The following is a 288,358-nucleotide window of genomic DNA, read 5'->3' as shown; positions in this document are numbered from 1 at the left end:
CGTGGCAGGCCTATCAATTTCTGGAGCACTATCATATTCTACTGCCATATCCGCGTTGCAGGTGGTCATTGTTTGAAGGGAATCTGGAATAGATAGTTACAAAATTTTTTGTTGATAAGATGTTCTTCTCTCTCGTCAAAAGTAGCTGCTTGTTGGGAGACTGCTTTCACAGCCCATTACGTGGTAAAGGCCCATGTCGCTGTCCTGGAAGGGTTCCCATGGCGGACGATTGCTAACAAACGGATGCCTAGTAAACGTTCAACTACACCCCTTGCCTAATAGGTGTGTAGGAGTATGATCACTCGAGGCCCCGGTGGATGGCAGCAGAGTACTGCGTCAGTCGAGCTCGCTCTCTCTGCAACCAGCTTTCCATCTAGCAACATGCATCTTCCTGAACTCCTTGATCCACTACTTCCTTTAGACATAACAGCTCCCTTCAGACATTTGGCATCTTCCCTGAGTTCAAATGGTTCAAATGGCTCTGAGCACTATGAGACTTAACATCTGAGGTCATCAGTCCCCTAGAACTTAGAACTATTTAAACCTAACTAACCTAAGGACATTACACACATCCATGCCCGAGGCAGGATTCGAACCTGCGACCGTAGCGGTCGCGCGGTTCCAGACTGAAGCACCTAGAACCGCTCGGCCACTAAGACCGGCCCCTGAGTTCACCTCATGTACTCCTAAATATGCAATAAAACAGGCAATGTATTGAACAGATTTCTCTGTTCTTCTTTAAAGCTCATTCGCATTGGATGTCCACTTGCCCTCCTATCCTATTCACTGGCGTCACTGCAACGAGATAAACCCCTCTTTTCGATTCAAAAACCCTTATTATCGTGGCTCGGTGCCACTACTGGCGTGTTGCTGCTGATCAGGAGTTATAGTCTCCCACACAGCCTCATGACCACGTATGGCTTTTGTTAATAAACACTGTGAGCTGCGGGCTCTGCCTGTGTCAACCAGCACATTCTGCATGAAGCTAGTTGCCTGGTACACCAATATTTGCCGAGCATGAGCGCCAAGCATGACGAGAAGCTCAGAGCAGCTAGGCCTAAATGCCATCATTAGTGTGTGGCCGTCACTAAGACGCTGCCAACTTATCTTGCTGAGCAGTGGCTGGGCAAATTGTGGCTGGTCCATCATGCAGTGTGCTCGTTGCGCTGCTGCAGTTTCCTGCAGCTGCCATCCCTGTAAGGGTCCAGTCGTCGACGCTGGTGTCGTCATCATTTCGCCATTGCAGTCACCATTCAGCCGTCTTCTGTGTCTCATGGGTTCTCCACGTTGGCGTGCGAAACGGCAGCGCCATTTCCATGCACGACATACATTTCAAGTCTTCCTAGCATTCACATTTCTGCCTCCCGGCTCCGATCTGCTGGTGAACAACTACGCAAGTGTAGCAGCACCGAAGATCAGAGAACTGTTTTCCTTGCAGGTGTCGTTTCTCGTCTTTGCTTTGAAACCTTGGCGAGTAATTTAGCAGAGTGATAGACGAAATGGGAAACAGTTGTCGTTGCGTCCGAGGTTGGGGGAAGATTTTGAGGCATTTTCTGACAGAATGTGAACGATTTCACGTCGTACTTATACCTTGGGAAGGGACGCAGCACTTAATGCTGTCTTTCTATAGGAAGCTAAAGTGTGCAGAGTGGCTCTGTTTATCCAATACACAACTTAGAAATGAAGTCAAAGTGGCATCATCGTTTTTCTTTACGTGAAACAGTCTGTTCGGTTCTAAAGCGAGAGGGAACAGGGCAATTCGTTTCCACCCCTTCATGCAATAGTGATTGACATCACATGTTTACAAACGAGGCAAAATGCAGAAATTTTAGGTGGACAGGTCATACCACCCGCAGATGTTGCGCTTCTTGTTGTCCTAATTGTAAAGAGACAGGATGTTTGGGTATTAACTGCCCTTTGTTGCAGGATCGCTTGAACTGTGGCAGTGGCAGAGACAAGCATTACGGAAGCAATAGGAGAATCAGACAAATGGATAGGGGCAGACACAGCCGCACTCCCCCACCTCCAGTAAGAACAATTAATGCCATCAATTTTCCTATGCTGTAAGAAGTTGCAAGTGTGACTGTATTGGGAAAGACGCAAGGAAGAAAAATTAGAATTTTGAATTAAGCAGACACTCAAGTGAGTCCACTGCTCTTACCCACTGACGGTAAGTGAGCATTAAAGCCGTCCTGCTGCCTTATTACTGGCTTGGAGACCGAAGTAATTGAGCCTGCAAGAACATTTTATGTGAAGCTAGTAACTGAAGGAAGAAGGTATGAGTTTGAGATGAAGGCATTGCAGGAGAGACGGCAGCATTTTGGTATCATCCTGGGGAAAGACTTCCTGCGCCATTGTCTGGACTTGATTGACTACCGGTCATACACTTTTCGATTTGATGAAGCAATTTGCCTTTTTGGCGACGACAACACCACACAGATACAAGGAACTCCGGGGAAGGGGCCCATTCCCCAAAATTCCGATAAACTGCATATCTTGGTGTTAAAAGCCGATGCGCCTATAGCTATATGAAGCAATACTGGGAAGATTCTCTGGATGTCAGCCAAAATCCGTGAACCTAGAAGAATTATTTTTCCGGCTGACTCGCTCACCCAGAATGATGTTCTTCAAAGATTTCAGGTCCACTTGAAGTGAGGCCTTTGTAGGGTATAAACAGCGGATAAAAAGTATGTGTTCCAGTTTGCTTGGATATTTTGGAGTGAAAGATGTAATAACATGTGGAACTATACTGATCAGTAAACAGGACTTATCGCTTGAACAGTTGCCTCCGATGTGAGGAAAGCAATGTCAGAGGAAAAGAAATCTGGCATCTTTGCCCATAAGAGAAGTTTATACAATCACACCACCCCTTAGAAGCCGCTTACACGAGAAGTTGTGACTTTTGAGAGAATCATATAGACATCTTATGTATCTAGTGTTGGAGGAATTTGCATGATTATTTGAGAAGAGGCAACATTTGCTGGCCACTGACTTAACATACTATGAGATTCCGACTGGGAATGCCAGACGGATGGCACAAAAACCTTATCGAATCCCTCATCACTTGCAGTCAGTTGTGCAGGTGAGTATTCAGTAACAGCTAGATGCGGGAATCATACAACCCCTTCCAGCCCCTGTGCATCGCCTGCAGTAATCGTTCTCAAAAAGTAAATTAATGGTGAGACATTCTATAGCCTGTGTGTTGATGTGTGGGCAGTAAATAAAGTCACTACACTTGACACATTTCCCCGGCCTTTTATAGATAAAACTTTTGGCAGGTTAGGGCAATGCAAGTATTTTACTATCCAGGATATAAAATCAGGATAGTATTGTGCCCCAAGATAGGTCAAAAACTGCTTAGGATACTGATGATCCTGCCACTGAGCACACATAAACCACAAACCACACACAAGAAAAATGATTTTGTAGTTCTCTCTGGGCTATACGAGTTTTTTATGGTGCCTTTCGGCAGACTTGTTGTTAGGGGGTTTATTTAGATAATATTATTTAGATAATATTATTGTATTCTCCAGGAATTCTCAATTAGGAACATGCCAAATGGCTAAAGAGCATGTTGTCATGATTACAAGGACACATTTGAGTTTGAAGCTGAAGAAATGTTCTTTTGTGGAAAAACAGTATTAGTGTTGGGTTCATGTTATCAGCTCTTCTGGGATGATGCCTGATCACAATTAACAGAAGTGGTAGACAATTTTCCTGCATCCACTAACATGAAGGTATTCAGAATTTTTGGGCCCTGTAAATTATTACTGCCATTTTGACTTTTATTGTACCACAGTAACCAAACCATTAACAAATCTGTTGACAAAGCAGTGCGAAAAGGAACCAACTGGTTATGCTTTGTACCAACTGCACAGAGCAGAAGTTAGCACAGAAGGATGTTTTGTCCTTGGTACTTATCGTAGAGCTGAAAGAAGTCCAGACACAGGATTCAGAGTGTTAGTAGTGTGTCACTTCCAAGATTTTGTATCCAGAAATGATATTCTGTATCATAAAAACTCCCCCCAGCAATCTATCAGTGTTACAAAAGGCACTTCAGCATCATATTATTGACCAACCCCATGATAGTATTCAAGCCCCTTATAGAAAGAAGCAATCACTAATGCTTGGGCTGCCACACATGTTGTTGTTGTTATGGTCTTCAGTCCTGAGACTGGTTTGATGCAGCTCTCCATGCTACTCTATCCTGTGCAAGCTTCTTCATCTCCCAGTACCTACTGCAACCTACATCCTTCTGAATCTGCTTAGTGTATTCATCTCTTGGTCTCCCCCTACGATTTTACCCTCCACGCTGGCCTCCAATACTAAATTGGTGATCCCTTGATGCCTCAGAACATGTCCTACCAACCGATCCCTTCTTCTGGTCAAGTTGTGCCACAAACTTCTCCCCAATCCTATTCAATACTTCCTCATTAGTTATGTGATCTACCCATCTAATGTTCAGCATTCTTCTGTAGCACCACATTTCGAAAGCTTCTATTCTCTTCTTGCCCAAACTATTTACCGTCCATGTTTCACTTCCATACATGGCTACACTCCATACAAATACTTTCAGAAATGACTTCCTGACACTTAAATCTATACTCGATGTTAACAAATTTCTCTTCTTCAGAAACGCTTTCCTTGCCATTGCCAGTCTACATTTTATATCCTCTCTACTTCGACCATCATCAGTTATTTTACTCCCCAAATAGCAAAACTCCTTCACTACTTTAAGTGTCTCATTTCCCAATCTAATACCCTCATCATCACCTGACTTAATTCGACTACATTCCATTATCCTCGTTTTGCTTTTGTTGATGTTCATCTTATATCCTCCCTTCAAGACACCATCCGTTCCATTCAACTGCTCTTCCAAGTCCTTTGTTGTCTCTGACAGAATTACAATGTCATCGGCGAACCTCAACGTTTTTATTTCTTCTCCATGGATTTTAATACCTACTCCGAATTTTTCTTTTGTTTCCTTTACTGCTTGCTCAATATACAGATTGAATAACATCGGGGAGAGGCTACAACCCTGTCTTACTCCCTTCTTAACCACTGCTTCCCTTTCATGTCCCTCGACTCGCTCCCTGTATTTTACCCCTGCCACCTTTAGAATTTGAAAGAGAGTATTCCAGTCAACATTGTCAAAAGCTTTCTCCAAGTCTACAAATGCTAGTAACGGAGGTTTGCCTTTCCTTAATCTTTCTTCTAAGATAAGTCGTAAGGTCAGTATTGCCTCACGTGTTCCAACATTTCTACGGAATCCAAACTGATCTTCCCCGAGGTCGGCTTCTACCAGTTTTTCCATTCGTCTGTAAAGAATTCGTGTTAGTATTTTGCAGCTGTGGCTTATTAAACTGATTGTTCGGTAATTTTCACATCTATCAACACCTGCTTTCTTTGGGATTGGAATTATTATATTCTTCTTGAAGTCTGAGGGTATTTCGCCTGTTTCATACATCTTGCTCACCAGATGGTAGAGTTTTGTCAGGACTGGCTCTCCCAAGGCCGTCAGTAGTTCCAATGGAATGTTGTCTACTCCGGGGGCCTTGTTTCGACTCAGGTCTTTCAGTGCTCTGTCAAACTCTTCACGCAGTATCGTATCTCCCATTTCGTCTTCATCTACATCCTCTTCCATTTCCATAATATTGTCCTCAAGTTCATCGCCCTTGTATAGACCCTCTATATACTCCTTCCACCTTTCTGCTTTCCCTTCTTTGCTTAGAACTGGGTTCCCATATGAGCTCTTGATGTTCATACAAGTGGTTCTCTTATCTCCAAAGGTCTCTTTAATTTTTCTGTAGGCAGTATCTGTCTTACCCCTAGTGAGATAAGCCTCTACATCCTTACATTTGTCCTCCAGCCATCCCTGCTTAGCCATTTTGCACTTCCTGTCGATCTCATTTTTGAGACGTTTGTATTCCTTTTTGCCTGCTTCACTTACTGCATTTTTATATTTTCTCCTTTCATCAATTAAATTCAATATTTCTTCTGTTACCCAAGGATTTCTACTAGCCCTCGTCTTTTTACCTACTTGATCCTCTGCTGCCTTCACTACTTCATCCCTCAAAGCTACCCATTCTTCTACTGTATTTCTTTCCCCCATTCCTGTCAATTGTTCCCTTATGCTCTCCCTGAAACTCTGTACAACCTCTGGTTCTTTCAGTTTATCCGGGTCCCATCTCCTTAAATTCCCACCTTTTTGCAGTTTCTTCAGTTTTAATCTACAGGTCATAACCAACAGATTGTGGTCAGAGTCCACATCTGCCCCTGGAAATGTCTTACAATTTAAAACCTGGTTCCTAAATCTCTGTCTTACCATTATATAATCTATCTGATACCTTTTAGTATCTCCAGGGTTCTTCCATGTATACATGTATACATGACTGATGGAAAAATCAGCTGCATGATGTTGAGAATTACATCGGTACTTGTCTTCCATGCACACAAAAAGAGCAGCAAACATGGCCATGGATTCTATTGCAAACTTTACCAGAAGTCTTTAGGATTTTCGAGATTGTAGCCTTGGATATCATGGGACCATTTTCCATATCATGAGACCATTCCTCCAGATGCATCAGGAACGTAACTATTGTCTGTCAATAATTGATCAGTTTTCAGATTATCTTGTTTTGGAACGAATTGCTGTTAAGATGGCAGAGAGCTAGCAAAGGCCTTCGAGAATCACTTAGTAAGTCTATTTGGAAGCCCCCATACTATTTTGATGGACCAGGGAATAAATTTTATGACTGCTTTATTTGTACAATTGTGAAAGTTGTTGAGTATTAAGAAGTGTAGAAGTACCCATTTCCAGCCCAAAGTCAATGGCCATACCAAATGGCTTTATAACATCATTGTACAAGTTTTATGAAGAAGACACAGTATACACCCTAAGAGATACTACAGCGATGCCACATGAGCTCCCCTTTGAAATATATAAATTGTCACTGGGTATTGAATTAGGTGAAGTGAAAAGTTTAGTCTATCAACTTAAAATGATCTGGAGAAAGGTACAGCACAGTAATTTTTAAGGCAACTTCAAAGCAGATTCAGAGAGGCAATAAAGGAGCAGTGATACCCCCATATCGACTGGGTCATTGGCTCTTGTTGTGGAATCTGATGATCAAAAAGGAAAAAAAAAAACCGAAATGTTCTCTCCACCCTATGAGATTCTCCAACCAAATAATATGTTTGATGTTTCCAGTCAATGCTGGAATACACCTTGCAGACCGCCCTGTAATTGTCCAATGTGATAATTGAAAACCTATTGTGGACATGCCGTGCCATCCCTGCCTGTTGTATCTGTAGAATCACTGTGAGCCAAACCAAATTCTGCATAGAGCATGCAAAAGCAAAAGAACCTTCCACTCCAAATGTGATGTATATTTGCGTTTTAGGCACCCCTGTCCTTTATGGTCATGAGATTAAATGTTTCAATCACGAGTTCTTGAGAACTAATTTACCATCTTTCAAGATGTGACACAGCCATAGAGCATCCCATGAGAAAGAGTACTTCAATTCTCAATTTCCTATTGTAGTCCATGCTATGTCTTGTCATGTTTCCTGTCGTCATGTTGGCAGAGAATCTGAATTCAGGAACATAGATTCCGTAACTCCCACACTGGCTGTGTTGTGGACGATTCTGTGCCTTGTAACACTTCAATGTTTGTTAAATTGTTAAGGACAGCCCTTTGTCTTTTTATCCTTAGAAGTGGATAAGTATTATATTGTCAAATGTTTTGCTTCACAATGCTTGCTTGCCAATAATGAATTTTATGTGTGATATGTTCGAAGGTTTGTCTTGTCATCATTCTGAGGTGGAACGAACCGAGGCCTCCGTTTTTAGTTTCGCATCGCTGTATTGTAACCCTTATGAGACCTGTTTCGCAGCCACCCTGCCATGCATTCGACTCACAACACTCCTATTACTTTGCACTAGAACTGTCATGTATTCTTTCTTGTCATCAGTTTCCTCATTTATCCAGAGTCGAATTATGTAAGACATTTATATCAGTGTGATAAAGTATGTCCCTTTTAATATTTCGAAAGATTTAAAATTTTGTTCCCATATGCGAGGTGCCCTAGTGCGTCAACAGTGCTGGGCAGTTAAGTATGTAAACAGAGGACTACATGGGGATATATATAGGGGAGGAGGTTGCCGGAGATGAGCCTTTGTTTTAATGTCTGTTAGTGTTGCAGCCCTCCCTGTCATGCTGATATCGCGGGCAGATGCTGTCATAGCGACAGTCTGAACACTGTGTAGCCTCACGTGCTCTGCACATGGTCACACACAGCCACCTTCCCCACCCATATACAAGCACGACCCACAACAACATTCACACGACAAGTACAATAAGTAAATAAATGCACTGATGAGTCCATCACTTTCACTTACTAGGAACTTCTAACTAAATGAAACCCTACATAAGCCGTAATCCGTGCTGTATCCACAACAAGAAAATTTTCAATACACCATAGTTAAACAGCGAGTTGCAGTACAGTTTAAAACATCAGTTTTCACATAACGACACCTTTGGACGCTCACTCAGGACCGCTTAACTTACACTCATAGTCAAGTGACTCAAGAGGATGTCATTAAGGTTTTCACCAATAGGTGTAAAAGCCTCTGCTTTAATATTATACTAGTGGAGAACGCGTATTTGGTGTGCTAGCCACTTAATCACGTACTGCTATTCATTACCTGTTTGAATGCTGATAGGATATCTCGTCAACATCCAAGATGAGAAAGTCAGCATAAGACAAAAATCTATGTGCTGTCTTTCTATTAATTTTCAAGTATACGCTACGTAGGTGTTCTCTCTCTTCCACAACTTCGTAATGCTTTCGTAGAGTAAAGTGCAAAAGACTGCGCTAAGGGGCGCCTTTAGACTGCCAGCGGTGTCTTTCTGTCACGTACCAGCTCTGCGATAAACGTGATGGGTTCAGGGTAACCCCAATGTGCTGCCGCTGGCTGGATGTTCTGAGCGTGCCTGTTTCACGCATTTGACTCTTTATTCATAAATAATGTCTTTCCATCTGCTTGTAATTCTAACCCCGTCCTGAGTGCTACTATCAAAAAAATGGTTCCAATGGCTCTGAGCACTATGGGACTTAACTTCTGAGGACATCAGTCCCCTAGAACTTAGAACTACTTAAACCTAACTAACCTAAGGACATCACACACACCCATGCCCGAGGCAGGATTCGAACCTGCGGCCGTAGCGGTCGCGCAGTTCCAGACTGTAGCGCCTAGAACCGCTCGGCCACCACGGCCGGCAGTACTACTGTCAGTTTTGTCTTTGTCTCCACCAGGTTAGTGGATGCTGGAAGTATGGAGCAGCCTGCCACGATGTTGGAATGTTCAGTTTCACAACTGTTTTTTTTTTTTTCTCATTACCGCATCGCCAGCCCTCTCACTTAGCACCATTATAAGCAACGAGGTACTAAATAGGTTCATTACAAATCAAACAGTTTCTGCATCAGCCACAGGTCTGTTTTGCCACGACGCGTTTCGTCACTACGTCTGTACTCTTCGCCAACATCAGCCAAGTAAATAAACAGTTCTCCACCTGAAGATGATGGTGTGAACCATCTAAACGCACACTGGCAAAATAAACAAGTGACTGAGGCAAAAACTGTTTCATTTCTACATTAATTTCTGCTTTACTTGCACTGTTTACGTATTAAGAGGGGCGTTCAATAAGTAATGCTACACATTTTTTTTTTCTCGTCAGTTTCAGTTGAAAAGTGGGGAATTTGTGGTGGAACATCGTCAAATATTCCTATTGCAGCCCCTATAGTTTCACGAAGTTCCGATTCATCGCGGTGCGATATGTAACCCACAAAATGGCGTCTCTAACAGTGGTGCGTTCCGAGCAGACATCTGTCCTCGTGTTTCTCTTGGCGGAACATCAGAGCATCGCAATTATTCATAGGGGCGGAGACCCGACAGTAAACAAAAGCACCGTGAGTCGCTGGGCGAGGCATCTGTCACTACAGCAACAAGGTAGCGCAAGCCTGTCCGACCTCCCGCATGCTGGCCAGCCGCACACAGCTGTGACTTCTGCAATGTTGGCACGTGCGAACACTCTCACACCAACAAGGTGATCGACAGATCACAGTCAAACATCTCGCTGCTCAACTGGTCGTCACTGTTGGTAGTGCTGATACACTCGTCCACCAGTTGGGTACTCAATGGTGTGTGCCTGCTGGTTTCCTCGCCGCCTAACAGAAGACCATGAAGAGCAACGAACGACCATCTGTGTGGAATTTCTTGCGACAATTTCTTTGTCGAACATCGTCACAGATGATGAAACATTGGTTCATCACTTCGAACCGGAAATAAAACGGCAATCCGTGGAGTGGCGCCGTACCACTTCTTTTGCGACGAATCCCCGCTAAAGTCATGCGACGGTCTTTTGGAACTCTGAAGGGGTTATGCTGTTTGATGTCCTCCTTCGTGGTGCAACGATCAACTCTGAACTGTACTGAGCGTGCCGTTCGAGAATGGAACGGTAGAGAGACAGCTTGAAGGTGGTTCATTGAACCCTCTACCAGGCACTTTATTGTGAATAGCAGAGTAAGCACGTAGGTGTAGCTACCCTCAGGAATTTGAAGAAACGGCTTCAGCGTGCTCGTCGCACAAAAATTCAAACGAACTTCTCCTTCTTCATGACAACGAAAAGTCTCACACAAATCTGCGCGCTCTGGAGGAGCTCACAAAACTTTTTTGGTGTGTTCTTCCTCATCCACCCTACAGCCCGAATCTCAGAACTTCCGACTTCCATTTGTTTGGTTCAATGAAGTATGCACTCTGAGGGAAGCAGTATGTGGATGATGGGGAGATTACTGATGCAGCAAGACAATGGCTCCGACGTCGACCACGAGAGTGGTACCATGCAGGCATACTGGCCCTCCCTGTAAGGTGGCGTAAGACCGTAACATTGAACGGAGATTACGTTGAAAAACAGGCTTTGTAGCCAAAAGAGTGGGGAGTAAAATGGTACATCGGAATCCTGAATAAAACCAACCTCGTTAAAAAAAAAAGTGTTGCATCACTTATTGAACGCCCCTCTTATTTAACAGCTTTCTCTTTTCTTCTTTAAAACTTACTCCCATTGAATGTCCATTTATCAACCTAATATCTCCCACACTATGCATAACGTTATTATATTTGTCTGAGCTGGTTTTGACATCATTACTCAGTGCACATATGCACTCTTGAGACTGTAGTATGACTGTGGCATAAGCTAGAAACTGAGATAATTCTTGGACACTCCATCTATGGTCCATTTTATAGGCAGTGTCAAGCCCAAAATGTTTAACTGAAAGGATCTCCATATTTAGATTTTCCTTTGTTCCTTAAATCGCTTAAATGAATGCCAGGATGGTTCTTTTTAAAAGAAATGGTCTATTGCTCTCCTTCCTACTTAAATCCAAGCTTTTGCTCCGTTCTGTATTGACCTCATTGTCCTCCGAAAGACAATAACTCTAATAAACAACTTTCTTCCTTCCAAAATGTTACTGCTTCATCCAAAGTAAGCGTAAAACAACAGAAATTTTATAGTTGTTTAAGATTTCTTCCATGCGTTTTGAACAATCTCACAACGCAGCGAGCAAGTTATACACGAAGGAGGTTAACTCTTATTTTATGTATGTCGATTAAATAAGATTTGCGCCTATGAATCAGGTATTCTTCGATAAATCTATCGACACTGAAAAGTATCGCTGAATATTGTAACCGTTAAAGCAATTTTGAAATTTGCGTCTGGAAAATTGCACTGAAATGCAGGAAGATCTGCAACGAATTGACGCGTGGTGCAGGGAATGGCAATTGAATCTCAGTATAGACAAGTGTAATGGGCTGCGAATACACAGAACGAAAGATCCTTTATCATTTAGCTACAATATAGCGGGTAAACAACTGGAAGCAGTTAATTTCATAAATTATCTGGGAGTAGGCATTAGGAGTGATTTAAAATGGGACGACCATATAAAAATAATCGTCGGTAAAGCAGAAGCCAGACTGAGATTCATTGGAAGAATCCTACGGAAATGCAATTCGAAAACAAAGGAGGTATGTTACAGTTCACTTGTTCGCCCACTGCTTGAATACTGCTCACCGGTGTGGGATTCGTACCAGATAGGATTGATAGAAGAGGTAGAGAAGATCCAACGGAGAGCAGCGCGCTTCGTTACAGGATCATTTAGTAATCGCGAACGCGTTACGGAGATGATAGATAAACTCCAGTGGAAGACTCTGCAAGAGACGCTCAGTAGCTCGGTACGGGCTTTTGTTGAAGTTTCGAGAACATATTCACCGAGGAGTCAAGCAGTATATTGCTCCCTCCTACGTATATCTCGCGAAGAGACCATGAGGATAAAGTCAGAGAGATTAGAGCCCACACAGAGACGTGCCGCAATATTTCTTTCCACGGACAATACGAGACTGGAATAGATGGGTGAACCGATAGAGGACACGCCATCAGGTGGCTTGCGGAGTGTAGATGTAGAGAAATGATTTCCTGATTTTAAGTGTCTACTGACATACACGTTGTTCGCAACTGCAGGCACTTGATACTCTCACAATAACTAAAACATCGCAATACTTAGGTCCAATTTCGCTCTCAATACAAGCTTAAAGCTCACAAAGTAAAAGAGCGCGATCATCCCTAAAATGAATATTATCAACAACGTTGTGCACTAATCGTCTCTCGCTTCGAATTCATTAACATTCTGAAAAATTGTTTGTCCAACGACTATGTTTCTACGCTCCTGCGTTTGATTTGATGGTCTGTCACCGTATTAACAAACAGTATTAAATATTGTTTTCCGCGTCGGTGGGCATGTGCTCCATATTTGGAACCAATTATGGAATCTGTCAGTTCACTTCAAAGTCAGATCCTATGTAGGGACTGTAAGATTCTGCAACTGTAGAAAAAATTAAAACATCGTAGCACGTGTAATAATTATTTTGCAGCCTGTGGTGATATTGCTGAATAATGTTGTGAACTATGGAAAGAAATGGAAGGTTAGAATGTAATGTCCTTTCGACAGCGGCATCGTTAGAGACGGAACACCAGCAGAGTTAGTGTAGGGCGCTGAGAGGAAGTAGCCCAAAAATGAAACCACTATAGCCAGATCGGGATTCAAAACCTGCTCCTCCGATTTAAGTGATGTGCCTTAATTACTACGCCACAGCCGGGCGGGGTAGCCGCGCGGTCTAGGGCGCCTTGTCGCGATCCACGCGGCTCCCCCCGTCGGAGGGTCGAGTCCTCCCTCGAGCATGGGTGTGTCAATTTAGCGTAAGTTAGTTTAAGTTAGATTCAGTAGTGGGTAAGCTTAGGGACCGATGACCTCAGCAGTTTGGTCCCATAAGGCCTTACCACAAATTTCCAAATACTACGTCACATCATTATTTCCTTGAATCGAGACTGAACTTTTCTGTAATGACATCGGAGTTATTAAACTGGTAATGCTGCAGGCAGAGTGGGATGCATTAAACGCGCAAACGAAGTTGACACTCCGGCGCAGTGGCTGATGGGAGCGACCTTACAGGTATTTCCCATTTACAGTCGCTCCCATCAGCCACCGCGCCGAGTGTCAACTTTATTTGCGCTATTAATAAGCCTCGGATTTGGTTTTTACAACTGAATCCAGTTGGTAATTCTTTGAAAAGACATTGTTCTTGTAAAGTTTTGGAAGTGTGATTGCATTAGAAATTTAGTACGGTGGAGGACAGTTTATTATAAGACGGTTGGTGTGTAGAGAAAACAGCAAAAGTCACTTTAGTTTTTATAATGCCTAATGAATGCGCAGTACATTGGATTATTACCGAGAAAAAGTTTTCATTGAGCATGCTTTGCTTAAATTGATGCACCTGCCAGAGAATCATTGATTCCTTCCAATCTGACAGTATTCTATTCTGTGGATTGTAAACTGTTACTACTTTTTTAGCTGTTACTGAGATTTCCTTTCCTCTTTAGAGAATAGACTATTTTCATCATCCATATCATCTGACAATGTCGTTATGTATTACTAACGTGATCGGTGAACATTACTTCTAATTTTTTCAATGCAGCTGCAACAGTGCTATTTATTGAAGAGATTTATTTTAACACGTAAGTTTACGACAAGAGGAGAATGTAGAATTTTAGTAAGTACCTATCTGTTGAAGATGATACGTTGTATTAGGTTTGCGAGAGATTCTGTTCGTAACACAAACTGTGGGATGAAATAACGATTGATGTCACATACTTATTCATAAGAAATCTTTGTAGACCAGTGCTTCACAAAAATTGCCTCAAAAACTGGTTCAAATTGCTAGAAAATCTGTTACAAAACTGCGTCATGACTGATACACAAACTGGCCTGGCATCGGCCCTATGTAAACGGACAGCTCTCAAGGAAACCACATACATTATTCCTAATAGTAAATTTTCACGTTTACAATGAAGGATTAAATATTTGAAGTAATTCGTTTTTTACGTATTAATCATTTGTACAAAAATTCGAAGAATTTTATGTCTGAAGAATTACGTTTGAAATATGAAAACTATAAATATTTATTTTGTCTTCGTTCGCAAACATTCCAATGCGAAGTGTTATTGTTAATTTATACACAAAGATGTTTTTGAAACCGTTTTAAAAATATGAATGTTTGAAATGGTTACATTTTGAATGATCGACTTTTTTATATATAATTTTGCTTAATTTACACAAAAATTGCCTTGCATAAATAATTTTCTATCTCACTGGTTTTGAAACTACTAAACTGACTCAACTGGTATATATACACGCGAAGTTTCGTAATTTTACATATGAAATAAAATGATAGACATGACCTTCTGCAGATAATTAGATTACTTTATTGATATTAGACAATGATTAGTATGTGTGACAAAGAGAAACAGGTATTGTATTACACATCTCCGAATAACCTATTTCCGCTTCCCATTCAATTTTAGTAATAGTGGTAACGCTTTTGTTAATCTCTCCAAGAATTGGCTGTCCTGAGACGTTGTCGTGCTTGGAGGGTTTTTTTCACCAGTGTACTACTGGTGACGGCTTTCGGCGCCGACGGCTTGGGCACATTCCCGCAGTGCTAGAAAGTCGTCACCGACACATGCAAACTAACATAAACACAAATAAGTCGTCATTCGTGACTCGCCCTCTAGCCAGCAGCGAACTCTTTCTCCAATCACGGCAAAGGTACTGAATAACCAAGCGCCAACACTAAAGCGATAAAGGCGGAAATACTCTCCTTAAATTTGCGAAAGTTTGACAGTGTGACAAAGTATGCAGCCAGTTCTCAGAAGAAGACCTCAGCATGGGACCGAAACGTCAGATTCGGAAATTCTGGAAAAAATGGCGAGGTACCAAACACAATAACTTTCAACTTCAGATATTAGCGTTACCTTCCCAAGCAGAACACTCTTCTCTCATCAGTAACGTTGTAAAAACAGAGATAAAGTTGTACTTGTAATGTGTAAGATCAGTCACATGGAGCACTGGCATCCCATCTTTATCAGTTTCAAAATATAACAACTGTTAGGCTGTGACTCTGTACCAAGAACACCACTACTAAATTTGCGGCGAGGGAAGAAATTCAGTACTAACTTTGAGGTAAGCTTTGTTATCCTAAAATACAGACTACCTATTAAGAGATGGATTCTCACATACTGTGGTCTTTTACATAATTTTTAAATACTCCCCTTGGTTTATATAATGCACGATCGTCGGGCAACCAAGTCTGAAAAGTAAAAGAATTCCATCGATATGCTCAGTGTTGGCGTCTGTTGCTAAGATTATTATTGTATTTATTCTCTTGCCTATTGATTACTAATTATAGCTGACGAAGCCTGTATCATTGTTAACGATCACTGGTGTATAAATATATATTACTATTGACTGCGGCGCTGAACCGAATGCTTGACTTACGGGTAGCCTCTTGAACGCCCTGGTTTGACAATATAATGTTAAGCGGCATCGCCTTACGGTCATATGCGTGAGAGAGACTTCACTACATAGCAGGACTGGTAACAAGTGTCTCGAAAGAACTACTCCCCACGCAGTAGCGTAAACACTGCTGAGAAACCAACGTTGTACACTGTGTAACACTCTAAATTATGTACTTCAGTTTCAGCTGAAGAAAACGTTTCATTTAACATGGACAGTGATACCACTACGTTTGTGGCGTCTTTATCATTATATGTGATGTCAACCAGCACGGATCGAGAACTACCAAACAGTGGACACGATAACTGAAATTTTGCCCGTTAAATAGCATTGCTAGTAAAATCACTATTCGATCAGCGAACACGAACTTTTGTATTGATTAGCGTGGACTTGAAATGGCCAACAACTGTGCCCTCTTCTTGATGCAACAAAAGGTTGTGGCCTGCTCGACTGCGCCCACTCCAGGAGGTTGCTTTCTGACAGTTCTCACATGGGCTTCAATGTGAACTACGTGAGCATACATTTTTCTAGTGCATTCCTATTCAGCTGTCCGCATTATATAAAAATTAGTCAACATATTTAAACTGTAAACGTTAAAAGAGCGGTAAAATCTTTTCACAGAATAAACATGAGACTGAAACGCTAGTTCACTCTGTTAATGTATCTGTACTTCTGTATCTGTAGATTATTGCTGTCGTAACAAAATTCTACACAATATTTTGTGACGTTATTAAACGTATGCATAACAGGGGAGAGTCCACGTGTATAATCTTACACCAAACATTCTGTTTGATATTGGTTATGGCGAAGAAAATTCATGAAAAAGTATAGATGTCTAACAAAATAATAACAAATCTAAGAACACCTCGCATCAGCATTCCTTCCTTATACGCTAAACTTTTATAAAAATTCATTGAAAAGTTCACAAAAATGTAGGAAGCTATATTCCTGATTTTAGATTCTTCTTAGATGGATGTTCTTTGCCTTTTATGAAGTTACGCTCGAACAAACCATATTAAGCCGCGGTATATAGCTACAGAAGGTGGTTCCGGTATCGTTTCCTTAAATTAACGTCTTGGAATGGTAGAACGACAGTAGGCATTTCCGAAAGAGGAAAACGTATGTTCTGTTGGTAAAATTACCGTAAGAAAAACTTTTAATACCGTATTGAATTTTCTTTTGTAGTTTTCCGCTACCTATTGTTATGAGATACACATTTTCAAATTCTGTGCAGCAGTCAACATACACACGCCAAGGCTAGAAGATAGGTAATACGAGTGGGTTGCGATAGCAACTGGTAACTTTCATACGACCAAAGATGCGCGAAATAGCTCATATTCAAGCTGGACAATGTGGAAACCAAATAGGGGCGAAGGTATGAAATTATTTTTACTTCGAGTTATCTTATCGTCATTGTATTCAAGTAACATAAATAGTAATTAGTTTTTCTCTTCAGTTCTGGGAAGTAATTTCTGATGAACATGGCATAGACCCGACTGGAACGTACCATGGAGATTCTGATTTACAACTGGAACGCATAAATGTGTACTACAACGAAGCAACAGGTAATTTTCTGTAAATTCTGATCATTCATAGACTCCTAACTGGTAAACATCTCATTATTGATTGCAAAATTTACATCGATGAATCTGTGGCTACTGATATAGCTGGTCCAGCTCGGTTAAGACTGTTTCTGATTTTGATGAGACCAGATTGGGAGCATATTTAATTAGATTTTTTCATTTGAGATGTGTCAACACTATTGCACAATCCTAGTCCTTTGCTACAAAATTCATAATTCTGGACCTCGTCGGAACATCTTGATTTAGAGATTCCAAAACTGTAAATCCAGTATACTCCTTTTAGCAAGACTATAAAGAGCATTGTGTTTAATGTCCTTTCCGGCCACATCTTCTGTCAAGAAAGACATATACAGATATATGAAGAAGATGGTATTCAGAAAATATTATTACCCTTTACGATTTGTAATCCGAGGTCCCCACTGTTAGTTTTAGTATTCCGGTAAGGGGTCAACAGAAGCGTCCGATCTTACCCGTCGGCTTTGACCCGTGACGTAAGCGTGTTGTGGTGTGTGACGTCATTACGGCGCGGAGTTTGATTTGCGATTGTGGCGTGTTTGTAGATGTCTTGTTTTTGTTTGTCGTGCTCTCTGGTGGTGTGTTCATGGTTTTCGTTTGTTTAGTTTGTTTCGTGTGGTGGGGTCAGTTTTCTGTTGCTCAGGTGTTGGATTTGAAGCGGAATTTCTATTAGTGAGTTAATGGTTAATTTAATGCTCATTGCTGTACGTCGGGTGAGTTTGTTATTGAGTGTATTTGGTTGTGGTTTTTTGTTCAGGAATGGATATGAAAGACCGCCTTAACAGTGTTCGGTTGAGGGCGATGATGGGGGAGACAGCTTTAGAGCTGATTAAATTTCTTCAGCTATTTGGCTTAATTGCCGAGGTCGTGAAGTGCGGTGTGTGCCGTGAACCTATGAAATTGGTTAAAGTTCCGGACTCTCGGACCAGGGACGGATACATGTGGTGTTGCCGGAAAGATGGCGTATGGCGTTCTGTAAGGCGTGGTACCTGGTTCGAGAAGTCTAGATTGGCCATGCGTGAGATTGTGCTTATTACGTATTATTTTTGTTATAGTTGCGGGCAGAGTTTTTGCGCGTTTGAGACTGGTGTGAGTGAGAGGACTGTTTTAGACTGGTATTCCTTTTGTCGTGAGGTGTGTTCCGAATTTATTAAGTACAGGGGTAAGTTGGGTGGGCATGGGGTGGTTGTGGAGGTGGATGAGTCGCAGTTTGGTAAAAGGAAGTATGGGAGGGGGAAGTCTGTGGCTGGTCTTTGGGTGTGGGGGGCTGTTGTTCAGGGGGGTGGGGGTACTGAATGTGTTTTTAGGGTTGTGGAGGGGAGGTCGAAGCCTGAATTAGTGAGGTTAATTGAGGAGTATGTAGAGCCGGGGTCCACAGTAGTTTCAGATGCGTTTTCTTCATATAGGGGGTTGGGTGAGAGGGGATTTAATCATTTAGTAGTGAACCACAGTCTAGAGTTTAAGAATTATGATACTGGGGCTTGCACTAACACAATTGAGGGGATGTGGGGAGCGGTTAAGTCAGTTCTTGGGAGGGGGAAGAGGCGCTCTTCCAACCTTCAGTTTCATTTAGATGAGTACTGTTGGCGGAAGAGTGTCCCAGAGGGCTATTGCATTCTTCGGGTTTTTTTAAGGGCTGTGGGTAAAATGTATAGACCGAAAGTGGTTAGTTAGGGTGGGCTGGGTAGGTGGGTGGGTGGTTTATTTTGTTGTATAGTGTTTGTGTGTTGTATTTTGGAGTTGTGGGGGAGGGGGTTGACGTTTGGGTGGGTTGGGTTTTTATTTTAGTTCAGTATTTTTTCGTTGGTGTGTGTGTGTGTGTTTTTGTATGTGTGTGTGTGTGTGTGTGTGTGTGTGTGTGCGTGCGTGCGTGTGTGCATTTGTGTGTGATTGTGGTGGCCAATCTAGTTTGTGGAGCTGGAACTTTTTTGAGGTAAGTTCCGTTTTTTTTTTGGTTATTTATGTATGTTTTGTGTATTGGGTATAGGTTGGAAACATCCGATCTCACGCGTCGGCTTTGACCCGTGACGTAAGGGACCTACACATTGATCTGTAGCGTAGCCCTGAATACGAGGTTAGGTTGGGAGTTTTTTTTTGGAATGCGGCCGCGGCAGCGGCCGCCTATGATTCGAAAATATTGATTTGACACTAATGAACATGTATACGTAATATGAAGCAATTTGATGAACATATTGATCTGTAGCGTAGCCCACTTGAGGTTAGGTTGGGAGTTTTTTTTTTGGAATGCGGCCGCGGCAGCGGCCGCCTATGATTCGAAAATATTGATTTGACACTAATGAACATGTATACGTAATATGAAGCAATTTGATGAACATATTGATCTGTAGCGTAGCCCACTTGAGGTTAGGTTGGGAGTTTTTTTTTGGAATGCGGCCGCGGCAGCGGCCGCCTATGATTCGAAAATATTGATTTGACACTAATGAAGCCTGTGGGGGGATGGGGGGGCACTGCAGACTCCCCCCACCGCATAACGACACATGATGATCAAATTTTGAAAAAAAATGAAAAATTTTTTCCGTACCTGCTAAACTACATAAGTGCCGATGTATGTAGGTGTAAGGGAAGCTTTCGTTTCTTAGTTTTCTATTGGGGGATGTGATCGGTAGGTTCTGTTGAGCTATATAGGTTAAGGGAAGTGTCCGATTATGGATAGGAATGTGTTTTTTGGTATTTGGTCAGTTTTGTGATGTTGATTTATTTCGTTGTTTTGCGTGGTTTTGAATGGCGGTCGGTGGCTACATTTCTGTATATTTAGTTTCTCCGCACCCAAAAACCCCTAATTTCCCACGCTTGTCCCGTTACAGTCATTAGGCTTTTTGTGAAACTTGTGTATTTCAGTGTTTACAATACGTATGCGATGTTTTTATATCCGCCATATTGGAATTGTTTATAGTCGTTTCCGCGGTATTTGTGACGTCATGGGTCAAAGCCGACGGGTAAGATCGGACGCTTCCGTATTTCCTCCGTAAGATAGCTATCTATCTTTTTTTCGCATAGGTGGGAAATACGTGCCACGAGCCATTCTCGTGGACCTGGAGCCTGGTACTATGGATTCGGTCAGATCTGGGCCATTTGGACAGCTGTTTCGCCCAGATAATTTCGTATTTGGGCAGAGTGGAGCAGGCAACAATTGGGCGAAGGGACATTACACGGAAGGAGCTGAACTGATGGATTCCGTGCTTGACGTTGTGAGGAAAGAAGCAGAAAGTTGTGACTGCCTTCAGGGATTCCAGCTAACACATTCTCTCGGTGGTGGAACTGGTTCTGGCATGGGAACGCTGCTGATATCGAAAATAAGAGAGGAGTACCCTGACCGCATTATGAACACTTTCAGTGTTGTGCCATCACCTAAGGTAAGGGCGGAAGTTGTATTAATGTTGACATGTACTGAATTAAATGTACTGATATCAATGAAGACAGGTGCCAACTAAAGTTTGGGTCATGTCTGGAAGTATGCTCAGGTAGCCTAACAATTAAGACTACTGCTTGCCATAAACAGGAATTTCCGGTTCCTGATCTGACACAATCTTTCAGTTGTCACGTCATATTCGTTAACATGCACTGTTGTATTATTCAGTAATTGACTGAATTACTTCACAGGTCTCTGACACAGTTGTCGAACCATATAATGCGACCCTTTCCGTCCATCAGCTGGTTGAGAACTCTGACGAGACTTACTGCATCGACAACGAGGCTCTGTATGATATCTGCTTCCGTACATTAAAACTCACTACTCCGACTTATGGAGATCTCAACCACTTAGTGTCTGCAGCAATGTCCGGGGTAACAACATGTCTCAGGTACGTGTTCTATTAAGCGAAATGAATGTCGTTAACTCTAACAGCAGTTGCCTAAGTTGTAGAGCTAGTGTTGTGCTTGGACGGTCCAAACATGAGCATGAAAGTCTAGATCCTATTTTGTGAAGAAAGGAAACTAAGAACTTTTGCAGTGCTTAATTGTCGAAATCATCCACTATTATCAGATTTACAGTTTATGATGATTGCATTTTCGTTTAGAGATGTTCTGTTTTTACCACTAGAAATGTTAATGGTCATCTACTAAGCAATTTAGATACAATGATGGTCAAACCAAATTTAGATTTCTTATAATTCTAAGGCTTTTAAATTGATTGTATGTCTATGGCCTGACTAAAGTGCGCGTCATTTATGACGGCGGCCGAGTTTAAGTTCGTTCTACACATCTGACGTCACAAAACACAGTCAGCCAATGAACAGAGAACGACGTTGCCAGAGCTCGACTGCAGTGCAGAGCACGGACGAGTGTCGTCAGTTTTAGAAACGTTCAGTCATAAATAAAGTAATTGAACAAAAGCAATGTCTTGATAGCATAATTTTTTTATAGAATGTTTGGAAAAAGCATTCTTTATGCAAATTGCTTCATATTCTATTAATTAATCAAACCAAACAAGCAATAAGCCTCCTAATTCAGGCGATAGCAAGGAAAGGTGTTTGTATCATTCTCACTAACCGCTTTTTCGCAATAAAGAACAGCGGTAATTGTTTATTTCCTATTGTACTTCGATGAAACGTAATTCATAATTATATTAACAGTGTTTGTCGGTATTTTGCGTGATATTTTAAAGTCCTCCGGGAGATATTTTGAATGATGAGCTGCGTTAGTGTAATGGTTTAAAGTGTATGGCTGCTAAGCGAAAGGTTCTGAGTCAAACCTTGATCGGTGCTAAATATTTTCTTTATTTTAAAAACAATATCGAAGTGTCTTACTTCATGAGTTTTATTCGTTTGAATGTAATTTGTTGAAATTTCTAGAGGCAACTAAGATCAACCATATGGAAAGTATACGCTATGGACTTTTACCTCTGCAAACTCTTCAAAATTTTGTGCAATGGTTTACTACATCTAATGCTGCACAATAACTGCGTTGAACATCGAAACAAAATTAAGTCATTTTTGGGGGGAAGGTATCAGTCAAGAAGATGTGTAAAAATAAAATTTTTGGGCCAAATAGTTTTTGTGAAATCGAATGATAAAGTGTGTCAAAGCAGACGAAACACCATGTGTCTGCACAGGCTAGCAGTGCAATGATGACAAAATCGCGCAGATCGCGGAATTCGGGGATCACGTCTCTGTAGCAGCGAAAGGGTTAGTGCGACCGTGGTAGATTTACTTCATAAACTGCGCGCTCCCCCCTAAACGTAAGTTTGCGAACTATACTATGGCGCTGCTTCTCTTGGCGCGTACAACTGGCAACGCAGCAATCTCACGCGTCTGGGCGGGCATGCGCGAACCGCCAAGATAAAAGAATTGAACTATAGTACGTAAACATAAAATCAAATACTGTAATCCATTTTTATAAATCACTCTTAATTTCTTTGCTTTATTTATGTTGTGAATTGGCAGGAGCCAATTCACGGAGTTTGGAGGAAGCCGAAAGGCACGCGTTTAATCTCACGCAGGCTGGCGTGAGGTCTGGAAAATGACAAGGAATTACAGTAGCCAAAATTAGTACACAGCTTCTGGAATACTTAACTTTAATCCATAATTGGAGAACATCGCTCTTGATGATACATAAGTACAATCTCAATATAAACTGGTAATGGCACCTTGCTAAGTCGTAGCAAATGACGTAGCTGAAGGCTATGCTAACTATCGTCTCGGCAAATGAGAGCGTATCTGTCAGTGTAGCTTCGCTAGCAAAGTCGGCTGTACAACTGGGGCGAGTGCTAGGAAGTCTCTCTAGACCTGCCGTGTGGCGGCGCTCGGTCTGCAATCACTGACAGTGGCGACACGCGGGTCCGACGTATACTAACGGACCGCGGCCGATTTAAAGGCTACCACCTAGCAAGTGTGGTGTCTGGCGGTGACACCACAATTTACTCGAATATTTATCAAAACTGTCAATGCGTCAAGAAGTCTTTTTGAGCTGTGATAGTAAAAGAATACGTGGTTGGCAAAAAAAGTGCTTATTGTGATTCTTGAGTTTCTCCCGGCGTATTTGATAATCAAAATATCCACGGTTGTGCTGCCGGTCTATAGTGTCCAACGGGTACTATAGACCGGCAGCACACCCGTGGATATTTTGATTAAAGTGCTTATTGGTGTGGTCCTCAGCTCTAAGGCAGTTGTAATCCTCATTGCGTCTAATACAAATTTTGGCGGTAGTGACATCGTTCAGACAATAGTGCCCCCTGATTTCAGTGTATATGTACGTAACAAACGTATAGTTTTGATAATTTTTGGGAGTTATCGTTGTGCATTCTTTAAATTTAAGCGGTAATGTCTGGTTTGGAAAATCGCTTTCCCTTAATTACAGTGTATGAATTCACCTAATTAGTGCAATATTTCCACTTTCTCTCTGCTCGCTGATCAGGTTCTTTGAAAGTGTACGTTTGCGACATATGCATAGGTATTCTGAAGTCCTTTGCAGTGACTTGCATGTTCGTCGGATATTTGTCATAAGGGGTTTAATTTAGTTTTCATTTTCGACACATATATGCTGTCTGCATTAGTCGTAATGTTTTGCTATTTAGGAGTTTGTTAGAGGGCATGACCTTAAAAAGCAAGGTGGAGACCCAAAATCCCAAGTTGCTTCTGGAAATCAGTAAATTTTACCCAGATTTTTCTCTCTTTATAACAGGAAATCCTTTCTTGTTTGTTAATTGGTCCATGTTGCATGACAGATCCAGAAATTAACTGAGAATTAGCAATCTTAGTTTGAAGTTATTTGTTTACTTTTCAGAACAAAATATTGCGTCAGCTGAGACACAGCCCAAGAGAATGCTGTTCTTTGACACGGGATGAGTTAGTTGGTATTTGTATGAAGCTGGAAATCGCCCTGACCTCTGTCAAAGAATTGAAAGCTTTTACAAATGAGTGTTTTGGATGAGCTGTCGTGAGACGCACGGAAGAGATACCAAAGATACCTCAAGTACTATTCTTTCCTGTGGAGACTGTCTCCTCCCCATGAAATACAGAACCTATTGCCACTCGCCTTGGATAAGTGTGACATGTCTATAGTAGGTCTACGAGCCCTTTGCAGTGGAGACAGGGACCTGGCAATATTCGGAGCTAACGCGCATCCCCTAACCAACAGATTTGAGTAGGTGACGCAGAAACTGAGCTGATGAGACACACTTCACCTGATGGTAAGCATACTGTATCCCTTGTCAGGTGGAAGCAAATGCATTTAGTAATGGGTCCGTTATTCATCTGCGGGTAAAATGTACATATTGGAAACCTCTCGCATTTCTGGTAATTTAGATGCGGTATATATCTATGGCGTAAAACATATCTCCTTTTATCCTACACTTCTATCAGTTTATAAGGAAAAGTGTCTTAAACATGGAGCGAATGTTGGTAGCGAAGATAGTTCCGAGATTTTGAAATCGTTCAGCCTATGAGAAAGCTCGGTTCCTCTAGTGTCAATGACGTCACACGCAGCGGGAATACAAAAACGAAAGGAAACTATTCAATTCAGATTTCACTGCTCGCCTTATACGCTGTGTTTCCGTAACAGCGTGCAAAACGGTAACAGGACATGGAGAATGCTCCACTGGACAATTTGAGGTAGAGAACCTAGCGTCGGAGAATCCTGCTTTAGGAGATATGGAAGTAAACTTGTCTACCGCTTTGTCTAGCATTACTGTTTTCCAGCTTATTTACAACTAACATGCGTACAAGTTTACACGTAATGTGCTGTTTATTTATATGTACACTCTTTATTTCCTGCTAGTAAACAAGGAAGGCGAACCTGATTACTAGGAAGTCATGATGTACGTTTTGCTTACTTTACTTATCCATAAGGTGCCTCTGTGTGTCGTATTTACATTGTCCCATTACAGAACTTGCTAGGGATCAACGACAATCCCATTCATTACTCAGTGCTATTCAGAGACGTACAGTACAATACGATGGAGCAGTGCGTGTAGTGCCACATCTTAATTAAAAACACTGGGAAAAAGAACATGTAAACTCTCGTGTATATACAAGTGTTAGTGATATTCCCGGTAAACACAGAACTTTGCAACAAAATTTGGACGATATTCTGTGTGAATTAGCAACAAAAGAAAAAAAACCATTGATATCCTGTGAGATGACATAGTAAAGCTAAAACAGGACTTGATATAGCTTCAGTCACTGAACAGTGTTAATACATCGCCAAATAAAAGTTGTGCTGAGTTTAATAGGCCTAAAAAGTTCACTCGTCGAAAACCAAACGAATCTGTCGTCCAAGTGCCATTAAATAATCGTTTCAGTGTTTTTGAAGAGATTAGAAATAGTGAATACTCATTTGCTACTGTATTGTCAAATAAAAGTGCGTTAGGGAAGAAATCCTTTAAGGTAAATATCCACTCGGATAGTCACGGTCGTGGATTGGCAAAAATCTTACGTGAAGATCACGATCTTAAAGTTTGCAGTTATGTAAAACCAGGAGCACCCTTGTATGAAATCGGAAAAAACATAAAAGACCGGTCTCCAACAAATATAAATGAATATGCAGTAATAGTGGGGGGAGCCAACGACGTTTATAAAAATGATTTGTCGAGTGCTGTCCAAAACTTGAAGAGGATACTTGATTCTAATAATAGTAAAGCAATTATAGTCATGGGAATTCCACATAGACATGACCTTACATTTGAATCGTGCGTAAACAAAGAAATAACGAAGACTAATGAACAGTTCGAAAATATATGTTAACTGTATCTAAATACTCAGTTTCTGCCTGTCGACTTTCTACTTAGAGACAGCTTCACGAGACATGGGTTGCACCTTAACAGAAAGGGCAAGAAACTTCTCTGCAGAAAAATTGTGGGAATGACGCTTGTAAGTACCAAAAAAATGAATTACTCGCCTAGAACAGTTTAACCTTCAGTACCTCAGCAAACACCACCATATGCAGGAGCTCAACTTTCCAAAATTACTGCAACAACTTAACTCCCAACAGTGGACCCACTATTAATAGCATTAGCAAATTCACCATCATCAGCGATTTTAAGAGAGCCAACACCTGTGGCAGCACTACCAGGATTAATTGCTGACACAACAGAGACTTCACCAAGGGCAACAAAACCTGAATCAACTGAAGGAAAATCACCTCATCAGAAGTGGTTGCAACAGTAGTACTAGCATCAACAAATAATGTTGCTCCAATGGGCATTCAAGAAATCACTTCAGAATCCGGAATAGACCTACCAACAATTTCAGAAGAGTAAGAGGGGATATCATCACTCCCACAAGCAGAAGAGGCTTTCCCAGCATCACCTCAGAAGATATACTGGCATCAAGCATAGTTCCAGAGCCAAAACATGAAGCATCATCAGCACCCAGAGTATCATTTGCCGCTGATGCAGATCCATCAGAGCAGCTAACAGACAATAAATCTTCAGCAATCCAAGGAGAAGTGCCAACTGCAAGGAGGGAGGAGCAAGAGGTCCAAAAAAGCTGCAGTTCATAGTGAGAATTTCTTATGGTATCATCACAAGGAAAGGAAAATTGTGTCATAACTACACCTCCAAGTAAGCCTAATGTTAATACTTTCAGAGAGACTAACCCAACCAACCACTTCAAATCTCCAGCCAGTGCTAATAAATTTGCTATTTACCATGAGAACATTCAAGGCTTATTAAGTAAACTGGATGAGCTATCCATTAAATTTTAGATAAGAACTTTATAAATAATGCTGATGTAATCTGTTTTAGTGAACACTTTATGAAACTTGATTGTGACACACAGCAACTGAATAACTATAACCTAGCAGCTCTTTACTGTAGACATTCTTTAGATAAGAGTGGAGTGGTGATTTACGTTAAGAACAAAATAGCTTATAGGTCTTTAGACTTGAGTGAATACTGTATTGATCAACATTGTGAGGTTTGTGGAGTTGTAATCTGTACTGATTTCTCTGAAATTACTGTCCTTTCATTTTATAGGGCCCCTGCAGGCAAAATCTGTATTTTTCTAAAACAGTTAGAATTTCTGTTAACTCATCTCTTTGCAAAAACAAAAGATATTATATTTGTAGATGATTTGAATGTTGAATTTCTTACAGATAACATGGGAAGAAATGATTTAAATCATTAAATGAACCCTTTTAACTTAACAGCACTGGTGGATTTTTCCACTAGAGTCACAGCTAATTCCAAAGTCTAATTGACAACATCTTCTTAGACAGCAATAGATTTCTATACATGACTGTAAAACGTAAATTGAATGGGCTCTCAGACCATGATGGTCAATTACTTTCAATTGATAATATTAGCCCTCTTAGTAAGAACAACTCCTGCAGTAAAACTTTCAGAGTAATTAACACACAGTCTATCAATAGCTTCTGTAATTCCCTACAAGAAGTAGACTGGGACCAGATAGAGCTCTTTGACAATGTTAATGACAAGTACAATGCTTTTCTAAATGAATTTATCTGCCTATTCGAAGCGACCTTTCCTAAAAGGACTGTCATATCCAAACGTGAAACCTACTCTGATAAAAACTGGCTAACACTGGGCATTAAAACGTCTTGCAGAAGGGAAAGGAATCTGTGTCTCACTCAAATCCAGTTATAGTGTAGAAAAGGAAAAACATTACAAACTATAATGCTCTATCCTTAAAATAGTGCTAAGAAGGGCAAAGAGTATTTCTATAAAATCAGAAATTGATTTCACTAACAACAAAATTAAAACCATATGGGGCATAATAAGAAGGGAAACAGATAAAATCCCTGCAACAGAAAACACAATAGAAATTAAAACAAATGATACCATTCATGACAATGTTGAAATAATCACCGAAATTTTTAACAACCACTTTCTGGCGTCAGCAGTACAAACTGGAAAAACATGTTCTCTTAATGAAGCCATGTTATCCTTCAAAAACTATTAATTAAAAAACCAAGCAGATTAAAGTGTCTCCTGTCACGGTACATGAAATTGAGAATATAATTAGAGTGATGAAGAGCAAGAATTCTGTTGGCATAGTTGGTATCTCTTCAAGATTATGGAAAGAGTGCTATAAGTCGATAGGCAAAATACTGTGCCACATATTCAATGAATCCATTCAGCACGGGATTGTTCCTGAGAGACTAAAGTTTGCTATTGTCAAATGGCTCTGAGCACTATGGGACCTAACTTCTGAGGTCATCAGTCCCCTAGAACTTAGAACTGCTTAAACCTAACTAACCTAAGGACATCACACACATCCATGCCCGAGGCAGGATTCGAACCTGCGACCGTAGCGGTCGCGCGGTTCCAGACTGTAGCGCCCAGAACCGCTCGGCCACTCCGGTATTGTCAAACCTTTCTTTAAAAAAGGCGATAAAGCCGACGTTACCAACTATCGGCCTATCTCCCTTCTAACAACCTTTTCTAAAATTCTTGAGAAATTGGTTCAGAAAAGACTTATTGAACACCTCAAGCATTATAAGGTATTAAACAGTAGCCAGTTCGGATTTCAACAGGATATATCAACAGAACAAGCTATTTTTACCTTCACCCATCAAATCTTAGACTCTTTTAATAATAAATTGTCTCCTGTTGGTATCTTATGCGACCTTTCTAAGGCCTTTGATAGTGTTAATCATGAAATCCTCTTAGCGAAGGCTGAATATTATGGTATAAGTGGCTCAGTTAGCTCATGGATTAAATCCTACCTAGCTGGAAGAAAGCAGAAGGTCATGTTGAACGACTCTGAGGGGTACTCTGTGTCATCTAGCTGGGGCTCTATTGGCTGCGGTGTTCCTCAGGGCTCTGTACTTGGCCCCCTTCTCTTCCTCATCTTTATCAATTACCTTCCCTTGTGTACTATCTTTAAAACTCACTTTACTCTTTTTGCTGATGACACCTCTATCTTCATCAGCAAAACTCCCAACCTCAATCTTGAGGAGTCGGCCAATATTGTCTTTAGTGAAGTATGTAATTGGTTTGTAAATAATGGGTTATCACTAAATGTTAATAAGACCCAGTTTGTACATTTACAAGTAAGGAAAAAAGTTAAGGATCAATTAAGTATTACATTGAATGGTAGTGAGTTACTACAAGTTGAGTCAACCAAGTTTCTGGGTGTACACATCGACAACAGTCTAAAATGGTCTCAACATATTTTGTACCTCCACAAAAAACTCAGCTCAACAACATTCGCTGTTCGTATTATTTCCACTGTATGTGGCCGAGACAACTGCTTATTTTAGTTATTTCCATGCACTATTGCTGTATGGCATAGTTTTCTGGGGTAATCAGCCATTATCCAAAAAAATATTCATTGCCCAAATGAGAGTTATTAGGATAATGAGTGGAGTCCAGCCTAGACATTCTTGTAGGAACCTTTTCAGAAAATTAGGGATACTGACAACTGCATGCCAATATATCTACTCCCTGTTATATTTCATTGGTAAAAATGGACAATCATACAAAACCAATGATTCATACCATACCTACAATACCAGGAGGAAGATGACCTCCATTATGAATCAAAAAACGTTACTATTGTACTAAAAATAGTCCATTACATGAGCTGCAAGGTGTCCAATGCTCTCCAACCATCACTGAAATTACTTATCCACGAGCTTCCCAAATTTAAACAACAGCTCAAACAGTATCTATTAGACAATTCCTTCTATTCGGTAGAAGAATATTTCAGTAGAGTTAACTGTAATTGATTTTTTCATTTACTAACTTGACGTGCTATTGTGCATTACGATACTCACAATCACTGTTAACATTACTGTGTCTTTCATTTAGCTATTAAGATCTACCATTTTTAATGTAATTTTTTCTATACCTGTTAATGTGTATTTTGTCATACCAGATATCATCTTGCAAGAGGCACTTTTATGTATTCCTTTTGTATTATTTGTAATAATTCTGACACGTCCTACATCCATGCGAATGTCTCGCAGTATTGGGTTTATGTGACATAAATAAATAAATAAATAAAAATAAAATAAAAATAAAATACCGGTACATGGGGAAGTACTTTGCAATGCTCTCGCTGCCGAAAGGCTGTATAGGGAACGATTTCCTCACAAACGTCATCTGTCAAGGCGAATGTTTATTTCTCTCGATTGACGAATGTGGGAGAAGAAGAAACGTGGGACCTAGCAACTTGAGGACCACTCTCTCACCCTATTTTGAAGAGGAGGTACTGGCACGTGTTACAGTGGACCCCACTGCTTGCACTCGTCGTATTGCACGTGAAATGGGCGCTGCACATACCATCGTGTGGCAATCACTCCACGAACAACAGTTACACACATATCACCGACAACGAGTCCGTGCAATGTATTTGATGACTTTGGACCAAGGATACCATTGTGTGAGTGGTCGCTCCAACAATGGACTGATCGACCATATTTCCTTGAAATCGTGCAGTTTACTGATGAGACCTCATTTGATTGTGATGGTATTTTGAACAGCAGCAATAGCTTGCGTGACCAGACGTCCGGATTAATCCGAACATGTCCTCCTTTTTAACTCTTTGTCCGGGGTCCGGGCGTATTTTTACAGTGTACGGCTTTTTCGCAAAGTTGAGCGTAATACAGTTAAATTTACAATTCGTCCCGTTCTATTGGCTCTTTTCTTAAATACTGGCACAGCCTTCTTGATAAACATGCACGAAGGCGGTGTTGGTAGGTGGCACCAGGATCGTCGATGTTATCGTTGATCTACCTATAAGCGAATGCAAATATCGATTATTTAAAAATTTTGGTTTCGTATCTTCGCTTTGTATTGGCTTTTGCTTCCTGTAGTGCACGTGTGATTTGTGAGTGTAATTTTTAACCGAGTGAGCTACGTAAATTATTTGGCTATGCCTAAACGAAAGTGTACATTTTCTGATATCCTTTCCTACAAATATCCGGCTTTAAGAAAGGGAGAAATGAATCTGAAGTGGAATGTAAGATATGTATAGCTGGAACGTACGTATCAGTGGCCAATAAATGTAAGAAATAACTCGACAGATTAACTGTCATGGTTTTATTTCATCGTTTCGTAGTCATTCAGTTTATTTGTATTCGGAAGGTTAAAGTGCAGTTTTCAGCTGCTGCTTGAATTGTAGATGTTGGTAGCGGTGCGTCGAATGAAGGGAGGTGAATGGTCTTACGTTTTTCGCTTTGTAAACAATTCCGTGTTGTTGACATAACAAAACAATTGACGCCACAGTCACCACAATCAATGTTTTTAATTTTTTCTATATTGCTCAGTTAACCACCACCTGACTATCAGTAACAATTAACTACTAGTTTTACCGGTAATGCCCGGCAGTCACGTGACTTGTCCAAAGCTGACCTGTTTGATGTGTCCTCTTTTTTCTTCCTTTGTCCTCCTTTTTGAAGCTGTTTGTCCTCCTTTTTAAACAATTGCATCTGGTCACCCTAGCAATAGCCATGTGTGCAACTAGGAAAACCCTCCTGCTGTAGTAGAGTCACACCATTAAGTACGTTTTTCTGTGAATATCCTGGCCGACATTGTAGGCTACAATCTCACTGGGCGATGTCTTCTGCCTGGCTGTCTGTACTTGAGGTTCGTGCAAAGAGTTCAAATGGTTCAAATGGCTCTGAGCACTATGCGACTTAACTTCTGAGGTCAGCAGTCGCCTAGAACTTAGAACTAATTAAACCTAACTAACCTAAGGACATCACACACATCCATGCCCGAGGCAGGATTCGAACCTGCGACCGTAGCGGTCGCTCGGTTCCAGACTGCAGCGCCTAGAACCGCGCGGCCATTCCGGCCGGCCTCGTGCAAAGAGTGCTACCGACTTGGAGAATGTACGCTTGGCTATTCGTGAAAAGGATGCGTGGACGGTGCACTGCCTCACTTCAGTGTGGATGTCCGCAACCATCTAAATGCTGTATTTCTGGTCGCTGGATTGGAAGTCGAGGTGCTATTCCATAGCCTGCGAGGTCACCTGAGCTGGATCCCCGTGTTTATTTCCTACGGGGAGATATAAGTCACTTGTGTATGAGACCCCAGTGGATACGGAGATGGAATGAGTTGTCAGAATTGTGGCTGCCTGTGATGTGATTCGAAACACACCAGGGATAATTGTCAGGGTGCATCAGTATGTTGTTCGCCGTTATCATGCTTGCATTGAGATTGAAGGCCGTCAGTTTCAGCACATTTTGTAAGATAAGAGTATTAATGGTAGGTTCATTGTGTCAATGATGGTATTTGCAGTTAACTGTAACTAATGTAAATAAAATGGTATACAGTAATGTGATTTTATTCCTATTACCTCTTTGAGCTGGCTTCTCCGACCCCAGGTTCCCTACCTCAATTGTCCAGTGGAGCTGGATGCTGTTGCAGGATTAGGAGTCGTCTTCCTACATTGACAGTGGACCATTGCGTTTATGAGGAATTCATTTTACAATTGCCGACAGCAGAAGGCGGAACTAAGGTGTGTTTACATATTGACGGGGTCGAAGGCGTCCGATAATACTCGACAGTATACGAATGACGCACGTGGCTCGGCCTTGTACAGTCACCTTACTGTCATAGTGCGTTACTACAGCAGTGTTACCTTAGAGTCTGCTGAAATGGGCAGTGATTGCGTAAATATAAGTTATCGAAGAGTACACTAAGGCGAAAAAGTCTTCATTAATAACGTAGTTCTGTCGCGAAGAAAAACGGAAAGGTTTGCTAATAATGTTAGAAAGAGTTCTGGAGAGAGCAGCAGCTGCAGTAGGAAAGAGTGTAAAGACAGTGCGTAATGTTGTGAACGATGTTAAGAAAGACAGATGATGGGCAGAAAATTGTGACAACAAAGAAGACACTGAGGAAGAAAATGAAGTGTCTCGACGACTTTGACAAGTTTTTATTGAAAAGAAAGTTCTTGGAATAGTACGACGTTAACCCTTTCGTGGGCAAAACTATTGAGCAGTTATTAAGAATGGAGAGCAGATGGTAGTCAAGAGATAGGTATATTTATCATAAAGAAAATCAAATTTGCTCCAACTGTGAAAGTGAGGTCACACAACAAGGTGGGAAGTATTCTTCTCACTGCCCTTCCTTGGAGTTAAATGACAAAAACAACTTTTTCAATATGTGCCATATTTATTTGATAAATTTACTTCTCTTATTACAATGATTGTTCACAATTACTTGCCATGAAATTCTCTGAAACATGGGTCTTTGCAAAGTGGTATTTGGCAATAGGTACAAACACAGCGAGTGCTCTATCCCGCAGCTTTGGTACTACAATGACGGCACGTCCAGTAGGTTTCTCCTAAAATGGGTTGATGCTCCCCTACAGCCACATGACGAAAATCTTCAGGTACTTTACCCCTTTTTGCCAGAAAGACATGTTCTTGTCCACGCCTTTTTTGGGATGAGAAGCCAGCGATCAATTGTCTGGCTAGATGGATCCTGTATGTGAGCTGATCATGCTGTCCACTTTCTCTTTTACTTATTTTCCACAAGATAAAGCTGTTCACGGCAGCAACGTCCACCAGGAAATAAAATATTCTGTGCCACCATTTTACAGAACGTCTGCCAATAGCATACCTTTCTCGTAATTGATCAAACTTATCGACACCACCCATTATTTTGTTGTATTCTGCCACAACTTCAGGACCAGAAATCTCTGTACTAGTACCATCCTTGTTTTTCGTTTTCACTGTGGCTGTTTCTCATGGGTCATGAATTGAGGACAGGAAAGTGACTGGACGGTTATCCATCCATTTTACTGCAGAAATGGCTCCTTTTGTTTCAGACTGGAATTCTCCTCGTTCTAATTTTACGTTTTCCTTCATAAATTTGGGTAAATCAAAAGTATTTACCTTATACTATAGCTTTGAGGAAAAAATCATAAAATGTCACGCAAACAAAACTGAAAGGCTCCTCTACAGAGCAACACTCAGCTATAAAATGTCTCTGCGCGAAGGCACAGCAAAAACGGCGGGAACTTCCGATTGGAAGTAGTACCCTATACTGTTCACTAGGTAGTAGTGTCGTACAGAGGTGGGAACTGTGAATCCCACGGGACTAGGAGCGAGTTCATTGTAGCGGGAAGCATGTTTCCCACGGCTCACGAAAGGGTTAAAAGAGAAATAACCACTCTTCGAATACAGTTGGGTGAAGAATGATATAGACTGTAATTTCACCGGGAAACGAACCCCTTACTGGAAATTTTTGAAAGATATATGGTTTCAGATGAACATTTCTGGTTGAGAGGGAGGACATTGTAGAATGCCGTGCACGCTTCCTTAGAACGTTGAGAGAAAACGAGAAAGGTGCGAAAAACCCGTCGTGTATACTGACGAATCATGAGTGCATATACACTATGCTGTAAGTAAATGTTGGCAGCATGGTGACGTACCAGGTGTGCGGAAAAATGAAAGTTCTGGACAAAGAGCAATAGTGGTTCAAGTGGGAGGAGGAATGGGTTACATTGAGGGTGCAGAGCTGATCTATGATTCCGAGATCGACATCGAAAGATTATCACAACGAAATGAACAGTGAAAATTATATAAAATGGTTGCAATAGCGCCTAATACCAAATGTTCCAGGTGGAAGTATTGTGGTATTAGACAATGCACCCTATCATTGAGTTCGCGAAAATAAAGCCCGTAACACATATTCTCATAAAACAGATATACTACAGTCATGGCTGACTAAGCATAAAATATTTAACGCGCAACGAGCTCTTGGAAGTTCTGAAACTTACAAACCCGAGCCAGAATATACAGTAGACAGACTAGAAAGGACTTACTGTGTTACGCCTTCCATCCTGCAACTGTGATCTGAATCCCATCGAACTTCTCTGGAATTTTATGAAACGGAAAGTTTCATCGAACAATGTCAGCAGCGTTACCCTTTCCCACCTTCAACAAATGACAATACGGCTGCAATACAGAGAATTACGAAAGACGACTGAAAGAAGGCGCGTGCTAAAGTGAGAACTATTATGGACGAACACTGGCACAGAGACGCACTGATGAACGAAGCTATTGAGAGCATAATTATTTAACTTCAGCCAGACAATGTGAGTGAAATTTCGTCGCGTTGTTCTGAGCGAGATAGCGGACGAGGCACATTCAGTCTCGACAGAGACAGCTGCTTCGGACATCAGCAACAGCTCTACGGAGTAGCAGATCAGGCAGAATTGTGTGCAGAAGAGCTACGTTTTCAGCCCTTACATATGAATTAAAAGTTGTTGAAAACATTAGGTCAAATTTTTCGTTTCTGTCTTTCTTTTTTCGTTTGGAATTCTTGTGTATGTGAGTTAAATTATTTTTATTTATCCATCACAATATTTAAATGTTTGAAAATGCTAATGTATTGATTAAAAAGCGAAAGGCGAATAATCTGTTTCTATTGGTTGTACAATGCGGTCAAAATGCATTTTTTGCTACAAGATTTAATAATACAAAGATGAAAGTCATTTCGATAAAGATTTGCAAATGAAAAAATAAAGTTACAGCACCTAAAAAGATTTGAACCCACTACCTCTTGCACAGTAAACAGACGGGTTGTCCACTGCACTACTGCAGCTGATTGTAAGGGCTCTCTATTCTTTCAATGGTATAAATTCTCGCGCGTAATTCCGAAACTTTTTTCCCGTCTATTACTTGCAAACGAGGGCCCACTAGGGTGAATCGCTCCAGGAAGTGGTGCCTGGGCCCGCAGACCACACCGCCGTATGCATGATTTCATTTTAATTTCTTATGCTTTTCTGTAGAATAATGTATTAACAGCGAGTGTATTTTTATCTGCTGCACGCCCAATTCAAGTTATTAGTTCCAAAAACAAGTTTTATTTTAATTTCGCACGATTCTCTGTAGAGGAATGTGTTAATTGCAAATGTACACCTATTCGCTTCTGTTTTTAGATCGTAACACAAAATTTTTTTTTTTTTTCATTACCTGCGTTTTCCTGCACAAGAATATATTAAGAGCGGATGTACCGTTGTCTCCTAATCGCACGCACAGCTGCATTGTTGGACCGTAAAACAACAGTTTGATATTATTATTATTCATATGTGTTATCAGGATGCGTGTTTCTTTCATCTGCTGCACGTATATCAAGTACAGTTCACGAACGGTTTTACATTTTCATTGAGCGCCGTTATATCGTTCGTGCGTCGTCCGAAACAACCAACAGCAGCACATGTCAACAGTTGGCAAAGTGCCCAGCTAAAACTGGTAACATCTGCAAAACAAGGGGAGTATGCAGTGGGAAGATCGGCACGGGACATAATGTTGCAATCGAAACGGTTCTCGGATTACACACAACAAACTAACAATAAAACATAATTTTCGAGAGACAGTTCAGTTCTGTATAAGAAACACCTTATTTTATGTTATTAGTTTTGGAAATAAACTGTCAGTTGGAATGAACCGAGAAATGACTAAACTGAAATGTTTTTAGGTATAATGAAACGGTTGGCGGGACGTACATAACAGAAAAAAACGCGATTCTATATACGACAAAGTAAAAACGGTGAAGAGGGATGAGTATTCTGTTAACAAGGGGAGACCACGACATAGGTATCACGGATTTACTTCAAACTTTGTACACCCATAGTAGACCATTAAAATAACAATGAGCAAGTAGTAAGATGCACTACTCTGGCAATTCCGAGAAAATCACACGAGACGCTTTACGCGTTTGATATGTAACTGATGTATCTGTGCGTAGGTGCCGGACGTTAGCGCTAATGATGGTTAAGTGGTTAGCGTTTGAGCTGCCTCAGACGAACGTGTGTGAATCTTCATTTTTGTAGTACGAGTGTAAATTCTGTGAATTTTTTTTAATGCACTTACACTATTCGTTCTTGCTACATGCGCAACGTCTCGCCGCTATGCAATTTAATTGCCAAATGTGGCCTGCGTCTATGTCTACAGCTCCAAGCGTCCAGGTGCAAAGTAGTTCCGGCACCTTACCAGATTGCAGATCCCTTAATCGGGCAGGTAGATTAGAAAACTTAAAAACGGAAATGGATAGGTTAAAGTTAGATATAGTGGAAATTAGCGAAGACTGCAAAATACTAATGCGAATTCTTTACAGACGAATGGAAAAACTGGTAGAAGCCAACCTCGGGGAAGATCAGTTTGGATTCCGTAGAAATATGGGAACACGTGAGGCAATACTGACCCTACGACTTATCTTAGAAGCTAGACTAAGAAAAGGCAAACCTACGTTTCTAGCATTTGTAGACTTACAGAAAGCTTTTGACAATGTTGACTGGAATACTCTCTTTCAAATTCTAAAGGTGGCAGGGGTAAAATACAGGGAGCGAAAGTCTATTTACAATTTGTACAGAAACCAGATGGCAATTATAAGAGTCGAGGGGCATGAAAGGGAAGCAGTGGTTGGAAAGGGAGTGAGACAGGGTTGTAGCCTCTCCCCGATGCTATTCAATCTGTATATTGAGCAAGCAGTAAAGGAAACAAAATAAAAGTTCGGAGTAGGTATTAAAATCCATGGAGAATAAATAAAAACTTTGAGGTTCGCCGATGACATTGTAATTCTGTCAGAGACAGCAAAAGATTTGGAAGAGCAGTTGAACGGAATGGACAGTGTCTTGAAGGGAGGATATAAGATGAACATCAACAAAAGAAAAACGAGGATAATGGAATGTAGTCGAATTAAGTCGGGTGATGCTGAGGGAATTAGATTAGGAAATGAGATACTTAAAGTAGTAAATGAGTTTTGCAATTTGGGGAGCAAAATAACTGATGATGGTCGAAGCAGAGAGAATATAAAACGTAGACTGGCAATGGCAAGGAAAGCGTTTCTGAAGAAGAGAAATTTGTTAACATGAGTATAGATTTAAGTGTCAGGAAGTCGTTTCTGAAAGTTTTCGTATGGAGTGTAGCCATGTATGGAAGTGAAACATGGACGATAAACAGTTTGGACAAGAAGAGATTAGAAGCTTTCGAAATGTGATGCTACAGAAGAATGCTGAAGATTAGATGGGTAGATCACATAACTAACGAGGAGGTATTGAATAGGATTGGGGAGAAGAGGAGTTTGTGGTACAACTTGACTAGAAGAAGGGATCGGTTGGTAGGACACGTTCTGAGGCATCAAGGGATCATCAATTTAATATTGGAGGGTAGCGTGGAGGGTAAAAATCGTAGAGGGAGACCAAGAGAAGAATACACTAAGCAGATTCAGAAGGATGTAGGCTGCAGTAGGTACTGGCAGATGAAGAACCTTGCACAGGATAGAGTAGCATGGAGAGCTGCATCAAACCAGTCTCAGGACTTAAGACCACAACAACAACACAACCAGATTGCATTTATAATGGATATCGGAAGTTACGAAAGGCATACAATTTTGGGAAAACTATGCGTTTCTTCATTTACTTGTCGATAGTTATAAATATGTTTGTTCTAATCTACATCCACATCTACGTGATTACTCTGCTATTCACAATAAAGTGCCTGGCAGGGAGTTCAATGAACCAACTTCATGCTGTCTCTCTACCGTTCCACTCTCGAACGGCACGCGGGAAAAACGAGCAATTAAATTTAATTAAAATTAATAAGTTCTCAAATAAGACGAAACTCACTAAAACTTCATGCAAATACACGTGGTTTTTTAAAAATTGTTTCCTCTAAAATGTCATATAAATTAAATAACATGACCAATGAAGAAAAAAATATAGATTAAGAAATGAGTTTGAACGGGAGTCGAACCGTCCGGCTTACTTGGATCGAACGCTAACCACGTTTTTTTCCTTTTTTTTTTGTTGATCTCGTGTTGATTTTTTTTTGCAGAGGGCAGCTAACCCTCTGGCCGAACACGTTGAGCTACCAGGCCGGCTATCACTTGACAACCACGAACTGTAACATTCAATACCTAGCACAGATGTATCCATTACTTGACAGAAACGTAAAACTTATCTGCGATTTTCTCGGAATTTCCAGGGTAGCGCATCTTACTACTTGCACATTATGTTGTTTTTATGGCCTACTAAATGTGTACAAAGTTTGAAGTAAATCTGTCATCCCAACTCCGTGGCCTCCCATTGTAAGTAAAAAAGTCTCTGTACTTTCCGTGTTGTGGCATATTTAAGCAAAACAATGGTAACAGAATCGCTAAAAGCAATGGACTAAAGGGATATTTCACAGTATGGTTGTTTCAGTTTGTATTGGTACGAGGGATCCATGAACCTCGCTACAAATCTCAAATAACTTTCAGGGAAACGAACACTCGAGCAAATACAAATGCAATACAAAAGAACGAGGCCTGCTATTAGAAGGTACGTTTCTGACTCAAAAGTAAGCGAGAACTTGTCGACGAGAATTTTTTTAACATATATGGAGCAAACTACAGAGTACAGATTGCGAAATACTTATTTATTTATTTTTTGACGATACACCCGTGAATGTAATCATTTACGAGTTGCCATCGTACAAAGGAGCTGCACAATTCATAAATAAGTTTTTTCATCTTCACTTTCTCAATGTATATTCAAATAAATAAAAGTCAAATCTGTGCACTGCCAAGTTCCTTGTAACGAGCTTTTAATTCCAGACCACTTCCTTTCAATGTTTGTTGCGCTCCAGTTTTAGAGTCCTCGAAATAAAGGCTATGATAATCGAATAGATGCTGAATCCTTCACCTTAGGAATTAATAGAAGTTGAAATAATCAGACACTATTGTTGTCCCAGGTACAATATTTTCTTTAATTATCTTCAAAAGTATCTCTTTAGAACTCTCTTGAAAAACATGAAAAAAAGCACTATTAGTGCCTCTTTCTATAGGACCAATACCCGTCGCGCTGGTGCGTTATTGCCCCCCAGATTTTTTCTGGCCAAATAGAGATTCAAAAATTTCCACACTAACTTTTTTCATCAAATTTTTCATTTTCTCAAAACCCGCAGCAGTGCAAATTTCCCTACAGTATTCTTCCCAGTGAACAATAGAGTAATTGCCAAGTTGTAGTCCGTAAAGAAAGTATTTGCTGCTACGGCAGTCGCAAAATGGTACTTACCGGTAGCTTGCTACGTGCAAACCAGGAACCTTTACTTACCGAAAATTGTTTTTCGTGCCTATTATTCCCTTTCACCAGACACTTCCATACGAATCAATCATTCAAACTCTTCTTCGGTACCAGTTCACTGCTGACTAGCACACTTCACACCTTTTCTCTAAACCGGTCTAGGATCTGTTTATCACCTTACAGACTGTACAGAAACTTCAGATCAACGCGCTGGCTGATTTTTTTGAACACATGAGTTCGACCCACCAGTATTTGAAAAGGCGCCAAACGATTCACTTCTCGAAAGAAGCCAAAGACAATACTACTGACGTCACAGAAAAACAGCAAAGATCAAAACGTTTAGCGATAATAACTGCAACTAGTCACATACTGTATAAAGACTACATTATATATGAATAACACACCGTTGCAAACACAACGCGCTTCTACAGACTGATATTACAAAACAAAAGGAACATAAGTCTGTTACACTACGATTTACATGTAATGAAACATGTCACTACAGTATCTAATAGTTTAGTTCCCTTTTGGGGAAAAAGGAAATTTTACACTGTGATACAAGCCTAGACATGTCAGATCCGGCAAAAAATTCGATATTTAATAACAAGTACTTCAAACGCTTTTCCAATGGCGTAATAATTATTTAATAACTAACAGCTAAAATCTCACCTTCCAACTTGGCCTACACAAACTAAGGTACAGACCAATCTGCGCCACAGATATGTTAATCGCTATCACATTCGTTGGATTTGCCAACTCACAGCCAAAATGTTGCATCCCAACCTAACTTAGCCCTCAGGCTACGCTACAGACCATTCCGTCACCACAGACACGATTTTCGCTACGCCAACTCACAACCAAACTGTTGCATTCAGACCTAACTTAGATCTCCTGCTATGCTACAGATCAGTCTGTCACCGTAGATAGGTTTTCTTTGTACTCATGTCCATGTCAACAATTTAATGCTATTTTGGCAGTCAATGAGGCAACCATAGCGATGTAAATCTACATCTATATCCACACTTTACAAACCACTGAAATACTTTCCAGAGGGTGTATCACTTTGTAGCAGTTATTAGGGCTCAAGGTAGCCATACGATGGTTTGTAAAGGATAATGGGAGGACTACACCTGTGGATATGGAATATTTTTACCGTTTCGGAAGACGAATGGCGACTTGTAAGCAGCCATAAAAGAGATCCAGTTGAGACTTTGTCAAAAACTTGCGTAATTGCGTTGAAATAAAAAAAAAAACCTAACTACTCTATATTTTTTTCGTTTCTCAAAGAGCTAGGGGGGGGGGAGGTGTCTCCCATCCTCCCCTTTGTCCCCGGGTATCGGCGCCCTTCTTAGGGCTTCTTTCGGTTTCATTCACGTACTGATAGTCAGAAGAAAGAGTTTTCAAATGCCTCTATGCGCGCTGTAATTAATCTAATCTCATCCTCACTATCCCTGCGTAGGCGATTTGTAGAGTTGTACACTCCTAGCTAGTTCTACAAACTTTTTTTGTAGGCTTTCTCAGGATTGTTTACGTCTATCGGTCGCGATATTTTCAATAACCCTAATCCAGTAGTGATTACAATTTTACCGGTAGTTTTTAAGATTAATATTCAGTACTGTCTCATATTTTCCATCTGGTAATGGTAACTCCAGAAAAACTTATAATAATTCCGACGATTTTCGCTAAAATATAATTATTATTGTTAATTGTAACCGTAATATACCAATAATATAATAAGTACAACTATTAGGATTATATTGTAAGTGCTTCCCAATCTTATTAATTCCTAAGAACTTGAAAAGTATTTACATTGGGATATAGTTAGTCCGTACATCAGATGAAGATCTCTTTAAATCCATTCCATAATATTGCACTGCAGGAAAATCGTAAACCCTTTATTTCGTAAGCTTGCATCCTTTCTTCACCGGCGGCGCTGCCACTGCTACAATTTAGTTCAGGATATTCCGGTAGAGGCGCCACATACGTTTGGTTCTTAAAACGTTTGGCATTTTCTCCACCAGAGGGGTCGCAAAAGTTACATTGTTTGTAACTGGTTACCCTCAACCAAGAAGGTTATTACGTTACGTATGACAGAGAGAAATGTCCTCAGTCTTGTAGCCAACCTCACAGAACAAGAAAAGAGAAGCGCAACTCCCGTGTTGAAAGAGGGCAACACTGACCGATAGCAGCGCCTCTAGTGGTATGGTGATCAACTAAAAAAGGATAAACATTGAGGGTTGCATCCCTCCTAGCTTATGTACGCTGTTTTTTTTTTCTTTTAATTTTCTTATCTCAGTTTTCTGGGTGTGCTATGTAATTATTTTGGCTAGCATCATAATGAAATAATTTAAACACAGCTATACCACACTGCAATACAGCAGTGACAACCTATTATTCAGGAACATTTGTAGTCCAATTTAGCTGCAACAATTTTATTTACCTTCAGCTATTAAAGCTACAAGCTTGTTTAGACTTACTGTCAGTTTCAAGTGTTGCGTCTAGTTTTTATGACCCACAAAATATTCTGGAGCTCCTGTATGTTGATAGAAATCAATATAAGTGTTTCAGTTTACAAGTCTATTCTTGGCGTTTGCGTCTGACAGTCGCTGCTTCTATGATCTTTTCTTGAGCAGCAACTGTCAGGCGCAAACATCAAGAATAGACTTGCAAACTGACACACTTATATTGATTTCTATCAACATATAAGAGCTCCAGGACGTTTTGTGCGTTACAAAAACTAGACGCAACACTTGAAACTGACAGTAAGTCGAAACAAGCTTGTAGTCTAAATAACTGTTACAAGCTAAATAAAAATTGTTGCATATAAATTGGACCACAAATATTCCTGAATAGTGTCATACTTTGACATCTTATAAGCTGTGGGGTCAATGGAAGAAAAAAAAACTATTATTAAGAGAATAATCGGCAGTTAAACAGGTTCAATTAAGAAATCTTTGTCACAATGTTAATGAATGAAGAACTCTAAAATTTGTTACAACTGTGTTTCAGGACTGTAATTTCTGAGTAATTTCCCAGGAAACGTGTACTACTAACCATTAACTTCTTAAAAAAGTTCCTACGTCTTACAACTGTAAACGCTTCAACACAAAAAAGAAGACATCAATATTAAGTACCACAAATAGGAAATGTGGATGAAAACAGTGAAATGAAAACAAAACATACTTTTTATTTGTGAAGCACATAATAAAAATTTCACTATGAGCAACAGTTTCACCTGATTCACTACTGATATTAACAATTTCACATGGAACACCTGCCACATGTTTTGGAAACTCACCCCTGTTTAGCCTATGCCTAGTTTTATTCACAAAATCTTCCTCGAAAAAATGATCTTCAGAAACAAAATAGGTAGCACAATTCACATCAGGTCACAGTTTTCAAACACTTTTCCGCTTCAGAAGCAATCCTTGAAGTAGTTTTGGAAACCTGTTGAAATGCTTGTTCCTAACTTTCTCCGTTGAACCGACGTAATATCCAGATGAACAGCCAGGGAATTTACAGGAGTATTTCTACGTCAATTTGTTGTGTTGAATATTCTGAAAAACATAAAACTCTTCAACAAATAAAACTACTACTGACATATCAAAGTTATTTAAGTAAGCAAACAGAAATCACACAGCTTCATTCACGACAGAAGAGAATACATTTCATTTATAGGCTACGAGATTATTTACTGAAAATTAAATGTCTTACCTTAGGATTAATTGCGGACATTTTTTCTGCAGGAAATCTCTTCAGTTCCACAGTGAACTTTATGAAATTTAAAGTAATAAACCTGTTTATAATGAAGATGAGTAGTATGTAAATATGAAACAAATACAAAGACGACTGTAACCGTGGTCTTCAGTACAGAGCAAGACGATATAAAATCAATAACTGCCATTGGACAGTTCTCATCGGTCAATTGCAGCTTTGTTAAACCCATATCGCCTCTAGTGGTTTGGAAGGAAGTACCTGGCTTGTTGCCTCTTCTCCCATATAGCTTTCACCCCCGCAGCCAACTTTGTAACCGTAATTTAGAGTATATCCTTAATAACTATTTAATCATAATAAATGAGTGTATAAACACTGTACGTTTAACTCAAGAAAATCTCAAGGTCTATTCCATGTCAATTTCTTAACGAAACGCTATTTCAGCAGAGGTGTGTGAGAGTGTACCTGCGGCTAGAACGTAGGTGAATAATCATTCCTTTTGGGGAAATGGCAACAAAGGATGGGATGGATCGTGTTGTGCGCTTGCAAAGGATTACCATGTCTGCTCGTCATTACCAATTTTGTGTACATATGCAGGGCTTGGCCAGAAATGAAAGTGACTCTGAGTCAGAGCTCCAGATGGCCAAGAGTTTGGGGAAAAAAAAAGTTGTGTCGAGCGAGACATGGGCCATTTTTATGTGGGGTAGCTCCCAGGCACCAGTTGGCGTAATAGAAAGAGTGCAAAAAGGTAACTGGGGGTACGTGGGCCCAAGTCCCTACCGAGAATCATTTTTCCTTTTTTTTAGTTTCAATTTTTATGTTATTTAAGGAGCAAATAAACCAAAGTAATAATCAATATATCGTATTTATTAATATTTCCATACACGACATAAAATGAATGGGAAAGGAAAATTTGAGATTTGCAAATAAATATCCAGGAACGGATTGTAAAGAGCACACAAGAGCTTCGTATATAAAATACACTTTTAGCATTTCACAATTGATGATTTACACTTGTTGGGATGATATGCATCGTAAAAACAGAGGAAGCAGTAATTTTCCCTGCATCTGCACCAGGAACCTATCGTTCGCTAGCAGCTGCCGAGGATAGCGCAAAGGTCAAAATTAAACTGCCGGAAAACGTAGTCCTGTAAGCTTTATTTACAGTTCCTTTTTGGAATGTCATTTTTAGAGTCCTGTAGACGGCTGTAACTACAATCCTTTCTTGAAAATTTATTTGTAATCCGAAATTTTCTTGTCTTTCCTTTTCATCCTTTTTATAACAATACTAATAAAAACTGGTACAATATATTGAGCATTATTTAGATTTATTTGCAGTGTTAACTAAAGTAAAAATTGGAAACAAAGAAAACATTTGGCTCGATGATATACCATAAGACCTTCAGATTACCGCCTGTACTCTTTCTGCTGCGCTAACGTAAATGGTTCAAGCCTCGCCCAACCTGTGCCAATAATGTCAATTTTATGAGACATGTGGCCATCTGGTGCTCCTAATTTTATCATTGTCATTTCAGGTCACATCCTGCATAACACCACAAATTTGTAAGAAATCAGTGATGAGGAGTAGGCCCGGTCCCCTTGTTAGTGTGTATGTGTAGGGCCTCATTCAAAATGTTGAAGAGGCTGTCGCAGCAACCACCGAGGGAGCAGGATGCAACCAGCTGTAGATCGTGACGCACATTGAAACGAACAATGGTTGTCATCGGGACTCCAAAGTTATACGAGGGCTATCCACAAAGTACATCACGTTTTCATTTGCGTCCGTTATGGGCGGGGCTAACGCGGCCATCTTGGTGTCATGATATTCCGCCACTCAGTCGGCGTCCTGCCGTGCTAGTGAGAGGTTCGAGCTGTACTCCATTGAGTTACTGTGACAGTGTGAAATGTCAGCGTTAATTGAAAATGCCGCGAAGTGTGAAGTGCGTGCTGTAATAAGGTTTCTGACTGCAAAAAACTGTACACCGATAGAAATCTATCGGCAGCTTTGTGAAGTGTATGGGGACAACATAATCACTGAAGGTCGAGTGCGCCAATGGGTCATAAAATTTAAATATGGCCGAACTAACGTTCACGACGAAGAGCGAAGTGGAAGACCAGCATAGTGACTGCCGAACTTGTCGAAAAAGTCGATGCTGCGGTCCGTGAAAACCGTAATTTCATAATAACTGAACTCTCTATGAGTTTTCCACAAATTTTACGAAGTTTGTTGCACGAAATCATTACCGAAAAGCTTGGTTACCACAAGTTTTGTGCAAGATGGATACCAAAAATCTTGACAGAGATTCACAAAAATCAGCGAATGGCTGCAGCGTTAACGTTTTTGGACGCTTACGAGAAAGATGGCGACTCATTACTCGATCGCATCGTTACTGGTGACGAAACATGGGTTAAGCATGTGAACTGCGAGACAAAATTGCAGTCAATCCATTGGGACACAAATTCCCCCCAAAAACCCAAGAAATGCATGCAGACAATGTCGGTAAGGAAGGTGATGGCGACTGTCTTTTGGGACAGAAAAGGTGTGATTTTTGTGGATTTCCTGGAAAGAGGCACTACAATAAACTCTCAAAGGTATTGTCAAACTCTGCACAACCTCAGAAGAGCAATACAAAGCAAGCGCAGGGGAAAGTTGGGCTCAAAGATCTTGCTGATTCACGACAACGCCCGGGCCCACACGGCAAATGCCACTTGTGAAGTTCTCGAATCTTTTAAGTGGGAGTTGTTTCCTCATCCGCCGTACAGTTCCGACCTGGCACCGAGCGACTTCCACTTATTCCCAGCAATGAAGAAGAGGTTGGCTATGCAGCGTTTTGATGACGACGCACAGCTTGAAGAAGAGGTAACCACGTGGTTGAAGGCGCAGGCGGCCGACTTTTACGACGAAGGAATTTCCAAGCTCGTCCATCGCTACGATAAGTGCCTTATTTTAAATGGCAACTATGTAGAAAAGTAGTATTTAAGTGTGGCTTTCATCTGTATATAATAAAAAAAATTCCAATACTTTATTTATTTTTAATTTCAAAACGTAATTTACTTTGTGGATAGCCCTCGTATTTAGATTGTTCCAGCGACTGGCATAGAAAGAAGAGAATTAGCCTTGTTCATGGAATTTCAATGAAGCTCACACGTTGTAGCTTTTTTTCTCTGGACTGATCATGGTCCCCTAACTCTTGAGTCTAGTGGAAGGTCTGAACCAGAGACTTCAAAGGTTCTGTGACAGTGCGACAAACTAGGTTTATTTATGTGTTGGCCTTTGATTGCAGCCATACAGCCAGTCCAAACACACAGTGGCTTAAAAAGTTAAAAGAAACTGCAGTTCCTTGGTGAATAATTCAGAAATCCAAACATATAGCACAATGGACGGTTACAACTAAATAATACAATCAGATTTCAAACTCTCTCTCTCCCCCCTCCCCCTACTCTCTTCCCCCCCCTCTCTCTTCTCTCTCTCTCTCTCTCTCTCTCTCTCTCTCTCTCTCTCTCTCACACACACACACACACAGACACACAAACTTTAATAATTACAATTTAATTCCAACCTTTAAAACAAGTTCCACTACTATTTTATAAATGTGTAAGTTCTTCGTTAAAAAAAAATTAACACACGAGAGAAAGTGCTTGATGCATGCGGACCAACTCCATAATCGCCATTCGGATCCCCTCTGTGTCGAGAGCAGCCGAAGCAGTGAGTTAATTTCCGGGATCTCCCCACAGTCACAATATGGCGATGGTATTAGGTGGATTTTAAAGTGTATACAGGTGACTGTGGCAGCCATGGTTGAATTTCAACCTGGAAAGGGTCCTCACAAACTGTCCTAATTACCTATTCGAGGTGAGTCACTTTTCAGAGCCCGCTTTTCAGTATATCACTGGGCCTTTGGTAGATACGAGTGAGCTAGTTTGTGCTGGGTGCCGAAATGCAGGTCTTCGGTCTCCCACGCCTTGTTCACAGTTTTTCTTGGCGATGTCTCTAACTACACTGAGATCAACTGGTGGGGTGCACTGTTCTCGAATGACAATCATTGTTGCGCCATTAGCTAACTGGTCAGCTTTCTTGTTCTCCATAATCACAGCATGGCTTTTGATCCATACAAATGATACCTCCGCATTGGTGTTTTGCATCTCTGATACACAAGCAGCTGCTTGATATGGTAAATGGCAACTCCCTTTGTGCTTACCAACTGAGGGTAGTGGGTAGTGTATGCACATCTGAGAGCGGCCATGCAGTCTCAGGCATCTTGTCACGGTCCGCGCGGCTTCCCCCTTTCGGAGGTTTGAGTCCTTCCTCGGGCATGTGTGTGTGTGTATGTGTGTCGTCCTTAGCGTAAGTTAGTTCAAGTTAGATTAAATAGTGTGTGGGCTTAGGGTCCGATGACCTCAGCAGTTTGGTCCCATAAGACCTTACCACAAAAATTTTTACCGCTGAGAGTGAATCCAGGCGTAGTTGCTATGGTCTTGTATCGCAGTGTCCGTTCAATACTTAAGAGTTCACCCATGTAAGGTGACGCCTCTTTCGGTAGGCGAAATAGTTCATTCTCAATAAAAAGAATGGAGAATAAAAGCAACCGGAGAGGAATGGTCTATACCAGTACAGCATTCTGTCCCAAATGCATATCTGTTCAGAAAATACTCAGTAACCAACGTAAATAGAATTTTTCCAACTGCTTTGTATACAAGGATAGCGAAGAACGTGCTGATTTAGATGGACTAAACGTTGATTGCAAAGAAACAAGTTTGACAGACTTGCCTTGGTTGGAAATGGTCCGCAAAGTTACACTAGAACAGTAAATTCGATCACTTTCTATGCAGACTATGCACCTCGCGTGCAACAGTCATAGCATCCTTACTAAACCACAACAGACATTGGTTTGTTAAAAACCCATATCAGTCTGAACACACCCTAGCGCCTCTAGACGAAACTAGACAACCTAGACCGTTTAGCGTTCTGCACAGGTAGCCCATTCCGCCCCGTTCTTCCCTAGGCGCAACCGATCGGGTCCTCGTATTTTGACCTGTCAGTATACACATATGGGTACCTGCCCATTGTAGGCTTTCTGAGCTACTGTTAGGCATATTGTTTACTCCTGTCTCAGAGTAGGCGAGATTACTGTGTACGTCTACACTGAAGCGCCAAACTGGTATAGGCATGCATATTCAAATACAGATATATGTAAACAGGCAGAATATGGCACTGCAGTCGGCGAGGCTTATATAAGATAACAAGTGTTTGACGCAGTTGCTACAATGACAGGTTATCAAGATTTGAGTGAGTTTGAGCGTGGTGTTATAGTAGGTGCATGAGCGATGGGACACAGCATCTCCGAGGTAGCGATGAAGTGGGGATTTTCCCGTACGACCGTTTCAAGAGTGTACAATGAATATCAGGAATCCGGTAAAACATCAAATCTCCGACATCACTGTGGCCAGGTGATAGAAGTGCAACCCTTCTGCAAATTGCTGCACATTTCAGTGGTGGGCCATCAACAAGCGTCAGTGTGCGAACCATTCAACGAAACATCGTCGATATGGGCTTTCAGAGCCGAAGGCCTACTTGTGTACCCTTGATGATGTATGACGCCTCGCCTGGGCCTGTCAACACCGTCATTGGTCTGTTGATGACCAAAAACATGTTACCTAGGCAGACGAATCTCGTTTAAATTGTATCGAGCAGACGGACGTGTATGGGTATGGAGGCAACCTCATGAATCCATGGACCCTGCATGTCAGCAGGGTTTTGTTCAAGCTAATGGAGGCTCTGTAATGGTGTGGGGCATGTGCAGTTGGAGTGATATGGAACCCCTGATACGACTAGATACGACTCTGACAGTTGACACATATGTAAGCATCCCGTCTGATCACCTGCATTCATTCATGACCATTGTGCTTTCTGACGGACTTAGGAAATTCCAGCAGGCCACTGCTACACGCCATACGTCGAGAACTGCTACAGAGTGGCTTCAGGAACACTCTTCTGAGTTTAAACACTCCTGTTGGCCACCAAAATTCCCAGATGTTAACATTATTCAGCGTATCTGGGATGCCTTGCAACGTGCTGTTCAGAAGAGACCTCCACTCTTTCGTAATCTTACGGATTTATGGACAGCCCTTCAGGATTCATGGTGTCAGTTCCCTCGAGCACTACTTCAGACTTTAGTCCAGTCCATGCCTTGTCATGTTGCGGCACTTCTGCGTGCTCGAGGGGGCCCTACGTGATATTAGACAAGTGTACTAGTTTCTTTTCTTTGTCTATTCAATGTAGTACCTGGTGTGTATATTCGTTCTGTTGCTCAAATTAGGGTAAGAGTCGTGTTCTTTGAATGATGTTTTGGTACCTGTTGCGCATTGAAATGCCTTCACAAGTGATGTTGATTTATGGATTTAGAAATGGTCGGTGTAACAACGCACTGTGAAGCACTTTGTCAGCACATCTGCCGAGCATTGTAGGTGTTTCAGTATAAATGTTCTGCTGAGGTATTGTCTATGTACTGATAAGGGTGATTCCATTGTTTCGGCTGACAGTGGGTTCATCTGGGTGGATCCTAGAGCTGCTATGCATAGCCGCTGAGCTTCGTACTGATACTCGTCAAGTGTCTGTAGCAGCTGCCTGGAGACCGTGCCAGACATCACGCGGGCCTAACTTAGGTGAGAGCGCAGCAGTGTGTGACACATGTGCTGACTTCCTAAATTTGCATCACAGGGTTGAAAACTACAGGGTCTGATACTGGTCAGTTATCGCATGCTTTAGTATCTTCAGGAGGTATATGTCTCGTGACAGTCTGTCACACACATCTTCAGTGTGTTCTTGCCAAGTGAGTTTACTGTCTACCATGAACCCCCGAAGCTTCACAGTTCCTGCAGTGTTTAGGTATCCTTTGTCACTGAAGTTACATAACAGTGTTTGAGTTTTTTCTTCATTCATTTTCATTTTGTTTATAACGAGCCATTCCTTTGCAGTATCAAACAAGGCCCCTACTTCTTCTAGAGCCTTGCTGGCATCAATGCATTACGAGTACAGAGTTGTGAATTGCAAGTAATGTCCACAAGACCTTAAATCGTTTACAAAAAGTGGGAACGGGAGGGAACACATTACCGATCCCCATTGCACGCCAAGTGCTATTAGTGTATGACTCGACAAAGAAATGACCCTTACAGATGAGGCTATTGAAACCCTAGTGCTCAGTCATCGAAGTGTTTACTGCAAAGTCCGAGAGTTTGAGGTGCTGTTAAAAAGCAGTGGAGCTCATATAATACTAGGTACAGAAAGCTGGCTAAAATAGCAAAGTATGTTGGAGCATGATTAGATAAATATGAGGACTTTTTATTAGCATCCAGTTCAACTGTTTCCACAGCTCATCCACGGACCAGTTCAGGGAATATACATACCCCCCCCCCCCCCCCCCTCCTTTTAAGTCTCTGCTACCACCATCTGTATCCATCTTCCCATTAAATGTTCAGATGGTGTAAACTCACTGGTATTGCTTGGTAACGTTGTAATATATTATAACCATCATCAACTTTCATTAGATTGCGTTTGACGACTTTGACATACACATTGCTTCGCGCAAGTTTTGGATTAGTTTTTATATGGTCTAAAGACCATTCTTTTGCAAATTTTGTAAATTCCATTATCGGTAATAGTTTGAAATTTGTCCTGCTGTAGCTCAGAAATTCCTCTCATCTACTATCACAACTTCAATATATGTTTGATATTTTCTGAGTCACTGTGCTCTTAGGGTAATGTCCCTGACAAATAATTAAAACATTGTGGGTCTCGAGTTAGATTCCTTTCACTACTTAAATTCTGAGCAAACATCAACAGCAATGGCAGCGAAAGTCTACCAGCGTAAGGAGTCACCCTCGTTCTACCAACGGCCTTGTCAAAGAGAGTGGAGGAGTGGACAGAGGTTCGGAGCAGCGTCTTGCCGTTGGGGGTGGGAAACTGCCCCTAAAGGTGGAAGACTAGCAATGATCAAAGGCACGATAATGCAGAAGGCAATAGAAACCACTACATTAAGGATATATGTGTATCTGCAGGGAGAACATGTGCCCTGTAATTGAAATAAAAGTGTCATGGTGGTCTGTTTGTGGCACAATGTTCTAGATTGGTCCCCTATTAGCATGCACGGGAGGGGCAGCCAAAAGGGGGTGACCATGAGAAAAAGGTTGAATAGCCCATGAAATGGATACATTCTAGGAGTCTGCACGCAAAATATCAGAAATCTTTGTATGGAAGGAAAGATAGAAAATATGAAAAGAGGTCTGCAAAAGCTCATTCTAAATGCAGTGGGTGTCAGTGAAGTGAAAAGGTAAGAAGGTGAGGATTTCTGATCAGACAAGTATAGGAAAATATCAACAGCAGTGAAAATTGTGAAACGGGAGTACGAATCCACATGAATATGAATGTAGGGCAGAGAGTGAGTTACTATAAATAGTTCAGTAATAGGGTTATTCTCATCAGAATCGCCTGCAAACCAATGACAATAACAATGAATAAAATGCATGTTTGACCATCAGCTGTTTCTTCCTTTTTTTTTTTTCTTTTGTAAACTCAAATACCAACCGGTTTCAGTCTTGTACCATCTTCATGGATAAGGGTTAAAATGGTTTAAGCCACCACATTACATGCCTTGAATATCGATATACGACATAGGACTTTTAGAATCAAACATACGAATACTAATTTAGTTTACTAAATTAGTATACAAAATTACTGTACAAAATTAGTGTACTAATTTTAGTATATAAATTAGTATTCATATGTGTGATTCTATAAGTCTTGTGTCATATATTGATATTCATAACATGACACAGGACTTTTAGAGTCAAACATATGGTAAAAATACTAATTTAGGATACTAAATACGGCCTATTGCACTCGGGTTTTCAAAGTGAGGCCCATGAGAAAGACAAGCCACAGCGCGTACGTCACAGCATGGCGACTGCAGATCTTATGAAAGCCACCAGCCGTTTCTGAAGTGGAGCGAGTGGCTATTTTAGAAAAGTTTAATGGTTCTCAACCGCTTGTTTAAATGCTGGAAACTCTCAACATCACACGACATTAATACCTTTAGTGGGTACTATTTCATTGAATACTGATTTCTCGTAGGCCCTTCATGGAGCCTAGCGTTGGCGAGGTAAGGCGGACAGGGCACCTAATGTGGCGTCAGAAGTTCTTTGAAGGCCCCTATTTACTGTGGGCCCCGATTCAAAGCATGTGATGTCACGCCACTGCATGGGAGTACACAAAAAGGAACCTTGCTGCAGTCTTTAGTGAGCCTGCGTGTGAACCGTACACTCAAAGAAGCTAAAATCTCCCTTGAAAAGGTCCTTCGCAGTTGGGGTCAAAATGTTGGATTTTAATGTGATATCCATTTTTTCTATTATGTACTATGCACATGTTCTGTATGATTCCCAGTGTTCACACGGACATCTAAGCAATAATGCATTTCACGCCATACATTATGAAGCAAAGGTGGACGCATCGATTTGAGCGCAATATACATGAGCATTTTGAAATGTAATTTTTTCACCAAAGGAGACAGGGTAAACATGGTATTTCAGTTAATCTCAAAAAGAAAACCATGGGTGTTAGATCATGAGATTCAGATAACCAAGAGCTGAACACAAAATCATCATGTCCAGGATGACCGATCCAACAGCATGGAAGATAGTTTTAAAAATGCTCCAGTTTCTGATCCACTACGCTTGTGAAACTATCAAAATTTTGCACTTTCTTACAAATTCTCTAATTTTTGTCAATCTATCACCGTTCTTCAAATAGTTATAGCTGCCTGGAACCACTATATTTATTTTGAATTATCCTGTAAAACTTGGATAAGAATAAGCTTGACACCATTGGAAAGAAGAGGATCTAAAATTTAGGTTACCACTGCTAGAACACTCACTGGCATTATGATGTCCGGAAAGTTTTTAATCGATCGCTTCCTCAACAATGGATAAGCCACAAGGAAAATGAAGACCTGAATCTTTTGTTGTTGCCACTGAGATCTGATATCTCTCTAAGGATTTTTACTTGTGGGCTTTGTAAAAGAGGCAATTTCCATTTCACACACTGGCCAGCCTGCACAACTGTATTACATCTGTGGTGTGTTCATTGTCAGTTACACAAGACATGATCATTCAAGGGTGGGACGAGTTGCTACAGCTTAGATGTTTAGCTTGCAGCAGGGTGGGACCATTATGAACTTTTATAACCTGTGTTTCTATTTGCATATAGGTTATTTCATGAAATAAAAATGAATTAATTGAGTCTATCTATTTGAAGAACCAGTTTTTGACTTACCTAGCTGCCCTGAATCATTTTTCGTAGCTGGCTTAGGTTGGTTGATTTGGGGGAAGGGACCAAGAAGTGAAGTCATTGGTCCCACCAGATTAGGAAAGGGCCGGGAAGTAAGTCAGAGAAACCATCCCGGCATTTGCCTGAAGTGATTTAGGGAAATCACGGAAAACCTATATCAGATGGCTGGACGCGGGTTTGAACCGTCATCCTCCCGAACACGAGTCCAGTGTGCTATCCACTGCACCACCTCGCTCACTGGGGTTAGGATAAGCTTCACATTAAACATATTTGTTGAGCTCTCACATAGTCCATATACATAAAAAAATCGTGAGCACCAGTTCCTCCAAAGGTTCAGTGACTCCAAGGTATACCATGTTGGTCAGATTCTTTCTAATTATATTTGTAGTGTATTTGAGATACATTGTGGAGTGTTCAAAGCATATGACTGCATTTTCTTTCAAGGCTATGTGGTGCATAACTTTAGCCTATCCTGTACCTTTGAAGAGTTTCAACATTTTGTTTGTTTTGTTCGAATGTTCTCCATTACAGTTAAATTTTTTTTATATACTAAGCTCCTCACTTGTGTTATCATCAAGAAATGTATGGTTCAGCATGTATGACACATATAGAAATGAATGCTAATATTTTTTTCTGAAGAATTCCATTGATTGCATTAAATTGCCATTTGCAGTAAGTGTTTTTTCGGGTTGTCACAACCGTTTAACGCAGAAGAAAGTTTGGTATGTTTCCCTGAGAACGAACGTTGTTTTTGCCTCTGTGTCAATTTTCAAGCCAATATGATACTTTTCTATACAGGAAGCTACTGTGTATATCTTTGATGCTCCCATTTGTGGCAATAAATCACTGTGGTACTTGAGTGACGGTTGGAGTTGTGTTCTCTGGTGCCACTGTTATGACACCTCATGGAATAATGACTCTTATTCTTATAGGCTTTGGCACATCAGCCTTGTTGATGGGCACTGACTTGAATGTGGATTGCCACAGCATCTTCCGCAGTTTTGCTGTGATCTATATATGAGTCTGAATTGTTAACATCTAATTTCTTAGGCTTCCATTGGCAATGACAATTGAAATGAAATAATTTTGCTTATTATGTGTTTTAGTGTTTAATAATGATGTGAAGTAACACCCAAAATGATTTTTTCAGTTGAACTCTGAGTTTTTGGAATTTCTGAAAGAAGAATCTGTTCTTTTTGTTGTGTCTAGACATCATTCAGATCACTTCTATTTTTTCTCTTTTTTAAAATTCTGATGGAATTTGAGTCATCTACGATTTCACTTGATCACATTGTTTCATAAGAATAACTGCAGTGTTAAGTCACTACGTAGTTAAAGTGCTTTAGTTAAAGTGCTTCAGTGTGTAGCCATTTTTATCTTATGAATGTCTTCACATTTCTGCCGCCTATCATTGCACAAAATTCAAAATACCGGCAAGGGCACAAAACATGGTAATTACTTCATCTGTGCATCCTCCCTCCCACAGAAATCGTTTGCTGAACATCGGTAGTGTTTAGATTACTTTTCTTTACAGCATGTAATGGTTGTTGAACGTTTTTACTTCTTGTACTTTTTTCTTCTCTTTGCATTGTTCTTCCGATAAGTGGCCCCCAAAATTGCGCATTATTATTGATCATCTGTAGATAAGATTGAAGGCTGTGCAATACATTGACGGGTCTACTGAAATCTGATTTGTATTGAGCAAACTGCTTGATTATGTAATCACTGACTCATATCGTATATCTTTGTCAGCTCAGACTCATATACAAAACTGTGTATTTTGCATGATTCATTGTGTTCTGAAGAGTATATGTCTTCGGAATCAATGGAAAGCATATTAATTTGAGAATTATTGGAAGTATGTAGGCGTTTGCCACCATTATGGCGAGTTAACATTAAAACGGTGGAAGTGGTCAAAACGACCCTGTCATACTTTTTACCTTCATTGTCGTATTCAGTTTATTTACTTTGTTAATGAAATCGTATGAATTTTCCAAATTTTTCTCCTCTTTGCGAAGATGTGTTAGTATTTACAAAATATTTACATTTTCTTCAACGTTGCATTCATCTAAAACGGTGGAAGTGGTCAGTTTCACCGCACTGTAATTTATCTTCTGAATATATTTGAATTATCCAACAATGATGTGGCAACAGTCAGCAGTCATGCATGCTGCTCAGTTTTGAAACTTGACACAAGTAAATTCCAATTGACCACAGTTTATGTCATGTCATTCAGGTAATAGTCTTTGTCCATTAACACGTTTTCGAACATGTATCATCAGCATTAACTTTCTGAAGAAATGTTACATCTCTTAGAGAATTCTGAAGATGAATAGGAAACTGACTTCACTGATGAAGATGATGATTGTGACCTGAGACAAGTGAATATGAAGACATTGTGAACAAGGAGTGATTAGTGGAAGAAGATTCATATGCTGGTCTACGTCAGCCATCACCTCTTTCATCACAGGAGGCAGAGTTGGAAGCATCTACAAAGATGATTGCAAGGGGTGGAACTGTGTGGGAGATTGGAAATTATTCATCTTCTGGAAAGCGATCAGCTGTGAATGTTCTGAAGGAGAGAGGAGGTCCCACTGCTTATGCTTGCCAACGAGTTGACAGCTCTGTCATCAGTGCCTTCCGTCTTATTTTTGATGAAGCCATGCTGCGTCTCATGCAGAAATAACAAAGAATCAAATTCTCAAAAAGCACTAAAAAACAATGACTGGACTGTGTCTCTTGAGGAACTGGAGAAACTGATACCCATCATGTATGTGCAGGATGTATTGTGCACAAAAGCTAAGTCTCTCGTTGATCTCTGGTCACACTCTTGGGGGGCCTACTTTTATCAAGGACATTATGCCAAGGGATAGATTTCAGGAGCTTTTCAGATTTCTGTTTCGATGAAAAAGCAACCCGAGCTGAATGCCTGGTAACAAACAAATTTGCTCTTGGATTTAAAATTTGGGGAAGTTTTTACTGTACTGGAGAAAATATAACCATTGACAAGCAACTGATACCAAGCAAAAGAAGATGTTGGTTCACTCAATCCATGTCCAATAAACCAGACAAATATGATCTCAAATTCTGCTTGGCTCTCAACGTAATGACAAAGTATATATTTTCTGCCTACCCATTCCTTGACAAACAGGACATGCATGGACAGAAACAAAGACTTGAATAGCATGTCATTCTGCATCTCATGGATCCATTTGTAAATCAAGGAAGAAATGTGATGACAACTTCTTTATGTCTCTTCAACTTGCTAAGAAACTCAAAGAAAAGAAAACCTCATTAGTTGGTACAATGAAAAAGGTCCATCGTGAAATCCCCAATGAAGTGAGAAAGCCTGATGCTGAAATACACTCCACCACCATCAGGGGCGCTTCTAGAAGTCGAAGGGAGTGGGGGCTAAATGGGGGGGGGGGGGGGGGGAGGTTTGGGGGAATGGAATATTGCTTAACAAAAGAAGAGTTGGGATCCTTCACCCACAAATTGGTGAAGTTTGATGTTACTTAAAGTAGTTTTTGGTAACTGTTTTGGAGTTCAGGGTAAAAAATGTGCATTAATAAACAATAAGATGCCCCATTTTAAGTTAAATGATATTTATTGGTTTAGATAGTAAGCTATTTGCTGCTCTTATTCTTTTGTTAAAATGTGTTTGAAATGCATTGCAACCTATGTTGCTACATAATTATTACAAAATGATTGAATCTGTTGGAGTAATATATTCGCTGATTTCTGAAGTCATTTTATTCAGTGTAATATGATCTTCATTGGGGGGGGGGGGGCTATAGCTTCCATAGCTCCCCCCCCCCCCCCCCCCTGCCACCTCCCGCTGACCACCGTTCTGCACCATAGTGGCAACATGGATTGCACCATGACTGTATACCAAGGAAAGAAGAATAAAAATGTTGTTCTTCTGAGTACATTGCCTGCTAGAGTAGCAATAAGCAAAAAACCAAAGAATAAACCTGAAACCATAACATTCTACAATGCAACAAAATATGGGATTGACATGGTTGATGACATGACTCATAAATATACTACAAAGGTTGTATGCAGGAAATGGCCATTGCATGTCTTCTACAACATCTCGGACATGGCAACAATAAATGCATGGATCATCTACAACATCGTAATGAACAAGAAAATGAAAAGAAAGAAGTTCATACTTCCACTGGCCAATGAACAAAAGGGCAAGAACATCAAGCAAAGCAAGAGGATACGGGACTGAAATCAGCTAGAAAAGAGGAGAAAGTGCCAAATGAATCCCCACAAAGGCAACAAGACCAGGTAAAACCTCATCTGTACTATGTGCATCTTGCAGATTCCAGTGACATGAGTGAAAAATAATAAAAAGCCATGTGTAGGACACATATGAGAGTAATATGAATGACATATACTAAATATGTCTAGGAGATTACACACACAAATAGTCGATAGATGAAAATCAACAGTATAGGAAACTTGTTGGCATAAGCAACAATAAATTTGTAAGGTATTATGTTGTTGAAAATTAAGTAATTATTAATTATTATAATTGTGATTACTACAAAAAAGATATGGATTAACAAACACTAAAACAAAGTGCTTGTTTAGTTCAAATATGAAAATATTTTATGTGGGATCAAAATGATCCTTTCTGCCGTTTTAGGATTGTCAGAAACTCCGCCGTTCTAGTGTTAAATGAAATGATTATAGTAATTACTAAAATAAAACAAAGCAATATGATCAGTTGTGGAAATAAATCTACTCAGAAGGAGGTAAGCTTCGTTTAGCTAAGAATCTAAAATCATTGTGGACACATTATGAGAAAGAACTTAAAAGAAGTACTTGTGTGTCGAAAAGCAGAGCTGGTACTGACGAGCCACTGGAGCCAATGGTATGTTACTTCGATGCCATGAACTTTTTTAGTTCTGTTTACATAAAAATGTGTTAATTCTTGTTTTTAAAACTGCATCTAAATAAATAAATATCACTCAGGTATAATCAGAACTATATGTGCAAGCATTTCCAAAAGTACAAAGCAAATTAGCGAGAACCGAACCTCAAAGTTCCAATAATCATTTGGCTCAGTGATCCTCGAGTCACTTAGTAGATTTACATCAATCTTCACCTCGTATTGTACCAATCCCACACATCTACACTTCCTCTTTACATTACATGATTGCAAAACCAGACCAAGAGCCACGTAACAGCTGGGGTCCGAAGCTGCCATATTTGTGCCTCCATAATCTGACACTAATGTTCCGCAATATAGATTTGCTATTTGTAGCAAGCCGTCAATATATTGCATGATATTGCTGCCCGATGTTGTTGACAGTCTAGGGACCATTTTAGCCCCAGTGTCAGAAATACATCTTCGGCTTGCGAACCCATGCAGACATTAATGAAATTGTCTGTTGAGCTTTTGGCTTTTAATTCAGTTATGAAGCTTCTAGAAATTGAAATCATGAGATTCAGCGACACTGTTATATTACCAGTACATGACAAACAAGAAATGGTTCAGGTCATTGCCAAACTCCATCTTCCATTTAAGCAGACCTATATAAAAGTTCGTGCAAGTAGAGTAATTTTCTAGCCTTGATTATTGTTGGATTTCATTTTCTTCATCTTTTTCTTCTACTATTATTGTTACTCATCATATGTATGATGCACTTGAGAAGAAGTATTTGATGAAGACTAAACAGACTCGCAAACTTCTTGTTAGGCTCTGTTTCAACTGTTTCCAAAGACCAACCACAGTTCAAGTCAATGAACAAATACACATATGGCACATAAGGTAATTCAAAGTATACAGTATATCGAAAGGATAATGGGAAACTGAGGTGGTTGTGTTCTTCACAGTATGTAAGTAAGTCAAATCCATCGAGACAGAAATTGAAGCTGCATCCAAGATTGTTTAGGTGAGACTCAGTATCAATGGTGGGTATATGTCGACCACCAGACCCACTCCCAGGTGTAATCAAAAGCTTTAGAAAAACGCTACTATGCATGATCACAGTTTTTCTGTCATCATTAGACAAGACCTCAGTCATCCAACAACTGATTAGTTTATGTGCCACACTGGGAAAGAAGATGGGTTCATGCTTAATGCTGGCTTATGTTTTATCGGGGAAGAAAGAGGTGCACATAGTCATTCTGAGATGAAAGCCAGACACTACAAAGAATGGATTAGAAGCATTCTCTTAAAATTACCAAACAGATTTGTGATGGTTTTAGATCAAGCTCTGTATCACACAATGACAAATCTAATAACAGTATCATGAAATCCACCTATGAATCAGAGACAGGATGCTATTAATGAATGGATGGAAAGCAGTAATGCAGTGCTTCCATCTAATGCCACATTGTTTGAGGAACTGACAGAAACTGTTCTACTGGAACATGTGCAACTGCCCTTTAGGTCACAAGAATACCTTTTGCAGAGTGTATTGTACTCAGTCAACAAGGAAATTAAAGCTGTGTGATTGCCTGTGGCAAACTGCGATTTCATCAACACTGAAGCTATAAGGGCATTTGTTAAGAAGAAGATAGCAAAGGAAAACATGAATTTTAAGGTAAATGATACTTTACAGTTGTTATCACTGTGCTCCGGTTTCTCCAAAGTGTCTGGAGAGTTCAGTGAGTCATGCACACAAACCTGAAAACAGTTGCATTGAAAGAGCTCACTGTCTTGACATAGCAATAAAAATATTGCAGATCCAGGTAGAGGATTGCAACAGCAGCAGCAAAACCTCAGCCAACAGCAAAAGTGATTAAGATAGTTAACTTTTATTTCATTCATCATTCATTCCTGCAAAATTTATTCTAGCTAACCGATTTTTCTTTTACTGTTAAAATGTGTAATACATTGCATTGTTCATTTATTGAGCATTCATTTGCAGTTTAATGTATTAAGGCCAATTCACATTGGACATCATGTCCAAACATTCTGCAATGCATTTCAAATGGAGGCATCCACATGGGCCATCACTTCACATCACCATGCCACCATTATTTCTCAGGAAGAAAGTTTTGATGGGGCCTACAAGAAATAAGGGCTGTGCAAAGAATTTATGACATCACACAGTCATCTTGCCTGCCATATTTCGTAAACACTCAGCTCCATGCAGGACCCATGGGAAATCAATATGTCACTGAAAAGGTACCCACTAAAGGTCTTAAATTTATTGTGTGCTGTCAAGAGCTTGCATGCATTTAAACATGCAGCTAAGAATTATTAAACTTGCCTGAAATAGTTACTTGCTCCCTGCGAGGCACAGCTGCTGGCACTCATAAGATGTGTACAGTGTGTTTTTTTTCTACACTCCACAGCCAGTCTTTCTCATGGGCTTCAAGTCTTGACAGTTGGCACTATCAACCACTAATGATCACGTTACTTCCAAACTCCTTTCCTCCTGATACACAGCCATGCACTCATCTCCATAGTTCAATGATGCCTATCCTGCCTTAGTCATTATCACCTGTACTAAGAAGGGAAAAGGGACACTAGCGCAACTTGTTTTCTTCTCACCAAGAAACTGTCCGGTCTTGTTGTGAACTCAGCCAGCCACGGCAACCACAGGTACCTTTGGTGACCACCTCCTGACAGTGCTCTGCACTCTGGAGGGTAAGGGAGCTGGGGGTACTCTGCAGGGACCATACAATTGATGGTGTAAACTATTACATTACAAGACTCTGCAGCAGCAAGTTTAGCCTGCAACAGGAAGAATATCTTTAATTAGTTCAGCTTGTTATGAAGAACTGTGTCATGCAAGCACATTTGATTGTACATCCTGTTTAGTAATATAGTGTGTGTTAATTGCATTTATTGGAGTTCTGCCTCTCCATGCAACCATTCACAGCTGGAATGCCCACAGATATAATGTAAAAAAAGATCTGACTTTTTTGAGGATGTCCACACTGAAACTAGTATCAATGACTATAATGTAGATGAAGCAACAATGATTCCCAAAGTATGAGCAAGTAAAACAGGGAGAAACATTTATCTGTTCTGTAAACTAGATAAACAGAAAGTAGAATCAGGTCTCAAGAAGAAACTTCAAGTGTTTGGTTCAGGGCAGGAGAATGTACAGGAATGGTGGCTCAAGTTTAGATGAATAGTTAACCAAGAACTGAATAGTCTAACGGTCATAATGGGTGGAACCTTATATGATGCCATACTGTCACAGTATAGAAATTTCTAAAGAAGCACTGAGTACTGCGCCTTGGTTGTAAAACATGACAACAGATAAGCAGATACTGAAGGAAATGCATTTGGTTGCAAAGAGGGTTATGCATGAAGCCTTCAATGACTACTGTAACAAATTCTAATCAAAATATCCATACTGAAACTAAAGAAGTTCTGATCATATGTAAAAGCTGTTTGTAACATTAAAGGGTGTTGAGAACCATGTGTATAGCACAGGAACTGAGGGTAGCAAATCAAAAGCACAAATGCCAAACTTCATCTTCAAATGTTTCTTTACGAAGCAGAATGTAAGAGTACTCTCAGATCAGTTCCTGCACCATTGCAAAGTTGAGTGATGTAGATTTCACACCATTGCAAAGAAGAATGATATAGATATTATGGTCATTGGCTCTGATAAATTAAAAATGAGCAAGGTTCTAGAACTCTGGAATACTTGTTAGATTCTATACAGAATTTGGAGTTATTTTAGCACTTCTTTTACCTACAACCACATCAGTACTCCACAAGCCAACTGACACTGTGTGCAGAGGGTACTTCTGGTACCATTATCTGATCCCCTCTTAACTGTTTCAATTGCAAATGGTGCATGGGAAGAATGATTGTAGGTAGGCCTCTGTATTAGCTCTGATTTCTCAAATTTTTTCATCAAGATAATTCAACCATAATTACATCACAGAGCCCTGCACCCAGTGGTTGGAAGAAAACAAAGATCTACAAGACAGTTTACCGAAGTTGTTCACAAAACTACAGTGCAATATTATTGATATACGTCTGTTGTAGAATCTTAGAACATTTACCGATCTCAAATGTAATGAGGTATCTCATGTAAAAGCCAACTTCCTCTTGTCTCACATGACATACTTTATGGACCAAGTCAGTAAAGTAGATGGCATATTTCTGACTTCTGAAAAATCTTGTTACACAGATCCACACTAATGCTTATTAACAAAAGTAAGATCACACAAGAAATCAAACGACATTGATGACTGGATTGAGGATTTATTTCTAATCAGGATGCCGCATGTTATTTTGGATGGGGAGTAATTGACAGATGAAGTATCTTCAGGTGTGCTCCAGGGAAGTTTTTTGGGATCTTTGCTGTCCATGCTGTATGTTAGGAATGTGGCAGATGATATTACTAGCATTCCCAGACTTTTTGCATGTGATAAAATTATCTATAATGAAGAACTGTCTGAAGAAAATCTCAACCAATGCTCAGCCACATCTTGATAAGAATTTGAAGTGCTATGAAGATTGGAAGCTTGGTTTAAATGCCCAAAAATATAAAACTGTGCACTTCACAAAACAGAGAAACATAGATGTTCCAGAGGGAGGGGGAAATGGTTTAGGCTCAGTCGTAGTTAGCAGGTGGCAGACCTCAGTTCCTTAGTGGGACACTGCAAAACACAGTCTACAAGGGAGAATGTTTACAAAACAAATAAAAGAATAGAGGTCAAACAACTGCATAGAGATAACATGCTTTGAATAACTTCTGTTTCATTTACTATCTTATAATGTAATATAGTTTTTTTATATTTGTCAGAATAAAACTTATCTTTAAAATAACAAATGTAAGTTTTTGTATTCTGAAATTCCAGGTTCCCAGGTCAGTTAAATGCTGATCTTCGCAAGCTTGCAGTAAATATGGTACCATTTCCTCGCTTACATTTTTTCATGCCCGGATTTGCTCCTTTGACATCACGTGGGTCTCAGCAGTACAGAGCTTTAACTGTACCGGAACTCACACAGCAGATGTTTGATGCAAAAAATATGATGACAGCTTGTGACCCCAGACATGGCCGATATCTCACTGTGGCAGCCATCTTCAGAGGGCGTATGTCTATGAAAGAGGTGAAGTTTATTTGTTTAAAGAAATAACTCAGTCTTACTGCAACATGTGTGTGTTTGTGTGTGTGTGTGTGCGTGTGTGTGTGTGTGTGTGTGTGTGTGTGTGTGTGTAGTATTTTTCTGTAACAGTTGGTCAACAGCAAGGTATCTGTCACTTGTGGAATGCTATCTGCTTATTCCAAGATTAACAGCACGTTTTTTGTTAACTTTCAGATTTTTAATATGGAGTACTATAGAAAAGATAGTATTTACTGTACTGCATTTTGCAGCTTAAAAATGCTGTGAAAATTAGATAAACTGAGTTGAGTTTGTAATTTTCATAATGGTGCAGTTTCTGTCTTTCACAGATTTGAGTTATTGACTAATTTATTTTATTTGTAGCATTTTTTGCATGGAACCACCAACTGACAACTTTTGCAAATAATACAGTTTATATTTGTCTAAGCGATTACATATACACAATACAAATAATAGAATACTTAATAAGGACACAAAATTGGGTCATCATCATCATCATCTTGGACAGTTTCCAGCCTCTGGCCAGGCCTGTCTCCATCGTCTTCTGTCTTGCCACCATCTCTCCATCTTCACATTGGTCCAGTCTTCTGCTTTCTTCTGGATGCATTCTTCTTCTCCATTCAGCCATCTGTCTCTTGGTCTTCCTCTTGGTCCCTTTCCTTCCAGTTTCATCTCTTGTATCCTCCTGGGTATCCTCATCCATTCTTTTAACGTGTCCATACCATTTCAGCCTTGATTTCCCTGTCCTCTCCTATAATGGTTCCACATTCATTACTCTCCGATCCTATCATTTCTTAACCTGTCTATCCTTGTCACTCCAGTACAGTTTCTCAAGAATTTCATCTCACTAGCTTGTACTTTGCTTTTCTCTCTTCATTTCATAACCAAGGTTTCTGATGCATATGTCTGGATTGGGACATATTATGACTGGTATATAGCCTTTTTACTGATTTGGGGTACATCCTTGCTCCATATCAGGCTTCTGACACTCTTCCAAAATGCTTCTTCTTTTCTCCCCTGCTCATTTATTTCTCTGTCGTTTTTTCCATCTTCTTGTATCAGGCTTTCTAGGTACTTGAAACTCTCTACTCCTCAATCGTTCCCCACCAATTGTTATTCCCATTGTTCCTCTCTCCTCCTTTCTTGTTGTGATAATCATCTCACTCTTATTTATACTAAATTTCATCCCATATTCTTGTACTGTTCATTCCCATATGTCTAACTGCTCTTGTAATTTCTTCTCCTTATTCCCCCACATCATCAGATCATCTGCAGGCACCATAGCTTTCATATTCCTTTCACCAATTACTTGTGCTACTGTACTCATTATATCATCCATCACTACGATGAAGAGTAATGGTGAAAGTGCACTTCCCTGTCTCAAGCCATTCTTCTGTTCAGTCGAAGCTGATCTCTCTCCTCCTGCTTTCACACAGCTCACACTTCCATGGCACATTTCCCTTATCCTCCAAATAATGTTTTGCTACTCCCCTGTTCTCCAAAGCTTCCACACTTTGCTTCTACATACACAATCATACACTTTTCATTGTCCAGGAAGGTCATTAGTAGATCTATTCCATATAGTGCTGTTCCTGCAGTTGTCTTACAGCAAAAATTAGATCCACCATGGACCTCCCTGTTCTGAAGCCAAGTTACTCTTCTCTCATTCTTCCTTCTAATTTTGCCTGAATTCGTGCTTCCAAAAATTTTCTCAAAAATCTTTGCACAATGTCTCATCAATGTTATCCCCCGATATTTCTTGCACTCTTTTCTACTTCCCTTCATAAAGATCAGGACAATTATTCCCTTCTTCCAGTCTTCTGGGATCAGCTTCTGTCTCCACGCAATTTTCATTATTCGATATAGTCATTGTATCCCCACCTCTCCTGCTGCTCTTACCATCTCTACACTTAGCTCATCCAGAGCTGGTGACTTTTCTCCCTTCATCTTGCCAAATGCCTCTTCCACTTCTCCCCATGTAAGGTATTTTTCAATTTGCTGTTCCTCCTCTATTTTCTCCTCAGCTTGTTCCTCCTCATCCAGGTCTCTATTTTGGGTTCAGGAGCTCTTCGAAATACTCCTTCCACATATTCTTGAGTTCCTCCTTATTCTCTACATCTTGTCCACTTTTGTTCACCATTTGAGCATAATCTGTCGTACAGTTCTTCCTCTTACTTTTAATCATCCCATATAACACTTTTATTGAACCTTCACTTCCTCCTCCATCATTATGATCTACTGTTCCATCCACTTTCTTCTTTCCTCCACCACCACTCTTTTTGCTTCTTTCTTGCTTGCCTAATATTCTTCTCTTGTCTCTGCCGTTCTCTTCCAGAACCATACCATAAAGGCTCTATTCTTCTTCTGTACTATATCCTTTGTTTTATCATTCCATCAGGGTGTTTCTTTCCATCTCTTTTTGTTGCTTGTCCTCCCACATATTGCTTCTGTTGAACTTACTAATGTTCCCTTGAAATCACCCCATTCCTCTTCTATCATTTTTGGTTCATACTTTGGAATGCTTTTCTTTACTATTTGTAGGTATGTAGCTTGCTTTCTTCCTCCTTCAACTTCCATACCCTCATATGTCTTTCCTGATTTTCTGTCCCTTTATTATCCTTAGTCCCTCTCAGGTTCATTACCAGCAAACGGTGGTCTCTATCCAAGGCCTCTGATGGTATTACCTTAATGTCAATGATGTTCCTATTCATCTCACTGTTGTACAGGAAGTAGTCAACTACTGACTTTCTGTTTAAGTCTTGACTGTACCAGGTAATCTTGTGGCTCTGTCTTCTCCTGAACCAAGAGTTCCCAACCAGCAAGCCATTCCTTTGACAGAACTCCAATAGTCTTTCACCTTCCTCATTTCGGTAGCCCCAACCCTCTGGTCCAAGCACACTTCCACAGCCTTGTCTTTCTCTTCCAACGTGTGTGTTTAAATCTCCCATTACTATCATCATCTTCCTTCCCATCTGCTTCTGCATTTCCTCTTCAAACTCTTGCTTCCCCTCAGAAGTGCAACCCACCTGTGGCGCCAACACTTGTATTACCTCTATGGTCATCTCCTTGATTGATATTTTGGTCTTCATCATCCTATCACTTATTCTCTTCATTTCTTCTTTTAATTCATCTCTTACTACTATTCCAACTTCATTTCTCCTTCTCTCCTCATTTCCACTCCAGTACAGTCGGTAGCCTTTCCTCAATTCTCTCCTTCCTTCTCCTTTACATCTTGTTTTAGCTAACCCCAATAGGTCTAAATTCCTTCTTTCCATCATGTTTATCATCTCTTCCACCTTTTCAGTCAATGTATGTATATTTAATGTTGCAATCTTAGTCTTGTTTGTAGCCAGTTTGTCGTCGATTAAATCCGTCCTTTCTGAGGCCCGTTCTATTTTTGAAAGCAGAACTCATAATCCACTACTGGCTTGCTGGGCCTATCGTAGCTTCACCAGACCCTCATTAGCCATCACTTTCCAGGGTTCCTGTAGGACCTTCACAGCCAAGGTAGCAGTCCTGGGGCATACGCAGTCTCCACTGTACCTCGCTCCTACAGGCAATCCCCTACTTCATGCAGTTGCCCATCTCTCACAACTTGGACAAGGCGTTGGACTTGTGGGAGACACAAAATTGGGTATTAGATCATAATTTTTACAGATATTATGATTTTACAGAGAAAAAAAAAACCACTTTAGGTTGATATTAATATCCATTCAAAGAGTATAAGCACTTATTAAAAAGCGATTTTTTTTTCAGTTTGAAGTTGAGTGTATTCCCTTTGTGACACCTTATAGAACATGGCAGTTTCTTGTATATATGTAGCATACCATGTACAGCAATCTTTCTTTCTCGTATTGTAGACATGCATATTGGAGGACTTCATTGTTTTGTGTGTCACAAAAAAAGGTAATATTAATTTGTTTAGATTCAATGAGTAAACTGTGAGGTATCTATGATGTACCGAGATTGCCCCGTGGCAGTCTCTATATCCCAGTCCACAGATAAATCTGGTTGCTCTTTCCTGCTTCTTTTCATATGCATGCTATCAGCACAGCCTCATATCTCTATCTAATAATTAATTGGTACAAATACTGCCCCATAATAAAGTGTTTTTAATGTCTGATCAGAGACTACTTCTGACAACTGTCTAATTAGATGTTGTGAACTACTGATTTTATTACATGTAAAACTGATACGGTTTTCATCTAGGTATACAGGGTGAAGCGAAATTTGTACACTCAGGCTTCACAGTATGATTCCTCACATGCCAGCTATAAAAAAATGTCTGTCACAAAATTTCGTCCAGCGAGTACATCCGGCAGAAAAAGGATATTAAAGAGTGGCAGTCTGGCAACACTGTAATCACATGTATGGTAACTACTGCTGTCAGCAGATGTTGCTGGAGTAGCACAGTCGGTACAGTCAATAGCATTTTGAGTTAGCATGCAGGGGGTGGAGGATTCGATCCTGGCTTAGGGCGCCCTTTTTTTTTATTTGCTAATTTCATTCTGTAATATACGGTATTTCTTAGATTACATGTATCCTAAATTCACAACATTTTGTAACGCTGAATATAACAAATACATGGTTAGACAAATAAGAAATAGACAGTTAAAACAAATGACCTGTCATAGGACAGACTAACTACAAAAACAATATCGATTTGGAGATGCTAAAGATGATAGCACAGTACAATAACACAACATCTACCTATCATTTATACTACATCTAATATGAATGCTCAGATATCACACATTTCCAACCGGTGACAATAATAGTGTCCATATTAACCCATTAGCGCCGTGCATTGCCATATGGCAACGTTTGTAACACTTTTTTAAAATCGTTGATTCCACGACATGAATGAAGCGAGAGTGTTGGTATCACTGAATTCCATTCCGCAAGACTGTAAAGATCACTACAATGCAATGGTTTTAACAATACATTTAAATTCTGCAGCGTAAGCAGTGTTGGAAGTCGTTTGCTGAATGACGAAGAAAAATGGAGTATAAGTTCGTGTAAGTATGTTTTACACAGTAACTTACGATATATAATTTGGTTTTTTAGTATGGTTGTGCTTTAAATACTCAAATATATATTCTTTGGAGGTTACTGCTTGCTGTGAAATAAATTACGTTCATTTAGGCCGTTTGAACATCGGTGTTGCCATATGGCAACGCTAGGCGTTTGTACTCAGTAAAAGGATGAATTTCCTCTTTCTTGTTTCAGAAGAGGTTTCTCGCTTGCTGAGATGCTGGAGATTTATAAATGACGATATTGAAGGTGATGTGTTTGTTGAGCCCCCAGATCCGAATAGAGAAGAATGATGGATTGTTGTATGTGTGGTGGCTGGACAACTTACTTGTCACAATGATCTCTTCTTCATGTGGTGCACAAGAAGTTGGCCAAGTCAAGAGATTCTCGCAACTAAAAAAGCGAAATGTAATGATTCCCAGACCAAACCTGCTAGCCAAATATAATACATATATGGGAGGTATTGATCAGATGGATCAGAATCTAGCATGCTGTCACATTGCAATAAGAAGCAAGAAATGCTACTGGTGTCTCTTTACATGGATTTTAGATGTCGCCATACAAAACAGTTGGATTTTGTATAATAAAACAAGAAACCAAACTATTTCTCAGATTTATTTCAAGAGAAAAGTAGCAACAGTGTACTTGCAAAGACACCAAGCTTTACCAAAAGGAGCCAGGAGACTATCTACATCAAGGGCATGTTGTGACAGCTGCAAATCAGATTCAATTAGGTTTGATAAGACTGACCACCTCATCCAGCACACAGAAGGAAAGAAGAAGAAAAGATGTGCACACAAGGACTGTAAATCTATTGTGAGAACAATGTGTTCAAAGTGTAATGTGGGATTGTGGATTGACTGTTTTATTCCATTTCATGTAAAATAATGCTGAGTTCAAGATTTGACTTTTGATTATGAATTGTACTGTGTTATAAAGTATCAGATGTATGATGAAGACTGAATAATAAATTTGCACAAAACTTGTATATGTAATAAGAAATTTCAATAACCAACTTATTTTAGTTGAAGTTGTAATCCATATAAATTTAGGTAGTAAAAGCACCTAGCGTTGCCATATGGCAACATCAAATATCTCACTAATGGCAGTAATGACTTTTGCCGAAACAACTCTGTTGTGTAATTTATGCCTTTTACAGACATAATAACGCAAATTTTTTTTAAAATCACAAAAAAATTAATTTCAGCGCTAGTGGGTTAATGACCACATGACCTTCACAACAGAATATGTTGTCATCAGAACAACAGATGCTCAAAGTGACCTCGCTACATGTCTAAACGTTGTGCAACCCTTTGGATCATACAGCTCTGGACCCTTCGCAGCAAAGCTGTGTCAACAGTAACAAGAGTAGCATACAAATGCACTACCAGTTCTTCCACATTCGTCGAAAGGGTAGAGTACACATGCTCCTTTAGGTATCCCCACAGGAAAAAATCCAGGGGATTCAGATCAGGTGACCACAGTGCTCATACAACTGGACCTCCTCATTTAAGCCATTACCCTGGGAATGTTCTGTCCAAATACTGTCACACATTAATTCCAGAGTGTGGAGGTGCACCATCATGTTGGAACCATATCCTCTGCCAAACATGTAGTGGAACATCTTCCAGCATATCAGGCAGATAGTTTGAGAGGAATGCATGATACCTCCATGCAGTCAACCAGTCAGGCAACATGTAGGGGCCCAAACACTTGTCGCCCAACATTCTGGCCCAGACATTGATACCAAAGCGAACTTGATATCCATGGTTGCGGGTGACGTGTGGGTTATCCTCACCAATGGTGGGCATTGTGCATATTGAAGACATCTTCACGAGCGAATGCTGTTTCATACGTTGATATTATGGTGTTCACGAAGTCATTGTTGCCTTCCTGTCATTGGAACCATTCACAGAATCGCATCTGCTGATGGTAATCTTCAAGAAGCATGTGTTGCATGACAGCATAATGATAAGGGTGCAACCATACTTGTGCACCACGCTAACAACCTTGTGAGACTCGCAGCTGCCTTGCTACTTTACGTGTACTTTGCTGAGGTTATTTGTGTATGACCTCCAGAAAAGCTTCCTCAGTAGCTGGAGTATGGCAAGCCCATGGATGACCTCTGCCACGTGACGGTGGAAGGAGAGAACCTGACACCCGAAGGTGCAGCTCCAGACGATGAAACACATTTTTATCTGGATTGAGTCAACAAGGATATCTAGCAGCATATTCACAAGTGGAAACAACAGCCCAGTTTTCAGATGCACCAAGGACCAGAAGCATATCCACATATTCATCATTTGTGTATGCCATGTCTGCCACATTGGTTTAGAGGTTTACAATGAGAAAATTCGATACATGTACGCATGTACATTGGAGTCTGTCATGAATGTCTGGTGGACAGTGCATACAGTATAAACACACCATCGGTCCTGCACACTGTTCCAGCTAACACACATTACCCCTCTGACAGATATTGTTCTGCATGATTCATCTCGACACCACTAATTGTGAAATGTTCGGTTTCGAATTACACTGTTTCCCTAATGGTAATAGATGTGATGTTTTCACAATCCTAGCAATAGAATAATAATAATAATAATAATAATAATAATAATAATGACAATAATAATACTGGCAGGTCGCAATGGCCAAGCAGTTCTAGGCACTTCAGTCTGGAACCACACTGCTGCTACAGTCGCAGATTCAAATCCTGCCTCGGGCAAGGATGTGTGTGGTGTCCATAGGTTAGTTAGGTTTAAGTAGTTCTAATTTTAGGGGACTGATGACCTCAGATGTTAAGTCCCATAGTGCTTAGAGCCATTTGAACCATTTGAATAATAATAATGCATTGAGATATGTACTAAACAGCATGCAGTTACCAGATTCAGTGTTTGAAATGCATAATTAGTAGGACCATGGTGATACATACAAATAGTAACCGAGTCTGGACATTATTTGCAAAGCACATTGCTAGTCCTGCTGGTAACGAAGGCCCTAACAAACGAGGCAAGAATAATAGCTGGTACTAATCTATGGAACCATTGGAGGAGGGTACAAAGCAAATAGGTTTCGCATCTAGCAGATGAAGTGGTGGGAATAAATTCATGCCCATGATGTCGAAAGGGCTTCTTTCAAAGCTTACCAATGTTTCACATGTTTTCCAGAGGACCCACTGCCATCGATCTTGACGATTCAGATGCCTGGTACCATACCACCCGGACTACATTTACCAAATAAAAAACATATTTCCCAATCCAGGATCGAACCATCGACCCCCTGCGTGCTTTTTTAACTAAAAAATCTATCCACTCAACCAACTATAAAACACAGACAATGTGTGCTGACAGAGGGAGTTACCATACATGTGGTTACAGTATTCCCCGATTACCACTCTTTAACGTCCTTTTTCTGCCAGATGTACTCGCCAGACGAAATTTTGTGACAGACATTTTTTTTATCGCTGGCATGTGAGGAGTCATGCTGTGAAACCCAAGTGCACGAATTTCGCATCAACCTGTATACCTAGAAATCTACCTTTATCGGTGTCTGTTGTTTTAGCTCCATGCATGTTATTGACAGACGTTTGGCGTGAATTTACAAATTTATATGGCAATAACTGAGATTTACTGATATTAACCATCAAACCTTGATTGCAGAACTCAGTAATTATTTGATCTAGTCACTCAGTTGCAGCCAATGTAAACTCACTGTTTTGTTTGCCAACAAATAACAGTAGAAATCATCTGCATAGCTTACAAACTGGGAGTTGAGAGTTGGTTCTACATTATTTGTGAACAGAAGGAGAAGGAAAGGACCTAGAACTGAGCCCTGGAGTACACCTTGTGTGATTGGAAATTTATGACCTGATCACTGATTTTGTAAGTCTGCTTTGCAACTGACAAGATATTTGAAGACAAATTCAACTTGAACAGAATAGGGGTTCAGTATGTACAGTGTACACATCCTCATAAATAAGGTTACTGCTTTTTAAACAATGGAAAATCCAGGTTGGTATATCAACAGTTATGAAAAACTTAGACTGCTACTCACTGTAAAGATTAGAGCATTGAGTTACAGACAGGAATAACAAAAAGACTTTTACACACTTAGGTTTTGGGCAACCTTTCTTCAGAAAAATGGAAATCTCACACATATTCACACCAGCAGACCTGCCTCAGGCGCACATGACTGTGTGTCTGGCCACTGTTCTGGCCTCTTTAGTCAGACTGCCAGTCTTGCACTGGAGAGAGAAACATTATCACGCTGACAGAGGAAAGCTCAAATTTCAATCTGTTGCTACACTGTAGGGAGTGTGCCATTTAAAATGCTTTATAAATGTGTTCCCAGAGTTCAGCAACATTATCAGCAGAACTGTAATGTATCAAAGCTTTTAAACATTCTGACACAAAAGAAAGAAAGAAAAATCTGATAGTTCAAGTGGTTTAGTGCTTCAGAGAGAATTTGCAGAATATTGTTAATAATTTTCCTGAGCTTGTCATTGTAGTAGGGGTGGCTTCAACTTGCTAGGTTTAGACTGGGAGAGCCATGCCATCAAAATTGGTGCCAGAGACAGGGATTCATGTCATATTATTCTGAATGCATTGTTCGAAAGTTACTTCAAGCAGATATTTAGAAAACCAACTCGTGAAGTTAATGTAATAGATCCCCTAGCAACAAACAGACCTGACCACATTAAATCAATTAACATAGAGGAAGGTATCAGTGATCATAAAGCTGTGTTAGCAACCACGACTACTAGTTTTGCAAGGAATGTTAAGAAAGGTATTTTTGCTTAGCAAGAGTGATGGGATACAAATTTCAGAGTATCTGAGTAGTCAATATCAGATATTCAGTAGTAAGGTCAAAGATGTGAAGCAGAAATGAAAAACATTTGAAAGCATTGTTGAATAATCCTTTGACCAGTATGTTCCAGGCAAGGTCTTAAGATATGAAAGACCCACTGCAGTTTAATAGCTGTGTTGGAAAACTGCTGTGTGAAGAAAGAGAGCTTCATCACAGACTTTGAAAGTAAAATTTTGTCAACCAATCTGAGTAAATACCTTCAGAGGTTTTGATCTTATGCAAAATCAGTATGTGGTCCAAAATCCTCTATTCATTCACTCAGTGACCACACAGGCACAGAAATGGAAGATAGCAGAGAGAAGGCCAAAATACTCAATTCAGTCTTTTGAAATTGTGTCACTGTGAAAAATTGTAACAAGGTCCTTCCTTTCAATCATTGTGTGAATGCCAAAATGGCAGATATTGAGATAACTGATTGCAGAACAGCAAAGCAACTCAATTGCTTAGTAGTGGCAAGGCATTGGGACCATATGAGATACCTGTAAGATTCTGCAAAAAATATATGAAAGAATTTGCTCCCCTTCTAGTAGCAGTTTACTGTGGATCACTGGAGCAAAGAAAGGTGCCTTGGAAAAAAGTGCAGGTCATTCTTGTTTTCAAGAAGGATTGAAGGACAGATGCACATAATTAAAGGCCTACATTGTTAACATCAATCTGTTGTAGAATTATGGAACATGTTTTATGCTCAAGATTTATGACATTTTTGGAGAACAAAAATCTCCTCTAAGAAAATCAACAAGTATTCTGCAAACAGAAATCTTGCAAAACTCAGCTCAATCTGTTCCTCCACGAGATCCATAGCACTGCAGACAATGGTGCTCAGGTTGGTGCTGCCATTTAATGAAAAAATATGAGCTTACTGAGTATTGGACCAGATTTGCAACTAGATTCAAGACTTCCTTGCAGATGTCACCCTTAATGGAACAAAATCTAGAGATGTAAATATAATATCTGGATTACCCAAAAGAAGTGCAACAGAACTGTTAACTGTTTGCATTGGATATGAACGATCTCGTAGAAAGCATTGGAAGCTCTTTAAGCAAGGTTTGTGTGTCAGCTGTATAGGGCTTTTCCTCATTAAGATTATATTTGCACTTATTTTTGAACATATCTTATGAGTGTTGTTTCCCCATGTCTGAAATTTGTCCTCTTCTAGTCCCAGAAACCTATTACAATCCACTTCTCCAACACCTGCATTCCCAATGCTCAGAATAAAATCTTCTGACCTGTTCGTTCTGTTTGTTTAAAATTTTGTACGTCATTTTCTCCCTGTTGATCATCAGAATACCTTTCTGCCTTTTGTACGTTCTCATTGGTTCTCTTTACCAGATTATTTACTGAGTTGCTGCATACTATTAACGTTGTATCAGCATACACAATCACTTTTTAATTTACTGCAAATGGAAACATCATTTATATAGGTAGAAGGTAAAATGGAAACGTCCTAGTACTGAGCCTGAGCTACTCCATATTTTACCTGCAGAAAGTCAAACTAGACATTTTTCTTTGTGTTTCCAGATTTATTTTTTATTTCAGTGTATTGGTGTTCATTTCCAGCAAAGGTTTTTATAATATCTGCAGCTTTTCCTCTAATGCCATAGCTGTGCAGTTCCTCTAGAGTTCTATGGCAAGCACAATCAAAAGCTTTGGAAAGGTCTAAGTATACATAATTAATAATGGATCTGAGCATAAATAACTCCCAGTAAATCTGTCTAAAGGATATTAAAACTCGCAGGCCTCTACAATCATGTTCCAATTAGAGTCAGTCAAATCTTTCCACTAGTCATGCAGATAGAAAAAGCGGTCTGTTGTTGTAATCAGCAGCATTTATACCACTAGAAGTAGCTGTATACCCTCAGATCACACAAAATGTCATCATTGAGTTGTTTGGAGACTTTCAGCAAAATAGCAGTGTGAAAATATTAGTTGATTCTAGGACGTATTATATCCCACAGTATGCATAATGGGTCTTTAGATTCCAAAAGTTTTGAATGTTTTATTTCCTGTAGATCAATTCCTCATACATGTTTATCAATATATATTAGCAACAGGTGATAGCTTGAATGTCTGAAAAATCATTCTGCAAATAATATAAATCCTCTGTTCTTAATGTTTGACATAATTGTTGTGTGTGTGTGTACTAATATTGTATCTGACTAAAAAACAAATAATGTATGTGATGGGATTTACAGGTAGATGAACAGATGCTGAACGTCCAGAATAAGAACAGCAGTTATTTTGCTGAGTGGATTCCAAACAATGTTAAGACTGCAGTGTGTGACATACCGCCTCGTGGCCTTAAAATGTCAGCAACATTTATTGGGAATTCCACAGCTATTCAAGAACTCTTTAAACGCTTAGGTGAGCAGTTTTCAACAATGTTCAAACGCAAGGCTTTCCTTCATTGGTACACTGGTGAAGGTATGGATGAGATGGAGTTTACAGAGGCTGAGTCAAACATGAATGACTTAATTAGTGAATATCAACAATACCAGGAAGCAACAGCTGAAGAAGAGGGAGAATTTGATGAAGAGGAAGAAGGAGAAGGAGAAGAAGCATAATTTCCAAATTTTCATGACAGTTATTCATGTATGTCCATTAATTCACAGTTTTTAGTGTTGCTCAATCAAATTAAAACCTGTTAACTTGTTGTTGAAGATCTGAATAAATAAATACTCAACAGTCTTTTTGCCATAGCAATTCATTTATTTTATGTGTTTATGGCAGAAAAGTACAGCTTGATTATGCAAACTATCTTCCTGGACCATTAATGGTGTATTTAACAATGAATTCCCCAAACAACAAATTGAACAGTTATTTTACTTTTACTACCAGATTCAGCAATTCAATATGTCATCGTCAGGCCCCATAGGCATTCCTCCAAAAATCATTGATATAGGCATACTGGGGCCTTCTGGATTTTGTGAGTTCTCAAGTGCTTCCTTTAATAACTTGACTCCAACTGGAAATTCACAACATCCAAAAACATCTGGCCTCAGTATGCCTATAACAATTTCTGAGAGGTGCATATGTGGCCTGATGATGGCAAACTGAATTGCCAAAACTGGTAGTGAAAATAAAATAAAATAACTGCTCAAATTGCACGGCTGTTTGGCAAATTAAATGTTAATTATTTGAACAGCCACAGTCACACACATCCACAATGGATCAACAGAGACTTAATGGCTTATTTCTATTCTAAGTATTGGCATGAGAGAGTTTGATTTTTAATTTGTTTTTACCTATATTTTGTCAATAAATCATTTTTCATTGTTTTCAGCAATCCAAAGTTTTTGTCCTCACAGTTCATTTCCACAAAGGAGAGTAATACTGATAGCTCCATTTATCCTTTCCATTCAGCACCAGAATATCTCTCCCCCCCCCCCCCCCCCCCCTTTTCCATGACCACAGAACACTGCAGCACAAAACAAAATAGTAATACTGAGCATGTTCTTATCACAGCTTTGGCTGTTAATAACAGTTGTACACTTGTTAAAACTTATTTATGCATTTCAGGCATAGCCTATCATCAGAATGTCTGCCAAACACATCAAATGTTCAGATGTGTGTGAGTTCCTAAGGAACCAAACTTCTGCGGCCTTCGGTCCCTAGACTTAAACATTACTTAAACTTTTCTGTAGCATGTGAACTTGTTTGTCAACTAATTAAAGTATAAATGCCTATAATATGCCATCTGTCAGTTGTGATTTCATGACAACTGTGATGTGTTTGGCTGTGTGGCCCCTCCCGGCAGAGGTTCGAGGCCTTCCTCAGGCAAGAATGTGTGTGTTCTTAGCACAAGTTAGTTCAAACTTATGCTAAGAACAACACATACACCCATGCCCGAGGAAGGACTCGAACCTCCGGCGGGAGGGGCCATGCAGCCGAACACATCACTGTTGTCATGAAATCACAACTGACAGATGACATATTAGAGGCAATCATACTTAATTAGTTGACAAACAAGTTCACATGCTACAGAAAAGATCTTTATAGTGTTGTGTCAAGTGATACCTATCATAACATTGGTACACAACTGAGCACATACTGCTAATACAAAAATTTTGCTGTTATAATATAATTGCATAGACAAAAAATCTACTCACCAAGTAGTGGCAGGACATGCACGTAAAAGAAGGTTATATTTATGCAACCTCTTGGATCCAGTGGCTTCTTCTTCTGGCAGGGAGGTTGAAGGGGAAGGAAGAGGGTCAAAGGAAAAGGACTGGAGAGGCCTAGGAAAAGGGGTACATTTCAGAAAAGTCATCCAGAACTACAGGTCTGGGGAGACTTACCAGATGGGATGAGAAGGAGAGACTAATTGTTGGGGACTGCACCAGACAAGATTTGAAAACCTTAGTTTAAATGGGGGAGACAGGATAATATGCAAGACACAGATAACTTAAAACATCATGCACAAGTTAATAAGTGTGAAGAGCTAAGTGCATTGTATATAAAAAAGGTGGGAGAGGGACAGCAAAAAACAGACAGGTTGTAACATGTCTGAGACTGGTAATGAGTACAAGTGGATGAAACTCAGGATTATTGTACAATTCAACTCATCGACAAGTAGGTCCTGAGCAAAGTTGTGGGGTATTGTAAAGATTGGCATTATTCAACAGCCACATTAGAAAGTTGCTCTGAAAGCAAAGACAACTTCACTGCAGATTTAAAAGTAGCAAAAATGAGGTTAAGCAAAGCCACACTTATAGCTTTCAGTGAATTCAAATGTAAAATTATATCTAAAAGTAACAGAAATTCCTGCTGAGAAGTATTGATCATATCTTAAATCAGTAACTAAATCAAATTCATTTATAGAGTCCCTCAGTGATCATACTGGCACCAAACTGGAGGAAGAGAGTAGAGTGGGAAGGGCAACATCTAAATTCCATTTTCTGAAACTGTTTCACTGAGGAAGACTGTACTATGGTTCCTCATTTCATTTGTCATGTGAACATCAGAATGACAGATACTGAGACTATGAGGTGAAATATCACCTAAACAACAATACAACAAAAAACATAAAATTGTCACTCAATATAAAGATGACACATTGATTTGCAGATGGGCAAAATGAAAAGACTTACTCATTTAGCTTTTGCTCAAAGCCTTCTCCAGAGAAGGAAACACACTCACATTCACTTAGCAAGCACCCCTAAGGCATACATGGCTGCCATCGCCAGCAGCTTGTTGAGTAGCAATGTTTCTTTTTCCTTATATTGTTGATATTTCAACATGGAGTTTCCATTGTTTAATATCAACTAAAATGACTCAATGGAGGGAAGGCTAATGGACCCAATGAGATACTTACACTGCTCTGCATAGAGTATACAAAATAACTAGCTCCTCTTTGCGATGTAACATAATGGCTCAGGTAGATTTCAATGCTAAAACAGAGTCCCCCCATCTGTTTTCTGTCAGTTCCCTGTACCTGCTGCTGTTAGGTATAGACCCATTATGTGGAGACTGTTTAGTTTGACAGGGAAGATAGTTGGACTGGCATCTGAAGGAGCCAGTCATGTTATACAATAGGAGCATTTGTTTTTAACTGCAGTTAGGCCTTTGAACAAAACCATCATTCTCATTTTTCAGGTATATTTCTGTTTTCGTTTTTTTTTCAATGGCATAATCAGTTTTTAATGCTTTTTGTGACAGTTTATACACATGACTCCATATTTTCATTTTATATGTACTTGTGAGTGAAATGATAATTTCGACAGAAGAGGATCTGTTGGATCTATTTATTACATAGCGTGTCAATTAAGCATAACAATAGTGTATGTGAACTCCAAGATGTTATTCGGTGAGGTGATTGATGGGAGTAGCTGCACTGATTGAAATCAGATGCCAGTAATTGGTACTGATTCCTTTCCAAGTGCTAACAACTCCAACAGCAGACAACACAATGTTTATAAAAAGTCAGTATATAATATTATGCCAAAATCAATTACAGATAACATTTTAGTAGTCCTCAACACAACATATCACTTCTGCTTTCATAGGTGCAGATGTCTTTAACAATATTTGCTAGTTAATGTTAGTAGCAATAATAAATCAGTTAATGCTGACTGATATCATTAGTTTTCTATCAAGTAGTCCCATCAACCACAGAGCTGAGAACCTTACGATGCGTGCATTGTACGAGAGTCGCAAACAACTCCCTTTAGAAAGTATAGTATCCCAAAGTCTAGTACACCAAATGGGGAGAGGCATGAATGGGAATTTAGATTGAGGAGGGAGGCATGCTAGGGTAGTCTGCACCAGGATGGCTTAGTGGCTAGTGAGCAGGAGACCCAGATTCGAATCTCAATCTTGGTACAAATTTTCAAACATTGCTTCAGTCTGCATATATATGTCATAGACGTTTGAGACTTGAATAGGTCACTGGAACTATATAGTTTAATTTGATCAAAGTTATAAGAATTTTCATTTGAATGATAGCTATAACAAATACTCCTGTGTGTAAGTAGAGGAACTGGGATACTTCAGAACTTATTTTCTTTGACCTTTAAGGAGTCTTAACCGAAACAGACAGTCTTATTTTAGTATTCTTTATCATGTTACTGTGTCCCATTTTTTTCCTAGCCAAAATATCAGCTGGCAATTCTTTTTTGGTTATTTCAGTTTGTCTTCTAATTTCATTTCTATCTTGCTAGTCAGCGAGATAATTTTGTACACCAAGTGTAGAGTTGCCCATATTTCTTCTGAATCAGTCTTCAACCTATGGGTTTGTAACAGCAGTATCGGCACCAACAAGGGACAAACTGATGAAAAACAGAATCGGTCATGAACCAAAAACTCTATGGGTGTACCAAATGCTAGTGAAACAGAAAAGGAAGTGTAAAATAGTTTAAAGGAACAAGTGACACTGTGAGGGGAGCGGACACAAAAGTGTAAATAATAGGGGATGGTAGAACCATAGTGATCCAACAGAAATTTTGTATTTTTTAGAGCTTTCTGCATGGATGCATGGGAGAAAATGTAAATTTGCATGCCACACACATCCAACTGTGGAATCCGCCATCTTCTGCAAGAACGTCTCAGTCTCCTATTTTAGAATTGATAATATTTTGAAAAATACACCCGGCCATACTGATCCAATTGAAAAATCACACTTGGATCATTATGGTTCCAAGATATGGCTCTAATTTAGTGTGAAAGCTGAAGTGATCCAAGTGCCAAATGTATGATTGTGACTTATGGTTTGAGTTCGTGTAACTTGTTATATTAGAGTTAAAATAGGTGCTTATTTTTTTTGTAATGATGGTCATATACATAATTCATAGAACTGACTATAGAGTAATTTTTCAGCTGATAACAAAACAAATTGTTGCTTATGCCAATGTCAGCTGTCTCATGCCCATTATTTTTTCAGTTTTGACAGTGTTTATATTCTCTGTGGTTTCAAATAAACAGAAAAGTGTAAAGCAGCTAACCCCAAATCTAATGAAACAAATATGCAGGAATTTCTGCTAAGCCTTTGAAATTACATAACTGCTCATGCTAGGACAGCAAAGTCAATACCATACAAAAAGAGGCATGACATTAAAAAAATCTTAGATTTGTTCCACCAGTTCATCATCTGTTCAACCTACCAATTTCACATGTATGAAGGAGGAGGAATGAGCGATGAGGCTTGTCTGTACCAGCTGTAATGAATCCATAGACATCGCAATCTGTACTAGGTAGGTTGAAGTCGCCTCCGACTAATATACCATGATCCGGGTGCTTCTGCGACACAGAATGTAGACTCCCTTTGAATGATTCTAGAACTGTCACGGTGGAACCTGGTGGCCGGTAATAACACCCCACAATTAACTTTATTTCCCCTAGCCCTGTTAAACGTGTCCAGATAACTTCACAATCACACTCTACTTTGACCTCAGTGGACACAATATTTTTGTAAACTGCAATGAAGACACCACCTCCTACGATGTCTAATCTGTCTTTCCGATACACATTCCAAATGGTTCAAATGGCTCTGAGCACTATGGGACTAAACTTCTGAGGTCATCAGTCCCCTAGAACTTAGATATAGTTAAACCTAGCTAACCTAAGAACATCACACACATCCATGCCCGAGGCAGGATTCGATCCTGCGACCGTAGCGGTCGCTCGGCTCCAGACTGTAGCGACTAGAATTGCATGGCCACTCCAGCTGGCTACACGTTCCAGCCTTCACTAAATATTTCAGAACTTCCTGTCTCAGGGTTCAGCCAGATCTTAGTCCCGAGAATAATTTGCATGCCACACGCTTCCTGGAGGGCAGTAAATTCAGGAACTTTATTCCGAACACTCTGAAAATTTAGTATCTTGATAGCTGAAGTATCTTTACACTGAGCATGTCCTGATTCCCCTGCCTGCATGTCGACTGGTGAGTGTTCATCAGGACACCTTGCACTACTGCCTAGCCTAAAAAACCCATGTGCACGCCGCAAGTACTCTGCTACCTGAATAGCCGCTCTCTTTGTGTAGTGCACCCTTGACCTATCTAGGGGAGTCCTACAATTCCCCACCCAATAGCGCAGGTATAGAAATCTGCAGCCAAGACCGTCACAGAGTTGATGAAGCCTCTGGTTGAGACCCTCCACTTGGCTCCAAACCAAAGGACCCTGATCCACTCTGGGAACGATGCTGCAAATAGAGAGCTCTGCTTGCACCCCACATGCGAGGCCAGCGGTCTTCACCATATCCGCCAGCTGCCCGTACGAACTGAGGATCGCCTCAGAACCCAAGCGACAGGCATCATTGGTGCCGACGTGAGCAACTACTTGCGGACAAATGCACCCCATACGTTCGATAGCTGCAGGCAAGGCTGCCTCCACATCTTGGATGAGGTCCGCAGGCAGACAAACCGAGTGCATGTTGGATTTCTTTCCAGCCCTGTATGCTATTTCCCTAAGGGGCTCCATCACCCGCCTAACGTTGGAGCTCCCAATAACCAGCAAGCCTTTGCCCCCGTGTGCCTGCTTGGGCCATGCTGAAGGAGCAGCCACCTGCCCACTGACAGGACGAACGGACGAGGCCAGCCGGACAGCCTCCACATTGACCCTCCGCCTCGAGTGGCGCAAACGCGTTGCAGTCCGCCACTCACCCTGAGGTGAGGGCAGCCCCAACGCGCCGGGTACACCAGAAGGTGCCTCGGCGGCTGAGTCAACGGATGCAGCAAGCGACACCTGGGCTGTCTCAAGCGACGCACCAGACCCTCCGCCGTCGCTGCACCTCGAGGCAGCAGCCTGAAGGCGGCTGACCGTGGCCAACAGCACGCTCAGCTGCTCGCGAACTGCGGCCAGCTCTTTCTGCGCCCGCACACAGCACGCACACACTATCCATCCTACTGCTAATTTCTAACTGCGAATTTATACTCTACAGCTATCAATAAGCAATATTACTCCTCTCAAATACGAGAATACGCAAGGATTTTAAGTAATTAAATATGCAAGCACACAAACACTCGGAAATAAATTAAGAATCAAACTACAAAACAAATATGAAAGCTAAATATGCGACTCGCTACTGCACTGCTGCTGCACTGATACTTCACCAGGAACTGCTCAAGGCTCACTGATTGAACACACTTTTTCCTGCGCTTCTGCCATTGATGGTAACATTTCTGGAACTCATCTTCTGTAATATCCTCCAAGACCCTCGTCACAGCTTTTCGGACATCTTGTGTTGTTTGAAAATGGTGTCCGTTGACCGCCGTTTTGACTCTTGTAAATAGAAAAAAGTCGCACAGAGTGATATCTGGTGAATAAGGTGGCTGTGGTAATACCGAAATTTGTTTTGCGGTTAAAAATTGCTGTACTGACAGAGCAGTATGGGATAGCGCATTATCGTGATGCAGAATCCAATTATCAGCTATGTTGGCAAGGACATGAAGAACTCTTTTACGAAGTCTTTCTCAGATTTCTTTGTAGTAATATTGGCTAACTGTTTGTCCAGGAGGCACCCACCCTTTATGAACAATTCCCTTGGAATCAAAGAAGCAAGCAAGCATGCATTTCACTTTCTACTTTGACATGCGAGCTTGTTATGGTCTGTGTGATCCCGCTGAGCTCTTGACATAACCTCCTCTCCAAAACCTTCTGAAGCTTACCGTAAGTTGTCGTCGCGTTTTCACCCAATTTAACGCAAAAAGAAATTGGCATACCATTGCGCAATATTATGCGGTTCCATTTCCGTGACGAGAGACACAAACATATGTTAACTTTTACCTCATTTTTGGCTGCTATCTGCAACCATCTTCAGAGCGTTCAGAATATGAAAGTGTGCTGAATAAGGATTGAAAAGCATCGTTAGCTATAGTCATGCAGCAACGTGCATTCTTTAAGTACCAAACCCATAACAGTACGCAGTGGAAAGAGTCACCGTGAGCAAGCCAGGTTGTAGATGGTAATTTAGCAGGTTGATGACCATGTAGGAAATTGCCCAGTTGCTTGAAAATAAGCTGGATCAAAAGATAGTTACTTGCAACAATATAACTGGTATTATCGTGAGGGCAATATATGCAACAGTTCCAATAACTGTCAGCAGTTCCGTGGTCTAGATTGCACAAGAATGATGTCAAAATGTGTGTGAATTCCTAAGGGACCAAACTGCTGAGGTCATTGGTCCCTAGACTTACACACAACTTAAATTAACTTATGCTAAGAACAACTCACACACCCATGCTCGAGGGAGGACTCGAACCTCCGGCGGGAGAGGCCACTCAATCCCTGACATGACGCCTCAAACCGCGCGGTCACTGCGCGCGGCACAAGAATGATCCTGCGCGGCGTACAACGCAGTCATCTTTATAAAATAAGTACAAATTGTTGTGCTAGCGAAAGGAGTACCTGACGTATGTGACATTTCTGGAGAGTATGTAGCCTTTCAATTGCGCACACTGCGCTCTGATAGTGTTAGAAGAAAACTGAAATCAGGAAAGCTATAATTCGTGCAGCTGACGACCATGAAGAGTATGGTAGTGGAGTGGTCGTTGGGAGGCAGTACATTTAAACTATTTTAATGTGTGACTGTCTCACCTGCCGCAAACAATCGGAAGGGAACCACCAATCTATCCCGCACTCGTATTTCTTGTCCCATTTTTGTGTCTTCTGTGACTTCTGTCCAACACAATCTATAAAAAACTGCAGCTCGCAGCTCGTAAATCGGCAAACTGTCCGGTATTATTGTTCGTCTTCGCTCTTTAGCTCTCGAATTAGCGGATGCAAAGCAAAGCTCCCCGTTATGGCGCTGGTGGACCAATGAGGACCGACTAACCGTCGCATTATTCTCTGCCACAGTTGTCATGCAATGCTGTATGGTCAGGACGCCACTCTCTCAGACATTGCCGACTTTCTTGACCTTAGAGCAGCTGCTTCTTGTTCAAGTAGTTCCTCAATTGGCCTTAAGAGGCTGACTGCACCCGTACCAGTCCTCCCACCAAGGAAAACTCTCTGGTACATCTACATCTACATCAAGCCACCTAATGGTGTGTGCTGGAGGGTACTTTCGCTACCACTATCTGATTCCTCCAACTCTGTTCCACTCGCGAATAGTGCGTGGGAAGAATGATTGTCGGTAAGCCTCTGTATTGGCTCTAATTTCTCGAATTTTCTCCTCGTGGTCAATACACGAGATGTATGTGGGGGGGGGGGAGGTAATATGTTGTCTGACTCCTTCTGAAAAGTGCTGCCACGAAATATCAATACTAAATCTCTCCGTGATGCACAACGCCTCTCTTGTAACGTTTGCGAGTGGAGTTTGTTTAGCATCTCCGTAATGCTCTATCGCCTGCTAAACGATCCCGTGACGAAACGCGCCGCTCTTCGTTGGATCTTCTGTATCTCCTCTATCACTCATACCTCACAGGGATCCCAGACAGATGAACAGTACTCAAGAATCGGGCGAACAAGCGCCTTATAAGCCACTGCTTTCCTGGATGAGTTACATTTCCCTAAGATTCTTCCGATGAATCTGATTCTTGTGTCTGCTGTTCCCACTATCTGTTTTATATCGCTCTGGATAGTTAAGCCTAGATATTTTACGGCAGACGCTGTCCTCAGTTGTTTGTCATCAATAGTGTACCTGTACAGTAGTGGATTTCTTTTCCAATGTATGCGCAATATGTTACATTTATTTACGTTCAGGGTCAACTGCCAGAGTCTGCAGCATTCATCAATTCTCTGCAGGTCGTTCTGCAAATTCTTACTATCTTCTGGCGTTGCTACTTTGGTATAAACAACTGCATCATTTGCGAATAGCCTTAAAGAGCATCCGACGCTTTGTATTAGATCATTTATATATATTGTGACCAGCTACGGTCCTAGCACACTTCCCTGTGGTACTCTGGATATTACCTTTACCTCTGTCGATTTAGTTCCGTCAAGAGCGACGTGTTGAGTTCTGTCTTGAATACAATCGCAGTTCTGCTCCGATACTCCGTAAGCTGGTAAGCTGTTTTTTTTAAAAATTTTTTATTGAACGGCAATGTGGGACGCTGTCAAATACCTTACTGAAGTCAAGGAACACGGGCATCAGCCTGAGCGCCGTTGTCCACTGCGCTGTGGATCTCATGGAGGAACAGAACGAGCTGAGTTTCGCAGGACCTCTGTTTGCGAAATCCATGTTGATTTCTATAGAGGAGCTCTTTATTTTCCAAAAACATCATAATTCTTGAGCATAAAACATGTTCCATAATTCTGCAACAGATTGACGTCAACGACATAGGTCTATAATTGTGTGGATTTGTGTTACGGCCTTTTTTAAAAACGGGAATGACGTGCGCTTTTTTCCTGTCGTTAGGTACATTTCGTTGCTCAAGTGATCTACGATAAATTACTGCTAGAAAGGGAGCAAGTTCTTTCGCATAATCTATATAGAATCTTCTAGGTATCTCATCAGATCCTGAAGCCTTTCTGCTACTAAGCGATTGTAGCTGCTTTTCGATTCCACGATCGGTTATCTGAATATCTGCCATTTCGACGTTCGCACGACGATTGAAAGGAGGGACGGTGTTACGATCTTCCGCGGTGAAACAATTTCGGAAGACCGAATTCAGTATTTCGGCGTTCTCTCTGTTATCTTCCGTTTCGGTGCCGGTGTGGTCGCTGAGAGAATGAATAGATTATTTGGACCCACTTACTGATTTTACATACGACTAAAATCTCTTAAGGTTTCTACTCAGGTCGGTTGACAACATCTTACTTTCAAAATCATTGAACGCTTCTCTTATTGCTCTCCTTACGCTCATTTTAGCTTCGTTCAGCCTTTGTTTGTCAGCTAGGTATTTACATCTGTTGAATCTGAGATGAAGTGCTCTTTGTTTACGTAGCGCTTTTCTAACACGGCTATTAATCCATGGTGGATCTTTCCCATCCCTTAAAACCTTACTCTAAACATGCTTGTCTAGGGCATATTGAACGATGCCTTTGAATTTTTTCCATTTGTTCTCCACATCTTCGTCCTCATCACCGAATAGTTGATGCTGACTGCTGAGATATTCTGAAATTTGTAACCTGTCAGCCTTGCTGAGCAAATATATCCTCCTACCTTTCTTAAAATTTCTTGTAGGACCCGTCGTCATAGATGCTGCCACGGCCTTATGATCACTGATAACTTCCTCTACGTTAACTCATTCGATAAATTCAGGTCTGTTTGTTGCCAGGAGGTCTAAGACCTTACCCTCACCAGTTGGTTCTCTAACTATTTGCCGAGGTAATTTTCGGACAAGACATTCAGAACAATGCCACACGATTCCCTGTTTCTGGCACCAGTTTTGATGACATAACACTCCCAATCTATACGTGGCGAGTTGAAATCACCCGCTATTACAACGGCATGATCAGGAAAACTACTAATGATATTCTGCAAGCTCTGTTCAAATGGTTCAAATGGCTCTGAGCACTATGGGACTTAACTTCTGAAGTCATCAGTCCCCTAGAACTTAGAACTACTTAAACCTAACTAACCTAAGGACATCACACACACCCATGCCCGAGGCAGAATTCGAACCTGCGACCGTAGCGGTCGCGCGGTTCCAGACTGTAGCGCCTAGAACCGCTCGGCCACCCCGGCCGGCTGCAAGCTCTGTCTGAAGTGCTCTACAACTACAGATGCTGACTCAGGTGGTCTATAGAAGCATCCGATCACCGTTTTTGACCGTTCTTTGATACTCTGGTAGTACCGGGAATCGATCCCGGGTTCTACGCGTAGCAGCCAGACGCACGGGAATCGATCCCGGGTCCTACGCGTAGCAGCCAGACGCACAGTTCATTGAGTGGACAGAATTAGCTAAGGACTGCGCCTAATTCACTTCTCCTGTCTACCCACGGTTTTATCCACACCCTTTTTCCACTCTTTTTACATCTTTTTCCACCGTTAGTTACTATCAAAGCTGCGGCAACTTGCCTCTTGCGCAAACTGATCACGAAAATTCTTCGCCGGTGATCGCAAAAGCTCTCAGGTTGTGAGTTAACGAGCATTTCGCTCTCATTTAAGTATATGGCTGAAAGAGTCAGCCTTTAGAATTTGTGAAACGAACCCTGTCATCGAGTACCGTGTTCCACAAAGGGCGCAGATTCACCACGAGATGGGGTAATTCACAGGCGTCTATTGTCTAATGGCTCTGTGCACTATGGGACTTAACTTCTAAGGTCATCAGTCCCCCAGAACTTAGAACTACTTAAACGTAACTGACCTATGGACATCATACACATCCATGCCCGAGGCAGGATTCGACCCTGCGACCGTTGCGGTCGCGCGGTTCCAGACTGTAGCGCCCATAACCGCTTGGCCACCCCGGCCGGCGTCTATTGTCAATTGAGGCCTAAGCGCTGTAGTGTGCGAGACGAGAACCTACCTCATAGGGAAATCCCGGGAGGCATAGCAGTGTTAAATATGGCGGACCTAAGATTGGCCATAAAGGGAAACATTAATTTAATTCTGTAGTGATTCAGGGAATTAAGCCACAGTTATTTTACTCTACCATCCTTCATAAATTTTCATGGTGATCCCAATAAAACTTGAATATTGATCCTATCAATAATAGTTTAGGATTTACTGTTAAAGTGAAATTAACAAGTTTTGTAACAAAGACCTGAATGCTAAAATCTGAACGCTTTGGTCGATCTTAATGATCGACATTTCATATAGAAGCGCGTCATTAAAATGACAATCGTTGTAAATATCAACTGTGTAACTTTATTTGTTTAAAAGATATAGTAAATTTAAATTATCATTATTTTCACTTAAGCATCAGATCATCATTTCCTCCACACAAATCACATTGAACGGTGACAGCATGACGCCTTATTGTATCATTAGGTAATAGAATATTTGTTGTAAAACTTAGTGCATAATAGTTACTTTTGTTCTTTATTTATTTATCAGAAAGCACATTGGTGCAAGGCTACTGACCGTGGAATTCAACGCTAAGAAGGAAACTGTATTGGTTTTATGTAAAAGAATTTAACGTTTATTATGTAACGGATGTTATTGTTACTGTATTTATAACGTGAAAGTGGTCAAGATTTGATTATTTAAATATGTTAAAATGTAAAATAATGTAGAATAAGCTGTAGCCAATCAGATGGACGGCTTCAGGAAAGGGAACTGCGCTAGTCAGTTGAGCGATTATGTTCGGCGCGCAGGAAACGCAGTCAGAGACGGACAGAGGGCCGTTCTGGTCTAGGCACCACAGGATATAGTTCGGCTGGAGACACCAAAGGGTACAGTTCGGAGTGAGACGCGAAAGCTGACAGTCTGTGTTTAGATAGCTAGGAAGTGAAACGACTTAAAAACTTCGCGTTGAGCGGTGAGCAGCCGCGTGCTTGGTGTGACCTCTAACTTTTCGCGTAGTTAACGAGGTGGAGTGTTGGACTTTTAATTCACGATGAGATTGTCAATGATCGAACTGTGTCAAATGGATACACTCTCTAGTGTAAGAGTAATTCTAAATACGACCACTTTCGCCATCAGTTTTCTTTCTGAATAAACATTGTTCTAACCAAATCGCAACTGTGTGGCCTACATCGTTTATGGGTCGTTCATTTAGTTAATTTAACTCACGGCTCCAAAATACTAACGCGAATTCTTTACAGACGAATGGAAAAACTAGTAGTAGCCGACCTCGGGGAAGATCAGTTTGGATTCCGTAGAAATATTGGAACACGTGAGGCAGTACTGACCCTACGACTTATCTTAGAAGCTAGATTAAAGAAAGGCAAACCTACGTTTCTAGCATTTGTAGACTTAGAGAAAACTTTTGACAATGTTGACTGGAATACTCTCTTTAAAATTCTGAGGGTGACAGGGGTAAAATACAGGGAGCGAAAGGCTATTTACAATTTGTATAAAAACCAAATGGCAGTTATAAGAGTTGAGGGGCATGAAAGGGAAGCAGTGGTTGGGAAGGGAGTGAGACAGGGTTGTAGCCTCTCCCCGATGTTATTTAATCTGTATATCGAACAAGCAGTGAAGGAAACAAAAGAAAAATTCGGAGTAGGTATTAAAATCCATGGAGAATAAATAAAAACTTTGAGGTTCGCCGATGACATTGTAATTTTGTCAGAGACAGCAAAGGACTTGGAAGAGCAGTTGAACGGAATGGATAGCGTCTTGAAAGGAGGATATAAGATGAACATCAACAAAAGCAAAAAGAGGATAATGGAATGTAGTCGAATTAAGTCGGGTGATGTTGAGGGAATTAGATTAGGAAATGAGACACTTAAAGTAGTAAAGGAGTTTTGCTATTTGGGGAGCAAAATAACTGATGATGGTCGAAGTAGAGAGGATATAAAATGTAGACTGGCAATGGGAAGGGAAGCGTTTCTGAAGAAGAGAAATTTGTTAACATCGAGTATAGATTTAAGAGTCAGGACGTCGTTTCTGAAAGTATTTGTATGGAGTGTAGCCATGTTTGGAAGTGAAACATGGACGATAAATAGTTTAGACAAGAAGAGAATAGAAGCTTTCGAAATGGGGTGCTACAGAAGAATGCTGAAGATTAGATGGGTAGATCACATAACTAAAGAGGAGGTATTGAATAGGATTGGGGAGAAGAGAAGTTTGTGGCACAACTTCACTAGAAGAAGGGATCGATTGGTAGGACATGTTCTGAGGCATCAAGGGATCACCAATTTAGTATTGGAGGGCAGCGTGGAGGGTAAAAATTGTAGAGGGAGACCAAGAGATGAATACACCAAGCAGATTCAGAAGGATGTAGGTTGCAGTAGGTACTGGGAGATGAAGAAGCTTGCGCAGGATAGAGTAGCATGGAGAGCTGCATCAAACCAGTCTCAGGACTGGAGACCACAACAACAACAACAACAATAGTTCCCGATATTATTATTACTGTATTTATATGTTATGTTAACTTTATATTTTACAAACTCGCCATCAGCCAGACAATTTAACCAAACGGTCACAAGTGTCTAATTTAGGGCGTGTAATGCGACACGTGCGGTTCAACCCCTAGACGAGTTTGAGCCAAGACATTTCGACGAAGAGGAACCGCATGGGGCCCGAACAGTTTTGGGATGTTAGCTCGCAAGGTGGAGAGCACAAGAAAGCACAAGAGTGAATTCTTCCTCTAGCATTGTCGCGCGGTACTTTATGCAGCAAATCTTGCCGAGAATAATTCTGAAGTGGACACAATGCTGAGAGTGACTCTTACACTTACTATCCTGAGTTTTCTCAAGAGGACACGTGCCTTGCAATGAATTACCGTACTGCTAGCGTGATAGTTAGAAGCTTGCTTCACCACATCTTACTGCCTCAGTTCGTGGCCTATGAAGCAATCCTTTTTTTGGTCAGGTTGTGGTATAACTTTCTTTTGTCTCAAATTCGATTCAGTGCCTCCACATTAGCTGTTCGATTTACCTATCTAATATTCAGCATTCTCCTAGAGCACCAGAGCTTATAGCCTCATCTTGTCACAGCCTCACAAACGATTTACTAGTTAGATTTCTAACAGATGGTAACAATTTTCCCTTTTTCAGAAATACATTTTATATTCTCACTACTTTTGGCATAGTAAGTTACTTTGCTCCCTGATTGGCAAAACTCATCTACTGCTATTAGTATTTCATTTCCTAATTTCTTTTCCTCATCGTCACCTGATTTAATTCAACAACACATCATCTTCCTTGTTTTACTTTTGTTGATGTTCATCTTATAATTTCTTTTCACGGATCTATGTATTCCATTCAACTTCTGTTCCAAGTCCTTTACGGCCTCCGACAGATTTACATTGTCATCTGCAAATCTCAATCATTTTATTTCTTCTCCGTGAACTGTATTTCTCTTTCTGGTTTCCTTTGCTGCTTGCTCAGTGGATAGATTCAATAACATAGGGGATAAGCTGCAATTCTCTCAAAAACCCTTTTCAACTATTGATTTCCTTTCATGTCCTTCAGATTGCAGCGTTGCACTTGTACAAGTTGTAGAAAATCTTTCGCAATCTATATTTTATGCCTATCTTCAGAATGTCAAATAGTATTTTCTAGTCAACGTTGTTAAAAGGTGTCGCGAGATCTAAAAATGAATTAAACATAGATTTACCTTCTCTGACAAGTCGCAGGGTGACGTTTGCTTCTCGTGTTCCTGTTTGTCTCTGAAGACTAAACCGGTCTTCCCTAAGGTCGGCCACTAGTAGACTTTCCGATATTTTGTCACCATGACTTAAAAACTGATGACCGGCAATTTTCACACCTCTCAGAACCCCCCCATCGTTTTGATTAGAATTATTACACTCTTCTTGAAGTCCATGGGTATTTCGACTGATATCCGCATCGCCGTAAGATTTTTTTTTAGGCGTTTGTTATTTTTAATCGTTACTCATCTGTCTAGTTCGATGCGGCCCGCCAAGGATTCCTCTCCTGTGCTGTGCCAACCTCTTCATCTCAAGAGTAGCACTTGCACGCTACGCCCTGAATTATTTGCTGGATGTATTCCAATCTATGCCTTCCCCTACAGTTTTTATCCTCTACAGCTCCCTGTAGTAACATGAAGATTATTCCCTGATGTAACGCATGTCCTATCATTCTGTCGATTCTTCTTATCAGCGTTTTCCACACGCTCCTTTCAGCGGCGATTCTGCGGAGAAGCTCCTCATGCTTTACGTTATCAGTTCACCCGATTTTCAACATTCTTCTTTTAATATATCATTATTGATTATTTAATTAAAATATTCTTTAGTTATTTATTATTATAAATAAATATTCTTTATGTGTGCTTTTATTCCAATTATTGGTTTAGTTATTGGTTTTAGGTGGTTTAGCTTAGTTCCTTTATTCATCTTATCTTTACCCTCCTGAAAAATTGGAAAATATAAATATTTTCGTTTTAAATTCCACAGGAGAGTAAGAGATGTATTCCGCAGCGGCGATTTCCTCGTCATTATCTGCTGCACCTGAAATCTCTAAAACCTTTACTCGCTACGCAGATCGTTCGGCACAACTTTGTGTTATGTTGTTTGATGAGTCTGGATGATTTGTCCAACAATTTAGCAAGTTAAAGTTTATTAATTCGGAGATAATCTCTCGACGAATTCTGACCGTGGAAAATGCAGGTTCGTGCTATCGTCCCAAACTTCACCTCCGAGCGATCTACGTTTCGTAATAACTGTACCATGATAATTAACTAATTTCGGTATGGTGATACAGACACCTTGAATACTTGATGTTAGTTATTGGAATTTATTTTTTGCAAAAAACTATTTGAACGTTTACTATATACCGTAATGGAGCCCCACAACAATACAATCTCTTTCCTCCTCTCACACGTCTGATCTCTCCATTTCCTGCACAAAGAGTCCATAAAACAAATCTTTGGTTCGGTAAGACACAGAGATTCGTTCGTAGCACGGAACTTCCGATTCTCGCAATCGGTATATGCCGTTCACCGCAATATCAGTTCGTTGCACGCAAATTAGTTAATAGCATGGATTGGTACATCATATTTTGAATCACCTCATCTCAAACGTTTCTATTCTTTTCCGTTCCAGTTATCCCACTGTCCATGATCCACTACAATGCAATGCTGTGCTCCTGTTCTTCAGTCTTGCTTCTACCATCAAGTGTAACGTCAGGACTGCCTCTAAGGTGCCTTTACGCTTCGTAAAGCCATACTGATCGTCATCTCTCAACTCCCCAATTTTCTCCTACATCCTTCCGTATATTGTCCTTGTCAGCAGCTTGGATGCATGAGCTGTTAAGACGATTGTGCGTGTTTTCGTACTTACCTGCCCTTCCTATCTTCGCAATTTTGTGGATGATATTTTTCCAAAAGTGTCATAGTACGTCGCCAGTTACATAGATCCTACACACCCTCGTATAGTTGGCGCTTCCGACCATGGTCTTAGAGATTACGGTGGAATGTTGAAACACTGAAGAGCCGAAGAAACTGGTACACCTGCCTAATATCGCGTAGGGCGCTCGCGAGCACACAGAAGTGCCGTGAAGCGACTCGCCATGGACTCGACTAATGTCTGAAGTAGTGCTGGAGGGAATTGACACCATGAATATTGCAGAGCTGCCCATATACCCTCAAGAGTACGAGGGGGTGGAGATCTCTTCTGAGCAGCACGTTGCAAGGTAACCCAGTTACGCTCACTAATGTTCATGTCTGGGGAGTTTGGTGGCCAGCGGAAGTGTTTAAAGTCAGAAGAGTGTTCCTGGAGCACTCTATAGCAATTCTGGACGTGTGGGGTGTCGCATTGTCCTGATGGAATTGCTCAGCTCCGTCGGAATATAAGGTTATCTCCATACCGATACAAGTCCATCCGCTCGATATAATTTGAAACGAAACTCGTCCGTCCAGGCAACATGTTTCCAGTCATCAACAGTCCAACGTCAGTGTTGACGGCGCAAGGCGAGGCCTAAAGCTTTGTGTCGTGCAGTCATCAAGAGTACACGAGTGAGCCTTCGTCTCCGAAAGCCCAATCGACGATGTTTCGTTGAATAGTTCGCACGCTGACTCTTGTTGATGGTTCAGCACTGAAATCTGCAGGAATTTGCGGAAGGCTTGCGCTTCTGTCACATTGAACGATTCTCTTCAGTCGTCGTTGGTACCGTTATTGCAGGATCTTTTTCAGGCTGCAGCGATGTTGGAGATTTGATGTTTTACCAGATTCCCGATATTTACAGTACACTCGTGATCAGACAGGATGCTTACGTAAGTGTCATCCGTCAGAGTCGTATCCAACACGCCCCACAAGCCTCCACCAGCTTCAACAGTCCCCTGCTGACATGCAGGGTCCATGAATTCATAAGGTTATCTCCATACCGATACATGTTCATCCCCTCGATATGATTTGAAACGAAACTCGTTACGGGAAAATACCCACTTCATCATTACCTCGGAGATGTGTCCCACCGCTCGTGCTCCAACTGTGACACCATTTTCAAACTCACTCAACTCTTGATAACCTGACATTGTAGCAGCAGTAACCGTTCTAACAATTGCGCCACTGTTGCTTTATGCAGGCGTCGCTGACCGCAGCGTCGTATTCCGCTTGTTTACATATCTCTGTATTTGAATAGCATGCCTGTACCACTTTCTTCGGCGCATCAGTGTTTACCCCATCTGCCTTACCTGATCTCAAATCTTCCAGAGTTCTTTTAAATTCTGCCTCTAATACTGGATCCCCAAGTCTTCCATATCGACTTAAATTCCTTCTTCTATCACGTCGTCACGCTGTTAGAGGCCTTCGATGTACTCGTTTCAGCCCATCAGCTCTCTCCTCTGCGCTTAACACTGGAATTAGTATTGCTCTTCTAATGCAATCAGCAGTGCTCTTAGTTTTAACGAAGGTTGTTTTGATTTTTCTGTATGAAGAGTCAGTCTTCCTAACGAGCATTCTTTTTCGATTTCTTCTCGCATTCTTTTATGGCAGAATAGTTACTTTTGTGTTTTATCTGCTGGTGTAGAGCCGAAGGTGTGGCGCTTGCCTCGGCCCGCTGCTGTCCGCTATCTGCGGGGGCGTGCGCTGCCGCCCACTCTCGCCACCGCTTCGGCCTCCGTCAGTGTGCTGCAGCTGCCGCCATGCGCCACAACCACATCTGGCCGCTGTTGCTGCTACTGCCGCTCGGCTGCCGCCGGGCTGCCGGTAAGTACCCCATGTCCTCCTAATAAGGTGGCTATTAGTCGAGACCAACTAGCGGCACTACTGCCAGATCCAGAAAATTGGGACTTTGGGACTGACGATTTAAAAAATCGACAGGCCAAGGAGCTAGAACTGGGGACATAGAAAAGTTTTAAATTTTCGATCATTATGTGTTTCCTTGTAGTATACAGGATGTCTGGATCACAAACAAAGCCTTATAACGAAAGAACTTGACGTTTTATGTTGTTGGGTAAATAGGTAACCGTTAGAGACATCTCCAAAATCTTCTTTCTTTTTCTTTTAGTGTTCAACCCTGAGGTTGGTTTGCAGCAGCCATTCCTCTCCTCTGTCTACCTCCCTCTTCATTTCCACGTATGTGTTACATCCAACGTCATTCATGATCTGTTGCATGTATGATATCCTTGGTCGCCCCCGCCGATTCCTTCCCTCAATAGCTCCTTCTGCTATTGTTCCAATGATGTTGTTGTGTCGTAGGATGTGCCCTACTTGAAACTTCATGGAAGATTAAAACTGTGTGCCGGACCGAGACTCGAACTCGGGACCTTTGCCTTTCGCGGGCAAGTGCTCTACCAACTGAGCTACCCAAGCACGACTCACGCCCCGTTCTCACAGCTTTACTTCTGCCAGTACCTCGTCTCCTACCTTCCTCCGCTGCAGAGTGAAAATCTCATTCTGGAGACATCCCCCAGGCTGTGGCTAAGCCAAAAATGGTTCAAATGGCTCTGAGCACTGTGGGACTTAACATCTGTGGTCATCAGTCCCCTAGAACTTAGAACTACTTAAACGTAACTAACCTAAGGACATCACACACATCCATGCCCGAGGCTGGATTCGAACCTGCGACCGTAGCATTCGCGCGGTTCCGGACTGAGCGCCTAGAACCGCTAGACCACCGCGGCCGGCGTGGCTGAGCCATGTCTCCGCAATATCCATTCTTTCAGGAGTGCTAGTTCTGCAAGGTTCGCAGGAGAACTTATGTAAAGTTTGGAAGGTAGGAGACGAGATACTGGCAGATGTAAAGCTGTGTGGACGGGGCGTGAGTCGTGCTTGGGTAGCTGAGTTGGTAGAGCAGTTGCCCGAGAAAGCCAAAGGTCCCGAGTTCGAGTCTCGGTCCAGCGCACAGTTTTAATCTGCCAGGAAGTTTCATATCAGCGCACACTCCGCTGCAGAGTGAAAATCTCATTCTGTGCCCTACATGTTTGTCTCTTCTTGTTTGGCTGTGCCTCCACAGAGCTCTGGTTTTCTATACTCTTCTAAGCACCTATTCATCTGTTACTTTGTCTCTCCAGCTGATCTTCATCATCCTTCTATAGCACCACATCTCCAAGGCCTCTAGCCGTCTTCTCTCTTCTTTTCCAATTGTCCAAGTTTCACATCCGTATAGGGCCACACTCCAAACGAAACCTTTCATGATACGTTTCTTATTTTAAAACTGATGTTGTTGCTGGTGAGTAAGTTCCTTCTCCGATTAAATACAATTTTGGCCTTTTGTATTCTTCTCGTAATTTCTTTCCGGCTTCTACCATCCCTTGTGATTTTGCTTCCCAGGTAAGTAAATTCGTCTATCACTTTCAGCTCCTTTCTTCCAATTCTCATTCTCAGAGTTTCATATTCTGCTCCTGTACTGCACACCACCACTTTAGTGTTTTTCTTGTTTATTCTCATTCTATACTGATTGCATAGAATTTTTTCCATTGTTCTGAGGACTTCCTCTAGATCTTATTTTGTCTACATCTTCTTTTGTCTTTTCTGCCCATTAATTTTGATCCCCACCTCAGTAGTTTCTGGAACTTGTTCTATAGTTTCCTGGATGTAAGTATTGAATATAAGAGGAGAGAGAGCACATCGTTGTCTTACCTCTTTTCTAATATTTGCTTCTTGTTCCTGGTGACAGTTCCTAATCACTGCCACCTCATTCTTATAGGCACTGAGTATCACACAGATGTCTTTGTACTGTATTCCACTTTTCCTCAGCACTCTGAACATCTCTTGCCAGATAACGTTATCAAATGCCTTTTACATGTTTACAAAAATAATATAAGTTGTTTTATTTTTCTGTAATTGCTTTTCGATAACCAGTCTGAATGCCAGAATCGCCTCTCTTGTCCCCAATCCCCTTCTGAAACCAAACTGATCTTCACTCAGCATATCCTCCAACTTCTCTTCAATCCTCTTCAGAACTATTTTTATGACAATTTTTGATGCATGTGATATTAGGCTTAGAGTTCGGTAGTGTTCACATTTTGTAGCTGCTGGCTTCTTTGGTGCAGTAACAATGATACATTTCTGGAAGTCTGTTGGTATCTCTCCTGTGTTATAGACTGACCTAATAAGTTTAAGCAGCATCATTTTCATGATGTCACCAGCGTTCTTTATTAGTTCTGCTGGGATGTCATCAATACCCGTTGCTTTGTTGTGCCGTAGTTCATTTAGAGCTCTGTCAAATTGTTCTTGTAGAATGTCATCTCTCTTGTCATCTTCGTCCACTTGCTCTTCTCTTCCTATTACTTCTTCCAAAAGAGGTGTTCTGGCATACAACTTCTCTATCTATTCTTTCCATCTCTTCACCATGTCTTCACCAAACAGCATTTCCCCCTCTTTATTTTCTATTGTGCCTGAGAGTGTTGTTTCACGTTTGTTAAAAAATTGATTTGCTGTTCTGTAGGCTAAATCAGTTCTTCTGTTTTGTATATTTTCTTCCACTTCCCTGCACATTTCTTTTGCTTTCCTACCTTCTCTATTAACTAAATTCCTTAGTCTTCTGTATTCTGCTTTTCCTTGTTCATCAGTTGCATTTTTGTATAATCTCCTGTTTTCTATAAGCGCAATAATACCTGCTGTAATCCATTTCCTCTTGTTTTTGGGTTCAGTTCTTCCAACTCTCCAAGATATGATTCTCATAATTTCACGAACAGCGCTGTCTCCTGGCCACCTCGGTCTCCCGATCTGACTCCTTCTGGATTTCAGTGTATGGGCGTTTATGAAGGACGTTGCTTGCAGAACAAGAGTCCGAGATCTGGTGGATCTAAGGCAATGGATCTACGCCGCAGTACAGGTCATAACACCTGTCGTGCCTATGAACAAGTCGTGAGAAGTGGAGTACTGTTTAGATATCTGTCGACCTACAAACAGTGCCCACATTGAAACCCGGACACCCTGTTGAATGAACAAAGTTGGAACACTGGTAGAACTGTAGTCAAAACCATTACTCTGTTCACCAAAAGTACCAACTTCGATTTTCAATCAAAACCACTTGAGCTGTACAACTATACATTTATTGTGCTACGACCGGTTACATTTTCAGGTTGCTTGCAGTTAAACAAAATAGGAAATTAGGCTAAGGCTATAGCAGCTTAACGAATAAAATAAATAGCTGACACTGACAACAGACTTATACTACACTACTGACCATTAAAATTGCTACACCATGAAGATGACGTGCTACAGACGCGAAATTTAACCGACAGGAAGAAGATGTTGTGATATGCAAGTGATTAGCGTTTCAGAGCATTCATACAAGGTTGGCGCCGTGGCGACACCTACAACGTGCTGACATGATGAAAGTTTCCAACCGATTTCTCATACACAAACAGCAGTTGACCGGCGTTGTCTGGTGAAACGTTGTTGTGATGCCTCGTGTAAGGAGGAAAATGCTGGCGAACGCGCTGTTGATCCCGCTGTCCTCTGTTCTCTAACTATTTAAGTTCCGAATCAAATCTCTATGCAGTTACAGCAAGAACCGTAACACTCCCGAATTCGTTAAAGATTCCACTGTTGACTGTGTACTTCCGAGGGAAGAACTCAAAGTACTCCAACAAATACACCAAAAACTATTACACACATCGCGAACAACAGTGCTGTTTGGCAAGGCTGTCTCCACTCTGACGTCAATCAATTAATCAATCAATATCTTTATTCATCCGTTAACAATATACATTGTATGGATGTAGTCAACTACAATTTAGTTTCTTATCTTTAATTTGTTTCAAAAACTTGGATAATAAACACAAATATTTTATATCATTATACATAAATAATATTACTCTCCCATATTGAGATATTCTTCAATGCTATAAAAATTGTGTGTTAGTAAAAATTGTTTAAGATCTACCTTGAATTTATGAAATTCTTTAATTTTCTTTATTGTAGAAGGCAATGCACTGAAAAGTATTGTGGGCTGGTAGTATACACTTTTTTGTTGAAGTGCTCCTTTGTGAGTGTTTCTGTGAAAATCATCCCTGTTCCTTGTTTTATGGTTAAGAACCTGATTATTTAATGTTGAAATTTCCTGGTGAGTTTTCAGAAAGCATACACATACATTGATGTATAAGCTAGGACGACAGAGAAAACTCGTTACTTTCTGCGCATTGCTTGCTGCTCTCCCTGCAGCCGCAACGGAAAACCCGCAAACAACCTGGGGGCACTATTACTCACTCCACATCATGACGACGTTCATCGAACGCTATTTTCACATTGGCTGCTTTGTATTTAAAGTTCACTATTTCCCACGCGTCCGCAGTTCGTGGTCTCGCGGTAGCGTTCTCCTCTCTCGAGCATGGGGTCCCAGGTTCGATTCCCGGCGGGTCTGAGATTTTCATCTGCCACGAGATGACCGGCTGTTGTTTTGTCGTCTTCATCATCTTTATTTCAATCCCCATTACGGTCGGAGGAAGGCAACGCCAAACCACCTGCATTAGGACCTTGCCCACGACGCTGGTGCGGGTTTTCCGCAGCGTTCCCCTACGCTCTGTCAAGAAACATGGGACTTCATTTCCATTTCCATTCATCAATGAGCCTGATACTACCAGAAGTATGCACCGCTTTGTTAGAAGAACTTAAAGAGTTCATTAAAGGAGGTTTGAAATAAAAATAACATTTTTGTTATCATTTTATTTTTGTTTACCAGGACACACCACTTTTTACACTGTCAATTCCTGCTTCAGCTACGTCTCGAGATAGTACGAAGTTCATGGCATCAAATGCAAACCACGTGGATGAAGATGGATCTGTGCTTCCACCCTTCCTAAGCAACGTTTTTCCCTCGCATTTGGCGTAGGTTCGAAGACTAAAGAATTTTTGTATGCTTCATCAAGCGTGATTCTGAGCTCATCAGAACAGACCGCCAACTATTTTTTTCAGATCGCATTCTGTTTATACATTAATTTCGACAACCAATAGCTCTGGTCGTTGATGGGTCGCATTTACAAAATTCATACTTCTCTCATTTATCCACTTCTTCATTACTGCACACAACAAACTCACGACAACAAACAACCACAAAACATGTGGATATATGTATACGAGCAAGCTTTCGAACGAATTGAAACGATTTTGTCTTCATTAAAGCGTGTGACAGTAAGACCTGAGAAATATTCTGTACCCTTGGTGCGGTTCTAGGCGCTTCAGTCTGGAACCGCGCGACCGCTACGGTCGCAGGTTCGAATCCTGCCTCGGGCATGGATGTGTGTGATGTCCTTAGGTTAGTTAGGTTTAAGTGGTTCTAAGGTCTAGGGGACTGATGACCTCAGATGTTAAGTCCGATAGTGCTCAGAGCCATTTGAACCATTTTTTTTACCCTTGGTGGACAACAACAGCAACACTCGGCAATATGTCGGCAATTCCCTACAACAGCTTGCGACAACAGCAATATTGTACAACCTTACTGCAAAATTGCCGTCTGTTGCAACGAAATTGCAGTAATGTGGACAGCAACGATATTGCGAACAAACGTTGCCGCAATATGAGGCTAATCTTAACGTACCTTTAGGTGTTGCCATCGATGTATTGAGAAGCACATTTCGGGTCCTTCATGTACCAGACCATTTCTGAAATTAATACGAATTATATTTCGAATCGTTAGCAGAGCCCACAAGTCAGGACATTTGGCGTCACGCGTAAGGCATACGCGGGACGAGTTATGACACCCCCATAGAAGCAGGGTTTACTAATGAAATCGAGAAATTTGGCAACACTTCTTTTGCCATCATTAGTAGTGCTGCCTAGTTGCCACAGGCTTCACGGACTGGTAAATTAAAGACACGCCTTTCGAATGCATAAGTATTGTCCACCACGTGCTTGAGAAGAATGTGCCTAGCAAAAATACAGGGGAGGGAAAAGATCCACCTTGGTACAACAAACGTGTTAGGAAGTTGCCGTGAAAGCAGATAATTTTTCACAGTCGCTTTGAACGTTGACAAACAGAAATTATGCAAAATGAAAGCAGCTGTCAAAAGGTCAATGAGAGATTCTGTTAACGAATTTGAAAGCAATATTTTATCTGCAGATTCTAACAATATCCCCAAAAAATTTTGGTCGTACGTAAAATCTATGAACGCTACAAGTAATTCAATACTTTCTCTTGCTGACAGTACGGGTAATGTAACAGACGATGATAAAGAGAAGGCCGAAATTCTAAACCTAGCTTTCAAAAACTCGTTTACGGCAGAGGACTGCAGCACCATTTCACCTTTCAATTATCGAAAAAACACAAGGATGACTGAGATAGTGTATCTGGGATTGTAAAATAGTTAAGATCCTTAGACGCCAGGAAGGTATCTGGCCCAGTCGGTATCCCCGTAAGATTGTATGTTGACTATGCTACAAATATAGCACCATTCTTATCTATCATCTATCAGCGATCATTGGAACAGCGGAAAGTCAGCGGGACTGGAAGAAGGCCCAGGTCAAACAATCAATTAAAGGGGTAGAAAATCGGATGCCCATAATTACCGGCCAATTTCACTGACAAAATGACCTTTCTAGACTCTGCGAAGCTCATCTGCATAAACCAGCAAGCTTTAGGAAACAGCGATCATGCGAGACACAGCTGGCCCTCTTTGTGCAAGATATACAACAGGCTTTAGATACCGGCTCCCAGACGTTGACGTATTCGATGTGGGAGTGAGGAGGCTGGGAATTTGATGAGATGGTAGAGGACCGGTGTGAGGGAAGACAAACGGAAGCGGGAAGAGAGACTGAGTGCATGGCGTTCGAGGGTTAGGAGGGACTTATAGAACTTTTCAAAGGTTTGCGGTGACTTTAGCCGCTTTTTGGCACTGCAATGAATCAGTGGTAACAGGAGAAAATTTGTGCCAGACTGGGACTCCAATCCGGAGCTCCCACTTAACGTGAGCGGTCGCCTTAACCATCTCGGCCATCCAAGTACGTAATTTTTGAAAATATTTCTTGTGGAGAACAACGATTGTTTTCTTTTGGTTCAAAATGAACATAAAAAAGTTTCGACAGCATGAAACCTTTTTTTCGTGTTACAGGTTTCGGTCGGTTTTAGATAATCTTCAGCCTCATATCATCATGATACGAGGTCTGTAGACGGTCTAAAGCTGACCTAAACCAGTAACCGCAAAAATAAAGGTTTCTTACGTTGGAGACTGTTTATGTTGACTTTAACTCATCCTAGCGCACTTCCCATCCGACCCCAGTTCCCTTCGTGTTACACACTGTTAGCATAATGTGACCCACACATGAACCTCTCACTTGCCATTTCTGACCCCAGTAACAGATAAGGCTTGGTGTGCATCCGGACTGAAAGAATGGCTCTTTGGTCATCGCACGTTATTGATATAATATGGTGTCTGTTCTTTCGGACATGTTAGAAAAACAAACACCATGTAATAGAAATTTGGTGGAGCGGATATCCGTGCAGCCTTTGCATAGTGCAGGATGGGTCGGTCGGATCAGTATTTGCTAGGTGTGGATGTGGAGAATAATGGAGGGGCATAATGCCCAACTGCGGCCAGTTAGTGGTTTTAGTATATTGCGGGCTTTGTGTTGGATGGTTAGCAGATGAGGTCTCCATGTCAGTTGCCGGCCTACAGTTAGTCCCAGATATTTTAGTATGTTAGTTAACTGGATAGGATGATCGTAATTGGTATTGTAAAAGTCATGGAAACGGAAGGTCCGGATGGTTCATTCTGTAATTATTACAAGGGTTTTGGCGGGTTGACTTTGAGGAGTCATTTGTTACACCAGGATGACGGCTGTACTCACGAAGGCACACACCATTAATCAGTCACGCGGAAAACAATCAAGTACCAATTTTATTATCGTTTTCAGGAGCACCTGCGTTAATCTTCTCCACTGTGATGCGTACTCCGCTTCTCTCGCCGTGCTGCTATTGCGTTACGTGAGGCGTGTCGTCGCTGCGTGACCCTAGTGGCCAGGTGCGCCGACAGTGCAAATTGCCGTCGTTGGCGGCGCAGTCTGTGGTTTTTCCCCGTGAAGTCACGTCGAACCTCTGAACAAGAAATCTCGCGAACATGTGGTCTCTTCTTTGCCTACTCTCTGCACGTATCTCCATCCAGTCCCGGTGGTGCACCGCGTCTACGAATTTCAGCTATTCTTCATATGCCTTTTTCGTTACGGTAGAGTTTCAAACGACGCTCACACGCACTTGGAATTCATTTCACACAATTTTGACATAGATATCCAGACATTACTATGTCGGTATCGGAAACCTTTAAAATAAATTCGCGGTCACTAAATGTTCCATTCAATCCCCCTTGAATCCGTCTAGTGCTGAAACTGAAATTTTGCATTTAAAACTATTTTCACTCAATGGGATACTACTAGCATACTTTCGGTCGCCACACAGACTTAAAAATGAGATATACCGGTATTAGGACCCCGATATTGAAAAACAATAAAGCCTATTTAAAGCGAACACTGCACCAGTCTCACATGGAATTTCAATTAGATTTTGCATAAAATACATAATTTAACTCATTTCATGGCTCATATGTATCGAGAATTCCTTTCGCAGCGAATAGTTTCATGCGAGTCGAAAAGAGGGCTGGCCATTCCTGTTTTCTTTATTTATCTACGATATCACTAAATGCAGGCGAACAGGTACAATCCATCATTCTAGATTTCGGAATGCCAGTGAACACTGTACCACATCGCCGACAAAAAATCAAAATCGGTCAGACGCAGCATCTTCGAAAATATGTGATTTGCTCTAGAAATATTTGATTAACAGAACGTCTGTACGTTGTAGTGCGTGGCGAATGTTCTTCAGAAACTACAGTAGCATTGAGTGTGCTCCAATGAAGCGCAATAGTGTCTATAATGTTTGCAGTATACACAAACGATTTGTCATGTAGGATCAGCAACGTTTTAAAATTGTTCGTTGACGATGCTGTTGTGTTCAAGAGACTATCGTCGTTGGAAGCTCGTAAGCAACTGCAGAAAGAGTGGCACGAAATTTCCAGCTGGTGAAATCAACCACAGCACTTGTTAAATGTGGATAAACTTGGAGTAATACGTATAACAAAGAGAAAGAAGCAAACAGCACGTGATTACAAGGCGAGTTTTGAACATCTTATGCACATCACATGATGTACTTATTTAGAGATAATGCTACAGAGCGATATGAAATGGAACAGTCAACTTACATCAATATTAGCGAAGGTGATTGGAAGGCTTAGCTTTGTCGGAAGGGTTTTGGGCAAATGCAGTGCATCTCTTAAGAAAGTCTCATAAAAGAGGCTAGCACTACCAATTGTAAAGTGTTGTACCTGTTTTTACGGTGCTTATCAAGGGCGAATGACAACAGACGATGAAAAATATCAGAGAAGCGCTGCTAGGATGTAAGAGTTCGGTTTATCACATATGAAAATATAACGGAAATGCTCGGGAACTTAAATGCTAATCCTTGGCGGAAAGACAACATAGTTCAACAAAAACCCTGTTGCATAAATTTAGAGAACCTGTATTGGAATAAGACTGTGTGACTATTAGTCACAAAAGTAAATCTCTCGTAGAGACAGTTCAATATAATAATGGAACAGGAAAAAAGTCGATTATAATACAGGGTGTACATGAAGCCTGGGAACACTTTCAATCATTTATTGCATAAGAACGAAACATTGTACAGATATCATACATATGTCATTTTGAAGAGCAACCCTGAAAGCGTTTTTCTCATGTACATCGTCACAGCGTAGTTTGGTAATCTGCCGATAGTTAGCGCTAGTCGCAAACATGGCGAGTAGATGCGGAGCGAGCTTTCTGTTTGTTGGAGTTCGATAAAAACAAGTGTGCTACGGCTGTTCAACGGATGTTTACAACCAAGTATGGTAAGAAGCCACCAAGGAAGGCCATTCGCAGCTGACACAACAAATTCGTGACACCGGGTTGCTTGTGCCCGGCAAAGAGGAGCGGACGTCCCAGTGTGTGTGAAGTGAATGTGGAGCGCATATGAGAGACATTCATAAGGAGTCCAAAGCAATTGATGCGTCGTGCATCCCGTGAACTCGAAATGGCTCCAATGACAGTGTGAAAAGTCGTGCGACAAAAGTTGTCTACGAAACCAGTCAAATTGTAGCTAGTGCAGAAGCTCAGTGAAGACGACAAAGACAAGCGTTTTGAGTTTTGTTCACAGTTGCAACAATTTAATAAGGATGGGGATGGCATTGTTGATCAATTAATTTTAGCGACGAAGACACTTTTCACACTAATGGAAAGGAAACAGGCATAATTGTCGAATCCGGGGCACAAAGCATCCACACAAATGCACTGAATTTGAGCATGATCCCCCAAAGGTAAATGTTCTTTGTGCCTTGTCACGTCGAAAACTGTATGGGCCATTCTTCTTTGCCGTGAGCACTGTCACTGGATATTCCTACCTGGACATGTTGTAGCAATGACTGATGTCTCAAATGCAATGGGACTCTCTGTTCACCTTGCAGCAAGATGAGGCTCCACCCCATTTTCATCGTGAAGTTCGTGGGTACCTGAACACGGAGCTGCTGCATCGATGGATCGGCTGTGCTACAGAAGGGGACAGCTGTTCCATGAAATGGCCTCCCCAATCACCAGATCTCACTTCGTGTGACTTTTTTTCCTATGGGGACACATTAAAGACCTGGTATATGTAGTGCCTCTACCACATGATGTAGCAGAACCCCGGGAGAGAATATGGGAAGCGACTGCTACAGTTGACGATGCCATGCTGGGACGATGTAACACTTATATTGGATAGAAGTAGGTTTATATAATGTAACTGTGTATCTGCAATTATGGAGTGTGTATTGTTTGTTATTTAAAGTCCTTGATTTGTGACAGGAAAATTAGAGCTTTGTAATGTATATATGAAAAAAGCAAAATGGTTTGTTAAAATGATAAATTATTATAAAATGTGTATGTTCATAAAACGAAAATATTTATTGAAAGCTGGTTCATGCTTAGGGCACTTGTATTTGTAATATATAAAAGATGTTAGGAAGTTCCTTCGTGATGGAAGTGACATGGCGCGATGTAAAAGTTGGTTTTGGCGGTCGAACTGAGCGGCTCTTAGGTGTGAAGAGCATGCAGTACGTGGCTAGCCGTAGCATGGTACACCTCGATGAAGCTAAGAGGGGCAACTGGAAGCTGCTTTACAATGGATTTGCCTCGGAAGCGGATCTGGCTATTATTTGGTATTCTTGGCAAAAATGAATGGCTGCAATATGGTGGAAATCCGACGCCAAGAAGAGAGTTTATAGAGTATTCGCACATCAAGAGTTGTAAGTACAGTTAGCCGCCATGTTGCTTCGCCACTGCTTCACAAACTTCATACATTCAGTAACGTATATGGGCATGGACCAGTTACTTTGTGTGTGGTTTGAATAATAATCACAAAAAAATTGTGTCCAGAACCATATTTTTTTTCATGATCACGAACCTATGCAGGGCCCTCACCTAAGTGCTACTAAAACCTAGTATCCTGATTTAAATGAACAGTTCTTGCATTCAAGTGTTTTAAAGTGATTTTTGCCCAATGTAAAAGGAGCAGTAAATGTTTAAGTTAATACCACAAAAGTGAAGTAAGATAGTTTGTTGCTAAAGTATCCTTAGTTTATTACAAAGTATAGTTTTGTAGGAATACAGTGCAAGATTGTGTAAATATTACTGTCTAAAATACCTGCTTCACAGGTGATAAAAAGGCAAATAAGTTTAGCTCTTTTTCAAAAATAATGCGGTTTTGATTTCTATCATGAATAGTCCCTTTTTAGAGGTTAGCCCAGTGTTGTGTTCTGTTGTCTTACAAAGTAAATTATGAACTACTCCAAGTGAAGTGAATGATTATCTTTTTGAATTAGTCTTTTTTTACTGTAATAATCAGAGAGAGTTGATTAGAGAAACTATACTAGTTTATGGGTCCCCACCATTCTCTCCACTTATAAGGAAACAATTGAACTATGTATTACTGTTGCTAAGGAAAACTGATGTATGTAGAGGAGGTTAAACAGTGTATTTATGATATTATTCATTTTCATGGACTTTTTTGTATGTCAATTAAGATAAAAGCCCCTCATGTCCAAATTTAGTTCTGGACTCCCTACAGTAACATTCCAGTATTTGATTAAGTACTGCTCTTGAGTGTAGCTGTCATTAGTACGATCTTCGTGCAAAATTACTTCTTATAATTTACTGATGTGTGCGTTATTGATACCTGCTGCTACACACACTTCAGAGTGCACTGTGTCTGTTTGTATCCTGTTTGCTATTCAATGGGAAGTCTCAACGAAAGTAACTTCAATAACCAATATTCAATTTTCTTACAGGTATATTTCCAAATTAATGTGCCTAATTGGGCTGTCGACTGTTCATTTTTCTTCATTCACTTACGATTTTATCACTTCCATTAACTCCCAAGGTTATTTCCTGTTAATTTCACGAAATTCAAAATTATAGTCTGATACCTTTGACCATTAGACACACACATGGTCAATCTTTAGCTTGTTTCATGGCAAGATAGTGTTATATCGGGTGTGGCAAGGATTCGATTACCGTATTGATGTCTACTGAGTCACTCATGGTTCGCATATCGAATGTTTGTAAAAAAAACTTTCAGAGTTTCTCTTCAAACTGCAATATGTATGACATCTGTACAATGTTTAGTTCTTGTGCATTAAATAATTGAAAGTGTTCCCAGACTTTATGTATACCCCGTATTGGACTGTACACTGTAAAATTGCTTGTGGAATGTATATACAGTGTGAACCAGAACTCTACCACCAAATTTCTGAAGGTTGTTCAGGGACATTTCCTGAGTATCTTGGTGTAAGAGACCCGTTGTCTCCAGTTGTTCATTACAGAATTGTGAGGTAATAATGATTTATTTAGGTTGTCACTCCAGTTACATTTATTTACCCCAAAATACCATCGCGACAATGAAAGAGTCTGTGTTACTGCAACACATAACGCAAATAAGGCCAGATAACGATCTTATGTCAGGGTCACTGATAAGCACTTCTGGTATCAAGTACTACACTTGGATGACTATTGTTGAAGTTCATCCCCCCCCCCCCCTCCTCCTTCACCTCTCTCGGAGCCAATGGAAACTGATCAAGATTACCTAGAACAAACCCAACGCACTCCCCTTCTCCCCCTCTTTCCTTCCCCTCCTCTGCCCCACTGGACCAGTTAGTCAGAAGCAACCCCCTCCCCCCCCTCCCCGCCATCTTCAGCTTTTATTACTTGGACACTTGAATCAGGTTGTGTGTAGCTGTTAATAACAAATTATGTTTGAGGCACCAGCAGACACCACACAAGGGCAGATATGTCAGTATTCTCATTCTTGCGCAATTTGACGTATTTTTTATCACATTTTTCGCAATTTTTCCGTATTGTCCACAGTTTTATGGATTTTTCACATTTTTCGTATTTTCCATATTTTTCACAATTTTATATGTTTTTTCATAATTTGATCCAATTACGTGAGTTCTGCTCTCTACGTCAATCAACACTGCGTCATGTCACATCGCTTCGATGTCACGATGCTCTCAGCCAATCACAATGCACCATGGGCCCGAATCAATTATTATTGCTAAGCCCTAAGCGATCACATAATTACTAGTGTGTGTGTGCGTGCGCGCGCGCGCGCGCGCGCGTGTGTGTGTGTGCGTGTGTGCGTGTGTGCGTGTGTGCGTGTGCGTATGTGTGTGTGGATGGGTGTGTTTTTGTGTGGGTGTGTATGAAATAGAGACAAACATGTTAAGGGAATTAATGAAGTCATGGCGAATTCTATAAGCACTGTGGACACAGTATGTATAAAAATACTACACTCCAATAGATATACCCCTAGTGGGTCACCGCTACATTACTACACTCATGCTCATAAATTAAGGATAGTTGCAGAATGTGGTGCCACACAACGTGGCACTACACAAAACTGGCGCTAATAGCATAGGCACATAGGAAACACACACGACACAGATATGTACGTCCACGGTATTGGTGATAAGTTGAGAACACCGTCCCGAAACACATGTGCTACAAAACGCCACTGTTTCCTGCGCATGTACCCCGACATCAATACGGGATATGATCACCATGCACACATACACAGGCCGCACAATGGGCTGGCATACTCTGGAATAGGTTGTCGAGCAGCTGCTGGGGTATAGCCACCCATTCTTGCACCAGTGCCTGTCGGAGCTCCTGAAGTGTCCTAGGAGTTTGAAGACGTGCAGTGATACATCGACCGAGAGCATCCCAGACGTGCTCGATGGGGTTTAGGTCTGGAGAACAGGCAGGCCACTCCATTCGCCTAATATCTTGTGTTTCAAGGTACTCCTTTACGATGGCAGCTCGGTGGGGCCGTGCGTTATCATCCATCAGGAGGGAGGTGGGACCCACTGCACCCCTGAAAAGGCGGAGATACTGGTGCAAAATGCCGTCCCGATACACCTGACCTGTTACAGCTCCTCTGTCAAAGACATGCATAGGTGTATGTGCACCAATCATAATCCCACACCACACCATCAAACCATGACCTCCATACAGGTCCCTTTCAAGGACATTAAGGGGCTGGTATCTAGTTCCTGGTTCACGCCAGATGAAAACCCGGCGAGAATCACTGTTCAGATTGTACCTGGACCTGTCCGTGAACATAACCTGGGACCACTGTTCCAATGACCATGTACTGTGTTCTTGAACCAGGCTTTACGGGCTCTCCTGTGACCAGGAGTCAGTGGAATGCACCTTGCAGGTCTCCGGGCGAATAAACCATGTCTGTTCAGTCGTGTGTAGATTGTGTTTCTGGGGACAACTGTTCGAGTGGCTGCGGTAAGGTCCCGAGCAAGGCTACCTGCAATACTCCCGGGCCGTCTGCGGGCACTGATGGTGAGATATCGGTCTTCCTGTGGTGTTGTACACTGTAGACGTCCCGTACTGTAGCGCCTGGACACGTTTCCTGTCTGCTGGAATCGTTGCCATAATCTTGAGATCACACTTTGTGGCACACGGAGGGCCCGTGCTACGACCTGCTGTGTTTGATCAGCCTCCAGTCGTCAAGTATTCTAACCCTCATAATATCATCAATATGTGCTCTTTGAGTCATTTTCAACATACCGTCACCATAAGCATGTCTGAAAACGCCTGCACACTTACTCGCTGCACCGTACTCTGACAGGCACCAGCACACCTCTGCGTATGTGGACTGCTGCCAGTGATACCGTGCGACGACCGTAGGTCATACGCGAGGTGATTTAAACCCGCAAACCGCCCAGCAGAGCGTTGTTTCACCATGCATCAGCATTATCCTTAATTTATGAGCATGAGTGTAGATTGTGTAACGTTATTGCAAAATTCAGATGCTTCCAACCAAAGGTATGGTATGTATAAGAATTAGCACTGCATTACAAAATACGTACCTAGAGACAGAAAGAGAGAGCCGGCCGCGGTGGCCGTGCGGTTTTGGCGCTGCAGTCCGGAACCGCGGGACTGCTACGGTCGCAGGTTCGAATCCTGCCTCGGGCATGGGTGTGTTGATGTCCTTAGGTTAGTTAGGTTTAAGTAGTTCTACGTTCTAGGGGACTTATGACCTAAGATGTTGAGTCCCATAGTGCTCAGAGCCATTTGAACCATTTGAACAGAGAGAGAGAGAGATGATAAGTATCTGCGACCACCCCAGCGAATAGTATGTCGCCTCCAGGGTAGCCCACCCCTCTGAAACCTACGTGTGGATTGTAAGAACAACCACGAACAACGATGCTTCGGTCTTCTGTAAGGATTCAAAAACGTAATGCCTTGTCATGTCACTCTCGGGCTCGGCGACGCTCAAACAAACAGCAAGGTGTTGACACGCGCTGAAGGAAGGGCAGTGCTCAGATGTTCATGTGAGGTGCACTTTGGGTTAATGAGACCACATTGGCACCAAATTTCACCACAATTCTGCCTAACGCTACCGTGTGTCACTTGGTGGGAACGTCGTAACCCCCCCCCTCCCCTCCTCATTAACTATATCTCAACCCTTCTCTTAACGCCTCTGCAATGGATGTCACAGCCGCGACGCCCAGCGTTGAAATCACGCATTTGTCTCACGGGTGGGAGAGGGAAACATTTAAGACACACCGACACTCAGATCCGACCGAGAAAGCCCCACGAAGTGGCATAGAGGGCTAAATGAAACCACCGCTTCCCTTGGGGCATTGATTCCCAAATGTTTCGCGGTCGAAACCGGTGGTTTACAGTGAGCTGTGCAACAGAACGACTTCCTTGACAACATTTGGTACTGCTGACGTCCACAGACAATTCAACGCTTCTCTAAGGGCATCGTGAGGCTGCATCCCCACTGAACATAATGAGACCTCTTTGGAGTGTAGCGCGACCGCTGTTTTTGCTCTGGTACACAGAGGGACAGTTCAAAAGCATTAGACGATATTTTAAGTGATCCGAACCAACAAAGGGTGTTTATTCTTTCTCAGCCCTCCTGTTTCACGTTTTCTTGTGGAAGGATCTTTGGGGGAGGGGGAACAGTGAAACGTGCACGAATAATACAGCAAAGGGTTCCTTCTAATATCTCCCAGATCGCAAATACTCTCAGTGCGAATAGTTGTTGAACAGTTTAAAAATGTGCCTGTACAGGTGCAACCCTTCACCGATTCCTAGGTGTGTGTGTGTGTGTGTGTGTGTGTGTGTGGACAACCCCTTCGGCAGCCTACAGCTCAATGCTCTTAATCATCTATCGGCATCGTATTAACAAAGTCCTCCGTGGTGCCCCTTAGAGTGTATGACATGCAGTTCAACAAGTGAGTCATTGTTTATTCCCCAAAATCTTAGAAAGTCGACGTAGACTTTTTTTATGTCTAACATAAAAGAAATTCCAAGCCTAGATATAAGCCTGTTAAATAATCTCGAAGTGATTCTTGTACCTTAATGTCAAAGTGGGAGACTTTCGGATGGGAGCACCTACTTAGAGGGCTGGAAATATTTGGTATTCCAATATCACTATCTCTGGGATGCCAGAACCAAACAGGGCATGCATGTTCTGCTACAGTATAGTGTAATGCTGAGTACCTGGGCTAGAGTACTAGATAATTTATGAAAAAAGCAATTCCTCGAAGATACTTTGCCTTGCCATTCACTTGGCGCTTTTCGTACTAGTTCTGTCCAAAGTTATTCATCACTGGCACTTTCCATACTGCCTGCTTGTTTCTTATCTGGAAGTCGTGCACTAATTTTTTTAAAGGTTTGAACTTCACCGTACTTACTTTGTACTATGATTTGAGTCGCATCAACACTTTTGATAGTTTCCCGCCCGCATCTCGTGGTCGTGCGGTAGCGTTCTCGCTTCCCACGCCCGGGTTCCCGGGTTCGATTCCCGGCGGGGTCAGGGATTTTCTCTGCCTCGTGATGGCTGGGTGTTGTGTGCTGTCCTTAGGTTAGTTAGGTTTAAGTAGTTCTAAGTTCTAGGGGACTGATGACCATAGATGTTAAGTCCCATAGTGCTCAGAGCCATTTGAACGATTTTTATAGTTTCCCTTTCAGCATTCTTATATGGTCTGCCCTGTGCAGTAATGGTACTACCTTAGTTTTTTATAAAGATTCGGGCGCCGTCTGGTATAGAATGGTCGTTTTCATACGTGTTGAAGAGGACTGACGCAGATATAGTAATTTTCTTTGTTTTTCTAGTAGCTTTGCTGCTATTGACAGTCAACAAAGAATACGCTTTAAAGAAAGCATTTTATTTCAAGGTACATAACATGAAATAGAAATAACTGCTGATGGTCGAAATAGAGAGGATATAAAACGTAGACTGGCAATGGCAAGGAAAGCGTTTCTGAAGAAGAGAAATTTGTTAATATTGAGTATAGATTTAAGTGTCAGGAAATCGTTTCTGAAAGTATTTGTATGTAGTAAGTAAGTGAAGGCATTTTTTTCTGCTCCCTAGGTTGACATCACTAGCTCAGCAATTGTTGCTGTTGTTGTGGTCTTCAGTCCAGATACTGGTTTGATGCAGGTCTCCATGCTACTCTATTCTGTGCAAGTTTCTTCATCTCCCAGTACCTACAGAACCTACATCATTCTGAATCTGCTTAGTGTATTCATCTCTTGGTCTCCCTCTACGATTTTTACCCTCTACGCTGCCCTCCAATACTAAACTGGTGATCCCTTGAAGTATCAGAATATGTCCTACAAACCGATCCCTTCTTCTAGTCAAGTTGTGCCACAAATTTCTGTTCTCCCCAATTCTATTCAATACCTTCTCATTAATTATGTGATCTACCCATCTAATCTTCAGCATTATTATGTAGCACCACATTTCGAAAGATTCTATTCTCTTCTTGTCCAAATTATTTATCGTCCATGTTTCACTTTCATACATGGCCACAGTCCATACAAATACTTTCAGAAAAGACTTCCTGACACTTAAATCTATACTCGATATTAACAAATTTCTCTTCTTCAGAAACGCTTTCCTTGCCATTGCCAGTCTACATTTTATATCATCTCTACGTCAACCAGCAGCAGTTATTTTGCCCCCCAAACAGCAAAACTCCTTTACTACTTTAAGCTTCTCATTTCTTAATCTAACTCCGTCAGCATCACCCGATTTAATTCGACTACATTCCATTATCCTCGTTTAGCTTTTGTTGAAGTTCATCTTATATCCTCCTTTCAAGACACTGTTCATTCCGTTCAACTGCTTTTCCAACTCCTTTGCTGTCTCTGACAGAATTACAATGTCATCGGCAAACCTCAAAGTTTTATTTCTTCTTCATGGATTTTAATACCTACTCCGAATTTTTCTTTTGTTTCCTTTACTACTTCATCAATATACTGATTGAGTAACGTCGGGGATAGGCTACAACCCTGTCTCACTCCCTTCCCAACCACTGCTTCCCTTTCAGGCCGCTAGACTCTTATAACTACCATCTGGTTTCTATACAAATTGTAAATAGCCTTTCGTTTCCTGTATTTTATCCCTGCCACCTTCAGAATTTGAAAGAGAGTATTCCAGTCAGCATTGTCAAAAGCTTTCTCTAAGTCTACAAATGCTAGAAACATAGGTTTGCCTTTCCATAATCTATTTTCTAAGATAACTTGTAGGGTCAGTATTGCCTCACGTGTTCCATTTCTACAAAATAAGAAACTGATATTCCCCGAGGTCGGCATCTACCAGTTTTTCCATTCGTCTGTAAAGAATTCGTGTTAGTATTTTGCAGCCGTGGCTTATTAAACTGATAGTTCCGTAATTTTCACATCTGTCAACACCTGCTTTTTTTTGGATTGTTATTATTATATTCTTCTTGAAGTCTGAGGGTATTTCGCCTGTCTCATACATCTTGCTCACCAGATAGTTGACTTTTGTCAGGGCTGGCTCTCCCAAGGCTGTCAGTAGTTCTAATGGAATTTTGTCTACTCCTGGGTCTTGTTTCGACTTAGGTATTTCAGTGCTATTTCAAACTCTTCAAGCAGTATCATATCTCCCATTTCATCTTCAAGCAGTATCGTATCTCCCATTTAATCTTCATCTACATCCTCTTCCATTTCCGTAATATTGTCCTCAAGTACATCGCCCTTGTATAGACCCCTTATATACTCCTTCCACCTTTCTGCTTTCCCTTCTTTGCTTAGGACGAGATTTCCATCTGAGCTCTTGATATTCATAGAAGTGGTTCTCTTTCGTCCAAAGGTCTCTTTAATGTTCCTGTAGGCAGTATCTATTTTACCCCCAGTGAGACAAGCCTCTACATCCTTACATTTGTTGTCTAGCCATCCCTGCTTAACCATTTTGCACTTCCTGCCGATCTCATTTTTGAGACGTTTGTATTCCTTCTCACTGCTTCATTTACTGAATTTTTATGTTTTTTTTTCTTAATATTTCTTCTGTTAGCCAAGGGTTTCTACTAGTCCTCCTCTTTTTACCCACTTGATCCTCTGCTGCCTTCACTATTTCATTCCTCAAAGCTACCCATTTTTCTTCTACTGTATTTCTTTCCCCCATTCTTGTCAATCGTTCCCTTATGCTCTCCCTGAAACTCTGTACAACCTCCTGTTCTGTCAGTTTATCCAGGTCCCATCTCCTTAAATTGCCACCTTTTTACAGTTTCTTCAGTTTTAATCTACAGTTCATAACCAATAGATTGTGGTCATTGTCCACATCTGCCCTGGAAATGTCTTACAATTTAAAACCTGGTTCCTACATCTCTGTCTTGCCATTATATAATCTACCCGGAACCTTGCACTATCTCCAGGCCTATTCCATGTATACAACCTCCTTTCATGACTCTTGAACCAAGTGTTAGCTATGATTAAGTTATGCTCTGTGCAAAATTCTACCAGGCGACTTCCTCTTTCATTTCTTACACCCATTCCATATTCATCTACTACGTTTCCTTATCTTCCTTTTCCTACTATCGAATTCCAATCACCCATGACTATTAAATTTTCGTCTCCCTTCACTATCTGAATAATTTCTTTTATCTCAGCATACATTTCATCAACCTCTTCGTCATCTGCAGAGCTAGTTGGCATATAAACTTGTACTACTGTGGTCGGCGTGGGTTTCGTATCTATCTTGGCCACAATAATGCGTTCACTATGCTGTTTGTAGTAGCTTACCCGCAATCCTATTTTTTATTCATTATTAAACCTACTCCTGCATTACCCCTATTTGATTTTATATTTATAACCCTGAAGTCACCTGATCAGAAGTCTTGTTCTTCCCGCCACCGAACTTCACTAATTCCCGCTATATCTAACTTTAACCTATCCATTTCCATTTTTAAATTTTCTAACCTACCTGCTCGATTAAGGGATCTGACATTCCACACTCCGATCCGTGGAACGCCAGTTTGCTTTCTTCTGATAACGATGTCCTCTTGAGTAGTCCCTCCCCGGAGATCTGAATGGGGGCTATATTACCTTAGGAATATTTTACCCAAGAGGATGCTATTATCATTTAACCATACAGTAAAGCTGGATGCCCTCGGAAAAAATTACGGCTGTAGTTTCCCTTTGCTTTCAGCCGTTCGCAGTATCAGCACAGCAAGGCCTTTTTGTTTAGTGTTACGAGGCCAGATCAGTCAATCATCCAGACTGTTGCCCCTGCAACTACTGAAATGGCTGCTGCCTCTCTTCAGGAACCACACGTTTGTCTGGCCTCTCAACAGATACCCTTCCGTTGTGGTTGCAGCTACGGTTCGGCTATCCGTATCGCGGGGGTGGGGGAGGGGGGAGAGGGGAACTCAGCAATAGTATGCTTTAACTTCACTGTCATTCTTGTGCGTTAGCTGTGTTGGTTCAATAAAGAAAATTCAGGAAGATTTGTTGCAGTTTTATGCACAAAACTTTCATGGCGGCAACCAGTTGTGTGAGAGAGCATTTTATCAGACATGGACTACACGGAAACCAGCTAAGCAACGAAGTGCTGGCCAAGGAAATTCTCTAGATCATAAAAACTTTAGGAGTGCACTACCTGCAATAGGTTCGCTGCCAATGGAAAATGAAAAGAAGAATGGACTAACACCATATGAGGGAGAACCATTATTGCCAACACCTCACGAAGAAGAAATTACATCAGCACCAGCATAGTGAAGCTTCACTGTCACCAGTGGCATTATTAATCGTAGCATTAGAAAAAGATGAAGCTGTAGCCGAACCATCACAAGCCATAAAAAGAAGTCCCACCAGCAACAGTTGCTGCAGTACCAACAGGAGAAGGGAAGAGAACTGCGGTTCAAGAATCAGGGTCAAGTATTACGGACAAGCGGTGAACTGTGCCTCCTGTCTGTGTAAAGGATTTTTTAGTGAAGGCAGTAAGATGAAGAAGCCCATAAGATAAGTACTGTAAAAGATACTATAGCTTCTTGCCAACAGGCTTAGTCTGAAGGGAATAACAATTTCGAGATTAAAATTTGCTATCTGAACATTTAAGGAATAAAAGGTAAATAATTATTTGTGAATGCTTTTGGCGTAGATAATAAATTTGATTTTTTTTGGGCGAACATTGGGCTACTGAGGGGGAACTTACAGTTGTGAAACTTGATAACTATAATATAGCAAATAGTTATTGTAGGAAATTGCAGAGATTGTGTAGCAATCCATATCAACTAGTCAGTCATTTGCTTCATTAATAGGTTGGATCTAGAGTATTTGTATGACGAACGGAATTTTGAAGCTACTGGTATAGTCATTGACAGTTTAAGTTAGTAAGAATATCCTTGTACAGATTACCTAAGGGTATCACCATTGTATTTTTAGAAAAACTGGACATGCTTTTACATGTATTAGAGAGCCAAAATGGTTGCATTATGACACTGTAATAGGTGGAGATCTGAATTCAGATTTTGATGTAACGACACACAAACATAGTGTCATTGAATTGAAAATCTCCTAAGACAGTGCGATTTACACTTTATCAATAATAGACCCGCAAGAGATGAAGCATGTCTTTGCAACATTTTTGATAATTTTGAAACTACAGACCAATAATGTGATGTGACAGTATTTCCATTCTCGGACTTGATACGTATACCTAAATTGTAAAACTAGATTCTTTGCTGGTAAGAGTAATTTTGCAAGGAATGTCCCAAAAATTGTAACCGCCAGACTTGTCACAAATGATAAAATTGTCAGGTTTCATAAGTCCCCTTGCAGGCAAAGGCTAGTTTGACCAGTGTTACAATGACATGCATTATAGCTTATGTAATGATTCGCAAAAGAGCTTCTGTGAAGTTTGGAAAATAGGAGACGAGGTACTGGCAGAATTGAAGCTGTGAGGACGTGTCGTGAGTCGTGCTTGTGTAGCTCAGATGGTACAGCACTTGCCCACGAAAGGCAAAGGTCCCGAGTTCTAGTTCAGCGCACAGTTTTAATGTGCCAGGAAAGTTTCATATCAGCGCACATCCGCTGCAGAGTGAAAATCTCTATCTGAACCCAAAAAGAATTTATTTGCTTTCTCTTTTTCATGGCTACTATGTAAAGCAATACTAAGTTTTTCTACTGTTAATTTGGTGAAGTCGATGTCACATTTTGCTCCGTGGAATTGCGTCACAAGTCTTTGTCCTTTTTGTGATAACTTTATCTGTTCAATCCAAAAATGCAATTACTGTTTAAATAACAGCTTCTACCTGGCGTCTTGAAACTCGTTCTCTCAATATGTTTGGCCTGTGTAGATGGCGTAACGTGGAGCAGTCTGGATTATGCGGCAGATGAATCCTAGTCTGCCACTGCACTTACACGCATCACACGAAATAAAAAAAAAGCAGAGGAACCAAATCTTTATGAAAGAAAGCATTAAATATATTAAATAATATTTCATTAAAATAAATCATAACCAAATTAAACATTACCTGTGATTACCCCGGCGACAGGAGAATGAACGCTGGTGTCAGAAATGTTGTGATGCTACAAGGTGAACTTTCAATTGGTGTCACCGTCACACGCAGCTTGAGGATGATTCTCACCGTCATACAGATGAGAAGGCAATCCATTTCATTCAGAATCTTGGAACTGGGCTGTTGGAGCAGCCAGCCTTAGGTCAGAGTTCATCATTTTGGTCTGATGAAGGAGCACCAGCACGAATCAAAGTTTTAGTTGTATCACGAGGCTGTGCAGCTGATGGAAGACGTACTTGATGCCACAAAGCTTCCTTCCAGGACGAAACTACAAATCATATCAAGAGCTGGGCCGAGTGCGTAGAGGTTGGGGAAGATAATGTAAAGAAAGAAAACGTTACTTGCCACACCAAGTTCCCACTAAAATGTTTGTCGTTGAGAAATTAACTTTATTTTAACTTACCCTCGTAAAAACTCACATGAGGCCATTGCGTCTCTTTCACATGGTACGCATGCCCCGGTTGTGGTTTTACAGGGGCCAGCGCGGCGACGATGAAGCGGCTGCACGAGGACCTGCTCAACAACTACGACCGCCGCGTGCGACCCGTGCAGGACTCCTCCACCGTCACAGAAGTCACCTTCCACATGGACATCCACGACGTCGATCTGGTGAGCTGTCGTTTGATTAAGTGCTCCTGCTTTCCAGCGTCCATCTATATTCTGTCGGCCCTCCCATCTCCGCTGCATAACAGTCAAAACGCTTTTGTACCGAAAACAAATGTGGGTAGTTCAATAGATATCGAAGATTTGTAAAGGTGCAGGAAAAGGACAACAGAACAATTCTCTTTATAGCACTTCTTTAATCAGTTCAACAAATGCACGACAAAATCTTTAAAGCAAAAAGCACACTTAGTTCTGAATCATGAGATGTATTGGGACGTTCTATTTCGGCCAACCTCGCTAGACTTTCGAACTAACAACTATTAATTTCATTTTTTTCTTTGAAGCTCGCAGTATACAATTAGTTCATGCTTCCACAACAGGATATAGATAAGAAGTCTCAGTACGGGAAAATCACTCATTGTTACTGTGAGGAATGCTCTTTGTCCCAATACAAAGGACTACTGTGTATTATTCATTCCTTTTGAAAGTTCTGTATTTTCCGTCTTAGACCCTGCCTAGTCGTCGGTGCGGGTCTCACGCATCGTCCCCCTACGATCCATGGTGGATGGGACCTCATCATCATCATCATTACATGTATAAATGTACAGAAATGTAAACTCGCCGAGTTTGCATTGTGCACACCAGTTGCCGTTACGAGTGCAGATTTTTGACAAAATGCTTGCGCGTTGGAATGTGTGAGATATCTATCTGTTACATCAGCGAACATTCACAAGGAGTTATGGAAAAGAATAGCCACATATACAGCACGTTGTCCGTTGTTATCACCAGTTTAGGGACGCTGATGGTCTCTGTAAACAGATAAGTACCGGTTGACCTAGACAGCCAAATACAACCGTCGTGTGTGTGTGTGTGTGTGTGTGTGTGTGTGAGGGGGTTCAAATGGCTCTGAGCACTATGGGACTTAACTTCTGAGGTCATCTGTCCCTTAGAACTTAGAACTACTTAAATCTAACTAACCTAAGGACATCACAAACATCCATGCCCGAGGCAGGATTCGAACCTGCGACCGTAGCGGTCGCGCGGTTCCAGACTGTAGCGCCTAGAACCGCGAGGGGGGCGAGTTTCGTACGTGGTCCAAAAACTCAACGGCCCACACGATCCTCGGGCTTGGAATACCGTAACAAACTGTGCGGAAGATTTTTGCGACAGCAGTTATATTCCACACCGTCTGCAGTTCGTGCAACAATTAACATCGGAAGATGGCGGGCGACGCCATCAGTCTTGCATCGCAATGCAGGAAGTACTTCAGGATGAACATTTCGCCTCCAAGCTGATACTCAGCGACGAAGCTACCTTCCTGGTAAGGTTAAAAGCAAAATTGTCGGAGTGTGGGGCACTGAAAATCCTCATGAAATTATGGCGCTTGAACGAGATTCGCCGGAGGTTAACGTTTTCTTTGCAGTGTCACAGACGAAGCTGTATCGACCATTTTACTTCTGTGAGAAGCCTGTTATGGGTAACTGTTATTTCCACATGTTGCAGTTGTGGCTGTTTCGATAAATGACTGCTGATTCCGAGAATTTCATCCTCTAAAATGACGAGGCACCTCCTTATTAGTGCATCTATGCTTGTCGCTACCTGAACGACGAATTTCCGCATCGCTGCATTGGGTGTAGTGGTGAAGTGATGTGGCTCTGTTCCCTTGCCTCACTCCCTCCTCCAACCTCCCTTCAGGGTCGCTTGACCCAACGACCTCTGACTTTTTCCTTTGAGGGCACATTAAGGACCGTGATTGCGTACCCACACTCCCAAGAAAAATGGAACAACTCAGAGAACGCATCAACGTAGATGTGACGACTATTGACCGGATGTTGCAGCATAAGGAATGGAACGAACGTGACTATCGCTTGGACGTGTGTCGTGTGAGCGGAGGAGCACTCACCGGAAATATGTGGAGTGAAAAATGTAAACTTCGTGAGATTATGGTTCTATTTACGCATCAATCATACTTCTGCATGTAATACTTTGGAAAATATAGAGCTTTCATAACGTATGAATAATTTATAGTAGCCCTTTATTTTGTTGCTTAGCTCCATCGTAGAAGTATATATGGGAATCGGCACTTTGGATTGTGTCATCCATGTAGCTTCTCAATCTTGTCGGATCAGAACCGTACTGACGCAGAGCATCCTAAACTGAGTACTCTGAGATAAGAACTCAATGGTTGGAAATGATCATTTCAGTCGGCACGAGGTCTTGAGTGAACTCCGTTTTAGTAAATTGTTTACGCAATATCTTACGACTGTATTATCAGGAGTCAGCTGCGCGGGCAGCCACGCGGTCCAGGGCGCCTTGCCACGGTTCGCGCGGCTCCATACCTCCCCGCCGCCCCACGGATGTTCGAGTCCTCCCTTGGGGATGTGTGTGTGTGTGTGTGTGTGTGTGTGTGTGTGTGTGTATGTGTGTGTGTGTGTTGTATTTAGCGTAAGTTAGATTAAGTAGTGTGTAAGCCTGGGGAGCGATGACCTCAGTAGTTTGGTCCCACAGGAACTTACCACAAATTTCCAAGTTTTTCAGGTAGTCAAAATAATAAACATGCAACTCATACAAATAGCTGGCTGTAAGTAGTGGAATGAACGCAGAGTTTCAGTACTAAGTAAAGCAGTTGGCAGACTTCGTTTCGTTGGTAGGATACAGATAGGCTAATTTGCCAACAAAGAAGGTTGCTTACAAAACACTGATGGTACACATTCTACAATATTGCTCAACCGTGTGAGACTCATACCGAATAGGACTAACAGAGGATGCTGTATATATACAAATAAGGGCGACACCAGTGTTCACAGACTCGTTTGAAATACGGGAGGGCGTCATTGGGTTAGCATACACGTGAAGAGGTATCAGCTATTCCGCCAAAACCTACTTATAAGAGTGATCACAAAGCCCCATTAACCTCTGTGGTGTGTCCACATATCCATAGATGGCGTCACTGTATTAATGTGGGATTGTAGCAGACGACACTTTGAGGTAGAGTGACTATTCTCTATTAGTTATTGCAGAGTGTCTATGTACAGTATCGTTTTCAGAATATAGTATGAATATCCTCCATTGGCGATATGAAATTCTCCTCAACATTGTTGGCTTGATGGCAATAAATACATTTTGCACAGCATCCTTAAGTTCGTCAACTGCCTCGTAATGTGTGGCAGCAACTTTCTGATTGATGAATCCCCATAATAGATTATCACAAGATGATAGATCAGGACTTCGGGATGGTCACTCCAATGATGTAGGCAAATGGACAGAACCCGTCCAATCTATTTATTAAGAAATACCTCATTGAGATATTCTCTAATGCCAACAGCATAATGGGCTGGTGCTCCATCCTGCTGGAATCATACGCGACAGGTAAGTCCCCAGTCTTGTAGATGAGGAGTAAACGTAACATGATGAGATTCGCAGTGTGTTTCACAGCACCATCAAAGAAATATGGACCTAACAGGTGTGTTGCAGCCATTGCCCCACAGATCAAGACATGTGGTAAATTGTGCTCAAACTCGTCGTAATTTTTTTTTACTCCAGAAATAAATGTTACTCGGTTTTGCACTGCGATATATTGCCCGCTCGTGCCGGGAAAACATTTCCACATTGAAGGAAGAGCTGTAAAGACATTAAGCATTCGCACTTACGCCTTATGTCGTTTTTATGTGTCAATTATCACCCAGTCCGTTTACAAACGAAGGTTTAAATGCTTTTATCTTCAAATCATACTTCATGTGTTTTTGTAATGTCGAGTATGGGACTCCCAGATCCTCTGACCGCTTACGAATGAACTTTTTTGGCAAACGTTCGGCAGACGTCGAATCGCTCACATACGTTTCCAGTCGTACTATAGTCGTACTGGGCGGGGGCTTATCTTTTACGCAGTGAAGAGCTTTTTCTCTCACAGTAAAACTGTTAGTTTTGGTGAGGAAGGAATCTGAAATCTTACAGTGATTCGTGCTATCTCTAATTGACTTTCCTGTATGGGGTCGTTCGAGAACCCACGTGGTCATTACGATCCGTTCCTCCGAAGTGTAAATGGACTCATCAGCCATCATTTAGATGTACAACGAAGTGACAAAAGTGATGCGATAGCGATATGCACATATACAGATGGCCGTAGTATCACGTACACAGGGTGTAAAAGGGCATTATGTTGACGGAGCTGTCATTTTTACTAAGCTGATTCATGCGAAAATGTTTCCGAAGTGATTATGGACGCACGAAATGAGTTAATAGACTTTGAATGCGGAATGGTAGTTGCGGCTAGTTGTTAGTGAATTCAGTATCCTTAGATCCACAGAGTCAAATGTGTGCCGAAAATATCAAATTTCAGACATTACCTCTCACTACGGACAACGCGGTGGCCGACAGCCCTCAGTTAGCAACCTAGAGCAGCAGCGTTTGTGTAGAGTTTTCAGTGCTAACAAACAAGCAGTAATGCGTGAAATAACCGCAGAAATCAATGTGAAAATTACGACGAACGTATCAGTTAGGACAGTTCTGCGAAATGTGGCGGTAATGGACTATGGCAGCAGCCGGCAGACGCGAGTACCTTTGCTAACATCACGACATCGCCTACATTTGGCAGTTGACGGTTGGAATGCAGACATCACAGTTACAGTCTGCGTAAACCAGTTTTGTTGGCCACTGATGCAGCGTATACATGAATCGTGAGAACCCTTTCAGAATCAACTAACGTCTGAAGATGGTGCACTGAAGCGCCGAAACTGGTAGCTACATACAATACTGGCCATTAAAATTGCTACACCAAGGAGAAATACAGATGATAAACGGGTATTCATTGGACAAATATATTATACTAGAACTGACATGTGATTACAAAAATGATTCAAATAGCTCTGAGCACTATGGGACTTAACATCTATGGTCATCAGTACCCTAGAACTTAGAACTACTTAAACCTAACTAACCTGAGGACATCACACAACACCCAGTCATCACGAGGCAGAGAAAATTCCCCGCCGGGAATAGAACCCGGGAACCCGGGCGCGGGAAGCGAGAACGCTACCGCACGACCATGTGATTACATTTTCACGCAATTTGGGGGCATAGATCCTGAGAAATCAGTACCCAGAACAACCACCTCTGGCCGTAATAACGGCCTTGATACGCCTGCGCATTGAGTCAAACAAAGCTTGGATGGCGTGTACAGGATCAGCTGCCCATGCAGCTTCAACACGATACCACAGTTTATCAAGAGTAGTGACTGGCGTATTGTGACGAGCCAGTTGCTCGGCCACCATTGACCGGAAGTTTTCAATTGGTGAGAGATCTGGAGAATGTGCTGGCCAGGACAGCAGTCGAACATTCTCTGTATCCAGAAAGGCCCGTACAGGACCTCCAACATGCGGTCGTGCATTATCCTGCTGAAATGTAGGGTTCCGCAGGGATCGAATGAAGGGCAGAGCCACGGGTCGTAACACATCTGAAATGTAACGACCACTGTTCGAAGCGCCGTCAGTGCGAACAAGAGGTGACCGAGACGTGTAACCAATGGCATCCCATACCATCACGCCGGGTGATACGCCAGTATGTCGATGACGAATACACACTTCCAAAGTGCTTTCACCGCGATGTCGCCAAACTCGGATGCTACCATCATGATGCTGTAAACAGAACCTGGATTCATCCGAAAAAATGACGTTTTGCCATTCGTGCACCCAGGTTCGTCGTCGAGTACACCATCGCAGGTGCTCCTGTCTGTGATGCAGCGTCAAGGGTAACCGCAGCCGTGGTCTCCGAGCTGATAGTCCCTGCTGCTGGAAACGTCGTCGAACTGTTCGTGCAGATAGCTGTTGTCTTGCAAACGTCCCCATCTGTTGACTCAGGGATCGAGACGTGGCTGCACGATCCGTTACAGCGATGCGGATAAGATGTCTGTCGTCTCGACGGCTAGCGATACGAGACCGTTGGGATCCAGCACGGTGTTCCTTATTACCGACCTGAACCCACCGATTCCATATTCTGCTAACAGTCATTGGATCTCGACCAACGCGAGCAGCAATGCCGCGATACGATAAATCGCAATCGCGATAGGCAACAATCCGACCTTTATCAATGTCGGAAACGTGATGGTAGGCATTTCTCCTCCTTACACGAGGCATCAGAACAAAGTTTCACCAGGCAACGCCGGTCAACTGCTGTTTGTGTATGAGACATCGGTTGGAAACTTTCCTCATGTCAGCATGTTGTAGGTGTCGCCACCGGCGCCAATCTTGTGTGAATGCTCTGAAGAGCTAATCATTTGCATATCACAGCATCTTCTTCCTGTAGGTTAAATTTCACGTCTGTAGCACGTCATCTTCGTGGTGTAGTAATTTTAATGGCCAGTAGTGTAATAAATAAGAACGGGTGCAAGTGTTTCATTTTCTTATAATAGTGGAACAGCCGGGATTCCCAAGACCTCCTGTCAATATGGTTGGGGATACAAAAAGGAAATGCCAATGTTCGGCTGCTTGGAGGCCATTTTCAGCCATTCATGGACTCAAGTTCCCAAACAACGATGTCATGCCACCGGGCCACAGTTTGTCTGCGCTTGGTTTGAAGAACATTCTGGACAATTTCAGTGAATGATTTGGCCAGGCACCGAACATTAATGGGGCATAATCGAGAGGTTAGTTTGTGCACAACATGCTGCACCGCCAAATCTTTCGCATTTGTGGACGGCTATGCAGGCAGCATAACTCAATATTTCTGCAAGAGTCCACGCCACGTCGAGTTTCTGCACTACACCGGGCAAAAGGAGATCCGACACGCTGTTGAAAGGTATCACACGGCTTTCGTCACGTCACGCTATACGGGGTGGTCCATTGACCGTGACCGGGCCAAATATCTCACGAAATAAGCATCAGACGAAAAAACTACAAAGAACGAAATTCGTCTAGCTTGAAGGGGGAAACCAGATGGCGCTATGGTTGGTCCGCTGGATGGCACTGCCATAGGTCAAATGGATATCAACTGCGTTTTTTTAAAAATAGAAACCACCATTTTTATTACATATTCATGTAGTACGTAAAGAAATGCGAATGTTTTAGTTGGACCACATTTTTCGCCTTGTGATAGGTGGCGCTGTAATAGTCACAAACGTATAATTACGTGGTATCACGTAACATTTCCCCGGTGCGAACGGTATTTGCTTCGTGATACATTACCCGTGTTAAAATGGACCGTTTACCAATTGCGGAAAAGGTCGAGATCGTGTTGACGTATGGGTATTGTGATCAAAATGCCCATCTTGCGTGTGCTATGTATGCTGCTCGGTATCCTCGACGACATCATCCAAGTGTCTGGACCGTTCGCCGGATAGTTACGTTACTTAAGGAAACAGGAAGTGTTTAGCCACATGTGAAACATCAACCACGACCTGCAAAAAATGATGATGCCCAAGTAGGTGTTTTAGCTGCTGTCGCGGCTAATCCGTACATCGGTAGCAGACAAATTGCGCGAGAATTGTGAATCTCAAAAACGTCAGTGTTGAGAATGCTACATCAACATCGATTGCACCCATACCATATTTCAATGCACCAGGAATTGCATGGCGACGACTTCGCACGTCGTGTACAGTTCTGCCACTGGGCACATGAGAAACTATGGGACGATGACAGATTTTTCGCACGCGTTCTATTTAGCGATGAAGCGTCATTCACCAACAGCGGTAACGTATACTGCCATAATATGCACTATTTGGCAACGGAAAATCCACGATGGCTGCGACAAGTGGCACATCAGCGACCTTTGTGGGTTAATGTATGGTGCAGCATTATGGGAGGAAGGATAATTGGCCCCCATTTTATCGATGGCAATCTAAATGGTGCAATGTATGCTGATTTCCTATGTAATGTTCTACCAACGTTACTACAAGATGTTTCACTGCATGACAGAATGGCGATGTACTTCCAACATGATGGATGTCCGGCACATAGCTCGCGTGCGGTTAAAGCGGTATTGAATAGCATATTTCATGACAGGTGGATTGGCCGTCGAAGCACCATACCATACACCGCACGTTCACAAGATCTGATGTCCCCGGATTTCTTTCTGTGGGGAAAGTTGAAGGATATTTGCTATCGTGATCCACCGGCAGAGCCTGAGAACATGCGTCAGCGCATTGTCAATGCATGTGCGAACATTACGGAGGGCGAACTTCTCGCTGTTGAGAGGAATGTCGTTACACGTATTGCGAAATGCATTGAAGTTGACGAACATCATTTTGAGGATTTATTGCATTAATGTGGTATTTACAGGTAATCACGCTGTAACAGCATGCGTTCTCTGAAATGATAATTTCACAAAGGTATATGTATCACATTGGAACAACCGATATAAAATGTTCAAAGGTACCTACGTTCTGTATTTTAATTTAAAAAACCTGCCTGTTTCCAACTGTTCGTCTAAAATTGTGAGCCATATGTTTGTGACTATTACAGCGCCATCTATCAAAAAGTGAAAAAAGTGGTCCAACTAAAACATTCATATTTCTTTACGTACTACACGAATATGTAATAAAAATGGGAGTTCCTATTTAAAAAAACGCAGGTGATATCCGTTTGACCTATGGCAGCGCCATCTAGCGGGCCAACCATAGCGCCATCTGGTTTCCCCCTTCGAGCTAGACAAGTTTCGTTCTTTGTAGTTTTTTCGTTTGACGCTTATTTCGTGAGATATTTGGACCGGTCACGATCAATGGACCAACCTGTAAATGAGCTGCTGCAACTATAGGAAACAGTACCTTGAAACCTGTGTAATACAAGACCCAGTTACATTAATGTGTGTACTACCTATGTTCGACGTCGATAATCACTCCAGGGTGGCAGGCGGCAGCACTAGTAGCAGAGGTGTATGGAGAGTGTCTGGGTTACGTGGAAAACAGAGTAGTCATTGTCGTAAAGCCGGAACGGAGCGATTTATCTGACGCCCTAAAGGGCATGACCATTGGATTTCGGGTCAAGGATGAAACGATTTCCTAAACAGCTAAGTTTGTGAAGTATTCACGTGTTTGGCCAACTGGCTCTATCCAAAACTGATACAGAGGCAATTGTGGCTATAGATGATAGAGCTGAATGACGGCTGTGGAGATGTGTATAGGCGTGTAAACGTGCAACTGTTAAGCAACTGACCATTCAGATGAACCAAGAGGCTACCAACAGCGTCTCCTCAAACACCGTTCAGTGATCGTTACTGGATATGGGCCTCTGCAGCAGACACCTGGCTTAGCATCCGTGGTGACTGGTATTCACTGGCGACGAAGCTTGGTTGGTATTTGCAAATACCGCACCTGGACGTCGACTGAATGGTGACAGGTGGCCTTTTCCGGTGATTCATGTTTTATGCTCCATTGAACAGATGGCCGTTGGCGTGTAGGAAGTGAAACGTCTGAAATAAAACACTCTGCAAGATCTGTTGGAAAGGTCCAGGCAGGAGGGCATTCCTTGGGAGATCTCATCATTCTGGAAGGAACGATGGATCAACACAAGTATGCATCTAGCCTTGGCGACACTACAATTTGTTTTTCCTCGATATAATGGCGTCTACCAGCAGGACAATGCAACATGTCACACAGTTCGCAGTGTGCGAGGTGCGACAATAAAGTAATGTGACTGATTTTCTTTGCAAGATGTCGCAACCCTGCATTCTTGCGTAGGAACAATATCTTTGACCTTGGTCTATAAGCTGCTTCTAGGCCAAGTGGCACATCGATGCAACAGCTCAGTCATGAGTTGTGCTGTAATAAGGTAACACGCGTTTGTGTCTCTCGTCACTGAAATGGAACGGCATAATATTGCACAACGGTATGCCAGTTCTTTTTGCGTTAAATTGGGTGAAAACGCGACGACAACTTACGGTGCGCTTCAGAAGATTTTTAGGGAGGAGGTTATGTCAAGGCCTCAAATTTTTTGTTGACATAAAATATTTAGTGAAGGCAGAACGAATATTGAAGATGAAGACCGCAGTAGACGACCATCAGCCGCACGGACGGATGTCAACTTGGCCAGGGTGCGTGAACTCGTGCGATCTGATCGAAGATTATCCGTGAAAATGATTGCAGGAGAACTGAACATCAATCGAGAAACGGTTCGTCCAATAATAACTGAAGATCTTGCTATGAGAGAGATTTGTGCGAAAATGGTCCCCCAAAAATCTCACACCACAACAGCGAGAATTGTTGTGCCTTGTTATCGCTGGTGATGAAAGTTGGTTTTTTCAGTACGATCCAGAGACAAAACGCCAAAGTTCGCAATAGTGCTCAAAGGGATAACCCAGACAAGAAAAGCTCACATGTCAAAGTCAAAAGTGAAATGCATGCTTATGTGCTTCTTTAATTCCAAGGGAAATGTTCATAAAGAGTGGATGCCTCCTGGACAAAACAGTTAACCAATATTACTACAAAGAAATTTTAGTAAGACTTCGTAAAAGAGTTCTTCGTGTCCGTGCCAATATTGCTGATAATTAGATTCTGCATCACGCTAAAGCGCCATCCCATACTGCTCTGTCAGTACAGCAATTGTTAGCCCCAAAACAAATTTCAGTACTACCACAGCCACCTTATTCACCAGATATCGCTCCGTGCGACTCTTTTATATTTCCAAGAGTCAAAACGGCGGTCAAGGTACACCATTTTCAAAGAATACAAGATGTCCAAAAGACTGTGACGAGGGTCTTGGAGGATATTACAGAAGATGAGTTCCTGAAATGTTGGCACCAATGGCAGAAGTGCTGGAAAAAGTGTGTACAATCAGAAGGGAACTACTTTGAAGGGGACAATACTAAACTTGACTAAAACGGTAAGCAACATTTTTTTCACATCACTCTCATTACTTTACTGTCGCATCTCGTATGTGCTTGGTTCGAAGGGCACCGGGATGAGTCTACCAACTCCTCTGCCCACCAAACTCCCCAAATTTAAATCCTATCGAGAATCCCACCTCGATCAGGCTGTTCGCACCAGGGATCCTCAGCCGAGAAACCTAGCGCAGCTGGTCGCGGGACAAGAGTCGGCACGGCACAGCTTCCCGTCCCTGTAGGCATCTTCCAGAACCTCACTGGCCCTCTTCCTGACCGTCTACCTGTGCTCCGCACTGCAAAATGTGGTTAGTCTGGCTTTTGAAAGATGATCACGTCAATGTGACTACGAATACATAGAAAGAAGGATCCTTTATTGTATGATTATATGATAGCGGAACAAACACTGGTAGCAGTTACTTCTGTAAAATATCTGGGAGTATGCGTGCGGAACGATTTGAAGTGGAATGATCATATAAAATTAATTGTTGGTAAGGCGGGTACCAGGTTGAGATTCATTGGGAGAGTCCTTAGAAAATGTGGTCCATCAACAAAAGAGGTGGCTTACAAAACACTCGTTCGACCTATACTTGAGTATTGCTCATCAGTGTGGGATCCGTACCAGATCGGGTTGACGGAGGAGATAGGTTATTTGGTAACCGTGATAGCGTTACGGAGATGTTTAACAAACTCAAGTGGCAGACTCTGCAAGAGAGGCGCTCTGCATCGCGGTGTAGCTTGCTCGCCAGGTTTCGAGAGGGTGCGTTTCTGGATGAGGTATCGAATATATTGCTTCCCCCTACTTATACCTCCCGAGGAGATCACGAATGTAAAATTAGAGAGATTAGAGCGCGCACAGAGGCTTTCAGACAGTCGTTCTTCCCGCGAACCATACGCGACTGCAACAGGAAAGGGAGGTAATGACAGTGGCACGTAAAGTGCCCTCCGCCAAACACCGTTGGGTGGCTTGCGGAGTATAAATGTAGAAATGTAGATGTAGAACAGTGTACGTAGGAAGTAATTGGACTTTGTGATCATTCTTTAGATCGAAGAAATAGTGTTAAGTGAAGAATACTCTAAGTATCGCTCTCATAGGAAGCACAAATACAAGATAAAATTAAGAAAAAATTTTCTGTGTCGCTGGACCGCGTCGCATTCCTCTTCAAACTTTCACGCGTCATAACGAATAAGAAGATTCTATAATAAATGACAACGGCCACTGAAGCGTGGAGGCTTGCGTAAGATGAGACTAATTACGACGGTAAAAGGGCATGCAAGCAGTTTTTCATCCCAGTCTACATAAGCAAACGGTGAGGAGTGGGCCGCCATTAGACGGAAGGTCGGCCGCATGTAGCCCGTGGTCTGTACATGCCCGCTCTAATACGTGCTGCAGAGGGGAGTAGCGTCTGGCATGCACTACGCACTGATGTCCCGAGTATGCTAGTAGAAAACAATGCTTCATTACGAACAGACTCCTGTCTGCCCACCATTTGCGGCGCTACTTTATAACACAACGCACGGTAGCCTGTGAAGGATCCGGTATGAAGTCTATCACTGTATATACACTCCTGGAAATGGAAAAAAGAACACATTGACACCGGTGTGTCAGACCCACCATACTTGCTCCGGACACTGCGAGAGGGCTGTACAAGCAATGATCACACGCACGGCACAGCGGACACACCAGGAACCGCGGTGTTGGCCGTCGAATGGCGCTAGCTGCGCAGCATTTGTGCACCACCGCCGTCAGTGTCAGCCAGTTTGCCGTGGCATACGGAGCTCCATCGCAGTCTTTAACACTGGTAGCATGCCGCGACAGCGTGGACGTGAACCGTATGTGCCGTTGACGGACTTTGAGCGAGGGCGTATAGTGGGCATGCGGGAGGCCGGGTGGACGTACCGCCGAATTGCTCAACACGTGGGGCGTGAGGTCTCCACAGTATATCGATGTTGTCGCCAGTGGTCGGCGGAAGGTGCACGTGCCCGTCGACCTGGGACCGGACCGCAGCGACGCACGGATGCACGCCAAGACCGTAGGATCCTACGCAGTGCCGTAGGGGACCGCACCGCCACTTCCCAGCAAATTAGGGACACTGTTGCTCCTGGGGTATCGGCGAGGACCATTCGCAACCGTCTCCATGAGGCTGGGCTACGGTCCCGCACACCGTTAGGCCGTCTTCCGCTCACGCCCCAACATCGTGCAGCCCGCCTCCAGTGGTGTCGCGACAGGCGTGAATGGAGGGACGAATGGAGACGTGTCGTCTTCAGCGATGAGAGTCGCTTCTGCCTTGGTGCCCATGATGGTCGTATGCGTGTTTGGCGCCGTGCAGGTGAGCGCCACAATCAGGACTGCATACGACCGAGGCACACAGGGCCAACACCCGGCATCATGGTGTGGGGAGCGATCTCCTACACTGGCCGTACACCACTGGTGATCGTCGAGGGGACACTGAATAGTGCACGGTACATCCAAACCGTCATCGAACCCATCGTCCTACCATTCCTAGACCGGCAAGGGAACTTGCTGTTCCAACAGGACAATGCACGTCCGCATGTATCCCGTGCCACCCAACGTGCTCTAGAAGGTGTAAGTCAACTACCCTGGCCAGCAAGATCTCCGGATCTGTCCCCCATTGAGCATGTTTGGGACTGGATGAAGCGTCGTCTCACGCGGTCTGCACGTCCAGCACGAACGCTGGTCCAACTGAGGCGCCAGGTGGAAATGGCATGGCAAGCCGTTCCACAGGACTACATCCAGCATCTCTACGGTCGTCTCCATGGGAGAATAGCAGCCTGCATTGCTGCGAAAGGTGGATATACACTGTACTAGTGCCGACATTGTGCATGCTCTGTTGCCTGTGTCTATGTGCCTGTGGTTCTGTCAGTGTGATCATGTGATGTATCTGACCCCAGGAATGTGTCAATGAAGTTTCCCCTTCCTGGGACAATGAATTCACGGTGTTCTTATTTCAATTTCCAGGAGTGTAGTTCGTGACTGGTTCGAAAGATGGAGGAGTACTAGTTACAGGAACTTGTAGAAATGTGTGTAATATGTGGTCTAGCAGAAAATAGTGTCCGGAAAGAGGAACGAATGTACAGAGAAGCTTTGCCACAGGTGTTCCCCAGTCCAGAGCGCAGATTCTTGCTATAAATTGGACAGCTGAAGCCACAGAAAGCTACTCTACGAGTTACAAAATCTACAGTATTGTCTTCAGATCGTCCAAATGGCTCTGAGCACTATGGGACTTAACTTATGACGTCATCAGTCCCCTAGAACTTAGAACTACGTAAACCTAACTGACCTACGGACACCACACACATCCATGCCCGAGGCAGGATTCGAACCTGCGACCGTAGCGGTCGCGCAGTTCCAGACTGAAGCGCCTAGAACCGCTCGGCCACTCCGGCGAGTATTGCCTTCACAGTAGTTTCTTACGGGATAGTGTTGGTTAGTGTGGAAGAAGATTCAAAAATTAGCACTCGTCAATTTGCCCGAGAAGGAATGTTTCAAAGGATGCAATGTAGAGAGTATAGGCGGAACAGTAATTTCGTTCCTATCTTAAAGTATCGTGTGGCAGTAATGAGCACTTTTGTCAGGGGGTTATTTACTGCAGTGTGGCCGCGACTATTTTGCTATAACTTGTATTGTACGTGTATGAAGCCATTTCATGCAAGTTGGTGTTTCCAATTGCCGCATCACGTCTAGGGCGATGAAAATCCTTCTGGCTCGCCAGTCTCAGATAATCGGCGACTCTCAGCTTGTGTGCTTGAATTATGACCAACTATTAGGACCCTTTGTTATTATAGGTTATCTGTATCGAGCTGACTGCAATACATTTAAAAAGAATTACACCAGAAGCGTTTCGCTTTTATTTACAAAGCATCTTCTGTGGTATACTGTAAATTGGATACACAGGTTTGTACATTTTATTTTTATTCTTTTAGGTTAAAAACAGCGTCTTCTTTATGAAGTAGGTCTGTTAGCTACTTATGGTGTTTCTTTACATAGTCTGCACCTTCCCCTCTTGCTAGCGGTGGTTTATGCCGACAGCCTTCATTTCACATCTGCAGTTTTTCGCATTTTGCGCTATTTCCTGCTCTGAATTATTTATAATTGACTTTCTTAACTGCTTTTAGTTCATCATTGCTACAGTGTTTATGCCTATTCGTATGTTTTCGTTCACGTTGTAAGTGTTGCCGACCTATAAAACGACTTTGTGTGTGTGAGTATGTGTGTGTGTGTGTGTGTGTGTGTGTGAGAGAGAGAGAGAGAGAGAGAGAGAGAGAGAGAGAGAGTTAATGAAATTTTCTTGTATGTTGATAGAGACGTGAGAGGGGTGGTGTTTTTTTTCTCCAAGGAGGGGGGGGGAGGAATGACAGGGATGGCCTGGACAGTGATAATGGTACCGATCCCGGAGAAAATGGTAGTGGTTAATGGAACCTGTGGTTATATTTGTACTTTTAATGTTATATTAAGATGTTAGTCAGTTTAAAGAATGTTTGGTTTGCCAAGTTGATCTGATCATTTATGAGTTGCTTGTGTCCTGTTATGGTTTTTTGGATGTGGTAGTTTTCTTATAAGGTGAGGAGATGTTTTTTTGTCGCTGTTTATCCTTATGATTTCCTTGTCTGTGTCTCTGGTTGCAATTTTCTGTTTGTGCTGGTGTAAGTGTTATGCAGAAGTTGAATGATTTGTCCTATACTTCCATGCTCTTACATGTTCTTCGTATCTGGTGTCAAATGTCCTCCTGGTTTGACCTATGTATCTTCCATCACATGTATTGCATTTCAGTTGGTATATTCCTGATTTCTGATACAGATCAATTTTTCCTATTGTTTTTGGGAAATATTTCTGAATTGAGTTGTTGGTTTTGTGTGCTATTCTTATGCCATGGTTTTTGAAAATATTGGATATTCTGGTTCAAATGGCTCTGAGCCTATGGGACTTAACATCTGTGGTCATCAGTCCCCTAGAACTTAGAACTACTTAAACCTAACTAACCTAAAGACAACACATACAGGATTCGAACCTGCGACCGTAGCAGTCGCGCGGTTCCGGACTGAGCGCCTAGAACCGCTAGACCACCGCGGCCGGCGGATATTCTGTGTGTGTATTTGTGGTTGTATGTCATTGTGTACCATCTTTTACTTTCCATTTCTTTCACACTTTGTGTTGTTTCTGTTCTTGTATTTCGTGTATTTGTTTGTGTGTGACTTTGTCCTTGAGTTCGTGACAGTTGGGTGTTTGTTCTTTTCTGTTTCTTGATTCTCTTGTTCAGCTTTGTTACTAAGTTCTCTTTGTATCCATTGTTTGTGGCGATTTGTATTACAGTAGTCATTTCTATTTTGTAATTGCACCGTGTTTAGTCTGTGGAGCATGTACCTAAGTGCTGGTTTTGAGAATTGGCTTGTTGTGATGTCCCTTGTATAATTGTGTCTGTTGTTGTCAGTTTTCGGTATATGGCAAATGTGTGTTCTTTGTTTTGAATCTTTATGGTGATGTCCAAAAAATGTAACTGTCTATTGTGCTCTTTCTCTATTGTAAAATTATCATGAACAGAATTTATGTCTGTGTGTAGCTGGTCAATTTTATTGTTTGGTTCATCTAACAGGCACAAGATATCATCCATATATCTAATCTAGTATAGGATGTTGTACCTCTTTGGCACTATTTTATTAAATACAATCTGTTATACATGGTTCATAAATATGTTTTCTATGGTTTCGTACACTACAGATCCCATTGGTAATCCTTCCCTTTGCAAATAGAATTCATTATTGAACTGAAATTAATTATGTTCTGTTATTAGCTCTAGAAAACTGACTGTGTCTTTGACATATTCACGTGGAAGTGTGCTGTGTGTCAGTAAGATTTTGTTCTACAATGTTTATTGTTTCAGTTATTGGTATATTGGAATACGTATTCTCTACAGGAGGGTGGCTTTGTCTGAAACTTGTATGTATTTTATGTACTGAATCAATTGTGTGGTGTTTCTTATAGTCCTGTCTTCTTGTAACCCTAACAAGTGTGGTATCGAACGTTGATACCACACATACATGCGTGTCCAAAGTAACAGGCACTGTGGTGACTGTAGCCTTTATAAAATACACTCGATATATGTAATGAACATTGCGTCGTAATTCTCAATAATACAGGCATTGAAGCTTGGTATTTATCTGCCGATACCAGGAAAGCGACTTCGAAGTCAAACGCCTCACCTGTAGGGGAATATACATAATGGAAATACGAGTACAGGTTGTAGATGCATGGTTGACGGCATATGGAAGTTTGGGTCTGACCGTGAGTCGTACTCGATTAGCCAAATGGACCAGTTCGCCGGCGGACGGCGTGGAGGTAGGACGTAGAGTGCTGTGCGCTGCGCCGTGCTTCCGCGTGGTAAGTCTTGCGCTTGCTGCGGCTTAAAACCCTGTTTGTAGAACACTTCGAGAAATAATGACTAGCATGCAGTGATGGCTCAACCAAGTCGAAAAGATACGTTGAAACTTACTTTGATCCTCGATATGCCAGACCCAAGTCGTTTGAAATAGAAAATTGGTTAGAAGAAGATGTGAAGCTCTCCTTTAATGATGTAATTGGGATCCACCTGTCGATTGTAGCTTGTGTCGTGTTTGTTAAAATGCGTAGTTCCGAGTTGCGCGAGAAAATAGTTGAGTCTTCCGGAGGTGTCATGAAATTTAAGCACTCAGATGGAAACGTTGGTGAAGTCACCGTTGCACATGCTGGTTTTGGCATTCGCACAATTCGAATCTTCGAGTTGCCTTTTGAGATTACAACAGACCAAATTAATGCTGTAATTTCACCCTTCGGGAAAGTGCTCAGCAACTTTGCCGAGAAATGGTCAAGCGCGCATAAATTCCCAGTACTAAATGGCGTACGGCAGCTTCGAGTAGAGTTACAAAAGCACATCCCGTCGTACATCAATGCCTGCGGATATAGAGGGATTGTAATTTATGACGACCAACCGCGAACCTGTGCCGCCTGTAACAAGCCTGGGCACGTTCGCGCAGAATGTATACAGCGGCGCGTGGCGCAGCTGCCGGCCGGCGAGGCCGGCAGGTCACCTGCTATGACAACACTGCCTGGAACTTACGCCGCCGTGGCACGCGAACGGCCGACTGCTTCCTCAGCCCCAGAATCGTGTGCAAATACAAATTCTCCAGACACTGAAATTCCGATGGACGTCAGTGCCGTCATAGCTGACGACCTACAAGAGTCCCGTCAATCTACGGACACAGTTGAAGTTCCACCGAAGCAGGCACCTGCAACTGTAAAGGCAGCAGATCCGCCGGAAGTTGAAGACCGACACACCTTGCAGGAAAGCGACACTAACTTGGATACTGAAGGAAGTCCGTCGAGAGGCAATTCTCCGAAGAAAAATAAGAAACGCCGGCTGGCGCGCAAAGGTGCAAAGGAGACAGCTCCCACACTCCGACAAAAAGCGAAGGAAATAGATAGTACCTTAAGCCAACAGATCTATAGCAACACGAAAGCGACACCAGTTTCTGAGGAGCGTTCCCCTTCTGCGCTGGAAAAACGAGACGTCCAAGGAAAGCCAACAAAGAAAGCATCCAGCCACCCCCAAGAAACGAGTCCCACCCACGACGACAACCTCAAGCAGCTGGGCAGACGAAAGCGACCATAACAATGCCGACGAAGAAATGACAGAAGTTTCAGAAACTAAGACAGACTGTAAGCTAGCCCCACATGTGGCTGATTTCTTCAACGAAGACGTCTCCGCGAACGAACATTCTAAAGAACAAGGACACACCACTGAAACATTTGCTACCGGTGAATATTATTAAAATGCGTTTTAAAGCTGACGCTTGCGTGACAAAACAGAAGAATGTTTTTTAAAGTTAGATAAAGGAGAACGAAGAATGTCTGACATAAAAGCATACAAAATCGCGACAGTAAACCTTAATAAGATTCATAGTTCCTTTAAACTACAGAACTTAAAAGATTATATATATGCTTCTGACAGTGACATTATACTTTTACAAGAAGTGACAGACATTGAGCTTGGTAACATACCTGGCTTCAACGCCATTACAAACCCAGGGCATGGAGCGGAAAAGGGCACGGCTCTGCTCACAAAGGAAGGCATAGTAGTCCAAGATGTAGTAAAACTACCAAACCGTAAAGGTATAGCGGCCACAATAAACAAAATACGACTCATTAACGTGTATTCCCCTTCAGGATCCAGTAACAGGCACCGCAGAACGGAGTTCTTTAAAGAAGAAATTGTCCCACTATTTGGAACTCGATATGAACACCTTATCCTGGGAGGAGATTTTAACAGTGTTTTGCATGACAAAGACCAAACTCCCAATTTCAACAAGTCTACTGAACTGGAACGTATAGTTAATGACTTAAGACTAATAGACTCATGGGAACATATGCACGGTGCAGCCCCTGGCTTCACCCACGCCACAAGTCACTCGGCGAGCCGTCTCGGCAGGATATATGTAACGCACAATTTGAAACACCTCATTTTGCTGTCTGAAGTATGGCCTACCGTTATTTTGGATCATGCTGCATACATATCCACAATCAATCTGATAAAACAAGGGACCTTCCGAGGTAGAGGCACATGGAAGCTCAACGTGTCACATCTGGAAGACCATGCTTGTCAGGAGGCATTTTACAAGGTATGGCAAGAGTGTGAAAGCAAATTTAGCTCGTACAAATCTGGCACTGACTGCTGGCTGAAACATGCCAAACCCAAAATACGGAGGTTTTTCATAAACTACTCAAAAGACAAAAACTTTTGGTACAAATCAACTATAGAATTTTACTTTCAATGTCTAAGGGATTTGTACAAGTCCGATGCAACAGTTGTGGACAACTACGAAAGAATTAACAAAATTAAAGCAAAAATTTTAGTACTACGGCATAAACAACTGGAAGGCTACCAAATAAGGTCGCGTGCCCAGAATATAGCACAGCACGAGGTCACTTCCATTTATCATGTCATTCGTGAAAGCAAAAGGGCGTCCCGCAAGATATTATCTGAAATAACAACTGATGATGGAAGGAAGCTGACGAAGCAAAGAGAGATTAAAGAGGCAATCGTACAGCATTTTGAATCCTTAATGTCTAGTCAACCGGTTGACGAACAGCTTCAAGACGAGTTAATGACCAACCTCCAGGGCAAAGTATGCCACGCGGAAGCACAAACTCTCATCTCGCAAGTGACTGAAGAAAACGTAGAAGAAGCTATATATGGAAGCACGAAAAATAAGGCTCCAGGGGCAGATGGAATTCCGCCAGAATTTTATCGCAGATTCAGTGGTCTCGTAAAAGGCAAGTTTACTGTCATCTGCAACGAACTGCTATACCCTGAAAATGACATCCCGAAAGAATTTCGTGAGGGACTCGTAGTGTTAGTGCCAAAAACTACCAATACGAAATCTGTAAGTGCTCTGAGGACAATTACGCTTTTTTAAACAGCGATTACAAAATCTTTGGCCGCATCCTCGCTCGCAGGCTGAAAACCACGATGACCAGTGTCACTGGCCCTTATCAAACAAGTGTGGGCAAAGACAGAAGAATTCTCCAGACCCTCTGTGATTACAGGGACCTAATCTCAACGGCCGACGTCTGAAAAATAAAATGTGCACTCATCTCACTCGACTTTGATAAAGCCTTCGACAGGGTTAATCATAGTTTTCTCCTTCGCACCATGGGCGCAATGGGCTTCCCACCTAGATTCATTGCGGTAGTAAGAAATACATTAACAAACAACTCAGCCAGATTTGTCATCAATGGACACATTAGCCGCCCGATTGACGTCACCAGCTCCATTAGGCAAGGGTGTCCAATGTCAATGGCACTCTTCGCCATCGCCATCGAGCCCCTGCTTGCCTCCCTTATGAAACATGTACAAGGACTGCAAATACATGGAGAAAAGATCGTGTGCAAGGCGTACGCTGATGATGTTAGTTTCCTAGTCGTGAATGGCGCTGAAGTACAGAGCGCACTACGAACAGTAACAAAATATGAACAGGCATCTGGTGCAAAACTTAATAGAACAAAGTCGGGGATTTTCAACATTGGCCGTGGAATTGGGACCCAAACGCAGGATCTGTTACGCGAGCTTGTAACCATGAAATGTCTCGGCAATGGTTTTTAAAAGAAATATCAAGCACACTATGGCTGCGCATTATCGAAAATTACTTAACAGCATACACGCCTCTGTACAAGCACATGGTATTAGGAAACTCGATGAACTTCAAAAAGTAACAGTGGCAAATGTATACATCACATCCAAAGTTAATTAAGTAGCACAAGTTCTGCCACCACCTGCGACTTTGTTGAAAAGCATCGCATCTTCACTAGGACACTTTGTGGGCCGCGGACGTATTTACAAAATCAAATATGACATTCTGATGCTCCCTACGAAATGTGGTGAGTTAAATCTCACCGATGTCAGCAAAAAAGCGCAAGCCTTATACCTTGCTACCACATACAAACAATGGAAACAACCAAGTGGTACCCTTGCTGCACATTTGTTAAACGAAATAGCTCCTGCTGACGTCAGTGCACCTATAAATGTCCAACACATATCCAACGGACTATACCACTTGAAATACTTTATCGTAGAATACAGCTACATACAGACAAGGATTCCTGAAAAAGACATCATGAAAGTAAAAGAACTTTACAATTACTTGATGAAAGACAAACCCAGAAACGAAGTAGAACAAAAGTATCATTGTTATAACTGGAAAACAATATGGGAAAATATTCACTGCCGGAACCTGCCAACGTATGTCAAATCGACCTGGTACTTTGCTGTAAACAGAAAAATTACGACGAACTCTAAACTTTACTCTATTCGACTGGCCGAGTCACCGCTGTGTACATTATGTAATACACCAGATACCGAAGAGCATAGATTGCTGTGTGAAAGGGTAAAAGAAATATGGCTCTACATAAGACAAAAGATAGCGAGCGTCAGCAGAACTACGCCCAATGCCGTTACGACCGTTAAATCCTGACGGTATATCTTACCCTAAAACAAAACGCCCCCCCCATGAACCATGGACCTTGCCGTTGGTGGGGAGGCTTGCGTGCCTCAGCGATACAGATAGCCGTACCGTAGGTACAACCACAACGGAGGGGTATCTGTTGAGAGACCAGACAAACGTGTGGTTCCTGAAGAGGGGCAGCAGCCTTTTCAGTAGTTGCAAGGGCAACAGTCTGGATGATTGACTGATCTGGCCTTGTAACAATAACCAAAACGGCCTTGCTGTGCTGGTACTGCGAACGGCTGAAAGCAAGGGGAAACTACGGCCGTAATTTTTCCCGAGGGCATGCAGCTTTACTGTATGATTAAATGATGATGGCGTCCTCTTGGGTAAAATATTCCAGAGGTAAAATAGTCCCCCATTTGGATCTCCGGGCGGGGACTACTCAAGAGGACGACGTTATCAGGAGAAAGAAAACTGGCGTTCTACGGATCGGAGCGTGGAATGTCAGATCCCTTAATCGGGCAGGTAGGTAAGAAAATTTAAAAAGGGAAATGGATAGGTTAAAGTTAGATATAGTGGGAATTAGTAAAGTTCGGTGGCAGGAGGAACAAGACTTCTGGTCAGATGACTACAGGGTTATTAACACAAAGTCAACTAGGGGTAATGCAGGAGTAGGTTTAATAATGAATAGGAAAATAGGAATGCGGGTAAGCTACTACAAACAGCATAGTGAACGCATTATTGTGGCCAATATAGATACGAAGCCCACACCTACTACAGTAGTACAAGTTTATATGCCAACTACCTCTGCAGATGACGAAGAAATTGAAGAAATGTGTGATGAAATAAAAGAAATTATTCAGATAGTGAAGGGAGACGAAAATTTAATGGTTATGGGTGACTGGAGTTCGAGTGTAGGAAAAGGGAGAGAAGGAAACGTAGTAGGTGAATATGGATTGGGGCTAAGAAATGAAAGAGGAAGCCGCCTGGTAGAATTTTGCACAGAGCACAACTTAATCATAGCTAACACTTGGTTTAAGAATCATGATAGAAGGTTGTATACATGGAAGAACCCTGGAGATACTAAAGGGTATCAGATAGATTATATAATGGTAAGACAGAGATTTAAATTGTAAGACATTTCCGGGGGAGATATGGACTCTGATCACAATCTAATGGTTATGACCTGTAGATTAAAACTGAAGAAACTGCGAAAAGGTGGGAATGTAAGGAGATGGGACCTGGATAAACTGAAAGAACCAGAGGCTGTACAGAGTTTCAGGGAGAGCATAAGGGAACAATTGACAGGAATGGGGGAAAGAAATACAGTAGGAGAAGAATGGGTAGCTTTGAGGGATGAAATAGTGAAGGCAGCAGAGGATCAAGTAGGTAAAAAGACGAGGGCTAGCAGAAATCCTTGGGTAACAGAAGAAATATTGAATTTAATTGATGAAAGAAGAAAATATAAAAATGCAGTAAATGAAGCAGGCAAAAAGGAATACAAACGTCTCAAAAATGAGATCGACAGGAAGTGCAAAATGGCTAAGCAGGGATGGCTAGAGGACAAATGTAAGGATGTAGAGGCTTATCTCACTAGGGGTAAGATAGAATCTGCCTACAGGAAAATTAAAGAGACCTTTGGAGATAAGAGAACCACTTGTATGAACATCAAGAGCTCAGATGGAAACCCAGTTCTAAGCAAAGAAGGGAAGCAGAAAGGTGGAAGGTGTATATAGAGGGTCTATACAAGGGCGATGCACTTGAGGACAATATTATGGAAATGGAAGAGGATGTAGATGAAGATGAAATGGGAGATACGATACTGCGTGAAGAGTTTGACAGAGCACTGAAAGACCTGAGTCGAAACAAGGCCCACGGAGTAGACAACGTTCCATTGGAATTACTGACGTCCTTGGGAGAGCCAGTCCTGACAAAACTCTACTATCTGGTGAGCAAGATGTATGAAACAGGCGAAATACCCTCAGACTTCAAGAAGAATATAATAATTCCAATCCCAAAGAAAGCAGGTGTTGACAGATGTGAAAATTACCGAACAATCAGTTTAATAAGCCACAGCTGCAAAGTACTGACACGAATTCTTTACAGACGAATGGAAAAACTAGTAGAAGCCGACCTCGGGGAAGATCAGTTTGGATTCTGTACAAATACTGGAACACGTGAGGCAATACTGACCTTACGACTTATCTTAGAAGAAAGATTAAGGAAAGGCAAACCTACGTTTCTAGCATTTGTAGACTTAGAGAAAGCTTTTAACAATGTTGACTGGAATACTCTCTTTCAAATTCTAAAGGTGGCAGGGGTGAAATACAGGGAGCGAAAGGCTATTTACAACTTGTACAGAAACCAGATGGCAGTTATAAGAGTCGAGGGACATGAAAGGGAGTAAGACAGGGTTGTAGCCTCTCCCCGATGTTGTTCAATCTGTATATTGAGCAAGCAGTAAAGGAAACAAAAGAAAAGTTTGGAATAGGTAGTAAAATCCATGGAGAAGAAATAAAAACTTTGAGATTCGCCGATGACATTGTAATTCTGTCAGAGACTCCAAAGGACTTGGAAGAGCAGTTGAACGGAATGGATGGTGTCTTGAAGGGAGGATATAAGATGAACATCAACAAAAGCAAAACGAGGATAATGGAATGTAGTCGAATTAAGTCGGGTGACGTTGAGGGTATTAGATTAGGAAATGAGACACTTAAAGTAGTAAAGAAGTTTTGCTATTTGGGGAGCAAAATAACTGATGATGGTCGAAGTAGAGAGGATATAAAATGTAGACTGGCAATGGCAAGGAAAGCGTTCCTGAAGAAGAGAAATTTGTTAACATCGAGTATAGATTTAAGTCTCAGGAAGTCATTTCTAAAAGTATTTGTATGGAGTGTAGCCATGTATGGAAGTGAAACATGGACGGTAAATAGTTTGGACAAGAAGAGAATAGAAGCTTTTGAAATGTGGTGCTACAGAAGAATGCTGAAGATTAGATGAGTAGATCACATAACTAATGTGGAAGTATTGAATAGGATTGGGGAGAAGAGAAGTTTGTGGCACAACTTGACCAGAAGAACGGATCGGTTGGTAGGACATGTTCTGAGGCATCAAGGGATCACTAATTTAGTATTGGAGGGCAGCGTGGACGGTAAAAATCGTAGGGGGAGACCAAGAGATGAATACACTAAGCAGATTCAGAAGGATGTAGGTTGCAGTAGGTACTGGGAGATGAAGAAGCTTGCACAGGATAGAGTAGCATGGAGAGCTGCATCAAACCAGTCTCAGGACTGAAGACCACAACAACAACAAAAACAAAACGAAACGCAATTAACTGGTTGAAAGGCCAAACGATCCATTACATCCTAACAAAAGAATCAAGCAATAGGGAGGACTTCTGGGTATACCTTGCAACTGAGCACCACAAGTTGATGTGTACTAAAAAATACAAAGAAAATTACGCAAATTTTTTAACTAAAACAATACTGTAACCAATAAAAATGCCTAATTTACATTACACATCCAAGCATTTCGTATATTAGACGAATGATTTATGGTTAAAGTTTGTACTTCACCTAGCAGGAGGAGGATTTCCAACAGAAAGTAATCAGAGAAGATCATCAGTATAGACCTGTTAAGCCTATGTGTATCTATTACTTTGTTTTGGGGGAAGCACAGTGATGAAACTGGTATACACCCTTTATTTAGTTGCTGTCTTTCTTTCCTTTTCTTTTCACAAGAAGACACATTTATGTTAATTATGTGTAAAATCAAGCAGAAGAAGTCTACTTTACTTCATTACCTTCTGAAGAAGGAAATTTTACTTATCAGCATTAATGAGTTTGCTTCTTTCCGTTTTTCCACGCACGGAGAACGAAATTTACAGATGCAGTTACATTTCCATAACAATTATGTGACTGCCTTCTCAATGGAATTTACATTTAATTTTATTCAAGCCATGTTGCAAACAAAGGCAACAGAAGGGGCATACTTAGTTTGTCGTTCAGAAGAAGCGTGTTTCCACGTCATCAAGTTACATTCATTCTTTAAAGGCGGAGAAGCCGGGCCGAGAAGGCAAAAATTGGCGAGCGTAAAGGACGGGTTGAAGGGGTGGAAGGAGACCCCCCCCCTCAGGGTGTTCGGTCAGAGGGTTAGCTTCTCTCTGTAATAAAAAATACTGAGTTAATCCATCAACAACGAACTTAAACGGATGTCTTACGACGTCCGCCCTGAGCAGATGCAACGAACAAAAGCGAACAAAAAGAGATTTTTTTAATAAAAGAAAGAAAAAAAGAAAGGATGGAAAATGGTAAGGCGACCGCTCGCAATAACGAGGAAATACGCGTTCGATTCCCGCTCCGGCACAAATTTTCTTTGTCGTCTTTCCATTCTACAGCTGATGGTTGTCTTTTTTCGCAGTTGCGAACACATTTATGTATTTCATAACGGCTGTAGTCACCGCAGTGCCTGTTCCTTTCGACATGTTTGCACGTCCGAAGGAGCTTTGCATCGTAATCAGACTAACACAGGCACCACAACATCATGTGTATATACTGTCTGTTAGTAAGGCCTTTTTTTGTTATTTTGATGTTTACTTATGTCTATAGTACTGTTTTATATAAAGTCTAACAACTTTTTTCTCTTTACAGATGAGTCACGACATGCTGGGAGTTGAGACCTGGACTTACTGGGTAAAATCCGTTTATCTTAAGATTTGCGAGTAACAAAGACTCACGATAATTTTCGGCCTCTCATATCTCACTTCAGCTTACCACGGAACGCAGACATCCAGTAAGACAGGGCAAAGCATTTGGAATATCAGTTTAGCGGAATGGAAAGTGTCTCGGAAGAGAAAAGGAAGTTAATGGAGTTTAGCAAAATTAAATGTGGTGATTCTGGGGAAATCAGGCTTCGAGATGAGATACTACAAGTAGTAGATAATCTTTCCATTTGGACAGAAAAATAACTGACTACGGCAGAAGTAAAGAATATACATAATGTTTGTCTTCCAGGAGAAAGAAAACTTTCACGAAGAAATGGAAATTTGCTATCATCGAATACTAATCTAGATTAGATTAGATTAGTTTTTCGTTCCATAGATCCGTGCTGAGGAAATCCTCGTGGATGTGGAACATGTCAATCTTTTTTTCAAGCTGAAATAACAATACTAATAGTATAAATTTATACAAAACATCATTTGTTTCTATTAAAAAAATCGTCAATGGAGTAGAAGGAGTTGGCCACTAGTAAGTCTTTCAGACTCCTTTTAAACTGATCTTTATTTGTTTCATATCAGTGCACACTCCGCTGTAGAGTGAAAATTTCATTCTAGAAACATCCCCCAGGCTGTGGCTAAGCCATGTCTCCGCAATATCCTTTCTTTCAGGAGTGCTAGTTCTGCAAGGTTCGCAGGAGAGCTTTTGTGAAGTTTGGAAGGTAGGAGACGAGGTGCTGGCAGAAGTAAAGCTGTGAGGACGATGCGTGAGTCTTACTTGGGTAGCTCAGTTGGTAGAGCACTTGCCTGCGAAACCAAAGGTCCCGAGTTCGAGTCTCGGTCCTGCACACAGTTTTGATCTGCCAGGAAGTTTCATATCAGCGCACTCTCCGCTGTAGAGTGAAAATTTCATTCTTGATCTTTATTTGTAACTAAATTTTTTTATGTTTGCTGGCAAATGATTGAAGATGAGTGTTCCTGAGTAGTGCACCCCTTTTTGCACTAAAGTAAGTGCTTTTAAGTCCTTGTGTAGATCATTTTTGTTCCTGGTATTGTATGTATGAACTGAGCTGTTTGCTGGGAAAAGAGATATATTATTTAGGAAAAATTTCATTAAGGAGTAAATATACTGATAGGCAGTAGTTAGTATACCCAGTTCTTTGAAGAGGTTTCTACAGGATGTCCGTGAATTTACTCCACAAATAATATGTATTACACGCTTTTGGACTCTGAAAACTTTTGTTTGACTTGAAGAGTTACCCCAAAATATTATACCATATGACATTATGGAATGAAGGTAGGCAAAGTATGCAAGATTTTTCATTTTTATGTCGCCTATGTCTGCTAACACTCGAATTGCAAATACAAATTTGTTACGGCGTTTCTGCAGTTCTGTGGTGTGCTCCTCCCAACTGAATTTATTATCAAGTTGTAATCCCAGGAATTTAAGACTGTCAACCTCTTCTATCTGCTCTTCTTCATACTTTATGCATATGCTGGGTGGAAACCTCTTACAGGTTCTGCATTGCATATAGTGAGTCATTTAATGCCAGTGAGTTGGCTTTAAACCATTTATTAATATCCATGAAAATATCATTAGCAGAGCTTTCTAGAACTACACTCGACATACTATTTATTGCAAACAAAACGAACTCTGCTTCTGGCAATGTAACTGATGAGAAATCAGTAATGTACACAAGAAAAAGCAATGGCCCTAAGATGGATCCTTGTAGGACACCACATGTAATTTCTTCTCAGTCTGATGATGACTGATGACTTAATTCACTAGTCCCTTCCACTGACACCCTTTGTTTCCTGTTAGTGATGTATGACTTGAACTATTTTGCAGCACTGCCCGTGACACCATAGAATTCTAATTTATTTAAAACGATGTTGTGGTTCACACAATCGAATGCCTTTGACAAATCACAGAAAATACCTGCTGCTTGTAACTTGTTATTTAAAGAAATAAGTACATTTTCACTGTAGGTGTAAATAGCCTTCTCGATATCAGAAACCTTCAGAAAACCGAACTGTGTTCTTGATAATATGTTATTTGTGGTCAGATGGTTGAGAAGCTGCCTGTACATTACTTTTTCTAAAATTTTTGAGAATGCTGGCAAAAGTGAAATCAGTCTGTAGTTTGATGGTATCTCTTTTTCCCCTTTCTTGAATAGAGGCTTTACATCTGCATATTTTAGCCAGTCAGGGAATGTCCCAGTTATAATTGACTGGTTACTCAAGTAACTTATAATTGTACTAAACTCACAAGAACGTGCCTTAATTAACTTTGTGGATATTTCATTGTAACCACTAGAATGCTTTGTTTTTAAAGATTTTGTTATGGAAGTTATTTCTTTTGCTGAAGTGAGTGACATATTCATGTACCTGAAGCTATTTGTAAAGGCTAGTTTCAGATATTCAAGGGCATTATTTACTGATCCTGACAATCCCATTCTGCCAGTAACGGATATAAAGTACTTGTTAAATAGATTTGCCACACTATGCCCATTGGTTACTAATGTGTCATCTACCCTTAGTGCTATTTGCTCCTGTTCGTTTCTGGTTCTACCAATCACCTCTTTCACTATATCCCATATTGTTTTTATTTTGTTCCCTGACATTGCTATCTTCTTCTCATAGTGCATTTGTTTAGATGTCTCAATTACTTTTTTAATATTTTACAGTATTCCTTGTAGTTAGCTAAATCATCAGCATTGGAGCTAATCTTGGTCGACAGATACATTTTCCTTTTTGTCTTACAGGAAATCTTTATTCCTTGTGTAATCCATGGTTTTATTATGGACTTCTGTTTGATTTGAGTAACTTTTAGAGGAAAACAGTTTTCAAACATGGTACTGACATTGTTCATGAATGGGTTATATTTTTCATTCATGTCATGAGCACTATAAACATCTTTCCAGTTCATATCATTGAGCAGTTTTCTAAAACACTCAATTTTTGATTGATTGACTACTCTCCTGTACTCCGATTTTGCAGTCTTGATAATCTGCTTAGAATTTACATCTAAAACAAGGAGCTGCATGTCATGATCTGATAGTCCATTTATTACAGGTTTTATGATGTGATTTTGTTCCTTTGCTTTGTCTCCAAAAAGTTATCAATGGCTGTCCTTGAGGATTTAATGATCCTAGTTGGAAAGTTTACAGTGTGAGTTAGATTGAAAGACATCATTACTAACTGCAATAAATGTTTACTGGAAGATTGCATTAGAAAATCTGTATTAAAGTCACCAGCAATCAAAATTTCTTTGTTTCTTTCTGTTAAATAATACAAAAGAGCTTATAGATGATTTATGAAAAGATTATAATTTCCTGCAGGTGATCCGTAAATAGTTTCTATTATATAGGATCTGTTATGGAACTCTACCTCTGTTGCACATGCTTCTAGATGCTTCTCTAAACAGAATTTATTAATGTCAATGTTCTTGAATTTATGGTAGTTTTCAATAAACGAGGCAACTCCTCCTCCATCCATATCCACTCTGCAGAAGTAGGAAGCTAGCTTAAATCCTGAAATGTCTAACATATCTATTCCAGTGGCCACTTGATGTTCAGAGAGGCTGATTATGTCAATTTGGTTAGATGAATTCACTTCATCGATACAAATGAGTAGTTCATCAACTTTATTTCTGAGTCCCATATTGTTCTGGTGTAATAAAGATAACTGATACTGCAAACTAATGGGATTATAACTGCTTTGGCGAAGATGAACTGGCAGTTTCTGATTACTTTCTGTTAAACATCGTTTAAATGGAGGCTGTATGCTAAAATCTGACTCCTGTTCATCTGTTTCCTCAAACTGAGTGTGTCTGCCAATCTCTCTTAAAACTCGTTTTCTTTCCCCCTTCCCTATCCTAAAAAAGACATCCCTCTGACACCTGTGACCACTGGTATTTTACCACTTGTGACAGTGTCCCCCCTTAAGTTTTCTGCAATCAACCCAGATAGTTTTCCCTTCCCCTTCCTATTGAGGTGAAGGCCATGCCTAGTGTAGTCCCACCTATCGATAGCATCCACAGGAATCAAACCAATATGGGACCCTATATCCGTCCTAAGCAGCCACTCCAACTCCAAGTTCACCCTCCCTACAGAAGAGTTCAAATGATGCCGATCATGGCGTCTCAACACAGACACAAATCCCACACTCGTATGCTTCGTTGCTGATGCGAGGAAGGTTTATAGGGCTGGTGTGATCGATGATTGTTATCTTTATTTCGGACAAAAGCAGACTTACATCTGTGAGACGGAAAACGACGACAGAGAATAAGTACGCCCTATCACAGATCTTGTGTAGTCAAAAGATATTATTGCCAAAAAATAAAAGTCATGTTAGTCCACACAGTTCCATATTTGCTCCACTTGTTTCCCGTGCAGAAATCCAGTTTCAGAATTTACCGAACTAGGAAGTGAAAATATGTGTTTCAGACCAAGACCAACACGTTGTTAAGAATGTTACTTTATGATATAGTGGAGAACTGAAAAGAAGAAAAGCTTTTACACAGTGCCGCACTATTCCTGCGGTGATGATTAACAGCCTACTTTGAGCTAAGTCCCTTTACTTGGCGCTTGTTGCTGTTACACGTTAAGAAGATAGCTTATGAGTGAGTATAAGTTATAGACTTGATTTCAGCAATCTGAAAGGCAAATAAAGAAACGTTTCCTGTATTACGGCAGAAAATAGCTGCCAGTCTATGACTTTGATGGACATTGTTATCCCAGTACCAGGGATGTGAAGAAGGAAGTAGATGACGGATGTTTACAATCGCCCTACTGCTAGGGATACATAGAACTTGTACCTGTCTTCATTTACAGTGGAAAATCTGCGGGAGCCGTAGCATTACTCCTGCAATTAGCTATATTCAGCACTCTAGAACTAATGCTCGAACGTAACACTGAACCGTTGGCATCTCGCAGTATAACTACCACATGAACATAGCCAATGATGTGCGGGTTGACAACTACATTCCCAAGAGAGTCTTACTAGCTTTGGGTTGTCATGACGCGCATTCATGGATTAATTTTTTTCATCGAACTGCTGATCCATAATTTCAACAAGACAGTTCCCCACAAAATATTTCCAAAAGTGTGGAGGGCTGTTTTACAACGCAGTATACATAACGTCTGCCTTGCCCTGACACCTCACCGGTTATATAGCTAAGGATGAGCCATCGAGCTGCATATTGGAGGCTTTAGCAATAATGTTTCAAGTTACATCTGAACAGGTTACCAGATATTACATCAGAACTATCTGATTTGACACAGTGGCTTTCAGGATACCTGTTTTTGTTCGCCAGTGAGGTCTCATGAGCTACTAGTTTTTTGGGCCATAGTATGTCTTTGTTTTTCTTACTACTTTATTCGCATAGCTGTTAGTCGTAAGTGTTCCTGACAAAATATCCATGGCTACAGTGTTTTTATCCCGACAATATAATTCTATAGAGATTTAAAGAACGTGGTGTTATAGTTATGCTACCCTGTATAACTATTTACCAACCTTTCCACGTGCAAAAACTGCTTTACATACAATCACATTGAATTAGTTGTCAACTGTATTTCACACGCAAATAAGATTCAGAGTTCAAGGATTAATGAGGCTGCGCTACATAAACATAATCTTCTGTAAGTGCGGGATGTTAATTGTGCTAGTGGATAAGTACTTTGGATATCCGATGTAACAGAGCCTCTTATTCGGAAATATTGTAGAAAACCAGATCGATGTTGACAAAAGAGATAAAATGCACCCCTCTTTATGTTGAATGTTGGGGTTCATTGATCGGTCAAACGATTGGCGACAGTTTTCTGTCGTAAAATGGATCCAAACATAGAATGGTGTTCCTTCGATTAAACGATCCCTGTTATAATTTCTTTTTGCTTGCATCAAAAATTTTAACTGTACTAGATCACTTGAGCGTTATTGCATAGTGCAACAGTTTCGTCCATTTCTGCGTCTTTTGCGATACTGGGCAACAAACCGCTGAACTCCTAATCTTTGGGAATGTGCTGAACTTCTTTCTGCAATTCCATTTCCGACATTTATTCTAAAAATCCAGACTTTTAGAGGACTTGGGAAGCCCTTCTGATCTTAATTCTGCCAACTTTCGATTGCTTCGTTGCGATAGTACGTCTTGCGTTCAGAATGGGCTAAAAAGGCAACTGAAAGGATGGGAGAACCGGTACTTCTTCGGCTTTGTACTATTCATTGTTGTTTTACGCATTATGTACCGCTCATTGTACGTATCTATAATGGAACGTTCTCTCCACGTGGGTTTGTGGCTGCCCGACACACCATTAAAATGTCCTCAAAATTATTTTTTGTTGAAATGGTCTACTTCACTTACAAGCTTTCTGATGCTATCGTAGTTAAGCTGTCTTCAACTTTACCTGATTTAATTGTACTTTACTACAGGTACCGGTACTTCCTTTGTAATGTTCATTCTCTACTACTTAGATTTCTTCTTTTCATTCTTTTGTCGTTGCTCTTCCTTAATCGTCTTCTCTTACTTGTATTTTTAATTTATATTTTGCTTTTTTATTTTCTTTAGCATACATTTTTACTGCCATCTTTTATCTAGTTTCAGTGGCTCATCCTTTGCTCATCACGTACCTTGATCGGGACATTCGTATTGTAGTTATTGCACCGTAGTTGTAAATACTTTTATAGGTTCTGTTAATATTATCTCAGGAATAATGTTGTCCTACCATCATTAATATGTCTCCCATTGTATTAACGACTGCTGGAATTACTGGGTCAATATTGTTACTACAAGTTGTGTAACCCTCAGTTCTGTTATAAATGTGCAGTGAAAGTAAGAAGAATGGACATAGGTAGGAAGGGTTCCAACGCGCAACATGGTCGCTTAATATAAATCAATAAAGCCTTTGGCATATTCTTTCTGCACTGAAATTCTTGTGTTTTCTTTTAATAATTCTTTTTGCACAAAATGTTTAAATCTTTGGAGTAATACTTTAATTAAGGTGTCTTCTTCTTATAGGAATGGAAGGATGAACTCCTGAAATGGGATCCCAACCGATACGAAGGCATCAAGGAGGTGCTCATGAGCGCGAATGCCATCTGGACGCCGGAGCTGGTCCATGTCAGCAGGTTATAATTTCTTTGTTGAATATCACAATAAAGTAAGGAAGCAAACTCTTAGTATTCATAGTCACTGACTCAAAGTTTCTGTGCCAGGTAGCGGTGATTTATAGTGTCTCATTACTCAATATATACAGGGTGAAAAGTATTTAAACCGACAAACTCTGGGAGGTTGTAGGGGACATCAAAACAAATATTTTTCCCTAATGTCAATTTTCCCTATGATGAGTATTTAAACTGGTAGAGGAAGATTTCTCTGACGGCAAATTAATCAAACCAACAAACACTTTTCCATTTTTTTATGACCAAGAGAAAACACATTAACACAACCCAATTTCAATTACAGCAGATTTTCAAAAATGCCTCCATTGACACGTAAACAAAGGTTACACCGTCAGGTCACGTTCTGTCTGACACGGGCAAAAACCCCAGGAGTATCCTGAATTGTTCCTGCTGCTGCTACTATCCGGGCAACAAGATCCTCTTCTGATGCAACAGGAGTTGCGTAAACAAGGCTGCGCATCTCTCCCCACACAAAAAAGTCCAGAGGGGACATATCCGGGGATCGAGCAGGCCATGGTACAGGACCACCTGTGCCAATCCATTTTTCTGGAAACCATCGGTCCAGGAATCGTCGCACACGACGACTGAAATTTGCCGGCGCCCCGTCATGTTGGAACCACATGCGTTGTCTTGTAGGGAGCGGGACGTCTTCCAGCAATTCTAGCAATGCTCTGGCGAGAAAATTGTAATAGTGCCTGCCCATTTAATGGCCTAGGTAGCAGATACGGCCCAATTAAACAGTCCCCAACAACACCGACCCACACATTAACGAAGAACCGCACTTGATGAGCGCTAGTAACTGTGGCATATGAGTTATCCTCACTCCAAACGTGCGAATTGTGCATGTTGAAGACTCCATTACGCCCGAACGTTGCTTCATCGGTAAACAACACAGAGGCTGGAAATGTAGGATGCATTTCACACTGTTCCAGGTACCACTGCAAAAACTGTCCTCTGGGTGGATAATCAACTGGTTCCAGGTTGTGGACACGCTGCAAGTGAAATGGACGTAGCAATTGCTCTCGAAGGACTGTTCTTACATTCGTCTGATTCGTCCCCATGTTATGTGCAATTGCACGAGTGCTGATTGAAGGATCCCGCTCCACATGCTGCAAGACAGCTTCCTGAAACTGCAGCGTTCTTACCGTGCGACGGCGCCACTGCCCAGGTAGTCTGCTAAATGTCCCGGTCTCACGCAGACGTTGGTACACAGCAGCAAAGGTCGTATCATGCGGGATACGGCGATTAGGATGTTTTTGTTGATAAACCCGCTGTGCAGTTCGTCCGTTGTGGTGCGCTACCTAGTTCGCACCAACCATACCAGTGTACTCACTCCAGGTTTATCGCTCCATTAGTTAACAGAGACACTGCGCTACTACACTGCTGGACAGCAGTTGCCTACAACTGAAGAGTGTAATACGCCCTCTAACAACTGAAGATCGTAATATCGCCTCTAACGACTGAAGAGAGTAATATGACCTCCACCGGTTTAAATAATCCTCATAGGAAAAAAGGCATTAGGGAAAAATATTTGTTTTGATGTCCCCTACAACCTCCCAGAGTTTGTCGGTTTAAATACTTTTCACCCTGTATATCTAACTCGACTTGACATTTACGTACAAAGTATTATGTGTTTCTAGCTAACTATCTTTGGTAAACTTACGTACGGCCAAATCACTTTTCTCTCGATCTTATAGGGAACACTCTGCTATTGTACACTCCTGGAAATGGAAAAAAGAACACATTGACACCGGTGTGTCAGACCCACCATACTTGCTCCGGACACTGCGAGAGGGCTGTACAAGCAATGATCACACGCACGGCACAGCGGACACACCAGGAACCGCGGTGTTGGCCGTCGAATGGCGCTAGCTGCGCAGCATTTGTGCACCGCCGCCGTCAGTGTCAGCCAGTTTGCCGTGGCATACGGAGCTCCATCGCAGTCTTTAACACTGGTAGCATGCCGCGACAGCGTGGACGTGAACCGTATGTGCAGTTGACGGACTTTGAGCGAGGGCGTATAGTGGGCATGCGGGAGGCCGGGTGGACGTACCGCCGAATTGCTCAACACGTGGGGCGTGAGGTCTCCACAGTACATCGGTGTTGTCGCCAATGGTCGGCGGAAGGTGCACGTGCCCGTCGACCTGGGACCGGACCGCAGCGGCGCACGGATGCACGCCACGACCATAGGATCCTACGCAGTGCCGTAGGGGACCGCACCGCCACTTCCCAGCAAATTAGGGACACTGTTGCTCCTGGGGTATCGGCGAGGACCATTCGCAACCGTCTCCATGAAGCTGGGCTACGGTCCCGCACACCGTTAGGCCGTCTTCCGCTCACGCCCCAACATCGTGCAGCCCGCCTCCAGTGGTGTCGCGACAGCCGTGAATGGAGGGACGAATGGAGACGCGTCGTCTTCAGCGATGAGAGTCGCTTCTGCCTTGGTGCCAATGATGGTCGTATGCGTGTTTGGCGCCGTGCAGGTGAGCGCCACAATCAGGACTGCATACGACCGAGGCACACAGAGCCAACACCCGGCATCATGGTGTGGGGAGCGATCTCCTACACTGGCCGTACACCACTGGTGATCGTCGAGGGGATACTGAATAGTGCACGGTACATCCAAACCGTCATCGAACCCATCGTTCTACCATTCCTAGACCGGCAAGGGAACTTGCTGTTCCAACAGGACAATGCACGTCCGCATGTATCCCGTGCCACCCAACGTGCTCTAGAAGGTGTAAGTCAACTACCCTGGCCAGCAAGATCTCCGGATCTGTCCCCCATTGAGCATGTTTGGGACTGGATGAAGCGTCGTCTCACGCGGTCTGCACGTCCAGCACGAACGCTGGTCCAACTGAGGCGCCAGGTGGAAATGGCATGGCAAGCCGTTCCACAGGACTACATCCAGCATCTCTACGATCGTCTCCATGGGAGAATAGCAGCGTGCATTGCTGTGAAAGGTGGTTATACACTGTACTAGTGCCGACATTGTGCATGCTCTGTTGCCTGTGTCTATGTACCTGTGGTCCTGTCAGTGTGATCATGTGATGTATCTGACCCCAGGAATGTGTCAATAAAGTTTCCCCTTCCTGGGACAATGAATTCACTGTGTTCTTATTTCAATTTCCAGGAGTGTATTTGGTCGCGGGTGGGCGTCCTGATAAAGGAGACCCCAATAAAGCATAGTTTTTTATACGGAAATATTCAAAGAACTCTGTTTCCATCTGCTTTCCCTCGGAACTGATTACTGTGACTCTACAGCCACTGTGCCTGTAAAATTCACCAGGGAAACTACTGTCTTGATTTAGAAAAACTGTGTTCAACCATGAGACTTGCACGAAATAAGGTGCAATTCGTTGCGGAATTACTGATACGCCTGTATTTTTTTGTTCCTGGACAATGTAATTCTTTGTGTCGTATTGTTAGTAATTGAGTACCTGATACGACAGTCAAAATAGTAAACGCATTAACCCTGCCTACTGTACTTGAATTTGGTACAAGATGACAGACGTTTGTGGCACGTCATCTGATGCACGGACAGCTCTGTTATCTTGTTGCTGTTTAATTGAGTTCCATTCATTTAATTTCGAAGTCCTTTTCGTAGACTCTTGCCAGTACCACTGAAATAATATAGCTCCAGTAAAAAGGAAAAGAGATCGTTCAAATGGCTCTGAAGGAAAAGAGATATATATCATATTTTTGTAGCTATAAAAGTTCAAAAATTTCCTCAAGTAGTCATAAAAGTCGTCACACTGTCCCCTGTAACTCAGTGAAGACCTCACCAGGATACGTTTATTCGTTTTGGGTACATTCGAGGTGGCCTGTCTCAGCTGCCTCGCTGCCTCCCCCGACATACAAAAGTCGACAGCTTCCATTCGATTATGTGAAGAGAGTAAAAAATTCTTAATTGAGAAAAGATTTGGGCATTGAGACTCAATACCACCGCAACTATTTTCTACAGTCCTGGAAGAGGTCTTCCGTTCATTTAACTGGGACGAAGAAAGCACACAAATAAACGGATTCTTTTTTTTCTGAACCACCTTCTAACTGCAGGTAGTACTGTTTTGCTAGATTCAGATCCAGAACAACTTCAGCAAAGGGTGGAGAAACTGAACAGAGCAAGTGTGACAGCAGGACTGAAGTTTAATTACGATAAGACAAAGTAGTGTGCGGTCAGTAAGCTGATAGGAATGTATTAACAATTAATGATTAATTTACTGAAACAATTGACTGATTTGTAAACTTACTGCAACTGAAAACAATAAGAGGGTGAGCACTTACAGAAGTAAAGAGGAGGCTAAAAGTAGTGCGGGGCTCGTTAGGGAAACTGAATAATGTATTCCGAAATGAATTCCCAATGAGCTCTATTTGGAGAGCGTGTAACTAGTGTACACTGCCAATACTAACTTACAGAAGGGAATCGTGGACATGAAATGCACAGTTAAAGCATGGTGGTTGTCCAAATAGTAAGGGAAATCTGCATGCCGGCTGTAAAGAAAGTAAAGAATCGTTAAAGAAAAAATACACGTATTGAGATTATGAAACTGACTGTAACGAAGCTGAAACGCAGATAAACTTGGCATCTGACGATATAAAATGAGAAAGGGTTGCCGGAGAAGGTTCTGTGTTGGATTCCTCACGGTATGAACCGGCCCAGAGGACGACCTAATGGAAGATATATTAAAACAAGCAGGACAAACTTGATGCTAGAGGCCGAAGATTGTGAAGTAGGGGAAATTGAAGAGTGTCATTTCCATCAGAGAATAATAAATATCTGGTTGACTAAGATAATTACTTCGTTCACTTAACCTGCACCGGGGCCACAGAGTATGATTAATGAATTAAAAGTGTTTTGCCGAAAAGGTGTTTGCTTTTATACTAGCTCGTACTTGTGGTTGCTGTGAGTGACTGTATTGGGTGCTGGGCACCCAATGCTTCCGCCGCCTCGCTACATTAAGGTGCAAAATGTTTTGAGTACAATATCACATTTGGATATCGTGTTTTCATAAACCTACCAGCTATTTACAGCCATCCCTGTATTAATAGGACATAAAAGCTACGTATCGGTACGTTAAAGGTTCGTCCTCCATAGCTGGCAACTTCTGAGTAGCATACTTGAGATGAAAACACCGGGACAAAAATTCAACAGGTAAACGTCAAAAAATGGTCATATTAGCCTCAAGAGATTTGTATTGTCATTGACAATGATTAGAGACCGGATTATATGCATTTACATGTTGCATATGCATTTGGATATTTGGCTCCTTTTCACCGGTTATTGAATATTGTAGCTAAAAACTAGTGATGATAGATATTTTCGCTCTATGTTCACAATGTTTTTAAAATTTAGACGGGCAGTCTCTTGTTTGATCTAGTTTTGATGTCTCACAAGTTGACCGTGATCTAGAGCTGCGTACAATCGCTAACTGAGAGGCTACCGCCTAGCAAAATCATGAAAGAAGAGGAACAAGAAGTCAGAGTCAACGCACCTGCGCCCGCGCCCCCATTAAATTTCCTCTGCTGTGATGCCGTACGCGTCGACAACAATTAAATTAAGCGGATAAATGATGATGGCGCCCTCTTGGGTAAAATATTCCGGAGGTAAAATAGTCCCCCATTCGGATCTGCGGGCGGGGACTACTCAAGAGGACGACGTTATCAGGAGAAAGAAAACTGGCGTTCTACGGGTAGGGGGGGTGGAATGTCAGATCCCTTAATCGGGCAGGTAGGTTTGAAAATTTAAAAAGGGAAATGGATAGATTCAAGTTGGATATAGTGGGAATTAGTGAAGTTCGGTGGCAGGAGGTTGGTTGGTTGGTTGTTTGGGGAAGGAGACCAGACAGCGTGGTCATCGGTCTCATCGGATTAGGGAAGGATGGGGAAGGAAGTCGGCCGTGCCCTTTTAGAGGAACCATCCCAGCATTTGCCTGGAGTGATTTAGGGAAATCACGGAATACCTAAATCAGGATGGCCGGACCCGGGATTGAACCGTCGTCCTCCCGAATGCGAGTCCAGTGTCTACCCACTGCGCCACCTCGCTCGGTCGTGGCAGGAGGAACAAGACTTTTGGTCAGGTGAATACAGGGTTATAAATACAAAACCAAATAGGGGTAATGCAGGAGTAGCTTTAATAATCAATAAAACAATAGGAATACGGGTAATCTACTACAAACAGCACAGCGAACGCATTGTTGTGGCCAAGATAGACACGAAGCCCACGCCTACGACAGTAGTACAAGTCTATATGCCAACTAGCTCTGTAGATAACGAAGAAATTGAAGAAATGTGTGATGAGATAAAAGAAATTATTCAGATAGTGAAGGGAGACGAAAATTTAATAGTCATGGGTGACTGGAATTCGATAGTAGAAAAAGGAAGAGAAGGAAACGTAGTAGGTGAATATGGATTGGGGGTAAGAAATGAAAGAGGAAGCCGCCTGGTGGAATTTTGCACAGAGCGTAACTTAATCATAGCTAACACTTGGTTCAAGAATCATAAAAGAAGGTTGTATACATGGAAGAAGCCTGGAGATACTGACAGGTTTCAGATAGATTATATAATGGTAAGACAAGGATTTAGGAACCAGGTTTTAAATTGTAAGACATTTCCAGGGGCAGATGTGGACTCTGGCCACAATCTATTGGTTATGAACTGTAGATTAAAACTGAAGAAACTGCAAAAGCTGGCAATTTAAGGAGATGGTACCTGGAGAAACTGACAGAACCAGAGGTTGTACCGAGTTTCAGGGAGAGCATAAGGGAACAATTGACAAGAATGGGGGAAAGAAATACAGTAGAAGAAGAATGGGTAGCTTTGAGGGATGAAGTAGTGAAGGCAGCAGAGGATCAACTAGGTAAAAAGACGAGAGCTGGAAGAAATCCTTGGGTAACAGAAGAAATATTGAATTTCATTGAAGAAAGGAGAAAACGTAAAAATGCAGTAAATAAAGCAGGCAAAAAGGAATACAAACGTCTCAAAAATGAGATCGACAGGAAGTGGAAAATGGCTAAGTAGGCATGGCTAGAGGACAAATGTAAGGATTAGAGGCTTATATCACTAGGGGTAAGATAGATACTGCCTACAGGAAAATTAAAGAGACCTTTGGAGAAAAGAGAACCACTTGTATGAATATCAAGAGCTCAGATGGAAACCCAGTTCTAAGCAAAGAAGGGAAAGCAGAAAGGTGGAAGGAGTATATAGATGCTCTATACAAGGGCGATGTACTTGAGGGCAATGTTATAGAAATGGAAGAGGATGTAGATGAAGGTGAAATGGGAAATATAATACTGCGTGAAGAGTTTGATAGAGCACTGAAAGATCTAAGTCGAAACAAGGCCCCGGGAGTAGACAACATTCCATTAGAACTACTGTCAGCCTTGGGAGAGCCAGTTCTGACAAAACTCTACCATCTGGTGAGCAAAATGTATGAGACAGGCGAAATACCCTCAGACTTCAAGAACAATATTATAATTCCAATCCCAAAGAAAGCAGGCGTTGACAGATGTGAAAATTACCGAACAATCAGTTTAATAAGTCACAGCTGCAAAATACTAACACGAATTCTTTGCAGACGAATGGAAAAACTGGTAGAAGCCGACCTCGGGGAAGAAAAGGTTGGATTCCGCAGAAATATGGGAACACGTGAGGCAATATTGACCTTACGACTTATTTTAGAAGCTAGATTAAAAAAAGACAAACCTACATTTCTCGCATTTGTAGACTTAGAGAAAGCTTTTGACAATGTTGACTGGAATACTCTCTTTCAAATTCTGAAGGTGGCAGGGGTAAAATACAGGGAGGGAAAGGCTATTTACAATTTGTACAGAAACCAGTTGGCAGTTATAAGAGTCGAGGGACATGAAAGGGAAGCAGTGGTTGGGAAGGAAGTGAGACAGTGTTGTAGCCTCTCCCCGATGTTATTCAATCTGTATATTGAGCAAGCAGTGAAGGAAACAAAACAAAAAAAATTGGAGTAGGTATTAAAATCCATGGAGAAGAAATAAAAACTTTAAGGTTCGCCGATGACATTGTAATTCTGTCAGAGACAGCAAAGGACTTGGAAGAGCAGTTGAACGGAATGGACAGTGTCTTGAAAGGAGGATATAAGATGAACATAAACAAAAGCAAAACGAGTGTAATGGAATGTAGTCGAATTAAGTCGGATGATGCTGAGGGAATTAGATTAGGAAATGAGACACATAAAGTAGTAAAGGAGTTTTGCTATTTGGGGAGCAAAATAACTGATGATGGTCGAAGTAGAGATGATATAAAATGTAGACTGGCAATGGCAAGGAAAGCGTTTCTGGAGAAGAGAAATTTGTTAACATTGAGTATAGATTTTAATGTCAGGAAGTCGTTTCTGAAAGTATTTGTATGGAGTGTAGCCATGTATGGAAGTGAAACAAGGGCGATAAATAGTTTGGACAAGAAGAGAATAGAAGCTTTCGAAATGTGGTGCTACAGAAGAATGCTGAAGATTAGATGGGTAGATCACATAACTAATGAGGAGGTACTGAGTAGGATTGGGGAGGAATTTGTGGCACAACTTGACTTGAAGAAGGGATCGGTTGGTAGGATATATTATGAGGCATCAAGGGATCACCAATTTAGTATTGTAAGGCAGTGTGGAGGGTAAAAATCGTAGAGGGAGACCAAGAGATGAATACACTAAGCAGATTCAGAAGGATGTAGGCTGCAGTACATACTGGGAGATGAAGAAGCTTGCACAGTATAGAGTAGGATGGAGAGCTGCATCAAACCAGTCTCAGGACTGAAGACCACAACAACAACAACATTTTAGTCGCACGTCCGTAGTTTCAGCTTAGCTTTCCATTTACTTGTACATAGGTGAACGTGTTTACGACGTGCAGTGTGTAACGTGTTAGGCACCTCTCCGCCCGAAAAAAGAAACGTCGTTTCGTGGATAGATGACCATCCTGGAACATTTACATATGACGGAATTATTTTATATTGCCGAGTCTGCGAGAAAAACGTTTGGTGCGAAAAAAGTTTCAAATAGACCAGCATGTGAAGACAAGTCATTATATTGTAGGAATGCAGAAGAAAGGATCACGACAACAACTTCTGACAACAGCAAGTTGTAGTAGTAGAGATTTGTCCAAAGGTAACCAATATCAGTTGGTTTAAGATAGATCTATGTGAAGCATTCACTGCAAGCAACATTCCTCTTCACAAAATTACAAACCCTATCCTCAAAGGCTTCCTGCGCAAATTCTGCTTAAAACAAATTATGCCAGATGAGTCAATATTGCGTAAAAATTACATACCGACAATTTTCGTAAATATTCTGGAAGAAATACGCAATGAACTCAAGGACAGCATTATCTGGAATTCAGTTGACGAAACTACAGACACTTGTGGTCGTTACACTGCAAATTTAATTGCTGGTGCTTTAAAAGGAGAGCGTTCTTCTTCCTATTTAGCGGCCGGCAAAGAACTTGAAAAAGTGAATCATTCTACTATCGCTAGATTTGTGAATGAGGCTATTAGAAAAATATTTCCAGAATCTTCTGCAGATGAAAAGGTGTTAGTGTTTAATTGTGATGTTGCTCCCTATATGATCAAAGCAGGAAAAGCCCTACGAGTATTTTATCCCAATTTGATTCATGTGACCTGCTTTGCTCATGGAGTACATCGCCTTTATGAAGAAGTACGTTCCACGTTTGTGAATGTAAATAAATCTAAAGGCTCCTGCTTGCTTCAAGACCTACAAAGAAAAACTACCAAATGTATCTTTACCCCCAAACCAGTGGTAACTCGTTGGGGTACGTGGGTCAAAACTGTGTTGTTTTACAATGAACATTTCGAGGCCATTAGAGGGGTGGTAAACAACTTCGACATCGCCGAGGCTTTGGCAGTACGCCAGTGCAAGGAAGCTTTTAATGATTCCTGTATTAAAAAAGACGTTGTTGTGATTAGCACTCATTTTTCACATATATCTGCAAGCGTTAAAAAGCTTGAAACTCAAGGTTTAGCGATGAATGAATCTATTCAATTAATGAATATTTTAGTGAATTCCTCAGTGCCAGAGGTATTTCCAAGAAAATTTAAAGAAAAGTTTGAAAATATTTAAAACAATAACCCTTGTGCCAAATTGATAGTTTTATTAAGAGACAGGTGATCTTTCACCAGAAACAGTAAGTGCCAACATAGCACCGAAATTCAAATACTGCCCAGTTACCTCAGTTGATGTAGAACGTTCCTTTCCTGCTTATAAAAATGTTTTGAGAGATCGAAGATACAATCTTACTACCGAACATTTGGAACACTACTTGGTCGTTCATGTTTACAATAGCAGAAAAATGTAAAATAAATTATAAATGATGCTTTGATCCAATAGTATTAATTAAAAGTTAATACTGTTAAAAAATCATGATTGTATGTTGTGTTTTAAATAAAATATTGTAGAGTTTTTGAGCGTGCCCCTCTGCATGCGATATATCTCGAAGTTGGTCCTGTGCATACTGATCATGCATTTTTAAACATTTTTCATGCATATTTGCATGCACATTTTAAGATTTTTGTGATGCATATAATGATGATATGTATTGCCACGTAGAGGACTGAACGAGCTGTACTTTTTGGAAATCACAGACTGTTTAAGGGGTAGTTCAATAATTTTTCCGAATATTTGATTTATTGCACTTTAATTGCTGCAGTTCTGTTGGTCTTGATTATGAAGGTTTCATCATCAGCTAAGAGCTCTATTTCTACATTATTTGTTGAGAATGGAAAGTCATTTACATATAGCAATAACAGAAATGGCACCAGAATTGAACACTGTGGAACACCTGTTGTAATTTATCCACACTCAGGAGAAGAGTGATCCTGAGAGCTGCATGAGCTATTCATCACGAACCTTTTCTTCATGTCGGTAAAGTAACTATTGTGGTTCTGCCCCAGGGGCGTAGTCGGCAATTCGCTGCAGCCCATGATGCCACGGGGCGGGTTCTGCCGCGTCGCGACAGATGGCAACGTGTCGTGTATGGTGGATGCTGAGTACTACTCGCACTGCGGCGTTGACTTGGCCAAGTGGCCGTATGACACACACACGTGCTACCTCATCTTCATCAACTGGCTGGATCTCGACGACGAGGTCAGCATCAGGCTGCGCAATGGCACGGGGGTGAGTATGCCAAGGGCAGGTACTGTCTAGGATTGGAAATGACGATGATGATCTAGGTAAAATTAATGCTTGTATATTCCTGGAGTTCCCAGTCTGTGTGCAATGGTAAATGAAGAAAACTTCATAAGTCAAGAGCGCTACAAAAGAATTTTAGTTAATGACCGGTTTCGCAAGAGATATTCTGTCATCGTAGGATCTTATGTTTTAAAATGTTTACAACACATTATCCATAAGTGTTAAAAGTCGGTTCACACTGGAGATGTTAGTGGGAAGTGCATATGCAATGTGCAGCGACTTGTAGTATTAATGTTGTAAAAAGTTAAAAGTTACGTTGTAAAAATTTTAAAGCATAAGTTACGATGATGGCAGCACATAGCCGTCGAAACTGGTCATCCAACAGAATGCTTTTCTAGTGATCTTGGGTTGTGAAATTCTCTTAAGTTGTTGTAAAATTAATGAGTAAAGCAGGTGGCTAAAAACTAGTGAACTTTAAATATAGTTTTAGTGAAGGCTAGCAATAGATTCGGTGGAATGTAGAGGAAAAAGAAGCAGTTACTACAAGAATCAATATGGTGAAACTAGGTAATAAAACACAGCCAAACCAAGTTATCCTGCGCTCCTGGCAGATCGCCGATTCTGACCCTCTTCCTTCATCTATAACAAACTTACTGCATTTTTTCTGTGAAGACTTAGCAAATTATATAACTGATTGATTAGATTTAGTAGAAAATAAAGCATTAATGAAAAATTTTACTTAAGTGATCTATATTGGTAAATTTAATGTACATAATAAGTCAAATGTACGGCTGTAGTACAAAATCTATATCTTGATGTTTCTGGGATTGGTTGTAGTGTGACATATAAAAAGCTCTGATTTTATTTATTCCTCATACATTGTTAATAGTGCACAGTTTACTAATCATGAGTAAAAGAAAATGGTCTGTGGTTATATGTGAGAGAATATTCCTTTACAGGCCTTCATTGTCTCACTGATATCAAGTTTAGCAGTTCTGTCATATTCTACCAACAAAATAGTAAATTTGTCTGCTTTCATCCATGCTTCAAATTAGTTTGCAGAAACATGTAATTGAAAAGGTACCCCCTAAAGGTCGTAACTTCGACATGTGCTATCGAGAGCTTCCTTGCACTTAGACGTGCAGTTAAGTAATTTTTTTTCTTTCGAATAACCCATTTGGAGGATACGATGAATCAACTTTGGCTACTCTTCATTGTATTAGATTTCTTCAGTTTCCAAATTTCCTTCATCCTTTTAGAGTGTTGTTCCCTTTCTTCTTGAGTCCACTTTCGTCTAGTTATTTTCTTTCTCTCCTGAAATTATGCCTTTTGAACTGCCTTTCTGAAATGTGTTCTGTTTTCTATTGTGTCTATTGTAACTCCAGCATTTTCAATGTCCTTTTCAGTTTCTATGAACCATGCTGGTTTGGATTTATAGCTATTGAGTAATGTGAATATCCGCTTGGTTAGTCTGTTGTTATCCATTCTGAATATATGTCCAAAAAACTGTAGTCTCCTCTTCCTCATTACATCAGTTAGTTTCTCCGTTTTCAGATATAGCTCTCTGTTTGGTCTTAACCTGTATTCAGCATTATCGTTTCTTTTAGCTCCCAGTATTTTCGTTAAAATTCTTCTTTCGACCTTCTCTAGTTTCTCAAGATCTCCATTTCTTGTTAGTTTAAGTGTTTCTGCCGCATAGAGAGCTTCAGGTCTGGCCACTGTTTGGTAGTGTCTTAATTTCGTGTTCCAGGACAAGGATTTTTTATTATAAACGTTTTTGGTCATATGAAACACTGTTTCCATTTTGTGCACTCTAGTTTCTATAGCTATCTTTTCTTTGGCATTGTATGTAATCCACTCTCCTAGGTACACTCCTGGAAATTGAAATAAGAACACCGTGAATTCATTGTCCCAGGAAGGGGAAACTTTATTGACACATTCCTGGGGTCAGATACATCACATGATCACACTGACAGAACCACAGGCACATAGACACAGGCAACAGAGCATGCACAATGTCGGCACTAGTACAGTGTATATCCACCTTTCGCAGCAATGCAGGCTGCTATTCTCCCATGGAGACGATCGTAGAGATGCTGGATGTAGTCCTGTGGAACGGCTTGCCATGCCATTTCCACCTGGCGCCTCAGTTGGACCAGCGTTCGTGCTGGACGTGCAGACCGCGTGAGACGACGCTTCATCCAGTCCCAAACATGCTCAATGGGGAACAGATCCGGAGATCTTGCTGGCCAGGGTAGTTGACTTACACCTTCTAGAGCACGTTGGGTGGCACGGGATACATGCGGACGTGCATTGTCCTATTGGAACAGCAAGTTCCCTTGCCGGTCTAGGAATGGTAGAACGATGGGTTCGATGACGGTTTGGATGTACCGTGCACTATTCAGTGTCCCCTCGACGATCACCAGTGGTGTACGGCCAGTGTAGGAGATCGCTCCCCACACCATGATGTCGGGTGTTGGCCCTGTGTGCCTCGGTCGTATGCAGTCCTGATTGTGGCGCTCACCTGCACGGCGCCAAACACGCATACGACCATCATTGGCACCAAGGCAGAAGCGACTCTCATCGCTGAAGACGACACGTCTCCATTCGTCCCTCCATTCACGCCTGTCGCGACACCACTGGAGGCGGGCTGCACGATGTTGGGGCGTGAGCGGAAGACGGCCTAACGGTGTGCGGGACCGTAGCCCAGCTTCATGGAGACGGTTGCGAATGGTCCTCGCCGATACCCCAGGAGCAACAGTGTCCCTAATTTGCTGGGAAGTGGCGGTGCGGTCCCCTACGGCACTGCGTAGGATCCTACGGTCTTGGCGTGCATCCGTGCGTCGCTGCGGTCCGGTCCCAGGTCGACGGGCACGTGCACCTTCCGCCGACCACTGGCGACAACATCGATGTACTGTGGAGACCTCACGCCCCACGTGTTGAGCAATTCGGCGGTACGTCCACCCGGCCTCCCGCATGCCCACTATACGTCCTCGCTCAAAGTCCGTCAACTGCACATACGGTTCACGTCCACGCTGTCGCGGCATGCTACCAGTGTTAAAGACTGCGATGGAGCTCCGTATGCCACGGCAAACTGGCTGACACTGACGGCGGCGGTGCACAAATGCTGCGCAGCTAGCGCCATTCGACGGCCAACACCGCGGTTCCTGGTGTGTCCGCTGTGCCGTGCGTGTGATCATTGCTTGTACAGCCCTCTCGCAGTGTCCGGAGCAAGTATGGTGGGTCTGACACACCGGTGTCAATGTGTTCTTTTTTCCATTTCCAGGAGTGTATTTAAAGGAATCTGTTTTGTGTATTGTGTTGTTGTCAACTGCAATATTTTGAGGAGCATCACAGATGTTTGTCATAAACTTTGTTTTTTCATAGGATATTTGTAGTCCTACTTTGGCTGCTTGTTTTTGTAGTTCTATTATTTGTTCTTGGGCATTGTCTAGTGAATCTGTAATCAGTGCCATGTCATCTGCGAAGGCTAAACAGTCGACAGTGATCTTGTTTGGATTTCTCCCTCTTTGAATCCCTTTAGTATTGATGGCCTTCCTCCATTCTCGAACTACCTTCTCCAAGACGCAATTGAAAAGCAGAGGTGACAGACCATCTCCCTGTCGAACACCTGACTTTATTTCAAACGATTTTGAGAGATCTCCCGTAAATTTTACTTTCGATTTTGTATTTGTCAAAGTACCTTTAATTATTGCAGTTGTTTTAGCATCGAGTCCCAATTCTTTTAAGATATCAAGCAGTATATTTCTGTTAATTTGTATCATAGGCTTTTTTAAAATCCACAAAAGTAATTACATATTTTAAGTTCCTGATTTTCCTCATTTCTATTATGTTCTTTAAATTTAGTATTTGTTCTGCACATGACCTTCCCTTCCTAAATCCAGCCTGATACTCTCCTAGCTGTTTGTCAAGTATCTCTTCTGCTCTTTTTAAAAGCGCCTTAGACAAGATCTTATAGGTCACTGGTAAGAGGGAGATTCCCCTATAATTGCTAGGATCTGTTTTCTTCCCTTTTTTATGTAGTGGATGTATTAATGCAGATGTCCAGTCTGGTGGTAATCTGTGTGTTGTGCAGATTTCTTTTAGTATTTCTGATAGACACTGTATCATGTTGTCACTAGAGTACTTCCATAGTTCAGCAACTATACTATCCTCTCCAGGGGCTTTATTATTTTTAAGCTCTTTTATGATTTCTTTTATTTCTTCTGTGGTTGACGGCTTGGAGTCTGGTGGTGTTGGGTTTACAATATTGAAATTAAATTTTTCTTTCGGTGGATAACAGTTATGTAGTTCTTCAAAATATTCAGCAAGTATTCTACAGTTCTCTATGCTATTGTATGCAGTTTCCTGCGTTTTTGGGTCCGTGAAAAATAGACTAGGAGGAGAATATTTCTTTAAGTTACTTTTGAAAGTTTTGTAAAAGTCCCTAGCATTGTTCTGTTTGAAGTTGGAGTCTATTGATGCTAGTTGGTCTTTTATGTATTGAACTTGGATCTTTTTAAGGCCTTTTGAAGCTTGCTTCCGGGCTTCTTTTAGGGAAATCCTATTTTTATCATTTTTGTTGGCATTCCAAATGTTCCAAGCTCGTTGTCTTGTTAGGATTAGTTTGTCACACTCATCATTCCACCAGGCATGTTTCCATTTTTTGGTAAGGAGAATGGTTTCTTCTGCTGTCTGTACTATATCTTTTTGAAGTTGTTCCCATGTTTTAGGTGTTTTCTTTTCCAAAAGTGTCCTGAAATTGTGTTCCTTAGTTAATTTCTGAGTGTCAAACTTTTTAGGTTGATATTAGCTCTTTCTTTTATATATTGGTCTAATTTTGAATTTAACGACGGATAGATAGTGATCGGAATCTAAACTTGCACTCTTAGCAACTTTTACATTGAGTATCTCTGATGCAGACAGTCTGCTTATAGCAACATGGTCAAGTTGTTTCTCCCCACAGACTGGATTCGGGGATACCCATGTAGTTTGTTGTCTAGGGAGTTTTTTGAAATATGTAGACTTTAGAACTATGTCATGTTCTCTGCATAAACTAATAAGTCTTTCTCCATTTGCATTGGTTCTTTTATGTGCAGGGAATTTGCCTACTATGGATTGGTGATGACGTTCTTTGCCGATTTGAGCATTAAAGTCTCCCAAGAATATTATTGTGTTTCTGGATGAAATCTGGTCTAAGGTGTTAGACAGTTCCTGCCAAAAAATTTCATTTTGTTCTTTTTGTGTTCTGTTTTTCTCATTTGTTGGTGCATGTGAGTTTACAATGGTATACAGTTTGTTTACTGATTTGAAGGTTAATGTTGAAAGCCTTTCATTGACAGATTTAAATTCTACTATCGAGTTTAATATATTTTGGTTTACAATGAACCTGTTCCAAATTGGGGTACATTCTTCATAACTCTTTTTCCTGGCTTCCCTTTGAAGATTCTGAATCCCTCTGAATCAAATGAATGTTCATCAGTATACCTTGTTTCTTGGAGTGCAGTTACCATTATATTTTTCTGTTTTATAAAATTTATTAACGTTTTAAGTTTTCCTGTTTTTAGAAGTGAGTTTACGTTGAACGTTGCCAAGAAGTTTATATTTTTGTGTTTAATTTTATTTGTTGCTTGCTTAAGGCGGGTTTCAGGATGCTCCGACTCATCCTTCGCACATTGCTGTAGGCCCCCAGAATCCGAATGCCTACTTTTAATTTCCTTAGAAATTGGAGATTGGTTACTCCCTGGGGTAAAATCTCTTACAAGGTGCGTATCCATTGTTGATTGTTTGTTGGGTTAGGGGAACAAGTCCCCTAAGGATTCTATTCGAGGTTATTAGCTCCGAGGAATGGTTTTCAGCCGCACCACTGGTGGACAGACGCTGACCACTCAGCCGCTTGTTTCAAGACAGACGCCAAGTGGATTTTTTTCTTTGGTTGCCTCTTCCGCTAGTTCCGCCGTACCGGGAACTATTCCCTCCGCCTTCACTACCGTTGAGGTCTTCACTGTAGTCCTAGCAAGGAGCCCTTACAAGGTGCTATCACCCGGGCCAGGTGAACCTTGGTTTTTTAACGAGGTTGTTACTCCTCCCCCTCCTCCTTCCTCACCTCTTGTATGGTGAGGCCCCGGGCTTGGGACCGGCGTAGCGGAGTTGCAGTTAAGTAATATTAAACAGTTAAGTAATATTAAACTCGTCTGAAATAGTCGCTCCCGCCGGAGACGGCCGCTGGCACTCGTAAGACCTGCAATAGCACGTGCTTTGACGTAGGCTCGTGGGCCACCGATCTGCACCAATGTCCCTCTAGCGGCGAGTTTGGAGCCTCAGAGCTCTCTTACAAGGACCACACCTTCCTCCGTAACCAGTGGCACTACGATCCCTTCATCGCTTTTCACATTACAGCTTTCGGCTCTTTCTTTCTAAATCCACCTGATAAACGTTGCTTGGAATCTTCCAGTGGATGTGAGAGACACCTTACAGGCAGTGAGTATTACTAGTTTTTTAAATTTTAATGTGAAAATAGATGAAAAACTGGGGTTGCTCAGGAAATCATGGAGGGACGTCTTGGGAATTCCTAGGAAGGATAGGGAAACAAGCAAATATTAAGACAGGTGACAGAACTATTTGGAACACTATAATGAAAGTGAAGTGGAAGGGACGGGACGCACGCTAGACGAATGGACATAGATTCACCAACGAAGTTCTTTGCTGGGTTCCAAGAAGTGAAAACTACCCTAGACGACGCCTCAGCGGAAGGTGTGTACATGACAATAGTAAACGTGCAGGAGCAACTGGCATCTTGAATGCGTATTTCTAAAGACCATGGGAAAGTTTAAAGGAGGCAGTGGATGTCGTCTGGCTAATTATGGGTTTGTTGTTGTGTGGGCAGAGACTATAAAACTGCCCGCATCTCGTGTTCGTGCGGTAGCGTTCTCGCTTCCCACGCCCGGGTTCCCGGGTTCGATTCCCGGTGGGGTCAGGGATTTTCTCTGCCTCGTGATGGCTGGGTGTTGTGTGCTGTCCTTAGGTTAGTTAGGTTTAAGTAGTTCTAAGTTCTAGGGGACTGATGACCGTAGCAGTTAAGTCCCATAGTGCTCAGAGCCATAGACTATAAAACTCCTCGCCCCCTTATTTCAACAATTGTTTCAGATTATACTAACAGTGTTCCAGTTGCAGCGACGATCGGTACTTTACCGACCTCACGCCGCTATTGTGTTTCCCAGACAGTTGTCACCCATTCGCGTGAGTGGTCACACACAGAAACGATTTTTTGCTCGCTTTCTGTTACAGTTCTCCATCAAGCATGTGAAGACACAGCGCGACTGGGAATTGGTGTCTGTCAAAAGTGAAGAGATTCCCCGCCAGAACGACGATCGCAAAGGCTTCCGTAAAATCGACTTCTACTTCACGTTCAAGAGGCATGCAGAGGGCTACGCCGCCACCGCTCTGGCTCCGGCAGTAGGTGGGCAGCGACAGCCTTCCTTCCCACTCTTCACTTGCAAGCACTCTCTGACACTTAACGTTGTCTGCACGGTTAGATGTATTTCTTGTCCGTAGCTATCAGCCACTCAGCGCAACGTTGAAGTTCTTGTTTTAGTGCTGATGTTCGCACATCTAAGCGCCCCCAAAAGTAATTTTGTTTGCGATATTGAACAAGACATTACTGTAACGCTACGACATTATCGTTTTTCAGTTAGAACTGTTTCTCGAAACTCGCGACATGACGATTTGGTACTGAAGATTTGAAAAGAAGAGTTTCCAACCAGTTCTGAATTACTGCAGTGATAAATGGGTTTTTAATTAGGGTTTCCCAGTTTGAAATGGAGCTATCCATATTGTAAATTGCTTGTAAAGACAGGGAAACAAACAAACTTTTCCTGTCTTTTCCGTACTAGTATATATTTTGAGTGTAGTTCTTATTTTATGAGCAGTCACTTGTATTATGAAAAGCGCGTCAACGGCGAGTACACATTCCGTAATTAACCAGACATGCTTCGTACTTTACAATCTTAAACATTAATTTTAAGTGAGCAAGGATCGTTTCAATAGCACATTTCATGAAAGTAAACCTTCGTTGGTTCATCAGTCACAGTCAACAGTGCACTTTCCTAGCTTGTCTGCTTCTCAATTTGGGAGTTTTGATTAATTCCTTTCTTCGTTTTACACTGTAGTTCGCTGTTGCCCGGATTATCAAATAATTCCCATTAAACAAATTATAAGGTCACTCTCACCGAAATGTTAAGTTTAGAATGCATAACAAGTTCAGTGAAATCCATTTACTGGAAGATAAGTTCGCGCACTCGCTGCTCCATAAAAATTAATTAAGCTAATCTCCAAACGACTAAGTACAAGGTTCTATTTATTTTTTCCCAATTCATAGATGAATTGTATTTGAACTAGAATTGAAAGTAATTATTAAAACAGCGCAGCTCGGAGAAGCAAATCTGTGTGTGAACGTGACACACGGTCGACTCTTGATGGTTGGGCCCCAAAACCTAAATCTCACTGACTTAGGAATTATTAGGAGCCTGACAGTTTATCTCCAGGAAATGTGTTGCAAACCTTGCTTGTTGTAATAATCTGGCAGAGAGTATTATTAGTAGCCTCAAACTTTTCACAGATGTTGCAGTTACACTCCTGGAAATGGAAAAAAGAACACATTGACGCTGGTGTGTCAGACCCACCATACTTGCTCCGGACACTGCGAGAGGGCTGTACAAGCAATGATCACACGCACGGCACAGCGGACACACCAGGAACCGCGGTGTTGGCCGTCGAATGGCGCTAGCTGCGCAGCATTTGTGCACCGCCGCCGTCAGTGTCAGCCAGTTTGCCGTGGCATACGGAGCTCCATCGCAGTCTTTAACACTGGTAGCATGCCGCGACAGCGTGGACGTGAACCGTATGTGCAGTTGACGGACTTTGAGCGAGGACGTATAGTGGGCATGCGGGAGGCCGGGTGGACGTACCGCCGAATTGCTCAACACGTGGGGCGTGAGGTCTCCACAGTACATCGATGTTGTCGCCAGTGGTCGGCGGAAGGTGCACGTGCCCGTCGACCTGGGACCGGACCGCAGCGACGCACGGATGCACGCCAAGACCGTAGGATCCTACGCAGTGCCGTAGGGGACCGCACCGCCACTTCCCAGCAAATTAGGGACACTGTTGCTCCTGGGGTATCGGCGAGGACCATTCGCAACCGTCTCCATGAAGCTGGGCTACGGTCCCGCACACCGTTAGGCCGTCTTCCGCTCACGCCCCAACATCGTGCAGCCCGCCTCCAGTGGTGTCGCGACAGGCGTGAATGGAGGGACGAATGGAGACGTGTCGTCTTCAGCGATGAGAGTCGCTTCTGCCTTGGTGCCAATGATGGTCGTATGCGTGTTTGGCGCCGTGCAGGTGAGCGCCACAATCAGGACTGCATACGACCGAGGCACACAGGGCCAACACCCGGCATCATGGTGTGGGGAGCGATCTCCTACACTGGCCGTACACCACTGGTGATCGTCGAGGGGACACTGAATAGTGCACGGTACATCCAAACCGTCATCGAACCCATCGTTCTACCATTCCTAGACCGGCAAGGGAACTTGCTGTTCCAACAGGACAATGCACGTCCGCATGTATCCCGTGCCACCCAACGTGCTCTAGAAGGTGTAAGTCAACTACCCTGGCCAGCAAGATCTCCGGATCTGTCCCCCATTGAGCATGTTTGGGACTGGATGAAACGTCGTCTCACGCGGTCTGCACGTCCAGCACGAACGCTGGTCCAACTGAGGCGCCAGGTGGAAATGGCATGGCAAGCCGTTCCACAGAACTACATCCAGCATCGATCGTCTCCATGGGAGAATAGCAGCCTGCATTGCTGTGAAAGGTGGATATACACTGTACTAGTGCCGACATTGTGCATGCTCTGTTGCCTGTGTCTATGTGCCTGTGGTTCTGTCAGTGTGATCATGTGATGTATCTGACCCCAGGAATGTGTCAATAAAGTTTCCCCTTCCTGGGACAATGAATTCACGGTGTTCTTATTTCAATTTCCAGGAGTGTATATACATGACGAAGTACTGTCTGAGAAAGCTGAACATGTATGTCGTAAGGTATTGATAAAATTTCAAAAAGGTGCAAAGGCTGGCAGATATATAAAATTGTGGAGTTACCTGCGGACTGCAGTTGGAATTTGAGAAAGCGACGAATGAAATCGTCTGAATCTGGAGGCACGCAATTAATGAACCAACGGAGGGTTACTTTCATGCAATGTTTTATTCAGACATTCATTGCTCATTTAAAAGAAAAGTTTAAGCTAATAAAATAGGGGTTATGGTCAAGTTAATTACAAAACGATATTAATACTGCTGTTACAGTATTGTTATTAAACCCCAATGCATAATATATATAACTGTACATAAAGTGCGAACTGAATTCAATACAAGGCATGTATACTAAGACGGAGAAGATAGGGAGGATGGGAAACTGTTCTACACACGTTTGTCTACGCATTAATTAGGATAACTCTTGTAAGTGCTGCATGCTTCAGAAGGATGACCGTACCCTCATCCAGTCTGTCTCCTGATCCATTGTTAATTTTTCTGTTTTTTATGTCTTCACTAGTAATTTACAACATACATGTCCTAATTACTCGCTGGGAACCCACTTGTTTCGGGTGGTTTCCCCATTAAATAGCCCATTTTCTACTACCGTATGTCAAAGTCGATAATACATGCGGATTATAAATTTCCATTTTCAAACACATCAGAAGCTTGGTTTCTAAAATTCTGTTCAGTTTTCCAAAATCTGTCTAGACCATTTGAACTCTTCTGTTTGTATATGCTCCAGTTTATCCAGTCACTCTTTTCAAATGCTATAAATTTAAAAACTCAGCACTGTGTTTTTACTTCATTGTTGATGTGTATATTTATATTTTTCTCCCTTACTTGTAGACGAATTTATTCTCACTACGTTTAATTTTTCAATCCTTCTTCCAAACATTTTCTTTTAATTTCTTCCATTCGTTTTTGAAGTTTATCTGCAATAAAGGAAAAACAAACAATATCGCAACAGGTGATTAAAATTCCACGACGCTTCGACCGATATCTCCTCGGTCATTGTCAATTTTTAAATGTCTGCTGTGTCGCCGTGGCCTTGTTATATGACCGCACTGCTACCTGTGACGTCACTGGTGCCCTCTTCCTCGCCAACTGGGGCAATGTTTACGTCCGGCGTCCGCTTCAACCTCTCGAAGTCCGGGTCTCAGGTTGTGCTGAGCTGCGAACCACCGTCCTTTCTAATGATGTTTTCATATACTTTTATTTCTACTGCTTCTTTTATGACGCTCTCATAGGATCCGTTTATTTTCATAACGATATATACGAGATGCGACGATAAAGTAATAAGTCTGATTTTCTTTGCAAGATGTGGCAACCCTGCAGGTTTGCGTAGGCACAATATCTTTGACCTTGGTCTATAAGCTGCTTCTACTCGAAGCGGCACATAGATACAACTGCTCAGTAGTGAACTGTGCTGTAATAAGTTAAGATGTGTCTGTGTCTCTCGTCACGGAAATGGAACCGCATAATATTGCGCAACGGTATGCCAGTTCTTTTTGCTTTAAATTGGGTGAAACCGCGACGACAACTTACGGTAAGCTTCAGAAGGCTTTTGGAGAGGAGGTTATGTCAAGAGCTCAAGTTTTTCGTTGGCATAAAATGTTTAGTGAAGGCAGAACGAGTATTGAAGATGAAGACCACAGTGGACGACCATCAACCTCACGGACAGATGTCAACTTGGCCAGGATGCGTGAACTCGTACGATCTGATCGAAGATTATCCGTGAAAATGATGGTAGAAGAACTGAACATCAATCGATAAACGGTTCGTCTAGTGATAACTGAAGATCTTGGTATGAGAAAGATTCGTGCAAAAATTGTCCCCAAAAATCCCCCACCACAACAGCGAGAAACACGGAAAAATGTGGCAACCGATCTGTTAGAGCAAACGGAAATCAATCCTGAACTGGTGAGTCGTGTTATCACTGGTCATGAAATTTGTTTTTTTTCAGTGCGATCCAGAGACAAAACGCCAAAGTTCGCAATGGTGTTCAAAGGGATCACCCAGACCAAAAAAAAGCTTGCATGTCAAAGTCAGAAGTGAAATGCATGCTTGTGTGCTTCTTTGATTCCAAGGGAAATGTTATAAAGAGTGGGTGCCTCCTGGACAAACAGTTAACCAATATTACTACAAATTAATTTTTGAAAAGTTCGTAAAAGAGTTCTTCTTGTCCGTGCCAACATTGCTGATAAATGGATTCTGCATCACGATAATGCGCCATCCCACACTGCTCTGTCAGTACAGCAATTTTTAACCCCAAAACAAATTTCAGTATTACCACAGCCACCTTATTCACCAGATATCACTCCGTGCGACTTTTTTTTTTTATATTTCAACAGTCAAAACGGCGGTCTAGGGACACCATTTTCAAACAACACAAGATGTCCAAAAAGCTGTGACGAGGGTCTTGGAGGATATTACAGAAGATGAGTTCCAGAAATGTTACCATCAATGGCAGAAGGTCTGGAAAAAGTGTGTGCTATCAGAAGGGAACTACTTTGAAGGGGAAAACACTAAATTTGAATAAAACATTTTTTTCACATCGGTCCCATTACTTTCTTGTCGCACCTCGTATTTCGTCGGATAGAATTCGGTGTCGATTTTCTAAAGCGTATCCTGCCCCGTCTGATCTCGCGTTCCGTCCGGCGTTGCTCCACAGTGCGTACTGTTTGGCGGACGTAGTAGTAGCCACGCAGACATCGTATTTTGTAGACTCCAGGCGTTCTAACTCCTAGATTGTCCTTCACAGACGTCATGAGTTGTATTTTTGCTGGGGGCCTGAATACTGATGAATTGTTGTGTCTCTTTAAGAGCAGGCATATCTTACCCGACACTATGCCACAGAAATGCAAAAACGCAAGGCTCTTGTTCTCTTCTTTGGTGGTGTTTTCCTGTCTCACCATAGAAATAGCCTGTTATTCCTGACGGCGGTTGCAGCCATTGACCTGGAAGACTTTTCAAAGGTGTCTTATTTCTAATGGCAGACTTACAGGGTCTGAGATAACTTTAGCACGGTGGACGAGGGTGCTCAGAACGCCACGTTTTTATGCCGGATGGTGCTAGCTAAGAGCGTGCAAATACCAATCCGTATGTGGAGGTTTCCTGTACAAACTGTGAATGGGTGTTCATTGGTTTTCCGCAGAACGAGGACGAACAGGAACGGTAATGCACCATATTTCTCTACTTCCATCGTAAACATAATGCGGTGGTTAATGCCGTTCAAATGTGTTCTAAGAATTCTCGCAGTTTTTCACGTCTGTCGGGCCAGATGATAAAAGTGTCGCCGATACTACGATAAAAGCAACTTGGCATATCTGGTGCCGTGTCCGAAGCGATGTCTTCAAATTTTTCCATAAAAAGGTCGGCTGTGGATGGAGCTAATGACTTCCCATCGCCACGCCGTCCAACTGTTAGAAATATTGGCCGCCATATAGGAAGTACGACGATATCAAAGTCTGCTTAAACAATCCCGCAGGAACACGCGTAAATAGTGAGACCACATCAAAACTGACCACCTTGCCCAAGACTCAGATGCTTTATTCGGTTGATAAAATCGTCGGCGTTCTTGATACGATGCACACAGCGACCCACATGCAGCGTAAGGAGGCTAGCCAGATGTTTTGTTAGTCTGTAGAATGGTGACCCGATAGTGTTCACAGTGGGGCGAAGAGGAGAGCCCTTTTGTGGATCTTTGGTAGCGTTGGTGGTCTCGGCACCTGTGGGAGGAGATTCTTAATAACGGCCTCTTCCAACGATGACTGTTTAGGAGCTCTGATGCCTTCCTCGCCGGCCTTGTGGCCGTGCGGTTCTAGGCGCATCAGTCCGGAACCTCGCTGCTGCTACGGTCGCAGGTTCAAAGCCTGCCTCGGGCATGGATGTGTGTGCTGTCCTTAGGTTAGTTAGGTTTAAGTAGTTCGAAGTCTAGGGGACTGATGGCCTCAGATGTTAAGTCCCATAGTGCTCAGAGCCATTTGAACCATTTTTGGTGCCTTCCTCATTATTGTTGACGTCGGGTCCCGTTTCACTTTCCATTAGGTATCCCCTTGAGAATCACCTGAATTTTAGCGTCGTAGTCAGTTTTTTTTCAGAACGACGGATGCACTGCCCTTGACAGCTGGCAGAACCACGATGAAGGGTTCGTTGTGAAGTGCGTGAAGTCCGCTGCGTTCAGCGCTAATCAAGTTCGATGGCGGTGGTTTGGACTTTGAAAAAACTCGGCATGTTTCGTGAAGTATTTCGCCTGCACTCTTAGCAGACATTTCGTCTGTTTTGTTTGTTCAATACCACTTATAAGATCACAAATAGGGGTATTCCGATGCACTGGTGCGAAGTTAACACATTTCTTAAGTACCGAACTGGCATCCGCGTCGATTTCTCTCTACATCATATTGAAGACCATATTGGACACAATATGTTCTATTGATTCTCGTTCTGCACCGTCTTGTTGTTGAGAGAGCCAGCTGAATTTGCTTTCCGTTTCTTTGTGGTCTTATGCTGCGATGACAATTGTTGTGCTAAAGTGACCGCGTCGATCCACTCCCACTCTAGTTCCTAGTCCTCTGTCAAATGCGGGTGGACAGCCAGTAGCTCGCCGTCGTTTGAATCCAGTGCCTCGAAGTGAAATTGAACCTTTCCCGCAGCAGGGCAGAGCTGGTGCAACGACAGTTTCTTCTGGATGCCGAAGTGGTTGATACGAAGGCCCACCATGGCAAATCGTACAACATTGTTCTCATTCCGGCAGCGTAGCAGGTAGGCTAGAGAGTTTAACAGGTTAGCTTTCTTAACACGCAGCTTTCCCAGGCGTTTAATGAGCCGTGGTACGTGTACTACACATTTGAGCAAAACTGTACGATGGGTTGCACGAGAGTTTTGTGGGCAGTCTCTTTTATAGGATTATCACATTTCATTAGTATTCTCCCAAGTAACAGGTCCGCCAAATGCTTTACCTACTTGATAAATGAAACAGACTCAACACTGGTGTAATATTCTACAAATTTTACTATGTGTTTCACCAACAGGTTTTCGGCTGTTGCGTAAAATTTTATGTGCACAACACAGTTGGACACTCTTTGCTCAATGGTAAAGACAGCACTCCAGGTTTGGAAAAGCGTGGAATATATAAAATTAGCTTTAATTGTTGCAAATTCTATATGTCAGTCTGGCAGGGCAATACATACCCAACTGAAATAACACCGCAGAAGTTGGAAACTTAGAAAAGAAGACTCTATTTTTGCAGACCACGTGCTTAAACAAGGCATAGTTACTTGGTGAAAAATGAAGTACACTCCTGGAAATTGAAATAAGAACACCGTGAATTCATTGTCCCAGGAAGGGGAAACTTTATTGACACATTCCTGGGGTCAGATACATCACATGATCACACTGACAGAACCACAGGCACGTAGACACAGGCAACAGAGCATGCACAATGTCGGCACTAGTACAGTGTATATCCACCTTTCACAGCAATGCAGGCTGCTATTCTCCCATGGAGACGATCGATGCTGGATGTAGTTCTGTGGAACGGCTTGCCATGCCATTTCCACCTGGCGCCTCAGTTGGACCAGCGTTCGTGCTGGACGTGCAGACCGCGTGAGACGACGCTTCATCCAGTCCCAAACATGCTCAATGGGGGACAGATCCGGAGATCTTGCTGGCCAGGGTAGTTGACTTACACCTTCTAGAGCACGTTGGGTGGCACGGGATACATGCGGACGTGCATTGTCCTGTTGGAACAGCAAGTTCCCTTGCCAGTCTAGGCATGGTAGAACGATGGGTTCGATGACGGTTTGGATGTACCGTGCACTATTCAGTGTCCCCTCGACGATCACCAGTGGTGTACGGCCAGTGTAGGAGATCGCTCCCCACACCATGATGCCGGGTGTTGGCCCTGTGTGCCTCGGTCGTATGCAGTCCTGATTGTGGCGCTCACCTGCACGGCGCCAACCACGCATACGACCATCATTGGCACCAAGGCAGAAGCGACTCTCATCGCTGAAGACGACACGTCTCCATTCGTCCCTCCATTCACGCCTGTCGCGACACCACTGGAGGCGGGCTGCACGATGTTGGGGCGTGAGCGGAAGACGGCCTAACGGTGTGCGGGACCGTAGCCCAGCTTCATGGAGACGGTTGCGAATGGTCCTCGCCGATACCCCAGGAGCAACAGTGTCCCTAATTTGCTGGGAAGTGGCGGTGCGGTCCCCTACGGCACTGCGTAGGATCCTACGGTCTTGGCGTGCATCCGTGCGTCGCTGCGGTCCGGTCCCAGGTCGACGGGCACGTGCACCTTCCGCCGACCACTGGCGACAACATCGATGTACTGTGGAGACCTCATGCCCCACGTGTTGAGCAATTCGGCGGTACGTCCACCTGGCCTCCCGCATGCCCACTATACGCCCTCGCTCAAAGTCCGTCAACTGCACATACGGTTCACGTCCACGCTGTCGCGGCATGCTACCAGTGTTAAAGACTGCGATGGAGCTCCGTATGCCACGGCAAACTGGCTGACACTGACGGCGGCGGTGCACAAATGCTGCGCAGCTAGCGCCATTCGACGGCCAACACCGCGGTTCCTGGTGTGTCCGCTGTGCCGTGCGTGTGATCATTGCTTGTACAGCACTCTCGCAGTGTCCGGAGCAAGTATGGTGGGTCTGACACACCGGTGTCAATGTGTTCTTTTTTCCATTTCCAGGAGTGTATTATGTCACGTCCATAAAGAAAGAAAGATGAGCTATCTTGAAATAAAGGGAATTAATAAACACACGATCATCAGCCCAAGCTTAGTACTGAATGAGCAGACACAGTTCTCTTACTCTCTACGCTACTTCTAACTGCACATACTGTTCATAATGTCATCCACATCATACCCCTCTTACTCACGTGCCCCATTTTCCTTTAATACAGTTCCTATAATTTCTCTCGTTGTGTTAAAAATGTTCCTTTATATAATCACAGCTGCGTCATATCACTATTATGTCTTATCTGTTTGAAATTTAGGACCTACTAAAGACAAGATTATTTTGATCAGCCACATCTTTGTAATGTGTCACCAAAGTTTATTGTTCAATTATTTTGTTCTATGAACAAGTGCTGTACTTTGTCTATAGTTCATTAGTTAATCTGTGATATATTTTATCCTAGTTAAATAATCTTACACCGTGTTTACGCTGAAGTAAATCCTATTGTTTTATTCCTAATTCTAAAATTAACATTTTTCATCTCTGGAAGTGGAAATACTCTCAAGATGCACTAGTTTTAATCTTTAATACAAAAAATTTTACTACTCCACATACTTATCTTCGTACCTGATGATGGTGTAACAGCAGGAAACCGGTTTGTCAAACATGTAGTAAATATTATAGAATATTGCACCAGTTTTGTGTCTGTTTCATTCATAATGTATAAAATATTCTACTGTCAGTCAGAGCTTTACCTACTATTAAGCGTATGTGATTTACCCATTTCGTATTCCTACATGTCGTTACACCTCGGTATAAGCAGTGCTCAAGTGAAAAACAGTTTGAAGTTTGCATATGGCACTTTTGGATAACGCAATGAGGCATCCAGGCACGCAAATATTGAGTCCGGCGTCGTTCTACGCATACGCCGACTGCTCCCCCCTACAAAATTCAATTCTGTGCCCTCACCAGGCAATGTGATATTCACATTCTTTTTCGCCGTCCAAGGTCCGATACTCATCGAATTCCTCGAGCACTGAAAAACAATAACAGTGGCATGTACTGTGAGACATTTCGTGCTCCATAGTCCATGCAAATCCATCAAAAGCAAACGGCCAGGACTGCTCACGCAGGAAAAAAAAAGAAAAATATCGCGGTTGGAGGACGAATTCAAGGACACAGGACACAGAGGAAGATTGGCTCCTGGGCTCCTGTCACAGCCACAGGAATTCTGGGAACAGCGAATCATTCGACTCGTGAAACAATGGGATAGTTGCGCTCTGGCCTCTGGTGAGCATTTCTTTAATTTCTCTGGATCTTCCACTGATACAGTTCTCGTTAGCTGGACTGGATGGAGAACTGACAAACTAAAAAATAAAAAAAATAAAAGAAATACTTATGTACTCTCTTCATACATAACTGGCTACCTGCAACCTAAGTAACAGCCTCTAATTTATAGTGTACACTGATCGATTTAGAGGGGCCCTACCGTTCTCAATCCTAAGGCACAAATCACACTGATCTATAATGCGAGTACGTTCACGGGTTCGAAATTGTCCCTTGTGCTACATTTTCCTTTTTTTTGAGTCATCAGTCTAAAGATTGGTTTGATGAGTTCCGCAACGAAATCCACTCCTTTGTCAGTCTCGTCATCTCACAGTAGCACTTGCAACCTACTTCCTCAATGATTTGCTGGATGTATTCCAATCTTAGCTCCCTCTAGTATCAAGGATGTTATTCCGTGACTTCTTGACATATGCACTACCATCCTATCCCATCTTCTCGTCAGTGTTTTCCGTAGAGTCTTTCCTAGTCGATTCCGCGGAGAACCTCCTCATGTCTTACCTTATCAGTTCGCCTAATTTTCAACATTCGTCTGTAGCAGCACATGTCAAATGCTTCATTTCCCTTCTGTTCCGGTTTTCCCACAGTTCATGTTTCACTACCGTTCAATGCTGTGCCCAAACGTACATTCTCAGCAATTTTTCCTCATATTTGAGGCTTATATTTGAGACTAGTAGACCTTCCTCGTCTGTAATACCCTTCGTGCCAGTGTTAGTCTGCTTTTGAAATCCTCTTTGATCCGCCTGTCACGGACTATTTTGTCGCCTAGGTAGCAGAACACCTTAACTTCATTTACTACGTGACCATCAATACTGATAAGTTTCTCGCTTCTCTCATTTTTGCTACTTCTAATTACTTTCGTCTTTCTTCGATTTACTCTCAATTCATATTCTGTATTTAGTAGACTGTGCATTCCGTTCGGCAGATCCTGTAATTCTTTTTCACTTTCACTGAGGATAGCAGTATCATCAGCGAGTCTTAACACTGATATCCTTTCACCCTGAATTTTAATTCCACCCTTTATTTCCACGATTGCTACTTCGATGTATAGATTGAATAGGAGGAGCGAATGATTACATCCCTGTCTTACATCCTTTTCAATCCGAGCACCTCGTTCTTGTTCTTGCACTCTTATTATTCTCTCTTGGTTCTTGTACATATTGTATATTATCCGTCTTTCGCTATAGCCTACCCTCATTTTCCTCAGAATATCGAACATCATGCACCGTTTCACACTGTCGAACGCTTTTTCCAGGTCGACAAATCCTATGAACGTGTCTTGATTTTTCTTTAGTCCTGCTTCCATTATCACCTGCAACGTCAAAAGTGCCTCTCTGGCGCCTTTGCCTTTTCTAAAGCCAAACTGATCCTCATCTAACAGACCCTCAATTTTCTTCCTATTCATCTGTATATTATTCTTGTCAGTACTTTGGATGTACGAGCTGTTAAGTCGGTTGTGCCATATTTCTCTAACTTGTCGGCTATTGATATCTTCAGAATTGTGTGGATGATGCTTTACCGAAAGTCTGATGATGTATTTCCAGTCTCCTACAGTCTACAAACCAACGTGAATAGTCTTTTTGTTGCCATTCCCCCTAATGATTTTAGTAATTCTGGTAGAATGTTATCTATCCCTGCCGCCTTATGTGATCTTCAGTCGTCCAAAGCTCTTTTAAATTCTGATTCTAATACTGGATTCCGTATCTTTTCCCTGTCGGCTCCTGATTCGTCTATCATGTCATCTCCCCTCAAAAATGGCTCTGAGCACTATGGGACTCAACATCTTAGGTCATAAGTCCCCTAGAACTTAGAACTACTTAAACCTAACTAACCTAAGGACATCACACACACCCATGCCCGAGGCAGGATTCGAACCTGCGACCGTAGCAGTCCCGCGGTTCCGGGCTGCAGCGCCAGAACCACTAGACCACCGCGGCCGGCCATCTCCCCTCAGAGACGCCTTCAGTGTTCAGTGCACTCTTTCCACCTACCCACTCTCTCCCCTCCAGTTAACAGTGGAATTCCCGTTGCACTCTTGATGTTACTACCCTTTCTTTTAATTCCACCACAGGTGGATACATGCTGTGTCCGCCCCTTGTGCTATATCCGCTTCTAAGGCTAACGCACAGAAAAAGATTACTTTTTAATCAGCCTTCGAAACAAGTTAGCCTTGTGGTATATCCGCTTCTAAAGCTAACTTGTTAGAAAGGCTGATAAAGAAATAATATTTTTCTATGGATTTTGTGATAATTTTACTGAATGTCTTGTATAAAACAGTGAGGAAGGTAATATGACTGTAATGTCCCCATTTTTGTCACACAGAATAATTACAGCATTGTTTCTGTTACCGTGAATTGTCTTCTTTCCCGCCTAGCAACGGTTTCTATTGCAACTCTGTCGTCTCAAGATAATTTTCTTTCGTCGCTCTTCGGATGGTTTTACATACCTCATCTGGTATAACTTATGTAATGTCATTAATTTCATTATTTATTATCTCTACTTTCAACTTATGGTAACATCTAAAGAATTTTTGAACGATTTCACAACTTTCTTTTCATTTCTTACTCTTACAAAATTTTCACTGTCTTCTCACTGCCTCTCGAAGACATTAACAAATCATTTTGTTTATTTTTGCTTTTTCTGTCATGTTCTCACTGACTTTTGCTTGAAACTTTTGCCTTCACTTGTATGACTCCATTTGAAAACTGTTTTCTTGTGCGTTTTTCAAACTTACGTCGTTTTAGGCTGTTTACGTAAATGCATTTGTTCGATAACTGCCTCTTTCTCCTACGTCTGCCTAACTTTTTTTTTGAATTAAGTAGAAACTGCAACATATGATTCAGATTTACCTCACTTTTATAAATGGTCATAATCTCCATATCCAAGTTCCTGCCAAAAGAACCAGTTTGTTTCTGTATTTGTATCTATTTTCACTCTACATTTTACGAGTGTGGCAATTTGCAAATGCTAACACCGTCACATCCAGTACAGTTTCCTTGTAATTGATAAAATGAAGCCAATTTAAAACGTTTTTCCAAGTCTACTTGCTAACGTTTTCTTCTGGAATACTGTTTAAAGGAGAAATATGTTTCTGATCTCGCTAATTCTATCGAAGTAAAACTAATACATAAAAGAATAATATACCTGGGTTGCGAGGGAGCATTGATTGAAGTCAGTGGGGGAGGTTTAAAATTTTTGCCGGATCGGGACTCGAAGCGAGTCTCCTGCTACTTTGCAGATGCTCTGACTACTCTGCCATCCGGACACACACGGATTATCGTAGCATGGCTCCCTTTGGGCCCGAATTCTCAACTTACTGCAGAATACAAGTGTAGTGCCTCTTGCCTATTATCCTCACTACTCGCTTCATTTCGCCGATTCCCATAAGAATAATAATATAAAACTGTTAATATGTATGTTTTCCAAACGAGCAGATCAGTTCGTGGAATCTGTACTAGATATAAACATAAGCTTCACAAAGATTTAAAGTCACTTACTTTGGACGAAAAAGGTATCGAATATTCGCTAACATACATTTCCAGTAGCGTGCCAGCACCCATAAAAAGTTTACCTGTTTATAAAATTCAGTTTAACAGGATACTAAGTGATTTGTTCTTCTACTACACTGGCGAATATCTCAGTAGAACTTTCAGTTTAACAGGATACTAAGTGATTTGTTCTTCTACTACACTGGCGAATTTCTCAGTAGAACCGACTGATATGTACACATTATTAATAATTCCCAGTAATCTATTACGTAGCATATGACTTTTGTACAATTGCAGTACAGGAATTTGATCAATAAAAATGTTACGGGTTAAGTCAAGCGCCGGCTCGCCAGTCGGGCAGGACTGAGAGGAGAAGGCTGTGAGAAGAAGTCAGCCAATCGCACACTGACCGTCCCCTCTCCAGGACGATAACGCGCCGCTACCGTCTGGTGACGCCCCATTTCAATAGCAGCTTCACGATTAGCGAGTTTAATAGAAGCGTCAACACTAGTTACTTCACTTGTATTCTCCAGGTAGCAAAGACTCCAGATTGTATATACTGAAGAAGACTGATTATTACGTATGTCATCCCTTGCTTGTGGCACATCTGTGTAATTGCGAAAGTTAAGTATTGTAATTCTTTTTTGTAATGAAATTCATTAATACTACTGGTTTGATCGTTTGTCAAGCGATCCGAGTATGAAGGCTTCCTAGACACCACAAAAAATAAGTATAGTAAACAGTTTCTCTTTCATGAAGCTCAGCTACATTAGCCTAAAAAATACGCACCTCAATGTATGGTGTTTTCAGTGTTCAAAAGCATCCGAATGAGCTGAATTCCGAATCGCCTGATTTGTATACAACTCACATGTTGTTGTTGTTGTTGTTGTTGTTGTAGTGGTCTTCAGTCCAGAGACTGGTTTGATGCAGCTCTCCATGCTACTCTATCCTGTGCAAGCCTCTTCATCTCCCAGTACCACTGCAACTAACGTCCTTCTGAATCTGCTTAGTGTATTCTTCTCTTGGTGTCCCTCTACGATTTTTACCCTCCACGCTGCCCTCCAATACTAAATTGGTGATCCCTTGATGCCTCAGAACATGTCCTACCAACCGATCCCTTCTTCTGGTCAAGTTGTGCCACAGACTTCTCTTCTCCCCAATTCTATTCAATACCTCCTCATTAGTTATGTGATCTACCAATCTAATCTTCAGCATTCTTCTGTTGCACCACATTTCCAGAGCTTCTATTCTCTTCTTGTCCAAACTAGTTATCGTCCATGTTTCACTTCCATACATGGCTACACTCCATACAAATACTTCCAGAAACGACTTCCTGACACTTAAATCTATACTCGATGTTAACAAATTTCTCTTCTTCAGAAACGCTTTCCTTGCCATTGCCAATCTACATTTTATATCCTCTCTACTTCGACCGTCATCAGTTATTTTGCTCCCCAAATAGCAAAACTCCTTTACTACTTTAAGTGTCTCATTTCCTAATCTAATTCCCTCAGCATCACCCGACTTCCATTATCCTCGTTTTGCTGTTCATCTTATATCCTCCTTTCAGGTCACTGTCCATTCCCTCCAACTGCTCTTCCAAGTCCTTTGCTGTCTCTGACAAAATTACAATGTCATCGGCGAACCTCAAAGTTTTTATTTCTTCTCCATGGATTTTAATACTTACTCCGAATTTTTCTGTTGTTTTCTTTACTGCTTGCTCAATATACAGATTGAAAAACATCGGGGAGAGGCTACAACCCTGTCTCACTCCCTTCCTAAGCACTGCTTCCCTTTCATGTCTCTCGACTCTTATAACTGCCATCTGGTTTCTGTAGAAATTATAAATAGCCTTTCACTCCCTGTATTTTACCCCTGCCACCTTTAGAATTTGAAAAAAGTGTATTCCAGACAACATTGTCAAAAGACAACTCACATAATGTAACTTTATTGCAGATTCTCTGCTCTCTTTCCGGTGCAGTTGTTTTGCTGTGTAAAATGGAGACTACAAGAGACCAAAAGACATAACTGTCCTGTATGGCTATCATTCCAAATTCAAATTAATACCACTATAATCCAAATATCAAAAAAAAACATAATTAGATGTGAGACAACCATTACGCTTGTAAACTAATATTTGCTGCAGATATGACGTTTTGAAACGCAGGTTTTAACTTGAAATTATTTTACGAAAAATTCTATACTTGACTGGGACCTGGCGTTCCATTCCAGTAAGTATTTTTACTGTTAACTAACTACAAAAGATCTTAAATGTGGGTTCAGTCGCAAGTAACAAAGTGTGCTCAGGTTGAAGCTTGAAATGCCAAGGTATACGGTTTTGTGCTGGACGGGGATCTGAACCCAGCACCTAATCAGATCGCTAACTAAGCACAGTCAAATGTTAGAAATGATAAATTTTCACCAATATCGAGCTAACTAAAACTGAAATGAGAATTCGAGAAACTTTTATCTACCGGGATTCGAACCTAGAACCTATTGTCATTGACTTTAGTCACGAATAGACATTAAAAATCGGTTTACTTCACCAATCACCAATAGTGAGATGTGCACATGTCTGAACGGAAAATAACGTGACGTAAAGTTTTGTGCTGACTGGGTGTCGAACCCTGGACTTAAGATCATTGTTAACTACACACAAAGAGATGTTGACTATCGAATTATTTTTCACCGGTAACTAAGAGTGGTGTGTTTGAACCTGAGTGACCTGACGAAATGTTCTGTCTCTGACTGGGAATCGAAACCGGTACAAACCGTTAGAGTTGAAAACTCACGGAGACACGTTGGAAACTTTTGTGCTAGATAAGGATTCGAACTTTCATGCAAGACATGCCAACTTCCAGTGAAATTGTGAACATTGAAAGATAGGTGGCAGTGAACTGATCGTTTATCAAATTGCAACACACAGAACGTGTGCAGTGCTCATCATTTTGCTTGTGTTCCAGACGGTAAGATTTTTTATGCAAATTATGTACAGAATTAACAAGAGCGGTTTCAGGCCCTAGCGACGCAAGCCGCCACTAGGGGTGCCAAGCTCAGAGGGATGCCAGATGCGTCACAACAGTAAGACTTATATACATGACGTAACACAATCAGGTAGCGGCCGCATGCGGCGCCCCTGGCGCCCAAATGTAGTATTTGTATGCTGTGCATATCGTAATTGGTAGCGAAAATTGAGACGTTTGAGAATGCACGAACAAAAAGGAGAGAGAAGGGAGGCGCCTTATGATAAGTAGCTTGTATGGAAAAGTTCCCTCGAACCCTTGAACCGGCCCTGGAGTTAAAAAAATAAACATAGCAAGTAACGAATCATGGTAGTAAGCAACATGTTGCTACGAACAAATGTTCCCGTACAAAATGAAAAGTTTGGCGCTTGGCTGCAACCAGTTGTGATTGTCAGCCGATACAGTTCGGTCTGAGCTTTCACAAGCAGACAACTCTACTTTTAGAGCTGTTCGGATTCATTCTGTATGTTATCAGAAGATGAAAAGAAATTTAAATTAGGGTCACCAACTTAGTTATATTCAGCCACAAGTAGATTACTATTCTACATAGTAGTCTGTTGTAACAGTATTACACTATATTAAGTCTCATAAAAATGAAGTTTATGATATCCTAAAGCTTCGCTAGCTTGAAGAATCAGGAACTAATGCCTAAGCAAACATCGGCATTTGCGAAGCGGTGCGGAGAAATTTCACCCCAAACTCAGATCGATGGACCTCTTACTGATGCTTTGATTTCCTTCCATCTAAAGTGCACTGTACGTTGACACGGCCATTCATCAGACTCATTTCACTTTTACTGACAAAGCAGTATAAGCGATTATACTGTAATTAATAAAAATACATGATGCTACTCGTTAATCTGATTATTGCAGAGAGAATTGCAGTATCACTGAATGAAGACTGTACTGCACCATCCTGTAGACGCGACAACCCTCGCAGAAATAACAACAAGATTAGACAGTACAGAGGCACAGTGGCACGTAAGGGGAGAGCAACGTCGCACAGCAGAAATCAGCACCTTACTTTCTCCCAGTTGTACTCAAGAAGCACATCACAAGAATCTGCTGTATTAGTTCTGTCGTGGAAACACGTCACTCGACTTTACAGGTAACGCTACGCCTAAGATGACCAGCGGGCGTGAACTTCTGTATTGGAAATATCGTCTGACCAGATCACAACGTAGACACTTTTACTTGGATGATGAAAAAATGGGTCTGAGCACTATGGGACTTAACTGCTGAAGTCATCAGTCCCCTAGAACTTAGAACTACTTAAACCTAACTAACCTAAGAACATCACACACATGCATGCCCGAGGCAGGATTCGAATCTGCGACCGTAGCGGTCGCGCGGTTCCAGACTGTAGTGCCTAGAACCGCTCGGCCACCCCGGCCGGCACTTGGATGTTGAAATTCTCTCATTACAGCCCACAGTACGTACAACGACGAAGGTGTTGTGCATCACAGACTTGCCACAGATACTATTTGTGGTTTGACGGGCTACTGGTAGATACCGGAATATGATAATAAAATAACACCTCTGACTATGAAGAGATTACAAGATGCGTACAAATAACTATCTCCAAAGACTAACTCAGCTTCAATGGAAAATTCTGTGCATTATGTTATACGTTGGAAAGAAAATCAGATACTCGACCTCACCACTCACATCAACAAAATAAAATCATCCAGTGTGTAACTCAACTACACGACAACGCACCTCGCTAACCAACGGCGAAATAGAAATGTCCAATTCTTTTACGAAAAATAAAAAAAATAAAAACATAAGGAGCTGTTGTACTCAATAATACCGCTTAAATATCTTTCCAATTGAAAACAACAACCATATTACGTAAAACCAACTAACTGCAGTGTGCCTGTCTGCGCTTTTAAATAATACTTATTTTACATCACGCTTTCAGAGATCTCATTTACTATCTTGTTTCATTAACGTTACTAATCAGAGATAACTTATGTATGTAGCAACCACGTTACAACAAAACAGTTGCTTAACTTATGTACCAACTTACTAACTCGTTTTAAAATTCCCACATCCTCAGTAATAAGTGAATTATCTTTCTTACAAGAATTAATCATCTTTCCCATTTAATAAAATCCTGCTGACAATTTCTCTCCTTTTTAAGGTAAGAAATATGAAATAATTTCTCTCCTTGGAGATCAACAAATATGAACTAATATTTCTCTTTTTTGAGGAATTAATATTTTTGGAATGTCAGATCCCTTAATCGGGCATTTAAGTTAAAAAATTTAAAAAGGGAAATGAATAGGTTAGATATAGTGGGAATTAGTGAAGTTCGGTGGCAGGAGGAACAAGACTTCTGGTCAGGTGAATACAGGGTTATAAATACAAAATCAAATAGGGGTAATGCAGGAGTAGCTTTAATAATGAATAAAAAAATAGGAGTGCGGGTAAGCTACTACAGACAGCATAGTTAACGTATTATTGTGGCCAAGATAGACACGAAGCCCACGCCTACTACTGTAGTACAAGTTTATATGCCAACTAGCTCTGCAGATGACGAAGAAATTGAAGAAATGTATGATGAGATAAAAGAAATTATTCAGGTAGTGAAGGGAGACGAAAATTTAATGGTCATGGGTGACTGGAATTCGAGAATAGGAAAAGGGAGAGAAGGAAACATAGTAGGTGAATATGGATTGGGGGAGAGAAATGAAAGAGGAAGCCGTCTGGTAGAATTTTGCACAGAGCAGAACTTAATCATAGCTAACACTTGGTTCAAGAATCATAAAAGAAGGTTGTATACATGGAAGAATCGTGGAGATACTAAAAGGTATCAGATAGATTATATAATGGTAAGACAGAGATTTAGGAACCAGGTTTTAAATTGTAAGACATTTCCAGGGGCAGATGTGGACTCTGACCACAATTTATTGGTTATGAACTGTAGATTAAAACTGAAGAAATTGCAAAAAGGTGGGAATTTAAGGAGATGGGACCTGGATAAACTGACTAACCCAGAGGTTGTACACAGTTTCAGGGAGAGCATAAGGGAATAATTGACAGGCATGGGGGAAATAAATACAGTAGAAGAAGGATGGGAAGATCTGAAGGATAAAGTAGTGAAGGCAGCAGAGGATCAAGTAGGTAAAAATACGAGGGCTAGTAGAAATTCTTGGGTAACAGAAAAAATATTGAATTTAATTGATGAAAGGAAAAAATTTAAAAATGCAGTAAATGAAGCAGGCAAAAAGGAATACAAACGTCTAAAAAATGAGATCGACAGGAAGTGCAAAATGGCTCAGCAGGGATGGCTAGAGGACAAATGTAAGGATGTAGAGGCTTATCTCACTAGGGGTAAGATAGATACTGCCTACAGGAAAATTAAAGAGACCTTTGGAGAAAAGAGAACCACTTGCATGAATGACAAGAGCTCTGATGGATACCCAGTTCTAAGCAAAGAAGGGAAAGCAGAAAGGTGGAAGGAGTATATAAATGCTCTATACAAGGGCAACGTACTTGAGGACAATATTATGGAAATGGAAGCGGATGTAGATGAAGATGAAATGGGAGATACGATACTGCGTGAAGAGTTTGACAGAGCACTGAAAGACCTGAGTCGAAACAAGGCCCCGGGAGTAGGCAACATTCCATTAGAACTACTGACGGCCTTGGGAGAGCCAGTCCTGACAAAACTCTACCATCTGGTGAGCAAGATATACGAGACAGGCAAAATACCCTCAGACTTCAAGAAGAATATAATAATTCCAATTCCAAAGAAAGCAGGTCTTGACAGATGTGAAAATTACCGAACTATCAGTTTAATAAGCCACAGCTGCAAAATACTAACGCGAATTCTTTACAGACGAATGGAAAAACTAGTAGAAGCCGACCTTGGGGAAGATCAGTTTGGATTCCGTAGAAATACTGGAACACGTGAGGCAATACTGACCTTACGACTTATCTTAGAAGAAAGATTAAGGAAAGGCAAACCTACGTTTCTAGCATTTGTAGACTTAGAGAAAACATTTGACAATGTTGACTGGAATACTCTCTTCCAAATTCTAAAGGTGGCAGGGGTAAAATACAGGGAGTGAAAGGCTATTTACAATTTGTACAGAAACCAGATGGCAGTTATACGAGTCGAGAGACATGAAAGGGAAGCAGTGGTTGGGAAGGGAGTGGGACAGGGATGTAGCCTCTCCCCGACGTTATTCAATCTGTATATTGAGCAAGCAATAAAGGAAACAAAAGAAAAATTTAGAGTAGGTATTAAAATCCAGAAAGGAGAAATAAAAACTTTGAGGTTTGCCGATGACATTGTAATTCTGTCAGAGAGAGCAAAGGACTTGGAAGAGCAGTTGAACGGAATGGGCAGTGTCTTGAAAGAAGGATATAAGATGAACATCAACAAAAGCAAAACGAGGATAAAGGAATGTAGTCGAATTAAGTCGGGTGATTCTGAGGGAATTAGATTAGGAAATGAGACACTTAAAGTAGTAAAGGAGTTTTGCTATTTGGGGAGCAAAATATAAAATGTAGACTGGCAATGACAAGGAAAGCGTTTCTGAAGAAGAGAAATTTCTTAACATCGAGTATAGATTTAAGTGTTAGGAAGTCGTTTCTGAAAGTATTTGTATGGAGCGTAGCCATGTATAGAAGTGAAACATGGACGATAAATAGTTTGGACAAGAAGAGAATAGAAGCTTTCGAAATCCGGTGCTACAGAAGAATGTTGAAGATTATGTGGGTAGATCACGTAACTAATGAGGAGGTATTGAATAGGGTTGGGGAGAAGAGGAGTTTGTGGCACTACTTGACTAGAAGAAGGGATCGGTTGGTAGGACATGTTCTGAGGAATCAAGGGATCACAGATTTAGTTTTGGAGGGCAGCGTGGAGGCTAAAAATCGTAGAGGGAGACCAAGAGATGAATACACTAAGCGTATTCAGAAGGATGTAGGTTGCAGTAGGTACTGGGAGATGAAGGAGCTTGCACATGATACAGTAGCATGGAGAGCTGCATCAAACCAGTCTCAGGACTGAAGGCCACAACAACAACAACAACAATATTTTTGCTTTTCATAATGTTGCAGATTTTGTTTATCTAATTTTGACTTCCTTTCATCACTTTTCTTCACGATATTTGCTAATTATTCGTTTGCTGTAAAACTGAACGTTACTTTTAAATTAACAGTGAATACTGAATTTGGGGCAAATGAGATTTGGGATCCTTTTTATTTCTAAAATAGAAGCTGTTCTGTCTTTATTGCCTGTTTCGTTTCATGTACAGATACAAATAAGCTTTGATTTTACGAATACTGGCCTGACAAACAAACCCCTCTAAGCGGAAAAGTAAAAAGAAAATCAAACAAAAAACCTGGACGTCACAGCCACTTATAAAGTGCTTGGACATTTAAACAGACACAAAATGAATCCCACTTCAGTCGTTGACTGTCCGCGGTCCCACTACTATTGAAAATATTTAAAACACGGTACACGCACTTTAGGAGAGGCAATTAGGGTGTCTTCAATGGCAGTGATTCTTGCTTTGTTGTTTAGGATTTTATAGGAAAAGCTATTAAATTCGAGACCGTGCGCGCAAATCTCCTACTAACTTAGACTGGTTCTCGCTATACTACATACAGCCCTAGGACGACCGTTCTCCTAATTACAAAGATAACACAGTTCGCGTATCTATATAGAGATTTCGAAACGTTAACTAAAGTACATCGACGCTGATGCTGAATATTAAATAAGGCCTAAATATCGGATTTGAACCGCACGCACCCGCCGGGCCCATTTCTTAGCGAGTTTTCGAGCTCCTCCTCTTCTTTAATTTGGAACTTTATGTCGTGGCAATGAAAGTACTCACAAGAAAAATTGTTAGTAAGACCATAATGATCATAAGAATGGAATGCCACATCTCCTTATAATCTTTATAGGTATAGGATAACGACGGATGATGGGAGAAAATAAAAAGAGAAGTGAATCGCAGATGAGTTCCTCAGTTCGGTCAAAAAAAAAAAAATAAAAAAAAAAATACGACGGCTCCTGAATAGGAGAAACATCAAAATAATCCCCCCTGCTATTTAGCTGAGTTACAGTGGATGAATCTGGATTTTATTCGTAACCACGATTTAAATCAAAATCGTTGGACTATGCTTCAGAATTTTGGCTGCCAATAAACGTAGTTGCAGTCCGTCTCGCTACATTTTCGAAACGCGAGCTTCACAACTGGTGTTGTGTTAGGCCTTATTCTTCCAGTCGCTAGTCTAGTGGAGAGCTGGCAACATTGCACAATACGTTTTGCAGCTACGTGACCGTCGATTTACTTCTTGGTGCGGTTCAGAACTGCTCTGCTAAATTCACTAGATATTCAGTTATCATTTCTGATAAATAGGCAAGATTCTGGCTTGTGGTGTAACAATGGGCAGTCAAATTTATTATTTGATTCCAGGAGGGCCATTCCACACAGAATCAGTAACTAATCTCATATTTAACATTACTAATTATCTTTGCTAATTAACAGTACCACAGTGACATGGGATTTAACAGTGCCGGCTCACTATCTAGATAGTAACGTGGCCCTCTTCGGAAGATGGACGTTGCGTTAGCACTGGCTTCTAATCCCGCAAGAGGCCTAAGTATTCTTTCGACATTTTACGTCTTCTACTGCCGAGCTATAAGCTTCCAGATCGGAAACCATTAAGGATATCTTAACCACATCATCTAAAGACTCACCGCAGAAAAAATACAACAGAGATTGCCTTTCAGCAAATCTCGTATTAAGTTTTCTTTGTGAAACAAGCAGAGTGTGGACGGTCCATCTCGTACAGCAACAACACTACTTGTATTCAAAAAGGTCGCATTTTGTATGTTGCGAGTCAGTTGTTGAAACAGTTGCCAACTTCAACGGACACACTTCTGGGATGCAGTTATTAACACAGGACATCTTGTTTATGAGAATAGATAGATAAAATTCTCACATTGGCCGTGCTTCCTTTTTGTATTTTGTTTTCTTTATTTTTTATTTTTTTAGGGCCAACCGTTATTTTATGTTCATGAAGTTAATAAGAACTGATTCAAATACCCTTCTCACGATCCTTATAATTATATAGGTTTTCCGTTATTTCCTTAAACTGACTTTTTCTGTTATTTATTGCTCGCCTATCTGTCCGTCTTTTAAGACCTCTTTTTATCAGTAATGAGAAGAGGTACCGAGTTGAAATTTGTTTCAAATACTGACGTCTACAGTCCGTTGGCGGTGTAAAAATTTAAGATTCTAGTTCAATGCAGTCAAAAAATGCGAACATATATGTCACATATTTTGATACAAACTCATGTATAGACGAAAAAACTCGGCGGATATGGTCTTGGTGGTCCAGCGATATAGCGCGTACCTGCACATCGAGAGGTCGTGGAATCGATTATTTGTCGGATCACCGATTTTTGAGACTTCTTTATAACCTGGATTTCACTTCTCAACGTTGTGGGGCGTCCACGTTAAACTGTAGATCCCTTTGCTCTGCTGGATAACCGGGTAGATTAGGGACAAACAAGTCATCGAAGTGCCGTCTAATAGAAATACCTGGATTAGCGTATTAAGTCACACTATATAATAATAATAATAATAATAATAATAATGACTATCACCTATAAACACAATTAAGTTTATACGGAATCCACAGAGAGCGAGACCTGTTCGTACTTGTCTGGTTTTTTAAAGTAACCTTTGCGCTTGTGGATACATACATCAATACTCTTCACATAATATGCTCTACGATAAAAGGTCACTACGCTCTTAATTATATCAGGCGAAATGCGGTTTAAAAACGTAAAGGTGAGTGTGTGCTTGATATCTGCCCTTTGCGTTTACATTGCGCTGTATTTTCGAGTCGACTGTAAATACCTGCATCAGCACACATTCACAAGTGGAAAGCGACGTTTCCAGCAGAAATTTCCGCAGCCTACCGTATTGCCAGTTCGTGCAGCTGGCTGTTAAGTAATTTCATTTCAGTGACTAAAAAATCAAGTCAAAAACACGACTGGGTAGACAGTTAGTGAATATCGATGGAAACGAACAAGGAATTGAATGTATTCAGCAGGCTGTAGTCAACCTTCAGATACTGTGGAGCATCCTTCGTTGCGAAAGAATCGTGAACCAGTCCTGCGTTTACGGTGGTGGTCTGTTGGAATGATTCTAGCTACATATACCCAAGGTGCAGGTTCGATTCACACATCGGGCAACAATTTTTAACAAGCACAAAGAGACACGATGTCACGAGTTTGCTTTCTTACACGATTCTTTTTTAATTAATGAGCGAATCGTCATGTAAGATCTATGGGCACTTATACCTCACTGTATCTAAATTTGAAATGTTGAAAATATTGATGCTGGACTGTGATTCGAACTCAGATCTCTCCTTTCGCTGGGTCTGACGCCTTCGGGACGATGCAGTTCCCTCGTCTCAGTGTTTCGCCAAGATTCTGAACTTCCAAAGGTCTCCATGTAGTACGTGTCTCGGTTCGAATCCTAATATGGCACAAAAGTTTATATCGTGTCATTTCAAATCGTAGCATGCGCACACCAAACTAAACGTGGCAAATGATCTTTAACATCTCTCCGTGCGTTTTCAACAATAGCTTTTGGTACTAGTTTCCCGTATTCCACTGATAAATGCAGAGGAGAGAGCGGATAGGTGGAAAGAGTACATTGAAGGCCTCTATGAGGAGAGCCGCGCGGGATTAGCCGAGCGGTCTAAAGCGCTGCAGTCAGGGACTGTGCGTCTGGTCCCAGCGGAGGTTCGAGTCCTCCCTCGTGCATGGGTGTGTGTGTTTGTCCTTAGGACAATTTAGGTTAAGTAGTGTGTAAGCTTAAGGACTGATGACCTTAGCAGTTAAGCCCCATAAGATGTCACACACATTTGAACATCTATGAGGGGAAGATTTGTCTGATGTAACAGAAGAAGTAACAGGAGTCGATTTAGAAGAAATAGGGGACCCTGTAATAGAATGACAATTTAAAGGAGCTTTGGAGGACTTACGATCAAATAGGGCAAAAAGAATAGATAACATTCCATCAGAATTTCTAACATCATTAGGAGAAACGACTATTCACATTGGTGTGTTGACTGTATGAGTCTGGCGACATACCATCTGACCTTCGGAAAAATATCACACAATTCCGAACACTACAACAGCTGACATGAGCGAGAAATATCGCACAATTAGCTTAACAGCTCATGCATCCAAATTGCTGACAAGAATAATATACACAAGAATGGAAAAGAAAATTGAGGATGTGTTAGATAACGATCAGTTTCGTCTTAGAAAGCTAAAGGCACTCGAGAGGCAATTCTGACGTTGCGATTAATAATGGAAACAAGACTAAAGAAAATGAAGACACGTTTAGAGAATTTGTCGACCTGTAAAAAGCATTCTACAATGTAAAATGGTACAAGATGTTCGAAATTCTGAGAAAAATAGAGGTACGCTATAGAGAAAGACGGGTAATACACAATACGTCCAAGTGCCAAGAGGGAATAATTAGAGTGGACGACCAAGAACGAGATGCCCGGATTAAAAAACGGTCTAAGACAGGGATGTAGTCTTTCGCTCCTATTGTTCAATCTGTACATCGAAGAAGCAATGATGGAAATAAAAGGAAGGGTCAAGAGTGGAATTAAAATTGTAAGTGAAAGAATATCAATGATACGATTCGCTGATAATATTGCTATGCTGAGTGACAATGAAGAAGAATTACAGGATCTCCTGAATGGCATGAACAGTCTAATGAGTACAGAATATGGATTAAGAGTAAATCGAAGAAAAACGAAAGTGATGAGAACTAGCAGAAATGAGAAGAGGGAGAAACTTAACATCAGGATTGATGGTCACGAATTAGATGTAGTTAAGAAATTCTGTTACCTAGGTAGCAAAATAACCTATGACGGACGGAGCAAGGAGGACATCAAAAGCAGACTGGCACTACCAAGAAGGGCATTCCTGGTCAACAGAAATCTACTAATATCAAACATTGGCCTTAATTTTAGGAAGACATTACTGAGAATGTACGTTTGAAGCACAGCATTGAATGGTAGTGGAACATGGACAGTGGCAAAATCGGAACAGAAGGGAATCAAAGCTTTTGAGATTTGAGAACACTGACAAGGAGAAGGGTCAAGAATATAGGACACTTGTTAAGACATCAGGGAATGACTTTCTGGTACTAGAGGGAGCTGCGAAGTGAAAAAAAAAAAACGGTAGAGGAAGACGGAGACTGGAATACACCCAGTAAATAATTGATGACGTGGGTTTCAAGTGCTACTCTGAGATGAAGAAGTTGGCGAAGGAGAGGAATTCAAAAATAAAGAAAGCCTGTTCCAACTCCCAGTCAGACACAGAACTTTGCGTCATGTTATTTCCAGGTCAGACATGTGCACATCTCGCTACTGCTAAAACAAACACATTTTTAACATCTATTCGGGACTAGAAGTCAACAACGGTAGGTTCTGGTCTCGAATCCCGGTACCTGAAAACTTTCTCGTCCTGTCATTTCAGTTTAAGTCACTTCTCTACTGGCGAAAAATTACGAATTATAACATTTGATTGTGCTTAGTTAACAATCCGATTAGGAGCTGGGTTCGAATCTCTGTCCAAAACAAAACTGTATGCCTAGTCATTTCAAGTTTCATCTGCGCACACTTGTGACTGAAATCATAATTAAGATCTTTCGTAGTTAGTTAACAGGAGAAATAGTTACTGGACTGGAGTGCCGGGACACAGTCCAGTACAAAAATGTTCGTAATGTAAGTTCAAGTTAAAATTTGTTTTTTGAAATGTCACTTACTATAATAATTTGAGTTTATAAGCGTAATAATTGTGTCATATCTAAAATAACGTGTTTTGTGATATTTGCGTTGTCGTGATATTAATCTGTACCTCGAGTGATAAACATACAGAGCAGTTACATCTTGTGGTCTCTTGTAACCATTCTGTATAGTCAAACGACTGTACCAAAAAGAGAGCAGAGGACCTACAAGACAGTAACGTTATGTGAGTTGCATACAAGTCAGGCGAAAAGTGATTCAGGTGGTTCGAATTCTTTTGCGCATGATAGTACATTTGATTATCTGCAACATGTTTTTCATTAACTTTTAAGTGAAAGTAGGAGTATGTTAAGATTGTTCATCCACGAAGATCATTTTAAATGAGTTCTGTGGAAGGTACCTTAGTATACCTTATTCTTTGTAAACATGTATCATGTATTCATGTTGTATGACACGTTCTACATCCTTGACGATCTCCTCATTATGGACAAAAAGTACATCTAATCTTAGTGTAATTGGCACTTCTGAAGCCGAAGTTTGCTTCTTAGCTGAAGAATGCCATTGAAGAGTACTTTTTTTTTTTTAGTATTTGTCCTCCTTTCGCATTGACCTACCCAGTTAACATCTTTTATAGAGTTTTGTAGTGTTTTGGCAATTGAATCGCAATGTAGACAAGTGTAATGTGCTGCGAATACATAGAAAAAAGATTCTTTATCATTTAGCTACAATACAGCAGGTCAGCAACTGGAAGCAGTTAATTCCATAAATTACCTGGGAGTAGGGATTAGGAGTGATTTAAAATGGAATGATCATATAAAGCTGATCGTTGGTAAAGCAGATGCCAGACAAATTCATTGGAAGAATCCTAAGGAAATGCAATCCGAAAACAAAGGAAGTAGGTTACAGTACACTTGTTCGCCCACTGCTTGAATACTGCTCACCGGTGTGGGATCCGTACCAGATAGGGTTGATAGAAGAGATAGAGAAGATCCAACGGAGAGCATCGCACTTCGTTACAGGATCATTTAGTAATCGCGAAAGCCTTACGGAGATGATAGATAAACTCCAGTGGAAGACTCTGCAAGAGAGACGCCCAGTAGCTCGGTACGGGCTTTTGTTGAAGTTTCGAGAAGATACCTTCACCGAGGAGTCAAGCAGTATATTGCTCCCTCCTACGTATATCTCGCGAGGTGACCGTGAGGATAAAAGCAGAGAGATTAGAGCCCACACAGAGGCGTACCGACAATCTTTCTTTCCACGAACAATACGAGACTGGAATAGAAGGGAGAATCGATAGAGGTACTCAAAGTACACTCCGCCACACACCGTCAGGTGGCTTGCGGAGTATGGATGTAGATGTAGATAAACTTCTACAACTCTTTGTAGCCATCTTTTATTGCCACTTTGGAATTTGAGCATGTGAATGCATCAACCTATAAAGGGCAATCAAATGAAAACGAGACAAATGAAAAAAAAAGGTAAGGAAACTATTCATTATTTCAAAGGTTATCACCATAACCGTTAATACATTTTTCTCACTGTGAGACAAGGCCTTCAGTGCCTTCATAGAAAAATGTTTGTGGTTGCCTATGGAACAATGATTGTACGCCGGGATACAACTCTTAGTCCGAAGCAAATGTAAGCCCACAGATGTTTTCCGGCAGGGCTCCAAAAATTTGGAAATTGCGTGGGGAGATATCGGGACTGTATGGAAGATGTTTGAGGGATTTCCAGCGAAACTTCTGCAGCGTATTGAAATAACTTTGGCAACACGCGGGCCGGGCCACATTCTTCATGCAGTCCCGATCTTTCTCCATACGATTTTCATTTTTGGAGTCCTGAAGGAATAGTTGTCGATGTGTCCCGGACGAAGAGATCACGCCTCGGTACAATCATGGTACCGTAGGCAACCGCAAACATTTTTCCATGAAAGCATTGACCGTCTGGACTCACAGTAGTATAAATGTATTAATACAGTCCTGGGAATTGAAATAAGAACACCGTGAATTCATTGACCCAGGAAGGGGAAACTTTATTAACACATTCCTGGGGTCAGATACATCACATGATCACACTGACAGAACCACAGGCACATAGACACAGGCAACAGAGCATGCACAATGTCGGCACTAGTACAGTGTATATCCACCTTTCGCAGCAATGCAGGCTGCTATTCTCCCATGGAGACGATCGTAGAGATGCTGGATGTAGTCCTGTGGAACGGCTTGCCATGCCATTTCCACCTGGCGCCTCAGTTGGACCAGCGTTCGTGCTGGACGTGCAGACCGCATGAGACGACGCTTCATCCAATCCCAAACATGCTCAATGGGGGACAGATCCGGAGATCTTGCTGGCCAGGGTAGTTGACTTACACCTTCTAGAGCACGTTGGGTGGCACGGGATACATGCGGACGTGCATTGTCCTGTTGGAACAGCAAGTTCCCTTGCCGGTCTAGGATGGTAGAACGATGGGTTCGATGACGGTTTGGATGTACCGTGCACTATTCAGTGTCCCCTCGACGATCACCAGTGGTGTACGGCCAGTGTAGGAGATCGCTCCCCACATCATGATGCCGGGTGTTGGCCCTGTGTGCCTCGGTCGTATGCAGTCCTGATTGTGGCGCTCACCTGCACGGCGCCAAACACGCATACGACCATCATTGGCACCAAGGCAGAAGCGACTCTCATCGCTGAAGACGACACGTCTCCATTCGTCCCTCCATTCACGCCTGTCGCGACACCACTGGAGGCGGGCTGCACGATGTTGGGGCGTGAGCGGAAGACGGCCTAACGGTGTGCGGGACCGTAGCCCAGCTTCATGGAGACGGTTGCGAATGGTCCTCGCCGATACCCCAGGAGCAACAGTGTCCCTAATTTGCTGGGAAGTGGCGGTGCGGTCCCCTACGGCACTGCGTAAGATCCTAGGGTCTTGGCGTGCATCCGTGCGTCGCTGCGGTCCGGTCCCAGGTCGACGGGCACGTGCACCTTCCGCCGACCACTGGCGACAACATCGATGTACTGTGGAGACCTCACGCCCCACGTGTTGAGCAATTCGGCGGTACGTCCACCCGGCCTCCCGCATGCCCACTATACGCCCTCGCTCAAAGTCCGTCAACTGCACATATGGTTCACGTCCATGCTGTCGCGGCATGCTACCAGTGTTAAAGACTGCGATGGAGCTCCGTATGCCACGGCAAACTGGCTGACACTGACGGCGGCGGTGCACAAATGCTGCGCAGCTAGCGCCATTCGACGGCCAACACCGCGGTTCCTGGTGTGTCCGCTGTGCCGTGCGTGTGATCATTGCTTGTACAGCCTTCTCGCAGTGTCCGGAGCAAGTATGGTGGGTCTGACACACCGGTGTCAATGTGTTCTTTTTTCCATTTCCAGGAGTGTAGTTACGGTGATTACTTACGAAATAATAAATAGTTTACTTATTTTTCCCGTCTTTCTCGTTTTCATGTGACTGACCCTTATATTCAGACATGGACGGGAGTTAGTTAGGAAGCTGGAATCTTCAAAATTCTTCGGTGAACTTATTCATGAGAAATTAAATTACCAAAATGCACTTTAGAGCTTCGTAAGTAAGTTCAGCCACTTTTGGGCTTCGAGTTATTGCATACCTTGAAGGGAGAGAAAATTCTAAATCAACATAGTTTGCTTATTTTCATTCAGTAATATCGTATGGAATTATATTCTACTGTAACTTCGGATGAGGTCATTAGTCCCCTAGAACTTAGAACTAGTTAAACCTAACTAACCTAAGGACATCACAAACATCCATGCCCGAGACAGGATTCGAACCTGTGACCGTAGCGGTCTTGCGGTTCCAGACTGCAGCGCCTTTAACCGCACGGCCACTTCGGCCGGCCCTACTGTAACTAATCTAAGCTTTTATTGTACAAAAGCATGCCAGAAGAATAGTATGTGGTGTTTACTCTCGGTATTCTGTAGGCAAACGTTTGAGGATTTGCGTACAGCTATTTCAACTACAGAATCAGAATACATAATTCCTCTATGGCATCCGTGATTAAAATGTTAGAAGAAAATGACCTTCAGTACTCTTCATTACAAATTGTTCAGGTCAGAAACAGCGAATAATAAGGTAGCAAAATCTTTGGTCACTTACGCAGAGATTTTAAATGTCTGACAGACAATATAGCTAAGTTTGTAATTAAGTGGTAAAAGTTCCACCTGGGCAACTCCTCGTACTGTGCACAAGAATATGTGTTTAGAGACTTAAGCTTATTTAATTCAAAGTTTACTTGTGTTATTAAACTAGATATTGTTTCCTGTTGTGAGAACATATATATGAATGGCCAGTAGGCAGTCATATTTAAATATCAATTAAGTTGATATTTTGAATACTGACGTGTTCCATTCGAATACGAATTATTGTGTAAAGTAACTAAACCATATGAAAACTAATGAAGCTGTGGGAGCGAAAGTAACTTGGTGTGTCCCATGACACGATGTTATTGCCTGAGTTCCATCAGTTTACTAATCCATATAGGGAGTGCTCAAGATAGCGGAACGAGGTTAGGCCACATTATTTTATTGTGTGGGTAATACTCTTAACTATTGCAACAACAGAGATATTGAAGCAAAATACAGCAAAAAACTTAGAAGTGTGAGGATGCTTTTTGCCACTTTTGGATGGCAGAGAGTGCTTCGTACCACTGTTGGATGGCAGAGGGTGCTTCGCAAAAATGTAACGTTGCAGAGGGTGTTTGTTACCAAGTTTGAGTGGCATAGCGTGCTTTCTAGTGATATTATGTTGCACAGCTTGCTTCGTAACATTGTTGTATGGCAAAGCGTTCTTCGTACCACGTTGCAAGGCAGAGGGTGATATGACGCACTGTAAGTGGCAGAAGTTGCCTTTTACCAGTGCTGTGTGGCAGAGGGTGCTCCGTACCGATGATGAGAGGCAGAGGGTGCTTCATCTCAGTGTTGCATGGCTGAGGGTGCGTCATACCGATGTTATTTGGTAGCGGGTTCGTCATGCCAATGTTACACTGCAGAGAGTGCTTCGTATCAGTGCTGCGTGGCGAAGGGCACTTCTTACCAGTCTTGCGTGGCAGAGGGTGCCTCATAATGACGTTTGTTGCAAACAGTTTTTCGTGCCAGTGTACGAACGTTGCATGGCACAGATGTTCCAAAGCGATGGTGCATGACGGAGGGCCCTTCATAACAATGATGCTTGGCCGAGTATGTAACCTAACGATGTTGCGTGGCAGAGGGTATTTCGAAGCTATGTTACGCTGGGAAATGTGGGAAAAGGTCACACAGAAAATGTAGCTCCCGCCGAAATGGCGGTCGGATAGGGCGATCGGTAAGTGGCCATAGCTCGCGCAAGAATTTAAATCATAACTATACGCAGTACCCCGTAAACGAAAGTACAGCTGCGCTAGGCAGTTTATTAGGCCACTGATACTTAGTGCAACCCATGTGAAGCTTGGGTGGGTCGCTACTGTAATATAAATTTAAGTGAAAGAAGTCATGTAAGGAAGTGAATCGTGGGTGATAAACGCTTCAGACAAGGAGAGAACATAAGGATTCGAAATGTGATGCTGTATGTGGGTAGATCGAATAACTATTGAGGTGGAACTGAATCGAATTGGGACAACTCGACAAAAAGAAGGAATCAGTTGATAGGATACGTCATGTAGCATGAAGTAATTGTGAATTCTGTAATGGAGAGAAGTGTGGAGAGTAAAAAATTGTAGATTGAGAAAAGGTTTCAACACTGTAAGCGAGTTTAGACGGATGTAGGTTGCAATAGTATGCAGAAATGAAGAGGCTTGCACAGGACGGACAAGCGTAGAGAGCTGCGCCAAACCAAGCTTTAACTGAAGGTGACAACAACGTCTTTTCTATAACATAACGATAGTCATTTATATGAAATTCGAAAGCTTGAAGGGATTTTTACATTGATATAACACTTGTTGACATTGGCGCTGAAACTTTTCGAAAAGCGTGCTCAAGTTGATAGACAACGCACTCGAAATAGAGTAGTGCGCTGCAGGCGCCACCAAGTGAGGCTTCAGGCCAGGCTGCTTCGTTATAGGCAGCAAGAGGCCACTAAGAAGCTACGTCTTTCTCCATGGCGGTAGTTTTTGCAAGTGGAGCTGTGTGCCCATCGGAAACGACTTTGGAAAACTACTTCAAATACACTCCTGGAAATTGAAATAAGAACACCGTGAATTCATTGTCCCAGGAAGGGGAAACTTTATTGACACATTCCTGGGGTCAGATACATCACATGATCACACTGACAGAACCACAGGCACATAGACACAGGCAACAGAGCATGCACAATGTCGGCACTAGTACAGTGTATATCCACCTTTCGCAGCAATGCAGGCTGCTATTCTCCCATGGAGACGATCGTAGAGATGCTGGATGTAGTTCTGTGGAACGGCTTGCCATGCCATTTCCACCTGGCGCCTCAGTTGGACCAGCGTTCGTGCTGGACGTGCAGACCGCGTGAGACGACGCTTCATCCAGTCCCAAACATGCTCAATGGGGGACAGATCCGGAGATCTTGCTGGCCAGGGTAGTTGAATTACACCTTCTAGAGCACGTTGGGTGGCACGGGATACATGCGGACGTGCATTGTCCTGTTGGAACAGCAAGTTCCCTTGCCGGTCTAGGAATGGTAGAACGATGGGTTCGATGACGGTTTGGATGTACCGTGCACTATTCAGTGTCCCCTCGACGATCACCAGTGGTGTACGGCCAGTGTAGGAGATCGCTCCCCACACCATGATGCCGGGTGTTGGCCCTGTGTGCCTCGGTCGTATGCAGTCCTGATTGTGGCGCTCACCTGCACGGCGCCAAACACGCATACGACCATCATTGGCACCAAGGCAGAAGCGACTCTCATCGCTGAAGACGACACGTCTCCATTCGTCCCTCCATTCACGCCTGTCGCGACACCACTGGAGGCGGGCTGCACGATGTTGGGGCGTGAGCGGAAGACGGCCTAACGGTGTGCGGGACCGTAGCCCAGCTTCATGGAGACGGTTGCGAATGGTCCTCGCCGATACCCCAGGAGCAACAGTGTCCCTAATTTGCTGGGAAGTGGCGGTGCGGTCCCCTACGGCACTGCGTAGGATCCTACGGTCTTGGCGTGCATCCGTGCGTCGCTGCGGTCCGGTCGCAGGTCGACGGGCACGTGCACCTTCCGCCGACCACTGGCGACAACATCGATGTACTGTGGAGACCTCACGCCCCACGTGTTGAGCAATTCGGCGGTACGTCCACCCGGCCTCCCGCATGCCCACTATACGCCCTCGCTCAAAGTCCGTCAACTGCACATACGGTTCACGTCCACGCTGTCGCGGCATGCTACCAGTGTTAAAGACTGCGATGGAGCTCCGTATGCCACGGCAAACTGGCTGACACTGACGGCGGCGGTGCACAAATGCTGCGCAGCTAGCGCCATTCGACGGCCAACACCGCGGTTCCTGGTGTGTCCGCTGTGCCGTGCGTGTGATCATTGCTTGTACAGCCCTCTCGCAGTGTCCGGAGCAAGTGTGGTGGGTCTGACACACCGGTGTCAATGTGTTCTCTTTTCCATTTCCAGGAGTGTATTTGTTCGCCTTATGTTTTCGTGGAAGCCTTTTGTGGAAACAAGCAAACTACCGAGAGGCTCGGTACAACGGCGGAGCCTGGCATATTAGCAACACTAGGCGAAGCAACTCCGGTCGCCTTGCCTTTCAATTTTAGTACATTTCTCGGACGCTGCGGTAAAACGTTTCAACGCCAATATTAATAAATATCGTGGTAACACTCTTAGAAGAGTAGAGAGGATTTAACATGAAACAAAATCACAAGTACTGGCCCTTCTGCTTATTATTATTATTTTTTAAACATCATGTTGATATCTTGACTTGCGTCCCAACGCGCACGGCTGCCTGAGATTCGGGGAGGGGCGCCGACCTCGTACGCCGACCCCGTATCGTATCTTCCCGGTGGGCTGGCCAGCCTTCATGTACCCACGTCAAGCCTCAGTTATACGATTCGAAAACACTTCGAGTATGGGATAATACTAGACGCGGACAGAAGGAGTCACAAATTCCCTCCCGGAAGAGCGGGAGGGGACGAGGAGGGAGGGGATGGCAAGGTGACGACAGGGAGGACATCCTACCACCGTCTACCACTAACACAGACAAACACAGGTTAACGAAAGTACGTGCACGCAGAATAGGCTCCCAGATATGTGAAGGCTTCTTAAGTAATATAACCCTGTATGTTGTCCTCGACGGCGAGTGTTCATCGGAGACAGGGGTAACATCAGGAGTGGACCTAGTGAAGTGTGATAGCACCATTACAATTTTCTGTATACGTAAATGATATGGCAGACAGGTGGGAAGCAATCTGCGGTTGTTCGCTGATGATGCCGTGGTGTACAGGAAGGTGTCGAAGATAAGTGACGTGGGTTGATACAAGACGACCTAGACAAAATTTGTAGTTGGTGTGCTTACGGCAAGAAACGAAGAATGTATTGATTGTTGGTGTTAATAACGATCATCCTCCTTTACCTCCTCTGCATTACTGCAGATGACGTGGCACTGAGCACATTTATTCTGTGCAACCAGTACACGTGAGGCCCCTAGTTGTTTCCATTGCACTGTGTGGAATACGAAGGTTCTGTTATAGCTCACTAACCTTCTGTCTTCAAGTTGATGTCCCCAGCGCAGAAAACAGCACGCAGGTCGTAGGTTCTGTATCTTGAGGCTGAAACTGGCTTTTAGCGAGGTTCTGTTCTGAAATAATGTATCGCTTCTTTGGGATGCCACTCGAGTATTTTAATATAGCCACATGAGAAGACTACATGATCTTAATACAACACCTTCTTATACAGCAAAGTACATGATCAAACACAATATTTACGAAAATGTATCTTTAAACTATTTGTGGCACGTGTCTGTGCCTCATGACTACCGGAGTGAATCTTTTAATACTGAATACTGGCAAACACATCCTGCGAGAGACAATATGTCTGTTCTTCTCGACTGCCTAATCCAGAGTGACGAACAGGAACTTAAATAAAAAATTGAAAACACATCCTACGACAGACAACATGTCTGCTCTTCTTGACTGCCTAATCCAGAGTGACGAACAGTCCGAAACACTCCGCGCGCTATACCAGAAAAGGCGCGACCCGAACGCTCCCGAAGTGCTTCGTCTGCAATTTCGTCAGTCTTTTGTTTTTCATTTAAATTGTTTTCAATAATTGTAAAATGACTGATTGATAGCTGTTGAGAGATATTTATATTAAAAAGTGAAGTCATTCCAATGAGTAGTTTAACTAATAATAATAACTATACTTAAACGGTTTGGCGCCCTTGCTCCGAACATAGCAGCGAATCACAGAGCTGTAGCATTATGCAGGCGGTCTTTCTCACGGGAATGGTACCGAATCTAACATCTGTCATAGGTACCTCACACCAAATTTCGTCATCTATATACTTCTTGCATCTCCACTGCTCTGGGAAGAGCTTCTTGGAGCCTAGTATGATGGATGACTAAGCCAGAAATATTACACGATGAATGGCAGCTGGCTCTTAATGTGGAAAATGTAAGTTAATGCGGATGAGTAGGGAAAAGAAACCGGTAGTGTTCGGATACAGAATTAGTAATGTCCTGCCCGACACAGTCACGTCGTTTAAATATTGTTCGTAACGTTGAGAAGCGATATGAAATGGAACGACTATGTGAGGATTGTGGCAGGGAAGACGAATGATCAACTTGTGTTTATTGGGAGAATTTAAGGAAACTGTGGTTAATCTGTAAAGGAGACCGCATATACGACGCTAGTGCGACCTGTTCTTGAGTACTGTTCGTGTATTTGGGATCCTCAACAGGTCAGATTGAAAGAAGACATCAAAGCAATTCAGAGGCGACGTGCTAGGTTTGTAACCCGTAGGTTCGATCAGCATTCAAGTGTTACGGAAATGCTTCGGGAGCTCAAGTGCGAATTCCTGGAGGGAAGGAGATATTTGTTTCGAAGAACACTGCTGAGAAAGTTTAGAGACTGCCAACTTACATTTCGCATAGGGACCACGAAGATAAGATATGAGAAATTAGGGCGCATACGAAGGTATGTAGACAGTCGTTTTGCCCTGGTCGCTAGTGGAACAGGAAAGGAAGCGACTAGTTGTTGTAAAGGGTGCTCTCCACCACGCGCCGTACGGTGGATAGCGGAGTATGTATATCGATGTAGATATAGATGTACAAAGCCACCCCACGAAGATATGCAATAATCCCAGGAAAAAGAGCAAGAAGGTCGTTTCCAATTGTTGACCCTATAAAAGGGGTGTTACGTTTCAACCAAGTATAACTGATGACATTGATATCTAACTATTCAATCCTCGTGATATTTACGAGGGGGCTTCACGAAGCAAATTCCATATGCCGTACCATGCCAAGACCATTGCGCAACAAGAGTGGTGCATGGTCCATTGTCGAGGGACAATATATGTTCTAGATTTCCTCCAGACACAGTGACGTTGCATCACAGAGTGGGAGTGAAACTGCGCGGCAACTTGAAACGTACTACAGAACTGAAGTACACGGAACGGCACGTTTAATGTGGATAAAACTTCTAAACTGCATACATATTCTTGCGTTATACGAACTAAATGCAACGTTGCGCTTGTGAAATGGTCTCAACAATCTGACCAAAGCCGCACAGACATGGTTAATACGAAAGCCATCTCCAGGTGGTGGACAAAACTACAGCACATCACCATACGGTGTAGGTGATCCGCTGGCATTCAGAGCAGCTTACAGTCGTCTCGAAATGTGTAAATATACATTCTGTATGCTTTAGGATGGAAACTTATACCAGTCTTCTTGCAAAACAGAAGCAAGTTAAGGTTACAGTGATGGATAAACACAACACATGGTAACGTCACTTATCTCACAAAACAGAAAATATCCAGTCTGGTCGAGATACGGATTACCTATAAACGAGTGGCTTTCAAGCTACAATTCGTTCAGTAACTGTTTTGGATAAACTCACCAACCACGGGAAACCATTGCTAAACTAGAATGTACCGTAGCCACTAGCATCAACCTACACAAAATTCCAAGTTCCCACACAAATCAATCACTTGACGCTTTACGCACCAACAAAGGGGGATTAAAATGATCACAGATCGGTGTAAATATCTATGAAACAAGCTGCTAACAATCTCATAGAATTATCGTAAACGATTGCAGCGTTTGACTCAACTACTCCCTAGCCTAATTTCGACTCGGATTGATCTTAGTTCGGCTACCAATCAACAACGATTAACTGAATTTCTCATGGGAAAAACCAAGAACCATTTACGATGAACAAACATAGCACGCTAATTCTCCCTTTTAACAACAGTTGCTTTTTCTTTGTGGCTGTCGTTGGGGTCTTGCGGTAGGTACCTGCGCCGCAGATGTTATCTTTGCCGCAAGCATCAACTCTGCAGTCATCCGTGCGTAGTAAACTCGCTGACTTTGACCGGATTCTGCCGCTCAGATATTCTCAGACGACAATCTGTTCATTTTACAAAAATACATATAAGAACTCTTTTCAAAACAACTAATTAAACCCTTGTTTCTTTCATAACAGCAAATTTCGATAATTAGATAAGGCGACACCTGCTAATAATGCCGATTTAGCGCAACGCAAATTTTGACGCTTTACAAGACATCGTTCAGACAACAGAGACAATTCTGCCAGTGTTTTAAGCTCCTTTTTGAACGTGCTGATTGACAGTAACTTCTCCTTTTGTGTTAAGAGAAGCACAAATCGGATTTGAACCGCACCCACTCGTCGGGCCCATTTCTTATCGAGTTTTCGAGCTCCTTCTCTTCTTTAATTTGGAACTTTATGTCGTGGCAATGAAACTACTCACCAAAAAAATCGTTTGTACGACCATAATGATCAGAAGAATGGAATGCCACATCTTCTCATAATATTTATAGGATAACGACGGATGATGGGGGAAAATAAAAAGATGTGAATCGCGCATCTGGCGGATGAGTTTCTCAGTTCGGCCAAAAACAAACAAAAAATACAAAAATAATTACAGTGTCTATTGAAGAGGAGGAACAGCTAAATAATCCCCCCGGCTCTTTATTTGAGTTACAGTCGATGAACCTGGATTTTATTCATAACTACGATTTAAATCAAAATCAGTGGACTATGCTTCAGAATTTAGGCTGCCAGTAAACGTAGTAAGGGGTGGAAAGAGATACAACACATCACAATACGATGTAGGAGATCTACTGGCATTCAAAGCAGCTTACAGTCGTCTCGAAATGGGTAAATATACGTCCTGTGTGCTTTAGGATGGAAACTTATACCAGTCGTCTTGCAAAACAGAGGCAAGGTCAAGTTACAGTGATGGAGGTGGGTAGCGGTCAAGCACCCTACTCTCCAAATTAGACCACAAAGGATTAATAATACTGAGATCAGCTGAGCGTTATGGCCAGGAGAGATGTGTCAGTTCCTCCTCGTCCCCACAAAACCATTTCTTGACTATGCGAGCTGTAAGAGCACAGACGCTGTCATCTTGAAACATCGCATCACCGTTGGGGACAATCACTGTAACATGGGGTGAACCTGATCAATCAAAACGGTCACACAATCTTTGGTAGTAACGCAGGGTAAGCATGGACCTGTGGAATACCACGATATGGCTGCCCAAATCATCATCGAACCCCAACCGTGTTTCACTCTAGGGATATACCATAAGTTCGGCGAGAAATAGTGTGAAACAAGACTCATCGAACCAAATGACTTCGTTCCATTGCTCCATAGTCCAGATTTTAGGGCTTCCTCACGATGTTTTCCTGCTGCGAGCATTTTCAGCGCCGACGAGCGGTTCTAGCATTCCAGCTCACGCTGTAGTTCCCTGCATTGGAGCTGCCTTCGTGTTGTTTTGGTGCTGACAGGGTTCCCGTTTGCGACATTCAGTTCTGCTGTGACTTTTGTAGCTGTTGTCAGATTAATATTGTTCGTGGCAATCCTCCTCGACGACCATTCGTCACAGTCACTCGACATACACTTTCGTCCGCGTCGTGACTTAGTGGGTGATGTTTTTTCCACTTTACTTGTATGCGGCGTAAATCTCTGACATGGTACCTCTTGAAGCACCTGTCACTTCGGGGCTACCTTGATCACGGACCATGCGAGCACCCACATTTTGCCCACGTTCGAATACACTTGGCTTCGACACAGTGCTCTCAGAAGTACACAGAACACGGTTCTCACCTCGACTGACACTTGCACCGTATTGACGACGCTACACAGGTAGGCGCCAGTTGCGCTCCCAATACAGCGCAACCTGCACGCTTGGCTACCATCTGCATACATGGCGAAGCAAGCATTTCTCGCGGCGTTTCCGTATTTTTATTTGCCGAACCCCTGTACTTGGACCACAGACGACAATCTCCAGGCAATCAAGGAGTCGATGAATAGCTATGTTAGGTTTTCGGACAACAGAGAACGTTCACATACTTGTCCTAGAATGGCTCCCCGACCAAGGTGAGTATCTCTATCGTTGTGGAATTGTATAGTCGATAGAATGTTCCGATCGTTGTTTAGAAACTTGGTGATTATATTGGAAAATAACGTCATGTATGTGTGTCACTTTGAAGTGTAGTGCAGCATTCGATAAAAGCTACTTCGTGTGCTTTAATAATGTGTTGTTGTTGTGGTCTTCAGTCCAGAGACTGGTTTGATGCAGCTCTCCATGCTACTCTGTCCTGTGTAAGCTTCTTCATCTCCCTCTACCTGCTGCAACCTACATCCCTCTGAATCTGTTTAGTGTATTCATTTCTTGGTCTCCCTCTACGATTTTTACACTCCATGCTGCCGTCCAAAACTAAATAGGTGATCCCTTGATCCCTCGGAAAATGTCCTACCAACCGATCCCTCCTTCGAGTCAAGTTGTGCCACAAATTCCCTCTTCTCCCCGATTCTATTCAATAGCTCCTCATTAGTGGCAACGGCCTTGCCGCAGTGGATACACCGGTTCCCGTGAGATCACCGAAGTTAAGCGCTGTCGGGCGTGGTCGGCACTTGATGGCGGTGACCATCTAGGCCGCCATGCGCTGTTGCCATTTTTTGGGGTGCACTAAGCCTCGTTATGCCAATTGAGGAGCTACTTGACCGAATAGTAGTGGCTTCAGTCAAGAATACCATCATAAATACCGGGAGAGCGGTGTGCTGACCCGACGCACCTCCTCTCCGCATCCTCCACTGAGGATGACACGGCGGTCGTATGGTCCCGGTAGGCCACTCGTGACCTGAAGACGGAGTGTACCTCCTCATTAGTTATGTGATCTGCTCATCTAATCTTTAGCATTCTTCTGTAGCACCATATTTCGAAAGCTTCTAATCTCTTCTTGTCCAAACTATTGATCGTCCATATTTCACTTCCATACATAGCTACACTCCATACAAATACTTTCAGAAACGACTTCCTGACACTTAAATCTATACTTGATGTTAACAAATTTCTGTTCTTCAGAAATGCTTTCCTTGCCATTACCAATCTAAATTTTATATCCTCTCTACTTCGACCATCATCAGTTATTTTGCTCCCCAAATAGCAAAACTCCTTTCTACTTTAAGCTTCTCATTTCCTGATCTAACTCCCTCAGCATCACCCGATTTAATTCGACTACATTCCATTATCCTCGTTTTGCTTTCGTTAATGTTCATCTTACATCCTCCTTTCAAGACACTGTCCATTCCGTTCAACTGCTCTTCCAAGTCCTTTGCTGTCTCTGATAGAATTACAATGTCATCGGCAAACCTCAAAGTTTTTATTTCTTCTCCATGGATTCTAATTCCTACTCCGAATTTTTCTTTTGTTTCCTTCACTGCTTGTTCAATATACAGATTGAATAACATCGGGGAGAGGCTGCAACCCTGTCTCACTCCCTTCCCAACCACTGCTTCCCTTTCATGCCCCTCAACTCTTGTAACTGCCATTTGGTTTTTATACAAATTGTAAATAGCCTTTCGCTCCCTGTATTTTAGCCTTGCCACCTTCAGAATTTGAAAGAGAGTATTCCCGCCAACATTGTCAAAAGCTTTCTCTAAGCCTACAAATGATAGAAACGTAGGTTTGTCTTTCCTTAATCTGTTCTCTAAGATAAGTCGTAGGGTGTAACTTGCTTTTTCATCTCTCCTGATAGCAGTTTCATCGCTGATTTGGACGTGTATAGACTTTCTGCAGCTCACATACGAGTCCCTTGGCAACGCGTCCTAACGTAAGCCAGTGTGTGGTGCAGGAGGCGTGACGCAGGCGGCATGGTGTTGTTGCAGTGCTGTGCCTGGCCACGCTGGCGATGCTGTTGCTGCCACCCTGGGAGGCTGAGCGCTTCTCGGTGGGGCTGTGCCTCATGGCGGCTCAGTGCCTCTGCCTCACCGACCTCTACCACAACTTCTCCTACGAGATCACCGTCCCACTAGTCGGTAAGTACTCGCTGCTCACTCAATACTTTCACTGTACGATACCAATGGTAATATAACCGATGACAGCACCCCTAAAGATCTTTCATCAAAGAAGACGAAGAAATATTCCAGAATTCGAATCAAGAATAGCTTCCAAATGAGTGACTTAGAAGTAGATATCCACGGTGTAGCGAAGAAGCTTAAAACACTTAATAAAACAAAGTCTCCCAGATAGCGTACCAATGAGGCTCGTTTCAGATTATGCTGATAGTCCCATACTTAGCAGTCATATACAATCGCAGACTTAACGGAAGATCCGTACCAGACGACAGGTAAGTTGCACAGATCACACCAATACTCAAGCACAGAAATAGGAGTAATCCGTTGAATTACCGGCCGGTGTCACCAACGGCGCTTTGCAGAAGTACACTCATGCTCATAAATTAAGGATAATGCTGATACATGGTGAAACAACGCTCTGGAGGGCGGTTTGCGGGGTTAAATCACCTCGGGGCAAGACCATGCGGTGCATTTGACCGGCGGCCGTCGCACGGTGGCGCTGGCAGCAGTCCACATACACACAGGGCTCTGAGCACTATGGGACTTAACATCTGAGGTCATCAGTCCCCTAGAACTTAGAACTACTTAAACCTAACTAACATAATGACATCACACACATTCATGCCCGAGGCAGGATTCGAACCTGCGACCGCAGCAGTCGTGCGGTTCCGGACTGAAGATAGAACACTTTGAATGGAAAAGCAAGAACGAGGCACTCAGGTTAAAAAAGTTGTGACAGTTTCGACCATACTGTTAAGTCCAAGACTCTGGCAGTTGACTCCGAACGTAAATAAATGTAACGTATTGCGCATATATAGGAAAAGAAATCCACTACGTATTAGAGAGTGGAACAGGGTTGGAGGGCTCAGATAGTGTTATCGAAAGTACCCTCCGCCACACACCATTTGGTGGCTTCCGGAGTATGATGTAGATGTAGATACATCAAAGAAGCAGTGTCGGAAATAAAGGAATGGTAAAGAGTGGAATTAAATTTCCAGGTGAAAGAATGTCAATGAAAAGATTTGCTGATTACATTGCTATCCTCAGTGAAAGAGAGGAGGAATTACAAGACATGTTGAATGGAGTGGACACTCTAATGAGTACAGAATATACTAAGAGAGTAAATCAAAGACAGACGAAAGTAATGAGGAATAGCAGGTATCAGGTTACGCAGAAATGTAACATCAAAATTAGTGGCCACGAAGCAGACGAAGTTAAGGAATTCTGCTACATTGACAGCAAAATAACACATAACAAACAAAGAAACACGCCTACTAATATCAAATATAGGCCTTAACTTCTCGAAGAAATGTCTGCAGATGTCTCTTTGGAACACAGTATTGAATCATGGACTGTGGCAAAACCGGTAAAGAATGTTTTTTTTTTTTTTTTTTTTTTTTTTAAGTTTCTGCATGTTTGTCGTCTGTATGCTCACTGGTACGTGTTGTATGTGAGTTCATATATTCTTGATCACAGCCTTACCACAAACTAACAACAGAAGGAAACTTCCGCATACAGAAGGCAATAGCAGAAGGCATACAAGTTTTAAATGAATACACTACACTCTGTAAAGGCACATTATTTGACACATTAAAGGAACTTTACAGAAAAGCAACACAAACAGCTAAAGGAGCTCACACGCTCAATTACACAAACACACACACACACACACACACACACACACACACACACACACTATGTGTGTGTGTGTGTGTGTGTGTGTGTGAGAGAGAGAGAGAGAAAGCGATATAAAAGTAAACAAAATTCAAATTCCGCTCCAAACTCACTCTTGAACAAATGAATGCCGACGGTGTTAGAGTACACAACATCGTATACTTCACTTTTTGTAAATTGAAAAGGCGTTTACAAAACAGAAATTATACAAAGTAGGTTTAATATGTGTTGCAATGCCCTCAGTACACGAAATAAGAACGATCAGTCACTAAAAAACTAAGTAATATCAAAATACAAACGGAAAACATTTTGCCTCACCAAAATCACGTTTTCAAAAATCAAGGGCTGTGTTAACTCGCTGATAAAATTCACATTTACAACGTTTAGTTTGCAGATGAGGAGCTATTAGTGTAGGACACCATACAAAAGGTCATGTAGAACCATGTAATGTAAAATCAAGATTAGAAAAGAAACGAACAAAAACTTTCTTTAGGCTTCATTTTCTTACATCAGTTATAATCTAAAATATGTTCACATTTTACAGTTGTTCAATAAAAAAAACCACTGATGACGGCATGGAAGTGCCGAAACATGTTTGGATAACAAGAAAAAAGAGTTTTGCATAAAAGACGTAACCTACATCCAAAACTTTTAACTACAAACACGAGAAAGTGCAAGAGATGCAAATCCAAAAGCTGCTGGCGGAAAGTCAGTAACAACTCTCTCTCGCCACACGCGAGTAATTTTAATGAATAAAAACGACACTGAATTCTGTATGAATCTGAAAGGTTGAAAGGTAGTTTTACCAATTTTGTGTGATGTTCTTGGTTTTCACCTGAGCACTTTGTTTGGGAGTTACTTTTATTTAACTGAATATAACGAAAAAAATTTCGTGCTGCTATTCTATTAGCCGATGTTGCTTCGCGGACAGTACAGTCTACCCAATGGGAGCATCATTAGATTTCAATCTTCAGTTCTCATGGGTGGACAGAACCGCTTTCATTGGAAAGCAGTGGTTTAAATGGTAGATGCATCTCTGGGGTTGCAGAATTGTTGCACCGTGAATTGCTGATGATAGCATTCGTGATGCTGGTATTGACCTTGTCTATGCGTGCCGCTGTCCAGAACACTAATAGAAACGTAGCTGTTTGTTTAACTGATTAATTGCATTAGTTTGTTAGTCTGCAAAGTTTTCAGTACGTGCCCGTTAATTGACTGCAGACATACTGGTATGGCTACTATTGTGCTGTGATGTGTGCTCTCATTCACTGAGATGACAAAAGTCACGGGGTAGCGATATTCACATATACAGCAGGCGGTCATACCTGTATCGCGTACACAAGGTATAAAAGGGCAGTGCATTTGTGGAGCTGTCGCTTGTACTCAGGTGGTTCATTTGAAAAGTTTTCCGACGTAATTTTGGCCGCACGACGGAAATTAACAGGCTGTGAACGCGGAACGGTAATTGCAGCTAGACGCTTGGGACGTTGCACTTCGGAAACCGTTAGTGAATTCAATATTACGAGATCCATAGCGTCAAGAGTGTGTCGAGAATACCAAGTTTCGGCTACTGCCTCTCACCAAGGACAATGCAGAGGCCGACGACCTTTACTTAACGAGCGAGAGCAGCGGCGTTTGTGTAGAGATGTCACTACTAACAGACAAGCAACACTGCATGAAATAAACGCAGAAATCAATATCGGACGTACGAAGAACGTATCCGTTAGGAAAGTGAGGCGAAATATATCGTTAACAGGCTATGGAAGCAGACGACCGTCGTGAGTGCCTTTGCTAAGAGCACGACATCGGCTGTCGCGCCTCACCTGGGCTCGTGACCACATCGGTTGGACCTTAGACGAAAGGGAAATCTTGGCCTGGTCAGATGAGTCTCGACTTCAAGTAGTTAGATCTGATGTTTATAGCAATACTAATTTGGCAAGTTTTAGAATACAGAAAAACCCACTGATGATGACGATATTGTTGCTGAAAATAGTTAGTGAAAGCCGATAAACAAAACAAGAAGTTGGTTCAAATGGTTCAAATGGCTCTGAGCACTACGGGACTTAACACCTGTGGTCATCAGCCCCCTAGAACTTAGAACTACTTAAACCTAACTAACCTAAGGACATCACACACATCCATGCCCGAGGCAGGATTCGAACCTGCGACCGTAGCGGTCACGCGGCTCCAGTGTTTTGCACCAAGGCGTATCCACAATCCCATAGTGACGCTATATCTGTTTAACTTAACGCTGTTTCTGGATTCGAGTTAATAACTCAAGGGGGAGGCATGTTATAAAAATATATACACATGGCTTGATAATGCTTCGTCATATGCAGAAATGGAGCACATTGTTGCTGTTCAAGCACTAGAATGTAGATAAACGCCTCATCTCCAGAAAAAAAACTTCCAGCACGCAATCGAGAACTGGCTATCGCTGACTCTTGGAAAAACGCTATGGAGCGAAAGAAGCTGCGCTTCTGCGCCGTCTTACGCTAGCTTTCCCGATAATTCTCTGAGCATTCCCCTTCAAGAGAACGAAACAAGCTGTGTAGTGTCTTATCAGGAAGCTTGTTGCAACGCATATACAGGGTGTTACAAAAAGGTACGGCCAAACTTTCAGGAAACATTCCTCACACACAAAGAAAGAAAATATGTTATGTGGACATGTGTCCACTTTCCATGTTAGAGCTCATTTTATTACTTCTCTTCAAATCACATTAATCATGGAATGGAAACACACAGCAACAGAACGTACCAGCGTGACTTCAAACACTTTGTTACAGGAAATGTTCAAAATGTCCTCCGTTAGCGAGGATACATGCATCCACCCTCCGTCGCTTGGAATCCCTGATGCGCTGATGCAGCCCTGGAGAATGGCGTATTGTATCACAGTCGTCCACAATACGAGCACGAAGAGTCTCTACATTTGGTACCGGGGTTGCGTAGACAAGAGCTTTAAAATGCCCCCACAAATGAAAGTCAAGAGGGTTGAGGTCAGGAGAGCGTGGAGGCCATGGACTTGGTCCGCCTCTACCAATCCATCGGTCACCGAATCTGTTGTAGCGAAGCGTACGAACACTTCGACAGAGATGTGCAGGAGCTCCATCGTGCATGAACCACATGTTGTGTCGTACTTGTAAAGGCACAAGTTCTAGCAGCACAGGTAGAGTATCCCGTATGAAATCATGATAACGTGCTCCATTGAGCGTAGGTGGAAGAAACTAAAATGAGCTCTAACATGGAAATTAAGCGTTTCCGGACACATGTCCACATAACATCTTTTCTTTATTTGTGGGTGAGGAATGTTTCCTGAAAGTTTAGCCGTATCTTTTTGTAACACCCTGTATTGCGACCTCTAACCTCACCCATTCAGTGGCATTCGACATTAATTCTGCCACGGCTGCCAAGGGATGGCATATGAATGCAAGTCCTCGTAATGGACGTCGCATTCAACGGCCTCGTCTGTGCACTGGTTTCGCGATGTCTACTGTAATGCGCATTGGTATTTGTGTCGCTAAAGCTAATGGCAGTTAATTCTATTTTTTTTTCTGCTGACAGTCCGACAATATCTATGCAGTATTCAGGACTTCTTTGTTATGGAGTGCGGGAGCTTTGGATTTTTGATATACGTATTTCGCTTTAACTACGACTCGAAAATTGGGAATGAAACGCACACTGATACTTAGCTAGTTTAACAAACAGTAGAGGAAAATCTTCACCTTTTTTTGGTTACAATATTGAAAATATCACAATCATTCACATCTAAAAAAATTGGAAAATGGAACATATGAAAATGTTAATATTTTCGTGCCACCAAATGTCATGTTAGATAGGAGTGTTTAGAAAACTGATTAGTCTTATGAGGATTAAAGAGTACGGCGTTAATCGATGAAAATTGACAACTTGCATCTGTAATGGAATGTATGTGTGATAAGTAGGGTTTTCGGGTGGTTGCTCTTGACCAGTTTCAACTCAAAACAATAAACAATGCTTTTTCATTGTGCTGTTTCAGTTTGGACATCCATTCAACAACCACTGTCAGTTCACACGTGGGTACATCCTTGTATTGCGAATCGACTTTCGCAAACACTTTTTGATTTAAATGATAAGATCCTTCATATATTTTCAATAAGTGATGCTCCACGGATATTAAACATTTAAAGGCAATGTTGAAAACTTAGACAGCTGTGAACATGAATAAGTACTTGTTTCATTGTTTATGCATATGGATTTAATGAAGCGACTGTGCCTGAGGATGAGGCAACTGTGGATGATTGCAACTGATAGCAAAATAAAGTGGCACACCTTGGTAACCATCGGTATTTTCAACATAAGCACTCCGTCTTCAGGCCACGAGTGGCCTACCGGGACCATCCGACCGCCGTGTCATCCTCAGTGGAGGATGCGGACTGGAGGGGCGTGGGGTCAGCACACCGCTCTCCCGGTCGTTATGATGGTATTCTTGACCGAAGCCGCTACTATTCGGTCGAGTAGCTCCTCAATTGGCATCACGAGGGTTAGTGTACCCCGAAAAATGGCAACAGCACATGGCGGCCTGGATGGTCACAGCCATCAAGTGCCGACCACGCCCGACAGCGCTTAACTTCGGTGATCTCACGGGAACCGGTGTATCCACTGCGGCAAGGCCGTATTTTGAACATAGTTTCCTTCAATTACCTAATACGTTATATCGTCAGACAATCGTAGTTCTTTCTTTAAGACCTAAGAATCACCTGTATTATCTGTTTCTACGACTAAGCACTGTTAGAAAGAATCACCAAGTGGAACACATTCAATGTGTTTCCCCACTGAGTTAATCGCGTTATAATAGTTAATATTCCCTTCGTAGTAACTCGGGTACATTTTAATGAAGTGCATAGAGCTTATGCGTAACACTGTTCAGGAAGGAAAACTACAGCGTTCGCGAGACACTGATGTGAAAAAAGGTAACGCACGCAGGCCGTTCGACCCATGGACCCTAGTTGTCAACAAGGCACTGTGCACGCTGATGGTGGGTCCATAAAGGTCTGGGATGTGTCTACACGGAATGGAATGGGTCCTCCGGTCCTGCCGAGGACTGGAAGTGGTTATGTTCGGCTACCTGGAGACCATTTGCAGTAAACGGCGATGGAATTTTTATTGATGACAGTGCGCTATTTCGCCGGACCACCTTGTTCGCGATTGTTTTGAAGAACATTCTGGACTGTTCGAGCGGACAATTAGGCCACCCACATCGTCCGACAGGAATACGATCGAATGTTTATACACTCCTGGAAATTGAAATAAGAACACCGTGAATTCATTGTCCCAGGAAGGGGAAACTTTATTGACACATTCCTGGGGTCAGATACATCACATGATCACACTGACAGAACCACAGGCACATAGACACAGGCAACAGAGCATGCACAATGTCGGCACTAGTACAGTGTATATCCACCTTTCGCAGCAATGCAGGCTGCTATTCTCCCATGGAGACGATCGTAGAGATGCTGGATGTAGTCCTGTGGAACGGCTTGCCATGCCATTTCCACCTGGCGCCTCAGTTGGACCAGCGTTCGTGCTGGACGTGCAGACCGCGTGAGACGACGCTTCATCCAGTCCCAAACATGCTCAATGGGGGACAGATCCGGAGATCTTGCTGGCCAGGGTAGTTGACTTACACCTTCAAGAGCACGTTGGGTGGCACTGGATACATGCGGATGTGCATTGTCCTGTTGGAACAGCAAGTTCCCTTGCCGGTCTAGGAATGGTAGAACGATGGGTTCGATGACGGTTTAGATGTACCGTGCACTATTCAGTGTCCCCTCGACGATCACCAGTGGTGTACGGCCAGTGTAGGAGATCGCTGCCCACACCATGATGCCGGGTGTTGGCCCTGTGTGCCTCGGTCGTATGCAGTCCTGATTGTGGCGCTCACCTGCACGGCGCCAAACACGCATACGACCATCATTGGCACCAAGGCAGAAGCGACTCCCATCGCTGAAGACGACACGTCTCCATTCGTCCCTCCATTCACGCCTGTCGCGACACCACTGGAGGCGGGCTGCACGATGTTGGGGCGTGAGCGGAAGACGGCCTAACGGTGTGCGAGACCGTAGCCCAGCTTCATGGAGACGGTTGCGAATGGTCCTCGCCGATACCCCAGGAGCAACAGTGTCCCTAATTTGCTGGGAAGTGGCGGTACGGTCCCTTACGGCACTGCGTAGGATCCTACGGTCTTGGCGTGCATCCGTGCGTCGCTGCGGTCCGGTCCCAGGTCGACGGGCACGTGCACCTTCCGCCGACCACTGGCGACAACATCGATGTACTGCGGAGACCTCACGCCCCACGTGTTGAGCAATTCGGCGGTACGTCCACCCGGCCTCCCGCATGCCCACTATACGCCCTCGCTCAAAGTCCGTCAACTGCACATACGGTTCACGTCCACGCTGTCGCGGCATGCTACCAGTGTTAAAGACTGCGATGGAGCTCCGTATGCCACGGCAAACTGGCTGAGACTGACGGCGGCGGTGCACAAATGCTGCGCAGCTAGCGCCATTCGACGGCCAACACCGCGGTTCCTGGTGTGTCCGCTGTGCCGTGCGTGTGATCATTGCTTGTACAGCCCTCTCGCAGTGTCCGGAGCAAGTATGGTGGGTCTGACACACCGGTGTCAATGTGTTCTTTTTTCCATTTCCAGGAGTGTAGTACATAACCGAGACGTTGGGTAGTACATGAAATCCTTCACCAGCAACACTTTCGCAAATATGGACCACTGTAGAGGCAGCATGACTCAATATTTGTGCAGGGGACTTCCCACGACTTGTTGAGTCCATGCCACGTCGAGTTGCTGCACTACACCGGGAAAAGGGATATTAGGAGGCATTCTATGACTTTTGTCACCTGAGTATATAGTGCCCTAGGAAATGTATAGTGATTGGTGTGTTTGGTGAGTAGGTGTATATTGTGCCTGTGTTGACTGCGGCAGTGCTGCTGTACCGGGACTCGCTGGTGATGGCCTGCGTGGCGCTGGTGCTGGCCGTGGTGATGCGCGCCCTCATCCAGTCGGAGGTGGAGGCTCCCAGCTGCGTGGCGGCGCTGCTCGACCAGGTGCCCACCTGGCCCTACGGACTCTCTCTGATGGCGCAGCCTCGGGTATGTGCAGGCCGCTACTGATCAAATTGAAGGAAATTATTATTAACGATGCGAAAGATCCCAAGGCAATGTTTGAGAGTACCGGTCCTTCAACACAAACCTCCGGATGGTGTGGCCCTCACGAAATTTTACTTCGAGGTCACATCCCCTCTCTGCAGTCCGCCGGTGATAAGCACTGTGATTCGCCTGCCTGATAGGTTTGTTGCCATAAATACTCTGTTAAAAGTGCCTTAGGTACAGAAACCAGATGGCAGTTATAGGAGTCGAGGGACATGAAAGGGAAGCAGTGGTTGGGAAGGGAGTGAGACAGGGTTGTAGCCTCTCCCCGATGATATTCAATCTGTATATTGAACAAGAAGTGAAGGAAACAAAAGAAAAATTCGGAGTAGGAATTAGAATCCATGGAGAAGAAATAAAAACTTTGAGGTTCGCCGATGACATTGTAATTCTGTCAGAGACAGCAAAGGACTTGGAAGAGCAGTTGAACGGAATGGACAGTGTCTTGAAAGGAGAATATAAGATGAACTTCAACAAAAGCAAAACGAGGATAATGGAATGTAGTCGAATTAAGCCCGGTGATGCTGAGGGAATTAGATTAGGAAATGAGACACTTGAAGTAGTAAAGGAGTTTTGCTAATTGGGGAGCAAAATAACTGATGATGGTCGAAGTACAGAGGATATAAAATATAGACTGGCAATGGCAAGGAAAGCGTTTCTGAAGAAGAGAAATTTGTTAACATCGAGTATAGATTTAAGTGTCAGGAAGTCGTTTCTGAAAGTACTTGTATGGAGTGTAGCCATGTATGGAAGTCAAACATGGACAACAAATAGTTTGGACAAGAAAAGAATAGAAGCATTCGAAATGTGGTACTACAGAAGAATGCTGAAGATTAGATGAGTAGATCACATAACTAATGAGGTGGTATTGAACAGAATTGGGGAGAAGAGGAGTTTGTGGCGCAACTTGACTAGAAGAAGGGATCGGTTGGTAGGACATGTTCTGAGGCATCAAGGGAGCACCAATTTAGTATTGGAGGGCAACGTGGAGGGTAAAAATCGTAGAGGGAGACCAAGAGATGAATAAACTAAGCAGATTCAGAAGGATGTAGTTTGCAGTAGGTGCTGGGAGATGAAGAAGCTTGCACAGGACAGAGTAGCATGAAGAGTTGCATCAAACCAGTCTCAGGACTGAAGACCACAACAACAACAACAGGTCAGGGTCAGCTGAATGTTCCTTGTTTCCGTGCGATATCGTGCGTTGACGTGCGGTATCAGTCTTTCGTGGAACAGTGCATTGGTGTTTATTTGTTAGTAAGAGACGCGCATGAGCAAGGCTCCACATGTAGTGCTACTCTGGAAGGTGTGCTTAAAGGCCGAAAAGACGTTTGAAAACAATCTAAAATTGTCCTATCGAACGTATTTTAGACACTTTTTACTGATCTGGCCAACAGTGAAATAGGGAGCAATAACACAAATTTTGCGCAGTTTTATAAAATGACAACAAAATTTTGTGGCATTTCCGAATCGACTATACAGGGTGGTCCATTGATAGTGACCGGGCCAAATATCTCACGAAATAAGCATCAAACGAAAAAACTACAAAGATCGAAACTCGTCTGGCTTGAAGGGGGAAACTAGATAGCGCTATGGTTGGCCTGCTAGACGGCGCTGCCGCAGGTCAAACGGATATCAAATGCGTTGATGTCCCCCGTTTTTTTACATATTCGTGTAGTACGTATAGAAATACGAATGTTTTAGTTGGACCACTTTTTTCGCTTTGTGAGAGATGGCGCTGTAATAGTCACAAATGTGTAAGTATGTGCTATCACGTAACATTCCGTCAGTGCGGACGGTATTTGCTTCGTGATACATTACCCATGTTAAAATGGACCGTTTACCAACTGCGGAAAAGGTCGATATCGTGTTGATGTATGGCTATTCTGATCAAAATGCCCAACGGGCGTGTGCTATGTATGCTGCTCGATATCCTGGATGACATCATCCAACTGTCCGGACCGTTCGCCGGATGTTACGTTATTTAAGGAAACAGGAAGTGTTCAGCCACATGTGAAACGTCAACCACGACCTGCAACAAATGATGATGCCCAAGTAGGTATTTTAGCTGCTGTCGCAGCTAATCCGCATATCAGTAGCAGACAAATTGCGCGAGAATCTGGAATCTCAAAAACGTCGGTGTTGAGAATGCTACATCAACATCGATTGCACACGTACCATATTTCTATGTACCAGGAATTGCATGGCGACGACTTTGAACGTCGTGTACAGTTCTGTCACTGGGCACACGAGATATTACGGGACGATGACAGATTTTTTGCACTCGTTCTATTTAGCGACGAAGCGTCATTCACCAGCAGCGGTAACGTAAACCGGCATAATATGCACTACTGGGCAACGGAAAATCCACGATGGCTGCGATAAGTGGAACATCAGCGACCTTGGTGGTTAATGTATGGTGTGGCATTATGGGAGGAAGGATAATTGGCCCCCATTTTTTCGATGGCAGTCTAAATGTTGCAATGCATGCTGATTTCCTACGTAATGTTCTACCGATGTTACTACAAGATGTTTCACTGCGTGACAGAATGGCGATGTACTTCCAGCATGATGGACTTACGGCACGTAGCTCGCGTGCGGTTGAAGCGGTATTGAACAGTATATTTCATGACAGCGGGATTGGTCGTCGAAGCACCATATCATGGCCCGCACGTTCAGCGGATCTGACGTCCCCGGATTTCTTTCTGTGGGGAAAGTTGTTGAAGGATATTTGCTATCGTGATCCACCGACAACGCCTGACAACATGCGTCAGCGCATTGTCAATGCTTGAGCGAACATTACGGAAGGCGAACTACTCACTGTCGAGAGGAATGTCGTTACACGTATTTCCAAATGCATTGAGGTTGACGGACATAATTTTGAGCATTTATTGCATTAATGTGGTATTTACAGGTAATCACGCTGAAACAGCATGCGTTCTCAGAAATGATAAGTTCACAAAGGTACATGTATCACAATGGAACAACCGAAATAAAATGTTGAAACGTACCTACGTTCTGCATTTTAATTTAAAAAACCTACCTGTTACCAACTGTTCGTCTACAATTGTGAGCCATATGTTTGTGACTATTACAGCGCCATCTATCACAAAGCGAAAAAGTGGTCCAATTAAAACATTCACATTTCTTTACGAACTACACGAATGTGTAATAAAAAATGGGGGTTCCTATTTAAAAAAAACGCAGTTGATATCCGTTTGGCCTATGGTAGAGCCATCTAGCGGGCCAACCATTGCGCCATTTGGTTTCCCCCTTCAAGCTAGACAAGTTTCGTTTGACGCTTATTTCGTGAGATATTTGGCCCGGTCGCGATAAATGGACCACCCCGTATTATCAACGGTGTAGTAACATCGGCAGAATCTCTGCATGCGAGTATTCTCCAAGAAAGGGGAATAAATGAAAATGGAAATTACGCAATTTCACGATTTTGACAAAGAGGTGGTGTACAGAACTGCGCATGTATACTGCGACAGAGGAGAGTATCGGACGGCTATAAAAATACACAGTGATCTCCGTGATAAAGATTAATTCTTCTGGCCCAGAGGCATCTGTTCATTGACTTCCCCGCTCACTTGTTTTTTAATTCAGAAAGTATAATGATGGACAAAATTTTTTGGTGGTCTGGAGAGACATCTTTGCAGCAAGAACGACGTTTAGTGTAAAATGCAGTTACTGATTGCTGAGTACAACAGTCTTTTAGTATTCTTCGATAAAACTTCGGTTTTACAAAACCACAGGCAAAAATTTATGTTGTTCGACGTCGACGGAAATTTGGCCTGAAAGTAGCTGCATTTGCTTTTGTACAGAGCACATCGGCGATTTGGACGACGAGTGCAGTGGTGAAGGGTCAGTAAGAGCAGCAAATAAATTTTTGAGAGATAGGGAATATTTTCGGTCATGTTAAGGCGTGCTGTGTGAACCAAAACCTGGTGGTAGCACACTAGTCTGTGCGCACTGTCGCGCACGGGGTCTGTCGTAAATAAAATGCATTCATATGTCTCAGATTTTACCAAAATTAATTCCATAGTATTCTTTGTTTCTGGAAATCGTCCAACAGTACGCAAATTCATCACCGACAATTTTCGTTACCATGCTGAACAGTTTACATTTCTTAGAGTATTTTATTTTTCATCTCGGACACCATTTAGTTTTCTGATTAAATATGTATCACATGCATCTATAAACTTTGAGAATGTTCATATATTATTTTCAGTTCAAATATGTCACTGGTTCTCTTTTTTCCAAAGGTTAAGTAAAGAATTTTTTTTTCAAAATTTATTGTAACGTTAATTTTTATTTTTTTCGTAGCAGATGGCAAGAATTTTATTTAGGAAAATACTCCACTATTTTAGACCAAAAATAGAGATGTCTAATGTCTTTCGAAATTTTTACTAACATCTAAAATTACCACTAATGGCATTGATGTAAGACGGTGAGATGATCTTGTGGTGTCTATTTTCGTGACGGTCGCTATAGTAACATTTTCTTTTTCTAATTCCATTCGCGAATGGCATGTGGAAAGATGCCGGTGCCCGTCTGTATGGACCCGAATCTCTCTAGTTTTAGCGTCAAAATTATTAAGCGAAATGGAAGAGGAACCGTTCTTGACTCGCTTAAAAACCTGAGCTTCTTGACTTTTCTAGGTAATGGTCTTCGCGATGTACATTGCCTCCCTTGTAGCTCCTCCCATAGCACCTGAGATCTGCTAAGACACTCTCTTGTTAACTAAACAAAAATATGGTGAATGGCGCACGTAAACTGTTAAGGACCCCGAATGAAGTACGACAGTCAATGTTTGCTCAAACGAAAGTTTTTTTATCTATCTCTTTCATATGTGAATTACCTTTCTGTATCGGAACTAGCATTCGGAGTGGTTCTGCTGGGCTTTTCAATCAAAAAATCGAATCAGGTATCAACCAGAAGGGATGTGCTTCCATTTACCATTTACAAGTAAATTCATTATTTAAAAGATTACAAAAAACGGTTCAAATGGCTCTGAGCACTATGGGACTTAACTTCTGTGGTCATCAGTCCCCTAGAACTTAGAACTACTTAAACCTAACTAACCTATGGACATCACACACATTCATGCCCGAGGCAGGATTCGAACCTGCGACCGTAGCAGTTCCGCGGTTCCGGAGTGTGCGCCTAGAACCACTAGACCACCGCGGCCGGCAAAAGATTACAACCATAAAAATGACACGTAAAATATCAACACAAGTTCACCAATTCAGTCTCCAACAACTATAGCTCAAGAACAAAAAATCAGTCCTTTAAGTGAATTTATTTTCAAGCAAGTAATGCGCTCACTTGCAGCTTGATCAATTGTCTCACGAACAGAGGATTAATGGCTTGAATGAACTGACTTCAAATAATGTCAAATTCGTACCGCCCTTGAAACTGTCACTAAAATTGAGCCAAATCCGTTAGCAGTCATTGGCAACTACAGCATAAAATACAAAAACCATAATCTGGTTTCGCACCGTATTAATTATTAGCCATCAAATGGAAAGGTACCAGGGTATAATAACTATGATTAAAGTTAACCGCGGTGTGCAACAGCGTAATGAAGCACTTACAGAACTCTATCCGATGACCAACAGCAAATAACACACTGATTAAAAAAAACTTGTACCCAATGGCAAACAGCGACTCAAATGCAGTTACACAGATACACACGATTAATTAAAAAATTTACCGCAAATTCCAGTCCGCTAATTTATGCGGAAATATTCACCTTCACATTTAATCAGTAACCGAAACAAAGTGGAGCCCTACGAGACACAAGGGATCCTTCGTTATGCAAAGTTCTCCATCGCACAGGAACTGAAGCAGATCGATCGTTGTTAACAAGTCCGGTGGCGATTCGGCACGTGGCGGAAACCTTGAGACCCCGCTGCCACTCCGGGCGATGTATACTGCAGAGATGTACAAATTCTCCTTCGAGCTTTCCCGCTCCTACCTCTGCCGCAGTCAGAAAGCAGATTAACCTGTCGCAGCGGAGACACAAGAATACATGTGCACCGAAGGGCAGTGGTTAAAGCAGGCCAGCTTGGGTTTCTAAAAGCGTGGTGATTTCCTACGGACCGGTTCAGCCTGCTAAACCTGGCAACCCATTGTGTTGTCAGTCCAACGTGACTAGCCAGGAAAATGTTTGTGTAGGTAGCTTCACTGGAGTTCAGTGGGAGCAGGAAAATGAACAAAGCAGCGTAAAGGAGACTGAGGAGAAATTAAGACCAGAGCTCATGTCCAGCAGGGGAAGAGTTTTCGTGAATGTATGAGGCAGCTTCTAATAAATCGGTAGGTGACTCGTAACGCAAATTGTGTAAAAAGTTACTAACCACTTGTTCGGGAACCTCGAGTATGTTACGACATATTTGTAAATTTGACCATCAGTTTCCTCATTCCAGAAATATTCTGAAACAGGACAAAGACTTAGTGACAGACAAGTGTGTGAAAATGTTTGCAATGGACGTCTGGCCATTTTGCAATATATAGGCTTTCTAAATGTAGGACAAACATTGATTGAAACAGGATAAAGGCTCAGTGGATATTAAAAACCACGTTATGCTGGTATGCAACGTAGTGCGAAGGAATCTCACTGTGAAAGAAAAGCTTCTTCATCCAGACATGTACTTTTTAGGTTAACATTTAATGAAAAACGAACTTGGTGTTTGCAAAAATGCGTTTAGGGAATTTAGAATGAACTATTTTGGCCACATAGAATGAAGTCAGCGAACCCGCAATACCCCTTCTGGAAACAGTAATAAAACTTTATATAACTGGGTTCTAATTGGTTGGAACACACTAAGGTTAAAGAAAGGTGACTTCCAAAGCCTTACTTTAGTTGGCTTTGCACAGTGATAGACATCTTCAAGTTCTTACGTATCTCGACTTTCAGAGATGGTTCTGCTTAATGCAGAAAACATGTGTTGGACACGGCCTGATGATGATTCGAACTGAGAATGGCCAGTACTAACCGAAAGCGGGCGATGCTGCAGTCTGTGGCTGGTTGGCATTGTTGGAATATTCGCTATTATACTGTTGGGCAGTTGGATGTGAACAGCGCGTAGCGTTGTGCAGTTGGAGGTGAGCCGTCAGCAGTGGTGGATGTGGGGACAGAGATGCCAGAGTTTTGAGATCGGACGATATGGACGTGTGTCCGTCAGAAACAGGAAATTTGTAAGACTGGATATCATATATGATGACTTTTGAACATTATTAAGGTAAATACATTGTTTGTTCTCTATCAAAATCTTTCATTTGCTAACTATGTCTATCAGTAGTTAGTGCCTTCCGTAGTTAGAACCTTTTATTTAGCTGGCAGTATTGGCGCTCGCTGTATTGCAGTAGTTCGAATAACGAAGATATTTATGAGGTGAGTGAATCATGAAAGGTTATAGGTTATTGTTAATCAGGACCATTCTTTTGTAGGGATTATTGAAAGTCAGATTGAGTTGCGCTTTTACTATTGTGTGTCAGAATAAGTAAAGAGAGAAATGTCTGAGTACGCTCAGTTTTACTCAGCTGTCTCTGTATCAAATAACGTAGAAATTTATAAGAACAGTCATTTATAATTTTTCTAAGGGGACGTTTCAAAAGTTTGACGTAGGTTGTTTACTGTGTGAGTGAGAGTACGAACACGAAACAGTGAATCGGCTTTCGTGTGCAGTGTCGACATGATCTCTGTTGAATCTATCTTAAGTGCTAAAAAAAAAGTACCACACATGTTAGGAACTAGGGCCTCCCAGACGAGATCTGTTGATTGAGAAAGTGACGAAATCAAATAAGCATGACTACAACAAACGATTAACAAAAAAGTGTACAATAAGCAGATGCGGCTATGTGGGTGCAAAGTAAGAAATTTACTGATTGTTTTTCGTGTCTGATTGTCAGCGCAGCAAATAAATTCGTGGACTAATACAGGTTCTAGGCACCTTGTACATTTCTTCGAAAAAATAAACAAGCGTGATAACTCTCACATACACAAAAATGCGAACATTGAATTCTCTGTGCTTGAGAAAGTGAACAGTACTCAGCTTGACAGTGTATACAGGGAGTCAGTGAGGAAACATAAAGAGCAAGTGGCTAGGAATAGCCATACCCTCTCCAGGTTAATAGTCCGCGTAAAATTTTGCGGGGCGTTTGAGTTAACGTTACGTGGTCTCTATGGAAGGAAATATTCAGAATACTAGGGAGACCTTCGTAGGCTTGGAAAATTTAGTAAGTGCTATTGACAGCTCAATGAAGGAACACTTAGAACCTGCAATTGTGTTTAATGGTACATCCAAAACAGTTTAAAATGAACTTCTGAACTGTATGCTAAGTGCATGCAGAGAAAAAAATAACGCAACAAATTTTAAGTGCGCATTATTTGGCTATAATGACGGACGAAACAACAGGTGTGTCTACCATGCAACAATGGGTGATTGAGTATGGATACGAACTATGTGGCTCTGTTATGGAGAGATTTCGGGCGTTCTTTAACCCTGGTGCACAGGATGCTGAAACGTTATTTAGGATGATAACTTCTGAATTGCAAAAGCAAGCAGATGAAAAGAAGGAAAAGGTGATCGCTCAGTGCTATTACGGGGCTGCTGTTAAGAATTAAGTGTTCAGGCAAGGATTAAGCAGGTGTATCCTAGGGACAATTATATTCACTGCTATGCTCGTCAATTTAACTTGGTTCTGCAAAAAGCTGCATCTATAAACAAATCTACTGTAGTCATTTCATCTAATTTGTCTGACTTTTCAGCTTTTTTCTGCAGGTCGTCACACAGAACAAGTGTGTCAGAAAAGAGTTGTGCGACCACTACGATAGCAGCTATAAGGTGAGTGTTTAACATCTAGACAGACAACATAGTTGAAGAGAACATGGAAAGTATTATTGAGTGTTTAGAAGAAATTTTCCCCTTCCTGATTGTGCAGGCCCAGAGTTCTTGTTTAGGCTAGGATTTTTTCAAAGGGTCATGCCACATCCAGATACACACTTCAGGAAACTACAAAGTCGGAATCTTAAAGCAATTTGTTCCTAATAACAACTGTTTTACAGCAGATGATATTTCACACTTTCCAGTGCACCTGAACCCAAAAATTTGTGAACAACCAAAATATATACTCACGAGCCGCCACTGTTATTAAAGTGTCCTCCATACGGGAGTCTGCTCGATGGTCAAACGTCGGTATGTTCGTATGATTGTCCAGCGAGTATTTCTTAAATACGACATTTAAAATTTGTGCTTTCCTTTTGCTGTCTTCTACTGCGACCGGTCAACGAGTGACTGGATACGAGCCTTAGACCAACTTAGCGATTTCACGAAGGACCAGAATTTTCTCGGTTTCTTGGCAAGATCTTTTGCTAAGGTTAGTCAGTGGTAGTTAGTGTATACTTCCCGCATCTATCTTTTTACAGTCGCATGAGTTTCTGCTAACTTTTGCCTTTCGTTATTTGCACGTTCTCTTTTGAACTGAGAGTGTAGAGCCTTTGCTTCCTTGTCTTTTTCCGGACTTGGTTGCTGAGCCACGCTGGCTGTTTTCCGTCCTTAATCCACTTATTCGGCACATGGTCACGAGCCCAGGAGAGGCGCTACAGGCGATGTCGTGCTGTTAGCAAAGGCACTCGTGTCGGTCGTCTGCTGCCATAGCCCATTGACGCCACATTTTTCCGAAGTGTCCTAAGGGATGGGTTCGCCATAGATCCCATAATAATTTTGGCGGTTATTTCACGCAGTGTTGCTTGTCTGTTAGCTCAGACAACTCTACACGACGCCACTTCTCCCGGTCGTTATGTGAACGCCATCGGCGACTACGTTGTCCGTGGTGAGAGGTAATGTCTGAAATTTAGTATTCCCCATACACTCTTGATACTCTGGATCTCGGAATATTGAATTCCCTAATGATTTCCGAAATGGAATGTCTCATGATCCTAACTCCAACTACTATTCCGCATTCAGTGTGTGTTAAATCCCGTCACGCTGCCATATTCACGTCGGAAGCTTTTTACATGAATCACCTGCATACAGATGACGTCTCCGCTTTTTTTCCTTTATTGTCATTTCCATTCCCCGTCAGGGGCGGGCTGGCAGCAGTATAAGCGCTGCGCTTCAGCCAAGAGACAAGGAAGACATTCAAAAACAATATAAAGGAGATAACATGGCGGAATATAGAAACAAAAAAGGCGGAACAGAAGCGAATAAGACATACAAAGCGGTGACTGTAAATCGGAGGTAAAGATCTAAAAAAGTATATTACACAAAAAAAACCACACACTACATTAAAAGGCACCAGGCAAAGTACGGCCGGAGCATAAAAGTCCGTAGAAGAAGTAAAACAGCCACATGGAGTAGCAAGGAACTGTCATGGACAATAAACAGGTCGAGCACACAATTAAAACCCACATAACTAGATGACACTGTAGAACGGCACCGAAACTCAACACTAACGTAGCACACTGATACCGAATAAAAATCTGGGAGGATCTGCAAGGGAGGGGGGACAAGGGAAATGGGAAGAAGGGGAAGGAGGCGAGGAGGAGGGAAGAGAAAGGGGGATGAGGTGAGGGGCGCCCCGAAGGAGGGCTGGGAAGGGAAGGGATGGGAGAGGAAAACAGCCGAGGAGGGGGTGCAGGGACTCAGGGGGGGAGGAGGAAAATCTGCTTTGGGAGAAGGAGGGGTGAGGAAAAAGGGGGCCCTGGGGAGAGGGGAACAAGGCCAGGTTATAATTGGAACGAAGTGTATATGTCACTGCGAAGTTCATTATCCATGAGGGGGAGGTGCTGATAATTGCCCTGATGAAGGAGGGTGTGGAGGTGGAGAGAGGGATGGATACATTCACAGAAGTGCAGCAACAGGTGGGGGGATGGAGGGGAAGGAGGAAACCAGGTGGTGGGGGGGATCAAGACTGTTGGCAGAATGAAGGATGTGGAGATGTTGGAGGAAAAGGAGGAGGTGGGGGAAGCGGATGAGTTCATACAGGAGCCGTGTGGGGGAACGAAGGCGGATACGGAAGGCAAGGTGGAGTGCATGGTGTACGAGGATTTATTTGGAGGGCCTTGTAAAAGCGGGGGGAGGGGGGTGCAGAGATCCACGCAATGCTGGCATAACAGAGGATAGGATGTAGGATGGATGAGGGATTTGTAGGTGTGGAAGGATGCAATCCCCATGTCCAGCCAGACAGGAGTTTCAGGACGCGGAGGTGGGAATGGGCTTTCTGCTGGATGGTCAGGAGGTGTGGGGTCCAGGTGAGGTGATGCTCGAGGGTGAGGCCAAGGTATCGCAGGGTGGGAGTGAGCTGGATGGGATGACCATAAAGAGTGGGGTAGAAACAGAGACAGAAGGAGCAGGTGGTGCGGCCTATGATGATTGCCTGGGTTTTGGAGGGGCTGAGACGAAGAACCACTGGTTACACCAAGTGGTGAACTGGTCAAGGTGGGTTTGGAGGGTGCATTGTGATTGTTGAAGGGTAGGATAGAGAGCCAGTAAGGCGGTGTCATCAGCATACTGGAGAAGGTGGATAGGTGGGGGTGGCTTGGGCATATCAGCTGTATACAAGAGATAAAGGGGAGAGGACAGAGCCCTGGGGGACACCAGCAGTGGGATAAAAGATAATGGAGCTATTGTTGTGGAGGGTGACATAGGAAGGACGGCGCGAGAGGAAGGAAGCAACCAGACAGACAAAATTGATCGTCAGGGCGTAAGTTTGGAGTTTAAAGAGGAGACTGGGATGCCATATAATGTCATAGGAGTTTTGGCTGTCGAGGGAAACAAAAATGGCGGAGCGACGGGAGTTAAGCTGGAGGGAGTGAAGGTGAAGGAGGTTAAGGAGTTGGTCTTTAATGGAGAAGGAGGGTTGGAAGCCACACTGGGTAAGGGGGAAGAGGTGGTGTTCACTAGAGTGCTGATGGATACAGTGGGAGAGGAGATTCGAAGACCTTACTGAAGATGGAGGTGAGGCAGATGGGACGGTAGGAAGAGGCGGCGGAAAGGGGTTTGTTGGGTTTGAGGAATAAGAGGATGCAGGAAGTCTTCCACAGATCATATCTCCGCCAATGCACTGTCCTTTTATACCTTGCGAACGTGACACTGCCGTCATCTGTGTATGAGCGTATCGCTGTCTCCTGAATTTCGTCACCTCAGTCAGTGCTTTGCTGAACCAGTCCAAAGACGTTACAGCACTGCGATTTCGGTAGCGTGGGACTTTTTAGTGATGAGTACCGTTATGTGTCAGCAGTAATGAATAGTCTTAAGAGAATGGGCCTCCGTCTGCCGGCAGGAGGAGAGCGGCGGGCGGCGGCAGTCTCGCGGCTCGGCAGTGTGGCGGCAGTTGTCGTCGCTGGTGGACCGCTGCTGCTTCTGCGCCTACTGCTTCACCTGCCTCGCGCTACTGGTCGCTCTGGTGCCCTAGCGGCCTCCGGGCGCGGCCGTGTACTTCCCACCTGCGGCCTCTCCGCTCCAGCAGTGAACATGGCCGCCCAACACAGCGCCAATAACCACTGCCGTGTATCTGCTGTTACTAAAACCACAATAAAAAAATAAAAAATGCACGTATCGCCTCTTCATTCAGCTTCATAGGGACGGCTGAGAAACAAAGTGGTGTAAGTCAGACTAGCTACTTATTCAATACTGAAAGTTTTACGTTTGACAGTAACTGAACCATTGAGAGTAACTTAACTGGAAGTTTTTTAATACTAAATTTACCTTTTAAACTAAACAAGAACATTATATTGTAATCGTCGTGTTTTGTATGTATTTGATTTTTGAGAAATACAGAGCTACACCACTGGGCATGTAGAAAGTTGATAAGGTTTCGTATTAAAATAAAGACATAATTTTCAAAATGTATTTACTTTTAATTTCCTTTTTTTTGAATTATCAGTCTTCCGACTGGTTTGATGCAGCCTGCCACGAATTCCTCTCCTCTGCCAACCTCTTCATCTCAGAGTAACACTTGCAACCTAAGTCCTCAATTATTTGCTGGATGTTTTCCAATCTCTGTCTTCCTCTACAATTTTTGCCCTCTGCAGGTACCTCTAGTACCATGGAAGTCATTCCTGATGTCTTAACAGATGTCCTATAATCCTGTCACTTCTCCTTATCAGTGTTTCCCACATACTCCTTACCTCTCTGATTCTGCGAAGAACCTCCTCCTTCCATACCTTATCAGTTCACCTAATTTACAACATTCGTCTGTAGCACCACATCTCAAATGCTTCGAGTTTCTTCTGTTCAGGTGTTTCCACAGGACTTGTTTCACAACGGTACAAAGCTGTGTTCCTAACGTACATTATATGAAATGTCTTCCTCAGAGTAAGGCTTATGTTTAATACATACTAGACTTCTCTTGCCCACGAATGGCCTTTTTGCCAGTGCTATTCTACTTTTGATTTTTTCCTTGCTCCGTCCATATTTTTTTTTTTTTTTTTTTTTTTTTTTTGCTGCGTAGGTTGCAGAACTCGTTAACTTCATCCACTTCGTCACCATGAATCCTGATGTTCATTTTTCCTACTTCTCATTATTTTCCTCTTTCTTCGATTTACTCTCAGTTCACATTCTGTACCCATTAGGCTGTTCATTCTGTTCAGCAGATCACGTAATTCTTCTTCACTTTCACTCAGGATGGCAATGTCATCAGTGAATCGTACCATTGATATCTTTTCACCTTCAAATTTAATTTCACTAGTGAACCATTCTTTTATTTCTGTTACTGCTTCTTAGATGTATAGATTGGGCGATAAAATACATCTCTGTTTTATACCCTTTTTAATCTGAGCGCTTCGTTGTTGGTCGTCCACTCTTCTTATTCCCTCTTGGCTCTAGTACATATTATATATTGTCTTTACCTATAGCTTACCCCTATTTTTGTCAGAATTTGGAACATCTTGCACCATTTTACATTGTCAAACCCTTTTTGCAGGTCGACAAATCCTATGAACGTGTCTTGATTTTTATTTAGCCTTGCTTCCATTATCAACTACGATGTCAGAATTGTCTCTCTGGTGACTTAAGCCAAAGTGATCGTCATCTAACACATCATCAGTTTTCTTTTATGCTTTATTTTACGAGTAGTTTCAAATTTATCCTTCGCTCACCTCAGAGATCGCATCAGGAGGTGGTAGGACGTCTTTGCATTCTCATTACTTCTTACGTTGTCCGCCTGCTTAGCTGGGAGGTAACGTGCTCGTCTCCCACGCAAGCGGACGTGGTTCGATTTCCGGAGGGATGGGAGATTTTCTCCGCTCGAGGACTGTGGTTGTATTTTCCTCATCGTCAATTCATCCCCATCACCTGCGCGCAAGTTGTCCAATGTGGCGCCGACTGAAGTAAGACTTCCCTAATGGGGCCTCCCGTTCCTAAAAATGCATGATTCACTGGGTAGGAAATATTTTAGCAAATACAATATGTCCCTTTTCTTAATGGACTTAGCTTGTGGACCAGTTGTAAAGTTTCTATTGTTCCGTCAGAGCAATGCTACAAGGTCGACCCCATTTAGCAGATTTTACATCAAGCTCTTCAAGCGACGTGCCTTCAGTCAGTGTTTACTTGTACATGATAGAATTTCCTTTCTCTTCATTTACATTTTTTAAAATTTTGTTCCTGATTTTGTCAAGTTTTCACATTCAGAAACTCGTTACCTTCCGTTCTTACTAACAAGAATTTTTTTGTTTTTCTTGCAGTTAAAATTATTCTTTACCAATCATCCAAGATGAAGAAAGATTGATTTCGAGCTGATTGCTCTATGTGACCAAAGTCAGCATCATGAGGCAGATACGAGAGCTGTGAATTTATGAAATTTAGATCAGTTATGAATATACTCGTTCCTTATGCCGATTTCACTAGAGTTAAAGTTATATTAATATTACCGCGTTTTCCTCCTCAAGTGCCACTGCAAATCATTATGTGTTTATGAGGTTTGTATTTTATGTGCTTGGTGACAGAGATTTCTGGTGACTGCTATTTGCTATGGTCTCATCCCATACGTACATGATCCTAGATTTTTCCCCATTTAATGTACCCTCGGATTGTAACAGTACGTGTTTCTACTGTAGTATGCCTCAGGCACTGTCAGTTTAGCAAACTGGAGGGCTTTATTTAAATCAAAAGTTAAGGTGCATACATCTTCATTTTCTTTTGCCAATGAGGATTTTAAGCCTAATGTGCTTCACTGTCATCACCATTACAAATTACATCACGCATTTCATCACTGTTGCTATCCATGATGCTAGTATGTATGTTATCTGAATTGTCATAGAAGCTTAGTGACATGATGGTGGAAATCAGTCTCACTTCACTACGAATTGCAAGGCATTTAACGTTTTGTTGAATGCTGCTAACTAGTGACTAAAAATGTAACTTCGGCTTACACCACTGTGTTCAGTAACAAATTGGTTATGCTAGATTCTGGAGAGCTGGATGTCTCAAAACTGCAAAATGTCGACTTACACTGCTCTGTTTCTCAGCCATCCGTGTATACTACCACACACCCACTCATATGAATCTTTAGCCTAGTGTCTTTTCCGATCCTAGCTCGCTCTACATTGATAATCCATTGATTACATAAATGTCGCATATTCTTTTATGTGGTGCTGCAGAATAATGCTAAAGATTAGATAGATAGATCACGTAACTAATGAGGAGGTACTGAATATAATGCTATTGAGTTTCAGGAGCTTCAGTTTCTTCCAGAATTACATCAAAAGACTAGATCAAGGCCAAAACGAGCACCTAATATAAATTATTTTTACAGATTTCATGATGATGTTATTGAAAAAGCTTGACCACTGAAACAAGAAAAAATGTTGAGACTAGATCAAATTTATCCATCAGTAGCAAACTATTTCAGCAAGAAAAAGAGACTGAGCCATCTAAAGAGCATTTATTTGAGGTAAAAGAAATTAGATCCAGATTTAATGAAAAATTTAATGCCCAGTCTGTTGAATAATAAATCTTTTTTAGTGATGCCAGTATTTTCAAGCTCAGTACTGTCACTGATAAAACAGATTATATAACGAAAGCATTCAATTCTATGGTTGATGTAGCTAAAAAGAGAACTAACTTCAGGAAAGGAGATAAGTTGAATATAACAACCAACAATCCAAAAATGTTTTATCCAATTTCCACTTTATGCAAAGCATCAGATAATAATCGACAATCTGTTCAACTTTTGTGCAATGAAAAGAGAGATATTTTAACATATGATGAGACTATTGATATAACAGATACTTCATTTAATATTCAGATGATAGCACTTCCTAGAGGTGGCCAATATAAAAGATAACAAATCTAGCTGAAGACAAAAAGATTACGAGATACACCACAAGAATTAAAAATGATGATAATCTGTGCTGTCCAAGAGCAGCAATAGTTCCAGTAACATATCATGCAAATAATATTTTGGGTAGAGAACTAACTCTGAACGAAATTAAGAAAATTAGAGAAGGAGATAATTACAAATTACAAAACGAGCTAACTGACATATTATGTAATCAGTTGGGTAAATATGGTGAAGAAGGGTTTACTCTGGATGACATTAAAATGTTGAAATATCCAAATAAACGTTGTATGTGCTGAGAATTTCAATTCAGTTGTCTATAGTGGTCCTGGGAAAGAAATAAAGATGTATCTGTATAAAGATGACAACCATTTTGATGTAATTAACTGTATGGCAGCTTTCCTAGGATCTGTATATTTCTGTAATAAATATAACAAACCATATAACAAGACCAACACAGATGTAAAACAGAAGGAAAAGTTTGCGTATTATGCAACAGCGCAGAACACGTAAGTGTAGAAAACAAGATTTATTGTGAACAGTGCAACAGGTACTGTTATAATGAAGTATGCTTAAAAATTACCAAGAAGTTTGTGATACAGCTTACAAATATGAAGGATGCTAAAAGATTTTCTCGAAATCTAAAGAACCTAAATGTGGTTTTGATCTTTGCAGGAATTGTAAACAAGTAGTTAAAACTGGAAATCATAAATGTTACATGCAATACAAATTGCAAAAAGGAGGTAGCTGTGAAAGAAAATTTGATGAGGATTTTATAGTGCAAGGTTGCCCAAATTGTAATAAAGAAGGTTGCTATGTTAATGGAGAATTCAAAGATTTTTATGTTTACCAGTACTTCGAATGTCGTTGGTCAACAGTTTAAATGCTGTGAAGATGGATTCCCTAGGAGAGTGAATTGTACCTGTACTGAGAGATACATATGGTTTGACTATGAAGCACCTCAAGAAACTGGACCACTTATTCCAAATCTCATAATTGTTCACAATTTTAGTGGAGATACTCTTTACAAATTTAAGACAAATGATGAATTCTGTCATTGGATGACATCTGGAAAAAAATTTATTGCACATGTGTGGCTCACTATGCAAATGTTTATGATTCCCAATTTATATTGAATTACTGTGTTGAAAACACAATAAAGCCACATACAATCTACACAGGAACAAAACTGATGTTATTCAAGATCAAACGGTTATATCTAAAATTATAGGTAGCAGTAACTTAGTCCCGGGGCCACTTACTAGCTTTCCAGAAACTTTATATCTGAAAGAATTGAAGAAAGGCTACTTCCCTCATTTCCTCAATACAAAAGAAAATGAAAATTACAAATGACTTATTACAGATACTCAGTATTATTGTGTTGACACAATGAAGCTAAAAGATAGAGAAGCATTTCTCAAATAGCACAACTCAAGCATTAGAGAAAAATATGTCTTTAATATGAAGATAGAAATTAACCAGTAGATGTAGATATTTTGAGAGGAGGTTGTTTAGAACTGAGAAAACAATTTCTAGAAATAGCTAATATTAATACATTCTGTTATTTAACCCTCACTGGAGTTTGCACGACTATTTACAGATTTAAATATTTACCCAAAAATACAACTTCTGTATTGAATCAAGAACTGAGAGAGCATTACAATAAAGAAACCATAGCTTCGTTAAACAGCTTAAACAATAACAACATTCAAAATGCTCTTCATGTTGGAGAAGTAAAAATACCTGGTGCAAAAGTAGATGGATGTGATAAAGAAGCTAATACTCTTTATCAGTAACATGGTTGTTTCTGGCATGGATCTAAAAATGTTTTGTAAGTGGTACAATTAACAATAAAAATAAAGACACAATGGATGACCTTTATCAAAAGACCTTAATGAGAAGGGCAGAAATACAAAATGCTGTATGCAATTTAGTAGAGATGTGGGAATGTGATTGGCTTAACTCAGCAGGGTATAAAAAGCTTAAGAAATTGAAACAGTTACTAGAAATTGTCAAACAATTGAATCCAAAAGATGCTTTTTTATGGTGGTAAAACAAATACAACAAAATTAAGAGCTAAAGCTGATGGTTTTAGAACAAAAATAAGACATGATTATGTAAGCAGTCTTTATCAAACACTGCATTATTATGATTATTATCCTGAGCGACATGAAAGAAAAATATATAGACCAAGACAATATACTAAGAAGTTGTATGGATTTATAAAATGTAAAGTATTGGCGTCTAGAGGATTGTATCTCCCTGTTTTGCCTGTACGTATACAAACCAATTGACTGAAAAAACTGTTGTTTCCTTTGTGTCAAATGGGCAGAAGAAAAAATAAGAAAGTGCAATCACAGTGATGAAGAAAGTAGTTATATTGGAACTTGGATAACAGATGAAGTAAAGTTGGCTGTGGAAACAGGATACAAGATTTTAGATGTGAATGAACTATGTGAAAGACTTTCTGAAATAAAACTTGAAACTAGTCTACATAATTTTGAAAGTGATGAAGAGTATATCAAAAGAGTTAAAGGGAAATTGGAAATTGCCTTTGATCATGATAGAATATAGGAAAATCCTAGAAAGCGAGATGTTGCTTAGATATGTCATAACTCATTATGGGGAATATTTGGGCAAAGATTAAATATAAGTGAAACTGAGTATGTGACAGATTAACAGCAATTTTATGAGATACTACTGCATGATGAACTAGATAATTTGGGTATAAATTTTATTACTGAGCACATGGTACAGATGAGGTACAGTTTCAAGGATTATTATGTGGAAAACAATGCAGCTACAGACATTTCCAGTGCTGCATTCACGACATCAAATGTGAGACTCAGATTGTATGATAGGTTAAATAAACTAGGAAGAAATGTTATATATTTAGACACTGATTCTGTAGTGTATATTGATAAAGGCGCAGCCAATTTAGAGAAAGGCTGCATGTTGGGTGAATGGACAGATGACTTCGGGCGATAATAAATGGATTACAATTTGGGGTTCAACTGGACCGAAGAGTTATTATGAGAAAAACAGTGGAACTTCTGTGTTGAAAGTAAATGGATTCACACTAAATTACCAGGAAATTCAAAAGTTGAATAACCAATCTATGATAAAATTATTTGAGAGTGAAGTGAAAGAAAAGATGCAGTTAGAGTACAATCAGATAACTAGAGATGTTGTTCAGCAAACAGGTTAAGAAAGAATTCTCTTTTCAGTATAAGAGATTTGTTCTAGAAATCTATGAAACAGTGCCTTATAGATATTAAAAATTATATAATTTATCTATTCATACCACATTCCTTGTACAAATAGAATAACTTAGTTAGTAGCAGTTTGTTGTAATCTCCAATGTCTAACATTTTCGTTACAGAGTGAAAAACTTTTAAAAGTGATGAGTAGGCCTTAATGTAATTTGATGATTTTTTTGGTAAATTATTTATAGGTAAATTATGATTTGCTATTACTTTTACAGTCACAAAAAGGAGAGAATCTGAGGTTTCTATTTCCTCCCATAATCCTATATCACTTAGTTTTTCATCATCATGGTCTGACCTTCTCAAATGTTCTATAATTAAAGATGGTTTAAAATATTCATTGCAAATATTGCATTCAACTTGTCTCTCTCGCTGTTTATTATTTGCATCGACAAAAATATCAGATTTAAATTTATCCCATACATTAGTCATATTTATAATCTTTTAAAATTTTATTCCATATAAATGGAGTTGCTTTGATCAAGATCAAATACATCCACTACTGTTGTTCATAGCTCAGAATCATCTATCATGAATATAATTGAATTTATTAACCACAATAACTGTCAGCTAAATTTGGAATCCTGGTTTAAAGATATTGGGATAAATTATTTGAAGAAAAGAATTTATTAATTACAGATGATATCTTATGTTTTTTTATATGGAATTGCAGAGTCCAAATATTTAGATGCTGCAATTTCAACAAGAAACAAATGCCATTATCTCGAATTTCCCAAACAAACTGATATTCTATATACAGAAATAAAACACAGTAATCCACTTGCTATAGAGTATGAATATATTCGAAATGAAATGAACACATTAAAAGCAAATAATCTTGTTCAAAAGAAATGGATGTTATTAACAGTTCACAATTTTAAAGAATCTGTAATGTTGTTTAACACAAAACAATGCAAACAGGTGAGAAAATACTACTTTATGGTAGAAAAATATTTGTTGATTATCTAAACTACACAGCATCTGTTAAAGAACAACTTGCACACGACCTCGAAAGTCAATTAAAATTAAAAGAGAAAGAGCTGGAAGAAAAGGAAAAAGAGTACCTTCACTTAAAAGACGTAGTGTCTGATGTAGTAGAGATGAAGAGAGCGGAAATTATTTACATTGCCACATCTAAGCAATGTGCCAAGAGATACTATTTTAAAGTTGGTGGCATATTATCTGGTGGAAGACCTAAAGAAGATAAAATATTTTATGTCAGAAAATACAAGTGTACAGATTACAAATTAGTAGAGAATATGCTTAACACATATTTTGATGTACACAGAGAAGACAAACGAAAAGAAATATACAATATCCACTTCAACAGTCTGTCTTGCTTTGTTGAGAAATTATATAGTCAGTCCACAGATATTGTAGATAAAATAAACGAGAAGAGAAAAAAATATTTACGATGAAATTTTGAATGAAATTTGGAATTTGAAATAGAATTTTAATATATTTACTATATATTTATTCAATGTAAATGGAGTCAATTGCAGACCTCATCAACAAGCTTACATATAATAATAGGCAAGTTATGATTAATGACAAAACAAATAATCCATTTTTTAAGCTAAAGTTGTTGATGAAATTTTTGAATATGAGAACCCACAAATAGCTGTTAGAAATTATGTGAGAGAAAAACTTTGTATTAGCTGCGAGAATTTAAAGGTGACCATATTGGTCCCCTTAAGAGGTAATAAAGAATCGGCTACTTTTATTAGTGAAACAGGTCTATATTCTCTGATTATGAAATCAAAAATGAAAGAAGTTGAAAAGTTTCATGTTTAGGTTTGTGATGAAGTTCTTCGTCAAATCAGAAAATATGGTGAATGTAAAGTACAGTCAACAATTGAAAATTTATAATAGCAAATTGAAGATTTATAAATTGATAAAGATGTGGCTATGTGTGTTCTGAAGGAAAGAAGAGAAGACTTTCAAAACTTAATACAGCAAATTAATGAGAAAGATGAAATAATTAGAGAAATACAAACACATGTAGTTCCACCAACTGAAGATATTAATATAAGACCATCGTTCGTTGTTTTAAAATTATTTAATGAAGAATGTGAATGTACTTATTGTATAATTAGAACACAACGAAAAAATTTACAAATACAGTTATACTGAATTATAGACAGACGCCCAAATTGTGAAGAAATGTTCACACTTACTTGCAATCTCAGTTCAATAAATTTATATCAAATAATGACATAAACTTTAAGGATTATTTGCTGGCATATCTATTTTAATCTTTTAAATAATTACACTCAAGAAGAATAGGTTAATAATATAATGAATCTTCATCATCAGAATGAATTAATGTGTGTTGTTTTAAAGTATTCATAAACAATACAAATTTCGTCTGCTTTGAGACTGAACAGGTATTTTACACTTTCATCAGGTAATTGATTTATGAATGTAGAGGTCTCTGTGGGTGACATACAGTTAGAAATACATGAATGTGCAAATTTTTTCAGTTTTAGGGCAGTCATTTATATAGAAAAAATTTTATTATTGGAAATATACTTTCCTGCTAAAACCAGCGAATTACTGGGTCTAAAAATTATATACAATTAAAGTATAACCATCAGAATTAAAGTTGATGAAGATGATCATATTTTATTAGAAAATGTATTAAGTCAAGGGGTCCTATTCAATAGTGCACCTTTAAATATGCAACCAATATCATTAAATAATTATATCATTTTTATTTACTGAACTATTATATGAATTATCAAAACCTAACCATTTAACACACTCTTTATCTCCTTTCCTTCTCAAAACTTTTTCAGCTAGATATACATCAGGATATTTCGTTTTCCATAGCTCTTGAGCATAAAAAATTGTGACCATAGCTTTAAATTTGTATGTGATTGGATTAGAATGAATAACACCTTCAATTTAAAAAATTTCTGTTGACCAATTGGCTGTGTATCCTTTTTCAAAGAATCCTTTAAGTTTACTGATCCATAATTTAACACCTTTTTTTAAATTTTGGAGATTCTAGACCTGCCTCCCAGATGGGCCTAAAACTTTTCTCTTTAACTTCTCTTGGTTTCGTTTTTATGGTTGAATGTTTTTTGTTATTGTATTCATCAACTAAATTTTGAAACATGTCAACCCAGTTATAATTTCCTTGAAGAGCAAATTTTTATATAGCTTTTCTTTAAGTTTTCTGTTAAATCTTTCAACAACATATGCTTTTAATTCAATAAAAGTTGAATAATGGTTAATGGTATATTTCTTCATCAGTTCTTTAAATTCTTTATTGTAGGATTATTTGCTATTATCTGTTTGTAAATTTTTTGGCTTTATAGCGATGGAATTCTTTTCAAAATCATCAACTACATTATTGCCTATTTTATCTATAACTGGGATAGCCCAAGGACAGTTAGAAAAGACATCAATAAGAATCAATAAATATTTATATCTTCGATTTTTCTTAGATATTCCTTTCAATTTACCGGAATTCATATCGACTGGATCGGCTTGCCAATTCATTTGAAATTTTTTCTCATCAATTTATGTAATTCGTTAATGATTTCTTCACAAATATTAAAAGTGTCTTCTGGATGTCCTTCATTGACTGCTGAAACAGTCCCAGAACTAAAGCAGTTTTAGAACTATGTCTGCCTACAACATTTTATTGATGAATTTACTCTTTTTTCTTTTACATACTGTAAAAAGACCTTCAATTCTCGGTCTTCCATTTTTAGTTGCTAATCTGTGAGGATTATAGGTCTCAGTAAATTTTTTACACTTAAAACAGTGATTATGATTATCCATTTACATTGAATAAAAATTAAATAATATTTTTAAATTATTTCACCAAATATAGTTGACTTTACATCAGCTGGAAATGTATTAAGAGAATCTTTAATCTTATGGTGAGAAAAATAGTTTTGTTTACCATTATTGATTGATTACTATTATTTATTTTGTATATTTTATCAGCCATGCTTACAGCAACACCCTAGTCATCAAATTTTAAATCTTTGTTTATATTATTAGCAATAAGCGTGAAAGAAGATTCAAAATTGTGTGGTTTTTGTTCACCTCCAGTTATGAAAGTAAATTCAATAATTTGATTATCATATACTTTGTCTTTGAGATTTCTTAAGTCATCTAAGTATGGAGTTAAATATGTCTTGGAGTAATAATCAGAAAAAGCTTTTTCTGCTCTTTTTGGTAAAGTAATTTGATAGACTAGTTTTAGTGATATAATTATTCAACTGTGCTAGAATACTTATATATTTGGGTTTTGTGACAACATTTGATAATTCATTCTGTAAAAGATGTTTGTTCACTATGTCATTTGCTTCAATTGCTTCATTCGCAGTTCTTCCAACTTTAAGGCCAGTATAGCCTCTAGTTAGTTCAAAAATAGCATTAAATTCTTTATGAAATTGTTTAATTAGATTATTTTTTAGTCTATTAATGATTTAAAATCTTTGACTTTTGATTCAAATTTTGAATTTAATTCAGTATCAATTTTTGGCTTTGAGGGCTGAAAACCCTTAACAAGTCTATTTCCAAAAATGTCCATTTAATAAAGTAAAAATATCATTAATCTTGGAGTTATCTGACAGCAATTTTAACGCAAATGGACATAAATGCCCACAAATTACATCATTAAAATTTTGTACTCTCTCAGCATTCTAGTACAGATAATTTATTCTCAGATATTTAACTAGTTGTTTTGGTATATTGCCACCAAATGAATCAAAAACAAATTTAATATTTTTATGTTTATAGTAGCAAATCCAGTGAGTACCAAGATGATCAGATGTACCTAAATTAACTATTCTGCATTCGTATTCTCTAGGAAACTTGCAATTCATCACTTATAAAAATGCCTCTAACGTGTTTCATTCTTAATTAATTAACTAATTTTTCTGTTTAAATAACTTAGAAAATTTATTCACTCCCAAAAGCCTAATATTCACATTGAAACTGATTAAATTTTAAACAGATTGATATTAAATTATATATGGATTTAAAAGATGGTATTGGAAGTGTGCTTGGATTTAACAACCAAATTGTTGAGGCTAATGAAAAGACTGTTGCTAATGATGTTTCTAAAATCATTCCATTTAAGTTATAGATGAAAATTTTAATTTGGCTGATGGGATGTTTGTAAAGCATACTGATCATTTTCATTGAGAAACTAATGTTATTGCCTCATTCAATCCTAATGCAGAATTTGTTGGGCCAACATTTCATGAACCACATTATCCTATAAATATTCTGACTTTTGAACCTATTCAAAATTTAGAAATAACTATTACTGATGAAAATGATAATCTGATTGACTTCAATGGTGCTTATGCAACAGTTGTTTTTAGAAATGGCTTAATAAATTTTATTCCTATTAACATGAACAAAATTGAGAGTTATCAGTTTTACTCATTTCATGTGAATGAGAAGACTAAAAATAATCTAAATGTACCCAACAAGAACACAGAGATTAATATAAATATTGATGATGGATGGGTTCATCCAAATCATGCATAATTATATATGAGTTTTAATATTATCAGAGCTGATGATACTTATTGTTCCTCATATGATGGAAAATCCAATAAAAATTAATTGATAACTATGAGGAAAAGTTGTTTGAGCTCATAACTATAGAGAAAGGAAACAATATTTTGTCTATAATGGAACATTCATTCATTTCTACATCTGTCCCTATGAGGTTATCTTCGACTATAGCTTATGAATTATCTGTGGAAGGTTATATCCTTAATAATGGTAAGATAAAAAGTAAGACAAATGAAGTATTTTTTCCACTAGATTTGTTTGATGGATTTTTCAAAGAATATAAAGAAGTGATGTGGGAAGGAGATTTAACAGTAATTTTTACTTGGAGTTCAAGTGCTGGAGATGCTATACTTAGATGCGATGATGAAAGTGATGTGGGAATTGAAATTAAAGATACATTTCCAAAATAAGGTAAAATTTAGTAGAATCTATGGAAATTCGTGTTCTTGTCATAAAGTATGAACCAGAATATTCACTAGAGCTAGAAGAAGAAATATTAAAAATAGCCAGAAATTCCAATTTCTTTCTTTGAATCAAAATCAGTTGCAATATCTGGATTAGAAAGAAAAAGAAAATTTGAACTAGACATTACTTATTATAATAATTTTTCAGAATTTGATAGGCCTTTCATTATTTTAGTTGTTATCCAAACTAATCGAAAAAAATAATCAACTAATTGATTCTTCTTTATTTGATCTTGTTAAATTACCAAATATCTATGTGAAAAACGTAAGAAATGAAGCTTTTCCTCAAGAATTTTGAAATCTTGATCCACCAAATAATTATCTGAAAGCATATAATGCTTTTCTCGTTTTTAAGAGAGTCACACAATTGAATGACGATGTCAACGTAAATCCCTTCAGTTTTATTGAAAATTATCCTATTTTTGTTTCAAATATGTCTAGGAGACTGAATGTGTTAGCCACACAGGAAACTGCACTGAAATAGTTGCTTCTCTGAAAGATAAAATTCCGAAAGAGTTAGTTGCCTACATAGTCAGGTATGGTAAGAAAAATTTAACATATGATGCTCAATATAGAATTTTCAGTGAAAATTTTTAATATTGTTGTTTTTTTATTCTATATAAATGGATTCTCTACTGAAGAGGGTAAATAAAGCAAGGAATTCTGATTGGTTTATAAAGATTGGTCAGTTAGCCAAAAATGAATTGTATTACATTATGGGATGTGAATATTTAAATACTAGATATGGAAGGAAAATTTGAATGGAACTTCATAGTATATTTAAAATTACTTTGCCAGACAGGTTTAATAAAGTTGTAAGTGGACTTTGAATATTTTGAAGATGGTGATATTAAGCTAAAGTATAATGGACTAAAGCGAGCAAAAAATAATGATTATGTATTTTACAAGCTAGAGTTCATTGCATGAGTAAATTTTTATTGATTTAAAATTTTATATCTTATTTTATTTAATAATTTTTTTATTATTTAATTATTATTTCATTATTATAATATTATTATTTAATAATTTTATTAAATATTTTATATCTTATTTTTTATATCCTATTTTTGTGGGTGAGTTGGGTTTGCTCAATAAATAATCTCATAGCGTGCTCAACATACCCAGTTACTACTTGTGGGTGTTTGGAACTTTCGCTGTAGATGTAGCGCATTGTGTTGAGGGTGTCTCCTTGCTGTTATATGCAGATATCGGTCCTGCACGTCTTTTCTTTTTTCTTCCAAAGCCACTAATGTGAGACCCTCAACTGATCCTGTCGCTAGAAACTTGTTCCAGAGTCTAAAGCCATTACTCTAACTCACAACCTAATTCACTGTGATGTAGTCCCTTATTGTTGCCCAAATCATCTTAAATTAATTCAAACTTCGTGATGATATGTAGCACAATAACTGCAATATTTACACCTGACGCAGTTGCAATTGGCTGCACGTACTGCCCCTTCACCATAGAAAGGTAGGCTGCTTTCGCTAGAATTACATTACAAACAAACCAATATGTTATGTCATAAGATGTTTCTAGATCGCAACGGTCAATTTTAAAGGTTTTGCAATAAGCAACATTTGCATTCGTGTTCATAAAAAACAGAATACCTTGAACGACTAGAGATAGGACGTTCATATTCGCAGGACATGTACATTAGAATGTTGTGCAGAAATGATTAGCATTTGAGTCACATCAATTTAGCATGTGACCTGTTGCCTAGTAGGAACAGGGTCCGCCATGGGCCATGGTAACTTACTCAGAGCGTAATGGCATCGTCTTGTATAAGGTGCGTATGGTATCCTGTAGTAAAACCATCCATGCTGCACTCACCTGATTCCAAAGTTCATCTGCGGTGGTTGACACTGGGTCACAGTACTGCACATGTCGTTTCACCAATTCGATTGACGACAAGTCTGGAAATCTGGGGGGCCAGGACAAAAGTCTGACATCCTGTGACACCAAGAAGGCACGTTTCCGTGCGGAAACATTTGGTCTTGGATTGACTTGATGAAAAATCGCCTCTGGAGTGTTCTGCTATTGATCGCAGGATGTCATTCACGTAGGTTACACTGCTCACAGTGTCCTGGACACGCAACAATTACGATTCGTGGTTGTACCCAATAACACCCCACGCCATAAGGCGCTCTATGTCTTGTGCGAATGCAGTCGCTGTGATGCCATTACCACTGTCTGCGGCGAATCAAAATGGGGCCATCGTTTCCAAACAAACAAAGCCTGGATCCGTCCGGAAACGTTATCTGATGCTATTCCTGTCCCCAGTGACATCGTTCCATACAACATTGCCGTCTAACACATTTTTCCACATTCGTCAAAGATAGGCGGAGAAATGAACGACGCGCGCGTAACACACGCCGAAATAAATGACGGCAGGCTGTCACCCCTAACGATGTGTTACACTGTTCCACTGTTGCACCAGAGCCTGCAGTGCCATTCGGATGAGTTGTAGATCTTATCGATGGCTGGTCTGGGTGGTGCTACCTGACCCACCTCATCATGTTCGACGGTCTTTCGTGCACCATTCTGCACACAACGGTTGCACTGCCAAAACACTTCATCCCATCCGAGCAGCAATTTTTCGGATGGATACATTATATTCTCTGATGCTAATAATGCACCCTCTTTCAAACTCACTTATTTGACGGTACGGTTCCCATATACGTGTGTGAGGCATCCTGCACGTCTGCTCAGGTCACATCGATCCATTACCTTCGGTTTATAGCGGCGATGAGAGCCGGGGGCACATTTTACGGTAGGTGGTGTTGCGCCGCGATGTCGATGCTGACCTTGAACCCGGAAGCCGACTTGCTAATCATGCTAATCATTTTTGCAGAACATACTAATGTACATGTCCTGTAAATATCAGCGTTGAACAATGATGTCTAATTTCTACTCAGATTCAACTGAAATTTGCCGAAAGACATTATGTTACAGTCATGTTCACGCATATTGATATACACTACTGGCCATTAAAATTGCTACACAACGAAGATGACGTGCTACAGACGCGAAATTTAACCGAAAGGAAGAAGATGCTGTGATATGCAAATGATTAGCTTTTCAGAGCATTCACACAAGGCTGGTGCCGATGGCGACACCTACAACGTGCTGACATGAGGAAAGTTTCCAACCGATTTCTCATACACAAACAGCAGTTGACCGGCTTTGCCTGGTGAAACGTTGTTGTGATGCCTCGTGTAAGGACGATAAATGCGTACCATCATGTTTCCGACTTTGATAAAGGTCGGATTGTAGCCTATCGCGATTGCGGTTTATCGTATCGTGGCATTGCTGCTCCTGTTGGTCGAGATCCAATGACTGTTAGCAGAATATGGAATCGGTGGGTTCAGGAGGGTAACACGAAACGCCGTGCTGGATCCCAACGGCCTCGTATCACCAGCAGTCGAGATGACAGGCATCTTATCCGCATGGCTGTAACGGATCGTGCAGCCACGTCTCGATCCCTGAGTCAACAGATGGGGGCGTTTGCAAGACAACAACCATCTGCACGAACAGTTCGACGACGTTTGCAGCAGCATGGCCCATCAGTTCGGAGACCATGGCTGCGGTTACCTTTGACGCTGCATCACAGACAGGAGCGCCTGCGATGGTGTACTCAACGACGAACCTGGGTGCACGAATGACAAAACGTTATTTTTTCGGATGAATCCAGGTTCTGTTTCCAGCATCATGATGGTGGCATCCGTGTTTGGCGACATCGCGGTGAACGCACATTGGAAGCGTGTATTCGTCATCGCCATACTGGCGTGTCACCCGGCGTGATGGTATGGGGTGCCTTTGGTTACACGTCTCGGTCACCTCCTGTTCGCATTGACGGCACTTTGAACAGTGGAAGTTACATTACAGATGTGTTACGACCCGTGGCTCTACCCTTCATTCGATCCCTGCGAAACCCTACATTTCCGCAGGATAGTGCAAGACCGCATGTTGCAGGTCCTGTACTGGCCTTTCTGGATACAGAAAATGTTCGACTGCTGCCCTGGCCAGCACATTTTCCAGATCTCTCACCAATTGAAAACGTCTGGTCAATGGTGGCCGAGCAACTGGCTCGTCACAATACGCCAGTCACTACTCTTGATGAACAGTGGTATCGTGTTGAAGCTGCATGGGCAGCTGTACCTGTACACGCCATCCAAGCTCTGTTTGACTCAATGCCCAGGCGTATCAAGGCCGTTATTACGGCCAGAGGTGGAAGTTCTGGGTACTGATTTCTCATGATCTATGCATCCAAATTGCGTGAAAATGTAATCACATGTCAGTTCTTGTATAATACATTTGTCCAATGAATGCCAGTTTATCATCTGAATTTCTTCTTGGTGTAGCAATTTTAATGGCCAGTAGTGTAGAATACAAGACTATTAAATAACCCGTATTATGACAAAGAAACGAAAAGAAGGGATTATTTTTCAGTATCCTGATCTTTAATTGAAATATCCTTGCAGCAGTCCTCCTGCAGTTATCTGTAACATTTCAGCAAGGCTATAAAATTCAGCGTGAAAGAATAATAATAAGATTCGCAGATGTTCTTTCTGTCCCCTGTAAAAGAGAAGAAAAATTGCACGTCTTTTGATCGGAATGAAAAGTCTTCTGAGCACAGAATGGACTGAGAGTAAACCAAAGAAAGACTAAAGCATCGAGGAGCATTAGAAATGTTAAAAATCAAATAAAAACAGTCTCGATCGCGTTTTCAGATTTTTATTCGTTAGCAACCGGGTTCGGCCCTTTCCTCAGACCATTTTCATGCTTGTCCCCGCCATTATGGCTGCTGGTGGAGGCAGATGGAGAGAGAGACGTAGAATTAAAAGTGACCTCCTTACTTCTATTGATCTCGCTCGGTTTGTAGCCACCAGAAATTATAATGGCGGATAAGAGCCTGAAGAAGGTCTGAGGAACGGACCAAAACCCGTTGATAACGAATGAAAATCTGAAAACGTGATCGAGACTTTTTTTAGCATTTTGTACCGATTGATGCTTTGTTCCAGTTAGAGAACGCTTTCAAAAATTTTCGTTAGAAATGTGATTGCGATAAACTTAATTTCAAAACTGAGGACCATTATGTGAGACTGTGATGGAATTTTCGTATCCTGGAAGCAGTATGACGAAAGAATGAGAATGATGATGATGATGAGGTCCCATACTACGAGATGCGTAGGGGACGATGCGGGAGACCCGCACCGCCTACTAGGCAAGGTTCTAGCGGAGGTGGTTTGCCATTGCCTTCTTCCGCCTGTAATGGGGATGAATGTTGATGATGAAGACGACACAACAACATCCAGTCATCTCTAGGCAGGGAGAATCCCTGACCCCGCTGGGAATCGAACCCGGGACCCCGTGCACTGGAAGCGAGAACGCTACCGCAAGACCACGGGCTGCGGACCAGATTGAGAATACAAGGAGAAAATAAGAAGCAGGATACCACAGGCAACTAAACATTTCCTAGCAAAAGAAGTATGTTACTATCAAATATAGACCCAAATCGGAAAAAAATTGTTGAAAATGTATGTCATTAGTGCAACATTGCGTAGAAGTGAATTTACATCTATGTCTGCACCTGTAGTCATACTCCGCAAGCCACCGTACGGTGCATGGCGGAGGGTACCCTGTATCACTACTGGTTTTGCCTTTCCTGCTCCACTAGTGGACAGACCGAGGGAAAAACGACTGTCTATATGCCTCCATACGAACTCACATTTCTCCTATCTTCGTGGTCCTTACGTGAAATGTTTGTTGGTGGCAGTAGGCTCGTTCCGCAGTCAGCTTCAGATGCCTGTTAGCTAAGTTTCCTCAGTAGTGTTCCTCGACAAGAACGTTGCCTTTCATACAGTGATTCCCACTTGAGTTTTCGAAGTATTTGGAGGTAGCGTTTGCGTGTTGTTCGACCTACCGCTTCTGAATTCCTTCGATGTCTTCCTCTAATCCGACCTGGTGGTGATCCCAAAGACTTGAGCAGTACTCAAGAACAGGTCGCACTAGAGACCTGTATGTCGCCTTCTTTACAGATGAAACACATCTTCCTAAAAGGCTCCCAAGAAACCGAAGTCGACCATTCGCCTTACCTACAACAGCCCTCACACGCTCGTTCCATTTCATATCGCTTTGCAGCGTAACACCCAGATATTTAGACGACCTGACTGAGTCAAACAGGACACTACTAATGATGTACTCGAACGTTCGGTACTTGTTTTCCTACTTATCAACATCAGCTTACAATTTTCAACATTTAGAGCTAGCTACCGTTCATCACATCGACTAGAAATTTCGTCTAATCATCTTACATGATACTACAGTCACTCATCTTCGACACCTTCGAAACACCGCAGTATTCACAAGCAAACGCAGATTACTGCCCACCCTGTCCGCAAGACCATTTATATATATATATATATATATATATATATATATATATATATATATATATATATATAGAGAGAGAGAGAGAGAGAGAGAGAGAGTAATAATGATCCTGTCACACTTCCATGGGTCACTGCCCTTGTATCTGATGAACACTCGTTGTCGAAGATAACACGCTGGGTTCTGTTACTTATTACTTAAGAAGTCATCGAGCCACTCATTTATCTGGGAACCTATTCCGTATGCTTGTACCTTCATTAACAGGCTCCAGTAGGGGTACCCTGTCAAATGCTTTTTAGAAATCTAGAAGCATGGAATCTACCTGTTGCCGTTCGTTCACAGTTCGCAGTATACCATGTAAGAAAAGGGCAAGTTGAGCTTCACACTAACGATGCTGTCTAAAACCGTGCTAATTCGTAAACATTGTAAGGTGTCAGGCAAATCCAACACCTTCCATGAAAACCCTGACATGATAGCAAATCCGGCAGTATGTCAAATAGCTCCAAATAAATCCTGACATTAAATTAACCAAAGTAATACGATCAACGAGTGAGCAAATGGAATACCACAGACTAGCACAAGAACGCCTAAATGCATGTCATACCTTCCCACCGTGAAACAGACGCAGTTCCGAGGGGAGAAACGAGAACAGAAGCCGAGAGCGGAATCGTGTAGGCTAGGAGGCCCTACGATAAGGGACGGACACCAACGTTGCCAGCTTACCGCCAGGACCACCCCCCAGCCCATGTTAAAAGATAGAGCCCTCCAGAAGAACAGTATAGATCTTATGATAAAACTAAAAGGGCCACACCAGCTGCAAGTTTTAGCGTGAGACTTTTTCGCGTCTCTGTTACGTTGCAAACGTTAAAAACATTGCCCCACCACGAAAAGTCTAGCGTTTCTCATTGAATAGACAGAATTTTTGTAGGTGGAGCTTAAGGTTAACACTGAGACCCTGACTGGTCAGTTGAAAACACAGCCAGATAGCCTTTTTTAAAACAACTTCGGTAAATTGTAGTAAGGAGAAGTTAGGAGAGAGTTGCTTCCGAGACGGCGAGATGCGAGGAGCTGCGCTGCCCGCCGCCCCCTGACGCTGCCTAAACACCGACAAGGTGAACGCACGCGATACCGCATTTTTGAGCGCATAAGGCTTCACTCAGAACTGCAGAAGTCTCATCTGTTACATCCCCGTTTTGCGTAATACTAGTGTTGTTCGTCAATTATAGCTCATGGTATTCACATTTGCTACGTAAGTTAAAATCTGAAACGCGATGATTTTTCTGTTATATAATTATTGAGAAGCCACATCAGCGACTGTAATTTACGACAAGTTAAATAAGTAATTAAAGATAATTGAGGGTCACTGTAGACCATTTTGATAGTTTTCTCTTTTGTGAAACCTAATTTAAACCTAGATTATAGATGTGATATGGCATAGGTCATCCTTCGATCCATTATGGAACTTGGAAAACTTGGAAACACATTCAGGGAATATTCGTTCACATTTTTGTTGAATGCAGTTGCTTTTTATCATCCTGTATTAAAATATTTCCTTCTATCAATAGTGCAATTTATAAACAATGTTTTGTGAGTAGAATAAAATTTCTAATGGTAAACTTAACTGCTTTTTCGACGTTATTTTACCAGCTAACTAAAGATGTGGAAGCCTTGAACCCCTTCTACCAAATTTAGTTAGTATTAAGATTCTTTTACAAGGAGTGCAGTGGAGCTGACGCTGAAATAATTAAGTATTTGATTATATCGTCGCTAGTCTCACTGAACTCTTCTGAACTGTACATGTCATGTGTGGTCTGGCGTCTCCTTAGCAGCAACAGGTCCCAGGTTCAAACTAGTCAATTCCCTAATTAACACGCTCAGAGCGTCGTTGCGCGAAAGTGGTAGGGAGACACGACTTAGAACAAAGAGACACCACCCAGAATGTTAGAACATATGCTTTTCGGTCGCTAGGAAATTTATTAAATTCGAACTCAGAATTTGTTCTACAATGCAGCGGCAAACTGATGTTAAGGATATTGCCCTGTAATTTTTGCTGACCGTTCTTTTACTCGTCTTATATACAGGAGGCACTTGCACTTCTTTCCATTTTCTTGGTATTTTTGCTGGGTGAGAGGTCCGCGATGATTACAAGCTAACTAAGGTGCCTTATAACCTTATTGTGGCTCCACCCGTGACTGGCGACTTATTTCTTTTCAACTCTTTCAGTTGTTTCTTTACACCATGGATGGTTATTACTATGTTAGACATACTGAAATCTGTGCAATAGGTCGATCCATGAGATATTCGTACGATTATCCTGCGTGAACTATTTCTGAAACATGCAGTTTAAAACTTCGGCTTTCCTTTTGGTACCTTCAGAAGCCATGCTAGACAGGTCAGTGAATGACTAGCTAGAAGCCTTGGACACATTTGGTGACTTTACATAGGAGATTTATTAACTTTCATAATCATTGTCGCTAGGATAACATCTTGATCAGTAACCCCCATCTCCATACCGATGCTATCGACAACATCCGGCATTTTTTAAACCAAAATGTCTAAGATATTTCCGTTGTGCATGGGCTGCCGAACTAGCAACTCAAGACAGTTTTAATTTAACGTTTTCAAAAGTACTTCATAAGACAGTCTGCACCGTCTGCAAAGAATCCATAGACGTCCCAGTGTGTACTCTGTCGGTTAAAGTCACCTCCAACTATTATTGCATTATCTGTGTATCTAAGCGCTACCGACTGGGGACGTTCTTTGAATGACTATCAAAGGCGAATGGAGCGGCCCGTAAAAAGACCTACACCTGTTATAGGCGACCAGGTAACTTCACTGACTCACTCAACTTCAACCTCAAAAGAGACAAAATTTTTGTAAACTGCAGTGAACACTCCGCCTCGCATGGCGTCTAATCCGGAAAGAAAAATGGACAGAAAAACGGAAAAGAATAGAATCGAAGCGTTTGAGATGTTTGTTTACAGAGGTTATTCCGTGATACTAGAAGCAATCTCAGAAGCCAAACATTGCAGGCCAGGATGGAGATTGCAATGTATACAACAAATAGAAGACTTCGTGTGGAAGTGATACGCCTAAAAGAAGAGATTGTGACAGGAGAGGAAATACTGGAATGTGGCATGAGATCAGTCAGAAGACTGATTACCCCCTAAAATCTACGCGACATGTAGGTAGCTGACATGAAAACCAAGTTCCCTAGATGGATCTGAACAGTTCTGTAACATAATGAATAATGTGCACAAATCAGAGTGAACAGTTAAGCTTTCGGCAATGTTTCACCAGATGAGTGGCTTGTTTGACGTGTAATTGTGTACGTTTATAGTTCTCAAGGCAACTCTGATAGACAACCAATTCCATAGCCACTAACGTATATCAAACTGAGCCATCGATTTATTCATAAAATTACAATTAAATCAATACCATGTACATCAACGGGGACATGAAAATGTGTGCCCCGACCGGACTCGGAATCTGTGATCTCCTGCTTACATGGCAGACGCTCTTTCCATCTGAGACACCGAGGGCACAGAGGGATTTATCGCCGGCACGCTCCCCGTGAGACCCACATTCTCAACTTATAGTCCACACACTACATTCGTAGTGCCCCTGCCATTGTACCCATTACTCTCGGCAGACAATCCACCGAGTCCCGTAAGAGTTCAGGCAAATCGTTTGCATCTGCAATGAAGAAGATCATCAGCCGGTTTGCCTTAAACGATATGAAGATGGCATCTGTTCTTTCGGACATGTCCGAAAATAAACGAGGTCAATGTGCATCATCGAACGTTTTTACAGTGAGTACATTACGTCCTTGGTGGGAAACTGTACAAGATGATTTTGGTAAACATTTTTGGAAAGCAGTGATCAATTAATTGCTATATTTTGACTAAAGTTCAGTCTTGATCACTCATGTATGTTTTAATGATGCAGGTAACCGGTTTCGGTTCTTTCTACAGAACCATCATCAGACCCATGGCTCCCTTAGGATGGTAGGCGGAGCTCTCCTCGCTGCGTAGCATTTTCAAACCATCCTGTACAAACTACCTCTGCCAATCGCAAAGGGTTCTACCTTTAAACTGCGTCGAGATATTGCCCCTCTATACTCCTTCCGAATTTATTTCAGCCAATCGGACATTTTGTGTCCGCTCCTGACGTCTAAAAGTTACATGCGTACATCATGAGTGTACCACGAGCATTTCACGTGATCAGCAACATCACTGATCTGCTTGTATCCATCTGGAAAATCCCCAATGTAGTTTTCTAATGAATTTCTCCATCGCAAGCAGCGCTGGTCCGCTACCTGCTCATCTTGTTGCATCGCTCAGTGCGTTCATTGTCCCTGTTGTTGCTGGCAACCAACCCCTTTTTAGAAGCGTTCTGCTGTACTCAGGCCTTGACGGCGCAACTCGCGTCTGGCCCCAACCTAAAACGTTTCCTTCAGCAGCTTGTTCACCTTCTGTTCATTGATATGCAGGATTTGGGTTTAGTGTGTTAATACCATCACATTGAGTGTCATACCTTTGCATTACATACTGTACGTTTTGATAGGCATATCTGCTCATTACCACCAAAGTATGTCAGGTGACACATTTATCTACTTGTTACAACTTATACAATCTCACATGTAAGGTTCAAAATTGACATTCATTCAGTCTGCCACCTTACATATCCTCCTCCTTCTGTGTTCAGTTTTCCACTTGGTCAATAAATGGTTGAGAAATTGATTGAAGTCAGTGCAAAATCGTTCTCAACTGCTGAATGTAGCAATCGTTATACCTTTATATTGACCAACTCTCTATTTTAATGTGGCACAATCAAACAGTTGTTCTTTCAGTATCTTTTTTGTCACTTTTCCACCGCAACTGATTTACGATATACTACTGGTCTGAGCACTAAAGTAATGTTTTTCCAAAAATTAACATATTTTTACGAATTTCCTGATTTCATACAATTATTTAAATAATATTAAGCATTTGCTTTCTATTTCATGGTTGTCTATATTTTAATTTTAAATTTGAACAAATTAGAGATTCTCTATAGATTTGAACCACTCCCAATTTTTCAATTTGAAACTGATTAATTTTTTGACATCAAGACTTATGTTAAATGATGATGGAGCTCTATTGAAGTTGAGGAAACCTTCCTTTCAAATTCTCCTTCCCTTTTTGAGTACTTCTGTTTTAGTTTCAACCTTAGCTTAACTTCTATGGCAATTATAATTCAAGGACGTTTTACCTCTTACAATAATGTATTAATTTATTTTACACTTAACAGTACCCTTCCCATAACTTTAAAAGCACAACCCCATTCACAAGCATATTTATAACCCCTCAAAATCTTAAACTTATGCAGTATAACTTTACAGAAGAATTAAATTATTCATTGACTTTTACAAAAATATTAAATTTCTAATCCTACTAATTACCTTGTAAATATTAAATCAGCACCATAAAATTGCAAAACACTTTTTTCTAGGTAACCTATAATTTAACAAACACATCACATATGAGAATCGTAGTCTCCAAAGAAAATATCAACATTTGGTTTTCTTAACTTAGATCTATTGTAAAAAAATATGAAATACAAGAAATTATTATTGATCTGCAAGATTAAAACTCAAAATTATTATTAACAAAATCTGTTTCTAGCACAAAACTCTTCAAAATGAAATATTTTTAAACAATAACAAACCCTGTGTGTTTGTGCAATTTTTTTCTGTTGAATCTAATTTTAGTCTGTCACAGTCTTTTTTCATATGTTTTCAACGTGGTTCATTGAAGTTGTCATCTTAATCTTCTTGTGTCTTTATGTATCTCCTCTGAGCACGGTATGGCGTTTGGCAGAGAGAAAGATTGCAGAAGATTTGAGTCTATAGTGATTGCTTGGTTGCCTTTGATTCATTTCACATGTACCCATGGCGACATTATATTAGAAATCTATTGTTAGCAGCATGAAAACTTATATTCTTCGTCAATCCTCGGATCTTTATGGCAATCCATCTTTGGTTTATCTGCCTCCTATTCTATACGAACAGTCATGTACCATCTCTTGGTGTGACATTTGAAAGTGTTGCAATTTGAGATAACGAATATCAGACATTTGTATTGCTGGAACAGTTAAAATTGGATTCTTTGTTGGTAGGTAGCTGCAATAATGGTCTTGTATGGGAAGGGATTTAGGAAGGTTTCTTGATTTCTTCTAGTCCAGATCTTCTTTCTCCCTAATCTTCTGCACTGAATCTCCTATTCTTATTGCATCTTGTTGTCTTCTCACTTGTGTCTTTGTTCTTCTCTGGACTGGGAATTGGGATTTAAGACCTGCTTAACTTCATTATTGTATAATCCGTTCTTGTATTTTCTTTCAAATTGTTGTGTATCAGGTTGTTCTGCAGAATAGATTGGACAGCCTTCCATTGTTCTCTTGCTTAGGCCACTCCCTACCTAGGCAAAAGAAGCACCTGACAGTGTGCGACAGCTTCAGGTGACAAAACACACCCGCAGGTATAGATACGGAAGTGTCCTACGTGAGCGACATCTGTGTCGCTGTCTGTCCCCCGCTGCAATTGGCGATGTGTGAACTCATAGGTGTTTGAATCTTGTCGCTGCAGCACGCGTGACAGAGAGCGACAGCCACGTGTCTTCTCGGCAAAGCAGCGAAGCGGACCGGACGCGACGGCAGCTATGGAAAACTTATCATCCGATTTTAAGAAAACTATTCGGTGCAAAAATTTGATTCTTCCACACCTAACAGCTTGATATCTTTAAACGATAAAGTTCTGAAATTTTTAAGAATTTGTAGAGGTAAAAATCACATTTCATAGGCTTCACGTATAGTTCATTTAATGCCATACACTACTGCATATGAAATGTAACCAAAGTATCTAAATTGTATTTAAAGTTGAGACCGGAATAATATCTGATTTCATTCTTGAGATATTGGTTGTTGTATCTGCGGACGGGTCGCTCGCAGCGCGTCCGAACCTTTTCGGCGCTCCGGGAATTAAGAGGTCGTAAAAATCGTCGTATCTCATAAACGGTTCAAGATATCGAAACGACGATTTTTGGAAATGACAGCACGCAGAAAGGACTATTTTATCGTATGATTAATAATCGATACATTTTTGTAAACACGTGCTCAGAGCGAAAACAAGCTCCCTACAAATTACATCATGAGGTTTTGTCCGAATTTGCATTGCCAAGCAAAGGGAGAGAACAGGTAAATGGGGTATCAAATTGACCAGCGTGAGGTCTAGTTTTGCATGAATATATTTAACTGCTTGAAAGTAATCAGGGTAATTAACGACAATTTATTGAGTAAAAATTGAAATACACTCCTGGAAATGGAAAAAAGAACACATTGACACCGGTGTGTCAGACCCACCATACTTGCTCCGGACACTGCGAGAGGGCTGTACAATCAGTGATCACACGCACGGCACAGCGGACACACCAGGAACCGCGGTGTTGGCCGTCGAATGGCGCTAGCTGCGCAGCATTTGTGCACCGCCGCCGTCAGTGTCAGCCAGTTTGCCGTGGCATACGGAGCTCCATCGCAGTCTTTAACACTGGTAGCATGCCGCGACAGCGTGGACGTGAACCGTATGTGCAGTTGACGGACTTTGAGCGAGGGCGTATAGTGGGCATGCGGGAGGCCGGATGGACGTACCGCCGAATTGCTCAACACGTGGGGCGTGAGGTCTCCACAGTACATCGATGTTGTCGCCAGTGGTCGGCGGAAGGTGCACGTGCCCGTCGACCTGGGACCGGACCGCAGCGACGCACGGATGCACGCCAAGACCGTAGGATCCTACGCAGTGCCGTAGGGGACCGCTCCGCCACTTCCCAGCAAATTAGGGACACTGTTGCTCCTGGGGTATCGGCGAGGACCATTCGCAACCGTCTCCATGAAGCTGGGCTACGGTCCCGCACACCGTTAGGCCGTCTTCCGCTCACGCCCCAACATCGTGCAGCCCGCCTCCAGTGGTGTCGCGACAGGCGTGAATGGAGGGACGAATGGAGACGTGTCGTCTTCAGCGATGAGAGTCGCTTCTGCCTTGGTGCCAATGATGGTCGTATGCGTGTTTGGCGCCGTGCAGGTGAGCGCCACAATCAGGACTGCATACGACCGAGGCACACAGGGCCAACACCCGGCATCATGGTGTGGGGAGCGATCTCCTACACTGGCCGTACACCACTGGTGATCGTCGAGGGGATACTGAATAGTGCACGGTACATCCAAACCGTCATCGAACCCATAGTTCTACCATTCCTAGACCGGCAAGGGAATTTGCTGTTCCAACAGGACAATGCACGTCCGCATGTATCCCGTGCCACCCAACGTGCTCTAGAAGGTGTAAGTCAACTACCCTGGCCAGCAAGATCTCCGGATCTGTCCCCCATTGAGCATGTTTGGGACTGGATGAAGCGTCGTCTCACGCGGACTGCACGTCCAGCACGAACGCTGGTCCAACTGAGGCGCCAGGTGGAAATGGCATGGCAAGCCGTTCCACAGGACTACATCCAGCATCTCTACGATCGTCTCCATGGGAGAATAGCAGCCTGCATTGCTGCGAAAGGTGGATATACACTGTACTAGTGCCGACATTGTGCATGCTCTGTTGCCTGTGTCTATGTGCCTGTGGTTCTGTCAGTGTGATCATGTGATGTATCTGACCCCAGGAATGTGTCAATAAAGTTTCCCCTTCCTGGGACAATGAATTCACGGTGTTCTTATTTCAATTTCCAGGAGTGTATTTCACGAAAAGTGTCAAAAATTTCATCTGTTCAAGGCCTAGCTATTTTGCACATAAAAAGATACATTGGTGCGGTATTTAAATGACAAAAAGGATTCCTTATAATCAAATACGTTAGGAAGCCAAAGAGGAGTTAGTAAGATCATGCTTTCTGAATAAAACTTGAAAATAAAAAAAAAATAAAATGAAAGGAATCAGCCAAATATTTTATGAAATAATTTGTGTAAAAGAAATAAGTAGATGAGAGAAACGTTCTACGTGCCTTTGAATGATGCTCGAAATCATGAATAGAGAATGAGGTGCACCAAACGTTTCCCCAAAATTTTTTATGTCATACTTTTAGACAAGTCATAACACAAAACGTTTGACTTGCTTTTCAGAAATTTTGTATGGTTTAGTTTTACAGACTATTTAATTTAATTGAAACGCTTGGCCTTAACACTGACTGCTGATGAATTACGTTCGCAACATGAAATATTCGTAACATTTTATGGCTTATTTTAATTTATTAGGAATTTAACGTGTGTGATGTACAGGGATAGGTGTTTATACATTACTGGCCATTAAAATTTCTACACCAAGAAGAAATGCAGATGATAAACGGGTATTCATTGGACAAATATATTGTACTAGAGCTGACATGTGATTACATTTTCACGAAATTTGGGTGCATAGATCATGAGAAATCAGTACCCAGAACAACCACCTCTGGCCGTAATAACGGCTTCGATACGCCTGGGCATTGAATCAAACAGAGCTCGGATGGCGTGTAAAGGTACAGCTGCCCATGCAGCTTCAACACGGTACCACAGTTCATCAAGAGTAGTGACTGGCGTATTGTGAGGAGCCAGTTGCTCGGCCACCATTGACCAGACATTTTCAATTGGTGAGAGATCTGGAGAATGTGCTGGCCAGGGCAGCAGTCGAACATTTCCTGTATCCAGAAAGGCCCGTACAGGACCTGCAACATGCGGTCGTGCATTATCCTGCTGAAATGAAGGGTTTCGCAGGGAACGAATGAAGGGTAGAGCCACGGGTCGTAACACATCTGAGTGTAACGTCCACTGTTCAAAGTGCCGTCAATGCAAACAAGAGGTGACCGAGACGTGTAACCAATGGCACCCCATACCATCACGGGTGATACGCCAGTATGGCGATGACGAATACACGCTTCCAATGTGAGTTCACCGCGATGTCGCCAAACACAGATGCGACCATCCTGATGCTGTAAACAGAACCTGGATTCATCTGAAAAAATGACGTTTTGCCATTCGTGCACCCAGGTTCGTCGCTGAGTACACCATCGAACACTCCTGTCTGTGATGCGGCGACAAGGGTAACCGCAGCCATGGTGTCCGAGCTGATAGTCCATGCTGCTGGAAACGTCGTCGAAATGTTCGTGTAGATGGTTGTTGTCTTGCAAACGTCCCCATCTGTTGATTCAGGGATCGAGACGTGGCTCCACGATCCGTTACAGCTATGCGGATAAGATGCCTGTCATCTCGACTGCTAGTGATACGAAACCATTGGGATCCAGCATGGCGTTCCGTATTACTCTCCTGAACCCACCGATTCCATATTCTGCTAACAGTCATTGGATCTGGACCAACGCGTGCAGCAATGTCGCGATACGATAAACCGAAATCGCGATAGGCTACAATCCGACCTATATCAAAGTCTGGTACGTGATGGTACGCATTTCTCCTCCTTACACGAGGCATCACAACAACGTTTCACCAGGCAACGCCGGTCAACTGCTGTTTGTGTATGAGAAATCGGTTAGAAACTTTCCTCATGTCAGTAAGTTGTAGCTGTCGCCACCGGCGCCAACCTTGTGTGAATGCTCTGAAAAGCTAATCATTTGCATATCACAGCATCTTCTTCCTGTCGGTTAGATTTCGCGTCTGTAGCACGTCATTTCGTGGTGTAGCAATTTTAAGTGTACATATAAAGATCTAGTTCTTTAGCAAGACCTTAAAAATATGCTTGTCAATGCAGTGTAAACAATATACATAGAACCCAGGATCTTTTCGAAGCACGTAAATACGAACTGTAACGCTACCGCTACACTACAGGAGACTGTTTTCACGGTTAACATTCTCTTTACTTATGTGTGTATTTAGAGTAGTTAGTCATGGAGTCAGTCATTCTTCCGCATTTATTGGCTGTTAAAAGTTCTTAATCATGTAAAAACCATTCGTATTTAATTTTTTGGTGAGAAAGTCGACTGCTCCTCCGCTCATTCACGTGTATTCGAAGAATTTGTATGATATTTATCCTTGGAGAGACGTCCTTTTGTAAATTTCATGCACAGCATTCCTTTTCGCCTTATTTTCTTCAGTAAACCGAATTTTGTAGGCTTACTCTCCAGTTACAGTATTGTAGAGTTTAGGAGCGCCGTTTTATAGACACATCCGCCCCTCCTGGTCTCGCGGTAGCGTTCTCTCTTCCCGAGCATGGGGTCCTGGGTTCGATTCCCGGCGGGGTCAGGGATTTTTCCTGCCTCGAGATGACCGGGTGTTGTTGTCTTCATCATTCATCCCCATTACGGTCGGAGGAAGGCAACGGCAAACCACCTCCATTAGGACCTTGCCTAGTAAGGCGGTGCGGGTCTCCCGCATCGTTCCCCTACGCTCTGTAAAGAAGCATGGGACTTCATTTCCATTTTTATAGACACACCTGGTTGGCTCTAGGCAGCCATCTTGTAGCGCGACATGGTCGCTCGCACGCAGGACACCCGAGCTTTTCGCCCGATGCTGCTGCTCGTCGCTGGTGTGTCGCGTATCCGGAAGTCGCTCGCTGTTGGTCACTTCTGTCGCTCACGTAGGACACGGCCTTACTCCCACGCGTGTTCAGGGAATGTTTCGCAGTCACTGGATTCCGTATGGTATGACGATAGTTTCAGCCATTCTGTATCGTGACTTACCGAAATGCGCCTCTTCTTCTTCCGGTGAATTCAGACGTTCGTTCGTACTTGATGTAACATGTCCGCCTCCATTCTGATTTGGTGGACATCCGTCCTTATGCTGCTCTAAACAGTTTGCGACGGAAGTGTAGGTATCTTATCACTTTAGCAAAACTGTTCTTATGAAGATCGCATGTAACTTTCACATGAATAAAGATCGTGTCATGGTATATTTTGACCGCATCCAGGATTCATCGTAAATCCCCATGCTTTTCCTCAGAGGTGTTATCCTCTTAGACTGTTGCTTCCGCCCAGGTATTTCGTTTCGTCATCTCGAAAGGTGACATACCAGGCACCCACACTCAGTGGTCCTTCCGCTCATGCCTAACCGTTCTACTCAGTTCTGCTGTCGATCTCACTACCATGATGATGCATCTTTCTTGATGACGTCATGTATAATACAACATTGTGCACACTTTTGTCAATCTTACATTTCGTACATCCCCAAATTTCTCTAATGTACATGGTATTACTACCTATCTTATCACTATCTTATCACAACCCTTTGTCTCTTAAGATACTTTAGAAGCTTTACAAACACTAAACTACTAAGAGACTTCACAAAATTCAGTATTTAAACTATACGTAAGATTCTCCTTATTATACTCTTCATAAGATTATATCTTTTATCCCTGTTCTATATGTACCTTTTTTCCCTCCCTTTTTTTTCTCAATATTAATATAAAGGTATTGGTTTCTTCATCTTCATCACGATGGATTGCAAGAGGAAAATTGATGGTGATGAAGGTTAGTGTGTTAGTATTTCGTTTTTTTTTCTTCTAACTACAGGTACATCATATTATCATGACAACTTCGCACCTTGACTCCGACGCCAGCGCCTTTTTCTCTGCAATCTCTTCTTTTCGGCTTAAGCTGTAACAGAACTTTAAAATACAATATCTCTCTATTTCTTGTATCCTTTTAAAACTTTCTCCACTGTGCAAATCCACGATTTTAGAGCTTGTACTTATCTTAGTTGTAGTCATCCCTATCTCCTTCTTCTAAACAGTAAGCTTTTGTATTACCTTCTCCCCCTATCTTACTCTTCCTTATTTAAATAATCCCCATGTTAAACTCACATCCTCTGTCTACATCCTTCCAAGAAATAACATGTTTCTCGCTTTCCTTAATAATTCAGTTCTCTCTCATAATTCTTAACTCCTAACAATCTTTTATATCTTCTTCTTCTTCTTAATCGTCGCCTTGTCCCACGTCACGTAGGGTCGGCGTTGCTCTCCTGGATCCTTCTCCTCCATAGTACTCTATCCATTGCCTCTTCCTTCTTCCATCCTTTCTCCCTTAGGCCCCCGGATATCTTATCCTTCCACCTCATCTTCGGTCTTCCTCTCCTTCTCGCTCCTTCAATCTTTATATTTTCAACTCTGTTTCCGATATACTATTCCCCTTTTCTCTGTAAGTGTCCGTACCACCTTAGTCTGCTCTCTTGTATCTTTTTTCCCATGGGTCCCACTTTCACAGATCCTCTAACAAATTCATTTCTAATCCTGTCCTTCCTTGTTACCCCACACATCCACCTCAGCATCCTCATTTCCGCCACTTCCATCTTCCTTTCCTGGGCTGCTGTGATTGGCCATGTCTCTGCCCCGTATATCACAGCAGGCCTTACCACTGACTTCTACACTTTCCCTTTCAACCCAGTGCTCACTTTCTTGTCACACAACACTCCACTCATTTTCCTCCAGTTGTTCCAACCGCAATTTATTCGGTGTTGTATCTCGCTTTCCAGTCCCTCCGTCCCTCTGTATGTACGACCCCGGGTATTTAAATTTGCAGACAGATTTCTGCTCATCATCCTGGATCTTGCAAGACCTCATCTGCACATCCTTCAGTGCTAAATATTCTGACTTTGTCCTGCTAATTTTCATCCCTCTTTCTTCTAGTGCCTTCCTCTAATCCTCCAGCTTTTATATCAATTTCCCTCCTATCTCCACTTATTATCAACTTGTGACACCTTCCACAAATCACAAATGCTTCTCATTTTCCCCCAAAATATCTCGTCAACTAAATGTTCACCGTCCGAGACGGAACAAACCACAAATGAGTGTCTCCTTCTTACCTAATCCTCTACTTTCTTCCTAATTCTTGGCTTCCTGTCGTCTACAAAAACAACTTCTTTCTACTTTACCCTACATTTTAAGAGAGAACCTCCTACTATTTCGTCAAACTATCCATATGCTGATCTCTATCTTTCTCCTTGCTTTCTACTGTTTCCCAATAACACATTTCGTTTGCAGAAGAGTTACTTTAGTTCTTACTTTATTGTTCTTCCTTCACAAGTATCCTTTTCACCTACTGAGAAAGCTATCCTATTTATTTTAATAACTACAATTTAAAAATTTTATTGGTTGCATTTTCTTATCTTTCCTGATCTTTGAATTCTACAATTTGCTCTCATTGGAATCTGGATATTTGAAACATCTAATTTTTTCTTGCGGAGTTAATATTTAATGTTTAACCCTTTATACACTTTCAGGTGACACACAAGGTGCAAACCCAATGCTTTTCCTGTTTTTGGATTAACCAATTCGACTGCATTATCTTACTTGCTTCTATAGGACCTTTATATAGCGAAAAGAGTTTATGGCTTTGATGTTTTTTCTTGCTAGAGATATGATGGATCTTCACAAGTACTTTTTGTCCTAGTGAAAATACTCGTAAGGTTGCCATTTTCTCCGCCCGGTTCTTTCTATTTAACGCTGAAGTCTTCAAATTGCTCAGTGCCAATTTTACTTGATGTAAATGTTGTACTCTGAGTACTGGAGGGAGTTTAATTATTTTCCGGATAAGGCACTGTCCTGTACATATCATCTGACTTGTGTATCAATACCAATGGCTCATTATCCTCTTGGCGTATCATATCTCTCTCGGTTTCGTATAAATGAACTACATCATCCACAATTTGGTCATCCTCTGTTTTTTCACAGCTGCCTACATTAACTGTTAACAACTGTTGTACTTCGTCATCAGACGATTCCCAGTCAGTTGTCTCCCAGCATGCTGGTATTTGTGTCTGATTACCCCCTAAACCTACATCAGACTCTTGTTGATCAAAGCTAAGTCTATTTACAAATTTAATTATAAAATCAACTTCAGTTGGCGATTGAATCTCTTGTGCCTGGTCTTCGTACCGTACACCTCTGTCAGTTCTGTTTTTTACCAGGGTTTGGTGGCCTCAACTCGACTTCCTGTGCCGGTGCTTCTCGCGTGTGTAGTCCTGCTGAAGTCTGACTCTCCCAACCTTTCTGCATTCTAGGCGTTCCAGTTCCACCCGAATAATTTGGGTATTTTTGTGGCAAACCTCTAAACCTTCCTCCTTCGTTTGGTGATCATATCGCGAATTGTAGTTGCCACCATTATTTCTGGAACCGAAGCCATTATTGTAATTCCGCGGCTCACCAATGCCATAGTTATTGTTTGACCTCTGTGAGTTGCCAAAACCATAGGTATCATTATCCCATGGGCGATTACTATTCTTCCCAAAACGATTACCTTCCCCAGCATTACTTTGCCATTGTAAACATTATGAAAGGCCAATCGGTTTCGTATTGTTCCCACTACCATTGCTTTCTCTCGGTGCACGTTGTTTCTTGATGTCATCTTCACTGAAGATGAATTCAAGTTCTCTTAACATCCCTTCAAATGTCTGTATATTGTCTCCAGGTCTGCTAACCAACGATTGCTGATAACGCAAGGGTAACTTCATTGTGCACATACGTATCAGTTCCCCATCATTGTTTGCATTGTCTAAACAATGATTCTCTTTTATTATTTCTTCAAACAATCTAACTGGTTTCTTTTCTTCCCGAATTTTCGAATGACTCCTTCTGTAACAATTCATATTTTATCCTATTTTGGGTTTCCACAGACCAGTATCGCTCCAAGAATGCAGACTTAAACTGTTCATACAACTGACAGTTTGCAGCGACTCTTTACATCGTTTCCGCTATTGCGCCTTCCATATGACCGTATAACGAAATCAAGTTTATGGCTAAGCGGCCAATGTTCTGGTAAATCGATCTGGAATTGATGTATAAGCGTGCGGGGGTGCAAGCCGTTCCCATTTTCTTTCATCATCATCATCATCATTTAAGACTGATTATGCCTTTCAGCGTTCAGTCTGGAGCATAGCCCGCCTTATACAGTTCCTCCATGATCCCCTATTCAGTGCTAACATTGGTGCCTCTTCTGATGTTAAACCTATTACTTCAAAATCATTCTTAACCGAATCCAGGTACCTTCTCCTCGGTCTGCCCCGACTCCTCCTACCCTCTACTGCTGAATCCATGAGTCTCTTGGGTAACCTTGCTTCTCCCATGCGTGTAACATGACCCCACCATCTAAGCCTGTTCGCCCTGACTGCTACATCTATAGAGTTCATTCCCAGTTTTTCTTTGATTTCCTCATTGCGGACACCCTCCCGCCATTCCCATCTACTAGTACCTGCAATCATCCTAGCTACTTTCATATCCGTAACCTCAACCTTGTTGATAAGGTAACCTGAATCCACCCAGCTTTCGCTCCCATACAACAAAGTTGGTCGAAAGATTGAACGGTGCACAGATAACTTAGTCTTGGTACTGACTTCCTTCTTGCAGAAGAGAGTAGATCGTAGCTGAGCGCTCACTGCATTAGCTTTGCTGCACCTCGCTTCCAGTTCTTTCACTATGTTGCCATCCTGTGAGAATATGCATCCTAAGTACTTGAAACCGTCCACCTGTTTTAAGTTTGTTCCTCCTATTTGGCACTCAATCCGTTTATATTTCTTTCCCACTGACATTACTTTCGTTTTGGAGATGCTAATCTTCATACCATAGTCCTTACATTTCTGATCTAGCTCTGAAATATTACTTTGCAAACTTTCAATCGAATCTGCCATCACAACTAAGTCATCCGCATATGCAAGACTGCTTATTTTGTGTTCACATATCTTAATCTCACCCAGCCAATCTATTGTTTTCAACATATGATCCATAAATAATATGAACAACAGTGGAGACAGGTTGCAGCCTTGTCTTACCCCTGAAACTACTCTGAACCATGAACTCAATTTACCGTCAACTCTAACTGCTGCCTGACTATCCATGTAAAGACCTTTAATTGCTTGCAAAAGTTTGCCTCCTATTCCATAATCTTGTAGAACAGACAATAACTTCTTCCTAGGAACCCGGTCATACGCCTTTTCTAGATCTATAAAGCATAGATACAATTCCCTGTTCCACTCATAACACTTCTCCATTATTTGCCGTAAGCTAAAGATCTGGTCCTGACAACCTCTAAGAGGCCTAAACCCACACTGATTTTCATCCAATTGGTCCTCAACTAATACTCGCACTTTCCTTTCAACAATACCTGAGAAGATTTTACCCACAACGCTGATTAAAGAGATACCTCTGTAGTTGTTACAATCTTTTCTGTTTCCATGTTTAAAGATTGGTGTGATTACTGCTTTTGTCCAGTCTGATGGAACCTGTCCCAACTCCCAGGCCATTTCAATTATCCTGTGTAGCCATTTAAGACCTGACATTCCACTGTATTTGATGAGTTCCGACTTAATTTCATCCACCCCAGCCGCTTTATTGCGCTGCAATCTATTGACCATTTTTTCCACTTCCTCAAATGTGATCCTATTTCCATCATCATTCCTATCCCATTCTACCTCGAAATCTGAAACATTACTGATCGCATTTTCACCTACATTGAGCAACTCTTCAAAATATTCCCTCCATTTGCCCAAGGCATCCACAGGATTCACCAGCAGTTTTCCTGACCTGTCCTAAATACGTGTCATTTCCTTCTTACCTCCCTTTCGAAGACTGCTAATTACACTCCAGAATGGTTTTCCAGCAGCTTGACCCATAGTCTCCAACCTGTTTCCAAAGTCTTCCCACGATTTCTTCTTGGATGCTGCAATTATCTGTTTGGCTTTGTTTCTTTCTTCAACATAACTTTCTCTGTCTACCTGGGTTCTGGTGTGTAGCCATTTTTGATACGCCTTCTTTTTCCTTTTACAGGCTGCCTTGACTGTATCATTCCACCAAGCTGTTTGCTTCATCCTACTTTTACACACTACTGTTCCAAGACATTCTTTAGCCACTTCTAGTACTGTGTCCCTGTACCTTGTCCATTCCTTTTCCAATGACTGTAATTGACTACATTCAACTAACTGGTACCTTTCTGAGATCGCTGTTATGTACTTGTGCCTGATTTCCTTATCCTGAAGTTTCTCCACTCTTATCCTCCTACATATGGACCTGACCTCCTGCACTTTCGGCCTCACAATCCCAATTTCACTGCAGGTTAAATAAAGATCAGTGTCATCAAAGAATCCCCTTCTTTGTAGTGTTGAAATTTTCTGACTGTCAAAAAATGATCATTGTCAAATTTTTCTATTCACCATACGGCGTTTGTGTTTTCGCAACATTTTCCGTTCCCTTCAATTGCGTCATGTTTTCCTTTATTCGTACTACCATATTTGGATCCTGAGACGACATATTTGAGTCCCATCTAGCATCACATCTACGCAGTGGTGCGCAATTATCTAAACCGTATCGTTCCTCGTGTATCGGACTGGAAGATACGTTTAAATTTCCCTTTACTGAATCAGTGTTTTGTCTTTATACTTGCTTCATATTGACCTGCCGTATATGACCTGTTGTACTCTAACTCGTAAACTGACAATCTGGTACTTGTGATGCAGTAAACTACTCTGTTATCGCGTCATCCGCGTACGTTTGGCGGGTCGGCTGCCGCTATGTTGGTATGCGTGCAGTTACCGCTTTCTCGCACCTTTGTCTGCTGTGAACGTACATCACCTGCTTCGTTCATCTGTCTCAACTGTACTCCTACCATTTGCTTCTGTATCGGACAGGAAAATACTGACGTAACATCTTGTGAGCATACAAGTGGAATCTCACGACTTTTTTGTGTTTCCGTAACTGACGCGGAAGCTTGCATAACGGACTTAGTTACATCTGGATTAATTTCACCACTATGTCAGATGATACTACCGATTCGGTCGCCTCACTACTGCTCTCTGTACGGTTCTGATTACACTGCTTCAGTTCTGTACGAAGCTTTTCAAACTGCTGCTTATACACTCCTGGAAATGGAAAAAAGAACACATTGACACCGGTGTGTCAGACCCACCATACTTGCTCCGGACACTGCGAGAGGGCTGTACAAGCAATGATCACACGCACGGCACAGCGGACACACCAGGAACCGCGGTGTTGGCCGTCGAATGACGCTAGCTGCGCAGCATTTGTGCACCGCCGCCGTCAGTGTCAGCCAGTTTGCCGTGGCATACGGAGCTCCATCGCAGTCTTCAACACTGGTAGCATGCCGCGACAGCGTGGACGTGAACCGTATGTGCAGTTGACGGACTTTGAGCGAGGGCGTATAGTGGGCATGCGGGAGGCCGGGTGGACGTACCGCCGAATTGCTCAACACGTGGGGCGTGAGGTCTCCACAGTACATCGACGTTTTCGCCAGTGGTCGGCGGAAGGTGCACGTGCCCGTCGACCTGGGACCGGACCGCAGCGACGCACGGATGCACGCCAAGACCGTAGGATCCTACGCAGTGCCGTAGGGGACCGCACCGCCACTTCCCAGCAAATTAGGGACACTGTTGCTCCTGGGGTATCGGCGAGGACCATTCGCAACCGTCTCCATGAAGCTGGGCTACGGTCCCGCACACCGTTAGGCCGTCTTCCGCTCACGCCCCAACATCGTGCAGCCCGCCTCCAGTGGTGTCGCGACAGGCGTGAATGGAGGGACGAATGGAGACGTGTCGTCTTCAGCGATGAGAGTCGCTTCTGCCTTGGTGCCAATGATGGTCGTATGCGTGTTTGGCGCCGTGCAGGTGAGCGCCACAATCAGGACTGCATACGACCGAGGCACACAGGGCCAACACCCGGCATCATGGTGTGGGGAGCGATCTCCTACACTGGCCGTACACCACTGGTGATCGTCGAGAGGACACTGAATAGTACACGGTACATCCAAACCGTCATCGAACCCATCGTTCTACCATTCCTAGACCGGCAAGGGAACTTGCTGTTCCAACAGGACAATGCACGTCCGCATGTATTCCGTGCCACCCAATGTGCTCTAGAAGGTGTAAGTCAACTACCCTGGCCAGCAAGATCTCCGGATCTGTCCCCCATTGAGCATGTTTGGGACTGGATGAAGCGTCGTCTCACGCGGTCTGCATGTCCAGCACGAACGCTGGTCCAACTGTGGCGCCAGGTGGAAATGGCATGGCAAGCCGTTCCACAGGACTACATCCAGCATCTCTACGATCGTCTCCATGGGAGAATAGCAGCGTGCATTGCTGCGAAAGGTGGATATACACTGTACTAGTGCCGACATTGTGCATGCTCTGTTGCCTGTGTCTATGTGCCTGTGGTTCTGTCAGTGTGATCATGTGATGTATCTGACCCCAGGAATGTGTCAATAAAGTTTCCCCTTCCTGGGACAATGAATTCACGGTGTTCTTATTTCAATTTCCAGGAGTGTATTTCTAGACGCTGTTTACAGTGCATGTATCGAATCTTTTTAACGTGGCTCGCGTGACACGTTTCCTGACACGATTTGTTGTGCCTTAACAGACGCCTTACATGCTAAATTATCAACTCTTTGATTGTTATTAGACACTGCATTCGGCACCTGGTGAATGTCAGTACGCATCTTTTCTGTATCGGCCATAAGTGATTCAATTAGTTCGCTCTAGTCTCTCGCCTCTTTCCGGATTTCAATAAACTGTTCATTAACTTCCGTGTGCAGCATTTGCTGATCTTTGCGAACTTTTTCGAACCCAGCATTGGTTTCAAATTTGAGACCATTTAAAGCCACATTTATTTCGGTTTTTAAATTCGCCATTTCGGTTGTTAAAGCCGCCAACCCAGCATTTATTTCTCTTTCTAAGTTTGATAACCCTGCAGTTGTTTCTGGTTTTAAGTCTGCTAACCCTGCATTAGTTTGCTTGGCAACAATAGTGAGTTGCTTCAACATTGCGAATATACTATCAGACTCTTCGCCATCGTCATTTGTCACCATTTGGCGTAAATTTTGCCGTTCGCATCTTTCATGTGACGTCTCACCGACTTCTGTGCATAGTTCTGACGCACTTGCACACATTTTCTCCGTAGGAAACTGTCCCGCTTGATTCAGAATTTCAACATTTGTTCAACTTAGTGAAGTGACACGTCCTCTGTTTCTGTTTCTGAATCACTAGATCCGTCATCCGTTCGGTTTTGTGCCGTCGCAACCTGAGATACCAATCGCGAATGCATTCCCTCTGCATTGTGACAGTTCGGTTGCGTGCCCTACATTCTATACATTTTGTTGTACATCATTTTCTATCCTGTCATGATCTTCAGTTTGCTCTCTATGCGGTGATCTATATTCATCCTCCATTTCAGACCGTTCAACACCTCTGTCTTTCATGACGTGCGCGAGCCTGAGCTCTAGTCAACATGTTTAAATAGATTCACCGCACCAGTAACAACAAAATAAATGGAAATCGTCCTTTACTTTAACCTAGTACATGCTTCTTATTAGCGAAGTTGTTAAATTTCAGGCAAAATCTTTGATTAGCCGTAACACTGTCACCAAACATTTGCGGACCTATGTTTATATGAACTTTTTTCTTTAGTTTTACTTGTAGAGCAAATATTAAAATATTTGCATATCTTCGTGAATCACCATGTATAAGACAGACATAGATCTCAAGAGAAATACACATAGAGTTAGGAGATCCGTACGTTATTATCACGGTACATATTTTTATTATTTATTTTTTCTGTTTATAACGACTTTTGTTTGATGTCGTAGGAGATCTTACTAGTCCTTTAATTTTTCTGCAACGTGCATTTAATCAGTCTCACACATCACTGAAGTTTATAGTAGGCACACCAAGCGTCCTTTATTTCGTGTTTGTCCTGTTCTTGTTATTTGAATACCTTTTAACAGCATTGTGGACCTGACGTTCAGCGTTGACAATCAAATTTGTCTTGTGTCACTATGAGTGTTGTCGATTCCACGCGCGGGCAGTCTTAACAATCACTCTGCAAAGCTACATATTGTCTGTGGTGCTCGTTTGCCTGTGTGTGTGGAATGCTTCACTGATCTGCATAAGATGATACCTCTTTCTGCACATCTTACCACAAACAACCATCTTCCCAAGGGACTGAACCTAGGCTGAATGAAGTTTTGACCATTTTTGAAGTGTCTGCATCGGCGAAGTTGTCCGATTACATTATGAAACTGTCGATAGACAGAAGATTTCACTCACATGTTACCCTGTCTGCAAGTAACCTAATTCCAATTAAAAAAATTAATTGTTACTAGGAGCATGGATAGACTTCACAATAGCTTAAACAGGTCTTAACTTTAGAGTTCCATCATTTATGTTACGTAGACATTTTCCAACTTCGTCTCTACAGATCTCTTTATTCTCAATATATCGCAAAAAGCTTTCCACCTCATACATATACATAAAGAAGAATAGTTTTACATTTTTCTTTATATTCTTTTCTTTTCCTTTACAGAAATTGCATTGCATGACAGTACCTCACTGTTGCTGAGCTATTGGTTAGCTGATGAGCAGGCCAATTCTGTTTCAAGACTTCGCTGTCGTGTGGACTCAACATTATTCAAAACTTGGACAACAGATTTTTTTGTCTATTCCATGAACAAATTGCATCAGATCATAGCAGAATAATCACCACACGGAAGCGCAAAATGCATGCTAGTCAAACTGAAGATTCCAAAGATAGGATCAACATAAGTAATATCATGCTTTATTATCTGCACAACTTTCACATTAAAATATTTGCTCATCATTTAACTATACATATTTATCTACTTAAAATTGATGAACTACTCGATTACATCTCTGAGACTCATGAATCTTCGTTTCATAAATGTAAACTATTAAAATGAAATTCAGCTGTATTTAAACAATTAATGTAGTCAGCAATATTTCCATTTCGTTCCCAGTACTCAGCAACGAAGTACTGTGCAGCTATGATCGCGCCACTGTAGGAACACCTACTTCGTTAACCAGCGACTACTGAGAGCAGGCGGAGGAAATCGTAATTGTATCTATTGTCCGTCCTTTAATTGTCGCTGGCTCTGGAGACGACTCGTGATTCTCAACCACCAGCAGCAGAGCAGCAGCAACAGGAACAGCAACAGCTCAGCACTGTCGTCAGCAACATTTTCTGTCGTCCGCACATCTGAAACATCGTAAGACTATTAACTGACAGAGTGTAACTAATAATGTACATGCATTACCCAATGGTACGTCTTTCACAAACTTTGACTAGCTTTCTTCTATAATAACATGCAACAGTTAAAACTTGTAGGGATGTCCTCAGACATTATTACCAAGCAGAGCACTTTTCCTTTCCATGCAATCACTGGCTATCGTTAAAAATATGAAAACCGATTAACTGTTTACTGCCAGTTTTGTATGTTTGCTAATTACTAGTTTCAGCCTAAATGTTGCTGCCTCAGTAACTGTTCACTCTTGAATTCCATATCAGAGGCTTAACGGATTTACAGTTTCGAATATTAACTTCACACACTTAAAGTATCGTAATATTTCACCGGCAAAACTAGTAACTAAAGATACAGCACAAATTAAGAGAGCGCAGTTTCATTTATTCTTTATTTAGCTTAGGGAGTGACTTCTGCTGGCTTGGTACATACTCTATTGTTCTTATTTTAAAAATAAAATCTGTTGCACACTTGTTTAAAGTAAATATAATTCAATTTTTCAGTAATTAAAAGTAAATTGCTTGCTTTTTCCCAAATTTGCACCAACTCATGCTGAGGTAACTAAAATCATTTTTTTTTTACTTAACAAAATTTCAGTTACAATCAATGATTTATTTAACCAGCAACTTTATTTAACTTTGCTTTCAAAATTTAGTACTTCAAAATAATTAACTGCAAACTTAGTTTGTGAACTGTTGTGCTGTGGAAAAGCGCGACAGTCTTCTGTTGCCACGTCAGCGATTATTTGTTTAAATTCTTTGCCATTACCTTAATATTCAGGATATTCATTGCCATAGTGGGCTGACGATAACTTAATTGTCCTTTTTTCTTTAATCAGTATTTTTTGTACTAAATATTACGTGATACCCTTTTTCCCCCTTTGTGGTTCATAAGCAATTTCTCTAAATTTCCACACCTTTCACAGTTACTAATAATACATCTACATCTATATGAATACTCTGCCAATCACATTAAAGTGACTGGCAGAGGATTCATCGAACCACCTTCACAATTCCTTGTTATTCCAACCTCGTATAGCACGCGGAAAGAGCGAACATCTATATCTTTTCGTGAGAGCTCTTATTTCCCTTATTTCATCATGGTGATCGCTTCTCCCTATGTAGGTCGGCGTCAACAAAATATTTTCGCATTCGGAGGAGAATGCTGGTGATTGGAATTTCGCGAGAAGATTCCTCCGCAATGAAAAACGCCTTTGTTTTAATAATTCCAGCCCAAATCCTCTATCATTTCAGTGACACTGTCTCCCATATTTCGCGATAATACAAAACGTGCTGGCCTTCTTTGAACTTTTTCAATATATTACGTCAATTATATCTGGTAAGGGTCCTACGCCGCGTAGCAGCATTCTAAAAGAGGACGAACAACCGTAGTGTAGGCAGTCTCTTTAGTAGGTCTGTTAGGTTTTCCAAGTGTCCTGCTAATTTAGTTTAGAACAGATTCTTCCTCTAGGAGGCTCTGTTGTACACTTGCGCCGGCCGGGGTGGCCGAGCGGTTCTAGGCCCTTCAGTCTGGAACCGCGCGACCGCTACGCTCGCAGGTTCAAATCCTGTCTCGGGCATGGATGTGTGTGATGTCCTTAGGTTAGTTAGGTTTAAATAGTTCTAAGTTCTAGGGGACTGATGACCTCAGATGTTAATTCCCATAGTGCTCAGAGCCATTTGAACCATTTGTACACTTGCCTCATACTAACCGGTATTATTTTCCTTCAGTAATAAGAGCCTTACCGAAACTTCCTGGCAGATTAGAACTTGTGCCTGACCAAGACTCGAACTCGGGACCTTTGGCTTTCGCGGGAAATGTGCTCTACCATCTGAGCTACCCAAGCACGACTGACGACCCCTCCCAACAAGCTTTAATTCCGTCACGTCTGAGCTACCCAAGCACGACTCACGACCCGTACGAGAAGAATTAAAGCTGTGGGGACGGGTCGTGAGTCGTGCTTGGGTAGGTCAGATGCTAGAGCACTTGCCCGCGAAAGGCAAAGGTCCCGAGTTCCGGCTGTCCCCGTCGGAGGTTCGAGTCCTCCCTCGGGCATGAATGTGTGTGTTGGCCATAGCTGAAGTTAGTTTGAGTTAGGTTAAGTAGTGTGTAGGCTTAGGGACCGATGACCTTAGCAGTTTGGTCCCATAAGACCTTACCACAAACTTCCAGTTTTTCCGAGCTCGAGTCTCGGTCCGGCACACATTTTTAATCTGCCAGGAAGTTTCATATCAGCGCACACTCCACTGAAAAGCGAAAATTTGATTCTGGAATAGCCTTACTAACAGTAAAATTTCATTAAGCTTACGCAATCACGGTCAGTTATATCGTAATCCAGTAGGCCGATTTGGAAGGCGAAGGTTACGGTATTTCTTTACAAGCAGTTGATAGTTTAACACAATTATCATAAAACATTCGTTTTCCTTTTTTTATTTAATTTACGTAGGAAATAGCTTAGAGCATGTTTCACGTGAGTCACTACTACTCACGCAGATACTTTTTCAAATCTTCGTGACTGTCAAGTTCTTTATGACATTTTGAATAATTGGTAACTGTGCCGGACGTTCGCGTCGTTCTCGCACGATATTTTATCTTTAATTGTGTATGTTTTTGAAAAGACAAAAGGTAACTACCTGGATGTGGAATCTAGACAAGGTTATACTGTCCCATATACGGTAATTGCCACTTACTATTTCTTTTCTTTAGTGTAGAAGGTATTGGGTGTAATTCAAGCAATATAGTTTCCCCAGCTAAATATTCCTGTGCATGTTATAACTTTCCGTCATAGGTATTCTTTGTAATAATAGCATGTTCAGTGAGTGCAATAACTGTGTCCTACACCTTTGGTTCCAGCATAGGTTCCTCAGATTCCTCTTTAAGCAGGTGTGGCAGTAGATTTATCCGGTCGTTGACTTCTTTACTGTTAATAGACCTGACGGCCTACATTAATGATATAGACTCAAGCAATGATTTAAAATATGTACTAGCGCTCGGACTGGAACCTGGGTCTTCTACATACTAGGCAGATACGCTAATATGTCTCAGGAACTGTATAAGATCAATAGATCAGATGGTGTATAAGATGTTGTATAAAATGGTAAATTACTTATTATGTGTTCAAAACGTTCGAAAATTTGACGAAACATGTATGTCATGTACTTACGTTCCAATGCAGCAATCTATTTATTTCTCATGCTCACAGTGTGGAATAAGACTTTCTGCAAAATGTGTCACGTGTCATCATGTCTGTGTGGTACATATATGTGTTTATTGTACCTACATTTTCATCAGGTACGTATAAATGAGTCTTACGTGTGTTTCTTTAATTTTAGTTGTTGCTCTAAACTGAGAGAGACCCCTCAAAATTAGGAATGGGCATAAAATAACACCATTTCCTATTATAACAATCAGCTGCGTCTGACACTTGAGAAGTTACGATTTGCACCCACAGATCCGGTTATACTGCAGTTCTGTATTTGGTCAGCATTTTATCCGCTTAACCCTCTGGAATTCGTGTCTATTGTTGTAACGCGAGCAGGCGCATATTGTAAAATTTACAACATAGACAGTCATCAATAAAAACAAGTCTTTGGTCAACAAACTATTATATTTGTTGAAGAAAGGAGCTGACGGTCACTATTTGAAAATTTATAACAAAATCTTTTGCTCTTTTAGTTCTTTTAGTGATGGTTTTGCAGTTGTTCTGACATACATTCATTTTCTTAACACCTTCCGCAGAGAAGTTGTTTCTTAGTGTGCTGGTACAAGCAAATTTAATACATCTATCACATTTAATTCATGTGGATAAATTTTTTCGCTGGAGGTTCAGGGTGCTGGTTTTCGGAATTCGGTGCTTCAGAAAGAAACTGCGTAAGAAATATGATGAGATCGGCTGGCGACTCGAGCTGAGCTTTAGATAGGAGCTCTTCTTTCAGAAGGCTTTCTGCCAGCTTTTTGCGATAAATACGTCTTTGTAAAGTTATCTCTGGCATTGTGATGGAAAACAATATTCGTGAATTAATTCCAACAATGTTCAAAAAACGAAAAAAAAAACCAGTGGCCATTTCCTTCTAATTTTTCAAATGGAGTAAACAGACACAATTTTATCTAAAACGTCAACTCCACATTTTGTCGCATTATAGTCAATCAGGATTTCAGGTTTGCGTTTTGTTTCTTTATCAGCTGTCGCCCTCATGCATTGTAGACCAAATTACGACAGCACTGTTTTTACGAAGAATGTGTGAAACCTTAGTTTCTTATCATGTTGAAATTCAAACGTTCTACTCCAATGTATCTTGTTTGATTTGGGAGAAATTCTTGGAGAAATTTCGTCTGTTCTTCCTTATACCAACGGAAGTGAGTTTCTTCTGCAGCAAATATTCAGAAAGGAGGTTAATCGTGTTCTAATTGCCAATTGTAAGTTCCTGTTAGAATTTTTTTTGACGCTAAAACCCCTTTCACTGTGCCCAATATTGCCCTTCTGGTTGCATGCCGCAGTAAACATCCAGAGTAACGCACCAAAATGTTTTTACATGACATAGTGGAAACATTTGCATGACATTTCCAGGGGCCGATGCGGACTCTGACCACAATCTATTGGTTATGAACTGTAGATTAAAACTGAAGAAACTGCAAGAAGGTGGGAATTTAAGGAGATGGGACCTGGATAAACTGAAAGAACCAGAGGTTGTACAGAGTTTCAGGGAGAGCATTATGGAACGATTGACAGGAATGGGGGAAAGAAATACAGTAGAAGAAGAATGGGTAGCTTTGAGGAATGAAATAGTAAAGGCAGCAGAGGATCAAGTAGGTAAGAATACGAGGGCTAGTAGAAATCCTTGGGTAACAGAAGAGATACTGCATTTAATTGATGAAAGGAGAAAATACAAAAATGCAGTCAGTGAAGCAGACAAAAAGGAATACAAACGTCTCAAAAATGAGATCGACAGGAAGTGCAAAATGGCTAAGCAGGGATGGCTAGAGGACAAATTTAAGGATGTAGAGGCTTATCTCACGAGGGGTAAGATAGATATTGCCTACAGGAAAATTAAAGAGACCTTTGGAGAAAAGAGAACCACTTGCATGAATATCAAGAGCTCTGATGGAAACCCAGTTCTAAGCAAAGAAGGGAAATGAGAAAGGTGGAAGGAGTATATAGAGGGTCTATACAGGGGCGATGTTCTTGAGGAAATGGAAGAGGAGGTAGGTGAAGATGAAATGGGAGATATGATACTGCGTAAAGAGTTTGGCAGAGCACTGAAAGACCTAAGTCAAAACAAGGCCCCGGGAGTAGACAACTTTCCATTAGAACTACTGACAGCCTACCATCTGGTGAGCAAGATGTATGAGACAGGTGAAATTCCATCAGACTTCAAGAGGAATATAGTAATTCCAATCCCAAAGAAAGCAGTTGTTTACAGATGTGAAAATTACCGAACTATCAGTTTAATAAGTCACGGATGCAAAATACTAATGCGAATTCTTTACAGACGAATGGGAAAACTGGTAGAAGCTGGCCTTGGGAAGATCAGTTTGGATTCAGTAGAAATGTTGGAACAAGTGAGGCAATACTGACCCTACGACTTATCTTAGAAGAAAGATTAAGGAAATCCAAACCTACGTTTCTAGCATTTGTAGACTTAGAGAAAGCTTTTGACAATGTTGACTGGAATACTCTCTTTCAAATCCTGAAGGTGGCAGGGGAAAAATACAGGGAGCGAAAGGCTATTTACAATTTGTACAGAAACCAGATGGCAGTTATAAGAGTCGAGGGACATGAAAGGGAAGCAGTGGTTGGGAAGGGAGTGAGACAGGGTTGTAACCTCCCCCTGATGCTATTCAATATGTATATTGAGCAAGCAGTAAAGGAAACAAAAGAAAAGTTCGGAGTAGGTATTAAAATACATGGAGAAGAAATAAAAACTTTGAGGTTTGCCGATGACATTGTAATTCTGTCAGAGACAGCAAAGGACTTGGAAGAGTAGTTGAACGGAATGGTCAGTGTCTTGAAAGGAGGGTATAAGATGAACATCAGTAAAAGCAAAACGAGGATAATGGAATGTAGTCGAATTAAATCGGGCGATACTGAGAGAATTAGATTAGGAACTGAGACACTTAAAGTAGTAAAGAAGTTTTGCTATCTGGGGAGCAAAGTAACTGATGATGGTCGAAGTAGAGAGGATATAAAATGTAGACTGGCAGTGGCAAGGAAAGCGTTTCTGAAGAAGAGAAATTTGTTAACATCGAGTATTGATTGAAGTGTCAGGAAGTCGTTTCTGAAAGTATTTGTATGGAGTGTACCTATGTATGGAAGTGAAACATGGACGATAAATAGTTTAGACAAGAAAAGATTGGAAGCTTTCGAAATGTGGTGCTACAGAAGAATGCTGAACATTAGATGGGTAGATAACAAAACTAATGAGGGGGTATTGAATAGAATTGGAAAGGAGAGGAGTTTGTGGCACAACTTGACTAGAAGAAGGGATCGGTTTGTAGGACATGTTCTGAGGCATCAAGGGATCTCCAATTTGGTACTGGAGGGCAGCGTGGAGGGTAAAAACTGGAGGGCAGCGTGGAGGGTAAAAATCGTAGAGGGAGACCAAGAGATGAATACACTAAGCATAATCAGAGGGATTTAGGCTGCAGTAGGTACTGGGAGATGAAGAAGCTTGCACAGGATAGAGTAGCATGGAGAGCTGCATCAAACCAGTCTCAGGACTGAAGACCACAACAACAAACAAAAGTGCAAACATTTTTATCCCATGAAACTTCCTGGTAGATTCAAAACTGTGTGCAAAACCGAGACTCGAAAGTGAGACCTTTGCCTTTCGCGGGCAAGTGATCTACCACGTGAGCTACCCAAGGACGACTCACGATCCGTCATCACAGCTTTCATTCCGCCATTGCGTCGTCCCCTACCTTCCAAACTTCACAGAAGCTCTCCTGCGAAACTTGCACAACTAGCACTCATGGAAGAAAGGATGTTCGGAGACATGGCTTAGCCACAGCTTGGGGGATATTTCCAAAATGAAATTTTAACTCTGCAGCGGAGTGCACCCTGATATAAAACTTCCTGGCCCGATCAGAACTGTGAGCCGGACCGAGACTCGAACTTGGGACCTTTTATCCCATGTTTAGCTGATTTGCTGGGTATGTACTGAACCCCTCCAAAGCGGCCTCTGAAAGGATGAAGCATTTTAACTACTGCGGTGATTTCACTCAGCCTATAAGAGATTTGACAGTTAGCAATAAAAACGTTCAATACCGTACGAACTGCAGCCTATTTATGTTTTTATCCTGTCATTCCCCGTTTCTCTGTGATCAAACCGCATGCAGTGTAGAAGAAACGGAAACCTTTTGTAACTCATTGCAGTCCTAAGCAGTTGCATTCCTGTTCCATCTGTCGCTGAGAATTGCAGTAAATTAGCTTGGTTGCCTTTTTTTGTTCCAATAAAGAAAAAAGAATCCTGGACACAGTCACTGTTTCGTGTCTTGTCACTTCATTATCTCTTTGCGCGAGAACTGATGTGTGTCTCACTGCCTATTTATATGCGTACTTTGACGGTTTCAGTAATGTCAAGGTCAATTAGTTTCAGAAAAGCACGAATTTCGTCATTAAAGCCATCACATTTGTCTTTGAACTTGACAGAATTTGCACAATATTTTTTTCTTGCTTTTTGACGTTTTAGCATACTCGCTATTACACCAACGCGTAACTTTAACTTTTCCAATAAAAACCTCCCGCACATCTGATATCTCTTTGAGATCATCACCAGCCTCAACTTCAACTTAAGATTCACTACCGTATCC

The 288,358-nt window shown here is 41.6% G+C and overlaps 2 protein-coding genes across 2 annotated transcripts; both read left to right on the top strand.

Annotated features, from left to right (window-relative positions):
* The first annotated feature begins 17,281 nt into the window (after positions 1–17,281).
* LOC126190772 (tubulin beta chain-like) lies at positions 17,282–77,084 on the top strand. The gene is made up of 7 exons (XM_049931304.1): positions 17,282–17,338; positions 17,420–17,528; positions 18,968–18,970; positions 20,580–20,935; positions 21,183–21,382; positions 64,353–64,605; positions 76,716–77,084. The coding sequence occupies exons 1-7, from the start codon at positions 17,282–17,284 to the stop codon at positions 77,082–77,084; spliced, it is 1,347 nt and encodes a 448-aa protein (XP_049787261.1).
* Positions 77,085–96,521: 19,437 nt separating this feature from the next.
* LOC126191103 (neuronal acetylcholine receptor subunit alpha-10-like) lies at positions 96,522–238,388 on the top strand. Its single transcript, XM_049931840.1, has 9 exons — positions 96,522–96,616; positions 120,737–120,870; positions 147,315–147,356; positions 154,395–154,504; positions 165,485–165,707; positions 173,010–173,181; positions 216,497–216,646; positions 225,333–225,499; positions 237,845–238,388. The coding sequence occupies exons 1-9, from the start codon at positions 96,553–96,555 to the stop codon at positions 237,974–237,976; spliced, it is 1,194 nt and encodes a 397-aa protein (XP_049787797.1). The 5' UTR covers positions 96,522–96,552; the 3' UTR covers positions 237,977–238,388.
* The last annotated feature ends 49,970 nt before the right edge of the window (positions 238,389–288,358 follow it).

This window comes from Schistocerca cancellata, chromosome 6 (genome assembly GCF_023864275.1).
Source record: "Schistocerca cancellata isolate TAMUIC-IGC-003103 chromosome 6, iqSchCanc2.1, whole genome shotgun sequence".
Classification (NCBI taxonomy): Eukaryota; Metazoa; Arthropoda; class Insecta; order Orthoptera; family Acrididae; genus Schistocerca; species Schistocerca cancellata.
Note: the sequence above shows the minus strand (reverse complement) of the source record. Positions and strands in the feature narration are given on the sequence as shown.

Excerpts from the sequence above, each read along its gene's own strand:
- LOC126190772 (XM_049931304.1), top strand. The coding sequence starts at position 17,282 with ATGCGCGAAATAGCTCATATTCAAGCTGGACAATGTGGAAACCAAATA. Across the intron at positions 20,936-21,182 it reads GTGTTGTGCCATCACCTAAG|GTCTCTGACACAGTTGTCGA; the intron begins GTAAGGGCGGAA and ends ATTACTTCACAG. Across the intron at positions 64,606-76,715 it reads GGCGTATGTCTATGAAAGAG|GTAGATGAACAGATGCTGAA; the intron begins GTGAAGTTTATT and ends TGGGATTTACAG.
- LOC126191103 (XM_049931840.1), top strand. The coding sequence starts at position 96,553 with ATGCGCCACAACCACATCTGGCCGCTGTTGCTGCTACTGCCGCTCGGC. Across the intron at positions 120,871-147,314 it reads ACATCCACGACGTCGATCTG|ATGAGTCACGACATGCTGGG; the intron begins GTGAGCTGTCGT and ends TTCTCTTTACAG. Across the intron at positions 165,708-173,009 it reads GGCTGCGCAATGGCACGGGG|TTCTCCATCAAGCATGTGAA; the intron begins GTGAGTATGCCA and ends TTTCTGTTACAG.